We start from the raw sequence: 288,358 nt of genomic DNA on the forward strand, positions 1-288,358 counted from the left end.
TGTGGTGGTTCTCAGGAGTGGTGGCATCCACTATACTCATTGTGATACACACCGCAGTTTAAACAATGAGATTACAGTGTGCCAGACGCGGTACCTGTAACCTGGCATGAGCGGAGACAAGAATGTGCCAGAGCAGACACTGGAACTAGCCTGGATCTCTGCAGTCTTGAACAAAGGGAGTGCAACTGAATCATGAAGCAAAACAATCTTTGTTAAAATGAAGACTTTCATTGTTGCTGTGGTCTCCACTGTACACTGTGTGGGCTAGTTGAGTCAGTCATTGTTCAGTAGGTGGTCATTTAATATGGGCGATTTTGCCCTGTGAATAATCACGTCTCTCGCTCACGTGGAAGATGTCGGCCCCAGTTTTCTGTTCTGTAGACTTGTTTTGCTCTTGCTAAGGCCTGAGCTGGTAAGTCTTTGAGTGCTCTTTGTAGGTTTAGCCCCTGGGCGGGAGGTGGACAACACTGGCGGGAAATGAAGTCCACTAAATGAGGACACAAAAGCAGGAATGCCACACATGCAGCAATGTACACAGGCGCTATAGCCACTACCAAGCGGTCACTCCACAGCTTTGTACACGGCCCCACAGGTCACTCACCCAAGGCCGGCTCCAACAGAGAGGCCTCCGGCCATTGTCCAAAGCAGGGGCTTGTTTTTGATGTGAGCTGGAGTAACACTGAATTCCAGGTCAGGTCAAACATGAAAGTGAAATTTTGGATGAAGGGGGAAAAGTTCATAGTTCTGGGAAGGTGGTGGATAGGGGTGGAGGAGTGGAGTGGAGGGGGTTATAAACATTAGATAGAGACTATGTTTAAAAGTTTAATCAGTTGGACTTACCTTTTCCTAGAAAGGGGGGAGTTTAACCGGTTCATGAAAACCTTCCCCAATTCACTGTGTACTGTACACTGCTAACTTCAATGTGGTTTGACCTTTGCTTTCTAAGGAAGAGAACTCAGTGTGCGTTCAGCAACAACACTGGGTGTTTTGAACTAGGACAGAACCAGACAAAGCAAATCAGCTTCAAGCGCAGGTTTGTTTCACACGGATGAATTTGCTGTGTGTGCAACTTATAAGGGAATGTTTGTCCTTAGAAATCACATACAAACATTGTACAACTGAGGACTTTTTTTTACACCTAGCATTAACATGTTTTTAGTGACTGAATCACGTGTGGATTTGGTTTTGGTTTAGCTTTTATTTTGCATTAAAAAGCCTATAAAAACACCACAGATAGATGCCTTTAAGATTGCTCAAATCACATTCAGCTGTTGTCAGAAAAAAAAAAAACATTTGCATTTAATACAAAAGTGTAAACTGAATGAGTTTTGGTGATTCCCTTAGGCAAAGGCAAATACTATAAAACAAAAATATTAGAATTTATTGAAATGATTATTACTGTGGATCTTCTCTTTTCTGCTCTCTGGCTCTACTGGTAGATGAGAGAGCTAGATATTGTTCCCTTGCAATATACAGTAAATAGCCAGGTGCCTTTTTTGAAACAGCCATATTAAGGATGAAAGAACCGTCTAGGTCTATTGTTCAACCTTGCTATAAAACCCTCACCATTACCATAAAGTCTTAACAGTCTTAACAGTCTCCTGGAACAGAATGATGAAAAACGGTAACGGAAATAATGTACGTGCTGGTGTACTTTTTACATCTGGTCACTCTGGGGATGCATTTTAATGACAAGAAAATCTGGTCTATGCCCAGATAATATGACCATGTGGGGCCTGTAGGGGTTGCCCAACTGAGAACCAGATCATTTTGTTCATGGGTTCCATGTTGGCCTCACTTATGAATGATACTGATGGGCCCCATCTGGATCATACACTACACATGGGGTTAAGTTGGGCAGTAATGGTGGGGTCCATTAAACTGGGTTCCAGTAAAAAAAAACACAAAGCCAACCTACTCACAGCATATGCCCACCTGAAACCCACCTAGTCCGCGTTAAAATAGTCTGTCTGAAAACGACCTGATGCCCTACCCAATCTCTGGCTCAAAAAAATGGTCTGTGACGTAGGCATGGGTTTTTAATGCTATTAAAAACAGAGGTGTGGACGTGGCTGCTAAAAAGGGGCAAATATTAGAAATTACAGGCACCTACAACTCAAATCAAAGAGTTTTAAAGAGGTTTAAATCGGGCTCAAGATCATAATGATAATTTATGGGTCAGGCTGGGTTGGGATCAGACAAAACATGCACTCGCTTGGATAGAGATCGAATCTCTATTAGGCAGCCCAACTGAGAACCAGAAAGTTTTGTCCACGAATCCCACACTTGCCCCATGTATTAATAAGAGAAATGAGCCCCATTATGGTCAGTGATGGTCCCCATCTGGGTCCTACACATGGGATCTATGTGACATTAAAGTTGGCAGTAATGATGGGGCCATTTTTGTGGCACCCAGTAAAAAAAAGCACATGTACAAACCCAATACACTCACAGAATATGCCAACCTGAAACCTACCTAGTCCATGTTTAACCTATGTGAGGCCCACATGAATAAGAATGTTGGCTGGAAGAACAGATATTATAACAGACTGACTCTCAAAAGCCAAAGGAATACACAATACGTATGGTCTCTGATGCTGAGCTCGTTTTGAGCTAGATTCTGACTGTGTGGAATTTTTCTTGTTTGCTGCTGTGCCCACCTACTATCCCAAATCCGCCTTCAGTAATCCAGCTGGGGGGTTTTGTTTAATTTGGGGGGGGGGAAATAAACACATCAAGCAGCAGAGGTGGAAGCAGATGGGACTGTGGTGAAATGCTCTCTCTCTATTTATCTCTCTCTCTTTTCTCACACACAGTGTGGCAGCATCTTCTGCCTGGTTCAGTGTCTTCCTCCTCCCTCCCTCTGCCCTTCACTCTATCTTAAGCGAGGAAGGATGGTGGTGGGATTGGTGGAGAAGGATGGGGGGGGGGGGGGGGGGTGTTGTGCCAAACGTGGGCACGGCGCAGAGACGTTCAGTGCCAGATCCTGCTCCCTGTCTGAGGCAAGTTTGTGTAAGATCAAATGACTTTGAAAAACTCCTGTGACCTGCCTGACCGTCCATTTATTTAACCAGCGTGACAGGCGCGCGCGAGCGAGCGCGCAGGCGAGCGAGAGTGCGCGCGGATCCTGCCCAGTGCTCGGCCAGCAGCAGCAGCAGCAGCTCCGTGAGCGCGAGTCATGTGACGGACGCGCACGTGTTGGCTCGAGGAAGCCGCTTTTCAGCACAACACGCTGCTGCCCTACTCTACTCACACACACCCCGCCCTCCAGAATACACTGTTTCCAGCCGCTCAGATAGCAGCAGCGCCGGCCAATCACAGCCCGGCTCGCCTCGCGTGCTTTGCATATCTGTAGTACGCCTGGCTTCTCGTCCAATCAGAGCCCGGCTCGGTGCTCCCGCCTCGCTTCCCTGTTCGGAGCGTGTTGTGGAGGAGCTGGATGTTTCTGACACACTGGAATTAACTTGTCCTTTTCAGCTGAACTTCACCCCCCGGACGCAACGTAACGACGGCACGTATTTTTGTGGTTAAACGGTCCATTTCTTCCCAAACTTGCTCAGCTTGTCCTTCAGGGAGGCTGATACTGTAATTCTGACAATGACCAAGGTTAGGGTAAACAAACCGTGCCGCTACACTGAGGTCACACAATGCGAAAAATTCACTTATGCTCACTAATATGGTTAACTCCCGGTCAGACTTATTAAATGACCTGTATTTTGGAGGGAAAACAGCCTTATTTCACCTTGCTTACTTTCAGGAGTTTGTTTAGATATCATTTGCAATCAATTCATACAAAATGTCTTATAGTCTCAGTAACAGACAAACGTTTGGACACACCTTCAATTCAGTGTTTTTTTGTATTATTTTATCATTTTATGCATTGTAGATTAATACTAAAGTCATCCAAATTTAGAAGAATTTATAAGTATTCAGTAAACAATTTTTTTTTTAACAAACCAGAATCCAATGATGGTCTTATTGGTCTGGACTGCAGTTGAGGATACTTTCAAAGTTCTTGACAGTTTTCGGATTGACTGACCTAAATTTTTTTAAAGTATTTTTTTTATTTAGTTGAGTTTTACTTGCTAGGATGGCAACTTTGCAGGATTTTCTCAGTTAGCTTTATAAGGTAGAGTCACCTGGAATAGCATTCAGTTAACAGCTGTGCTGAACTTGTCAAGAGTTATGACTTGAATTTCTTGCCCTCTAAATGTGTTTGAGAGCATCATTTGTGATGTGAAAAGGAGAGAGAGTTGGTTTACAATGAATAGCCCTATCTGAGTAATGTTCTAATTCATATTATGCAAGAACTACTCATCATATTAAAGAAAAAATACTTTAAGAAATGAAGGTCAATCAATCTGAAAACTGTCAAGAACTGGACGACTTAGTATTTATTTACAATGTAGGAACACAAATAAAAACATTGAATGGGTGTGTTCAAACTTTTGACTGGTACTGTATATCATCACTGTCCAATACAAAGCATGTATCTCCAAAACAACTTTAAGAGATAATGGAAAGGTGGGACAATCCAAGTCAAGTGAAGAGGCTTTCAAGTCACATCAGCAGATCAATGCAGAAGGAACCACACATCCTGCAGGTTAGTACAGTTTTAACCTTTAGTGAGACATGACATGGCAAAAGTCACAGAATACTTGTTCCTGTCCCATGATGTTCAGCATGTGAGTGTTTCATTAAATACAGTACATTTCAAAACATACCACTGGTTCTAAAGTCCATAGTCCATATAATTGCAAACTAAACTGCAAAAACAGCCAATTTTAATGTTTTTGTATGTAGCCTAGTCCGCCCAACAACACTTCAGTAACAGTAACACTTAAGATCTATTATAATAGATATAATTAAAAGTGGCACAACACACAGCAGCTATTCAAGCAGATAACATTTGCATATTTTAGTTGTTAAGGCACAATAAAGATAAATATAGATAAACAGCAAGAGTAGAACAATCCTATAACATTAATTAAAATAGTTAAAGATAAATGAAATTAAAAATGTTATAATGTAACTAGACATCAGCTCTTTAAATGTAAAATGAATAAACAGGATAAATGTAGAGTATAGACTCTTTGATCCAGAAACTCAGAACATTTATTCTCAACTTGGAAATTAGAGCAGCAAACAGCCTGTCAGCAGCCTTTACACCAGCCCTAAATCAGGAAATCAGCAATTACACTCTCTAAAAGAACCTGTTAATTTTCCACCTGTCCGTGATTCTAACTCGCAGACACAACGGTTGATGGGGTTTCTTTATAATGGACTATTTGGATGGGTCACTGGGGGAAACTGCAGGGCAATTTACTTTATTGACATTCTGTTTTCTTGCTCATGCCTCTGCATGAGGATACTCTGTCTACTATAACACACAGTGCAGCTAATAGGTCACAGGTTTTATTTTTGATCTGCAGACCAGCAGCTTAGACTGGCTTTGAGGTCAGAGTGCAGAATGTCCACTTTAATAGGTGGACATTTACGCTTTTGTTGAGTAAACCATGGAGAAGATAGTCCCTTAATTTCAGAAAATCATAAGTAACTGGACAAATGACTGTATCTTAAATAAAACTGTAATTTTTATTATGCTCTCAAAAATAAAGGTGCTACATAGTATCACATAATAATGAATATTGTTTATTGAAATAATTTCTGGAACAATACACCACCCAAACCAAAATAGTTATCATGGCTGCCATTGTGCTACACAATGTTCTCTAAACAATGCCATACTGCCAAGAATTACTTTTGACTCCTTAAAAACATGTTTGTAAAAACATTTTTTGTAAAAACGACTGAAGTCTGTGACTCAAAGTGATACTGTATTCTTGCATTGTCCTGAAGTACAGTATATCCCTCCACTGACTGAAACAGAAAGAACCAATCAGCTTACTTGCTGTGCCAAGAGCAGCAGAGGGTTAATGCACCATGATGTAGAAATCTGTCAAAGCATGTTTTTTGTCCATTAATGAGCTCAACACTAGAAACAATTCATGAGTGTTTTTTTTTGTCAGTTTTGATCATTTATTTAAAGTATTTTGTTAAAATGGTGATTTAACTTTCAGTTTTGAGAAGAAACAGAACACAGTTTTTTGAGTAATGCCTAATAAACCAGGGTTACTGCTGGGCCCTAAAAAGTCTTAAATTAAAATCTGGGTAATTAACATCTTAAAAGGTCAGCGGAGAGCTAGCTAACATTAGCAGCAAGCTAGCTAATATTAGCGCAAGCTAGCTAACATTAGCAGCTAGCTAACTAACATTATCAGCGAATTATTTTCTACCGAAGAAATTATGATTAAATTATATTTATGGAGGTCTTAAAAGATCTTAAAAAGCATTGGTGCAAGAACACCTGTAAACACTGTTGGTTTCCTATATAACCATTTTTAAAAAAGGTTTGTAAATGTGAACAAGGTTCTAGTTTTAGGGCTAAGAGTTATTTACAGAGCAGTGTTTCTCAGTCCTGTTCCTTGCAGGCACCCTGCCCTGAATATTCTTGGGAATTCCCTGTTTTTATACACCCTATAACTCTGAAAGGGGTTGTTAGTTAACTGATTATTTAAATCAGGTGTGGGGGGAGAAGGAAAAGCAATAAATGTGCAGCGCAGGGTACCTCTAGAACCAGAGTTGCGAAACACTCTCTTAAAGTAATGAGGGAATATGCTAAATGAAAACACTGCTATGCAAATTAATAAACTGATAAGGGTGATGTGTTTATATATGCTGGGTGGCTACAAGGCAGTAGTAAAATAATGTGGTTGTGGTGATATTCAGAATTGAGCATTTATGCATATGAGACATGATCTGCCCATATTGTCTTATTTTAAAAGATCTTGTAATCAGTTCAACTAAAAATGATAAAAAATTACATTGAGCAATTAATTTATGGCCAAATACGGCCCAGATAAGGCAAGAAATACGGCTCTGAGTTACAGCACTGACAAATGTACTGTGGGCCAAAACTGGCCTAGCCATATCAGCTACCTTTAAATGGCATGGCATTTGAACTCTGGGCCACATGTGGCCCTCCAGCAGCGTACCATGTGAAATGCTTGAATAGCATTGCTATTTCGTTTCAAAACTGACCCAACTGCTGCCAGCTGTGGCTGTGATCTGGCACCTAGTTTCTAACGGAGTCATCTCAGTCATTCCATGGTAGTATGTGGGACAGATAAAAGTGTGGACCAGAACTGGGGTGTGACTCGTTTGCTATTTGGGTAGTAATAGAATAAAAAATGACATTTAAATGTATGAAACCAGACCTGCTACTGTATTTATTCTACTGTAGTTGACTTTCTTATGAAAGAGATGAGATTTGGAGTGGCTGAATAAGATTTTCTGGAGTACAATCAGATATGCCAGTGTTCTTCAATCCTGGTCCTGGTGCCCAGCACATTTTAGAGGATTGCCTGCTTTAACACACCTACTGCTACTCAAAAAAAATATGGGGGGGGGATTGAAGAACCCTAAGGTATGCTAATTGCTTACCATCCATAGATAACCATTTAAACTCTTGAAAGCTAATTAGTGAGGGATTCAAACCCAAAATTCCACCTCTGTTTTTTAAAACATTAATAAAGTTCTTCGCACCTCATCTAGAAAAATTGTCCTGCACTGTTTGATTTTTTTCCTGTTTAAACTCACCTGATCTGACTCACCTGTTCATTGCCAGGCTTAGTTGTTGCGATAGAGCAGGAAAATAAGCAACCTGTGCTGGACTCTGCCCTCATATCCCAACCCCCACCCCCTGTGCCCCTTTCTACAGCAGCACACAAAGAATGATTTTTTAGCACTGTTATTTTTATGGTACTAAAGAGAGCCCAAGTGCTCTGTTTTAAGTTAATATCCCCCTCATTTGCCTTAGAAGACTTTGTCCCTGAGTGTTTGACATGCTGAGTGTTAAGTCTTGTGTCATGTTTTGAAACATAGGTCATAGTCTATTAATGGCGGTTTGGGCCTCCAGAGTGAGTTCTTGACCTGTTCAAGTGTTTGGCATGTTCAACCAGGGGGTTCTTCAGAATCTTCAGTCATCTATCTATCATGTAGGCTACTTTCACACAGTGGTCCAAAGAAAAAGTTCATTAAGAGCCAGTCCCAGAAAAAAAATGTCTCTCCCTAAATATAACATTTAGGGTGTTTTCACACCTGTAGTTGGTTTCTTTGTTCGGGATCAGTTGATGAGTTTATTTATGTGGAGCGTTTCTCCTTCTGTTTGGTTTGGTTTCACACAGGCATAAACCTAAATGCATCAAAATGTTCTTGCATCTTTTTCATGCTGATGTACACTACTATTGCTCATTCGTACTGTGGATTAATGAGAATCGGTAACTAAAGTGACTCTACTATAGCATTATTTAAGCAACAATACAACCACTGATATGGAGGCAAAACAGACAATGAAGATATGACAGTGTCTACAGGGTCTGCCAAACCAGGCAAAACTAAACTGATTTCCACATAAAAATGACGCTGCATGGCTAAAGCCAACTCCATTAACATAGTCAGTGCTATGGGCAACTTCACCAAGCCTTCTCGATTCTGTTCGGTATACACGTATACTCGTATGAATGGTACTGGAAACAGAAAGAAAAACACACTAAATCTGATATTTTCAATTCCAATTTGGTCAACTTCAATATGTGGTATTGAAATCTGATATGTATCCAATCAGATTCAGTTTATTCTGATTTTTCCAGATGCGAACAGCACCTGTAGAGTCATTCTAAACCTTGGGTTAGTTCCGCTGTGGATGGATCAATGATATAATGTCACACATCTGTTCAAGAAACAGCTGATAGTAAACACCTGTTTGTTACTTTAAAACTCCTGTAATGAAAGCACCGTTCACTGGTGCAGTGTTATATGGTGGATTGATTTATGTGAGATCAGGAAGTTCTTATTCTTATGTTGAGATGTATTTGTAGAGGCTGCAGGATGCTTTATCATTTTGTGTGTTGTTATTGTGCTGAAGTAGAGATGTGCTAAGCGACGAGATGTGACAACTTTGGACCTAGTTGTGTGTTTACACTGAGACAAATAGATATCCCCAGAAATGGATTTAATGGTCAGCTACATCCTCACAGACAAAATCTGACAATCTACAGTACACTGTAAACGCAGCAGCCAGAGAAGCCATCTTGATTTTATCATTTCCAACTATTTGTTTTAAGGGATACACCACACAAAAAGAGCAAGAGTTAAAAAACAAAAAACTTTCCCTTTCTTCTTTTTCTTTTTCTCCATTAAACCTTCTCAAACTGACAAGTACTTCTCCACTTAAATGGGGTCTAAAATTGGCTGGAAAAAAGGTTTCGCGAAAGCAACAAAGCATGTTCATTAAGAGCCCTTTTGACCAGAAAGTAAAAACAAACCATGTGCCTCACTTAGTGTGTGAACATCAACTTCGGAAAACAAAGTGTGAACTGTATTGACTGTCGCCTTTGGACAACTAGGCCTGGACGCACAACCTTATTGACCCTCAACGAGCCAAGGCCTCCTGGGCTAATCAATAAGATAATGTGACTGATGAATGGGTATTCCACTGATTGATACGTACAGTCACTGCAGAGTCCTCGACTCTGTCAGACAGCTGTCTGAAAGGGCTGGTCACTCACTCCAGGAACCTTTCACACGCTAGTAGTAGCAGGTGGCTTGAATGCCCAGGCTATAAGTAACACACATATATAGGGTAGTTGTAGTGCAGTGGGCTGTAAAAAAAATGGTCTCAGATTCCTTCACACCACTGGCACACACCCTTTGTTCTCTTTATTTCAGCTGCAAAAGCCAAAAATGCAATTCAATCCTAACCCTAAACTTGTGTTACCGATCTGGTTTATTACTGTTTCTCTTCAGTTCTAGAACCAGCAGTTCTTAAGGAGGATGTCAAAGTTAGTTGCCTGTATTGGATGTCGTTTGCAAAACAGTCTGAGCAAAAACCCTTTTTATAGCTTCAAACAAAACTGTTAATGGGTGGGGCTAAACTGATGTTGGCCAAACATCAAGAGGCGGATATGTACATACACTGTTTTTTGTGAAAGCTTAAAAACAATGACCTAAATATGTGGGCTGAATTGCAAATGCAGCTTAGTTTCTTATTAAAATAGTAGTAGTCAATGGTTCGTTTTGAAACTACTGTAATTTTTGCACTGAGTGCACTGGATTATAAGGCGCATTTTAAGAGACACTATAAGGAGCTTCTAATTCAGCAGGTCGTGTTGCTGGGTGGTGGTGGGGGGTAGCTTAACTTAGTTAAGTAAAGCTAAGCTGAGTAAACTAAACTGTAATAAAAAAAGACTTTCTATTAAAGTCAAACGAGTACTGGATGTTAATCTACACAGATTTGTCTCCTGAAAACTGTTTATTTGGGTGAGTAAAGCTCTTCTCTTTATTTACAGTGAGCTTAGATTCCTGAACTTCTCCAGCACTAAGGCTGGAGCATTAGCACTAATGCCGCCAGACAGTGCTACACTGAGGTATACTGAGTGTTTATGGCTGTTTTTGTTTCCTATATTTCCTAGATGTCCTTCACATCATATGAAAGTTTAAAAATGAATGCATCAGTAGAAATGCTCCAAAACTACTTAGGAAAAATCTTTTTACATTGGCAATGATGTTCAAAATTTTATATTCCCATGCCATTTGTTCAGGTATATAAATGAAGTAATTATTTATTGCACAAGACATTATCCAAAAGAACACTTTTAACCCAATCTGCCAAGCAGAAGCAATTGTTTTTCGTTGCTGCACTGACAGAGCCTTAATTCAGTGCTGTTTAGCCTTTTCTACTATGCTAGGCATGTCTTTGAATTACTCCCTCTGACCTCAAACATTAAAACAGCACGAGTTTGGTCGATAGCTGGATTGTCAGAGTGCCGTTCAATAGACTATTGGCCTGAGGGCACTTCTGATTTGGCTGAGACGGTGTAATACTCCTTTAAAGGCCTGTTGATTCAGATCTATTACTGTCCCCACAAAACAGTGTGATTCCATTTATTATTGCCCAGATGTTTCCCAATGATTTGATGTCAGTTTCTGCAGTGGAGTAGGTTCTGCAGTTGTAACAGAGTAGAGACCGTTTGTTTTGGTCTAAGCTGAAGCGAGCACTGGAGTAAACAAGTGAGTCATTTTGATTACAATGAGAAGATCAACAGCAGGCCTCAAATCCTTAAAATCTGTAAATAACAGGCAATGAGAAAATGGCAGCATGCTTCAGCATCATTACTGAAATCCTTTCAGCAACTCCCACATACTGTTTTACTCACTCCCAGATGACATGGACAGAAGAATTTCTCTTATAAATACCATACAGTCCGGGGAAATGTGTATATATTACACAATCCTTTATTATGGGTTTTAGCTACTTTGCTTTATATAGGTCTAAAGTGGTGTAATTTTATGTTTTATAGTTGTATACTGGATGAACATACACCAATACCAGTATGCAAGTGTCATACTTTATATTGTGTCAATATATTTATATTATGATTAGAATAAAAGAAATACTCCAAAATCATTTTAAATAAAATCATTGTATTCCTGTAAAGTTGCAGTATGTATGTGGCATCACAGAAATAATATTATAGGGTGGCAGAGTGTCACTTCAGGTATTGTGTGTGTTGCTCACAGCCCAGTGTGTGTGTGTGTGTGTGTGTGTGTGTGTGTTGTACCTTGTGATGGAATGTTGGCCTGTCCAGGGGGTATTCCTATCTTGTGGAATAGCTCCATACTTTCTGTGGCCCTGGCCAGGATGAAGCAAATAAAAAGGTAAATGAATTAATGAATAATCAGTAACTCCATGTGATTAGAATATACTATAGATTACTTAATTACTTATAAATTACTTAATTAAGTAATAAATAACATCACTTTTAGCCATATATTTTTTTAGATTGATGCTGTTAGAACAAAGAACAAATGGACATGAAGAATAACTAAGAAAATCTTAAAGAACAACATTCTTATTCACCATGTTTTTTTAAATTTCAGGAAACTTTATACTAGGTGATTCCAAGTAAATTTGTTGTAAATTGGTACATGGTATGCTAAACACAGATGTAGTCATTTTATATATAGCAAAATAACCGAATCACTTACATTTTAGTTCTTCTTTAAAATTTTGAAAATTGTAAATTTTGGTAAACAACAAAAAAAGTGTTGGAGGTTGGCTATATGGCCCTAACATAATATCACATAATACACTACTAGAATGGAGTAAATATTAAAGTTTATTTGGCAATATTATTGCATACCATGTCAAATGGAACAGTCCTAATTTACATTTTCACCAGACTGTAACAGAAGTCAATGATCCAACATGTCATGATACTAATAATGCACTTTATATATCTAGGACTAAAGTAAAATACATGATACTGGACAGACATAATCTGTCTCCATTAGATATTTAATGCGAAATGAGAACACTAAAAACAGCAAAAACATTTGTACGCTGGTGGCCCATATGGCCCTGAAATATTATCAAACTATTTTAGGATTTCAACATATGTTTAAAACAAATTTAGTCATTTTATATAGAACAAAATAACCAAATAACTTAAAATGTAAGTTATTCTTTAAAATAGATAATAGATCGTTCATAATAGTAAATTGTGGTAAATCTGGAAAAAAACGTTAAAACATTTTAGGGACTAGAGGTGGGCAATATGGCCCATCTAATTATCTAATTATTTTAGAATATTTCTGCGATAATGATACGATACTACATGGCACATACCTATTAGAAACTACTTTGCCTACACATAACTCTAACTATAACAGACCTATGTAAAATATTGTATGTTTTATTGTATGACCAAACCTTAACCTGAAAACATATGGATATAATAATGCATATCAGCCATCAGACAGTGGCTGAATGACTTTGTTTACACCTCAGCTGCTAAACTAAGTAGATTATTTTCAAGGGATTACCGAGACTCTCCTCTAAAGCGTCAGGTATCTGTGGGTTAATATGGAAGTGGTGAATAGTGTTTATAGTAGATTTGTGGAGTGTGTGAAGTGTCTAAACATTGCAGGTGTTTGTGGGGAATTCATATATCTCCAGTCTAAACCTGGTTGGCGTTGATGTGGATATAAAGACAGGCAAGGCTTGCTGTAGAAATGAGTCATAGGCCGTGAGCTGTTTGAAGCAGCAGCACCGGCAGCAGCAGTTTGACTCCCTGCAGAGACGGGCAGAGCTCAGAGCTTCAGAGTGTTTCAGGCTGCTTCAGCTATGGATTTGGTGGGCAGCCCATCATCGTGGTCCATCCTGCAGTTTGCGCGGTTTTTCCCACGGCTTTAGCAGTGCTGCTTATCTCACGCGCTGTTTGGATTATTCACGAACAAGCAGAGAGAGAGAGAGAGAGAGAAAGAGCGCGCGCACTCAGCCACGCCGAAATAGTTGTAGCCGTGTGTTTGGTAACAGTAAGTTTTGTAACAGTGAGCTCGAGCTCCGCGTGCTGCCTCTAAGCGGCGGGACGCGGGTACTGCAGGCCAGCCAACCTGTATACCCCCTCCTCTGACTTCTCGGATCTCATTCTCTAGAAGATGGCGGACTGCGTTTCCCTGTTAGATGAGGAGCTCTCGTCCTTTGTCTTCAATTACTTGACAGAAAACTCTGGAAGCCAGGTAAGGGATGCTGATGGTTCGGCAGGCCGGGGCTGGGGCTCTGCTACCCGGGCGGTGGTTTTGCGCGTTATCCCCCGTGGCTCGGTGCACCGGCGTGCGCGTGCGGGCAGCTCGATGCTGGGACAGAGTCTCCGCTCCGTGCAGCCGGTGTCTTGAAGCCCTGACGTCTGGGCTTCACGTGGAGTTTGAGCAGTTGGCGGAACAATTTTTCATTGTTGAATTATTTACTTAATAATGCATCATCGCGCGCTGCTTTTTGGACATACGAGGATAGAAAGGGCCAGTTTAGACACTGGGACTGATGGTTGTGTTAGTGGAACTTGGGAATGAGTGGATCACTTTGCCAAAAATCACAGGAATTGCCCGGCGAGTCTGACACGTGGGTGCTGGTGGCCGCGTGAACTTGAAGTTGGTCGAATACAATAGCCTATATTCTCGCAGCGCGTGAAGGCGAAAAATGCGTGAAATGAAGATATACGTATGTTTATACGTATATAAAATAGACGTTGCAGCAGAGAAGACTCATTTGTGTTTATTTTCAGTTTTCTTTTTTGTTTGTTTGTTTTCATTTCACTACTCATCAGTAGAAGAGACTCAGGATTAGGCTCATTTCGTTTATGTATTATTTATTTATTTGTTTATTTTGAAATGATGCATCCATCCATAATATATAAGCGTGCATGCAGCAGCTAGCTTGCCTGCTTCAATATTTGTAAGCTAAATTGGGTTAGCTAGCTTGTAAACGTGTATTGTAAGGGATAAGGCTGATTTATTGTGGCTAGTTTATAGCATGCTTGTGCACGTTAACGTTGCATAGAGAGTTACTGCACTGTTTTACTACTATACCTATATAGATTCATGACCAAGTGATGATAAATATATATTTTTAATATATCATCGTTTTAATTCAGTTTGAACCCACATTTTACGATCGTTTTTACATGATTTGTGTTTTTGTGGATTTTATGTGATGCTTGATTTGTGACTGTAATATATGTGCTGCTTTATCGTAGTGTCCTTGGGTACCTTGAAAGGCGCTCAAAAAAAATCCTCATTGTATTGATGTTTGTGGTCTAAACGTGAATCGTAAACTCAGTGGGGGTGTTAGCTCTGTGTGTGTTATGTAGGCTAGTTATGCAGCTGCAATTACATGTAACTTGTTTGCGTAAGCGACGAAGAGTTACGTTTGCGTAACTGATGAAAGAGTTTGGTAACAGCGCGCGTGATATAATGTCTCGTGCTCTTTGCTCTGATCTTACTTTCACTGCACTAAACATGGTGTATTATTTTATTTTATTTATTTATTTTTTGATGGGGTAGTAATGTGTTTAATGTTTAAGCAAAGTTTAGTACTACATAAAAGAGGGAAGTTATATTAAAACAATTATATTATGGCTACTTGAAGCGTTATGGCTTATTATTATTGTTATTATACAAACACGATTCAGGGGGTGAGACGCACGTGACTTACATAGTGATAACGATAATAATGCTCATCACAGATGTGTCTTTTAATTTGATTTAATTAGACAAATAAGTACAGTAAGGGGAGCAAGGATGAGCGCGCTCTCTCTCTCGTATCGTAGCCTACGTGCGTGCATGAAATGTTGAGGAAAAGTTGAAGTAGCTAATTAGTGTGACTGAATGCAAAGGTAACACAAATATGATAATGGCAATGAAGCTGCACGAGCTCTGCACTATTCCGCGATAATAATGATAAATATAAAAGCTCAGGTGGAAGCGTTATCTGATGCTCTTCGCAGGGGTTATGAGGTTGACCGCCTCCGTCTGGTCACTGTAATAGTACTCCGTCCTCGTGACCGGAGCCCGAGCGCGCGCGCCGCCGCCGCTGCTGCAGTCATGTGCTCGCTGCCGTCGCTCCACGTCGTAGCAGGAAAGAGGCGGTGCCGGTGACGCGCGCGCTCCCGCCCTCGTTCGCGCTGCGCCGAAGTGCGCCTGCGCACACACCCCAGCTCTCCTTACATCACGACTCATAATTCAGCATTTACGCTGAAGAGAGAAGTGCTGCCTGCTACTCATTTTAACAACTTCGATTATTCCCCTCTTAATCAGCTCCCTGATGGAGTAATTAACGCTGACTAATCCTAAACCCATCTACATTTGAGGTTAGTTAGTTAAAACACCACACTCCACGCTCTCCCTGCCTCACACTCTTAATATCTGTACAGTGCTACTGAGCATGGTTTTAATAATATAAGGGGAATTTGAAATGGAACTCATTTTGTGGCACATTGTGTAGAATGGTTCTCTTTAAAGGGCTTATGTGCAACATTTTACCTCATGTTTTATTCTTCCAGTACTTCTACTTAGAGCTTTGAGTTACCATGTTTATATTTAGTTATGTTTGGGTGATAAGGTGGTTTAGTGGTTAGCAGGTTTTGCCTACCAGTGGTTAGCACGCTCCACTTCCAGAACTGGGGTCTTGTGTTTAGGTCCCTATCTGGCTGGAGTTTCCATGTTCTCCCTATGTCTGCAAGGGTTCCCCTCAGGGACTCTGGTTTCCTCCCACAGTCCAAAAAAAATGAATATTCTAAGTTGATTTACATTAATAGGTATGTGAATTGTATGGTATTGTGTCTATGGATTGTGTGTATGTAAAAAAACGCATGTATGACTGTACCCAGATATGGATTGGCAGTCCTCCAGGTGGATAGTTGTTTCTGGTTGAGAGTACGTTGTGCACTATTGGCTGCTGCTTTTCACCGGTGTGTGGATAAGTGCTGAATATTAATGATTGTGTGTAAATTGTAAAGCATCCTTGCGTTTCTAAAAAGGCACTATATAAGTGTAACTTTATTCATTCAATATATCTAGTTAATAAAACATTTTGATAATTTTATGAGCTAGCACAAACACCAAGTATTTCCATTTTGTCAATTTTCAGGTAACCCTTACACTGTATCAAAAGATTTACCAAAAATAAACTTGTTTTACATTATTTTCCATTGAAAGTTAAGAAGGCTTTATCTCTCTCCTGTTACTGTTGCTGTTTTGGAGATGCTGTGTTTTGGTCTTTTGAAGAGTTAATTTTTGTAAGCTGTTAATTTTTAATATTTTGTATTTTTTTTCTCCGTCATTCACCTCAAGATCTTTATTTCAGACAATTTAGTTTCCCATTACATGAATTGTGTTGATTACTAGTGAACAGAATTACTGTAAACTAGTTGTTCAAAATCGGTTCAACGAATCGGTTAAAAAGGATAGTTTTATCATTTTAGGTCTCATCATTCATGCATTACGTGATCCAATACACACACACGATCAATCTGCTGTTTTGATGTAGCTGAATCCACCCTGTGCACAATTTGTTGTGTAAGGTTTGATGAAATTTGAGTGCAGAGAGTCTGCAACAGACTAATTTAAGTGGATGCTGTACTGTGCTGGTCAAAATATTCTTCCACTGCTTCTACTTAGAGCTTTACTCAGTGCCTTTGTGCAGTAGAATATCTTCATTTTTCCATTATCATTTGCCAACCTCTCTTAAAATATAACAGCCTTTTTATTGCTACTGTGCCATATTTTAATAAAGTATTTGGCATGATTGCCTGCTTTGCATTGTACCTTATCCAAATATAAGACCAGCCCGTTGCTTATGCTTTACAGTAAATGGACAGTTCTGAATTCCAGGAAGCTAAAATGGTAGAGATATGCAAATTTTTTTCTTTGTATCATTCAAAACTGACTGCATTTTGCTGCTTAATTTCCACATATGCACTGCACGATCTTAAAGCAACAATTCATGTACTAAATAATGCCATGCATGTAAAGTGGCTATGCTAGTCAAACCTTTGCGTTTTTGTATATTTCCGTTATGCTGTCTGCTCTCCTGTGGTGACTAATAGTTCATGTTAGTGTGTTGTAGCATGATGCCGTGAGTGCTAGTCTAAATCAGTTTACCCATTTAAAATGCTTAATGCTTTATTAATCCAGCGACATGTAGACCACTGAGTGTGGGTGCGAGCACTCAAATATTAGTTTTAAACTTGACTAGTGGTTTTAATAAATTACCTTGCAAATGTGGAACTCTGAAGTTAGCTAAAGCTTAGTGCTCACATTTTCAGAAAAAAATTGCCAGCTTAGCCTTCGTCTTGAAGTCCTTGTGGGCGCTAAGCTGTCTCTATTCATCATATTAATTGACAACAGCATTTTCAGATGCCGATTGTGTTCTATATCTGGCAAAACGGGATGTGGAAATCGGACTGGGGAATGGGCAGTGGATGGTATCAGAGTATAGAACATAAACAGATTTGTGCTCTGTAACAGACAATTCTTAGAGCAACATACTGATTGAAGCACTGCTGTCAGAGGATGCCAGTACCTGAGCTTGGCCTGTTTCCTAAAGACACATTCTAATCATTTTATAAGCTAGTACAGAACATATGATTTATATTTTTGTTGGTTGAATGTTTTGATAGTCTCTGGTTTATGTTGTTGATAACTATGCTTTTAATGTATGCTTTTAAATGAGTGAACTATAGACTGGTCGTTTAAAAATAGGTAATTGGGTTTAAAAAAAGGATAGTTTTATCATTTAGGGCCTTTGGCATGTGTGCCCTACATGAGCCCATACATATAAACGATCAATCCCACGATTTGATTGCACCTGAATCCATCCTGCGCACAATTTGTAGGTAAGATGTTGTGTAAGCTTTGATGAAATGACTGCAGCGAGTCTGCAACAGACAGATTTAGGTGGACGTTATACTGCGCCGGCTCTGAGGCGCACTAGACAGAGAGAGTTGTCGTGATGTGCAGCACTGCAGTGCTATGTGTTCTGCTTCCGTGATACAGGCTGAGTCACCTGTCTTGACAGAGACAGGCAAATGTATTTACATGGTAAAATGTTTCTGCCCACACGGCTCGGTGTCACCCAGCAGTTCCCCCGCCATGCGGCCAGGGATAATTTTATGCTAATTTGCTGCCAGAAATATGCGGAGCTCACATGGTATTTAAAGAGGGTTCAGACAATTGTCTCTGTGTTTGCTTGTTTACTTAAGCACTTCTGTGTCTACTCTCCCTCACAGCAGCTTTTAGCTGAGGAGAATCAAAGCCACTGTAATAAAACCACGAAAGAGGTACAGATGCTTAAGATGCTGTGTTCGATATGATGTTGGGAAGCTGGATCATTACATCTAATTTCACTTTGATTTTCATTTTTGAGAAATCCACTGTCCCTGAGTGTATTTTCTCATATTGCACCCATAACGAGTGTGATAATGAGTTCTTCGTTGATCCTGACCACGTGGAATTTTATTTGGATTCGATCTCAGGCCTTTTAGTTGTAAGGCGTCTCACAGGTCTGCACTTTCATCTCATTTATTGGATCGTTTGAATTCACCTCAGCTCATCAGCACAATGTTTTCTAGTAGAAATAGAAGTTCTCATTCCTTAGTGAGTGGGCAAAATGATTATTAGAGGAAAACCATGAAAGCATGTATCTCAACAATCTATGGCTAAGTTTACATTACAAGCCACATTGCTCAAATTTTTTGCTAAGATCCGATTTTCCTATCACTGTATCTGTGTGTAATGTGAACGAAGAGATGTGTGGGTACGAGAGAGAAGCACATAACCTAGCACATGCGTAAAAGCAAAAAGATGCATGAATTCTGACTGTTCACATTCATCTTGCATGTCCATGGATCAGATATGTATCTGATTAGGACCAATGTGGAAGTGGCTCCGATATGAATAAAATAAAATTGGATTAGGCACGTTCACACAGCCATGAACAAATCTAAGATCTAAGCCACATTTAACAAAGCATCAGATCTGAGCCACATTTAGCAAAAAATCGTATTTGGGTCACTTCAGCCTGTATAAACATAGCCTAAGATTCCTTTATTATGCTCAAATACAGCAACATGCTACCTGGCTATCAGCAGAAGATTCCCCTTATTGGTCATGCTCTAACTGGGTAGGCAAGTGCTACCACTGTGATGCAGTGAGATCTGTTGGCTAATGTATTGGAGCTGGGGATCCGGGATCCTCTGATTGTGTCAACGGCCTAGTGATGTTGGGTGAATTGACGCCAGTTTAAAAAGAAATGATGGCTGAGGAGTCATGTGCTTGTTCTTACCATCCTGGTGTAAGGAACATCGCAAATGATTGGGGAGGGGTTTAAATGACTAGGCTAAATTGGAGGGGTGGATTTATACACTTGAGTATTGCAACATTGTTTTGTAATACTGTATCTATTCTCAAAAACACAGTATTGATATTTTCTTTTACTCCTAATAATTAGCACACTCCTAGTACTTATTATGTATTTGATTATTTATTTGTATTTTTTTAAACAATTTTAATAAAGTTTGTTTTAAAACCACAATACTGTATATTGCATCATAACCCCTAAAAAGCCATGTTCTTGCCAATAAACAGCTCTGACGATTATTAGCACCACAGCTTCCTCCATCTGTGCCCCAGAGGTCCATGATGCAGCTTTTGAGGAGTGCCTCTGGGGATAAGAGGAGGCATGTGCGGAGACACTGTCACGGATCTGTATCCATTTCCGCCAGCAAGGGGGAAACTGTGGACTGGGAGGGGGATCAGATATCAATAATTAATACAGTCTAATCCATCATCAGCTGATGCACAATTGGCATCAAAGGTTAACCTTTCCTTTGAATCCCCAGGCTCGCATCCCTAGTCACGAGAGGAGCGGGAAGCAACTTCTTAGCATCATATTGTCCGGTCATTAGGCATCCATAACACATTCCCAGAGGTGATCTGAATATCCTTGTGCCTTTCAGCATGCGCTCTGGCATCCCCAAGCTTATGTTGGGCGTATTAGTATTCAGGCAGGCGGCGCTCATCTCGGTGAACGATGAACAAGTCATGTGAGAGGCCATTTGACCTATAATAGATGGCTAGCTCTCCTTTGCTGGTCGGCTGACCTGGCCTTGGGTTGCGCCTTCATGAATATTTCTCATCCTTCCGTAAGTGGTCAGGTACAGAGTAGAGCCTCATGTTGTTTGTAAAGTTGGGGTGCAGTGATGTAAGGAGCTATGCTGTTCTGGAAGAGTCTTGCAGTGCTGTAATGTACCAGTGTTTGCATACTAACATAGGAGCACAGTGTTGGCTACACATTTTCCTGTAATTTAAATAGAGCTGCATCTAAATGAAAAACCTAAATGAAACCGAACAAAATTAAACATTTGGTTGAAGGACAAATACCTAATACCAGACGTTTAAAGATAAAGCAATTACAAAATAACAATGTAAAACATTTATTGAAATAACATAACATTTTTAATACCAACCAGACGAGACAAACCATCAACGTATTTAGTTCAGTACATCAGCAGTGCAATTTTAGCCATATATTTACCTCAGCAATGCTATATTAGTCAGATTTACCTGGGCATTGCTTTTTTTAGTCAATAATTTTCACTAAGCGATGTTACTCATGTCACATGTGGGTGAAAACCTCCACAGAAAAAGGGAAACAAACAACAAGTTTCCTCTGGTAGACATACAAATTAGCTAGCTAGCTAGTTGCCTACCTCAGTTAGCTAACATTATTAACTGTCCCAACCCTTTACAGATTACCAGTATATTGAGGAGCTATCCTCTTAGTGTGCAGATGGAGGTGGGCAAGAGGTAGCAGTGTAAAAGCATTGGCTTGGGGAAAACGTTTGAGTAATCTACATTTTCTTAGACTAACATTTAGCTTACATCACAGCTTGTAATTAGTTATTGGTTGCTGACCAACCAATCATTAAATCACATATGAATGGTATTTCTGTAATATCCAGTGAAATATAGAAGTACTGAAGTAGTCTAAAGGATACTGTTCTCCTATTCTAATTGTATTATTTTTGTTTTACCTTCATCAGCATGCCTGAACTAATATCGCTGACCAAACGGGTGCACAGAGTTGAACCTGCCTGAGGTTAGCCAGGCTGTTGAGGTCGTTGTTTGCAGTGGTCATCATTTGCAAAAGCAGACCGGCTTGGGACAGCACATTTGCAATTGGAACAAGGTCACAGGTGTGTCATCCCCTGACAGTAGAGCTCACCACCTGAGTGGCCTTGTAGAAAAAAATCAGCAAAATGGATTATGTATAGGGTTCAGCTTTCCTCTGGGATGTTAAGGTGCAACTGAGCATCACTATGGAAAATACTGTAATTACTTGATAGCTTAATATCCTCTGGCTCATTTTGTACATGGAAGCTATTGTCTTTTTTTATTCAGTGCTTATTTTTTAGCAATAGTTCTATATAGTACATTTCTTCCTTAATTTTTTTAAGTGTTTTTTTTTTTTCCCTGAGGCAATAAAACATGACCCGTATAAATCTCCCCAAGCTCTGGACTCTGAAGCGGTGGAACTGTGTTCTCTGGAAGAATGGTGCTCCATCTAATGCTTTTGGGGTAATTTGTAAAGTTGGTGATGAGGTAGAGTGGTGAATATCTGCTATCAAATTCTGATTCCCAAGAGAGTGTAGTTACAGAAAGTTACAGTGAATGAGCAGGTGTCCCAATACTTTTGTCCATATATTATAATTTGAAGCAAATGGTATGCAAACCTATTCATTTCACACCCAGTAGTTAGGACTCTAACCATCATATAATGCTACCAGTGATGGCAGGGTTAAAGTTAGCATGTGCTTTTTTTAAGTCACATAATGCCAGCCAATCACCTTTTATCTAACACAGCATCATTTAACAGCTGGACATGCTTGGAGGAGAATGCGGACTAGCATCATGGCTAGCACCAGGTTTAGAGATTGAGGGAAGATGGAGGCCCATCCTTCCCTCCCAGTGAGGTCAGTTGGGGCTCTTAAGGATTTCCAACCATGGATGGCTGTTGGTCACCATGAAGATACTATACTTAGACAGTTGTACCAATAGAATAACAAAATGTGAGCCAAAGTTGGGCAGTTAAGGAAAAGTGAAGGGTCTTGATGTTGAATCAAGCCAAGGGCTGCTCATAACACATAATGCATACATAAAAGTGGATCAAGTAAACTCCAAAACCTGCGATGTGAAAACCCCTGAATCATCATGATGTAGTAATGTGCTGTGCTGTTTTGTTCTGTTGTGAGGATAGTCTTTTGTTATAGCTGGAGGCTCTCAAAAGATTCAAGTCATTGCCGGTATGAGGCCGTTAAATGTAGAAAGACAGTTCCACGTGTTTGGGAATGGTAGAGCAGCTAAATGCACTGAGCCCTGCCATGGCAATATAACATCAGGGGAGGGCAAGCTCAGACTGGTACAGACCGAGAAGGAACCTGTGAAGCAGTTGTGAAACACAATTTAGGGAGAGTTGTTTACACTGTATTCTTGATGGTATGCAGTAGTGTGAGCTTGATGACCTCTGTTTTTGGTTATGATGCGCACTATTACGTCTTTTAACGATAATTGTTATTGATTTGTTTTACAATAAATTGACTTTTTGCTGACCTCAAATACTAGGACTGCAACAACAATGTTGATTAAAAAAACAGCTGTTTTATTGTTTTAGAGGAATCTAGGAACAAAAGACGTACCCACAGGAAGCAGAGATTGCAGGCGTGGCAGAAATCATTGCTTTTTAATTGATTAATCGTTAAAATAATCGACAGATTAGTTGACTACCAAAATTATTACTAGTTGCAGGTGGCGCATGATGATTTTCTAAAAGCAAGAAGAGCCAAGTTTATATCACATATTCAGTTAATATTCTAATTCTTAATGATTTAAAAAAGGATTCAATTGCATTATTATGCTTTGTTATTATATCAGTGGCATAAAATGGTCTTAAAATGATGGTAAAATTGTTTATTGATGTTATTTCTGGAACAACATAATAATTGTGACAGGTCTAGGCATCATAATCAATAAACTGCTATATTAGATTGACGGGTGGAACACAAGCATGTGTTGGAGACTTGGATGCACTGCAGCTTCATTTTGTTGCCGTTGCTCTTGCTAATGTTTTATGTATGATTTTATGTTTGTCAGTGGCAGATGTTTAAATAGAGTACAGCTGTTGCCAAGAAGCATCTTGAAACTGATCAATCATGACACGGACAAATCTCAGATCAGCAATCAGCTGGATAATATAACCACAGAAAACTAGCAAACAGTCTATCTTTAGTGCAGAGAGATGCTTTAGGCGTTTTTCAAAGCTGTGTTCAGACATAAATAGAAGTGGAGTGCATGTTCTTTATGAATTATGATTGCATGGTGGACGGCTGGAGCTTTCAGTGACGAGGCCTGATGTTGTTTTAACTGTAATGCAGTTTAGAGCAGCTGATGATGAAATGCTAATTGAGCCCTTCCAAAGAATAACCATATATCAATATATAACCATATATTTTTTTCTCTCTTTTTTTAAATATTGAATTTTTTGCACTATAAGGCGCACTTAATTTCTTAACTTTCCAAAAATAGTCTTATAAGCCAGTGTGCCTTATGTATTAATTTTACTAGTCAGGTTTTAAGCAGTAAAGCCACTTTGGTGAAGTTCAGTGTTATTAGCTGCAGTACTATCGACTGCTGGAGCAGTATTAGCTAAGCGCTAGCTCTTTTACCGTTCAGAGGTGAGTATTATCGGACTCTTAAACAAACTATATGGGACGAACCACTAGCTAATATCGCCCTTGCCTTACAGAACACTCAGTGTTCCTCAGAGTAGGGCTGTCTGGTGGCATTAGCTGGTAAGCTGCTAATGCTGCTGCACCCAGCCTTAGTGTAAATCTGGAAATCTAACCTTACTATAAATAAAAGGAAGTTCTTTACTCACCCAAATAAACAGTTTTCAGGAGAGAAATCTGTGTAGATTAACATCCAGTGCTCGTTTGACTTTAAAAGAAATTAAAAGAATTACAATTTTGTTTACTTAGTTTAGCTTTACAGGTCTAACCACCCAGCGGCGAGACCTGCTGAATTAGAAGAAAAGCATGGCAACGTCCCTGTTCCTTATAGTGCGAAAAATACGGTACTGTAACTTGCAATACTAAAGAAAATAACCGATTTCTCCCAAAAGTGATAAATGGTTAATATATGATTTAAACATTGGAAGGGCTTTCATGATTTCCATGATGTTTCATGATTTTATATTTTTATGTTCTTCCTTGTTGTCCCACAGTTCAGTCAATCCTCCACGTGTATCTCATGTATCTTATCAAACTAGGATGGGCACAAGCCTATTTCTCAAGCTTATCACAAAACAAATTGACCTTTTATCTCTGTAGTACTATGTAGTAGTACTCTCATTATATTGCACATCATTAGGGGTCAGTCGCAGTCAGTATTGCCCTTTCTGGAAATGTTTTAGGATAGAGGCTCTGACAGCACATACCCAACAACAGGTTTCACACCCAGGCAGGAACCGGGAATGAAGATCACGAGTTGGCCGATAAACATGTTGCTATGGGCTACAGGGATTTAGTAAACGCTGCTTCAGAGTTTATGGAAACAGGCAGCATTCATAAGGGTGCAGGCCTCTGCTCGCACCTTCTAGAAACTTTCCATCCACCCCAAAGGAGCGCGAGCGACTTCACAGGCGAGGGGACCGGCGCCTCTCAGAGCAACAAAGCACCACAGTGTTCTTACACAGTGTTCTGGTTGAGGATAAAACAGCTAATCCAGGGAGGTCCCTCAGTGGCTCCCACTATTTGTCTCACTAGTAGAGAGCTCCTGACTCGCTGGGCCTGTTGCCAAGCCCTGCCAAAAAAAAAAAAAAAAAAAAATTCCAGTACAATTCCGTTATCATCATTGAGGTGGCCTGGCTGGCAGTATAAAGGTTGTTCACCAGATCAACACTACTGCAGGTGATTGGAATCTCAGTCTCTTTCTCTACTTCCCTGCCTTGATGCGTGTGACCTAATTCAGCAGTGAACTGTTAGCTTGGCAGGCTTATCCAATAGTAGCGTGACTGCAGCTCTGCAGTTTGTCACTTTCTTAGCCAGGCTGCACTGCCTATGCCCATGTGCTACTCTTACTTTGAACCTTCTGTCAATTACATGATGATTTATATGCCAGGGACTGGGGCTGGGCAATAATTCAATGATGATAGTATCCATATCGCGATAAAAATGTTTCAGTAAAGGTGAATTTTTCTGATATTTAAGTATACATTATACAGCGTCCATCACTGACTGATATTCTGACCGTCTTTATATTGTTTATATTCATATATTCCCATTCAGAAATGTATCATATCTACCGTAGTTCAGAAAATATAGTGTGACATTGTCCAGCCCTGCCAGGAACAGTAGTAAAAATACAGTACAAACACCTGAGCGGAGTGCAGGCAAGCACTCTCATGAAAATAATAAGTCTGTATCAATACATTGCTCCTTTTTATTCACACAGCATAGTTGTTTATTTCCAAGATTTACTCTGAATGAACACGTTATTACAGAGGGATGTTTTATGGGAAAAAATTTTAAGTGGTTAAATAAAATAAAAAATATATATTTTATCAATATATATAGATATCTGTCCACACTGCCCGAGATAAAACCCACTTTCTAAGAAAGTACCCACTGACATCTGTGACATCACAGCCTTAATACTGTTTATTTTACCTCCACTTCCACTTATGTAGGGATTCACTAGTGTGGGAATTCTTGGCCAATGCCGATTTCCAATATTACATATCTGCTGATGCCGTTATACACATTCATAACTTATGCAAAGATTAGACACCCTTGTATAACCGTATAACTTTGAACGTAATAAAACAAATAGCTTAAATCAATTAAATTTAAAGTACAGAGGCTAGTATTGGCCAATTTATTGGAATGTTGCATAGTCCTTTCTTGGCATACAATAGATATGTCAACAGGTATTGGTTTTAGATTTTGGCTATTTTGGCCAATGCCGATTATTCTTATAAAAAAAATGCTCGATACCGATATATATCTGATATCATTGTGTATCTCTATTCATAATGTTTCCATACTTAGCTGAGGTAAAGCTTAAGCTGTACGTCCTTTCATGGTAAAATTGTCCAGCATTTTATTGTCCACCCTGTCGTACTGCTTGTCATGCTGGTGGACCAATGCATGCAGGTGAAATTACAAATGCTGGAATCAAAAAAATAAATATAGTCAAAAGAATAAAACATAAATGATTTTTTATAGTCCCAAAGGCACAGTATTCTGATAGTAATCTATCTCTCAAAGATTACAAAGTCTCAAGGGGTTCCTTTTGCAAGTCATGCAGCTTGGCAGGATCTTCTGAAGTTACCTGCATATCCAGTCCCCTACTACCATTGTAAAACCCCTGCCCTGTTCCCCCCACCCTGTTCCACCCACTCATATATTTTTTCAGCTGTAATTATATAGCATTCAGCTTTAGAATGTGCTGACTGGGATGACATTGGCAAATATCTGAGGTTTTTCGTTCCACCTTTTTGCCATACATCCTGTCCATCTGATTATATGTAAGTTCCACGGTTCACATAAGTTTAGTTTTGAAACAGTTACTACGTTCCTTTTACAGGTACGGACCTGCACATTCTGAATGAATCAGCATTTACCTGTCTGTTTTGCTTCTATTCAGAAAGCATGCATGATATGTAGGAACAGGGTGTGGTGTAACAGACCCGGAAATCCGTACCACGCACATACAGAGAAATGTGCCGTGCTTGTGTACGAAGCTCTAGGGCAATCACCTACACACCAGTGAGATCTCACTCAGTGAGACGTTCACGATTGTGATTGTGGCCGTGATTAGGATCTTCATCTCTGCTGAAGATCTGCTCAAGACCGGCATGTGCTTTCTAGGTGACTTCCCTCGCTCCAGTTCAGCATTCGAGTGATGAGAGAAGCAGATTCTGAAAGAAGGCTTCGAAAGAAGAACACTGACCATATAAAGACATACGTTACATCTCAGTTTGACCTGCTTTGCTGGAGCAGGAGTTTATAAATAGCAAGATGGTTCAGGCATGGTTCCTAGTCAATTATGGCAAATACAGATTTCTCCATCCTGATGCAGAGAAGACTGAAGTCTGATTTCTGAGGCCTAGTGCACTATCCCATGCCCTTACCAACCCTCTTCAGAAAAGGAGGGTGAGCGAAATCCGCCAAGACAGGCTTTGGTTTCAGTTGATGTTCTTTGCCACCAGGCAGATTTTTAAGAGGGAAAGTTCCGGAGTCGATTTTATTCCCTGTCAAAGGCTTGAATTCTGCACACTCTACAGAATGTATTTTCCTCTTCTCTCCATTAGTCCTTTCTTGTACTCTCTCAGCACTCCTTGTGCTTTTCAGATTCTCCCTCGTGCAGCTCGGCTGCTCGTGACCCTATTTCCAGCCCCGCTCTGAGTGTAAGAGAGCAGGCGGAATCTCATTGGGTCGTATTAGCATTTGCACTGCATAAATTTAAATATTTGTCTTTCCCACGGACGATCACACACACAAATTTTATATCCCCCTCTTCTCATAATTGATATCAAACTCTAGGCTTGTCTCGCTAGTCTTACAAGGGTCTAAAATCGACAAGCGTAGTTAATGGCGGAAACCCCATGGGAACATAGCAGCATTTTACTTTTAAGGTATTAGTCACGTATCTCCCTGTTGCACGTCAACACGTGCCGCAAATATAGTTGAAGTCTCAGGGATCAGTCTCTTCAGGCACGCTGAACTGAGACTAGTGAGGAAAACTAACATTTGGTGGATTTCAGATAGGGATCCTACCTGGCTGTGATGGCTTATTGATTTCTTTGGATGTATTTCTCTTGAGGTTATTTCACAGAAGGAAAACAATTTGCACCCCAACATACTTTTCTGACAGTTCCTTCAAGATTTGTTTTCTGCTTTGAGTGGGTTACATTACTTCCAAAGAATAGAGCTGTTTGCTACTTTTACACCTCCTGAGCTTTCTTGACAGGTGCTCCAAAAATGAACGATAATGGAATTTCCTGTCAGTTAGCCTGATGAGAGAAGTTATTCGGCTATGGTTGAACTCCTCCTCCCTTTAAATTGCATTTCGAAATCACTAGGGATGCACCAAATCTTCTGCAACCAAAATTATTAGTCCGAAAATGGCAGAAAAAAGCACTACTACTAAAGTGATTTGTACCAGTTAATCATTTATTGTAACACACTGTGCCTGGTAACTGTATGTTGCAGGTGTTTTTTTTTTTTTTTTTTTTTTTTTTTGGTAAGCTTCATACCGCAAAAATATAAAGATACAGAGATCATACACATTTCATATCAAATCAAACAGCCAGGGTTACCTTAGCTAATTAGTTCAGTGACACTGACCTGCCAACTTTCAGCGAGTAATCCAGCTCAGAAAACAATTTATATCGCAGTTAACCATTAGTCATGGTTAATTTAGCCAGACTTACCCTTACTAACCAGCTATGCGCTGTACCTGTTGACTAGTTTGGGGAGTCATCCAGCTCAGAAAAACACCTAAAATCCTATCATTTCCTATTAAATTATCTGTTTAAAGTCTACGTAAACAGACTATGTGATGACTCATGAAATATCAGCTTTAAGTCAAATTGTGGTTTAGTGGCGTACCTGCTTGTATGTTTAAACAAGACACCACACCATTTCGCTACACCACAAGAAATCCCCCTTTTAACAATTCAAGTCTCCAAAAGACCAGTCACATGGTGCTGAAGCTGTAGCCAGCGAGTGTTGTGCTTTAAACTCCCGCCTATTTAGAAGTCAGGTCATGATGTAGGTGGAAGTTGTGAGACTGGTCTTTTATGTGTAGAGCATGGCTTTGTTTTGGCGGTCCCACCACAGTACTCTCTGTTGTGGTCCATGCATTGATGAGCTGTAGTGTAGAGTGGAGTGAAAAGCATCAGGATGTCACTTGCTGAAGGATCATTACGATGGGAGAGGAATACTGGAGTGTTTGTGTCGTGGCAGTAGATCAGTGTCGGCACAAAGGCTAAATAATGATGGGATTGTTAGGACGTACTGAATGAGTTTTGTGTAAAAGTCACGTTCTACAGTAGGTGTCTCAGCAGAGGCGCCCACTCTGTCTAACTCTGGGACAATTGCTAATATATTAACCAGCAGCACTGAGGACAGTTTCCTGTCTTTATTTTCCAATACTGGAGGAAGTGAACTTTAGACACTACTCTATTGTACAGTAAAGTGAGAACAATGGCCTCATCTCCATAAGTGGGAGCCCTGGTGTATCCTTTACACATAGCTGGACATGCAGGAAACGGCTATGAGAGGAAGTACAGATGATAATGAATGAGCAAAGTCTTTTTTTTGCACTAGCAGGCTCGCGACTTGCGTAAGTGGTTCCCACATCCCCTGGCAAACACTCACTAATTCAAACTGGCAGAAGCCCTAAAGGTGTAAACGCCCACTCGCTACCAGAAATACATTATTGGCTGTGCTTGTAGAGATTCATGGTCACCGACTCACTTGCTGTCTTTACATCAAAGGAATGTACAGGGATTTGACGGGGACTGGCCGACAAATCACAATACATTTACCTCAGGAGGGCTACTCTAAGCATATGTGTACTCAAGCAGTGCAATTTTAGTCACAAATTACTTGAGCAATTCTTTTCAGGTCACATTTAAGTGACGTTTACACCACATGATCCAACAGTTAGCACAGCAAGACTTGTATAGCTTTAATTATTTTAGCTGGAAACAGTTAGTGCGTGAAGAATGGTGATGCTGAATGCTTTAGTTTGTTTAAAGTATGAGTAGAGCATTAAAATAAACTTGCTGACATACTCTCTACTCTCTAGTAATGTTTTAGTAAAAAGTCATACTCTCACATTTCTGCTATTTCTGGTTGCCACATATTCAGTGAATGCCCAGTTTTAACCCTCACTCTGTAGTGTAGTAACAGCAATTGTCTTGAATCCAAGGCTGGATCCTTGGAATGAACGCAGCACTAGCAGCTGTCAATAGAGGTTGCCTGAGGCAGCCATTAGTGGAGTGACTCGACTGTTAGGGGCAGAGGAGTTACTTTGTCGCCTGCAGGCCTCTCTCTCCCTACTCTTTACCAGGCCCTGACTGCAACAGAGGTTGTGCTCAGAGGACAGCCAGTGACACTGGGACCTCCAGCTGGGTCTGTTAATCTGCTGATGAGTGGGGTGAGAAGGGACATAGATGGATTACCTGCCAGGGCCTTCCACTCGATGGAGTTTGGCACAGTGTCCCAAAGGACTTTCACAACTCTGCGCAACAACTTTCCTCATCCTTGATATGGACATGGGAATTGAGCCATGCATGCAGTTACTCAGTGTCTGATGAGTGCATGCTGTGAAAAGCTGCTCAAGGAATGAGGATTACATGGAAATATTGGGCAAAATGGTCCAAACAGCTAGAAATGTTCTGGGTTTTTTAAGTCTTCCGGGTCACTTGCTTCAGACTCTGACACATATATACTGGTCAAACGATTGAAAGATCCCGGCAGCACGTGAGTGCAGCCCGTCTTCAGTTTGATTCTCGTAAGGGGGAAAAGAAAAATGGCACATTCAGTGGGGGTGTTCAGCAATCCTCCCATTGAAAGATCATTGGAAGTACTCAGTCCACAGCATCAGTCAGGAGATGCAAGGCCACGATGCAAGGGGTGCTTGCGTGCTTCACAGACATGTATTATTTAGTGTTGTCCAGCAAAAAGCGCAGTTTTTTTAGCCGTAGGCAGTTAGATCCAGTTTTAAACTGACTGAGATTTGCTGCAGAACCGATGGAAATAAAGGCTTTTGCTTACCTGCTTTCGTGTGTGGAAGGAGTGACAATGGATGGTTGGGGACGATTGCCCAGGGTCAGTTGGGCCTTTCATGATAACTATTGTTGATTGGAAGAAATATTGTCACAAATATAATGGAGGTAAACTATATTCTTGTAATTTTAAGACCATTTTATGCCAGTGATATAATGATAAAAGTTCTAATGCGATTAGCCTTTCAAATAATAATAAATTTTATTAAGAAATTAAGAAAATTGTGGCATTGGAATCGGAATATAAAAGTTGATTTAAAATTTCAACAATACGTGATTTATTTCCTATTTTTTTCCCCCATTTGCTCCTTAATTTGGAATGCCAATTACCCCACCCACTCATTAGGACTCCCCCTATTACTACTACTACTACTACTACTACTACTACTACTACTACTACTACTACTACTACTACTACTACTAATAATAATAATAATAATAATAATAATAATAATAATAATAATAATAATTATTATTATTCAATAGTAAGGCTAGCCTTGTATCATCCAATACTTGTGAAGTCAGCCACCACCTCTTTTGATACTACTGATACTGTTACAGCATCACTGGGTAGCCAGCGTACTTGGAGGAAAGTGCAGTGACCCAGCTAAAAGATGCCTGTGTTTGTGATCAACATTACACTTGATCCTATTGCAGGTCAAAATGACAAAGCCTCAGGCTCAGAGCAACATTAAACCATTTATAAAATATGATTAATTATTTTGTTTCATTTTCATTTACGGCCTTTTATCTGACAAGGTTATTTCTGTTACAGAGGTTGGCCAACATAGTGTAGGGAGGCTTGCCTAAGGACTCCAAGGACTTAATGGTGTACTGCAGCATAGTCAGCCAGAGTTGGAATTGAACCCCAGCCTCCCACATGGTAGTGGTGTTATTCGCTGCGCCACACCAGCCACATAATTATAATCACAATCATAATTGACAATATCGAGGGTAGCAATATTTTAATTGAGGTCAATCTATTGTACAATAACATAACAATTCCAACAGGCCCAGCTAGAATGATTATTATTTGTCCCGGGCAGAACAAAAAAACTGACACACATGTACCTCCAGCCTGAATAAAGCTGGATTCATCAGAAAGGACAGGTGTCCCATTGCTGGTATCTTTGTGCAGCCGATTACCATTTACATGTGTTTGGTTCTCCGATATAAAGACGTAACCCGGTTGCGATCACATCCGAACCCGGAGCGGATCGAGCTGACAGAACGAGGGATTGTTTGTTTGTGGAAAACTCAAAGGAACATCCCCCTTTGATCTGACAGCTGTGAAGTTCAAAGTAGCCCTGCTTGTTCTGAAGAGCACATGTGCTTTTGTAGATCCAATTTATGTCCTGTCAGACAGCTGCTGCATCGATACGATGCCATGCTTGTCGTTACCTTGCGTTAGTAAGAGTAGGAGAGGAATGACTCGTCAGATTGTTCTTGTTCTCATGCCCTGGAGCAGTTTTGTGTCGTGTTCCACCAAGAAACTAAGCGGAAAGCTTCCGCTAATGCTCTTTGTCTCCATTCGCCTCAATCCCGCTTTTATTCCAAATATGGCCGTGGTGCTGTGTGAACTGTGCGGTCACGTGCAGCGCGACCACACAGATCTGTGACATGATTCTCATACTTGCTGCTGCTTCCACAGGGTTATTCTACTGTGTAAACAAGTGCACTGCGCTAATCTCTTCCCATCGCTTCCGTAGGGAGGGGAAAAAACGAGCCTATATGGAATCACATGGGGTTGAGTTGTCTCATTGCAGAGGCATTGGCTGATTCTTCTTCTGTAGGTTCCTTTTTTCTGTCTATATTTTTTTGTAAGTGACAAAAATATCACTATCAGATTAGGATGTGCATTCTGCCATGCAATTCAACCGCTTTCTTTAGGTTCATTTATGGAGCAATTGACCAAGTACTTTGGCGCTAGTGCCAACTCCCCCCACCGTCGGAAAGGATAATGACACAGTGAAGGCCATGTCAGGTAAACAGTAGTGTAATTCCTAGCATTTCCTAACCCAGTGAGCAGCCAGGGCTTAAACCCCTAAGCGCGGGTTATCTGCTCACATTTGCTTAATCTTCCTTTACAGCTGCTATTTTGACTGACTCCCACCTGCCCTTTCAGTGACTCTTTCTCATCACAGTAAACTAGTGATGCACCGAAAAACAAAAACATGTCCAGAAACACAGTTTTGACACACCCAGACAAAAACAGACGAAATGTAATTTTAAATTTTAGTTATAAAAAGTTATAATAAGTAATATGCATTTTGCCAGGACAAAATTGAGCTGACAATAAACGACAACATAAAAAGTGCAAACTAAATGTATTATTAAACTACCATTATAGATTGTAGGCTACAAAAATATTTTTGTGAGCTAATATTTCAACACATTTCTGATATTTCAAAATATATTATTTACAGCATCTGTTCCTGACTGACATTAAATTCAATGCACACCAATTCAATAGAGAGTAAACACTTGGACTGGAAAAGGGTTGTTTATGCCCGATCTCTGTGCAACCTGACAGCTTAAGCAGTTTTGCTAAAGAAATGAAGTAAAATTCCAGTGTCCTGATGTGCAAGCATGACTTTATAAGACTTTATAAGAGGGAGAACTTTGTAGAACTCTCTTTTTACATTAGTTTATTTTTGGCAATTATTTTATAAAAATCCATATTTACATTAACAAAAGCTATATAATAGGGAAACATACAGGCGGGTAATTTACTTTTTAGATGCCCTGTGGATCTATTTAATCTTTTATTTTTTATTTTTTGTCTATCAATGACAATTGGTGAGAATCACAGGGCATCTCACAAAACGATATCACAGTACTGTGATTCTGTGATCGTCTGTATATCTGTGTTTCTTAATAGGATACAATACTCCTAAAAAATAAGTTAATACAGTTTCAATATTCCAATATACATCACCAAAGGTTTACCTTATTCATTTGATCTTGGAGTTTAGAGCATCTATGTTTGTATAAAAATATTGATAATGGATCACAGAAGAAAATTGCACAATGTATCCCAATATTATCAATATTTTGTCCCACCCCTAATGTCGACAATAACAAAAAATGAACAATGAACGATGCGGAGGACACACGTAGGGATATAATTCATCCCTGTTTTTAACAGCATCGTAAAGTGGGAGCTGTACCCCTTGCCTGAACTTATTTACTGCATTAATAATACATGTTGTGTCTACCTCGTTTTTTTGCAGCTAAAACATAACGGGAGTTGTCGGAGTTCATATCGAGTACTGCCAACGCGGCAGGAGTAAATCTATGTGCTGATGTTGCTGTATATCTTTCCCAGTGTCACAGTGGAAGTGTTTTTTTTTTTTTTTTTTTTTTTTTTTTTATGCGTGTGTGTGTGTGTTTGTGGCAGAGTCGTTTAAGGTAAACGAGCGGCCGGTGGTCCCCCCCCCACCCCTTTTCCTCCTGCTCCCCCCCCTTCGGATGTTCCTGCCTTTGAAGGCAGTGCATCTCTGTAATGAAAAGAGCCCGAATGTCAGGCTCTTGGACGAGAAGAGGAACGAGCGTAGCCGCAGTAGCTGTCGAGCTGGGCTCAGATGCCTCCCGAAGCCGTCAGGTTGTCAGCCAGCATCCTCGCTCTGTTCTTATCAGTCATCCCAGACGCTGCAGGCAGGATTCACTGTAGCCAGGGTTGGAATCTAGTGGCTGTAAGTCAGCCGCACTGGCTTGGTGTAAATCTTGGTAGATTTGTTCACACATTTACCGAGGCTCCGACCGGAAGCCCGTGGTACGCCAGTGTGGGTTTTACGCAGGTGGTGTTTGAGCAGGGATGTGTTGATGACTGAGTCTGACTGCGGCGGTGGGGGATGTGAGTGATGGGGCTGCAGAGTGGTGATGTGTCACAGGACTAGTCTGTGTCTGCCCCTCAAGGACATCCCTTCGCTGATTACATTGGCAGAAGCCCCAGACAGAGACTGACCATCGCCTTGTGGCTTCTGGCGAAGCTGTTGTTTGATGTTTGCAATTTTCAGGCAGCACACCAGCATGCCGTTGGCTGGGGAAGGTGGAGTGTACATGTTGTACCATTTCCCGCATGTCAATTTTAAATACGTGTTTGAAATGCAGTCGGCTAAGGCTCCATAGCGAGTGGGAAGCCGGCATGTGTACGGGGGCTCACGTGACTGAGGGTTCTGAGTTGCGCGGAGGCAAGGGTAACAGACATGTGATCGTTTCCCACGCAGAGTCGGGAGAAGCTGCATAATTATGAGCCGAAACCAAAAAGCCAGAAGACTTTGATGATGGAGAGTGAAATGTTGGTAATTACAGCTCTAAGGCTAATAAGTACTGATTTGATACAGACACTGGGATCCCCAAAACGGCAGTTATGGATTGGGAGGGGATTAGCTATGCAGATGCTATTGTATGAGTGACAGGGAGCCGGGGAGTGGGTGGGTGGGTGGGTGGTTAGATTGATGGCTGATGCTGCCTTTCAGAGGGAAAGACCTTGACAGACGAAAAGGAAGTGCTCGGAAAGAGGGAACGGCATTTGCCGTGACCTCGCAATGCTCTCTAAAGATGGCTCCCGTTGGATTTATAACACCCCGGGCGCTCACCGCTGTTTTGGTGTGTGCGTGTGTGTTTGTGTGTGTGTGTGTGTGTTTGTGTGTGTGTGTGTGTGTGTGTGTGTGTGTGTGTGTTCTGCTCTTCTGTTATCTACTGTATGTTTGCATGGCAGTAGAGCGGTAATGTGGACTTTAGTGTTTTTTGTGGTGATCAGAAATCATTGACTGTGCTACACTTCTGCCGCAATTTACTGCTGCAATTTCCAACTTTGAAGACTCTGATAGAGAATGGGCAAAGTCCTCCAGAGCATGTACACACTAGGTAGAGATAGAAAGTGAAAGGAAGTAATAAAAAAAATAACTTTTATCTTTGTAATTTATTTATACCCAGTTTTCTCCCCATTTTAGCTTAGCCAATTATTCCGCCCACTTATTGGGCGCTTACAATGCTTCAGACACTAAGAGCATGGGGACCAGGACATGCCTCCTTCAATACACTAATGCAGTTTGAAAGAGGAAAGCGCTGGATCCCCAGCTCTGATACAGCAGCCAGCAGATGTCTGACCAAAGTCTGTTGTTGTCTACTATGTATCTACCCCAGATAATTTAGCCTTTTAGTAGATCTTCTACCCTGCATTCTTGTTTTGTAAGGTAACCATTTGATGATTATGATTTAATTACATTACATTACGTTACATTAAAAGCTAAGGATGCTACTGTGTTGTTTTTACACAAAGTTTTCCTGTCAAGGAACTTCTAAAAAAAAATACAGCAGCACTACTTCAGGCAAGTTCATGTACTGCTTGTGTCCTTGCTAAGGACAAGTTCAGGACAGTCGTTTCCCCATAAGACATTTGATAAGAGCATGCTGAAGGCTGATACTGCGGTTAGAAAGAGGGTCTCCTTGTGGGTACAGCAAGCAAAGCCTTTACTTAAGTCAGTGAATTCCAGCTCAGGGACACGTAAAGTAATGGCATTCACCCCCGGCTTGTGGAGGAGATGTTCATGAATAGAAAGGTATGAGATGGCACTGAAGAGGGTCGAGGATATTTTCTTGCCTCGAGGGCTCCAAGAGCACTTCAGCTAATTAATTGCGTCAGTAGCAAATAGCATGACAGCTGCTTAACGGAGTTGGTGGTTATGTGTGGTCATAAATATGTTGAGAAATGAATTCAGTTGGACTTTCTGATGATTATTTTATTAAACCTTCAAGTATTTAAATAGAAGTTGCTTGATTATATAGCTACATGATGATGAAAGCGGTCATTATGCATGCTATAGCTGAAGTATTGCTGTAGTTCAATGTTTAACAATGAGCTATAAGGGATTTTTCTTGTGGTGAGATTCTGTTGAAGATCTTGAATGCCTAAGCTTTTTTTCCACATACAACTCTGGGGGGAAAAAAAGAGACCAATTAATGATTGTACCATATCTGAAAGCTCTGGAATATAAGCAAGAGAAAGACGAATGATCACAAACCATTGAACCAAGCTGAATTGCTTGAATTTTTGCACGAGAAGTGACAAAGTTATCCAAAAGCAGTGTGTAAGACTGGTGGAGGAGTTATAAAGCGTTGGTGGATTAAGTGGAAGAATCAAGTGTTTGTGAGGCTCCTTTGGTAAGCTCCTAGGCTAACACCTTACATTACATATTAAAATTTGTCTGGAAAAGACAAACAGATTCACGTTTATTTTTATGCTCTACTACATTTACATTTATGGCACTTTCCTGACTCCTTATCCAGAGCATCTTACAAGATTATTCCCATTAAAGAGATGAGCCAGTGTAGTGTTGGGAGTCTTGCCCAAGGACTCGTATTAGTGTAGCGCATCATTTAGTCACAGAGGCTGGGAATTAAAGTGTTGTTTCCCACATTATGTGGTGGTTAGCTCACTGGCAGGTAGTGGTGTTATCCACTGTGCCACACCTTACTTAGTAACATAAGCAATGATGAATACTTTATTTCATTAGTGTAGTTTTAGCTGAGGTAACTTTGCATTAGCATTTGTTTGTTTGTTCTTTTTTTCCAGTTTGGCTTAAATCTACTGTAGAATTGTCAAAATGCTGTGTATGCTCCTCTGTGAATGTCCATTTCCCTGTTTTATAAGAAGTTTGAATGTATATAGGGGAAACTAAACACTCATTTTTTTTTTTTTCTATTTTTCTTGAAAGTAATTAGTAAATTTCATGATGAATACTACAAACACACAGCTCACTGGCTGAATATTTAGAATGATTAATAACTGTGAATTGTAAGACGTACAGAAACTGTTATGGTGATGCATCTGCAGGATTCCCAAGCAGCAAATCTGGGCCATGCACGTGTATAAGAGGCCTTGAGGGATGAGGACCATTTTCAGTCACCTTCCTGAGGAGGAATGGCGGCATGGGTAGGGCTGCTTTCTACAGCAGTGCTGCAACCTTTTGAGCATCTTGCTGCTTTGCTGAGGCTCACCTTGCCCTCGCCTCTTCATGGACGTCAGCAGATTTCGGCTGGAGCAGCGGTGCGGCCCTGCAAGCCTGAACCTGAAGCCTCCGTGAGGCAGGTGTGTGTGTGTGTGTCTGAGGGTGCCATGGGAAATGGCTCCCAGTTAAACACGCTCTCCACATACACACACAGGCGTGAGTCCACGGCTGTGATACAGAGGAGGGGGGAAGATGGGAGGGTGTGTTAGTGCTGCTGAGGAGGGAGGAAAGGCCAGGCAGCAGGAGCAGTGAGCTGTGAAAGAACAAACGTGATGCACCTTCCAATGCTTCTGAGCTGCATTCAGAGCCTGCAAAAAGAACAGCGTTAGAAGTCGGACGTCTTTTCCTCTTTTGTCTCGTGTGTTTCGTATGTTTTGCTTGCAACATGTTTTACAGTTTGTCTTCCTCTTATTTTCTCTCTCTCTCTTTCTCTATCTCTCTCTATCTTTCTCTATCTTTCTCATGCTTGGTTTGTACTTCAGTCACGTGCACACAGTCAACGGGTTATCTGAGGACACGGGTTCAGTTTTATTTATTTATTTTTTTTTTTCCTCGCCTTTTCGCCTTGCTGAAATTGTATTTAAGGCGGCGTATAAAAGATGCAGCATTTGGTTGACCACTGAAGCAAGCCGTGCTTCTCCTTTCCACAGTTCAGTTGGTCTAATGGTGGTGAAACAGGAGAGAGATGGTGGGTCCCGGATCACAGACGCTGTGCCCATCTGCCTGTTTGGGAAGATGCAGAGCTGAACAGACTTGCTAAACAAGTTGAGTACCGTGCTTCTTAGATTTTGTTTTAATTTAGATATTTTCAGATTCACGTTTGATTACAATTAATACTATTTTATATTCTTAAAGCAGCAGTCTGAACGTTTAGAGGATTTAGAGACCTCTGGTGAGCGTGTAATTGCACCAAGCATGCAAAAAAAAAAAGTATTTTTAAAACATGCATTATGGTGTGGTCTCCTTTTAGACCAGATAAATCTGGTGATTTTTTTAGCAAAACCTCTTTTCTCCTTTTTTTTTAATCTGCCAGCTCTCCTCAGTTCACATTCTGTGAATTGTACACAGATATACACACTAATAAATCTACAATTTCTGGTATTTGCTGATTTAGCAGTATTTTATCCTCTTCAGCCACACAGATGCTGTAAAGTGTTGTAGAAAATTATTTTGTGATATATTTTGAGTATTGCAGAGTCACAATATTATGATCTTTTCGTTATCATGGGCAAGGTATTGTGTTAATATGGTATTGTGAGATGCCCTGTGATTCCCATCTCAAATCAAAAACACTGAATGGTACAGTAAATATCATTGATAATCTGGTTCTAATAGGACCCTTTATGGATACAGCATAGTAAACAGCAAGTGAACAGTCTGTTCTTAAAGTTGATGTGTTAAAGCAGGAAAAATGGGCAAGTGTAAGACTCTATAATAGACACTATAGACACTATAAGAGACACTATAATAAGAACCAAACTGTGATGTTCTAGATGGCTGGGTCAGAACATCTCCAAAACATCAGGAAGATCTTTTGAAGTGTTCCTGGTATGCAGGACAACCAGTGATCTGTTAACATTAGTCTTTGTGTTAAATTCCATAGAACACCGTCAGAGGTCTTGTAGTGTCTGTGTCTCGAAGGTTCAGGGCTGTTTTGGTGCAATGAGGTTGCTAAGGTTTATTGGTATGAGTAATATTATGGGATAGTCAAAGAAGCACATTGATTCAGTTTATTAGAATATTTTGTTCCCTCCCGCCTCTGTAATACAGCTGTTTTTAATTTAAAAGAAAAGTACTGCTACTTTAAAGAACACTCAATAAAAGAATTTCCCAGTAGTTGCTGTGTAATTATTTTATGCTCAGTTGACCACACTCTTAATGTTTATTGATTCACTCTGTAAATCTGTCATCAGGCTTGGCGTGGGGTTTCAGTTTCTCAGCAACAAGGAGAAGCATTTCTATAGCTGCATGCACAAAACCTCATTGAAAGATCATCAGACAATGAAAGTGGTCAAGGTGCTTTGGCAACTCGAGCCTGTAGCACATAGGAGGTCTTAGTTACACTTCACACTACTGTACAGCCAAGCTATCCAGTTTGAACGGCTGCCAAGGAAGCACAAAGCTTACAATTAAAGCCAATTACGGGTTTTTTTTTTTCCTTTCCTTGGCTCCCTATTATTGGCGTCTGTTTAATGGAGAATCACAGATGAACAGGTTGCCCCTGTATTTTAGCATTGCTCACCAATGCAGGATTAATCAACTAGTGAAGAGAGTGAGAGTGAAGCTCATTAGTAATGACTCACATTTCCAGATCACATTTCATTAAATATCGGTGATGAATTAAAGATATTAAGCTAGTGTTCCTGTTTCCATGTTGAGGCCTGACAATACATACAGTCAGGGTGGACAGTAAGAATAAATAATAGTTAAAAAAATATCTTGTCAATTATTGGACAATATATTGCCCAAGAACCAATTTAATATCATTTTAAGAATTAAGATTTAATGTTGCTAATTTAGTAGTGATATAATAGAGTAATAATGTAATTTCACCAATTTAAATGACAATTAACTTTTAATTGATAATAATTTGGGAGATGTATCCATATTTCACCCTTATCTACTGTCTGCTCTGTGTGTGAAGAACCTATTATCACTGCATTGGTTGATGTGCAACAGACTAAAATATGAGTCAAGTTTGGTTTTATGTAAACCAACATTCAGATGAAGATAAAGTGACGCATTATAATTAAAACAGGCCTACATAAAACAGTATATTGTTAAAATGTCATGTTGGACATTTAAATACTAAATATTTTTAAGGCTCACCAGTATTTCAACATATCGTCATCAATTTCAAAGAGGTGCTGGACTCTGATAATGATTTTATGGGGTCTGAAAACAGCAAGTGAGCATTGACTGTCAGTTTAAAGTGGTTTTGTTAGTGTTTTATTTGTGAACTCGTAGGGTAGTGGCCTGAGTGCGCTTAGAAATCTATTGTGCTTCATTTAGAAGTGCACCTAATCCTCCTGCTGTGAAGTGGTGCACTGAATCCTGAATGATTACCGGAAGCACCACTTAGACTGCAGTCAAATTTGTAACTTTCGACAATTGCTTAGCTTAGGCTAGGTTTAGATCTGGCCCGAGCTTTCTTCTAATTGTTTTAAATTAATTAGCAGTTCTTGTTTGTCACTAAGGGCTCAAGAAACAGTTTTAAACAAATTGAAACACCGCCATCCCCCTGCTGTTCCAGTCTTTATTATTAATGGCTCCTGCTAGAGTATGAGATGACGTTAATTCGATCCTTCCCGGAACGGACTTAAAAATGTAGTTGAGTGGCTGAGGGCCACGGAGGGCAGGTACGGCTTCTCCAGTGCTGCAACTGATCTCAGGACCATGCAGAGGGAATTGGGGAGTTCTGTTACCCAACATGTCCCATGATGAAGCTCCTGATATTTGCACCAAAAAGGCCTGACCTTTTTTGGGAAGGGAGCGGGTGCTGGGATTTACCCTACAGGCAGTCCAGGGACGTGGGAGACACATCCGATGTTCACCCGCTCACACTGAGGAGAACATGTGGGTGGCGGACCAGCAGTCTGGCGTCTAAGTGATGCTGAGTGACTTTTGATGCGTTCAGGCTGAGCCTTGGAGGCTGTTGAGACTAATTAACATGGTTGTTGTTGTTTGTTATTCAGTTAAAATCCTATAGAGACTTATTAAAGAGGTTATGTGAGAACTGGGATAGTTAATGGGACTAATAAAACTGGCCACTAATAACTAGAGATGCACCAATGCACCACAATGCGTTTTATTTATTTATTTTTTTGGCTGAAAGTCTATCTATATCTATATATGTCATTATTTAATGCATGCAGAAATTCAATATAAATTATTTGCTGCTTACTTTTCTCTTTTTTTTGTTTATCTAAAATCTTGGTTGCCAAATATTTAGTGCATTTCTACTAATAACCACTGTCAGCAACAGCAATTCCATGAAGGAAAAAGACAAACCCCCCCTGGAGTAAACTCAAAGCCTCCAGATAAACAGTGGTACACGCATGCAGACGAACAGGATTTGTCTTGGCAGGATGCCAAAAGTGGAAATCAATACAATCAAATAATTTGTCAGAAAGAAGAGTTTATTCGTTTGAAATTACTGTCACTTTGATCTGCTCTAGTTTGGGCAGGCAGAGGGTAAATGTATCTGAGCAGACTTTGCTTACTGCTGCTTGGCAAATAAACTTGGATCTGGAGGAAGGGGAGCAGACTGTTTCAATACCCAGCATCTGCTGCAGCTCTGGTAAATATAAAGGATGCAAATAAATCTTTGCACTGTCTGCGGTTACCTTCCTCAGCAGAAAATATTTGCCACATCTTTAAATTGACCCAAAGATCAAATAGGAGATTTGGGAGCTTGTACTACATTGTGGGAGAATATAGTCTAAAATGTAGAAAACTGTACAAATATGTTTTAAAAATATATATAAATAAATAAAATAATTGTACTTTCTTTATGCTCAGTCTTAAAGCAGTTTACAGTTTTCAGTAAGAAACAAAACAAAATAAAATAAAAATAAAAAAAAGCTGAAATTGTTGTCTAGAGACTTCTGAATCCTGACCTTTCACGGGTTCTTTCACAGTTTTCGGTTTGGTCCAAACCAAAATAACAGGCGTGAAAGGTGCGGCAAACCAAAGTATCAACATTTTGTCAGAGCAAAAAAGACAGCATTAGTCTAGATCAACTGAGCTGTGGTCTGGTTTGTTTGCGGTGTGCTGTAAAAACACTGTTTTAAAAGAAGAAAAAGAACCAGTGTTGTGCCGAAATCAGACTTTATGTGCACACAGGTAACACAGCATTATAGACTCAAAAGCTTGTAGTTGTGACTTCTTTATCAACTGTAACAGTAGATTTAACAGTTATTAATAAACAAAAATAAAAGAAATCGGACGATAATGTGATGCACTTATTTCGCTGGTGTTACTGTGTACTACTTGTATCTTTCTTTTTAATGAAATGAAATGGAATTTCCAAATAGATCTGAAATGGCCTTAAGAAACAGTTTAGTCTTGCGCCACTAAGGGGGTTTCAGGGGGAGAATATACCCTTTTACCTACAAAAATAAGATAAAAAAAATTAAGGAGCCAGTGATATTCCTATGGGCTAATTCCCAGCAATGCAGTTCCTCAGCCATGACCTTCAGTTCCCTTCAATTGTCTGGGCTTTGAGCTCAGCACATGGTCTAAGCTGCTGCGATGTCTCTGACATGACAGCTCCCTCCATAGTCTGGGTGGGAAACTGACGTGGAAAAGAAATCACCCCTACTTTAATTACTCCTAATGACTTTAACCGTTGGCTTATCCTGGAAGATTCATTAAGAGCCAAGTACAGGTTGTTGTGACTGCTCACCCTTTTCCAGTGTGGTGTATGGGTTGGGCATTGGCAGCTTCACTGCCATTCTGAACCGGGTAAGCTCTCCTTAAATAACATGAGATGCAGAAACGGTCAGAGGCCATGGCATTTGAGACTAATCACTACTGGAGAAGAAGAAGAGTCCTGGCACAAACAGAGAGTTGACAAATACAGGCTTCATTGACAAGGCAGCTGGAGATGGAGGGCATTTGAAGGCCAGAAAACTCTATGACTTGGTTACATTTTCGGTTGGAACACCCTACAGTTACGCTCTCCACAGCAATGACTTGAAGATGAGGCCTGGCAGATGGCTCTGCCGTCTGTCTGAGCATTAGGAATTCAGGGTTAGTCATCTCTCTGCTTCAGAGCTCTCCCAGAAAACCAAAACCGCCCTGTGGACCACTCAACGATTTGCCCCGGACCTAAAACTGTGCTGACTCGGGCGTCACTTGGGCTTGCGTCCTTGGGTATAAATGTGTATTCAGGAGAAAGGTTGTGCATAAATGAGGTTTCTTCATCAAGCTCACAAGGTGATGTAAGAGGAGAGGTGTCTGTGACATTTCTCTTGGCAGCGATTGAGAGATTTTCACAAGATCCTCTTGAGTTCTTTCGAGGGTCATGTGTTAGTGGCACTGCAACATTTGGTCAGTGAAAGAAATCGTCTGAATTGCCTGTGGTAACCTTTGTACTGCACTAAACTCATGCACGTTTAAAGATTGTCGAAGTGTCCTGTTTCATGTGAAGTTTCATTGTGACACAGTGTCTTGTTTGGAAAGTTGTGAGTTGATTCTAAATCTTGATTATATTACCACTCATAAAGCCTCATAAAGCCAAGAGTAATCGTTTACCAGATGAAACTGGCCAGTGGGTCAATGGGTTCATCATAGTCAGACCTAGGTATTTACAATGTCTGAATTCACCAGTCTTCCAGATGAAACTTGTCCCACCCATTTTAAAATCAAAATATGATTGGTTGAATATTCTGTCTGTTCATTGTTACTGTGGGGATTAATTGCGTTCAGTCCCAACCAATTGGAGAGCTGGTTTAGTTTTTACTGCTGACATATTCCTGGGAATAAAAATCCTGATTGGATTATTCATTATTATAGTCAGTGACAAACATTCAGTTTCCAGAATTCCTAGTTTTCCAGAAGAAATGAGTCCCAGGTGGTGGAAATCGGAATGTGATTTGTTCTACCAGTGAAGTCCCAACCAATTATAAAAGCTAATTAGCTTTTACTTGTAGAAGATTTCTGATTGAACAATTTTCCGTTTAAAAGGCATTCTAGCACAATTAGTTCCTTAGCAGTTAAAGAGCTGGTTGAGGCCAAACTACTATACACATATCACTGAGATAAAATATAATTCTGATTGGACAATTAATCCTGATGTGATTTCTGATTTAAGGAAACCACACCACAACAAACATTTTAAAATTACTTTTCTGCATGCTCAGTGCAGTTACACATTCTTACCAGAGAGGGCTCCAAATTCTCAAAACCTTGAAAGTTACAGACTGACACTTTAATTAGAAAATAAGACTGTATTATTGCTGAATATCAAATCACTGCATGATTTGCATTAATTAAAATGAACTAAACAGGCCTGTACAAACCTGAGAAGACCTTTCTCTTTAGCTGTAGTAATATGTACAAACTGCCACAACATTCATATGCACAGTTGTAGCTTAACACATGGTGCTGCAAGTGTTGTAGTATACGCAGTTTGAAATGTCTCATGCAGTAGACTGCTGCCACTCAACTTTGCAGGCAACTTGAACAGCTGTGTCCGTGCGTCGTCCTTTCTAACTTTTCTCGAAGCAAAGGTCAGTTCGGCACTTCAGTCGCCTCTCAGGTTTCAAAACAAACCAAGTTCTCTCACAGCACCCCTAAAATAGAAGTGAAATATTGTACGCCTCGATTTATTGGCCGCTGTTGAACGGCCAAAGAATGAGAAGTGAAGATAAACAGTGGTCTCCTTGACACTGTGCATGACTGTATTTCTTACACCAAATCTCTGACTTGTTTGAAATCTCCTCAGAGTAGCATTTAGCATGACCTTGACCTCAGGTTAGCGATGTTCATGGCTCATACTGTACAATACCAGTACCAAAATTAGCAGAAACTTTAGGTTTTAATAGGCCAGTCTAATTAAAAATGAGCCCTAGTCTCAAACTCTTTCTTTTTGATAGGCAGGCTTCTGACCATGACCCGTGGTTCCCCCTTTGACTGTGCATGCAGGTTGATGTAGTTTCTGAATACTTGGCACCTATATTTAGTAACTGCTCTTAAAACTCATCACGTCAAGGAATGCATGACCTACAGGCCTCTGTGGAGGTTAGGCTGTGTTTACTGCTGGAACGTTGTTGGGCATGTTTGAAGTCTCGACTGACCCCTTGTGGTGGTCTTTAACCACAGATCCTAACTATAAGTGGGTAATGTTGGTGTATCCCAAATCCCAGGCACCCATGACCTGGTTGACAGATGGAAACTGGGGTCTCTAATCCTATTGACCCGATCTCCCACTTCTCAGACCTCACTTCTCAAATGTTATGTCTAGTTAGCTTCTGTTATAGTGATGTCCTTGCAAGCCTTTTTAATGGTGCTGTGTTGCGCTCATGCCAAAACCCTGAAGCTTTAGCTCCAGCACCAGCAGAGCATGCTGGGAAGTCACTCGTAGAGAACAGCACAAGGGTATTTACCCTCAGGTGAATTTTGATGTCGACTAATCTGAGAATGGTCATTTTAGAAAAAAAACTCTTCTAAAAGAGGCAATGCCTCCCGCCCTACCACTCGAGGGGAGCGGGCAACAAAAGCGTTTTGATTTAATTAGGGCCATCCTCGTTGTCGAAGAGCAAGTGAGCGCACAGACGGACGCTGACTCCAGCATTTGAATTAGACTGAGCTGGGCTGGTGCCATCTTCCTTGGCTGTCGTGACTTGCGATATGTCTGCAGTCACCCCGATGTGAAACAGCTCATTTCACATTGTGGGCCATCGTCTGATTTTACTTTTTTTCTCTCTTGTAGCTTCTTCCATTAGCCAGAGTAGATAGAACACATACAACTATTCAAAGATAGAGCAGCATCCTGTTTAGCAAGATGAGTTTTCTGCTATAGTTTTGCCACATTTAAATTTCTCGCATTGATTCATGGTAACATCCCGTTCCTCCCAGGCCCTTTGAATCTCCTCAGAGACGGCAGCCTCGTTTCTGCCCAGAGACAGCACCTGCATTGTCCTGCGACTCCCTCCTCTGCTGTAGTCGTGACTGCAGCAGGTACAATTACCTCAGCACCTCCTAGGAGTTGCGGGCCCCCGATGGTGAGGAATCGGGACTCGGGCCACAGCTCGTGTGCCAGGCCGGCGGCGTTGTGCAAGAAGCATGTGACGTGCAGAGGCCAGCCAACAACCTTACATGAGGCTCGGAAACTGGAGAAGAGCTCTAGCGTGGCTCTGCTGAAACAGATCTGGCCTGGGAAGCTCAGGAGTGCTGACAACCTTTCGGATCTCGCGCTGATCATTCGTCTCCACCCTCTTTAAGTAATCTGCCGACCGAGACCGACTTTCAATGTCCTCAAGATTTATTATTTTTAATAATAAGTAGTATTATTGAGTGGGGAAGGGAGATACAGTCTATACTCTATTAAATGCATCATCTTATAAATGTATCCTAAAAAAAGTGGTCTTGTAGGTTTTTTGCATCTCTTTCTGTTCTTTTGTCACATGAAAGAGCGACCACCTAAATAGCATTGATGTGATTTTTTAGATACTGAATACTTTTGATAATGGACACATAAATTAAATTATCTAAATTATTTTTTAAAGCACTTAAACTGTTATACTGTTGCCATGATCATTTATATCCATGTCTCTTAATGCCAGCAAACAGGACTGACATTTTGCTTGTAATTGCCTTTCAGAAATTGACAAACACACTTTTTTTTTCTTTGCCTTCGTCATCTCATTAGCTAGAATGTCTGGCTTTTTGTCTTGCTGGTTCTGCTGACAAATTTGTCCCATGGAGAGCATTGATGGGCCGCTGTGCCAAATATTGAGAGAGAAGTATTATGAATTAATAAACGTGTCTGACATTTTTCACTACTGATTTTTTTTTTTTTCTGTAATTTTTTTGCCTGAGGTAACCTTTAGCATTAGCATCAGATCTCCTGAACATCTCAGCAGAAGTATTAGTCACACTGAATGAGAGGATCTGTAAGAGAGATCCTTCCTATTGGCAGTGTCCACAACAAAAGGAGTTATTTTTAGATAAGCAGGCGTAATCCTAAATTAATTAGACATTAGAGCTGATGTGCAGCGGAGGTAATGCCAGCAAGATTGCATGTTACGCATTTGAGAACGTCCTCTAGGGATTTACCCTCAGCACTTCTCTGAATGCTCCGTGCATTAGAAGCTGATAGAAGTTGTTTAAGTTGAGTGTAGCTTGTTTTTTGTCTGTATGCTGATGACTGCACTGTTTTCTCTCTCTGTCTCTAAAGGACTTTGGTAACTTTGGCGGATGTCTGTTATCTAGCGATGCCTTTCTCGTGATCTTCACACCCCAGAAAATACTGTAATGACGCCTAATTAATTAGATATTATCGGTATATGACTAATGTTGGCTGGTCTCTGAGCTGAGGGATGAGTCAGGTGGAGCTGGAGTGTTTATTAGCTAACTGCTACACAGACCCTGACTGTGGTTATGGATTTTCACTGAACGAATGGAGGTTTAAAAAATGTGTTGAAATTGATGTGTATCAAAGTAGGCATGTGCGATATCATATAGTACACAATAATATAGTGATTATAGTATCTTGAAATCAGTTTTTTCTTCGGTTTTGCAATTCACTGTGAAGCTTTAGGTTTTTTGTATACATTTTATTTTATATACATGCACTAAATAGCACGCATTTTAGTATTTGGTATTTTTTTTGTTGCATTACATTATTTTTATGTTACAATTTTTTGTACAAAAATCTTTTATTTTACTCAGATTTAGTTGGTGGTGTGTTTTATACATTTTCCTAAAATTTGTTTTAAACATTTGCAATATATCACTTTGCTGTAGGGGTGGTCAATATTGCCCTAAAATAATATCACGATTTTTCATGATTTACTACTGCAACAAAAAAAAACAAAAAAAACAATTAGATTACTTCATATATATTGCACACCATTAACTGAGAGATTAAAAAATACAAGAATTTTATCAGATATGTAACAAAAGTCAGTGATCCAGAGTGTAAATAATCCAGAATGTCTTGATTCTAATAATACACTCCAAATATCTCCATATATCCTGGACTAAAGTAAAATAAATGATAAATGATAAACTGTATAGATATAATCTGTCTCTAGTAGATATTTAATGTGAAATGAGAACCGTGTGAATTTTTCTTTTGCTAAAGTAGTACTCTAATGTGATAATTAGGGGTTGGTGATATGGCACGAAAATTAATGCATACAATACCCTAGTTTGTTGTATATTATAATCTATTGAATTATAACCCTCGGCTGATGATACATATTTTTTTGCCAAGTTCCTGCCAATGCACAGCCTATGATCCATATTGGACAAAACTGACTGAGCTTGAAACATTGTAAAGATGTAATAACTTCAGCTCAAGTCAAAATTGAGGTCGCAACACCTTCACTGGTCTTGTCTCCGCATTTCACAATGAATCATGTCAGGGGGTGTTGGTGCTAATATCTGCAGTAACTTAATAGAGAGTATTTCACAGTGGCCGTACATAACCCCTCTCTCAAAGTTTCACTACAGCACAAACCTACTTTCCTGAGAAACTGGATTTTCTCATTAACCTCTGTGATCCCTGGCCTTGTCTTCATTACTCTGTTGAATCTTGTTATGCACTTAAAACATGTCTGAAGTGCCTGTAGATTGTCAGAACGAGAACGGTTTATAGTAATTAGACTGCGGTAAGGACTATCATGCTGTAGACATGTGACAGGAAGGATGTAGTGACAGCAGAGTTGTGTAGAGTAGAGAAGAGCTTAGAAACAGAGAATGGAATAAAATAAAGCCAAATTGGTTGGGTTCCAGCTCTTGGCTCGGAATGTTTCACTGACTTTCCCTTTGGGAGCAGGATCACTGAAGAGTGTTACCGCACACCCTCGGATCAGTGTTTGAATGACTAGGTAACTATTGGTTGAAAGAACAGCTGACTGTGTGTATACTTTATTGGGAAGTGAATCAAGGTATCGTCATTAAGTACAGAGTTCTGCTGCAAGTTAGCATCTGTCAGAATGAAGAATGTGTAGTAAAGAAACTTGAGAGATTTAAAATTCATGAATGGGGAGATGGCCATTCACCCGAGTCCATTTCTTTTTATTGGACAGACTATGTCTTTTTCTTGCCCAAACATTAGGCCTTCAGTGAATTGGCAGTCTATAAATGATCCTAAGGGAAGAATCATCTTTCTAATCAGATTCTATTACTGTCCTATTATGTTTTAGAGAGCACTAGGGCTCTTTTAAAAACTCCCTCCGTATCCTTCAAGCCATTATTCACATACTTTAGTCATATACACTAGTCCTCTTGAGATGATAAAAACAGATTTAGGCCCAATACCAATACCAATTTCTTATTTGTACCCCTTTTTTTGAGTGTGTCTTCTGAAACAAAATTCTCCTTGTAAAAAATGGGACAGATCTTCAAGAACCCATATATATGTCATCTAAATATATAAAGAATTGCTCTGTTAGGAGACAACTAGCAGTCCTCAGTAGGCTAACTATTCACCAGCTTCTTGTTGAAATCTTCTTCTCAGAATGTAACTGCTGCAGCAGTTAAGGTGGAACTGGAAATGTAGCTAGCCTGCTACTTTGAAACTGCATTAAGCTAAGATAATGCAATGTTTGTCATAATTACTCAAATCAAAATACTACATTTGTGGCTTTGTTTGGGCACTTTGTGATTTCTCATAACTTTTAGTTTGAAGTGTGCCTCTAAAAACACTTTACCCTTCCCTTCTATCCTATAAAAAGAATCAGAACAGCCTTTTCCAAGGTGTGAACGCTCAAAACAGAGGGGTAGGGCTAAGTGGTAGGGGCAAGAGGTGAAATGGGATTGGGCCTCAGTTTGACTGCTAATCTGACAACAGTTAAAGAGGATTAAAATTGGACATCTTGAACCTGGTGTATCAAATTTATCGGCTGTGTTATTGGAGTGTCTTTCAGAGGCTCTGTCTCTCTCAATGAACTGCAGTGCTTGAGCAGCTTTATGATGGATGTCATACAGGCAGTTGGTGCGGGAGATTTGGTGTGGTACAGTAGAGTGATTCTTACAGCAGATTAGGTAGATTATGATGCTCTGTGTGTCTGATTTAAAGGATAAAGGATCTGTGTTATGGGGTGAAGTGAGGTCGGAGCCAACCGGCAGCCCAAACACCACTGACACTGGCTGGCTTGGCCTGATTCATTTGGAATAATTGCAATCGGTTACAAAAGACAAGCAGTAGACAAGCATTTCTGACCATGAATCTTGAATGTAATTCATCCACAGCACAGTTTAGCTGCAACAGATGGATCTCACCCCCACCACCACTGTGCCAGTGCCACAGAATTGCAGTTGCAAGTTGTTTTGTCCTGGACTTGTGGAAAATTTACTGCTTTGGAACAGTCTTGACTCGATCAATAATCTCAATAGTGGACGTACTTGAAATGCCCAGCCTGGTCTTTTTTTTTTTTAGATGAGGAAGATAAAGAAGTGCCCTTCTGGTTGTGTGCCAGGGCTTGGTTTGGCAATGAAAGGATGTAAAAGAATGGTTTGTACCTCCCTGCCTGCAGCCCTGGCCAGAGGGAGCGTTTTATCAATCTTACTCAACGTTATGACAGACAGGATCACTGCTCCGCTGTACGTGACTGGCCCAGATCTTCCTTTAACTGCCCTACTTCCAACCATCTGCAGTTAATTTAGACTTCCTTCCACAGCTGCGGTGGAGAAGTCCTTCTGAAACCAGCCGAGAAGAGCAAATTTAATCAGTTCGTTTTCACTTAAAGCAGGTAATGGGATGTGCCACCAATTTGGGAGTTTTGTCCAGAAAGAAATGGGCTGGGCTGAGCAGAGCTGAGCTGACTGGGCTTAAGACAGACTTAACATCTTTTCCTCATTTGCTGTCATGTGGTTTTGACAGAGTTCATGCGGTTGGGGTGAGTTGATGGACAGGATGAGCACCACCTTTCGGCTTTGCTGATGGAACATTGGCTGGCCCCGCGTGGCCCTTGGAGGTGTAGCTCCTGGAAATGTCTAGCTCCTGAGGAAGAGCTGTAGAAGCCTTCCTGTTCTGTCCTGTCCGGTCTGGCTGGCTGGTACAGGGCCGGCTTTTTCTGGAGCAGGCTGAGAGGGAATCCATTTAGCAGTAGCGGCAGGACATGTCTGGGAGTAAGCTGGAGGGCTTTGTGAGTGGGATAGTTTGGTGTGTGTGGTTGTGTGTGTGTGTGTGTCTGTGTGTGAGGAAGAGGCACTCAGCCTTGGCCCATCTGCATTTGGCATGGGCAGCATTTAAAGCCTGGCCCGTCACAAGCAGCTTGTGTAAGAGCCAGTCATAAGACCAAGGATAACGGCTATATATAACATACCTCAGATAGCTGTAGGCTCAAAGGGAGCAGGACACCTAGATAAGAGCTTATTAACTCACAGGAGCAGGTGATGAATGAACGGTTTATACTTTCAGTTTTCAGTCTTTTTTTTTTCTTTCTTTCTTTTTCTCACTCTCCTTTTCTTCGCTGACAGGAATCAATCCAAAAAGCAGAATTCCTCTAGGCTCTTTAGTGCATATGGAGCCGCTCATGGTGTTTGATGAGCCATTCATGTCTCAGATTACTGTTTTTTATTGGAATTTTATGATGGCGCCTTCAGAATGTGTGCAGTTCGGCCTCCTTTCCTGCTCATGTCCTCTGGCTATCCGCTGACCTTGCCACTGGTCAGCCAGCTACTGCTCTGCCTTGTATAGCTGTGTGTTGGAGAGCCATTGAAGTCAGTGACAAAGGTTGCATTGTTGAGGGATTTTTTTTTACAGAATAGAGCATTAACAGAATAATATCTACAATAAACAGTACTATACAAATGACTGATTACAGAATACTGCACATGCATATGATGGCTGTATGAGATTTTAGATTGAAAACAAGTGGAGTTTAGCTGTTTTTCAGAGCTGGATTACTTACTTGTAGTTGTTGAGGGCTTGTTAAATACAAAAAGTAAATAAAGCATAGAATAGTGGCTTAGCTGTGATGCAAATTTGCAAATATACAGAATAATAGTATTTTATTTTCATACCATGTTATACTGTGGAACTAGATATGGCTGCAATGACTTTGCTTAACCTTTCTAGACTCTTTCAAGTGGTAGTATAGCTGACGTGAGCGTGAATGTCGTTAGAGGACATACAGCCTGTTGTTTGTATGTGTCCCCTTATCTAGATATCCTTCAGTTAAGCGTTGCTTAATGTACACACTTAGCAGGAGTGAGCCCTCACTAACTGGTAGATTTTAACAGCCTCAGGCTCCAAATGTTAATGGCAAAACACAGACTGCATTCGACATATTCACTGTTCCGTTCGGGCAAGAGCTAAAGGTCATCATTGGAGCCATCAGAGGCTGAGACAGATAAATAATTAATGTCTTTTGTCTTTAAGTGTTCTAGTGCTTCCCTGCTTTACATCAATTAATTCTGATTAGCTGAAGGAAAGGGGTGAGCAAGTATTTGATATTTGCATATATAGACATATCATGATAATGCCATTGAGTCATCATAAAATGTATGTGCATAACTTGGCAAAAAAAGGACTGGGTATTTGGACGATCAAGTGAAACGACCAAAAACTTTATGGCAATCCATTTTTTTGATGATGCAATCAAATCACATTTGGTGGTATGTCTCCTAGGATGCTAAAATGTTCTGTGTTCAGTTTTAAACTCTAGTTTTGTAATTGAGTTGTCTTTTAAAAGCAAAACAAAATATATTTAGGCTATTTAAAGAGTAGAAGTCCCTAAGATTTTTGGTTTTAAATTGGAAGCAGTGGTGTTCCTCAGTTGAAAGAGGACAGAATATTGTAGTGTCCTTTCACAACCATCTGTACAGTATCTACTACTTTATGTTCATTTAGGTTTGTTGTATGTAAATACTCTCTACTCTCTCATCTAATCTCTACACAGACTTTCAAACAGCAATTTATTTACACTACCCTGCACATACAGTACTTCCTGCAATTACACATTTCCACCAGAGAGGTCTCTAAATCCCCAAATATACAAAACTTACAGACTGTCGCTTTAATTTATGCTTAATTTATGATGAAAACGCTGCTAAAATTAATGATAACTTTTGGAATCTTATGTTTTGTATCGGTCCTTAGGAAAATTTTACATTGTGTATTGATTTAGCCAAAATATTCAATTTCAGTACATCCTTTAAAAATCATGCTCTTTAAAAAAATGCAATTGTATTGGTATGCTATTATATCTGTTATTAGTCTTAAAATGTCTTTAAAATTAGTTAATACACAGTCCAAAATTCTATGTATCATGACCTAGACCTGTGTATTTTGGCAAAATCCGTTTGGGGAAACTCCTTTTGTTCTTGGGATTTTGGCTGTAATTACATTTGGCCTGAATTACGTTGCTCAACCTGAGAGGAATTATAGAGCTACAAAACCCCATCAGGAGGTCTGCACAAAGCCGCAAAGCCTTTTAGGTCTCTGTAGTGAGATAGTTATCAGCTGGTTAGCATATCAGTTAAGGGGCAGAATGGGGAGAATGGGAGGGAATCCACAGCCTCCTCAAAGAAGGTCAGGCACTGCTATTGGTATGTGAGTCACACCTCGGCGGCCTGCTCTCCCGCGACACGTGCCAGCTTGTCTGATATGCAGGAGACACCCCTTTGTATGGAGCTTCGTAGGTAATGGTGTGTGTGTGTGTGAAGGTAGGTGTGTGTAGACGTGTAGCTATATAAGCATGTGTATGCTACCATGCATATGCATGCTCAGTGCGTGACCTTAAACCTTCAGAGCCCAAGGAGCTTTTTATTGATTGATATTGAGGGTCTCTGTAACAGATGTTTGAGTGTGGGTGGGGTGGGTGTGTTTTAGAGGAAGGAGAAAACAGGTCAAAAAAGACAAAGGCATGTATGGAAATGTGAGGCTCTGGTGGCATGTTGAGATTGATTCTCCTGAGTTTCCGTGAGCTGAGGATAAGGGTGGAGGTAAGTGTGTGTATGTTCTGTGTGTGTGGACAGGGATGACTCAGGGGCACGTGAGGAGAGTGCTAAAAGCAGCAATAGCAGCAGTAGCATCATCAGCAGCAGCAGCAGCAGTAGCCAGAGCACTAGTTTCTGAGGGTGTGCAGAGCCTGGATGCTGAAAGAGAGCACCTGTAATTGTTACACACACACTCACACACACACACACACGCCTTCCACTTACAAGCTTACTTACCCGGATGGCAGGCCTTTCTCTCTCTTTCATTAACGTCATTAATTGCAGACCTTCATCCAGTCATTCTATCAGGCCATCGCTGTTTCTCAAATTATCATTAACCATATCTGCTCATTGTAGTGGTGTCAGGTTCAATCAGACTGATTTGGCAACAGTAGTGACAAATGGCAGACCAATAAAAGCAACAGCCATGATTGTAACACAGAAACGAGCCACAAATCTATGTAAAGGCGGAACCTTTTTAAAACGCTTTAATCTGTTTAAAGACAGCCTACGAAGGTATTTGTCAACATATGCATACACATAGATTTTTTTACTATGCAATACTAACACAAAAATTTTGATTGGATTGAATCAGTATAGGCTTAGACATTAAGAGACTTGAGATTGGATTAGAGGGCAACATAACCTAATCAAGTTCCATACATTAAATAAAGTCTTAGCTTGCTATGTATCCTGGTACTATACATGCCTATTGATTCCCCGTTGCTCATTGCATTTTCAAGAGGTAACCAGACCCTAACATTGACTGCCTCTGTTAGACTCCCTAACCACTTAACCAGGGCTAGTTCAGGGAATTGAACGGAATTGGATTTGCTGTCGCCGGCCTTCGTGAAAACAGAGAGGAGCTTGCGTATCGCAAGAGCTCATCAAGAATGCATCTGAGTGGCCCTGTAGAATATTCATGCCTTGACCTCTGGTAAGAAAAAGTGGTGGCAGAGTGACCCCACCGTCAGAGAGAGAGTAGCTTGTATGATGAAAGTGGGGAAAGCAAAGCAAAGCATGCTCTGCACATGTCAGGATATAGTGAGGCGAGATGGCTGTGTGGTTTTTCTCGTCCACCCCTTGGGGTTTAAAGCACTTCCCTTCTCACAGTACTCACTCCCTCACATACTGTACAAACACACACACGAACTCTTGCACATGCACACCCGCTCTTCTTTTACTGCAGTTTCCAGGCCTACAATACGTGTTGGTTTCAGACAGAAGTGCCGCTTGGCTAATTTTCGTGGCCATGTTTTAGTCTGGTACAAGCCTCGCTTCATTAACGGTAATGAAGTTGTGTGAAGAGACTGGCTGACTCATATGACTCTTCAGCGCTGCTGAAAACCCACAGCATGGTCTTTACTCAAGACAGCAGTGATGCAGTTAGCTCCAACGCCGAGCCTGCTTATTGATTCCTCTTAGCATTCAAAGGCCGGGTATATTATTAGACGTCGTCTTAAGGGAAAAAAAAGGATCTTTTGATGTCGGCCTGTGACCTTACTGATTCTCTCTCCCTCTCTCTGTCTTTTTTTTCCTCTCTTTCTCTGTATCTCTCTCTCTTTTTCTCAGTATGGGGAGGAGGAGGTCTGCTCCGACCGCCTGGACACCGACTTCCCCGACTTCGACCTCTCTCAGTTGGACGCCAGCGACTTTGACTCAGTGAACTGCCTCAGCGAGCTGCGCTGGTGCAATGACCAGTCAGACAGCTCCCCCGCCTCCATCCAGTACAGCGCAGGGGACCCCGAGCTTTTCGAGGTCAGACCCCACACTGTCAATCCTGCAGCCAATAATCAAAGAGCTCTGATCTAATTCTAGCAAGCTTCATAACTATTCCCACCGGAAGGAGACTCGATTGGTCGGACTGTGATGTTGATATGGGAAACTAATGGTTCATGATTGGGCCTAATGTGGGGTGGGGCGGTGAGCTCAAAACTTGGGTAAAGGAAGTTGTAATCTCAAAATTCTTAGAAATATGTCAAAATCCTTAGAAAATGTTAAAAATCCTGAGAAAAATGTCAGCACTTTGATAAAATGTGTCAAATATAAAGAAAATAAGCTTTTTGTTTGGCACAATAAGACAAATTATTAGGAAATACATATTAATAAAAAGTTGAGAAGCTGTTATTAATTTAGTAACATGAAAATTTGTCATTGGTTTTTCAAAATATAGAAAAAAATAATTTCGTACGTTGAAATTTTAGAAATAAAAAATGAAAAATATTTAATCATAAGGGTATAAGTCATTATAAGGTCACAATAGTTGACCAGAAACCATGTCCAAATCCTGGTTTTGATGAGCCAAAAAAAAAAAAAAACATGCTTTGTTTTATGGGCAGATGGCAAAATACTCAATATAGACAAATGCACAGCATTTTTGGGACAGCTACACATTACACACACAGAAGCCATTATGACATCCCATTATTAATCTGTAATATTTATTTAATATAATATATTTATTAATTAATATAAAGTTCCACTGTTTAAAACCCGGTCAGCAGAGCATTGGTGACTTATATGCCTACACGCCTCAGCTTCTTGCAGTTGTAGCATTTTTTTTCCCACAAATGTTTGTAAAGGTTCGCTGCATTGCTAGATGCTTGATTTTTATTCATCTATGGCAATGGAACTGAATGAAGCATCTAAATTCAATATATTGTCTAGTTTTATTAAACATATTATAGTGGAATTGAAGTCATTGGAACGAAAAGTGAGTTCATGCTCCAGAACTTGTGGCACGGTGCCCACGTGCCATCTCTAAAGTCATGCCTTGGATCTCAAATGAGTAATGATGGAGGTCGCATCCAAGTGCGCATCTGTTTCTGCAGACAGCGATTGATCTTACGTTTGTTGTATCCGGCGCTAATTCACTCATCACTTCATGTAATTCTGTGCTGAGATCGATTTTTTTTAGGCAGTGAGCAGTGAAACTCCCTATAGAGGTTTATTTTGAGATGCTAGGGAAGCCATTGATCTCTAAGCCAAGTTCAATTAACCTTCAGGTGGGGCAAAACTCTGTAAGATGAAACCTCGCCCTCACTGTTTCCTGTGGGCTGCGTCACCGCAGCACTAACCTGGGCATGTCTGTGTGGGAGTTATGAGTAGCTACATACATAAGAGGATTTTTTTTTTTTTTTCGGATTGATCCGGTCGATGGTGATACGATATCTGCCGCAGTCTCCCCTGAGTGGAATGTGCAGATGGACGAGTCTCCGTGGATCTTCAGTTTAGAGTTAGAGGTCACCACCACCACCAGCAGCAGCACGTGTTTTATATCTGCCCTGTCTCTTCTGCCCCCTACAGATAGAAGAGGAGAATGCGGCACTGCTCGCTGCACTCACAGACAGCCTGGACGGCATAGTGGAGGATGGGGTAGGGGGGCTGTCTGTGTTCCCCTCGCTGGGGGAAGACCCCGATGATGAGGAGGAAGAGGCGGAGGAGGAAGATGACCTCCCATTGGACAGTGAGCCTTTCCCAGGCTCGTTGAGCCCAGAGACTGAAGACACGTCTCTAGTAAGAACCCTTCCTTCCTGTTTAAGGTGGATTTGGATGGGCCTCTGACTACCCCTCAGCATGGGTATGATAGGCAAAAACAGGTCTGAATTTTTCTCATTTTGGGCTTTTCAATTCTCTTTAGCAACCGCTCTAATAAGAATACTCTCCACAGGCGGGGAGTCGGAGCCACAGCCACAACTTCTTACTGCTGTAGTCCTATAGTCTGTACATCTGCCTTCTCATCTTTCTTCTCACCTCTTCTATTTCTCCTTTCTCTGTTTTCTTAGATTTCTCAGTTTTCTCTGTTAGGGATGCACGATATAGAGTTTCTGGACAGATAACTGGTCATTATATCATTTTAGAAAATGATATACGAAGAGCATTAAGAGCAAGACAGCCCAGATGTGTCATTGATTGATTATATGGGCGCTATATTATATGTAATACTATAGATAAAATTACATGACAGTTGTGTTTTTTAGATTTTAAACATGTAGGTAAACAAAAAAGACAGGAAATCAAACCTTCAGTCTTCCACATGGGGGCATATCTAGTCTATATTGATTGATGAAGTTTGAATCAAATATATGTTATAGCATGTTAGCAGCTGGTAAAGCGAAGTGAGACACACTATGGCGATCCACACCTCACCACTATGACAAGACAGGTTCAAAAACCTTGTATCTCCCTTTATGCTGTTTCTTACCTTTTTGTATAATGTTAATCTTACTCTAAATTGTATTATAATTATATGTAATATATTATAATATATTATACAACTCTGGAAAAAATTGGGACCACTCCAGTTTCTGAATCAGTTTCTCTGATTTTGCTATTTATAGGTATATGTTTGAGTAAAATGAACATTGTTGTTTTATTCTATGAACTACAGACAACATTTCTCCCAAATTCCAAATAAAAATATTATCATTTAGAGCATCTATTTGCAGAAAATGAGAAATGGCTGAAATAACAAAAAAGATGCAGAGCTTTTTAATCTCAAATAATGCAAAGAAAACAAGTTAATATTCATAAAGTTCAGAAATCAATATTTGGTGGAATAACCCTAGTTTTTATTCACAGTTTTCAGGCATCTTGGCATGTTCTCTTCCACCAGTCTTACACACTGCTTTTGGATAACTTTATGCTTTTACTCCTGGTGCAAAACTTCAAGCAGTTCAGCTTGGTTTGATGGCTTGTGGTCATCCATCTTCCTCTTGATTTAACTCTTGTTTTTTCCAGTGAGGTAACAGTATGATTATACACGCTTTTATACCGCCATACCATTATGGTAAGTCTGTGTGTATATATGCCTAGCACTAGTGCCTAAATATACTGTACATAATATATGAGCTAAAAAGCATATAATATGAGCATATAATCTATGAGCTAAAAATATATACTAACAGTAATGAGGAGTTGTTTTGACTGTATTGATAACATCTAAACAAGGATACTGGGTTATTTCCCCCCTTGTCAGCAAATTGTAAATTAATATATTGTCCACTAGTATCAATATCATGCAACCCTACACTTTTTTCCATTCTTTTTTTTTTTTATTCTTCCTCACTCTTTCTCCCCTGTCCAGTCTCTCATTCATTCTGCAGTCCTCGCACCTGTTCTTGAGAGTCTCCATTGTCCTTCCTGTAAAAACACTACTAGGAAAAAAATATATATATATTTCTTCTTCTCCCTACAGTCTACCTCAGCCTGCCTGTCTGCTTTGAGTGCATTAAGAAGCTCTCTGGACCCATTTTGTTCCTGTTCCATTTCTGTGTTTGAATCAGCATGATGTTACACTCTGCCGAGCAACATTAAGACATCTTTTTCAGTCCATTAAATGAATTATGATCTCACAGTCCAATACCTGCTGCATTCTGCTTCTTTATTGCCTCTCGTTTCATTGAGGCCAGAATAAAGGCTTTAATTTCTCAAAGCAGGAGTCCAAATCAACCGCTGGATTCAGACTTTATTAAAAGGCCTAAAGAGGACTGGCTTTGTTGAAGGTTACAATAGCCTTATTGTTGCCTCAATGAAAGCAGCTAACTCAATGCCTGCTACCTTGGCCACCGCCACGATTTGGTCCTGAGCAAAATTGGACTAAATTACAGGATGGAAATCGGAGCAAAGTATCTTAAGTAAGAGAAGCTGAATGGAGAGAGATGCTGTTCTTAAACTGATCTAAAAAAATGCTTTCATCAATGTCTTAAAGAGACGCATAGATTACAAAGGTTTGTCATCATATTGGCAACACCATTGTTGTTCTGAGTGGCATAAAAAGGTCAAAACCGAAAGGTTTGAATCCAGCACAATACACAGCAGTTTAGTGTATTGTTGTTATTAAATGTTGCTTGGATTAGATTTTTTCTGCAAGCTGTATTATTACACTTATTATTATTAAATTAATGCAAAATATACAGTATGTACCTTGGTCTGTGTTCAACATTTTAATATTGGTTGTAATGATATGGATACTATCTATACTCTTCTTTTTTTTAATGATTTCTTTGCAGATTTTTATGCTGAAATTCTGAGAATTATTTCTGGGAGTGTTATAAAAATGCAAAACTTATGCTCCCCTATAACAGCTTCCAACATAACTTCAGATAGCACTTGTGTTGGTTCATATAGCTATAGCATATGTAACTCATTGGATTGTAAATTTAGTCTTTCGTTAATAATATATTATATTATTTAAAGAAACATTTCCAAAACTGAAGTGGGTGTGTCAAAGCAACTGAAAGGTTTTTAAACCACATTAAAGAAAAAAAAATGTAATTGGAATAGTATTGAAACGATGGGGGGGGACTACTGATGCACTGTCTGACTACTAATGGAGCTTTCCTCTCTGTTTCCTCTCAGTGTGATTCAGAGCACCCTCTGCTGGCCTGAGCCGTAACTGAGGCTCGACCCCTTCAATGAGGCCAGCCTCAGTTTTGGGAACAAGGGGTGCATTGAGGATCGGGGGGCAGCGTTGGGAGGGAGGGAGCCGGGCACATGTTTTCATGGCATAGATGGCTGTGGCACGCCGGTAGCGTTTTGTATGGCGAGCTGGAAGCCTCTGGTGCCTCTTTAGTTCTTTCAATGGGCCCTGAGAGCGAGAGGCATCGCAGGCAGAGCTGCCAAACTGGCACGTTATCTGCCACAACTCTGACTAGAGCAAGTATACGGGCAGTATAGGGGGGCAGGGTGGGGGGTAGTTTGCAGCATCCCCGATCCTAAGGGGTGATACCCATTCATAAAGCGTGCGGTCGTTAACCTGCGTTCCACCCCTCTCCCCTGTGTTTCCTCCTCCCTCCCGCTCGCACGCAAGGCCTGCTCGGAGGGGATTGCTGCCGGGAGCGGACTCAGATTTGTGTCAGCTGTTGATTCATATGCAGTGTTATGTTTCTGTGATGAAATACGTGAAGAAGAAAAAAAAAAAACTAACATCAAAATTCCACCAACACACAGCAGCTCAAACACGCTGGATGCCCAGTGGAGCTAGGCATTAACATTGCTGTTTGATATCATTTCCCCTCCTCCGTGCCTCCTCGCATTTCGATGCTGTGTGTGTGTATGATGCCGGGCTTGTTTGGCAGGAATCAGGCAGTGAACACTCCATGTGTTGATGTTGTGTTGCGTGGATGTACCAAGTGGCATGCCTGCTAATTAGTTTTCCCCTTCTCTCTCTATTCTGCTCTCTTCCTCTCTCTCTCTCTCTCTCTCTCTCTCTTTCTCTCCTTCACTCTCTCTCCTTCACTCCACAGCTGAAAAAGCTCCTTCTGTCCCCCCCAAATGTGCCTGTGGGTCTGGACTCACACAGAGAGAGCACTGCGCTCCGCAAGACACAGCACTACAAGCCTGCCCGGCCTGTCCAGAAGGTGAGCAGTTGGGCTGAAATAAATAATTAATACATGAATCGATAAGTCTATTACTCTATACTCAGCATATCGATTTACTACATTATTAGACTCTTCAAACTTTGCTGTAATCATAGGGCCACCATCATGTACTGTAGGCATTTCACTTTAGTCAATGGAAACCACATGAAACCCTTGCATGAAATTTCCTGCAGTAGAAGACTTTCATTACAAACAATGGTTGTAAAAAATGTTGCATCAAGAAAGAATTGATGTATTGCAATACTATTCAAAAGGAAGATGGAGGTTACCAGCAGCAATGAATAATTAAACATGGAGACTGATATGGAAAAAACTCTCGGTCATATTTATTGAGCTACACATAAAGAAGTAATGGGTAATGCATGCATATAACGCAACATTCTGTTCTGGTCTCATGCAGCTTGAATATTCTCACACAGTTCCTGCAGATTTGTGGTAGGGGGGATGATTGAGTGTTGATAGCATGTCTAGTAGCATCATACACATTTGCGATCAGGGAGGGATAGGTCTGGTTATGCAGCTGGCCATGGCATAGTATCTAAGTTTACAAGGCAAGTTTTTGAGATTGTAGCATTGCGTGGATGAGCATTAAAAAAATATTTCACACTTCTTCTCAGTGATTAAACTCTTGCATCCGGACTGCAGTTGACAAATCAGGAGGACCAGTGAGTTTTTTGGTGAGACTTTCTCAGTCACAGTAGCTCCTCCATTTCCACTCACTGTTGTATTTACGTAGATCTCCGTGGAAACGCGCACCCAAAGTCTAATTACAGTTTGTAGCAGTGCACGAATAGCTATTTTATTAAACGCCAAGTGACGAAACTCAGAGATGTGCATCCGGACAGGACTAAAATGACCTTTCGACCTCGGAGTTCAGCAAAAAACAGTAGGTAATTCAGCCTGTAATTTTCTCTGACATGAATACCCACCAAGTTTCATTCCTGACGGTTGATTCCTTCGTAGTGCAAAGTGTCTAGCACATCACGCATCTCCCACAGCTGCATAATGCCACCACCCTGCACCGTCTGAAGCTGATTGAGCTGTGGAACATGGGTTTTAGAGATAGCAGCAGAATGTCACACAGCGTCCCCGCTTCTTACCGTATTCATATTGTAGCGTGGCCAAGGCGAGCTCGGCATTAAGCGCTGACTGTGGCCATCTGTCACAGCAAAGCCACGGCCCCCAGCGGGCTAAAGGGCAACCCTGCCTCAAAGCAGGAGCTTACATAAAGCCTGATTCACCATCCAGTTCTTCATATTCTGCTCCCAACCTTAGCACATCCATCACTGTAATTTCACAGCGATGCAGACACCACTTGGGTTGCAGAATAACTCTGTGTGTGAAATTGAATTATTTTGATGGTTTGGAGACAGAGAGGAAGAGTTGGGGTTCTAAGTTGCCGACAAAGTTAGTGTAACACACACTTTGAAACTTAGTTTCTAAGCATAGGCTGCAGCCGAGGTAAGCTGGGTTTTTGTAATATAAAGCTGTTCTGAGGTGAAAGACCCTTAATATACAGACAAGAAAAGTATTCTCTGTTCACATATAACACAAAGGAGACCATGGTCAGAGCCAAGACCAAAGGTCTGTTGTGAACTACCCAAAAGGCATGGTGTTATGGTATTGGATGCAATTTTGTACAAAGCTAAATCACATTTAATACAACATTTACAGTACTTGTGATGAGCTATTCCAGCAGGACAGTGCTCATCCGCATACTGCTGCACAGATGCTATGACCAGCTTCGTTGCCCAACCATGCCTGAATAAATGTGCGGTATGCTATTAGGTGCGCCATCAACGCTCCAACCCTACTGCAAAATCTGTAGGAAGTACATGAAAATATTTAAACTGCATGGGGTGGATTATTGCAGGACACAATTAGAAACCTCTACAACTTTATTCTGTGGAGTCTGGCATGTTGTGTTACACAAGGAAATACTTCTGGATTTGTAGCTCAAAAAATATGACCAAGATTTCCTGGTAATCTTTCTATTCCTTCTGAATTGAATGGCAATCTGACATCTCATATCTACTTATTTGGTACGGAGTGTGTTCTACCAGAATTACTGTTAGATTTTTTTTTTTTTTGCAAGATATAGAAATAAATTATAGACTATTTATTTGCCAAGCCTAAAAGTACACTCAATACAAGTACAAATGCATAAATTTCACCTAGAGAATGTGCTTCTCGTGCTGCAATAATAAGCATTGTAAGAAAGGCAATTTTCTCTGGTATAGCATAGACTTTCTTCATATTTTAATTGGTTAAGTTATTTAAGTTAAAGGACAAAAGCGTGGCAGTGCATCCTGTTTTAAAAGGTTAATTGCATTAACCCCTCAAACTCCAAGGATCTGTCCTGGTTTCCGTTCCTCACTCTGAACTGCTTACCATACATAGTTTATAACAGTGTTTAGTGATTCGGGCATAATTCTAATTCTAATAAGTTAGAGATTATAAAGCATTGAGTTTCAGGTCAATACCATAGCTGGTTACTTTTATATCCTCAGATCTAATCTAGCCTATTTCCGTTCTTTTGTTTCTGCAGAGTGAGAGGATGTGTCCGGCAGAGAGAAAGCCACGAGTGGTGAGGCCTGCAGGCCGCCTCTGCACTGAACTGCACCGCCACCTCACCACCACCAAGGAGGCTGAGGCCGAAGAAGCCCCCTCAGCAGACACGGAGGAAGACGAGGATGAGGAAGAGGAAGACGAGGAAGAGGACAGTGAGTCGGAGGAGGAGGAAGAAGAGGAAGAAGTTGAATCTGGATCCGGCAGTGAGGTGGAGAGCCCCGCGTGCTCCGAGCCTCCCAAGCCCCAGTTCACCTCTGAGAAGGAGCTTCACTCCGTGGTGGAGCTGATCAAATATATGCACACGTACTGTCTGCCCACACGCAAACAGGCCAGCTGGGACCGCAGAGAGCGCGAGGCGCGCAGGGCCAAGGCCGACAATCCTCCGGCCCCTCGCAATGGACCCTTAAATACCCCCAAACCTGCTGCCCAGTGCGCCACACCTGCAGCCAGTAGCAGCGCAACCAAGCCCAGAAACCCTTTCGCCCGCAAGAGGGAAATCAAAACCCATTCGCTGCTCAAGGAGCTGCTGGAGGCCATGACCTCCTTTGACGTGAGCAAGCCTTACAGACTGCACAGCCCCCCCTACAGCCACAGCAGAGGGGCGGCCGCAGCAGCGTACCAGCGGCCCAAAGCCGAGCCCAAAGAGTCCAGCAGCGAGGGCTCACAGACTGCCGCCAAACGGCCCAAAAGCCCCGAGCCCGAAGAGGAGGGTTCTTTTTCCGTTCGCCGATCCCGCCGCCTAGCTTCCTTCCCCAGCCGCTACGCCAAAAAGCCGCGACCGAGTCGCCCAGAGTCCACTGGACACTCCAGCGAGGACGAGGGGGGCTCGACCAAAAACCCTCCCGCTCCTGTGTGTCCTGCTGAAGACAGCACCCAGAAGAAGAACCCAGAGAAGAGCACTGAAACCCCTAAATCCTGCTGCAGTGACGGTGAGAGGACACTTTAAACATGTGTCCAGGTTAAGAAGGATTTAATAGGAACCTTTAGCTTTCAAGAGCAGATATGCTCAACCGAATACTGTTGTAACTAAATTGGACTGTTTATTGTACACAAATTCATATAAAATCTGTTTCATCAAACACATAGTCATTTAACCTCTACATAAATACGTTATCAATGAGACTTGATGCTCTGGAGCAAGCCCAAGGTCACTATGTGCAATAGTAAGTGGTGTAAATCCCTCTGGCATTGAAATCTTGAGTGTCAAAATGTTCTCTGGAGTAATGGAGCACCCTTGAATATATTTGGAATGGGTTGTAGGAAAGGAATCAAATCTATGCAACAGCATTCCAACATTGAGTAGAAATAATTCCTGGAAAAGTAGAAAAATGTTGTTAGTTTGAGTGTGAATATCGTATTTTTTAAATTAATTTATGTTCAATTAAGGAGTTTAAAAGATCTGGCCAAATATATTGAGAACCAATAATTGTAATATAAAAAAAATAAGTCCTAAAGCACTGTTTATGTCCAACGAGAAATTACTTGTTTCTATTTAGCACACATTCTATTAATAATCCATTGGGGGGGGTGACAAAAACTGTAATTCTTAAAACATTCTGTGTTGAGAACTGTATTTGTGCGAGTAAAGCGCTTCTGTTTATTTACATTATGTCTAGATGTCCAGTACTTTCCAGCATAAGCCGCACTGTCAATTTTTGGGAAAATTAAAGGATTTTAAGTGTGCCTTATAGTGCAAAAAATACGTAACGAACACTTGATAGCATGCTCTTTGGATTGTTTAATAGTTCTTCATGGATGATACTATGCAAAGGTTTCAGCACCCCTAGTTAAATCACACAGCTCATGTTTTATCATTTTCTTAATAAAAACAAGTTCATATTTTCTACAGAGACTTAAACATATAAACATATTTCAACCGTTTCTCCCTTCAGATATGCTCTTTACCTTTTGTAAGTTATTTTATTTGAAGTGCTCTCAGGACTAGAATTAAGAGCAGCTGTACTCTACAGTATATAGAAGAAAAACAGTGTTTTATAAAGTGTGTGTGTATTGAACTGTTTGTTAATGTGTGATGATCTCTGACCATGTTGGTGATTTTTCTCTTTCTGTTCTTATTGCAGAGAAACGCCCCTGCCTCTGTCTGCCGCTGACTCCCAAATCCACAGGGTGTGTGTCCCCCTCTCTCCTAATTTACAGTGTTAAAACTGGAGGCAGTCCAGGCTCAGTGCCTTATAATGCACCCGGACCTTTCCCAAATGACTTCTGAGAGGCTTGTAGTGATACTACTGCTTTAATATCCAGCGTTCCACTGGCCTCTCATGGTAACACTGGTCTATAAATAACGCAGAGCCAGTTTGTTTTGCTAATTATAGTGTATTGTTGTGAGCCATAGCCAGTAATGTGGAGTTCAGATCTGGTGATAAGTAAATTTGGTGTTACTGAACACTTTCCAAACATGGAGCTCTTCAGTCACTGAGGCTGACAGCATTTATCTAATGAGTCAGCTGTTCAGACTTTATCTCTCTCTGTCTCTCTCTTTTAAAAGCCTTGATGTTGACTCTGCATCGTCTCTCTTTCTGTTTTTTTGTCATGATCAGAGACACCCAGTACGCCAGCAGGCCCTTTGAGCAGACTCTCTGCGTGGAGCTGTGTGGCACAGCAGGTAATGTCAAGCTCTCAGTCAGTGGGGCTCGAACCGTCGTGACATTAGGGAGACTTCACCACTCGTCTCGACCACTCAGAGTTCAAAAGCATGCTGGGGGGGGGGATGCCATGTACGCATGTAGGATTAGGCATGTGCTGTGGAAGATAGATAGCAAACTAAATGAATAATGAAGCAGAGCATTCTGTTACATGACTGACTCTCAATTAGCTGGCCTGTTTCAGGGCATGACATTTACATTTATTAAGTACCTGTAGGCTTTGCATGTAATTGTCAGTGTGCAGTACTGTGTAAAGGTTTTAGGCACCTGCAAACATTGTAAAATACAGCTCTGGAAAAAAATAAGAGGCCACTTCAGTTTCTGAATCAATTTCTCTGATTTTGCTATTATAGGTTTATTTTTGAGTAAAATTAATATTGTTGTTTTATTCTATAAACTATGAACAGCATTTCTCCCAAATTCCAAATACAAATATTCTCATTTAGAGCATTTATTTGCAGTAAATGAGAAATGACTGAAATAACAAAAAAAGATGCAGAGCTTTCAGAACTTAAACAATGCAAAGAAAACAAGTTCATATTCAAGAGTTCAGAAATCAATATTTGGTGGAATAACCCTGGTTGTTAATCCCAGTTTTCATGCAGCTTGGCATGTTCTCCTCCACCAGTCTCACACGCTGCTTTTGGATAACTTTGTCAGTCCTGGTGCAAAAATTCAAGCAGTTCAGTTTGGTTTGATGGCTTGTGATCATCCATCTTCCTCTTGATTATATTCAAGGTTTTCAATTTGGTAAAATCAAAAACCATATAATTTTTAAGTGGTTTCTTATTTTTTTCTAGAGCTGTACATTACAAAGCTTCTAATCTGAGCAGTAAGTGTTTATTAGCATTAGTTTATTTGATAACATCCATATAAAAGAAGTGATTTTACATCAGTGTGTTCATTAAAATGGTTTCAAAGCGCACATTATGAGAGTCTAGCATTATTTATTATAGTTTATTTCTAATAATAGTTTACCTGCTTCGGTAAAGCAGTGTTAAACAATGTTAAAGCTGCTGATTGAGCTGTTAAAGGAATTCAAGAGAGATTTGGAATAAAATTTTAGACTAGCTCACAAGCTCTACTTTCTTCAAAAATTATACTCTTGTTAGTTTTTACTATATTCATATTTATTTGCATCTGTTCAAATAATATGTTGGTGTGGAAAAATGTGCTTAGGTGCCTTAAACTCAATACTGTATGTTATACAGATATGGCCTCTGTAATTACTGAGTAATTTGTATTTTAAACGATTATAATAATAGTTTTAATTAGGGATTATGTCTCTCTCTGTTCCGATGATGATGATACGACAGTAGGCTATCATGCACAGACTGCTTAAACACTGTGCCACCCCACAGGAAGAAACTGAGAGCTAACAAGATCACATTTCACAGTATCAATGGGTGCTGTTTCTACATTGCATCCGATTCGTTATTTTTATCTGCTCAGATATCCAGGATTTTCTGCTGATAACAGCATGATACAGATATCCACTTAAACTGAAATATCATCTCTAGCTTTAATGTAATTGAGCTGAAAAGTAAGGCATTATGTTAACTTGCATTAAAGTTGAAGGTTTGTTTGTTTTATCTTCTTTCTTTTGAAGATGCAAGGGTTTGCTCTAACAAGAGACTACTTCAGTTTCTGAATCAGTTTCTTTGATTTTGCTATTTATAGGTATATATTTAAAATCAACATAATTGTTTTATTGTACGAATAACATTTCCCCCAAGCTCCAATAAAAATATGATCATTTTATTGCATTTATTTGCAGAACATGGGAAATGGCTAAAATATAAAAAGATGCAGAGCTTTCAGACCTCAAGTATTGCAAAGAAAACAAGTTTATATTCATATATTCATATTCCTAATTCATATTCGTTTAAGAGTTCAGTAATCAATGTTTGGTGGAATAACCCTGTTTTTTAATCACAGATTTCATGCATCTTTGCATGTTCTCCTCCACCAGTCTTACACACTGCTTTTAGATAACTCTATGCCACTCCTGGTGCAAACATTCAAGCAGTTCCGCTTGGTTTGATGGCTTGTGATCATCCATCTTCCTCATGATTATATTCCAGAGGTTTTCAATTTGGTAAAATCAAAGAAACTCATCATTTTAAGTGGCCTCTTATTTTGTTCCAGAGCTGTATATATTAACAACTACTTTGCTTAATGTCCATTATGTTTAAGTGTAGGTGGTTAATGTGAATGTTCTGTCTTCCAGGACTCACTCCCCCCACCACACCCCCCCACAAGCCCGTGGAAGAGGAGCTCTTCAAACCCGAGGGTAAACCCGAACTGCCCAGCAAAGGCCTGTGCCCCACGCGGGCGCATCTACGCAAACTTCCCGAGCAGACGGAGCTGTACGCGCAGCTGAGGCGCATGGGCCAGGCGGGCGAGGGCGAGTCCAAGCGCGCCTATGGGGACCACGACTACTGCCTGCTGAACCTGGGGCACGGCTGCAGGAGGCCTGCGGAGGCTCAGGACGGAGGGGAGGAGGTGAAGAACAGGCAGGAGGACAGATCAGAGAGGAAGAGCGAGGAGCTGCAGGCTGACTCACCCACAGCCTTATCCCCACCCCACCCAGAGGAGACGGGTCAACCTTCACCCGCCTGCTCCCCGACTACAGAGGCAGACGCCCAGTCACCCAGCTCCTGCCATCCACCCTCACCCTGCCACCAGCTCACCCTCAGGTACTCAGATACTCCAGCTCTCCTCATATTTGAACCTGAATCATTTAATTGTCATTTTTATTATATTTTTATTATTATTTTTTTAAATACAATAGGTTACTCTGAGTTCTTAAACCTATTTTTTTTTCTCTTTTTTCAACTTTAAATCTAATAACACATATACTTAACTATTAAAAAACATGTACCGTTCAAACTCAGGCAGATTCACTTATTTTTTACAAGGTTTCTAAGCTGACTATGGTTACAAAACTTATGCGACATTTAAAAAGCATATTTTAAAAATCTAGTCTACTAATTTCTTTGATTTTCTCTCAAGAAAGTCTTTATTGTAAAGAAATGATTGACTGCATGTTCAAAAAATGTATACTTATGACAAAAACATCACTCCTGATAATGGCACTCATTCCTGTTACTGGAATTTTTACTCCTGTTACTGGCATTCATCACTGTTACTGAAATTCAGTACGATTGCCCTTCGCTATGTCTAATTCCATTTCTCCGTTTTACCCTCTGCAGCTGTGAGAGCTCTGAGACGTGCCACCGAGACAAGCAGAGGAATAACACTAAACCTGGACAAGAGGATGTGGTAGGTAGAGATCTGAGGAGGCATATCTTAAAGTCCAGCCTACTATCTGATGTGTTTTAAAGATCAGTTCTGTTGTTCACGCTTGATCTAACAGTTGTAAATGCTTTTGGTTCTGCAGGACAAGTGCCAAGTGTTCTACATTCACAACTTGCCGAGCAGCGTCACACAGGCCATGCTGCGCAAGCGCTTCGAGGCTTTTGGCGACCCTGAGGACTGCCAAGTGCTCGTCAAGAATGAGTATGTTCAGATCCTGCCCACTTTCTTCTGTTCCAGTAACCAGAAGCTGCACAGAAACCTAGAAAGCTAATCAGTGTGTATCTGTTTGTGTGTGTGTTTGTAGAGAGCGCTGCGGAGTCATCACTTTCAGGCAGAACGAGCTGAGTCCGAAGCACAGGCGGGACTCTGTGGGTCAGCATGCAGGGAACGGAGGCCGGAGGTTCGGCAGAAAGCGCTACATAGACCTGGGTAAGAGCACAGAACAGGCAAACACTGCTGATGATGAGGCAGGAGATGAAGCTAACACATACTGTTGTCTGTAAAAATATTTAGCATTTAGACTTAGCTGTTATATTTCCATATTTTTGTAAATTATTAATTACATAAGCAAATGTAATTACTTTTACTTACAGCCTGACACCAGCAGAGGTAGGGATTAGGTCTCTTTGGTATAGTAAAAAAAAAAAAAGAGCAGTGCATCAGTAGCAGCAGATCAATCCTTACTACAATAATTTTTATACTGGACTTTAAACATTAGTTAAACATGATTAATTACATCTGTCTCTGTAGCACTACTGAGGTATATTTAGGATTAGAATAGTCATGCTGAGGTAAATGTGTTGACTGCTGGGATATCAGAAAGCTTAAGTGTTTTAATTAATGCTTTTTAAATTGTGGTTTTGTTGTTGCTTTTTTCCCTAAAAATACATTTAGACTATTGAATATATTCAATAATAAAAAAGGGTAGAAGGAATGAAAACCTACAAATCAATGTGTTGGGAAACTTGGTATTCGGCCTTTAGCCATATGTTTCATTAAAGTAAGAATATTAAAAAAATGTGCTGTTCTTGAGCGATACAATCCCAGTTCATCACATTCCTGCATAGAGCTGTTTTCTAAATGAATTTACATTTTAAAACAATTTTTTATACTACTACTGCTAATAATAATAATAATAAAGTAGCTTCATACACTACACTCTCTACACTGTGGCCGTGACTGACTGCTCTGTGTTTGTGTGTTTAGATGAGGCAGGACCGGGCCCAGTGAAGAGCAAGTACGACGCTCTGGACTTTGATACTCTTCTGAAAGAGGCTCAGAGGAGTCTGCATCGCTGACACGCCTTACAGCTAGCGCCCTGTCCCGCAGAGCCTCAACACCTCAGCAGAGACTGCACCTCATGTTTACATTTTGAACATTGGAATCAGTTTAAAGAATAAAGGACCTCGTCTCTTCTTACTGAGGACAGAAGGCCGCTGGGGTGTGAGGATGGAATTCAGAAATGAAACAACGACGAGAAAGAGCCGCGAGGAGCGGTGAACCCCCTCACCCTCACCCTCGCGCGCACGCGTGTGTGTGTTCACAAGGCGGCTGCCGCTGACTCCGAGCAGCCCGGGCTTCTGTAGCAAACCCTCGCTCTGTCTCTCTCTCTCTATCTTTCTTTCTCCGTTTGGTCGCCGTGATGTGTGTATGTGTGTGTGTGTGTTGTTTTTTTTTTTATTTATTTTTCTTTTTTGTAAAACCCTTTGTCAGTTTTTCTCGGTGGAAATGCGCAACTTTTCGCCGTTTTTTTGTCGTACAACTATATAAACAATAATTATTAGTAAATCTTTGTGGATGTTCAGCTGTATGTGTTACAATAACAAGAAAAAAACTGCTTAAAAACACAAAAAATACCGAAAAACACAGAGTTTACAAATCGAAAAGGAAAGGAGAAAGAAATCTTGTCTTTTTTTTTGTAATTTTAGTGCTTCCTTATTTCATCTATGCACTCAAACGAGGTAGTAGCTTGTGGTTTCTCGCTCTCCCCTCCCTCTTCTGACTGGGTTCTGCTGCTGGCTGCCACAGATTAACATGTCATAAAGCCCCTAGGTCCAACCAGTTTAGCTGCACTATTCATAACTATCCCTCTTCCTTCTTTAATAATAATCTCAAACGTAGATAGATAGTGTTTGGGGTTTGATCTGAATAGAATGCACTTGGATGCACGCCGTCCTGTTTAGAAGGACCTTAGAAGCAACCTTCAAGTTGACCATCGGTTTTATCTGAAAGTCTAGTGGAAGGATCTCCTCTGTTGTTTCTGAGTGGAATGTATCGCTCACAGATCTGAATGTAGTCTGCCCTGTCGATCTGTCTTGGTTTCAGAGATTTTTGCAGTGTAGTTTGCATCATCCAGCAGCAAAACCCATTGAGATAGCGTCTATGAGTGACACTTTTTGCGTCTAGGCGGATAGCGTTGCTAGCGCTAGTGCTTGAGAGAAGGGCGGTGGGAATCTGGGGGGACGATATTTCCAAAGCTCAATCTCCCGAGAGGTACCGCCGTATCTCTACCTTGTTTACATCTCCCTCTCTCACAAACTTTATCTCTCTCGCTCTCAGTTTTTCTACTCCCTCCTGTTCTAATAGGGGAGCGTCTGCGGGTTTTTCTAGCTCTTGCCTCGTAGTATCAAACTCTGATTGTTCTCTGTGTGTTTTTTGCAGTCTACAAGTATATCCTCGTGTACCTGAGTGTGCTGTCTCTGTCTTTTGTTGGGTCCGAGGTCGGGCTTGGTCCCCCGAAGCGTGCTGGGAGTTGAAGTCTTTTCGCTCTAGCCTTGGCTTGTTTTTCTTATGGGGGCGTTTGCTTTAGCCTGTGGATCCTGTACAGTGGAGATGTGTGCTTTTTTCGCAAGTGTGCGTATGTATGTATGTTTGTATGTATGTATGTGTGCGCGTATGTGTGTATGTGTTTTCTTATGCATTATCCCTGCCTATCCCCTATCTATTTTGTCCGAATCGCCTCCCCAGCAACACACCAGGAAACTGAATGTTTACATCACTGAAATCCTCCCTCCTTTTGACTTTCTTCAAGCGCACACTAAGTACAATACGCCTTATTTAACGTTAAGGCTGACCCAGTCGGGACGTGCCTTCTCGGCCTACCCTCCTAGGGCACCGGACACTGATCTGCACGCCGAAGTGAGCGTCGTGTGTCATCTGAAAAGAAAAAAGAAAAGAGAAAAGAAAAAACTAAACAAAACAACAACAAAAACCCACGCAGATCCTGAAAAAACCTGAACGAGTGTTTGTGCTTAGTATGTATACTACTAAAGTGGAAGAATGTGCTGGTTTACATAAATCTATATAGATCTATATATATATATATATAAACATATGTAGGTATATAACGTGTACATAGCACTGTGTCTAATGTAAACACGAGAGTGACGCGTTCACGTGTGTGTTGAAAAGCAGGCACGTCGGGTGGCCGTCTACTACTGGGGCAAAGGTGAAGCGATGATCCTGATGATGATAATGATGATGATGCAAGTCGTCTGGTGATAAGCAAGGTTGAGCAATACAGGGAGGTGCAGAAGGGAATTTTATATGGACGTAGCTTCGTAAATCAAAAAAGGATTAAAAAAAAAAAAAAAAACGCTGTTGTAAAAAGTATCCCTTTAGAAAATGTCAGAATATTTTTATTTCTTCTTTTTCTGTTTTAAAGTACTTGTAATCATTATTTTTTTTACAGAATCGATGCAATACATATTATCTAAGAGAGCCTTTCTCAGAGAGGGAAGGTTTTATTTAAGCCGTTGGTTGTTTTAAAAAGTTATTTGGGGAAATCCTTGAACTGAGATCATGTACTGCTAGATACAGTGAATAACAGCAGAATACAAAGCGAACGGACTGTACGACTCAAAGCAATCCACACTCTAAGCTCTAGGAAGTGAAGTGTGCTAGAGGTTGGGGGTTTTTCTGTTGACACTCTATATAGTATTGCCACTTTCTTTACTGGTACTCACTTGACTGAATCCGTCTGCACTGTCATGCAGTATTAGCATTGAATGACTATGACTTAAGCTTCTGAACTTTGGTGTGAGACAGCAGAGTGTGTGATAGAGTGTGTGTAAGTGTGTATGTGTGTTTGCGTTCACTTGTAGACCTGCTGAAGCGTGGGACTGTCGGACGGCACTGGGTCGAACGAGGAATACACTGACAGCCCAATCTCACAAGGAGAGCCTTAAAAAAGGGGGGGAAATACAGCTATCTAGCTTTTACTAATAGCTTCTACTGTCCTTTAAAACTCCAATCTGTTTTCTTAAGTACTTTTACAATACAGCCATATTATGAACGGTGTACACAGTGTGTGTATGTGTGTGAGTGTATTTATATATCATATATATATACACACACCCACACACAATGTATGTATTTGGGTTTGTGTAGATAAATATATAGATAAAAAAAAATATATATATATATATATATAGATGATATAATTTCTTATGAAGAACTTACTGACCATTTTTGTTTAGCATTTGAAAGCACTTCAATACATTTCAGCATTCAGTGGCAATTTAGAATGTACAGACTGTGTTAATCCAAATGAAAGGGGAATAAAACAATAAGAATAAAACTTCCAAAGGGAACCCTCTTCAAAATGCAATACATCTTCATTTCAGCAATCGCTATATAATGCTATATAATGTACGAGCTTGAGACAAAAATGACCAAAAAGTATATTTGATGTTTGTACCGAAAAAAAGAAAAAGTGCAGTACCGCATCAAATCCATCTCACGAATGAATGTCACGTTTCGCCTGCTTCGCCCTCCTCGCTTGTGCGGGATGTTTGTACAGGAGGTTTGTATGAGTGTACGAGTGAGTGTGTGTGTGTGTGTGTGTGTGTGTGTGTGTGTGTGTGTGTGTGTGTGTGTGTGTGTTGGTGTGTGTGTGTGTGTGTGTGGGTTTGAGTGTCGCACTTTCATTGTTATTGTAATAAACTTAAAGAAGGAAACAAAAAGAAACAAAAACATAGAACATTTAAAGTCACTTTAAGTCATATATTAAGTCACATCAATTACCCTATGAGCTCATTCATCGTTCACAAAGTATATTATTGCAATATTGAAAGAATTCGTCCACTGAATCACCCACTGATCGTCGTATTGGGGAACGTGTTTATACTGTGTGTTGCTATACCATAATCACCAATGTCGGAAAAATTCAATTTCCATTTTGTGTCATTTCGATGCCAGAGCCTGGGCTAACGGAGCGCCTCTGATGTCTTTGTGTATCCATGAAGCCAGTGATGGTCGTAGTCTTGCTGCTTCGAGACTTTGTCTTTGGTGGAAGTTAAATCAGCGTCAAAGGGCATACATCCATGATTTCTTTTTGTTGTTTCATTTCTTTCAAATTGTTTTTTTGCGTCTTTACATCTAATGACTATGAAATTCACTGATTTGTTTGTTTTTTCCCTTTTTTAACTTTAGTTTTTTTGGTATATGGTAAATACTGCTAGTAAGATTTTATATTTTTACATATATTGGTTTTATTTTGAGTTTTTGTTTTTTTATTTATATGCCACTTAGCTTGGATGTCTTTTAATGGTGGGTTTCTTTTTTGTATTGTGTGATTTCATATGTCTTGAGAATGGAGACAAAATGCATTTAAGTATTTTTGAACTGTTAAAATCTAGTTTCACAGATTATCTATACAGTGGAAAATTATCTGATGTTATAAATTATATTTTAATTCATGTAAATATTTAAAAAAAAACAAGAGAGACGATGGCTTCCTTTTAAACTGAATACATTTCTCTTCTGAGATTGTTTACATTATAAAACTGTAGAAATTATCCTCATATACTGTAAAAGGTACATATATACATTGATTTGCCTCCAGAAAATAAAAAAATCCTAATGAACAATACATGCTGACTGTGTGTATTTGTAATGTGCACTTGCCTGTCAAGGTGCCTAAAGCAGTCATGTTTTAGGTCAAAGCTTTGAGATTACTGCGGTGTGTGTGCATGGACATTTTGATATGTTTTGCTACATAGGTACGTTTTGATGCTCATTGCTATCTTACACCCTGCCAACAGTCTTTTTTTGTACACCTTCTGCTGTTTTCGCTTAAATAGCGACAGAGCTTAGAAATATATCTACGACAATGGGTGTGGTGGTCCGGGAGTTCAGGTGTTCAGGAAAACTTCTGGTGTATTGCTATCTTGATGGTGGAAAACACAGGTGCGCCACTGACTGGTTTGAACCTTGACAACAGTCAACCGTCAGATGTTCATTCTTGTCATGTTAATGCGGGCACGCTGCATGTTACACACACACACAAGGACACGAAGCAGTACACAAACCCAACTTTTACATCAACAATAAACACAATACTAAATAAACTAACATTACTGGTCCTGTGATTGACCTGCTCACTGCCTTAACATGAAGATCAGTTTCCTCTGATGAGAGGTGCAGAAGCACTGCGCCGCTAAAATACCAATCCGCCAAAGTCAGAGCTCACTTGGATTTTAAAGGGAGTGGTAAGTGATGCACAGATTGGTTTATTGCACTATATGCCCAAAACATACCCATGATTAATGGGTAAAGAGAGTGGGTACATGACTTTTGCACATTTTTTTGCTGCACAAGGCATACTTTTCCTGCTGTTATGATAGCAAACGAGACAAACGGACACTTTAAATCAAGCTACGTGGTTGATGGCTCACCTAAAGATCACTAAAACACAGCCCTGGTGTGTCTTAATTTGTTAAGTTGTAGGGATATTTTGTTGGTTTTCACAACTTTGAAGAATGTTTTATTCTTAATATAGTTTAATTAGAAAATCTACGAGTCAAATGATTTACTTTGGTCATGGTTAAAGTAGGTGTAGTATAAATGAGCTGAATTGGTTCTCATGTGAATGGGTGGTCCTCACAAAAATAGCAAAACCAACATGTGTGTATATGTAGAAAACATGTTTCAATGGTACCGTTAGTTTGTAAATCCTAAATATGAGAGCTTTAAACTGATGAATCGGCTTCTTTTTTTTTTTTTGGATGCAGCTGGGGACGTTCAGTTCCCTCTACAGAAGTGTGAGTCAGTGTGTTGAAATCCTTCATGGAATTAGAAGCATTATGGAACAGTATTGCGCAGATTTTGGGGGTGGCTGTATGATTGTCTAAACTCCAAAGCTCAGCAGCTGCTGTTCTGAAACCATCACCCTTATCCTCATTGCTCTTCTGGCTGCTCTGGCTGGGCCAATGTGGGGCAAATAGAAAACGTCTGATTGGCTGCTGTGTTGAAAAACAGTATCCAGGCAGAATATGCAGGCTCTGGATTGGAGGGTGAAAGGCCCACTGCTCTGATGTAATCACTGCAGCACTGTGAGGAGCCAATGGCAGCTCAGCTCTGCGTGTGCGCGAGTGAACGTCCTGACGTCATATGGTTCACGAGATAGCCCTGTCTCTGCAGTTCTGTAGCAGTGAGCTAGGGTACAGGCTCCAGGCACCACAGTAAGCCATGACATCACACTCTGCTGACGTGCCCTGGCTGCGTGTACGATGGTGACGTCAATGGTGTGTAGATACATCCACAACCCCCCCCCCCCTCCCCTTCCCCTCCCCTGCATTGCATCCCCACCTTCACCAATCGCTCTCTGCCAGTCAGCTCTCTCGCTCGCCTCCCCACTCAATTATGCCGCTTCCCTCCGGGCATCATCCTGGCTTTTGTCTGATGATTATGTGCGGTCCCTGTGGGACAGTTAGCACGCACATGGGCTCAGCCGAGTGTGCAGCATCCTCTAGGCTGAGCTGCTGTTGCAGAAAATCTACAAAGCGCTGCTCGCTTACGTGAACCCCAATAAGAGCCAAAGAAAGAAAGAAAGAAAGAGAAAGGTCATCAACCGGTTGGGTTTATTTTTAGCTCGCCCACGTACGTACACCAATCAAGCATAACACAATGACCACCGCCTTGTTATTACACACAATGTCCAATATCTTAGTTCCACTGACCATACAGGATCAAAATTAAATTAAAGACTGTAGTTCTATATCTCTATTCTCTGCATACTTTAATATTATCTTCCTTATCCTGCTTTCATACTGTCCTTTAATGCTCAGGTCCCCACAGGGAAAACCACCACAGAGCAGGTGCTATTATAATTAGATTGGTGGGTCATTCTCAGTACTGCAGCAACACTGATCAGCATGTTGGTGGTGTATGAGGTGTAAAAATAGAGATATATTTGCTGTTAATTACACGTTCGAGTATGCAAGATGGCTGCTTTGTGTATCCTGCGTCTGTTTGGAGCGTGAGTTGTGCACGTCCTTCAAAAATAAACGCAACGCGTACACGAGGTGCAATACACACAAAACCGCTAGGGGTCGTGTAGCAGCTAACCAGCATGTTTGCATCGTTCAAATCCAGAAGCCCTTTGCCATGTTTACACTGTGTAAATCCCGAAGCCCTTTGCCATGTTTACACTGTGTAAATCCCGAAGCCCTTTCTACGTTCTGCCCTCTAGTGGAAGCCTCCAGTTACACGCGTTGAACATAGGCTAGTATGTTCTTAGTCACATTCACAACGCAGCCGGTTGTCTACGTGAACACATGGGCAAACAGCAAGTATTTTTCTACCCTTAGTGTGTGTTGCTACAAGTGGATCAGGCACACCAGTGCTGCTGGAGTTTTTAAACAAAACAGTCCACACAATCAGTGCGGGACTTAAAATAGACCATGAATTAGAATTATTCAGCCAACAATGTCCTGTTGATATCATCCTGTGTCCACTGATGAAGTTATTTATGCATGTCGCATATGAAACTCTTCCTCAACCTCATTTGTCTGCAGTAGTTAGTAAAAAAAATATTCAGAAAAACGAGTCGATCAGGAAAATCACTGCCTGTCAGCCCATGAATTAGTATTCATGTATTCATGGCCTCGCTCACCTTTGCTCGAGACCGCCAATCGGCAGTTAGACAGGAGCTAACTAACAGCGCTAGGAACAGGATGGCAGTTAATTCCTGTGTTGTTTGTGCAAATAAAACATCAGTGTTATATGCTTTGTTTAGTAATTCAGAGCTAAGGAACAAATGGTTAGAATTTGTCTATGGAACACCATAAGCAAAGAACAATTGAGATTTTAATTTAAAAAGTTTGTTCCAACTGCCTGGCCAGCTCTCCTTTACTTTCTGGAGCTGGACTACCCACTTCTGTGTATAAGATTTACAAAGGATCTCCGGTGAATTTTGCATTTTACAGAGACTCTAAATCCTATTATTTATCCCCAACCACTCCTGCACTGTACTAAAGCAGCGTTATATCTGATCGCCTGAGCACGTTTTAAATGAAGAGTCACCACTTGTCAATTGATAATTTTTTTTAGGAACACTTTCCTTATATCCAGTGTTTACCCTCACCTGGCCATTTTATCAGAAACACTTGCCATATAGGTGCACTTAGTATGCAGGCAGTAACTGTAGGCCATCTGTTGCAGCACAAATTGTCACAGCAGTGACATTGAGGCTTAATACCCTCAGCCGTGCTGCACCTTATTACACCAGTATTATACAAGATACACTCCTATATATAGCATTACCATGCCGGCATTACTGTGCTGAGAAATGTTTACCATGCAGTGATTGTCCAGCAGGTGATGATCTTATAGAGATTTTATTATAGACCTACAAAGTGTGGAACTAAATAGTAGCAGGTTTCTGATCAAATTTGCCAGTTGTGTAGAAACAAGACACAAAATGTAATAAACTGGCAATTTATTATCTCTGTATCATCACAATGTAGGTTAAAAAACTCTGTAACCTTTTGTATCAATACAATTTGCAGTTAAAAGGAACAAAGTACTCCAATGTAAGTTAATGTAGCAAGATTTTATTTGAAGCAATAGTGCATAATTTCTACTGACTACACTCTTCTATTTTCAAACTGTGTATACAATATAGAGAGAAAAAAAATATATATATATATATACATACAAAGAACAGTGCTGTGCCAAAGTTATAAACCTTTATTTATTTAATTTCCACTCAAAATAGCCATTTCAAGCTAATAATTTTAGCAAATCTTTCTACTGTGGTTAAATAGATGATAATCAACTTGCATAAAGAAGAATAAAGACCAAAAAATACTATAATTTCTGCCCATCTTTCTCTTTGTGAGAAGACAACAACTAGACTGACTTTGGACTGACCTCTCTGAAATCCAGACCTCAACATTATTGAATATGTTTGAGGATCTGTGGATGGAAGTCTAAACTTAAAAAAAGGTAAAAGATGGACACACATACTGCCTCAGCTTGAGTTTAATGTTCTGTAAAATATCTTTCTGCTAAAAAAATAAATAAATTGTGCTTAATGAGATTTTCACACAGTACTGTATTTATACTCATTTATATAAATATCCTTTAAATTTTAAACATTAATAAACTAATGTTCAATACATCAGCGTGTTATCAGTGTCTAAAACCGAACAGTCCATTTCACGCACATTAAACACTGGTTTGATATCTTACACAACTTCTAATCTAATGAGAAGTTTTGAATGCCTAGATGTGCAATTAAATTAAATCTGACTTGAATATGAATGAGCACATTTCCATAAATATGCATATGGAATGCTTCTGCACTGGACCAGTGGAGATCTAGCTGAGCACGCAGGTCTTGGACTGGGAGGCCGGGGCACCGCCGCTTGCTGTAGGAGAGAGGGGGAGAGGGGAGGGGTTAGTTGGACACGCAGGTTAAGGTCACTGTCTCTCAGATATAAAATGTCAAATATGTGTCAGGTCTGCACCCATTAGTGAAAGGGCTTACGGAGCACTTTTCACATTTCTGTCTGTTCCTTAACCTGCATGCTGTGAAAGGATATGACAGGAAACCACCCATGTACCATTCTCTTACCTGTGCCATTCTATACAGATCTTACACATCTACAGAGAACTGTACATGTCCAAGATCATGATACTAATAATAATATGCTTTAGATACAATAAAAAAAAACATTAATAAAAAGCTAATGATGGGGAAAAAAACAGCACCATGGAAATGGTGAGAAATGACGCATCATGGGTCTTTCTAAATACCCTCCCTACTTTGGCTGAAGTTTAGACTTTGGATCACAGCTATAGTTAGAATAATTTTGAAAGTTCTCACCTGGCTGGGCAACTGAATTTGCACTAGCCGCCTCCTCCTTGGCCTTCTTGGCCTCTTCAAGCATAGCCAGTTTGGCCTCGTGCTCTTCTTTCAGAGCGTTCCACTCTTTCCTGTTGTTCAGCAGTCTCTCCAGCATGGGTGTGATCTCCACATGGAAGCGAGAGAACTCCTGCAGGAGAACATTAAGGAGAATGAGCTTGAGTAGAATGAGTTTTAAATTGACAGTCCATAAGTTGATCTATAGCAGGGGTCTCAAACTCAAACAATTGCGGCCCACAGAAAAAAATATTTTGTGGCTGGCTACTTGAAATAAAATTTTTGTGTTAATGCGGACAGCCCGCAAGAAAGACACATCCACCAGCACAACACATCCTATTCATTTCAATGAAGAGAGCTGCTACATGCCGCAGTGCATGCTAGGTTGCGCCACGTTGAGCGCAGCCCCGCCCTCCGGCAAAAAAGTTCAGCAGAGCTCAACTTTTTTCAAATGAATCCAGCCGCCGTGCTGCGTTGAGCCAATCAGCGAACAGCAAGCTGTGATTTCACACACAAACACAAGCCTCACACACACACAGAAAAGGCATTTTTCAACCATGGAGGAGAAGCTGAAAATGGCAAAATATGGATTTATAGAACTATAGATTACAGTGAGGTTGATTAAAAATTATAAATTTATGACTGACTACATCTGTTGCTTCATTTGAATTCAATAACGTCACGGATACGCCCACATGGCGAGCCAAGCCGAGCCGGTGTTCTGTTGAGTTGTGCTACCCTGTCAAACCGTGCTACCCCGTGCTACAAAAGAAGCACAATATTAGAGCATGTTTCTAGTAAAAGTTAATGTACTATTTTTGGATAGCCTAAATCACTGTATCAGGGTAAAGTTATGCTAGTAAGTGTTTATTATAAACTGTTTTTGTATTTTTATTAATTGCCATTACACTTTGACAGTGAGTCCAGGTTGTTAAATGCACAAAAAATACTAGAAAAGCAGAATTACAATAAAACACGAGAAATAACAATAAAAAATGTAGTTTAGTACATGCGCAGTGTCTTTAGGAAGTACATATGGATGGGTAGCATAGCTCGACAGAACACCTGGCATGGCAGAATGCGTTAAAGAAAACAAGTTTAGTGAGTCCTTTTCCTGATGCGGCCCAGCCTTACCCAGACTCTACCTCCAGCAGCCCACAGATAAGATGCAATTGTGAGTATAGAGAATAGCTTACGGAACAGTACTTTTAAAATGTGCATTGTTTGCAGTCTCCTTTATGAACGGTTTAATCTCGTAATTTTTATTGGTCAGTTTTAGTCTGCAGTGACTTCAATATTTCTTTATTAATATATTTTTGTTATTCTGTTCATTAGCTCAACTGTGTCAATACTACATACAGTATAGTATGTGTGTCTATAATTTTATTAATGTATTATCTGTAGTAAAATTATACAGTAGGATATACGGTAAACGGCCCCTAATCACACATTTTACTCCTGTAAGTATCTTGCTTTTTTAATATATGCAGCTTTTGATTACTGCTGTACTCTTGCAATTTCCTTCACGGTTAATGAATCTGCTATCTTTCTTTCTATCTGTCTCTCTCTTGAACGAGTGAATAATATCAGTGTAATAGAGCTGATAGGGGCTTCATAAAAGAAGAATGAAGAATAAAGGTGTTTTAAAGGGTTTTTTAAGAAATGCCATAGAAGAACCATGTTAGTAATAGAGATTTGTGAAGAAATTTTACATCAGGGATCCTCACACTGTGGGCAGAAGAATATTAATATGCTGTAAAGCACCGTCTGGTGATCAACAAGTCCATCCTTAGAGGAGGCAGTAGTTCATAGTCAGCTGATAATGGCACTTTAAATTATAAAAGTGTAAGTGAAAAAAATTATTATAAGTTACAATTGAGACATCATGTTAAAACAGTAAAAATCAATCAAGTCATGGAATAGCAGTATGTAAATTGATAAAATGTTACCTCGGGAGGTTTGGGAACGTCCACAGCTATATAAGTTGTGAGGTGTTATCTTGGAGTGAGGTTCAACACTGGCTACTAGCATTGCCAAAACATGGCAAGACATGAATCATCGAGACATGAGTTTAAATGAAGTCTGATAGTGGGAGGCAGATGAATGGGACATTTAACATTCTTCAATCCATTGGGTCACAAAAACCAGGAATACGTTATAAAAGGCATTACCACCCAGAGTGGACAGTGCAGAACTGGTTAGAACTGTCACTGTAAAGAGACGAGTAACTCTGGCAGAAACTATATCCATATTCAATGAGAGAGGTCAAATATAGAGACCTTTGTAATTTCATGTTGTTCTGCATAAATATGTCACAAAATATGACATATGAAGTCAAGGTTATTGACACATATAATGTGCCAATAACCCCCCCCTCCCCCCCCCCCCAAAAAAAAAAAAAAGAAATACCTTGCAGGTCTTTATTGAACACAATCAAAGTGGTAGTGGAAAAACTAAATGAACCCTTGGAATATCTGACTGACCCTTCTAGGCAGAGTAGCCTACTGTAGACTGATTAACTCTATCTTTAAATATCTTTATCTGTTCATGTACATCAATAATTTTTAATAATAATTGTAGATACTCTGAAAGCTCTTTTTGGCACAGCATGGCTCACAAACACATGTCCTTCTTGTTTGGAGAAAACTCAAAAAGTCTGAGTTTATTTTTTTATTAGTAAAACTAGCTTTAGTCCACACCTCCAAACTAGAAATGCTCTATGTGTGATAATACTTTACTCTAATTAGCTATTTAGGTCATTAAAACAAGGGATAACATTTTTTTTCACTAGCACTATGAGGTTTTATTGTTGTTCTCAATGAAAACTTTTATGTTCAGAATTTTTGGTTGTGTTTTAGGCAATTTTGTCAATACTACTGAGTTGGATGAAGATCAGATATCTCTTTTTTTCTCTCAGTGCTCTTTAGCTTTTATGGAACATGACAAAAGTCATGGTCAAGATTTTTTATTGTCATTATTGTTTATATATATATATATATATATATATATATATATATATATATATATATATATATATATATATATATATATATATGCATGTTATCATATTTCCTTTCCCATGATTTTGGACTTAATGGAAGCAACCCTTTATTTTTTATGGCAATGCTCAAATAACCTTTTGAAAAATATATATATATATATATATATTTTTTAAGAGTGTAGCTGGTCAACAAATTCGTCTGGATGTTGAAATTGGTGGTAAACGTATTCTAAACAGTCCTCCTTATTATCTGACACACAATTTCCAAGTATCCATGAATAGTGTTGGCAAAAACTAGAATTGTGAAAGAAGATTAAATGAGATGCAGACTTCAGTATAAAAGGAGAGGCTCAACTCAGTCTGACCCGAGCTGAAGCGGCTGCTGAGTCATTAGGGCGTCGACCTCCTTCTGAGAACCAAATTCTTTATGAATAATGCAGCTCACATTCTCTTACTCTGTTTTTACACGCCACTCTGTACAACTGCAGGAGCTGTTTACTATGCCAGCACTGCTAAATATTTAACTTCATCAGACAGCTAATGATGAAGCTGATATAGCTTCTTTTTATCCATAATGTCGTGACAAAAGTGATGAACATGGGGTCAATGTGCCAAAGTGGTCAAAATAAAGAGCCATGGTTGAATTTTTTTGATGGTTCAGCCTGTTTGAGTATGTTCATGTACATTTGTTAATCATTAAACCTTTTTAAAATCTAAGAAATTATATATTTATTTTAAAATATTTTTTACTCTTGATTCTATGAGATGTTTAGATTAAACTGTATGGAAATGTTTGGTAATTTTCATACCATTTCCATTTTCAATTCATACCAGAAATAAGTCAGAAATAGGTATTAACGTAATAGTTTACACAATTTTCACACTTTTTAAAAGAGTAGTAAAGATAAAAAAATACAGAGCTTTCTCAATAAGAGGTTCGGAACACATTTTTATACACTGTCTGGCAAAAAAAAAAAGGTCGCCACCTGAATGTAACTCAGTAAATGATGTGTGGTTGATGCTGCAGTTGGTCAGGTCTAGGTTCAGCAACAGTATGTGCTAAAAGAATGTGGTCAGCTGACTACCTGAATATACTGAATATAGACCAGGTTATTCCATCAATGGATTTTTTCTTCCCTGATGACACAGGCAAATTCCAAGATGACAATGCCAGGATTCATGGTGCTGGAACTGTGAGTCCAGACCTTAACCTCATTGAGAAACTTTGGGATGTGCTGGAGAAGACTTTGTGCAGTGGTCAGACTCTACCATCATTAATTAGCGAGATCTTGGTGAAAAAATAATCCAGCAACACTGGATTAAAATAAATATTGGTGAAGTTGCAGAAGCTTATTGAAACAATGTCACAGTGAATGCATCAAAGCAATCAAAGCTATCAAAAAGGTGTGACCTTTTTGTTTGGTAGCAGACAGCGTATTTTCTGCATTTATTCTAACATAAATCTTGTAATTCTCTCTGATTATTTTAATGAGTTTAAGTAGAAGAAGTTGTGTGAGTGTGTATGTGTGTGTGTGTGTGTGATGCATGGGTCCAGCAAGATGGGGCGTCTCACCTTGTACACAAAGGCGCAGACGAAATCGATGAAACCGCACTGCAGTTTGGGCAGGTCAGCTGCCTTGTTCCTGTCCATCATGGGCTAGAGGACAAACAGCACTCAGTTAGCTTTGTTAGCTTAGTTAGCTTTGGGTGAAAGTGACACTGAACCATATTTAATATTAAAAAAGTTAAATCTCAGTGATTTCCCAATGAAAGGAAGCTAGTAGCCATGTGACTGCAATTTGAAAGAGTTGACATTAAAGGATCTGGAGTCAGAGTTGTGTAAAATAGGGGAGTTAGGGAACAGTTCGGCTGACTGGGCCACTACGACTCATCTTTCTGATTCACTGCACCACATAATAGGCAGTACATCATTACGTGACCCATGGGAAATTTGCCTCTTTTTTTACTCCCTCTCTCTTCTCTTTTTCTTTTCTTTCTTTTTTTCTCTCACTCTTTCACACCACTGCCTCTTTCTCCCTGTCTCTCTGACCCATTATTACAGTGAATGTCTCACAATGGGCTGCTGCTCCAGCACGGTCCTCTCCAGGTCACCTTGCTCCCAGAACTCCGCAGCCACAGACAGTGCCACCTGGAGGGTAAAACACAGGCTGAGGTCACAGATGTTGCTAGCTATCACATAACTGTAATCAAACTCTATATGATCTTTTTTTTTCTCAGTGAAACATGAGGAGAAAGTCAGTTAAAATATAGTATAATAAAGTATAGTAATAAGTATATTCATAATAATGATAAAAAGAAGAAGAAGAGTAAGTTAATTATTATGACTTGAATTAAATTACATATTATTTTTTTACATCTGACATGCAAAACCCATGTATCTCTGTTATTGTCTGTTTCTTTTTTTATAGTGTGAAAATGATCTGGAATAAAATCTTTCTAGTAAATCAAAAAAATTCCACCAGTAAAGTTGCAATACATGACAGTAATAATATATATTTATGTAACTGTATTTGAATTTTATTGCCAAATGACAGTAATATCTATCTAAAGTCAATTCTTTCATTTAATCTGATTTTTAAATGCCACCAAGAAAATTATTATGCAATTTACAGTACAATTTTTTGATATGTGTAAACCAATCCTAATGTAAGGAATAAAACAGAAGCATATTCAGATAATGGATTTTATAACTTAGTAATCTTATATCATCACTTTATTGAAGTGAAACCTTTTACACATATCGTCGCTGTCCAATGAAAAACACTGGAATTAACCTGCAATAAATTTTTTTTACATTGACTTTCATTGAAAGTTTACAAGGTTTTTTTCTCTCTCCTGTAAAGTTGCTGTTTTGGAGATAAGTGCTTTTCATTGGACAGTGACGATATTCGGATCTAAACTCATGCACAAACTCACTTTAACTATTGCTGTGCAAACAACAATACGGGAAGCATCATGCATCAGAGAGAGCACAGTAATGCATAAACAACAATATTATAATCAATATTATAATGCTGAATTTAGACATCCACATGGCCACTCTTCTGCTAATAGATTATAGATTGTAAAACCAAAAAAAAATCTCTGTATATACAGTCCTAGGCAACAATGTTGCACCCCTGATCAAATAACACATTTTATTGATTTTCTGAGTAATGAGGAATGAGTCTGGAACTAGTAATTCATAGGACCCTCTGTCTAGCCTGGTGAATTATAGCAACTTGACATGTTCATGTTCTTCCAGAAGTTTATGTATATCTATGGCTCTGATCCTACAATCTGCCCTGGCTTAAAATATTTCAGAAATGCACAGAATTTCAAAAATGCGTCACAATCTAAGATGATCTGAACTGTTGAAGTTGGTGCTCAAAGTCACGCTCAGGATCTCCCAAGTATTCAATATAATCTATTAGCCTACAGACTTCCTAGACTTCAAACTAGAACTAATTAATTAGCTCAACAGGACAGGAGTAATATTGCTTGACCTCAAACAAGCTCATCTTCTGATGAGATCGCACATCTCAACTGGAGCAAAACATCATGTTCCCTCATTAGCATTTCTCATCTGATTCTCGCCAGCTCGGCCTCGTACTTTTTTAGCACGTAGAGGACAGAATGGGTGGAAAAACAGCCTGTTCCTATATTTCAGCATCCGGTTTTAGATAGCATTCTGTATGGAATCATCTACAAAACTGCTTTCCCTAAATGCACACAATAACAGAGTGTGAACAAACCATCACATTACCATTTGAATAGAGCGTGAGTCTCATTACAGTATATTGCCTGGGAGCACAGCTATTTCTTTTGTGCAGTCATGGCCTGCTTCCAACGCCGGGGCCATTGAATCTGGCCCTCTACATTATTATGCACTGGAATTATACACCATACCTTACTCTGGATCTCCCAGGGCTTGGCAATAGCAGACAAATCACAGGCGGTCATCATCATCGCCCTGCAGAAACATCATCAACACCACGATGTGACTCTACTGGAATTCAACAGGATCCATAAGATGCACATGAAGCAATTAGGTTAGTTATCCTGCTCGATTATAACTGATATCCACAATCAATCGGCAGCGATTAGTTGTCAGTTTGCATGATGATAAAGGGTGTTATAGGTACAGTAAGAAAAAGAAGCCTAAAAGACATTATATTATTATATTTTACATTTTTATTTAAAGGTTGGATTTCTGCTGGAGTCCAGACTGCTAGAACCTAGTCTGCTGAAGTCAAGACCAACATGTATAGGGGGCTATATAGTGTCAGTTTCCCAGACAGAGATCAGACAAAGCATTTTAAAATAAAGATTTTCTATTGCTATTAAAAAGAAAAAAAATATAGTCAACAGCTATGCTTAATCTCTGACCAGGAACTTGCACCATACAGTCAAGATTACGGCTTTTAGTATCCATAGAGTCCAAATCAAGACTGAGTTGTTGACCCTAAGATATGACCAGAACTGGATGAATTTATACATTTTAAATAGAGACTGAAAAAAACTTAGTTCATTTGTAAGTAATTGTACATGTATTATCATTCATTAAACATAATACATATTGATAAAGTATTATCTCATCATATTTTTGGTAAATACAATCTTAAATTTGTCGCCTCCATTTTTTAAGAAATGTTAAGTAAAAACTTAACATTTAGACTTAGACTTATTTTTCTTCATGTGTTTTAATTGAAGTTATATCAATTACTTTGCATAATAATTCTACTTTAATTAAAATTGTATTTCCTTTTTGATTTGAGTCAACAGCTCAGGAAGTGAATCTTGCTCTTACAGCCTACAACATGGAGGCCAGGCAAAATATATGATGGTAAGTGTCAGAAACTAGGTGACACATTCATTATGCAAATAGATTGTGCTATAAGCCAATCGAAAAGAAGCTGTTAATGGCAACAGATTAAACTCAGTTATTATAAGTTGATTCAACTCAAAGATCTCCGTTTGAATGTATATGTGGCCACAAATGCTGACAATGATTAAAATAGTTAAGAACGGACTTTATTATATTTAATTTATTTGAGTTCAAACTAATTATGCGTTTAAATCTTAGTATTAAGAACCAACTTTAGATCATAGCATGAGGCCTGCAGCTGTTGGCAGGCAAACTGTAGCTAATCTGTAGCTGTAGCTGTCTGATACCACCATTATTATATTTAAGAATATGATATGGTATGATGCAAACAGTACTAGCATTAGTTTTAGCATTTCACTGTATTTTCTGACGTATCTTTTGATGTGGGCTAATCAGAGTTTAATGATGTGCACAGCAGGCCAATACATACATGACAATCTCTTTCCTGGTCGTCTCCAGCATCATATATTTGGTCCAGTCGTCCCAGCTCTCATAGGTTTTTGATTGATCCACAATCTTCTGAAACATGGCCCTTTTCCTGCAGGTGCACATAATAATTAACTCAGCATCATTCACAGTGCCCATGTACTGACAGCCCAGTAATGTTCTCACCGTTTCTATGGTGATATAGCCTCCATTTGTGGGGAAAAAAAACACACACAAGCCAACATTGGCAACCATGGGCACACTATAGCGTGCAATATGCTCACTTGAAATACAAGGCCAAGTCTGTAGCTATGATAGCTATGTCCATCAAATGGATCACGAGTTCATGCTGCCGGCGATTGAGATTCTGGTAGATGTTCAAAGCCTGGAAAATGAAAATCACAGAAAAACAAACAAAAAAAAAGTGATTAATGGCCTAGAGCAGCTCTTTTCCCTCTATACCTCTGAAACACGATATTTTAAAAATTAAGTTTTTGATTCTAATATCATAAGCAGTTTCAAAGTTTGAGGAGCATCTAGAATCTCAGACTCACGTCATCTCTCAGTAGAGTTTTGCCAAACTCCAGATGGTGCCTCTCGAGGATGGAGGAGCCATGTAGCTTTGCCAATGGATTCCCAGACCTAAGAAAATAATTACAGAGATGAGACGATCCAAGGCATGCATAATTAATGAACACACCAATATGAATTGATTGATGATGGGAATTTGTTGAGATATGAGATATTAAGAAACTCTAATATTTTGACCTAACTGGGCGCTTAATTAACATCAAACTAGGCATTCATTTGATGCATTCTAAAAAAAGTAGAGGTTTTGCAAAGAGTTCTTTAAGTGATGCCAAATAAGGAACACATTTGGTTCTGTCAAGAACAATATTTGTACACACTTTTACACACATCTCATATAAACTCATCATCAAAACATGAGTTGCACCACAAAAAAGGCTGCAACTAATGATTATTTTGGTGACTATTTAGTTTTAATTGGTCGATTAGTCAATAGTTATTTCTGCCGTGTCCTCCATCTCTAAAAATGAGAGAAACAGCTGAATATTAGATTTAAATAGCATTTAAATACCTGGATGTTGTTTAAATGTGGAAAGTATTGATATTTAGTGAGCCATTTACCCATCTCCCACTGCACTTCTGTCTGTGATTAATCAACAATAATATTTGTATAATAATCAACATTATCGATTATATCAACTAATCATTGCAGCCCTATCCAGAAGGAAGTGTTGGATTGCAATGCTTTTCGGAAGAAAGCTAAAGGTTACCAGAAACAATAAGTTACTACAAGTTTAGACTAATATGGGCAACATTTATTGTTTTAAACAGAAGTAGATGTAGTATAGAAAGCCTGGGTTACTAATGTAGGGGTGGAGTGTTGATATCATATCAAAAACTGAAGAATCCACACATTGTATGTAACACAGTGCTTCCACACACTGAATTGTTGGTTGTCTCCACCAAGAAAAACACAGAATGGCAGCAAGTGCTAAGTCCTGCTTTTGTCTGGGTGGAGATGACCACAGAATTCATGTGTGGAGGAAATGTGGTTTCTTGCAACACACCATTAGGAACCTCTACAACTTTATGATGAGATGTCTGACATTTTACACATGCATTTTTATACTCCTTCTGTATACGTATCTCAATAAATATCGTCCATATCACTTGTATACATTACGTTTACAATCATTTATAGTTCCTAGTATGTGTTTCTTTTAAATATCATTGAAATTGTGAAGATAAACAATAAATCATATACTTTATTATCATATACTTTACTAATGTTAGGTAAACAAGTAACAACTGCATTAGTTTATCTTCTTGTCATTTGCTGTAGTTCCGTGTTTACTTAACATTACCTAAGCATTGTTAATGTATTACCTCATGTCTTAGTCATGGTGACTAATGCATTAATTCATGTTAGCTAGTCAACACTTAATGTAAAATTTCCTTTAACGAGTTGTTTTATGCTGTTTTAGTTTTAGTTCCGCAAAATCAGTATTAATGATACTCTTTTCATATCAGTCATGCCTTAGTCACACTGGTCTGCTGTGAGAATAGCAGGACAGTGAGGGTTTGCAGCATAAACAACAACTGTGAGCAGATTGTACTTCATCTGGTAGAGGTTGTTGGTCCCACGGTGGTCGATATCGTGGCAGAGTCCAGCTGTGAGCATGGCCATAGCCTCCAGGTCGGTGTAGTAGCGCTTCAGGTCACCTGTCTGAGAGCATGTTAGAGCCGGTGTTAATGGGCCTCTTGGACGGCCAGCGTGAGGAGACCCACCCGCACCCCACCGCTGCCTGTTGTGGAGGAGCATGCTGACTCCAGAGAGCTCATTAGGCTCAGTGACACCTGGGAGTGGTGCTGAGGACGGCTCATTAAGGCCCGCGCTCCAACCGACTCCACACCCCCACCCGGCCTAACTTATACGACTTGTTCCCTGTGATTACTGATGAGGGAGCATGGAGAAGCAGTTTCATGCTCGGCTGCCTTATTAGCTCGGCACGCTCCCTCTATTTTTTTAAGGGCTATGTATTGGAGGAGGGTCCTATATTAGTACATATCACCTGCACACCAGCAGCACACTGAAATGTTCGCAAAACAGATGGGAGAAATCCGTCAAAGTCTCCCCCACCGCAGGCGAGCGGGGTCATTTGTTTGTTTCTAGGCTAAGATTCCGGGGAAGCTATTCATAGATGCATTGCCATTGAACTGCAAGAGCCTGTGTGTGAGTCAATGCTTCAATTCTTCACTCTTGGAACAGCATCATTTACATTACAGTAACAGGATAATAATACAATCCATATAGAATAGAATACATTGGAAAAAATATGTGATTTCTCATTTTTTCATTGATATATATAATACCTAAACACTGTTTCAGCTTAAATCCCCAGTTGATACACATGCACAATGTATGTGACACTGACAAGGATACATTTTGACACAGTTTAATGGCAAATTTGTTGTGTAGAAACTAAGCTGGAAAAAAGAGCTTATTTGGAAATAAACATATGTATATAGAGTGTCCTGAAACCTGCACATTTACATAGAACATTGCTTTGTGCATAGTTACAAAGGCCATGTTTCCACTGCAGGACTTAATTGGTAAAAGTCAAATTTAATGCTTTTTAAGTCCTCCATAAATATAGTTTAAGACCCAAAAATGTAACCATAATTTCTTTGGTAGAAAATAATTTATTGTATTGGAAATCAAAACTTCCCATTTCCCATTTATTTTATATATTTTTTTCTTCCAATTTTGATTCATTGTGATGCAGAACAGAACCAACATAACATAAGTTGCATAAGGTTAAAAAACACTCTGAACCGCATGTAGGAACCATAAAGAATAATCAAAGAGCACTTAAATAAACACTCTCTGCTAACCTTAGTTCTCTCCCTGGTAACATTAGCTATCGTGGCGCTAATGTTAGCTGGCTTGCCGCTAATGTTACCACGCTCTCTGCTAACCTTAGTTCTGTCCCCGGTAATATTAGCTAGCTCGCTGCTAATGTTAGCTAGCTCTCTGCTAACCTTAGTTCTTTCCCTGGTAACATTAGCTAGTTCGCTGCTAATGTTAGCTAGCTCTCCACTAATCTTAGTTCTCTCCCTGGTAACGTTAGCTATCGTGCCGCTAATGTTAGCTAGCTTGCCGCTAATGTTAGCAAGCTCTCTGCTAGCCTTAGTTCTGTCCCCGGTAATGTTAGCTAGTTCGCTGCTAATGTTAGCTAGCTCTCCACTAACCTTAGTTCTCTCCCTGGTAACATTAGCTAGTTCGCTGCTAATATTAGCTAGCTTTGAAAATTGCACCGCATGAACATTTAATACCAACTACAAATGTACAATAAAATTTAAGACAATTTAAGACCTTAATACCCAGATTTTAATTGAAGACATTTTAAGACTTTTTAAGCCCCCGCGGGAACCCTTAATGGTACTAAACACGGATGGTAACCATTCCAGTGGCTTTACCACAGAAACACTATTTGACAAGGAACTCAGGCTACAAACCAGGCTAGACCCAGCATGGATATCTAACTGTACTTGTGGACACAAAAAAAGTTTGGTGGGAGGGCTTATTAACATTAGGATCCACTGAGTAGATAGCTGTGCCTTGCTAATGCTATAATAGGAGGGCCTTGGTAGCCAGTGTGCTAACATCACTATAGTTATGCAGGACAAGACTGCTAACAATGTGGGATATGGTCAGTAGCCAGTGTGCTAACATAGCAGCAGCAGTGGTTTGGAATGAGGCTGATAGCCAGCATGCTAATGCTAATTGCTCATTCAATATTGCATGAGGCTGCTAACACTATATTAGCCATACTGGGCAACAACTGTGACCAGCAAGATAACACTGCAATAGTGATGCTGCCCTTGTTGCAGTATGAATGCTCTATAAAGAGTTTAGGGGGATTCCCACACAAACTCTGTGTTCGAATGCTAATAATGTAACTGTGTACTGTAGTATAATTGTGTAGCCTTACCATGAGCAACGTGAACATGGTCTGCCCCACATTAAAGCCATGTCTCCAGTTGTGGTAGGTGATCCTTCGGTAGCCTTTACTGAGTGAGTATACGAACCTCACCAGTGCCTGTAAAAAAAAAAACCTCACTACAGTAAACTACTGAATTCCGTACATTAAAAAAAATGCAATCCCAAGAATTTTCCTATATTCATTATTGAGAAAAGACTCTTTAACCTCCTTTTTTTTTCCACATATTGGCTTTTATAATAATGGATTTTATTTTCCTTGGATATTTAAAAATCCCAAAAATCTAAATATTGATGAATGTTGGAATTTCTGTAAATACTGCAACATTTCTTTTTAAGAGTGAACAAGGTCTATTATCAGTAGTTATTACTTATTAGCCTTATATATTGTCCCAGTTATGGTATTGTCAAACTTAGATAAAGATGTACTCTAACTGTTAAAACACTGCACAAGTGTATTAAATGGTTGAATCCAGGGAAAAATATGCTATGCATTTGTGCTGATAGCATAATAAAGGAATTCTATGAGATACACTTGGTCTAAGGAAAGGGGACAATCTACCAAATAAAAAGGTAAGCCTGGATCAGCCTGTGGTCTTGACTGCACTATTTGGAACTCAAGTTTCCAATATGGCCGGCATTTTTAATTTATTTTTATAGAACCAAAAGGACTAGCACCATGGCATCCATAGCATATTTCTACAGTTAACACACTAGCAGGAGAATACTAAACTCCCAGTTCTGTTTTATTGACAGACAATAATCTGTAATGGGGAAAGGAAGGGTCATTCAGAAAAACCAATGCCAATTATATTATCTTGGACGCTTATACATTACCAGAGACTGAAGCAGCGATAGTGTCACATAAAATTTTAAATCTGATGGTTTGAATGAATAACAACTCTAAAACATCTTAAATTTATCTTTGTCCACATTTTAAACTAAAAAAAAAAAAACTTATGTATTAGCCAATTGAATTTCAGCTTATTCTGAGCTCACAGCTTCTCACAGAAACCAAACGAGCAGACAGCTTGTTATCTTCAACTCACCTCACGAGGAATGTGAAACTTGTCCACCACTCCCAGCTCATAGTACATCGAAATGCCACATTTCACCAGGTCCATCTCCGAGTGCTCAAAATCACAGAAATGAAACTCAAAGATTTCTGACTGCTCTGAGTCTATGAGTGTCTCGGCCTACCAGACGAACAAAACCCAGGAAAACAGCTTCAGGATATACACATTCACCACCTTACATTAAGCTCTGGAAAAATTAAGAGACAACTTCAGTTTCTGAATCAGTTTCTCTGATTTAGCTATTTATATGTATATGTTTGTGTAAAATTGACATCGTTGATTTATTCTATGAACTACGGACAACATTTCTCTCAAATTCCAAATAAAAATATTGTTGATTAATGCATTTATTTGCTGAAAATGAGAAATGGCTGAAATAACAAAAAAGATGCAGAGCTTTCAGACCTCAAATAATGCAAAGAAAACAAGTTCATATTCATAAAAAGAGGTTTCTTCCTCTTAAAGGGAGTTGCCACTGTGTCACCATAAAATTGGCATCTCTGTGGTGCTGCTCATAAGAGGCGTGGACCTGTTTTTCCTGTAAAGCGGCTTTGTGACAACCTTTGTTGTAAAAAGCGCTATATAAATAAAATTGAATTGAATTGAATTGAATAAAGTTCAGAAATCAATATTTGGTGGAATAACCCTGGTTTTTAATCACAGTTTTCATGCATCTTGGCATCATGTTCTCCTCCACCAGTCTTACACACTGCTTTTGGATAACTTTATGCCACTACTGGTGCAAAAATTTCAAGCTGTTTAGCTTGGTTTGATGGCCTGTGATCATCCATCTTCTTCCTGATTACATTCCAGAGGTTTCCATTTTTAAGTGGTCTCTTACTATTTTTCCAGAGCTGTATAAAATAATAAATTGTTTTCACTCTTTAATTGGCTTTTACCAGAATCGCTTCTAGTTCTTCTTCGTCGCATTCGTCTGGCTCCTTTCCATACACCTCACGTGTATTCTAGCACAGAACACAGTTTAGTTAGATTTTAGTTTCTCTTCTTAACTTATTTTAGTTGTCTGTTCAATTCTTTGTAACATTCTTGATGCATTATTATCCTTCTTTCACCCTGTTCTTAAACATTAAGGAGCCCATAGAAGCACCACAGAGCAGGAGCTATTATTATTTGGGTGATGGGTCAAACTGCAGACACTGTGTTGTGCTGGTACGAGTGGATCAGACACAGCAGCGCTGCTGGAGTTTTTAAACACTGTGTTCACTCACTGTCCAATCTGTTATGCACTACTACCCAGCTGCCCCACCTTGTAGATGTAAAGTCTGAGACAGAGAGAAGCTCTTCTGAGGCTGAACAGGGTGAAAGGATGATAATATTTAGAGAAGTATGCAGAGAAACATATTATTCAGGGCTACAGTCTTTAATTATTGAACTACTTCCAAAAATGCTCATATATGGTCTGCACAATAAGTGTAGAAACAATGAGGTGGTCATAATGTTATTTTATATTATCGTCAGAGTACATTACTGCAGAAGCTAAACTCTTCCACCACAGTAACCCACCAAGATGTTCTGGATCTCATCCTTCCTGCACTTGACATGATAGAGGACCATGTCCTGAAAGATGTCTTTTCGATTCTCCAGCTTGTTCATCTTTTCGTAGGTGTCTGGGTTGAGCACTGACCAGCCCAGGAACTGTGTAAGAGACTGAGAACAAACAGAACAAGAACCGTGATTACAATTAACTTCACTGACTTTCAGAAATAAATAACTTGGAGATGTGTGTGTGTGTGTGTTTGTGAGTGTGTGTGTAATAATACAACTGTGACTCATTCCTTGCATCATGTCTGCCAAATCTGATTCCACAAATACCTCCATGAGTGTTTCGTCCATTTCATCGAAAGGCTTCCCATCTTTCCTGTTATAAAACGTCGCCACACCAACAATCTCCTCTTTTTTGTTGACGATGGGCATGGAGAGAACGTTTTTTATGGTCCAGCCTGTGACGTCCAGGGGTTCTTTCTAAAAACAAGAAAAGGGTTAGCTGTAGGATTAAATTATAGCTATAGAGAATAATTTACATTCAGCTACGAGTTCAGATACATTATATTTCAGACATGCAGTTAAATGTTAATGAATGTTAGGTGAGCATCTATGAGGCTGTATAGCTCTGTAATAGTTCCTTTGTGTAAAGCTCACCATCATTAATTTTTTTTTAAAACACAAATGTATAAAAATGGCTCTTAATGTATATTGGATCCAAACCTTTCACAATACAAAAAAATACTGTATATCTTAGTATATCAAGTTATCCTTAAATTATGTTCCATTTTTCTATTTGAAATATTGTTGTAACAATATACTGAATTTATTAAGAATTTTATTTTTTTATCTACTAAATGAATCGTGTATCATCAAATAATTTAGCTTGATTTTTAGCATTACTTCTTAAAAAGCAAAATTATATATCATGTGGTCCTTCCACACTTTCAGTGAATACTAATACTCTAGTCAAATGTTTAGAAAAAAATACATTTTATAATCAATAAAAATAAAGAAAATAAAAGAGAATTATATTTGTTAAATAAAATCAGATTTTTTACTTGATAGTGATGTTATGTATATGTTATATCTGAAAACAATATTTCAGGATGAATGTACCAATATGAAATGCTAAAATTATTTTAAAATAAAAAATAATCGTTTCATATTAACTGACATTAAAATATGTTTTTTCTTGCCATCTTCAAATTCCCATTTTGGAGTTTTCATAAGGCATTAACAATACATTAATACATGACTATCACACCTTCTATTAACATTAACAACAACAATAATGGCACTAAAGAGAATATGGCTAACCTGATATTTGTTTCAGATCTGTTATGAATTATGAAATAAAATGTTAAGATGTAAGCTCACTTGAAACTCAAAGTATTCGTCTTCTGCAGCGTTCATTATGTTACAGATCTGAAACACACACACACAGAGAAGAGAGAGCAGTGGTGAGATTCAGTGGTTCAGATCAGCTCTGTTCTATTAATTACTCTGTCCTCACAAACCCCACTCTCCAACATTTCATTCACATCCCGTTTCCCACGGCTGTTCTCATGAGAGACACACGGCCTCGTGTATAATGGCTTTCTGCTTGTCTAACTCAGCTGTCAGGAAAGATGGAGGACTCTCACCAGGCCATTTTCAGCCACGTAGGTGGGCAGTCCACTGACCAAAGCCCAGTGATCAGCAGGAGGACTCCTGGAGAACATGATAAACACACAAACTGCTTAAATACAAAGAAATATATAATGATAAGATACAAATCTGACACAGTGTCAAAACTGGGAAGCTATTAACTGTGTTAAATCATAGTTGTAACCGTGTTATGATATTCCAATGATGGTTAAAAATTTAATGACCTCTTAAAATAATAACTTTAAAACTTGTTGGCAAAATTTGTATTGTATAAAAAAACAGTGAAGGTTAAAATTTCTCTATTTACAGCTCTGGAAACCTCTGGAATATAATCAAGAGGAAGATGGATGATCACAAGCCATCAAACCAAGTTGAACTGCTTGAATTTCTACACCAGGAGTGACATGATGTTATCCAAAATCAGTGTGTAAGACTGGTGGAGGAGAACATGCCAAGATGCATAAAAACAGTTATTAAAAAGCAGGGTTATTCCACCAAATATTTATTTCTGAACTCTTTCGAAACTTTATGAATATGAACTTGTTTTGTTTGCATTATTTGAGGTCTGAAAGCTCTGCATCTTTTTTGTTATTTCAGTTATATCTCGTTTTCTAAATGACTATTCTTATTTGGAATTTGGGAGAAATGTTTTTGGAGTTTATGGAATAAAATCAATCATCAATGTTCACTTTACTCAAACATATTCCTATAAATAGCTAAATCTGATAGCTAAAGAAACTGATTCAGAAAATGAAGTGGTCTCTTATTTTTTTCCAGAGCTGTATTTAAACAGTTTTATGTATATAAAGAAAACAATTAAATTATTAAAATATCTTATTTATATTTAAAAACATACTTACATGTTTTCACATATATATTTAATTTAATTATTAAAATTGTTGGCAAAAATTGTATTGTATAAAAATTTCAAAATAGACAAAGTACTTTATAGTGGAGGTTGATATTTCTCTCTATAAATGTAAAAAGTGTTCATTCAAAGTAAATTTTGAAAAATGTATTGTTACGCAGTAAAAAAAGGGACATTACATTGATATTAATCCATTAATCAGAACAATGCTCCTCCAGGACAGAGCTGACCCGCTTCACTTCACTAGGCCGAGTAATCTTATGCTGGACTTACGGTATAACTTTAATGTCTTCTTTTCCATGCAGTATGTAATCAATCACTTTGTAGAAGATAATTTCCTGTGGAGAAGAGCAATATCATACGTTTATCTTAAAGCAACACATATGTACTTTATATCTGATGGTCTGAGAAGCAGGTTAGATCGTAATCATGGACACTCACTCTGCCGTCGGGGGTCCTTGGGCCTGCGTATGGAGGCACTTCACCCATCAGGACTGGCCAAAGGTCAAAGAACTCCTAGAAGCAGGAGAGGAGATGCGTTCAGTGATCACAGCTGACACTGATTTGTAATTATACAGAGGGGAACAATGTCTCAATGCTTTATCCTAAGGCTTTAAATTTAAGTTCTATGATGCATTCATCTCAACATGATTGAATTGTCAATTTTTAATACACACTATACACATTCAAGCTAAAGTGGATTTGTAAAGATTTATGTTTTATTTTTTCATTTTTCACTTTGCAATTGTGTTTGAAAAAAAAAAAACGTTCTATTTTCTGGCGTATGAACGAACTGTACTTTTTCTTCTGAAGTTTTGACAATCCCAGTAAACATTTGAGCAGTTTTCTGGACAGGGATTAAGCGGAACCATAGACTACATTCTTTTTTTTCTATGGAAAATCACAATTTTCAAATGCTATGCAGCCTAAGACTAATCAATGTCTGTGAAACTTTCTCTTTATTGGCTTATTTGATAAACTTTTTGAGCACTAAAACCAACCTAAAAGGCACCTAGGCAAGGGAAACATATCCTGGTATCTTTAATAAATAAAAAAAAAACATAATATATTATTCATAATATAGTAAATGCCACTTAGAGGACAGTGGATACTCAAAGAAAGCAGAAAACTTCTATATAGGAGAATCAATTACCAATCAGGAATCTGTTCCTAAAATGAATGTGTTCATATTGAGCAATTCTTAATTTGTATACTGAATTTTTATACATTTTACTCATTTCCTCCATACAAAACAATATCAAATGTTTCAGCACTGCAGAAATCAATTTTAGCTTTTCAACTTTTCCAACAGTTTTTAAACTTTTAAAAAAGGTCTCTTGCTGTATTTCAAGCATTAGTTCACCAACCACTCCGCTCACAATCAAACACTACAATACTAAACAACAGCATGGACTGCAATGAAAGACAATTACTTTAGTTTTGGTCATGTCCAGAAGCCCCACGGAGTAGCGGTCACAGTTGAGGAAGGCTCGCACTGTGTAGAGGGCCTTGTGGAACTGTCTCTCAATGTCCGTCAGCTCCTCAAACACTTTGCTGGCAGACCACAGCAAGACCTGCAAGCAGATTTAATAATAATAATAAAAAAAAACATTACATTACTGAAAATAAAGGTGTTCAGGAAGGTTAATTGGTGTGATTCTATTCAAAAGTACATTCTGAACCTCTTCATTAATTTATTTTAATACATTTTTTTAAAACTTGTATTGTTGTGCTTGACACAGGTTTGCCAAAACAATCCCTGCCCGTGTGATTCTATTAGCTATTGTGAAATGACAGTTCCTTATGCAGCGCTTATTTAGGGATCGGAAATCAGGGGTGTTAAGCCCTTTATGCACTGATTCTTAATTTGTTTAATGATATTATGGACTGTAGAGGAAGAAATATGCGAATCCCTTAAAATCTTTCTTTGTTATTTATCATTTCACACATTAATATCCCTATTCTAATGTTATAAAAAGATTGTTCAGAGAAATGATATACAGCTTTGGAAAAAAATAAGGGGCCACTTAAAAATGATGAGGTTTCTTTGATTTTACCAAACCATTGAACCAAGTTGAACTGCTCGTATTTTTGCACCAGCAGTGGCATAAAGTTATCCAAAAGCAGTGTGTAAGACTGGTGGAGGAGAACATGCCAAGGTGCATGAAAACTGTGATTGAAAACCAGGGTTATTCCACCAAATATTGATTTCTGAACTCTAAAAACTTTATGAATATGAACTTGTTTTCTTTGCATTATTTGAGGTCTAAAAGCTCTGCGTCTTTTTTGTTATTTCAGTCATTTCTTATTTTCTGCAAATAAATGCTCTAAATGACAATATTCTTATTTGGAATTTGGGATAAATTTTCTCCATAGTTTATAGAATAAAACAATAATGTTCATTTTACTCAAACATATAACTACAAATAGCAAAATCAGAGAAACCGATTCAAGAAACTGAAGGGCTCTCTTAATTTTTTTCCAGAGCTGTATATGAATATCTGTCTAAGTTGAAAGAAAAAGAAAAAACAGCAAAGTAAATTTAATTGTATATTGTCTTTCTAGGCTCTTCTATAACCATAATGCAATGTGCAAATAAAACTTGTGTTTATCTCCATCTTACCTGTCCTTTTCTGGTTTCACAGTTGTGCAGGTAGCTGAGATGAAACACTCGGAGAACCAGGTTGGCAAAGTTTAGAAATTTCTGCAGCACCTGCAAAAAAAAAACCCAACATGCATTGGTGACAATTAGCGTAATTGAGATCAAAGAATCAAGATAAAAGGATGGACACAGAAATATGCACACAGTTATGCTGAAAATCCTTATCCTTTAGTATTTTATGTGTCAGCATGACAGAGAGAATAATAACATGATATATTTTATCAGACAGTCAGAGAGAGAGAGAGAGAGAGAGAGAATGGGGATGGGTACCTCCTCATCGTTCGCGTTGAAACTCGGACCATCAATCTTGTTCACTGCCATGAGAACAGCCACCACATCCTTACCGTTCATGATAGGAGTGCCCAGAACACTCTTGGTCTGATACTCAGTCAGTGTGTCCACAAAGTCACTGAAGTGTTGGCTCTGGAGAAAGAAACAAACCTTTAGAACTGTCTGAACTGAATTTAAGTACTTCCTTCAAAATAAAACAAATTCATCATTTTTCCAAGAGTTGGGTCCTCTTACCTCTTCCATATTAACTGCATAACTATAAAGGACTTCAGCAGTATTCAGACGTGATAAAAAAAATAATTCAGTAACCCTGGTAGAAAAAAATATACTTAATTGTGCCTAAAACATATTGAGAAATGTCTATGTATGCTGTGAATATAAAAACATATTTATGTACTTACTTAAAATATATTAAAAGTACATTAATATTATGCTTTAATCAAATGTTTGAAAGTAAAACTTGATCATACTTTTTGAAAAGGACAATATAGTGTATTTTAAATAAATAGACTGCTATTAGTAGTTCACTTAAAGTAGAATGTATTTTTAAAAAGTAAATAAATTACTACATTGGTAAAAATAAATAAATATATATATATATATATATATATATATATATATATATATATATATATATATATATATGTGTATTACATTACTACAACAGTTAAAATGTATTTCAATGTTCTGTAATTATAATTAGAAATATAAATATAAATATTTGTAAATTATAGGATACAGTGGTAAATAACATTTAATTGTCAAATAAAAAATGTAAAGTTAATTTGTAACACGTTTCAGTACAGTGTATTAAAATATATTTTTATACCCAAAAAAGTATACTAGTGTGCAACCTACAAAAGACAGGAACAAGAAGCATATTTGTACTCTAATGTAAATATATTTAATATCAATTCTTAGTACATTTCTAATATATTTGGTGTATAATAGTGATACAGTTGTAACACTCATTAAATGTAGTATAATTTTACTGTAAGAATATTTAAAATATGAGGTTACATTCATGAAGTAGTATGTTTAAATGTTACTTAAGTATATTTAAAATAGTTTCGTTTTAGTACAGTTCAGTAAACTTAGCACAAGTAAGTAAGACCTTTGTATTATTTTTATACAATTAAAGTATATAATAAGTAAAAAAAAAAGTGTTCAATTTTTAGCACTCTTTAAATATACTGATTATTAATGTGGCTACAAGTGCACTTTAGTGCACTATAGCATAATAATGCTTAGTATACTTTAATCTACTTTTTCATTCATTTTAGGATACTTTTCTTCTGTGTGCTCCTTTTTCTTGTAATTGTTTTAGACAGGGAGTCAAATTTTATAAATTTTATATCCTCACTTGTTTGACATGTATCTAATCTTTGCATCTACAAAAATTGAACAACCAGACAAGAAATCGCACATCCAGACATTTGGATTACATTCATATACAAGCAATTATTCTAAGGATAGATCGCTTGCCAATGGTCCGCCTAAACATGTGGAACAGATCACATAAAAACATGGGACAGAGCATTACAGTCTGTCGTCTCAGCCCAGCTTATATTTATACAGGCTTTTCACAATTCACAGCTGCTCTCTCCTGTCAGGTAATAACAACTCCTGTCAAACACATCTGATGAAGGGTCTCATTCTTGTGGAAATCCAGGGGTAAACACTGGGTCCAATGTGTTTCTCTTTACCCAACCGCCTACTGATATTCAAAGCCTTGCACATAATGGGCAATTATGGTAAATTCTACTGAAAAAATCTAAGTAAGATGTAAAGGAGATGTGGAGTGAAGGTAAGCTGCTGCATATTCTGCTGACTTGAAGAACATGGCTTTAGGCACTGACCTTTAGATTTAATCCAGGATCGCTCTAATTCAAGTGAGATTAAAGCGCTTTATTCCCTGTGCCCAGTAACACCCACAGCCAGGGGAAGGAAAGAGAAACCTGGAGTAATTGCACTGTGGCCTAATGTCTACTGGCACAAAACGTATACGGTTTACCTTAGAAAAGCTAAAGTAGAAACTTCAGTGATATTTTTTTTTGTGTGTGTAATTAGAATCTCACACCTTATTTCCTGTCTCTTATCTCTCAGACGGATCGATGCAATCAGGGCTATTGTGTGAAACTAATCACAAAGAGCAATCCATCATTAGACGACTCAAATCAGTCCCCAATTCTGAAGGTGTTTAATGAATATCTATGACCTATTTTCCACTGGTCATCTATGGCCATATATGGCAAGCTGTAATAGAAACCAATAGAAACCCAAACTCCTCTGATCTCTGTAATGTACGTAGCTCTTACTAGTAGAAACTCTCACTTCAGATTTTAGATGTGTTTACTAGTAATGTTAATAATATTAAATCTACAGATCTAAAGACATTCAGACTAGTCATGTAACCAGGACTGAATATTCTTAATGTAATTTTGACTAGTCATATGTTACTACTTTATTTATGTAGCTAGAATTTTACTCTATTTTTCACTATATAAAAAAGCTCCAGTTATAGTAGATATTATCTATAATTACTGTTTTACCTACTTATATCTGATATCTACACTACGTAAAATGTCTAGGTCTATATATCTGTAAATGAATTACTTGTAATATAAATGCTAAATCAAGCTTATTCTAATGTAGTTTTGTCTAGTTTTAAAGTGCATGGAAGAACAGTATAATTATATATAATTATATAATTATAAATATATAATTATAATATATTAAGAACTCTTAATAATAATAATAATAATAATAATAATAATAATAAAACGTTTGATATGTAAAATGTAGGCTTTGACTAGTATTTATAATATTCATATTTTTTACTAGTCAAATTTTCTTATGTCTTCATATCTGGAATTACAATTTCTACTAGTATAAAGGTGACTATATATATATATATATATATATATATATATATATATATATATATGTATGTGTGTGTGTGTGTGTGTGTGTGTGTGTAACTAGCAGAATTCTATATAATTGAAGAAATGGGAACATTCTATATTACCAAAGATATCCATTTGCCTATAAGGCCTGAATGGAGCTGCTAGGTCATGGAAACCCATTCTACAAAGCTCTTTACACTCTTCTACACTGTTCTTAAGCTAATCTGAAGGCCACATGAAGTTTGGAGGTTTGTAGCACTTGGAGCTGGGGACCTCGGCACACTTTGTGCCTCAGCATCTTTTCCCCTATTGTGTAAGTTTATGTGGCCTACCACTAACCACTTGTTGCTGACTTGCTGCCATTCCCAGTTGTTTTCATATTATTACTAGTAAACATTTCATAGCTGATATCTGAAATAAGAGTTCATTTCTATTTAATTTCTACCTACTAAAAGATTGTGAATAAGAACCTAGAGAACATATGAACAGTCAAAATTAGGGATTACATTAAGGATATGTGATTCCGGTTATAGGTCTAGTCAGAATGGCTTTGTAGATCTAATACAATTGAAATGTGTGTTTCTGCTGGTTTTCCATATTTATCTGTAATTTCCAGTTCTTAACCAGTTAAAAAACTTGTACAGTTACAACTTACTTGTGAGTTACAACTTGTATCACTGCTGTGATTTTAGACTAAAACAGCTTGCCATATGTACCGGTATGTATTATGCCTTTAAGCAAAGAGGGAGTGTCACTGCATCCTGCATTCTACAGACTTTGTATTTCAGTCACACGTTACCATCGACAAAGATAAAGGAAGCCAATTTGTTACAAGTGATTATGTGCTGTGGAGAGGCCGTGTTCTACAGAGGCTGAGGAGTTTTTGCTTTTCATGCTGACGGAGAGAGAGACAGTCTGTTCCCTTGAAAAATGATTGCTCCTCGCTAATCAAATAGAGAGCAGAATTTCACGCCATTCACCCCGGACCATTGTCATGCACGTCTGGCTATGAGCTCTTTTTCTGCAGCGCTGTGATTCAGGTTGAAATTAATCTATTGGTTTTGTGAGCAGTGTTATAACAGCCTTTAGAAATTGGGATCATGTGCTGACTTTCAGCTGTATAACACTCCGTACAGTCTGCAAGCAAGAGGATTAAGTTTGATTCAAATAATTCACAGCTATTATCAAAGAGTGTTTGACACATTAGATTCATTTTGATCTGTATAAACAAAGAGTGTTTCTTGCTTTGTGCATTATTGTGCCACAGTCAGCATGCTGTCGGACTTATGTGGGTGGAATATGCCCTAGGGTTGTACCTGGTGGGTTATAGGTTATAGGTGAGCCTGGTCTATAAGTGGGATTTTACAAGTACATTGTTAATACTGGAACCAGTTGTACTTTTCAAATGGGCTAAATTAAATTATGGCAACCCACATTGACTTTATATGGGTTCCAGCTAAACCCTGCATGCTTTGTGCAACCTTTCGGTTGCCTTGGGCCCCACCTCCTGGCCCATCATGACCCATGGTGGGCATCCATATATGCAACCCATGGGCAAACTTTCTGGTTTCCAGTTGGGCTACCCAAACAGGCCCCACATGGGAAGACTATCAGTCATTTGTGTTTTGGTAGCCAGCTTCTGAGGGCTGATTGCTAGTTTGATTAAATAGATAATACTGTTAAAATAGTAAGATGTATGAAACATTACATAAAAAAATCATTTGTCTGTCTATTAGCAGTATTACAGTGTATTTTGAAAAAAGCTCATTGTTTCTTCAGGTGTTTCTTCAGTCAGTGGCCAAAATCATAAGTTTTATAGCAATCATGCACTGCCCTCTGCTGGTTTGTTTTTATTTTAACACGAATGGTTTTGAACAGCAAGCAGGGCACGGTTCCCAGCAATACACAATACATGGAACTGGGTGTTCCTTTGGTTACAGTGTTTTAGCCTTGAAATTATGAAATTCAGTTTAATAATTGATTAAATTCAGCTTATTTGCAGGTCAGTGATGCCATAGAGCAGTTTCAAATAAATAATATTCAGCAAACCTTAAAAACGTGACATTAGTGAAGAAATCATTGAGAAAAGACCCTATAGTAGAACTGAACCCAATTCCAGTACACATATAGTTCTAAAAATGTTTCATTTTTAATCTTGGAAGTAAGTATAAGAGGAGGCCTTTATGATTTATCCAAATTATGAAATGATAAAAAAAAAGATATTCGCAATGTTTTTACGTTTTTAAGGACCTGTCTGACAGATTTTTTAAAATGCACTTTACTTTAGTTTCCAAATGCTTTATTTACTTTTCACTATGGGAAAGTTATTAAAAGTAGCTACAGTCTAATGCAGTCTTAAACAGTCGAATACAGTCCCATTTTTTAAGAAATTCTTGTCAAAAAACACATTAAACATTTTACATTCCTGTCTATTCACCCTACACATTAGTGTTTCAGTCTGGCCCTTGCCTTGAATTAGGCCTAGTACTGAACAACCTGAAATGAGATCAGTTTTACGCACAAAAACATTGCTGCAAAACTGTTAGAATCAGATATGTAAATGACTACAGCTGTGGTCTGATTAGGTCTTGCCATAAGATACCGCAAAATGCTTTCCACGCTGCCCTATAAAAAGGTAATCAGAAGCTACTTTTGGGTACCATACCTCTTAGTAAGAGCTCATTGCTAGCTAGACATGCTTATACCACACACTGAAATACATTTTTTCCAGTTGACAGACTTTTATGAGGTGACAAATCATCAGTCTCAGAAAAGTGCAAGAGTCATTTCAGTTGTCTATCGCTGCTTTACTATGCAGTGCTGTCTTAAATGAGAAAGCTGGACTACTACAGGCTGGAATCATACCATACTTTAGTAAGAAATCCAGGTTTTTGATCTGTATAGGATCTGACGACGGTCGGGTTTGAGTATGGAGCCCTTCAGTACTGGCTTCAATTCTGCCCCAACTAGTGGTATGATGACGAAGAAGCTGGTTGGTCTCTCCTAATAGTGATACAAGAGACACTACCAGCTCAGCATTTTGTGCAGGACATGTGCATCACAGCAGGGCTTCCAACTGCCACTTTTCAGCAGGATAATGCTCACCCACACAGCAAGCATGTGCAGGACCTACAGGGCCAGCTGCAACAGCTGTGGGCAAATGTGAGGCATGTGTGGTACTACCCGAAACCTGTTTGTCATCTTATCCAGCCTTGATTTAAAAGGAAAATTTATTCAAATTTACACACATAAAACTCCATTATAAACAAAAAAAAACGTATATATGAAACATTTATTCTGGTGGCTGTTCTTTAAATCTGGGCCAACAGAAATGCTCCAAATTGAAGAGGCAAAAAAACAGCCTGTTTAATTATAAGAGAATAAAAAAGCTTTAGATGGTTTGCCTACCTGGGTCACGTCAGGGACATTAACCATCTTCTTGACACTGGCCACATGGCCCACAATGCCTGTGTCCAGTGGGTAAACAATTTCACTGTCTGGAGGCACCAGGCAGTCTTCCAGAGTGGCATCCTTGCTGACATTAAAGATGCGAGTGGCCAGCTCAGCTGTGCCGTTCCTCTGCCTGTACATGAAGAGGCTCATGCGGTCTGCACGCATGACGAAGCACAGGTGGCGCATGAGGTTGAACACGGCCTTCTCCATCTGCAGGTTCTCCTGCAGGTCCCTCACCATGTCGAAAACCATCTCGCTCTCCTCCGTGGAGCTCAGGTTATGATAATTGGTGGTGTCCACGTTTGTGTTCTTAGAGGTGGACAGCATGTTTGAGATGACCTGGGCTCTGAAATGACTGTCATAGTATTCCTTAGCGAAGGCCGGATTGCTGTCCAAAAACTTCTCCACCACATCCTGGTTCACTGCAGCCATTTGGCCGTTTTTAAGAAAACGATTTTAAGGATTTTAAAGCCTTTCCTACTGGACTGTGGTATCCACACACCTGAACGACTATGTTGTCCTCTGCACCTAGGCTGAGGGGAGCAGAGACAGCCTGAGGATTACAGGGATTGTTTTAAAGAGGTGTGTGTGCTCCTAATCCTGCATCCAATTATAACCTGGATTATGAAATTCACACGGCGGTGCTCACACCTCAGATATAGATCTTATAAACATAAGTTTACTTCAGAGGAAAATTGGAAAGTAAATCCATTCACTTGTGGGATACTCTAAAGCAGTTTACTGGCAAATAAGACATCAATTGCAATCTTATATTTACAAAAATGCACCAAACACTGAAATCTACATTATTTACATTCTGTTTGTGTCATTGTATCTGTGTAAAGTAGAAATCCCTGAATTTCACATGAACATAAGACACCACGTCAGTTTTAGCAGCTTGCTGAGTCATTAAAGTACCACTATGCTTACATAAATGCATGAATGAGATGGAAATGTTTGGAAACTCTCTATGATCCATAATCAGTACTTATGCTGCATAACGTTATCTGGACGTTGGAATTATTAATTTCCTAGAAGAAAATTTCAACTGGAGCACCTGACAAGATAAATTTCCTATTTTGGAAAGTCAGAAGAGTCTCACCAACCCCAAGTCCAGAATCCAAGATGGCTGCCTGCACACCAACAGTATCAACAAATTAGTAGTAATATAAAGTCATAGTATAGTATTAACACTATTTGTCAAATGGGAAAATTATATGCATAACTGTTGTTCTTTTTTGACACATCTGTTGTCATTTAACTGATTAAAACATTAGCAAAGTTTAAACTTCCTAAATTGACATTTTCCACTGTTTTGTGCTGTAACTCTCTATTCTAACCTTTAAGATCTTGACTAGCACGGCTCAAAACAGAATTTTATGGATTTTCCACGTTATTTTGTTGGTTAACAATTAAATGTGATATTATCTCAATATCACAATGAAATTTGAGCAATAAAAACAATATTGTTGGTTTATCCCCAACATTTTATACAAAATAATGAATTTAGAAGTTTGACATATCTCACTGAGGAAGTGACATCATTGAGTGCAGGTCTCATGATTTTTATTAGCAGTCTTTGCAGATTTCATGGGGTTTTATTACAGGAAACTGATATGACAAGACTATTGGAACAGACATTAAATATATTTTAATGTTCTGCAGAAAATAGATAATATATGCAATTGACTTTATGACAGTCAATATTGTAATTAATATTAAAATTATTATTTTAATGTTAAATTCAAGCTGAATGTATAAATTAAGAGATAAAGACAGCCAATAATGTGTGGGGTGGGAGCCATTTATTTTGGGTGTAAACTGCGCCTACATCAATCAATAATAAAGTAAAAACAAAAATGATCATAAATCTAAATTGTTGTGGCATTATCATTCTACACTCATGATATATATATCTTCTCTTTTATCTGGTTGTCTTTCTTTTTATGATTTGTTTTATCATTGTAACGTTACAGTTAACATTGAACGCATTAAAGCTACAAAGGAACAGGTTTTTTTTATCAAACAAAAAGTGTTAAACAAACCAGAATATGCTTTATATTGAACCACATTTAGCTAGATGACAGGTTTGCAGACTTTTGGTATTTTCTCAGTGGCTTCATGGGGTAGTGTGATGTGTATGTGTCAAAATTGCTTTTGTTTTGTGCTTTATTTCTTAAATAAACTAAGATTTTTAACATTTGACTAACATTTTTCAGATTGTTATTTTTATTAATAAACTTTCACAATTTCCATGAACAAGTCCTTTTTATTTCTCTATTTAAAATCTACTGATAAATAATTCAATTAATAAAATAATAAGGTACTAAAAAATGTTATCGCGAGCCGTAGAGGCGGTTATTTTGTACAGTCACGTGACACAGACTGTTTTGCAGAAGTGAACCACGTGACCGTGGAGCTGTACGGTGGCTGTGATGGCTGAGACTCCGCTGATCAGCAGTTTGAGAGAGTCAGTATACAGGAGGAGCGGAGAGACATGAGGACAGCTCTGAGAGACCGGGGAGAAAGTTAGAAGGTGAGTAACTGTTCATTCCGCTGTGTCCGGATACACGCAGTCCGGGGGGAGAGAGTAAAAGAGACGGAGGGGCGGCCGGTGTTCTGTCGAATTCTCCTACCTTGTCGAACCGTGCTGCCCCAATGTATATTTAACTGTAAAAATACAAAAGAAGCACTATTTTAGGGCATGTACCCAGTGATATTGCAGTAGATGTACGTTATTAGATTTGGATTGCATAATTCATTGTACCATGGCAAAGTTATAGTAAATATAGCTCATTACAAACTGCTTTTGTATTTTATTTATGATAATAAGTGTAATTTTTAGTTTCCATTTACACTTTTGTGCAATGACAGTGCGTCCAGGTTGTTTAATGCACATAAACCCCCCCTAAACCAGATTAATTATACATAAAACAGGAGAAATAATTAAATTGTGTAGGTCGGCGCATGCGCAGTACGTTTGGGAAGCATGTATCGATGGGTAGGAAAATTCGACAGAACACCGGAGGGGCGGCCGGAGGGGGAGTTAACTCTAGTTACACGTTGCAGAAACTCTACTGCCCGTCAATGCGCCCATTCATCAACAAGTGTTCCTTACTAACCCGCCAGTTCTTACAGATTTTAACCATGTAAGTTACTAAATCTGCGTGACTAACTTAACCAGGAGTAAAGCTGCAGTAACATTACCAGTCGCTCAGTTTACTCCAGATGACTGAGGCTTCAGAACTTTGTATTTTGCAATCGATTAGTTTTCAAGTTTCAGGGTTTACTTCAAAAACAGTGTAACTTACATTCATTACTGTAAGTTAGCTAAAAGTTTGGCTGCAGTTTTAAGCAGCCAAAAACATCATTTGATTGTCTATTAAATGCAATTTAACACTATGTTGAATGAAAATGATAGGGTCTAACCCTACACTTACCCTAACCATAACTATTAATCAACCCTAACCTTAACCATTAATCAGTTCTAAAATTTAACCCTACACCTAACCCAAACCTTAATCTAAACTTTAAATCTAACCCTAAACCTAATCCTAAAATGTTAAGATTAAAGTGCAAGTTAGAGTTGGATGTAGGGTTACATACAATAGAGATTCACCTTTCAGTTCAGTTGCAATGAGGCCAGAAAATAGACCATCCACTTAAATTACCTTGTTTTTTTTTTTCTTAAAAATTATATTTTATTTTGCGGGCATATATACGTGTAATAACACAGAAATGCATCAGTCTGCTGAGAAATAAGCATATTCCTAACCTCAGCATACTGTAAATCACATAAAAAATCCTTTCTGATTATTTTTGCATGACTGTCAAACATAATAGCAAACAGCATATGTAGCTAGCTATGTTAACTTCGTAGGAGTATTGATATTACCAGTCCAGAGTAACCTGGAGAACTGCAGATAAATTCTGATGCACTCTTGGCCTAAAAATAACATGATATCAGAAGTCTGCGGAGTGACCATTGACAAAGCAGTCATGAGACAGTGTGATCATCAGTTTAAGTTATATTTAATATTTTATAGAAATATTTATGTAAGTTCACATATTTAATTATGTTAAGTACAGGTAACTGTAAATCGAAATGTAACTAAAGTAATGTTACCAACCTAGAGCTGGATGATAGGGCCAGAATTTATATCACAATATATTTCTTAATTTTGATTGATACAATACAATTCTGATATGAACAGTATAGCAACAACTGTTAAAAAAATAATAAAACAATATTTAAAGACATTTTCACAGTACACATGTATGTATCGTGTTTTGATCAATCAAATGTTCTTTTATGTTTAGTACAGTGCTTCTTTTTTTCTATGTTTACTGCACACCATCCAGTTTTACAGGATTTTGTCACTTTTACTAATGATATCCTCAATATGTTTATTTCAGCATATTGTTGATACATTATGATAAGAAAACGTATCACAAATCGATAAAATATCAACATTTTTCCTGCTCTACACCCACATACTTTTTTTGAACAGTGAATTTTTGTTTGCTTGTATATGCTGTGTAATCACACACATGCCAGTTCAAACTACTTGATGAAGTATTAGGCAGTCAGAAAGTTGCAGAAGCTGTGGAAAGTTAAGTCGGCTGTGTAGCCGTGGCACAGGCTCATTCATACAAAGTGCTGTTTGTTGAGGGAGTAGGTCTGAATTTCAGCCCTGTGGTACAGTGGTCTACAGTACTACAGGAATCCGGATTAACTGTGTGTGGCCCTACCGACAGATTTCATTTCGCCAATGACATTTTTTTTTTTACTGCTTTCTAATTCATTTTACTTTAGTCTACATATAAATACATCCTACATTATCAAGAACAGGTGAATATATATAAAAAATAAAGTTGGGATTAAAAAAGTATCAGATAGTATAATTTATTTTCAATAGGTAAACTGACAATAACACAATAAATAGCACCTATGCAAAAATCATAAACACATAGACCAGCTGTACTATTAAATATGTGTGGAGTGGACAGAAAACGTTTGAGTGAGAGAGTGAAGGCCAGAGTAGAGGCTCATCAAGGACGAGAGACCTTTGTTCATGAACTGCTCTCTCGTAAATATGTTTTCCATGTTGCAGGTGATTTGAAGAGAGAAAGAAAAAAATAGAATAGTAAAGGGAGAAGGAGGAAGTTTTTCTTATTTTTAAATAATTTACAAAAAATAAAAAAGATTATTTGGCTGAACAAATATGCTTTTTCTCTTTTTTAAAAAAAACCCAATATATTTTCATATTTTGTCAAAACTTAGGTGAACCAATGAAATTAAGAGATGTATGTAGTATTGTCCAATAAGGAGTAACAATTTTAGTACAGATAAAAAAATGCAGTTTGACTCTGTGTATAGACATATAGCCAATTTGCAGAACTGTCTCCTGTCTACTTAATTACTTCATGTAAACAGCTAAATTTGTTAGACTAGGTTCAGAGTTTTGAGTACGGTTAGAGAGGTTTATTAACTGTTTTTATTGCCCTATATAAACAGTAAATACATTTAAAAAAATGTAATTCAGTAGACACAGTATACAGACATATTTTAACTTAGTGCTTAGCAGTTTTTACCTTTACTTTAATTAGAGTTATGTTAAACAGTGATAAAATGTGTTTGATGACTTTTTGATTGCGGTGCCATGTGGCAAATATTGACTGTCTTGGGCTTGCCCTCATGAATCCTTGAACCTTGATAAAAGTATTTTATTTGCATTGAAAGGCCACATTACACCCCCCACATTAAACAGATTAACATCTTTATAACTTCCTCTGGCTTTGCCTCAGTGTCTCAATTAGTCAAACCGATATGGAAAATTTATGACTTCATCCTACGTAACACATTCCATTGAAATTACAGTTAACAGATTTACGACATGCTTATGTTTCTGTAGGGGAGAGCTCTTGGTCAGTGCACTATGGCTGCTGGTGAAGGCAACGGGGCTGCAGCGGAGGCTGGACCTGAGAGTGACCTTCACGTTCCCTTCATCCTGGAGGAACGTCAGCGAGAGGAGGAACCTCTGAAGAAAGTGCTGAGTCAGAAGCTGAAAGAGCAGTGTTCCTGCAGCCCAACTCGAGCCAAAGCCCTGCTCTTCGACTCCATACCCATTCTGAAATGGCTGCCTCGATATCAGATCAAAGACTGGATTATAGGAGACATGATGTCCGGCGTCATTGTGGGCATTCTGCTGGTGCCCCAGTCCATTGCCTACTCCCTGCTGGCAGGTCAGGATCCAATCTATGGCCTCTACACATCTTTCTTCTCCAGCATCATCTACGCTCTCCTGGGGACATCCAGGCACATCTCGGTGGGGATCTTTGGAGTGCTGTGTCTGCTGGTGGGCCAGGTTGTGGACAGGGAGTTGGCTGTGGCTGGATATCTCACCGATCTGCCGAGCAACATGACGAGCCTGGAGAACAGCACTGCTCCCTACTGTGATCGCAGCTGTTATGCCATTATTGTAGGAGCCACCGTCACCTTCACAGCAGGAGTCTACCAGGTACGTGTCTACCTGGAGGGTTTGGAGTGGGGTCCAAATTTCAGTACATTGTCAATTCTTAAGGGGCTTTTACATTGCATGCAGTAGCCGCACCGCTCTTTGCAGACCCCCATTGAGTTATATTGTTTCCACATAACACAGGAGAAAGCAGGAGATAGACATGAAGTCATTAATCATCTCATTCTGTTCTCCTTTGATTTCAGGTGTTAATGGGTCTCCTTCAGGTTGGCTTTGTCTCAGTGTTCCTCTCGGACTCTCTCCTGAGTGGATTTGCTACCGGTGCTTCTCTCACCATCCTCACCTCACAGCTGAAGTATCTATTGGGGCTGAAGCTTCCCCGTGCCCAGGGCTGGGGCTCACTGATCAAAACCTGGATCAGTCTGCTGACGAACTTAGGCCAAACCAACATCTGTGACCTCATCACCAGCCTTATCTGCCTTTTAGTGCTAATACCCACCAAAGAGCTGAATGACCGCTTTAAATCCAAGCTTAAAGCACCCATTCCGTTTGAGCTATTCGTGGTCATTATTGCCACCCTGGCCTCTCACTTTGGCCAGTTTCAGGAGAAGTACGGATCAGGGGTGGCAGGGGCCATTCCCACAGGCTTCATGCCTCCACAGCTGCCCGACTGGTCTCTCATCCCCAATGTAGCAGTTGATGCCTTCTCTATAGCCATTGTGGGCTTTGCCATCACTGTCTCTCTGTCTGAGATGTTTGCAAAGAAGCACGGTTATGTGGTGGACCCTAACCAGGAGATGTACGCCATCGGCTTCTGTAACATCTTCCCGTCCTTTTTTCGCTGCTTCACCACAAGTGCTGCCTTAACCAAGACCCTGGTGAAGGAGTCTACTGGCTGCCAGACTCAAGTGTCTGGCCTGATCACTGCACTGGTGCTGCTGTTGGTGCTGCTGGTCATCGCTCCTCTATTCTACTCGCTTCAGAAGTAAGTGCATTTTGTAATGCAGTACAAGAACATTATTATAAGAGATAAAATAGATGTAACTTTTCCAGTTTTTTCATCTAGTGAGTAACGAGTTCATAGAAACCGAAACGTTAAGTTCACATGATTTCCAAAAAGTGATCAGTTCTCATTTTTATAGCTGATGTTTAGTGAGAGTATGTTCAAAATGATGATTGTATATATCCGTTCACTGTATACTGTATTTTTGTAAACATTTGATTAATGTAACCATTCCAGTATTATTTAAATTATTATTATTTAGATCTTTAACATTACTTAAGATAATTAAAAGCATTAGATATCTTCTCTAAATGCTTTGCCCTTTTAAGCCAATCCCTTTGTACAATCAATGTAATCTGTGGTTGTGTAATGTATGCAGAACAAAAAAAGACCCACGGTAAGTACACTTAACTACAGGCTATGCAAACAAAACATCACCAGCTAATGAACAACACAAAAATACTATGAATAACATTTGAAAAGAATATAAAGTGCATTTGACCCACAAATCTCACATAGTTTATTGTCCAATTTATCAGGAAGCATGTGTATTGGCCAGAACAAACCTAAATACAGAACATTGATGAATAAAAAAATAGGGATGTCCTGATCACATGTTTTTGACTAATTCATTTTTTATTATTGTCAAAAATGATGGTATCAGAATATACATTTTTTTAGGCCTGGCAGACTTAGACTTAGATTTAGACTACACTTTTTACTGTTATAATATCCCAGGGTATTTTTGATGCTTTTGAAATTAGAATATTTGATTGTGTTTAAAGAGCTTTAATGAAGGAAATGATGCTAGTGTAGTGTAACTCCATATATATATATATATATATATATATATATATACACATACATACATACATACATTACATATATATATATATATATATATATATATATATACTACTGGAAACTGTGAAGTCTATACTGAACTCACAAAGTTACATAACATTACACTTTTTGATACATCAGTGATCTGGATCTTTCCCACCTGATTCTAAACCTTTCGAAAATTACGTGACTGGCCCCGATTTCCGATCACGTAATTGGTTGGTACAAACAAAACTATTTGAAAAATGTGTGATATGTTAAAACTATATAATGTATTACATTAACATTATTGTAAATTGATATACACTGACATGCTAAAAATCAAGAGATAGCAGAATGCCAATTGATCATTGATTGTTACATCAAGAGACGACTTGTTTAAAGCCTTCATTTACATAAGTTGTGCGATGCTATCTTCAGAGTGAGAATGAACACTGGCTCATGGCAAGACAATGGGAATTATTAAAGTTTAAGTGAGGCCATGACTTTTGCCCCCTGAAGTTTATGTTGCTGTGTATCAAAGAAAAGCTATCCCTAAATATTTAACAGGCTTTGTATATCAAGCATAAAGGAAGTGTGCTTAAAGAGCATCTTATATATATTCACCACTGTCGTGTTTAATTTTCAGATGTGTCCTGGCTGTCATCATCGTAGTGAACCTGCGTGGAGCTCTACGGAAGTTCCGGGATGTTCCCCAGATGTGGCGGACGAACCGAGTGGATGCTACTATCTGGCTGGTGACCATGGCCACGTCAGCGCTGGTGAATACTGAGCTGGGTCTTCTCGTGGGGGTGCTGGTGTCTGCCTTCTCTGTGCTGGGACGCACCCAGCGGGCTCAGGCATTCAAGCTGGGACAAGCTGGAGACTATGAGATTTTTGAAGACCTGGCTTCATACAAGGGCCTTCACACACATCCTGGGGTGGCTGTGTTCCGCTATGAAGCTCCAATCTACTATGCCAATCAGACCCTGTTCAAGAAGTCTCTGTATCGCAACGTGGGTCTGGACCCAGTGAAGGAGAAAGCCCGGCGCAAGAAGCTGGAGAAGCAGAATAAGCAGAAAACACTGGAGGACGGGGTGAAGCAAGACCACGAGGCATCAACGAATATGTTCCTTTCGCAGGGTCCTGCCTTTCATACGCTGATCATAGACTGTAGTGCAGTGCTGTTTCTGGACACTGCGGGTGTTGGTGCACTGAAGGAGGTGCATAAGGATTATAAGGAGTTGGGGGTGCGCTTGTTGTTGGCACAGTGTAATACCTCAGTAATAGATTCTCTGCGGAGGGCTGGTTACTACGACCATAAAACGGGTAGCCCAGAGAATATTTTTCATACAATCAGTGATGCCGTCCGTTACTCCCAAAGCTTACTGTCACAGAATGGAGACTGTGACACTTTTTGCTGATATGGAAAGATGCTTTAAGCTCAGGGGCGGGCGATATAATGAAATTGAATATATATGATACACATCTTCATAATACACAGTGTGTATTACATCAAATCTAATGCGACAGCAAAGCTGTGGTGCCAACAAACACCATAAAATTGTATTAAACATACAATAACTAATTATTTTAAAACCCAGCGACAGAATGAATCAGAGAGAAAGGTTAAACTGGTATCAAGTCAGCTGTTTACATGACTAAACTTATTCAGAGTTGTTTGGACAGGATTATTTTTACAGGGCATGATTGGTAAAGTACCTGTTGCTGTACTGTAGATTCTCACGTCATTAAATCCCGTCCCAGTGCGTCATATCAATCTTTTTTACATAGTGCATTCTCCTGCATCTGTAAAGATCTGTAAAATAACCTCAGAATATATTAATCCTAAGGATCTGATCAAACTGACATGTGGATAAATATTCCATCATATGAACAGGAAATCATTTTTTACGCCTTTCTGAAGTATAGAGGTGCTCAAGGTGGCCTTTTGTTTTGGTGTCTGAGGCATAGACACTTTAAGTAATTCAAGTCTGTGGCAAACCTCAGTCAAATCCAGAAGACCTCCATATGTGTGTTTTTTGCAATTATTTATCAGTATGTGGCATCAAATCTAAATATTTTTTATGGTGAATTCACAGTACTGTATATCGCAAGGCAATTCTCGACAGTACTTCACAGCATCTGATATATCATGAGTGACGTATGATTGGCATATCATCGTATCATGAGATGCCCTGTGATTCCCACCTCGAATGAACACGCAGTGATTAATTTTCTGAAAAAATTGAATTAGAATAATTAGTGGGTTACACTTTATCACTTTCGCGTAAATCGTGTAGCCACTCTTCCCATCTGAGTCATTTATGCAAAGATGTCTTCTCTTTTCTCTACCTACCTAGATGAAAATAATCCGTCCAAATAGGCCTCATCATTGTACGGTAAAAAAAAGCACAATTATATCATGTTCGCAGTTAATTTTTTTCGATTTATCTCATTCGATTTGACTAATATTTTAGATAATATTCGATGCCTTTATTGTAATCTGGAAGTATTGAATTCATGCAGGCCCACCAAAATACAGTGACAGATACAAAAGATGTAATCTAAATGTATTTATTTATTAGTTTTTATTTTATTTTGAAGAAGTGTGCAATCGGCCAACTTAAAGCCATATTCTGATTTAATGTATTATTTATCACAATACAACAAATAACTCTATAACATATCGCCCTCCCCTAACTGAACTGTTTACTATATTATGGAGTCTAATCCTTGTGCCTTACTGTGATTTCAAATTGACAATCAATTTATATGCACAGATTATTATTTTTATTTTTATTTTTAATAGCCTTTTCTTTGGCTATTTTCAGTCTTAAAGTATGTTTAACAATGGAAGGATGTAATCTGGATTTAAGTGCCTGATTATGTCTGTTCTCTGTAAAAACAGAGTTCTGGAGAATGATTGTGCTATTGATAACCAAACTGTTCACTGTTACAGATCAATTAGTTTTGTGTATTTTACAGCACTTTGAATTTGTATGTTTATTTAAAAGTACAGTTCTTTCCATTTCAAGACTACATATCTCTCAGGGCTTGCACTAATTTTTGCTGCTCAAGAAAAAAAACAATAAAAGAAGAATGTTACTGACCTTTAGAGAAGGAGATCTCTGCACACATCATCCAGATCAAATCCAAAGAATTCTGCCCAAAGAATATAGGATGATTTATTATTTATAGCCATATTTATATGATTAATGATCTGGCATTATTGTGTTATTAGTAAATGAGCAAATTAAGGTTATATTTCTGGTTATTCACAGCTATTTAGTTGCTATCTATAATAAGAATATAGGACATTTCAATCGTCCTTCAATCGCGATAAAATATGTGATCCTTTTCCCCTGTAATTGGATTTAAATCTTTATATTGTATTTAAAATGAAATGACATGTGTTTTTAATAATTGAGGAACTTATTTTTACATGTGTGTGAATCCCAGCTATTCAAGGGCTATTTATAATATGAGATAATATAGGACATTTCAGTGTGTCAAAAGTTAAAAAACGTCCCACACATTTTCCCTGAAATAAATTAAAGCATTATATCTTATTTAAAATGATGTGTGACATTTCCTATGTACCAACTTTTTTAATATATATTGTGTATGTTCTATTTACATCAGGCTCTGTATTCATTACCTGCCTTAAACACATAAACAGGTTTCAAATTGGAGTGAAAAGCTCTTTCACCTAGATGCCAAAGCAGAAGCACGTGTTCAGTGTGCCTCTCCGACAGCAGGAGATTAGGCCTCGGCACTGTAATTGTGTTACATTTAGGATAAGACGTGAATAACCATTATGCTGTGTAAACAGCAGTAAGTCAGGGGTTGTTTTTTGTGAGTTTACTGTGTCAACAATGGAAAGGAATGGAGAAAGTTTTTTTTTTTCCTGTTTGTTTCTTTTCTCCAGGATTTGTTACTAAGGTGGGGGTTAGATTACAGGCTGCGTGGCATTTACGAGGACTTGTTGGACAGGTCTTAAACTGTAGGCAGTCATGTGACCACGAACAGTGGACTCGCGTCTGTCTGTGATCACCTACCACAAAAAGAACACACAGATTTTGCAACTATTGGCAAAATGCCACTGTTCTGGCAGCTGTATAAGAAATGGGTTGTGCTCTAGGCATATATACATAACATACAGCTCTGGAAAAAAAAGAGACCACTTAAAAAATGATGAGTTTCTTTGATTTTACCAATTTAAAAAACTCTGAAATATAATCAAGAGGAAGATGGATGATCACAAGCCATCAATCCAAGCTAAACTGCTTGAATTTTTGCACCAGGAGTGGCATAAAGTTATCCAAAAGCAGTGTGTAAGACTGGTGGAGAACATGCCAAGATACATGAAAACTGTGATTAAAAACCAGGGTTATTCCAGCAAATATTGATTTCTGAAAACTTTATGAATATGAACTTGTTTTCAGCCATTTCTTATTTTCTGCAAATAAATGCTCTAAATGACAATATTTTTATTTGGAATTTGGAAGACATTTTCTCTGTCGTTTATATTTAAAAACAACAATGTTCATTTTACTCAAACATATACATATAAATAGCAAAATTAGAGAAATTGATTTAGGAACTGAAGTGGTTTCTTTTTTTTTCCAGAGCTGTGTTTAGTGTATTGCTTTTATACTAGTGATTATAGGATCTCTCTAAAAGTAAAAAAGTATAAGTGTATTTATCTGCTTTTTATAATGAACCTGATTTTATTTGTTATTCATTTCACAGGCTGGATTTTATACTCTGCATTAAAAAGGAATTATACGGTTTTTTTATTTGAAACTCAATCATTGAGAGTTTATAGTGTTCATACACAGAAATGCCAAATGTCATTGTAACAGTAACTGGTATTGTGTCACATGACTTGTCTCTAAAGGTTGAAGATTACTGTACTACCTGTGGGGGATATGAGTGTTGCCTTCAGCATTAAATGTGGATGTGATTTCTCAAAGTTCACACTAACAATTGTAGCCAGACACCAGTCACAATCATTACCACACACTGCACTGTCCACTGTGGGTGGTAATGTCTACTATGAATTCCCAGTACAAGTGACACAATGGATTGATCCCATGACTTTTGGCATGTCAGTGTGTAATATCTGAAGATGTCATTTTAAAGTAAAATAATGGCTTAATTTTTAGTGTAATAGTTTCTTTAATCACTTCAGACATCGGGTTAAGTTTTCTTCAAACCAAGTAATAGATTTGAAAAGTCAGTAGAATTCCTTTTTAATGACTCATTCAAGTGCTATGTTTTAGATGATCTAGTTATCACTCTTTTTTCATCAGGTCTGTTATCTTGTTCATCACTGAAGTTAGACAGAGGTGATTACTCTATGTTAATTCTATATTAGTTTCTATCACTGTACAAGGTGTTGGTGATTGTTCCAGGTTTTGAACACTTTGGGTCTTAAAAAGGGAACATTTTGTCTTTGTTTTATATCTGTAAGCACATTTTACATTATTCTGTCGTGTATTAAATAAACATGACGTCTATGCAACCTATAAATAATATAATATAATATAATATAAATAAGGTTTCTCTTATTTCTTGTCTTGTTTATTTCTGTGCTGTTCTTCTGCAAACATTTTTTCTTTGGACCTTTCTGAAATTTAAGATGATTTTTTTTTTTTTTTCACTTTTTTTCACATTCGTTATAACTTTTTAATTCTTTTGACTATTTGTTAGACTAGACGGAAATCATATTTTTACAGGTTAATTACTTTTAAATTCCTGACCTGCATGTATGCAGTCATGCTGTCATGACAAGCTGCATTTTAGTGAAAATTGGTGTTTGTAAAAAAGATGGTTGACCTAGAGTTGTAAATTGTTCAATTCTTCATGGTGACTTTGTCCAGTTTTAAAACCACATTTTAATTGTATAAATGTATTTTCATTACTGTGATATTTTACCATGACAGGGTGGATAGATCAATCTTTACCTCACCCAGCTAACTAATTATTTTGCTAGTTGACTAATCAGTTATCCAAAAGCAGTGTGTAAGACTGGTGGAGGAGAACATACTAAGATGTATAAAAACTGTGATTAAAAAACAGGATTATTCCACCAAATATTGATTTCTGAACTCTTAAAATTTTATGAGTATGAACTTCTTTTCTTTGCATTATTTGATGTCTGAAAGATCTGCATCTTTATTATTATTATTATTTCAGCCATTTCTCATTTTCTGCAAATAAATCCTCTAAATGACAATCTTTTTATTTTTCCATAGTTTATAGAATAAAACAACAATGTTTTTTTTTTACTCTATCATATGCCTAAAAATAGCAAACTCTGAGAAACTAATCAGAAACTGAAGTTGTCTCTTATTTTTTTCCAGAGCCGTATATTGATTATTATGTTGACCTGGTTTCAGCCCTTGGAGACATTAAGACATTAAGTGAAATAAATATTATTAATTGATAAAAATAAAAGTGTGAATGTTGTGATGTCACTGATATAAAAAAAGTTATTTTTTTTTAAAGGGTGGTTATACTAAGATGACAGGATGGACAGGTAATTCTTGGACCCATTTGTTATTCTTTTTTTATTTTATTTTATAAAAAAAACTTCTAAGTTAATAATTTCTCTTATTTTTTTTTTTTGCCTTGTCTAGTTGTGTGCTGTATATGGACAGTTGATACATCACATCCTCACCTCATGTTGAGACTAGGATTTCCTTGCTTTATATATTTATATTAATTCCTTACACAGCTTGTCTCCACTTTCTGTGTGCTGCTGCCACAGTTAAGCCTTTCCCGTCTCTCTTTAGCAGGCGAGATGTAGATAACCCATCCCCAGCCTGTGTTCTCATTCGCTAACAGCCAGTCCCCTCACTATGGAAAGCAGACTTATCTCTCTGTGTGGGGCTTTGAATGCCAAACAGCCTGGATCAAACCCTGAGCCCCGCTGACTGACCACTAATTAAACCACACTGCCTTATCTGCTCCTTAATTCATTTCTGTCTCAGCAGGAATTCTTCAGTCTTACCACTGAGAGGTGCTGTTCTCTGCTGTTATCTTTCCCGGCCTGTGATTGATTAGCCTTTTCTCTGGCTGGGTGGAAGGATTTACTTCAACTCCAACAATGGCTGTTTATGGTCCATTTCATTCTGCTTTTAGCCAGCAGATCAAGGGTTGGGAACTGAGCGATGAAGTAAAACAGTAAAACCATCTGACTGATTTATCTGCTGGAACATGCTAAGTACACCTGGCAATCACCCGACGAGTTGAATCAGACGTGTTTGAGTAGGAAAATCACCAAACTGTGTAATAATCTGGCCCTCCAGGACCAGACTGTTCCACCCCTGCTGTAGATAAATGAACACACGCTCAAATAAAAGTATTGTTATTTTAGTAAGTGAAATTATGACCTTTCCAAAACCAACTCAGTAGAAGTAGGCCAACAGAAATATGCATGGATTAGCTACAGAGTTAGTTTTTTATTTTAAACCTGTCCTCGGGAAACCCCAGTGAGATTTGCTCCAGAGCAACTCACGGCACACGGGGACAGAGAGACAAAAAGTGCTGTCTGGAGCTGTCTGGAGTGCCAGTCAAAAGTGTGAACACACCTTCTTATTCAGTGTGTTTCCTTGATTTAAGGGAGAATTAAGGAACACATATGGATCTATGTAGTAAATGGTAAAAAAGTGTTTGTTCTCCACAATTCCCCTGATAAACAGAGATGGTGATTTGAGGTAATTTGGAATGAGCTGGAGCTTCACAGCGTGAAGGAAAAGCAGCAACTATTGTTCAGCACCTAGACATTCAGAGTTTTTCTCATCACTCCTCAAGCAACAACTACTCCATTTTTAAAATTGTCCCACCATGTGATTGTTGGTCCAGGCCTGGACCAGAATCTCTGTTCGCAGTAAGGTTTGTACCTCGGGCAGGAGGATCGGAAAAAACTGCACAACGCGCATTTTAGTAACATTACCTCTGCTGTTAGGTAATGTGAGAGTAACATTAAATTAAGATGTAAACATGTTAATAATCCACAAATTGCAGAGAGAACAGAACCAACCCAGGTGCCGTCCCTGTTTCAAGCTTTACGCTCACGTAAATTATGGTCATGAGTTTATACTGATTACAACACACCTGATCCAACTAATAACTAACAACTAGCTTATCAACTATCTATCTGCCTTCGCTAAGGCGAGCTGTGCAGGAAAACTAGCATTACAGTGTAACTGAAGAACCACAGTCTAAAACACTTAACGTAAAAAAAAAAAAGCTTAATGTGTGTTTTCTTTCCACTGAAGCCTGTTATAAGGTCGAATCTTAACGTGGGTTAATGTACTAAAACAACGAGACAGAATCACCAAACATCTTTTTTTTCACTGCATAATAAACTGAATCAGGATCTATAAACAAATCACTATAACCCACATTACATACCCGCTATAAAATCCAGAGAGGTTGGGGATTAAAAGGCTGGATGAGGACCTCCAGTAGCAGTAAATTATGTATTTTGAGTTTGCTGGTGTAGCTGGTCTGTCAGTATATCCAGGGTGGTGTTGGACCAGTATAATTAGAGCTCATACCGATAGAGCAGCGTGTAGAACAGACAACACGCCACTATCAACGTATTACTGGTCTCAGCTACACTGGTCAAACGTGTTACAGTTTAAAGCTGGTTCTGGGTAAATCCGCGCTGTTGGGTCAGAGAGGGCAGTTAGTTCATTAGTTGGATCAGCTGTGTGTAATATGCGACCGGAGTTCGCTGTTGTTGCGCCGAAAAGAGATATATATGTATATAGCATTATATTGACTGCTAAACAGCTAAATAGCTAGATAGTTGCTAGGCAAGGTTTACCATTAAAAGTTTTGGACGTAACAAATCACTCAATATTTAAAACACACTGAGAGCGAAACTGAGTAACTTAACTATAAAGATTAACTATCGGTTTCTGGCGTATATTTTGGAGTACTCATCACTGCCGACGTATTAATCAGATGAGACACGGAGCAGCTGCTCCTCCATTGTGACTGATTGCAGCTCACTTTAGAATGTGTAGCATGACTGCATTTTCCAGCATAATACAGACCACTTTAGCTAACCATGCTAACCTATCTAACTCTCTCAGATAACCTGTGCCTTTTTATCCTAGCTGCATTCAGACCACTGATATGAATGTGAACACTCTATTTAAATTAATTTAAACACCAGTCCCTAGTAAGCACGTTTAGTGGTGGTGATAAATTAAAATTAGTTAGCTTAAGGTTACCTGTTCAGGAGAAAAGTAGCAGCTCTGGGGCGGTCTTGTAGTCTTTTTGAGCTCTAAGTCTCCAACTTTCAATTCACTGCCAATATTCACTCTTGTTATATTCCTTCTTTGGTCACTGAGCTTTTTTGAGACATGCTAAGGTTTTTTTAAGCTGTGTAGCAGCTGAGGTTTAACTAAACCTAGACCTGCTGACTGTTTTTGCAAAAAGGTCACTTAAAAGTGATAAAGGGAGCTACTCAGGGAGAAGTGTACAGGTGAGGGGTGGAGTACCAGTTTGGCAGCGATGCAGGAGTAGCAGCACGGGAGAGGCGAGGGGGAAAAAAGTTCCTTACGGGGTGAACTAGATCCACTAATAATCAGTATTAATTGCCCAACCGGTCATTTTAAGGACACTGAGGTCCATACTGACCGTGTGCTTGTGGATGAAGCTGGGATAATCTCTCTAAGCAAGTTCTATTTGCCCTGTTAGCTTAGCCAGCTCGGCTAGGAATGTTTAGCCTCGTGTATTAGCCTGCTCTGCGCTAGCCGTGAACTCTCCGCTGCAGCGCCGCTCCGACAAACTGTTCGCTGGACTGACTCGTGCTTTCGCCGCCTTCACCGGACACCAAGACCGCTAACAAACACTGCTACCCAGATATCCAGAAAGAGTCCCCGCGTGGCTCAGAGTTCATCTGGCTCTGAGGGAAAACGCTTCGTGCCGCAGGACAACGCGCTCTGCTCCCGTTTATATTCACTGACTGAGGCACTTTGAAACTTTTATTTTGGCTCGTTAGAGTGAAGCGGCCATTAAGTTTTAGGCCACATCGCACGCCAGCTCCGAAACAGGCCTTCACCGATTTGTTTTGTTCATTTCTTTGCTAATTCTGTTGTTTATGAGTGTATTCTTTAATGTGGGCACACATATATAATTTAAGGTGGTATTTTATTTTACAAACAAACTACAAAAGGTACATTTCCGATTAAGGGTGTAAATATATAACTGACCGCGTAGTTCTAAAAGTAAGAAAAAGGGGTAAGTTATATTAACCTAAAATCAATCCTACAGCTAAAATCTAAGATGCTAATTCTAAAATAAAATCGAATCCTAAAATATAATCCTAAACTATAGTTATAATCATTAAATTAATGGTAATAGTTTAAACAAAGATAGTAATTTAAATAATGGGGGTACTGTTTAAAATCTAGCTTTCTAATTGGTGGCCTAAATTTACATTTGGGTAGATATACACTACATATTTATAATATTTCATCTGAAAAAGGTACTATTCAGCTCTGTCTTGAAAAGATATTCCACTCTTTTGTTTATTGAAGCCTGCTATTTATTTATTTTTTGTTAAAAGTACTGAAAAGGACACTCAATTCTAAACCTTAATTGCTAATTGCCCTACAGTTTTGTTACACTCAGTAAACTACTGGCAATTTTTATATACCTGTGTGATAGTCCTTTTATTGTTTTTTATATGTTCTATTATTTTATTTAATTCCTACAAACATAGAGAAGGGAAAGAATAGATAGAACTCAGGCCCTTATTTCTTCCAGTTAACTGAGGATAGGGGTTACACACACTATACTATAATACTATAAGTATACTATGCACCAGGGCTGGGCTCAACACATCTGATTCATCACGTGTGTTCATTTTCAGGTTTAGCAGGTTTATTACAATAAAACTGATTGGCTAACTCACAGAGTCTTTGCTTGGGTCTGGGTTTGTTTGTTTGTTTGTTCGTTTGTTTGGGTGTAAAAAACACACTTATGCTTCAGTGAGAGATGTAAGTGTGACTGCACTGTCTGTCGCCCTAGTATGCCTGTTTGATCTCAGTGTGGTGATGGTAACCCATACTGCTTGCAAGCTCATCTGGAACAGTTGTATTGTTGGTGCAATTGTAGTTTAAAATGGAAACATAAATATACAAACCTTTTTTTGTTACAGCAAATCTGTTTACCTTCAACAGGAGCTTTAAACACAACAACAGTCCTTACCTACACAAAGCATATTATTTTCTATAGTTATTTTCCAATATTTTTATAGTCTTTTTTGACTCCTTTATCTAAGCAACAGCAAAGCAGAGCAGGAACTGAACAATTTCCTCAAAAATGTATCAATTACCAGCACTGAGTCCCTGAGTACGCATTCTCCTACAGTCAGCACCAGATGTCAGTGTTGGTCTAACCATAAACAGCCACTCCTGCATCACTAACAGCAGGATTCTCAGTGATGCAGCTCTTCATTCTTGTGGTAGAAGTCACACGAGGAGCGTTCAGAGCCTCTGCTGCTGCTGCTGCTTTATGATACTGCTGACAGGTCTTCAGGTTGGAACCTGCAGGATGGAAGAAGCGGCTGTCATGCTGAGGTCTGGCAGTCAGTGGAGCGGCTGCTCTGTCCGGATTCATATCTGCACTTCATGATGCTTTAAACTGTCAGAGCAGTTTGTCTCCTGTCAGGAAAAATTGTATTCTCGCCTCGTCTCCCGGTCTGCCCAGGCCACCGCTGTCTCCCAGGCATTCCGTGTCCCAATGACATTAGCAGGTGCTGAGATAGTTGAAGTGAAGACAGTTCTCTCTCTCTTTTTCTTCCTCTTTTCCCTGTCTCACTTTTTCCCCCTCTCTCTCTCTCCAGTAATTTTTTGTAACTCGTCTCTTCCCTTTCTTATCTCTATACAGTGGTGTGAAAAGTGTTTGCCACCTTCATGATTTCTTATTTTTTTCCATGTTTGTAAATACAAAATGCTGTTTTTAAAAGAAGATTTAGTTAATTAGGGTGAAAAAATCCAAACCTACATGGCCCTGTGTGAAAACATGTTTGCCCCCAGTAAAAATTATAATTGTGGTTTATACATAAAAATAAAAATTTTCTAGCCACACCCATGCCTGATTACTGCCACATCTGTTCTCAACAAAGAAATCACTTTAATAGGACCTGCCTAGCTAAACATCATGTCAGTATTAAAATAAATTCAGGAACTGTGAAATCTGTGTGGAAAAACTTATAAAACCATTTCTAAAGTTTTAGGACTACAGCAAAAAACAGTAGGAGACATTATTCACAATTTCTAAAAAAAAAAAAAAAAAACATCCAATTGTGGTGAACCTTCCCTGGAGTGGCTGACTGACCAAAATTACCGCAAGAGTGCAGCGACGACTCATCCTAAAGGTCACAAAAGATCCCACAACAACATCCAAGGAACTTCAGACCTCACTTGCCTCAGTTAAGGTCAGCGTTCATGACAAGACGAAAACCACTGCTGAGCAAAAAAAAAAATCTACCTTAATAATAAAACATTAATACAAAAATATATATTTTTGTGTTTACTTGTTTTGTGTTTGAATAATATTTAAATTAATTTGATGATCTGAAACATTTAAGACTGACACACTTGCAAAAATTTTGAAATCATGAAGGGGCAAACACTATCACACCACTGTATTTGTCTTCTATATGTATATCTTTGCACAATTTCACAATTTCTTGATCTTTCTCTGTCTCCCTCCTTTTTCACAATCTACACCAACTCTTACTTTTTCTCTCTCTTTCTCTGTCTGTCTTTCTCCAATGCCCCACTTCATTCTCTCTCTATCCATATTTTTCTCTTGTCCATTCTATGTCGATCACTCTCTCTGCTTCCCCTCTCCCCCTTCATTCAGTCTGTCTTGCCATCCCTTGCAATGGCAATGCCTTTATCTCTCTCCCCCTCTCTCTCTCTCTCTCTCTCTCTCTCCATCCATTGCTGTTTCATTCTTACCTAATATCATCATGAATTCATTCAGTTTATTATTTAACAGGACTCAAATCAGATCGCCACATTGAATTGAGTTGAATGTCTCTGAGAAACTTAATCTAAATACACTTTACCTCTCAGCTCACACTGTTTTCACTACAACACCGAGCCTGAAATCACTTCTGATTTCATGGCAGATGAGTCTGGAGAGCCAAAACCTGGGGCCCCTAGCACCTGGAGGCCTCTTATTAGCCCACCATCCACCCACACCAGTGACTATCTGTGAGTGCTGATTGGCTGGATATATTAATATTATAAGATCAGCTTTAATTATTTGTTTTTATTTAATGAATTTATCAGTCAGGGGATGCGCAAAGGGGGGTGCTGCAGATTGCTAAGGAATACCCCTGAATATTCCTGAAATAAGCCCCCTTATTGCATCCCTATTAAGAAAGGATTTGCATATCATTTACATAATCACTACTTTCAAATTAAATATATTATAGATTTGTAAGGAATTGATTAAAAGGCTCAACAACATCAGATGTTTCCGTAAATGCGTGTGCATTTAAGAGAGGCAATTGCTCGGTTGTATTAGACTTTTCTGATGTATTATACTGTGTCTGTTTAGTACATTTGTTGCGAATATCCTTAGATGTGAATGTGGTGATACAGTAATATTTATGTTCATCAAAACAGCTGATGCAAAATTAATTTTATTTTTATCTGTTACATTAAGTTACATTGTGAAAACCTGGTCACTGTTATCAATGTTGGTCTGTCATCTGGTGGAAACAGTATATCAACAGTTACGCTTACAATGCAACTGGATGTTAAAATGCATGTACATGTTCTCTTGTGGAACTAACGGCAATGTACATCAGTAAAGCTTGTTAGTACATATCATTTGTCAGAGAGCTTTTCTTACACTGTGTCCTACTGCACTGTACTGATTTTATAGATTTTAACTAGTCCCATAGGGCACACCACCATCTGTAGCTCCAGGGCCCATAAGCAGGTTAGAGCATCTCTGTGTAGAGCAGGGGAACATTGATTTAATGTGGTTAAAAGGCGATACTACATAATAGACATGTGGACTCAAGTCACATGACTTGCATCTCAACTTGGATTTGGAACTTGAAAAGACTTTTGCTTTAAGACTTGAAAATATTTGACAAACAGATTTTAACATAATTTATATCCCATATTAAATATTGATTGCAAGTTGCTGTTTTACTGTAAAAGCAGGTGTGCTGGACAGCCCTGCACATCTCATGTGTTTCTATTAGAGACGTTAAGGTGATGCAAACTGAGAAAAGGCTGTGTGCCTGTGTGTATGTGTGTGTGTGTGTGTGCGCGCATTTGCACTTCTGTCTCAGCAGCACCCGACAACAACATACTGAACCTTCTAGTAGGCACATAATGTGCCTAATGGACTATTACAATGTCCCTAACAACGATAGAAATGTCTAACAACAACTTATCGCATTTATTGCATTTATTAGAAACAAATAATTAGGCATATTTAATCTGAGAAAGTTCTTAGTCAATAACAGTTTATTTTAAGGGAAAAAAACTAATCTGATAAAAAGTAATCAATTTCTAAAGACATCTTTCTAAATCCGGCCTCTGGTTCTGGAAGGCTGTTGTGTCCTCTTAAACCCACCATCTAAAACCTGGCAATTAGCGGATGAGATGAATCAGGTGTACGTGAGATGAGAAATCACCCAACTGTGCCGGACTCCATCCCTCCCACATCAGAACAGCTGAACCCTGTGCTGTAGTTCAGCAAGTTTTAAAAAAAAAGTGCTGATAAGTCCTGACACCACAACAAACATAACATAATGGGATAATGGATTTGGCAAAATGTCACATATTAAATATAATACATATATAATTCACTAGTATTCCCTTCAAAGTAAATCTGATCAGCCTGCTGAAGAAACACTGAAGGATTCAGAGATGGATGCTGATATAAAAGCAGCTTCTCCGGGGTCCCTCTGGGTTTCTGAGACTTCTTGTCGACTCAATCCTTTTAGATTACTAGTGTAATTTCATAACAGTGTAGATAACTGTATAAGCTGGGAGCTAATTGCTGACCATCAGTTGTCATCATCCATAAAACTCCCCGCTCTGCTTTTCTGAGTGACAGCACGCATGACAGCAATCTTATTTCCAGCCTAATTCACTCTTGTGCTCTTATATAAACTCCCTCATTGCTTCCAATCGATGTGTTCTGAAAAGAAATGAAAGAGCGGTGGAAGCAGAGAAAGAAAAAAAGCAGGAAAATGTCCATTTTCCCAGCAGTTTCAGAGCCCAGCATGTGGCTGAGTCTGAAAATAACATGGCGCTGCTTCATGCACGCATTCTTGTGCTCGTAGCTTTGTCTCTGTGCTAGGTTTTCTATTCCGAGCACATTGTAGCGTTGTGGCTTTTGTATCGGGGGCTAGCGTTCTAACGCGGCTTGCAGCGATAAGGGCAGGTTGTTGGCAACTCCATTTGTCTTCTGCCTCCGAGTTATGCTGCATCTGCATAATCCAAACTGGAGGAGTGCCATTTAAAATCACTGGAGCGCTGTGTGCCATAACTTCTCCAGTGAGCGGCCTTTGATTTATATTCATGAGAAAGATGGAGGTGCATTCTTTTCGTTGCTGTATACTTTTTCGTGAAGTAGCTAGAAGGTGCTTTCTCACTACCTTTTGCTTGTCACCTCTGAAATATAAGTGTGGCTTTGTGCAGTGAACTGAGATCAAAACAAAACAACTGCCGGGGGATGAAATGGATGCAATGTTGCAGCGAATTCATCAATCATTTTTTTGCAGCTTCTGCTGCCCTGTTGGAAGAAGAGAATGTAACTTTGGAGGAAGCTCTAGATAAAGGTGAGTAAGCATTAAGGAGTGTCGAAGAATGTTGTGAAATGCAGAACAGAGCAATTCATAAAATGATCATGTGCATGCTGGTGGTGGGATGTTGGGTATGTTTATTTTATTTATTCTGTATATTCATGCCATCTAAAGCTATTTATTTATTTCTTTGGGTAGCAACTGTAGAATGTTGAGCATAACTCCAAAACCAACAAAACTACTTAATTTTATCTCTGATTTTGCTATTGCTAGATTCCACTAACTAGCAAATTCTCCATGCTACGAACAGTGCTTTTTTCAATGCATAACAGAAAGCATGTCTTATAAAGTAGGAAACAGTTCACTTTTTGAACTGTGAGTGGATGTCTTATCTGTTTAAAGCCCTGTCCTTTGACAGAAGAGCCAATCAATTTGCTGGTTATACTGCAAGTGTAGGAGGCTTCACAACATGAAGGAGCTGATGAGAAATAAAATACAGAGGAAAAAAAAAACATATAGGCTAGTCAGTTCACTCAGCAAGCATTTTTTGCAATGCAGCTGTGCAGTGATTTCTATTTACCCAGCTTTTGGTTTAATGATGAATGGGAACGGGAATTTTAAGCTCTTTCTGGCTACAACATTCTTATTGTTGAAGGGCAGAGGATTGTATATGTAAACAGACAGAATGTTGAGCATACCAGGGATTGCTATTTTCAACAATTCAACAGGTGTCTGGTTTCTTTGTTTATAACATCTCTGTGAAAGATGACTGTACGTGAAGAAACCCAGACAAAAAATTTATTAATGTTTTTAACAGATTTTACCAGTGATTCAAAATATATTTTTGACAGTAAATGGACTTTCAGTTTCATGTATTTTTGTCTCTCTCCATGTGAAAGTGTGACAAAGTGCTTAGGTTTGTAAATCAAAAAGGAAGTATCAGGATCTGATTCCATATGTAAATTGCATACATTAAAGGATTGTTTATTTTTGTGGAACACAAGTGAATGGAAAAAAAGAAAATAAAAATTGTGAAAAAATAAAATAAAAGCATTGACATTATAATTTATCCCGGACTAACATGCATTCTTTGCTATGATTACTCAGTCCCAATTGGCTTATTCCGGCATAGCATCTGCCAGCTAGTGTCTGAGGCCACAAGGCACATAGACACAACCCACATAAAAAAAAGAGACTCCTACAATGAATCCCCCCTACCTATTTAAATGCCAAGCCCCGTCCCAACCAACCATTCAGCCCAGACCAATCTTCTGGCTGCGTAAAAAAAACAAAAAACTAACAAAATAGTAACACTATATACAATAAATGCATAAAACATGCAATACACTATTATATTTACCGGTAAGTATATACAATTTGTTTTTCCACCTCTAACCCTTCTCCTTGTCTTCCCCCCAACTAACAGGCAGTCCTTTTTGGTTAGCATCTTGCTGTATAATGCGGAAGATATCCACCTGAAAAAGCCACCAAATTGACAACTGGATACAGAAGGTGAGGGTATCACTGAGGATTTAGCTCACATATTGTCCTTAATGATAAAGATATTAAAACAGTTCCACCACTAACTCCTAACACTGTGAACAATCATGAGAATCATGAGGAAAATTGCTGTCAGAGAATAACCTTTCAAATTTACTAATACAGCATATGCAACATGCAAAGCAGGTTTGAAAGGGAACTTGTTGCCCAAAGTGTGGCTGTGAGCCAAAGTTGGCACATGAGGATGTTTGATGTTTGTTGGCACGGATAACCCAACTGCCCAAATATTCTAAACATCAAAGATCACATTTTTTATCACTTTTATTATACCGTCACATGCCCAACACCGGTCTTACTGGTTAGGCTGTCTAAGAGCATGGATACAGCTGTCATTTTTCTTAATTTAAATAGAGAACAAAATATTGTGACAATATATCTGTGTTCTCTGTGTGATGGTCCTGCTGCTCTGGGGGGCTCATAGCAGCCGGTGCCGGACTCTGCCCACTGCCACATTCTGCCCTTTATCTCCTCAGTGAGGGGCCAGATGATGAACTAGTTTTGCTTGGTCAGTGAAGGGTCATCCCCTCTTTCTCCCTATAGGGCTTATCCACCGTCTGTCTCTGCTCCTCAGTGCTCAGTGTGAACACATTGGAAAGCCACATCATGCCCTTTTTCTCTCTTATGCTTTCTCTCTCTCTCTCCCTCTATCGCTCTTTCTTTCCCTGTGTGTCTCTTTCTTGTCTTTATGTCTTTATCCCACCTTTCACACCCACTCACTCTCTATATATAACTCTACCCATTACCTCTGAAACTCTCTTGTTCTCCCCTTCAATCATTGTCTTTCTCCCTTTTGTTGTTATCTTTCTGTTGGTCCCTGTCCAACTATCTTTATGAATACGGATGCGCCAAATATTCACCTGAATTCAACTGAAAATGGAAAAAGGCACTTTCAGTGTTTGGCTGAATAAGTTAAAAGACAGATTAATGTATATTAAGAATGGATTTATTTTTTCATGTTGCAGTGTTTTATATTGTTACAGCTCTCTCTTCCTCTTTCTCTCTCTTCCTGTGTCTCTGTACATTACTCTCTCCCTCCTGCCCTCTGTGTTTCTGTCATCCTCACTTTCCCTTCTCTCTCTCTGTCGATCCCTTTGTCTTCACCTCTTTATTTGATTATTTGTGCCCTTCGTCTGTACGCCTTTCACAATTACTCTCTCTTTCTGTCTTTATAACTCTCTCTCTCCCTGTTTCTCTCTCTCTTTCTGTCTCTCTATATCACTCTCTTTATTCCCTTCTGTTTCTCTTATCACAATTCTCACTCTCCCTCTTTATCTCTCTCTACCTCCATCTCTGTGTATCTGTCTTTATCTCTCTATTTGTCTCTTTCTGCCCTTCACATAATTCCCTCCTTCTAGCCTTAAAACTCACTCACTATCTCTTTAATTCTCTCTATCTTACTCCCTCTCTCATTCTCAATTTTCCTCCTCTCATTATTTCTCTCCATTGCTTTTCTTCACTTATTCATTTGTTTGTGTTCCCTCCATCTTTCTGCATTTCACACTCACTCTCTATTTCTATCTTTGTAAGTCACCCAGTATCTCTTCAACTCGCCCTCTCTGTGTCTCTCTATATCACTCTCTCTCCATCTCTCTCTCTCATTTTCCCTGTCTGACCCCTGTCTCTCACCGTCTCCCTCTCTCTCTCTCTGTCTCCATCCTTTTGTCTTCACCTCTTTATTTCACTGTGTGCCCTATATCTTCATGCCTTTTACACTTACTCTCTTTTTCTGTCTTTATAACTTTCTCTGTCTCTCTATATCACTCTTTATTCCCTTCTGTTTTTTCTTATCACAATTCTCACTCTCCCTCCTTATCTCTCTCTACCTCTATCTCTGTGTATCTGTCCATGTCTTTATCTCTCTGTCTCTTTCTGCCCTTCACATAATTCCCTCCTTCTAGGTTTAAAACCCATGCACTCGCTAACTCCCTCCCTCCCTCTCTCTTATTCTCAATGTTCCTTCAGTTCTCTCTATCATTATTTCTCTCTTCACTTCTTCATTTGTTTGTGTTCCCTCCATCTGTCTGCATTTCACACTCACTCTCTATTCTTGTGTCTCTCTATATCACTCTCTCTCTCATTTTCCCAGTCTGACCCCGGTCTCTCACCATCTCCCTCTCTTTCTCTCTCTCTCTGTCTCTATCCTTTTGTCTTAAACTCTTTATTTGTCTAAATGTGTGCTCCATTCCTCTCTATGTCTTTCTACATAACTCTCACCATGTTTCTCTCTCTCTCTCTCTCTCCTTCTCTCTCTCTCTCTCTCTCTCTCTCTCTCTCTCTCTCTCTCTCAGTCTCTCTGAAGCTGAGTGCCCTGTGCCCCGGGCTCTATAAGGGCCGGTGGGGTCTCCAGCTGTCTGTCCTGCTTTTGGCGTTGAGCAGACTGGAACAGCTGCTAGGAGAGCTGAGTGATGATCAGTAAAACGGTGGAAATGCTGAACTTGTTGGAGTTAAGCGAGACAAAGAATAGAAAAGAGGGGAAAGCGTGTTTAGAAGAGAAAGAAACTGATTTATATTGTTGTTTATTGGTATTATTAAATAAGCCTACAGATAAAACCTGTCAGACGTGGCTGAACAGCGCTGTATGGATCTGGATGGAAAAGGCTTCAAGCTGATTCTCACACTCACCTTATATTTGCAGAAAGAAATGAGAAAACAGAACAGAACTGCATATTCTAAAGAACAGGCTTAGGTGTCTCTCCTCTTTCACAATACTGACCCAGTTGTGTCAGGTCTTTTACTGAAAGCAGACCAAAATTGAGACACTTCTGGAGAGCATCTTTTCCGCTGGCGATGCCTGGGATCAAGCCATTAATGCTGACTTTTCAGTGAGTTACAATAAAAAAAGGCAGAAACCAAAAGCTGCTTTGGCTACATCGGTGTTTCTCTGTAGCAATTACGGTAGATGATGTTCCTGCATGTCCTCACTGGAACCCAATGTGCACTCTTCGTGTACTTCATATTGCTTTAGTGCGTTTAATATTCAGAAGAGAGTTAAGGGTTTTATTAGAACGGTGCTGATCCAGCTGCTCGGTACATCACATATCTTCCTGGAAAAATCATCCACTCACGCCACGCTCTGGGCAGCCGCTCAGTTAGTGACTAAGGAGGTCTCAATGTTTAAGCCATTATCAGCTGTGTGTAGATATTACTGAGCTTCAGGCTTGGCGCCACTTACTTAATAAACTTACACAGTTTATTTTCACCAGGTTGCGGAGCATTTACTGGCACTCGTGGGACGTTTTACAGGGTTTCACTGCTGAGGGACGACTTCACGATGATATTTATGTAAAACATCTGAACATGTTTTGCATGTCAGTGGCATTTATTAGCGGACTTGTTTTTGAAGTCTACAAATTTAAGCCATGTGTTGCAGCAGGTCTACTGTGCAGCGAATAGTTACAACTATTTGTTAATGGTAAAAATACATTTTGAAGTGTGCGTGTGGATATGCATGCATGTGTGTGTCTTGTGTTTGTTAGTGTAACAATGCCAAACATCTCTTCAACGAAGCCCAGTGTATTCCAGGACCCATCCAACGTCTAGTTTATACACAGACATGCCCAAAGGGATGCAATCATCACTGAATGCAGTATGAAAAATGTTCTTGAAGTGTTGGGAAATTGGGAATTTGGGAATTTGGGAATTTGTACCAGAAATAAGGTGGTGTGAAAAAGTGTTTATTTTTTGCATGTTTGTCACTCTTTTTTTTTTTTTTTCTAATTTTTTCCTATTTTCTCCCCAATTTACACAGCCAATTACCCAACCCACTCATTAGGACTCCCCCTCTCACTAGTGATGCCCCAACACACCAGGAGGGTGATGACTAACACATGCTTCCGCCGATACATGTGAAGTCCGCCGATACATGCTTCCATACCAACTAAACCATAAATCTCAACCCTGACATTATCACAAAAATGTTTTTTTTTATCACACAGCAGAACTTTTTTGAAAATGTATAATTCACAGGTAGGTACTTTCTCCTCCACCACTACTGGTGTGAGGTGCATTCTGGGATATAAGACTATAAGAATTTCTCACAAGTCACCTTCAATGCATCCTCAATAAAGTGGGAGGAGCAAGAACACATACTTGGCTGAACTTCTAACTGACTGATGATGTTTCCCGAGTTCACAAAAACACAAGTAACAGGCATAAACGCAGATTGAGAAACGGACTCTGTTCATGTGAAGGTGTTCTGTTAACTGCAATTGTGTAGTGGTCTTTTGATATACTGAGAAGTAAGATAATTTGAATAGTACAGTCTAACTTCGATAAAGAAGCATTTCTTTTCTTATTTATTTTATTTTATGTACTGAATTCATAAGAACTGTTGTCTTCACAATTTGCTAGAAAGCTGTTGTGTAACGGGATCCCAGAAAACCTAGAAAATGAAAAAAAAAATAGGTGAATTTACACTAAATATAGTATTTAATTTTCAACATAAATACACACGCTCTGTGGTGGTCCTGACTATTGAAGAACAAGGTGAAAGGAGGATAATAAAGTGTGGACTATAGATTGTAGTTGTAGAACTACACACTGCTTCTATATGGTAAACAAACCTTATGAATTTGACAGTGAGTCAAACATGTGGGTGGAATTAATGCCATTATTGATTAGTGTATATAAGTCAAGACATGGTCAAAAACATCCCACTGCAAGTTCCACCTTGACCAGATGCTTTTGTTATCAGCAATATTCTGGCTGATGTCTGCCTGATTATTTAACCGCTAGTCTTGGCAAAACTGTTAAAGTTAAATTAAATGAGATGATTTCCCAGAACAGACATGACTTTTAAGCACAGTCCACATTTTTGAGGTCAGGACTCTGGACTTTGGGAAGGAAACTCCAAGGCTTTAATGTTAGTCTGCTTTATTCATTTCCCAACCACCTTTGATGTGTGTTTGAGGTCATTGTCCTAAAAGAGGACAGAACACCTAGTTTAAAGTTCTGCTGTAGAATTCTGATGCGGCTCTCCAGAACACGTTGCTACCACCCCCATGTTAAACAGATGCTGCAGTGTTCTTGGGTTTGAATGCCTCACCTTTACCACTCTAAACATATTTGTCTTATATGACCATAATTCTTTCCTCCCTAAGGGTTTTTTCATTGCTTGAGTTGTCACCTGCAAGCTTAAGTTGAATTTAGAAGTATCGATTTTGCCTCTTAGGCCATGGTAATATAAAACTCACTTGACTGAAGACAATGACACTGGTGTTCCAGCAGTTTCCACTGCCTGCGCCTTGGCAGTTCTTGGCTTGTTCCTGACCATCTGAACCAATTTTCTCTGAGCTCAGGGTGACAGCTGTTTTTTTTTTTTTTTTTTTTAGAAGTTTGTGTATGCATTTGCTAATCTGTAGTTATTTAGAAATTGTGCCAACATAAAAAATTCCTGACTAAATATATATAAATAAACCCTTCTCAAATTCACACTGTGCACATTTCTCCCAAATAATAAAAAAATTCTGTCATTTAGAGCATTTATTTGCAGAAAATGAGAAATGGCTGAAATAACAAAAATACACAGAGCTTTTAGACCTTAAATAATGCCAAAAAAGGTTCATATTCATAAAGTTTTAAGAGTTCAGACATCAATATTTGGTGGAATAACCCTGGTTTTTAATCACAGTTTTCATGCAGCTTGGCATGTTCTCCTCCAACAGTCTTACACACTGCTTTTGGATAACTTTATGCCACTCCTGCTGCAAAAATTCAAGCAGTTCAGCTTGGTTTGATGGCTTGTGATCATCCATCTTCCAGAGGTTTTCAATTTAGTAAAATCAAATATATACATTAGTGCATCTCAAAAAATTAGAATATCATTGAAAAGTTACTTTATTTCAGTAATTCAGTTCAAAATGTGAAACTCATTTATTATATAGATGTATTACACACAGAGTGATCTGCTTTAAGCGTTTATTTCTTTTGAAATCAATAAAACCCCAAAAATTAATGTCTCAGGAAATTTGAATATTATATAAGAACAACTGGTACTTTTGGCAGTGTGGGCAGTGTGCCAATTCCTGCTGGAAAATAAAATCCACATCTTTATAAAAGTTGCCTGCAAAGGAAAGCATGAAGTGCTGTGACATTTTCTGGGGAAACACTGCACTGACTTTGGACTTGATATAACAGATGACCAACACCAGCAGATGACATGATAGAGAGAGGGACATATTAAACACTTTTTACTGTAACTGTAAACACAAGACTTTTTACTGTATAAAAATGTTTATTTTTTAAATGAGTGTTGCAGTAGCTTCAAAACACAAGAAAAAACTTTCCATTCTTATGAGTACATGCACAGTAGTCTACATATGTATGTATCTGTCTGAGATTCCCATTAGTGAGCATTATTACATTGGCATTCATTATCGGTGATAGTAGTAGCTAATAGTGGATAGTATATCTGTTAGATATACTGCAGCAATTTGGCAAAACATTAAAATGACCTGACTAATAGTGTGTAGGTTCCTTTAATGTCGCTTAAACTGAGGCATGTGAGCTACAGGGCCTTTGAAGGTGTTTTCTGGTATCTGGCACCAAGATGCTGGCAGCAGATTCTTCACGTTTCTGTAGGTTGCCCACATGACCCTGTTGTCATTTCAGTGGTTGTGCTTCTTTGTGTTATTTATTTTACATGCTTGCAGATCACTTCAAAAGAACCTGTTGAACCCAAAGCATTCATGGCCATTTAGTCTAATAGCTTTTTGTGAAGGAGGGCTGATGCTTTTGAAGATTTTACCTTTCTTGAACGTGCAAAACCAGAAGTGCATCCACATGTGAATGCAAAAGGCCCTGAAAGTGTGTGTGTGTGTGTGTGTTACCCCATCAGAAACATGCAGTGTTTAAATGGTACATAGCCAAGCCACAAAATTATAACTAGCTTCTTGTTTCTACACTTATTTTATTATTTTTAGATCTTTGTAGTTCTATAGTTACATACTGTAGTCCTTCGAATTCTCCTTTCACCACAGGACTCCACAGGATCACCATAGATCAGGCATTATTTGACTGGTGGGTTATTCTCAGCACTGCAGAGACACTGCAGAGATGGTGGTGGTGTGTTAGTATGTATTGTCCTAGTATGTGTGTTGTATTATTGTAGTATGTATTGTACCTAGTAAGTGGATCAGTGCTGCTGGAGTTTTTAAACAACAACACAGTCCACACATTCAGTGCTGGACTTAAAATAGACCATGAATTAGAATTATTCAGCCAATCATGTCCTGTTGATATCATCCTGTGTCCACTGATGAAGGACTAGAGACAAACTATGCAGTAACAGATGAGGTTCTGTCTCTGACTTTACATCTACAAGGATGCCCAGCTAGATAAGAGTGTCTAATAGACAGTAAGACAGTGATGAACACAGTGTTTAAAACTCCAGCAGCACTGCTGTGTCTGATCTACTTATACCAGCACAGCACACACAAATACACTACCACTATACCAGTGTCTGTGCTGTGCAGTACTGAGAATCACCCATGACCCAAATAATAGCTGCTCTGTGGTGGTCCTGTGTGGTCCTGACCACTGAAGAACAGGGTAAAGGGAGAATAACAAAGTATGCAGAGAAACAGAAGGACTATTACTTCTTGCCTGATTTGAACAAAACACAAGCACACACTGGACAATCTATGAGTGTCAAATTGAGGTGACTTTTATTTCTACTGGCAATCAGAGAAGATCACTTTTATTCAGCAGTCACTTTTCCCTGATTGTCAAAGCCAATAAGGGTTAATTAGCATGGAAAATATTCAGGCTCTTCCCTTTGTGTCCGATCTCTGCTTAGTTTGAGTGGTTAAGATTATGTAAAAGGCAATTTTCACAACCTAGAACAACTTTTAAGACATTATAGATAGGCTGCCTTACCTTATACACAGTACATTTCTCAAAGCCAAGGGTCCACAGGGACCTCCATATGATCCACGCTTTTACTGTTTCCCTACTTCTAACACATATACAATAAATAGAGCAAACATGTGGGCTGCCAGTAGGGGTATGAGAACTAGTTCGAAAAAAAAAAAGCCACATACAGTATTTACCATGTGTACCATGTGTATTTGTGTTGAGGACCAAAGGTGGCACAATGGCAGGCATTAAAACCTAGTTAACAAACTCACAACCCAGTCATCATCAACCCAATGAATTACTGAACCACCGCTAATACTACTAACTAACTCTTAAAGGTCAAAGAATATCAACTAAAGCATCACTTAAGTGCTGAAAACAAGACCAAATGATTGAGCAAAAAGGTTTGATTCCATTGAACAAACCTTTTAATTTTTAACTTAGAACAGTACAGAGTTTGAAAAATCACCATACAAGTTGTGGTTCTCTCCTGAATGGGCAGCCCACTGGTGGAGACCCTTATTCACTATCCACCACAACACCGGGTTTTGGTGAATGTTGAACAATACTCCACCATTACAACTGCCACAATTAAGCTAAACACAAAAACTGATTGGCATGTACTCTGATTAGACCATACGCAGCCAAGGGGCTACACTCAGCCAAGGTGCCGTACTCAGTACTGCCATACTATGTTAATACATGGTTAGTACATTGCAGTTACTTTTAAACCAATAAAACATAAAATAACAAGAAAGACATCCAACTCTCCTGTTCTTTAGAATAAATATTAGCAATAATCATAAAAAGGCTTGACATCAGAATCCCAAAAAGAAAAAGAAACCTTGAATGATAGTTTGCTGATTTCAAGGTGGAAAAGTGTCTAGAACTGCCTACAATCTCTGTTTTCTATCAACATTTCTATGAATAATTCTTGAATGGTTTTCTTTTGAATGGACTATTTCAGGCTCAGACCACTCCGAATGACGTTTTAAAATTTTTAAAAATGGACCTTCAAGCAAAAAAAAAAAAAAAAAAAAAATCTATAAAGATAGCAAGGGCACTCTTGACAGTTCACGGATCAAGACACAGCCTTATTGGGGGGAACAGAAAGTAAAAAATGTCATCCTATTATTTTCACCTCACTTTTAGAGCCAGGAGGTGGACAGCAGTTTTTTTTTTTGGTGCATATTCTTTTTTCATGGTTATTTGCGGATCAAAGCTGGAGGTTTGCGTCTCGCTGCTTTTAGGGCTCTTTTAGAAGCCCAGTCTCCCTCACCCCACTGTCCCCCACTCCGGCAGCCCCGGACCACCTGTTGACTGACTCACTCCGCGGGATGTGACATTAATGAAGCAGTGAGGTGCAGCACACGCTCACTAAAGAGGGCTGCTGTACATCACGGCATGCTCTGCCTATAGGACACCTGCATGACTCACCCAATATTTGAAATGATGTGTGGCTTTGACTTTGACCTAGCGAGGAGGACTAATACCTGTGACTCAGATGCTAAATATACAACACCCGCTGATTTTCTTGTCCGTCTGATTAGCTTCCTTAAACCGCATTCATTCATCCCTCACACAAATGTCTCCCTGACCTTTCCAGACCTAAAATTGACGCCTACGGAGCTTTCAGAGATGAAGGCGGCAGGAGTGTCCTGAAATGAAAACAGGAATTACCCAGACAAGCAGTAAACAACAGAAAATGAAGATAGTGTGGATGTGATGCACAGTATGACCCCCCGTCTTCATCACCTGAATTTCAATTCACCTCGGCCCTTTAGTGATGCGTCAACACTGTATGAAATTTACAGAGGTGCACAAGACTTAAAAGAGAACAGAACATGCAAACACAGGCAACCATAAGATTAAATAAATAAGAACAGTACAGAACAAACAAAGGCAAGAAGGCTACATTTATATTGTGAAACCTCAGATCTTACTAGATGCTTATCTTACTTTGTCTTTTCCATCAGTCAGCATTAACATTTCTGTTAAGAACTTTAGTTATTTAGCTATATTAACATATTTAATGACTAAACTGACTTTCTATATTATTTTATTAGATATTTCAAGTTATTTCACTGTTGTTTTCACTATTAATGTGTTGTAAGTGCTTATTAATGTTTTTAACGTATTTAAAACGTAACTTATAAACATTAAGAAACTCCATTAAAAGCGGTTTATTAGTGCGCCGAGTGGCACCAAAACATGGTACCAATTTTTTTAAGCTGCCTCGGGATTTCTTTTTAAATGGTTGATTTTAGTGCACATCAAAACAACAGTGAAGGAATGCACAGTTAAATTGAGATGTTATTAGAGTAAAGCTCAAAAGTTCCATTTTTCACAGAACCGTAACCTTTAGCTGGAGTCTGAAATGTCACGCCATCTGCTTCCCTGTTCAGTGCTTCAGAAGCCTGATCTCCTTAGGTGTTATAATGTACCTCCAATTTTAAAATAATGACCTTACTCAGGCCTATTAAATACACGCGACAATGTCTTTCCCTTTCATGACACGAAGTCTGGCGCTGTCATCGGATCATAATGAAGTCCCTTCTGGAGAGTTCTCCATTACCATTACAGCAGGTACCTTTCCATCACACAGAACCCTTCTACACAAGAATGAGAAAATGATTTCAAGAGCACTTACTAAAGCCAACTATTATCTGACCCCAAGCAGGAGAATCAGAAGTAGATTACTGAGGACTAAACTGCACATTCCTGCTCTTAGTACAGGTACAGTACAGATTGTGTACAGATAGGACAATACTAGCACTGTACAATAAATCATAAATTGTATTTTTATTAATGCAAAATAATTGTTTTACCAAGTTTGTCGTTACCTGTCTCCCCGTAATTCACTTATAATAATAATTAACCTATACTCTTGCATCCACAGTTAATCCTGTTGGATGTGGTTGGTCCTTCTTGGTGGTATGCACATATTATATATCATAATTCCTGTATCACGAAACAAACTGCCAATACACAGCTCTACCCAACCCTAATTTTAGAACCATTAATAGAATATTCTCTGATAGTTTTATGACCGTGTGGAGCCGTCTCCTGTCTATGAATATCCAGAATCACTTTCGGGAACATCTCCTTCCTCACTTCACTTTAAAGGCCTGCAGTAACAGTAGCTGACAGTAATGCACCACTTCGTATTTGATTTAAACTTTAACCATGTCTGAATGAGTCAGGCAGTGTGGAAGCTGTAAATGTGACCTTTGCACAGAGCTCTTAAGGAAATTACACATGTATTGCACTCTTAGCGTACCTGAAAAGTGCATGTGAAGTTAACCCAGCAGATTTCTTATTACTGTGTGCTGTGAACCAAACGTGCACCCTGCTCCCCCTTAACACTCTTCCTCATGATCCTGGATCATCATGCAGGTCAGCAGACCAGGCACCACAGAGCACTGGAAAAATGTTCACCCCAGCATTCTGACTTCTTCTGACATTCTTTTTTTGTGCCCGTTCTGTTTTCTATATGAAAAGAGGCTGTTGGGTTTTAGGCTTTGGGAGTTAACTTGTGAGTCTACAAATCTAATGCAATTATTATTACGTCTGCTTCTCTTTGGATTGAATTTTGTGCTTATTTGATTTTAGCCAATCACACGTCTCTCTCTCTCTCTCTCTGCATGAAGCAACAAAATCTATAGCTCTGGGTGGGAAAGAAATGCACTCTCTTGTCGATAGTAGTGTATGCAACAGAGTAATGTTTTCTCCTAATCAAAGCAAGCAGAAGTCATTTTCACTTTCATATATATATATATATATATATATATATATATATATATATATATATATATATATATATATATATATATATATATATATATACTGTATATATACTGTTTATTGCAGTTAAGGCTGGATGGTACAAGGACAACACTACATGCACATAACAAATGTTTCATTATATTTAAGTTTATTTGCCGTGAAATCTAACCTCTATTTTAGGCAAGCACAAGAAACCTAGCATTACAACAGTCCAATTAATTACTATGCAAAGTGAAAAATGAACTAAAGGTACCTTGCATCATGACTGCAAAAAAAATCTGTATAATATATAGAATATAATGTGCCTAAAATAATATCACAAACAATTATTATCATTCATGTCTTAATTGAGAAATAATTGATAATATGATAATGAATTTAAAAAAGCTAATTAGAGTCAAGTTTGATGATACAAACCACTCAAACATTTTGAGTTTGCTCTGCACAGGAGAGACATACGTATGTGAGCCATGTCGTGCAAAAAAAATAGCTTTTTAGAGTTGATCAAAAATAGTTGATTTTACATAAAGCTGAAAAAAGTTACAAAGTCATTTCACAGACTTTAGAAATACACCAGTGTACAGTAAGACAAACAATCTACAAATGGAGATAAATTGGGACTCTAGCTACTCTGGGTCCTAGGTCAAAATGACCACAAGAGCAAAACGAACACACAATCCTGAATGACAAAGATTGGAAGGCATCATTGGTACAGACTAACATCTGCGTTCATTAATCTACTATCTGTAAAACCTATAACCAGTAGACACCATGAAGGAAGCTGCTGCTTACTAAAAGAACACTGCTGTTTGCCTGAAGTTTGAAAAAGAGCACACTGACACTAAAACTGAACTATTGCTGCATTACAACCAGTATATTATCATGAAAACATCATCTCAATTGTAAAGTATGTTGGAGGGTAGTGCTGGGCGGTACCACTAGAGGTGCTTTGGAGCGTTGTGTAGAACAGCACCGCCAAAGAAGCAGATACAGCTTGTTAGCTAAAGCTAGCTAGTTAGCATTACAAGCTAATACACTAAAGTAAAAGTAGCTCAGCTCTGTGGAGTCAAATGCTCCGTCCTGCCTGGAGAAAAATGAGAAGAGCACTTTATCTGAGGAGCTCCTGCTGCTGTTCCTCACTGTATTAGTGTTTTTAAATAGAAAACAGCAAACAGCAGTTACGCACTCAGAAAAGAGACAAATGGAATTGCGCAATCAATCTACATCTTGGAAAAAAAAGTTTATCTTGCCCCCCAGACAAATCCAGAATCGGTCCTGGGTGCAGAATCAGCTTCAGCACAAATGATAAAACTCCCTAAGACTCTAGATACGAGGTGTATAATATTAGTATTTTAGGTCCATTTATAGTGTTAAAGTTGTTGGTGTATCTCTTTTTAAGGTCTATTGTTTACGTTCTTCAACTGTTTTTCTGCAAATAAAGTCTGATTTCTTCATACATTGTTTTATTTTGTAGGACAAATCAAACGCTAGAGTAATCAAAGCCTTAATTTAAAGCCTTAGTGTTTTATATTATATGTACTTCTAACAATAGAGTAAGTCACAAATTAATATTAAAGCCCAGTCATGAAAAAAATAAAATAAACTTAAATAATAAAAATACTGTGATATACTGTGAAACCATCAGAATCTTGAAAATTACAGTGATATACATTTTTGGTAATACCGCCCAGAACTAGTGGAGGAAACATCATTATTTGGGCCTACTTTGCTGCATCAGGCCTGGCCAGCTTATAATCATTAAGGGTTAGAGGAATTCCCAAGATTATCAATATTCTGTATTATTAAGAATAGCGTGTCTGTATATCAGCTGAAACTCTGTAGAAGTTGGATGATGCAACAGGACAGTAGCCCAAAACACCAGAGCAAGTCCAAAACAGAAGACTTTAAGAAAAACAGAATCTGCCTTTTGGAGAGGCTGAGTTATAATCCAGATCTCAGGGAGAAGAGGTTACAAAATGGTCATGTAAAAATGAATCCAGACCATTTTTAGTACATAATCCCACTCAAATGTCATTAGGGCACCTCAGGGAAAAAATAACAAATCTTTCCCTGAAGGATTTTTAGGGAAAGCCTTGTTGGAATTGCATTGCTCTGAAATAACCCTTTTGGTGCCTTTATATTTTAGAGCGTAGACTTTGTAGATAAGCTTGAGATGAATAATTTGGTGTACTATTTCTGGCCCAGAAGCACTTTGCTCTGGACCCATGCTGTCCCAGGCTAGATCACCAGAACGGGGCTGCGTCCCTGTCTGCCCCACACAATGTGATAACTGCTCTAAAAATAAGATAATAGACTTTTTTCCTACTAACAGTCGTTTGCCTCCTGAAATTGATGTACTGCTCAGTACATTTCAAAAAAAGGACAAAAAAACAAGTAGAAGCTCATTGTGACCCTGCTGTGATGTAACATTAAGGAAACTGTTTTCCATGCTGTAGCGGTTCCTCCTCTGGGAAATGATAAGCCAAAAGTGAATTAATGTTTTTCTCTTGTTTTTTTTTTTTTTGGTGTGGTGGGGATACCTTGTGCCTTTCGCTTGAACATAGACTGTTAATGTCTGGCAGTAATTAATCTCTCACGAGGAGGTACACTACTGTACACTAAAATAAACAGTTACTCTTCACTACCCAAGAGTAGCCTGTGAGAGAGCCTTTTTATAGAACAGTGCGGGAAAGCAGAAGAACCTTAACACTGTCTTTTGGGAAGACTCAGTGTATATATAGATATATATGAGAGAGAGGGAAAAAGAGAGAGAGAGCTCTGGGAAAAAAAAACAAGAGACCAAAATTATGAGTTTCTTTGATTTTACCACATTGAAAACCTCTGGAATATAATCAAGAGGAAGATGGATGATCACAAGCCATCAAACCAAGCTAAACTGCTTGAATTTATCCAAAAGCATTGTGTAAGCCTGGTGGAGGAAAACGTACCAAAATGCATGAAGACTGTGATTAAAAAACAGGGTTATTCCACCAACTATTAATTTCTGAACTCAAAACTTTATTCAAATGAACTTGTTTTCTTTGCATAATTTGAGGTCTGAAAGATCTGCATCTTTTTGTTATTTCAGCCATTTCTCATTTTCTGCAAATAAATGCTCTAAATGACAATATTTTTATTTGGAATTAGGAAATAATATTGTCTGTAGTTTATAGAATTAAACAACAATGTTCATTTTACTCAAGCATATACCTATAAATAGCAAAATCAGAGAAACTGATTCAGAAACTGAAGGGGTCTCTTTTTTTCTAGAGCTGTATATACCAATTTCTTCAGTTTCTACATATGCTCCCAAAGAAACCAGAAACTCTTGGAAGTTAGGACAGTTAGACTGAGGCTAGTAATTGGAGTTCTGACCGTCTGTTGCTGAAGTAGGAAAAAAAAGTGTGAATGCTGTTTAGCACTGATCGTCTTGTGGGTTTCACTAGCAGGCTGTGAGAGCTTTCGCCAGTCCTTTTGCAGGACTTAACCTTCAGGGCTTTGTGCGAATTGGCTGGTGTTGGTTATTATATGTCTAGTGAAAAATGAAATGAAAAGTCAGAAGAGTGCTAATTAACAACCTCCTCCAACCAAACTCATTACGGCAGCTCAGCCAAGGCTTCGGGGGTGAAGTGACTCTCCATTAGAGCTTCAGTATCTCTTCTCTGTCTTCTCTCCTCCTACTCTTCTCCTCCTCCTCCTCTCATTGGGGAGCAAGTAAACCAACTGCTCTGTGACTCCGAACATCATGACCACACCACACACCCTTACCAGACCCTTATTTGGTCAAACGAAGCACGGCCTTCACGCCTGACCGTCAGTCTAATCCCCAGAATGAATCTGAAATGACAGTGTTCCAGTGGGAATGGCATGTTTGGCAGCATCATATTCCTTGGGTGCAATTAAATTGAAGTTTATATTGGTATGAGTGGTGGAAAGAACTGCGTAAACTATGCGTGCTTAATCCTCCTAATGCAGCCAGGAATGGTGTCGGTCTTGTAGCCAATGGTGTGTTTGGCTTACGTACAGCAGGTGTATGTTCCCTCACTTTAGCATTAACTATATATTGTAGGCTCTTCCAAACAAAGGTTCTAAAATGTAGATTTATTCACATATGTGCAAATTTCTCTTGAGGCCGGACCAGCCCATCTGCCTTAAGGTTTCGTGTGTTGTGCATTCTGGGATGCTTTTCTGCGACATATCCTTATTATAGCCTTGTTGTCAGATGGAACCAGTCTGGCCATCTTTTGTTGAATTCTCGAATCCACAAGGCATTTCCATCTGCTGCTGTGCTTCTTTACAACAACACATTGTGAGTAAACCTAAGATACGGTTGTGTATGAAAACCCCAGGAGATCAACAATGCCAGGAACACTCAAGCTAGCCTGTCTGGCACTAACAACCATGCCGTACTCTGATTTGGCCATTATAAGGGACACGATTGTATTTTGTTTTTTGTGCTTTAGAGAAACTTTGTACACATTCACCAAGTCCACTTACCTTTCCTCCAATTTTCTCATCCCCAGAATCTGTGTTGAAGGACCCACACTTCCTGTACCAAAGTAAAAAAACCTGCATATATCAGCATTTAAATCTGGAGTGTGTCTGTGGCTCGGTGGGTTACTTGTTACATGGGTACAAAAAAATTTATAGCTTGAACTGAAGAAAATAAACATGGAATGTCAGATTAACAATGAAAAGAAGCAAATAAGTGCTAGTTTTATTTGTGCTAACACACACCACCCTTTAGAACATCAAGCTAAGAAACATGAAGCAGTTCAATGATTTTAAATAAACTCCAAAATTGGTGTCAGAGTCCGAATTTGTAGTGAACCAGTGAACAGTCTGTTAGGTCTGAAGTGTTTTCGAGATCAAAACCCTACATTTGCACTGTCTGTAACAGTGATTATATGAAAAGGGCCTCAACTCTCTCTCTAATCTGCCTACCCTTCAGATCTAAACAAAAGCTTAATTTATGAGCTGTACTGGTTCATGCCCAGGGGTCCAGATTTATAATTCGTCCTGTTTCGTTTTGTTATTTAGATTTATTTTTTTAAAGAACATTTAAACACTTTCAGGACAAAAATCTCTCTGGCCACTTCTGGCCCGGTTCCAGTTTGAATAGAGATTCAATTCTACTAAAATTGACCAGAGCCACACATGCCTACACTCCTGTTGCTGAGTATAAAATGCATATGCTCTAATTCTGCATGGCTGATGCCAAGTCTCAGCTGATTCAACCATTTATTAGTTGAGCTTGGGATGATTCTTCATGCTATCTGGGTTATATTGGGTGGAACCATAATAACAGTGGGCCAAATGGATCCAATCAAACTGTCACAGTTGTATGTATAACTGAAAATAACTGCACAAATGAGTTACTGTACAGTTCTTGCCCACCTTGACTACTTTCATTCAAGCCAAATACACCACATGAAATCATGCTGAAGATATGTCTGGTGATGTCTGAATCTGGAGGTCTTTGTCTGGAAAGTGTGGCCCAGGTCAAATGCCACACAATCATATAAATGTAGCTGCTAGGATAACACTAATTCTACACAATACACCTGTCACTGTCCCAACTGACCCTTAACTGTGTCTTAACTGGGCCACATTTGGCTCAGAACCATATGCTGCTACCTGGTAAGCTTCCAGCCCAAAAAGAAGGGAAAAAACACTACAAATCATCAGTCCAGTGATGTTTTATATCTGTCAAACTTCTTCATGCTCAGCGAGTCTGAGATTTTATGTGTGACGGTCTGTTTTTTATGAGTGTGTCTCTTGTTGCTGCTTTGAGCTATCAATGTGTCTTTTTGTGGCTGGAACAGAACGACTGACCTTGCTTTACGCCACTTTGGGAAATGACAGCTTGGCTTGGTTTCTGTGACAACCTGGGCTTGAAACTAAGGCAGAAGGGGGGGAAAATGTCTGTGTTAGGGAGGACAGACAGATAAGATCACTTCACGTATTCAGCAGGCATGAGCAGGCTTTCTCTCTTATGATGGCCTTTAATGGCTGTTGGGGGGAGGGAGGTCGATTGAGGGTGGTGGTGGGGGTGGTGGTGACGGGGTGGTGGGGTCTGAAAGCAACAGGGTCACCAAAAACGTCTTTGCTGTGCAGAGAGAGAGAGAGAGTAGAAGAGATAGAGAGAGTGAGCCCACCGCTCAATCACGTCCCCCACCGTGCACGGCTGAAGGTATTATCCTGATGTGAATAAGGCAGGTATGGGCTTGGGCTATGGCAATTTGCGCTGGCATTTGGTGGGGCAAATTCATTTGCGCGTGATTCATAGCTGTGCCCAGTCACTGTTGATATCTGGCTCTTCCAGAAGCCCGTCGCTGTCATGCAGCCGGTGTCCCTCATCGCAGTGTGTGGATAGCGGAGCGCTCAGGCTGCTCGGTATATCAGCCCTGGCCTTTTCTAGTGTGACCCCTCTGGATCTGCAGATTGACTTTCACCAAGCTGCCCCAGGAGTTGGCCAACGTGTGGGCCCGCTGCCACCCACGCACTAGCGGAGGTAGAGCGGCAGCAATATCGTTCAGCTATTCATCACCACTCTGTAAGGTAATCAATCCTTCCTGCTCAGAATGTCAAAAGGCTTTAGTGTTCACAGCACAAAGGAAGTTGTTAATTAAATCAGGCCTGTCATTTCCTCCCAAGTCTATGCGAGATTACATAGAATTAGAAGAGATCTAGTATATAAAACTAGTCATCTGCTCAGATTGTTCAGCCTTCTTATTTTCGTTTTGGTGTCACTACATTAAGCATAACATTATGACCATACTCTTGTTTCTACACCCATTATTATTATTATTATTATTTTATTTTATTTTTTTTGTGTCACTAAGCAGGTACTTTTAGGACATTTTGTAGTTCTACTATTACAGACTGTAGTTCTTCTATTTCACTGTGTACTTCTGTATGCTCCTTTTACCCTGTTTGGGTGGTATTATTAGGGTGGTGTTCTTTTTCTTAGCATTGCAGTAACACTGGCATGTATGGTGCTGGTAAAGAAGAGGATAACTATCACAAACTGTGTAGCAACAGATGAGCTTCTGTCTCTGGCTTTTCAATATCTATGTGGTGGAGCAGCTAGGCAAGATAGAGTCAGAAGGAGTGGACAGTGAGTGTTCCTCGTGCTTAAAAACTCCAGCAGCGCTGCTGTGTCTGAGTGCTGAGAATCAATAACCCACCACCCAAATAAAACCTGCTCTGAAGTGGTCCTGTGAGGTGAGGGAAAGATAGCTACTGTAGCTAATGTTAGCTACACTGAAAAAAGTGTAATGACCATGTCACAGATTTAAAGTGCATTTTTATGTTGGTCTAATGAAAAATTATGATTTCTAGTTAAAACCTGTTTTTCTCAGTTTGCCTAAAAGCAAATCCATTTACTATTAAAACAACTCAAAATAAATAATTTAACTCAAATTATATTTTTACTTCTTTTTAGAGGTAATGACATCACATCAGGTCACTCCTCCTGGAGTTTTTTGTCTCCCGTCAGCTATTGGTACCCGTCATCACTATAACACGTAAATGGCGTGACCTCCCTCACCATCATTTTAAAGTTGTTCCCCTCAGGGTATCTTCTCTGAGCTACTGAGGGAAGTTTTATATAATGGCTAAATGCTTGTATGCAGTGTTGTAGGCTGTAATTTTGAGTGGTGCACAGTTCACAGTTGTGTTACTGCACAGTGGTATGGGCTTTGTGTGATTAATTAAGCAATTAAAGCCTGATTAGAAACTTTAAAATGTTTATTTGACTTCAATTGTTACTTTATTTGAATATTGAGTCATTTTGAGCTATTCTAACATGATCTAATAGGTTTTATACTTGTGTCTATAGAATATATAAATTAATAATTAATTTTGGCTGAAAAGTAAAAAATAAACATTAACAGTATTAAAATGATTTCATTAGTTTATTCAAAAGTAAAACTCTGCATGGCTATAATAGAAAATAATATTTTTTCCAAAAAATGTCTACAAAAAGTGTAAAAAGGGGTATTTATTAATGTATTTATATTTGTTCTTTGTTTAAGTACCTTTTTGGTACTTTGGTTAAATAATACATTGATTGATTTTAAATCAAAATGTTAAATCGTAAACTAAATCATAAATATAAGTTGAAAAAAAGTAATATACTTAAGTGTAACAAATTCAAAGTTTTTAGGTTTGTCCAAAGCATCTTGTTTTTCAGTGTACTCTCGAACTCATCCCTTCAACATAATTGCTAGCATTCCATATTAGAATTTCCTGTATTCACACCCAGCAGTAAATTGAATCACTTACCTTTTTATTAACAGAACTAATGACTTTACCTGGTAAAACAGGTCAAATCCAGCATTTGTTGCACTTTAGTAGCTACTGAAATATTCCTCAGTACTCATTCTCATGTACTGTATGTGTGGTCCACATATCCAGCGTGCCGGAAAACAGGCAGTGACGATGCAGTGTGTGTGTAAGTGTCTGTGTGTGAGTGGATGGTAATGAGGATGGCAGCTCTATGACTCATGGTGACAAGGAGCATATGGGAGAAGGCACCTTCAATTCCTCTCCACAGCGCACCTGCAGCTGGGGGTCCCCAGAGGTCTATAGGCTGAGAGCTCTCTCTCTTTCTCTCTCTCTCTCACAGACAGCTGTAGCTATGAGCGGAGAGAGACCCGTAGGAAACATGTGGCAAACCCTTGCACAAAAGCTGCAGTGTGGAGGAGCAGATGTGAGTAATGAAGTGTTCCATTTACTCACTTACATGCGCTTAAGTATAACTGAGAAGGATTTGTGCTCCTCTCAATTCATTTATAATTCTCTATTGACGTGTAGTTGTATTTCATTCTGCACTTTTAGTGAAGGCACATAGGTTGCTTTGCAGTTGATCCAGCGTCTACACAGATAGTGGGCTCGCATAATACAACTCTGGAAAAAAAATAAGAGACCACTTAAAAATGATGAGTTTCTTTGATTTGACCGAATTGTAAACCTCTGGAATATAATCAAGTGGAAGATGGATGATCAAAAGCCATCAAACCAAGCTGAACTGCTTAAATTTTTGCACCAAGAGTGGCATAAAATTATCCAAAAGCAGTGTGTAAGACTGGTGGAGGAGAACATGCCAAGATGCATGAAAACTGTGATAAAAAGAAGTCTATTTGGAGATTAATGAATATCCTCTAATATATTGTTTGCCATGCAGATGCAGCAAGTTTGGAAGTTTAAATGATGTTGATAAGAGTGGCCATAATGATCTTCTTAGATTCTTACCAATTTGCTACAGGGCCTTGGGGCCTACAGGGCATGGCATCTAATTACAGATAAAGATCTACCCGTTTCAACAAGCTTGCAGGCTTCACTGTATAAAGAATAAATCTGGAGTAATCTGGAGAGATTTGGGGATCTGCGCAATTGCAGTAGCCAGAACAGAAGCTGAAAATTGTGTTAACGTATATTATTGAACCAAAAGCCATAAACTTTCCTTGAGTTTTTTTATTTTATTTCAGATTTTAACAAGAATTTAAGGTATGTTTTTGAAGTGTATTGGTCTTTTTTTACATTCATAAAGATCAGCAACATTACAAACATGGCATGGCTGCTGAGTTAACAGATTTTCCTGTGCAGATTTTGATGCAAGCCCCCTTAAGAACTGGGTGTAATTGTGCCTTCTTTGTCCTCCACAGGAAGTCCTAAAATTGCTGCTGAGCAACTTTCATTCTCGTCATTCTTGGCAGGCTTGGCAGCTTGTCTTTAATTAGTCCAGATAGTTTTTTTAACACTCAATCTGTTTTTGATGATGTTTTTGACTTAAAATAGTATTGATTTGTGTACTATTGTGTTTAGAGAGTGTGTTGTGGTTGGTTGGTTGTTGTTATAATAGATCCTGGCTGAGCCCTATGCATAACTCCAGTTGTTAGGTGCAGGATTTATCATCTTCCTGTATTATTGTACTTTTTGATAGACTGCTTTTATTTCAATTATTTTTTCACTGAAGTCACCAAAATTTTACTTGACTGGTGTGATATTTAGAATTTTGTAAAGCTTAGCAGAGTGTTGTTAAAATAAAACTTACAAACAATGATAATGGCATGTCTGCTCTTTTACAACCGGCTGGCACGCCGTCAGTCTTATCTGACTGGAGTAATAAATTGAAGGCATGGTGGTTGTAAGAGTCTTGTGTTTGTTGGCTCATTGTTCTTTGCTCCATGTCCCCGTGTCATGTGTTTTCTCGTTATCGAGCTTGACATGACACCAGATTTTCCATTCTTTACACTGTCACCAGTGCCACTTGTGGAGCAGCACTCTGTATTACAGCCTACTCAAGAGCGTCTCTCAGCTCAATCACTTCACTTCATCAAAGTGAAAGGAAGCCTGTGATGAATTATCAGTGCGACTACACACTCTTGCATCAGCGGCAAGATTCCATGCTTTGTTTCTGTTGTGTTTTTCTTTTTTTTACACCTTTATGAAACACCGGCTGCCTTTTGCATGACATTTTACATTTCAGTGATATTTCAGTTGAAAGAGACTTAAATGACCTGTTTCATTACCCTTTTAAAGCTTCTAAAATCCAAGGACACACACAATGAAACAGGCAGTGCACACTCAGTTTAAAGTGGAAGATTTCCCTGGGAAAGTAACAGAACTGTGTTTTATGTCCACGAAGATGCTGTCCACTGTACTAATGAGGATGATAGGAGGGAGGTGCATCATTTCTGAAGGAACTGCAATGTCAAGCCAATGTCTGCAGTGGAGGAAGCAAGCTCCTGTTAATTAATACACAGGATATACTGTATATTGACATGCTGCATCATGGTGCAATAACTGGTATTGTGTCCCATGATTTTGTCATGCCCATGGGAGCTAATAAAAGCTGTAGTGACCTGTGGATAATGTGTGTGTGTGTGGGTTGGGGGGGCTCCTGCATTGAATGTGGTTGATGACAGAGACAATTGTTTAGACAAATATTTGCAAAGGCAATTTCAGCAAGAAACCATCGCTCACAGTCATTACCACTTGCTGCTATCAGGGCTGTTTCAAGACATTTGGTGGTCCCAAGCAAAATGGATGGATAACTGCTTAATAATTGCTTAAGTTTTATATTTTGCCGGCTGCAGGAATCACGAACCTATTGAAAGCAACTAGTGGAAGGAGTGACCTCTGACCTCTACAGACTTTAAAGGAGTGCTCTCACGCTGTTTATTGTTGCATTCATTACATATCCAGTCATTGTCTGGAGGCCCCAGGCAGGGTTAGGGTTCTAGGATTCTAGTTGATTGGTTTGCTTGCCTTGTTACAACGGGCCCGACTGCTATTCAGAAATGCAAAGTCCCATTCAACTGGCAGCCACAATCAGGCCTTACATCTATCATCTATCATCCTCATGCAAGTATCATCATCATCATCATCACCATCAATGATCACTCATGGTCAAGTATGAGTGTCCTCCTACTTGGTCCTTGTTGGTCTTCAGATTCTGGACCTGATTATTTTTATGCAGTATGGAAGAGGGAATGTAGTAGTGGTGGATTTGGGTTTGACCTGTTTGGATGTTGTTCTTTTGCTTTTATTTGAATGACTAAATGTTTGCAAAGGCAACTTTAGCCAGACACCACCGCTCACAATCATTACCACCCACTGCTATCAGGGCTGTTTCAAGGCTTTTGGTGGTCCCAAGCAAAATGGATGGATAACTGCTTAATGATTGCTGAAGTTATTTTGATATTTTGCCAGCTGCTGGAATCACTAACCTATTGACAGCAACTAGTGGAAGAAGGAGGGTTAGGGACACAGGCTTAGGGCCCTAGGCAATTGATTGGTTTGCTTGCCTTGTTACAACGGGCCTGACTGCTATTCAGATATGCAAAGGCCCATTCAACTGGCAGCCACAATCAGGCCTATCATTTATCATCCTCATGCAAATATCATCATCATCATCATCATCATCATCATCAATGATCACTCATGGTTGAGTGTGAGTGTCCTCCTTTTTGGTCCTTGTTGGTCTTCAGATTCTGGACGTGATTGTTCTTGTGCAGTATGGAAGAGGGAAGTGGTGCAGTGGTGGATTGGGGTTTGACCTGTTTGGATGTTGCTCTTTTTTCTTTCCGAGTTTTCTCTTGTCATGCTCAGCCTGGCAGAGATCATCGTTACACAATGAAACACCCCTCCAGACAAGGTTTCTCCAGTGCAGTGGCATGTCAGTGTATGTAGGCCACATCAGATATTAAACTGCTGGGAAGAATACTTAAAAATTTAGTGATGGCTGAATACTAAATCGTGTTCAGTACTGGATTCTGTTTACGTAAAAAGCCACCAATTAAAAACACATTTAAAAGACACCAAGAAACACATAGGAAAATCTATGTTTTAAATATTCTTGCATATTTAATCCTAATGAGTTTTTTTTTCTGGTAATGATATGTGTAGCATGTTATAGCCAGTACATCATTAGTCCTGAGCTTCTGAATGGGTATGAGATAAGTATGTCCACTATATAGGAGACGGTTGGTTGCATATTATGGTTTTCAGATCAGTATTTCTTTTTGCAGTCTCACTGAGATTAATTCTTGATGAGAGCTAGCTTTCCCGAAAGCATCTTAGCCCAAATAAGATTCTTAATTGGTTAAGTGATCCCCTCATTGAACACTCTCTCTATCAGTTCAGATGATCTTAAAAATAAGATGCTTTTTGAGAAACTTGGCTCAGCGTAATAATTTATCAGTCTATTCGACTCAATCCAAATGCATTTATGTAGAGATTTTCACAATGGATGACTTCACAAATCAGCTTTACAAAGATCCAAGTCTGAGCCCCTTTTAAACGAGCCAGTGGCAACAGTGCTGGGAAAGTCTCCCACAGATCCAGAAAAAGAAAGCTTGAGAGAAACCAAGACTCAAAAGAGGAAACCATCCTCCTCTGCTTTACACCGGATATCACAGCAGATAACAGGAAAGTAGTAAAAGAAATTATCTGATAAAGTGAAATAATTCTGAAACTGTGGACTGTGACTAATGTGAGAGCAAGATAAGAGCTCTAAAAATGGGAGTTTACTCATGCTTTAGCGAGAAGCAGGATTGTAAAAAAGCTGTATAGATAATGAGTGTGTTTGCTTTATGCCATGCATTGATATAAATAGTTAATAAACAATCATTGATGCTTTTTTAATTATAAAAGTATTTTGCTGTTGTTGATGTTGTTACTTTATTTAAAGCCATTCCCCTAAAACAGTAAGCAGTCACATGGTTCTAAATAATGCATTTTTTAAAAATGTTGGACTGCTGATACTTGTGTCAGTAAAGCATTTATCACTTTTTAATGTTTCCATTCAATCTCAAACATTATATAAGGTGTGCCACAGTGTTTTAGTCAAGACCGCTAGATGCAAGTCAAGGCCAAGACTGGGACATGTCGAGTTGAATAATATATTTTTAAATATTGCAATTTATTGTGGATTAGTTTTCTTTTAATTGAATAAAATTCTAATTCATTATTATTATATTGTAATTTTAGTCTAGGGCAATGCAACTTATGAATACAAATGATATTGATGATTTCCCCAGTGATTCTGTTCTTTTATATTTGTCAACAACAATGCATCTGGCTTTCAATGACATTTATTAAAATTTTCTAATATCCAAATTATTATAAGGCTTCTATGCTGCTGTAGCACTGCATGTTGTTGATATTGTTACGATAGTGAAATTACATAGCTATTTAGCTAGACAGTGCTTAGGTTAATGTTATAGAGTGCAGTTCATCACGTGTTCTGTATACGTATTCCAGGGGAAGATTGTTTTTTTTTTAGTTAGTTGTGTGCTCGTTACCCCTTGGTGTGGATGGTTCAGCCTCTACAACTGCACTGAGAGAGAGCACTGACCTTTTATGCTTGTAATCTCCGTTAATAAAAAGTATTTAGTAAATTCCAGCCATCCAGAATATTCCAAGTTGTTGTGTGAGTCATTTCACGCCTCCAACACACGACGAACACGACAATATCACCAGAGAGTAGACTTTTTTTTATTGAAAAATGCACACAAATACCATGAGACTGTTGCTGACTAGAACACAGTCTAGAACACAGAGAAGTCGGCTGCACTACTGTTGGATCTTAACATAATGATTCTGGTTTTGTGGCATTAGTAAATGCAGCTCTTTAATTTAGTGCTTGACAAAGATTTGCTAAAATAAGCCCTTTGCCATGTGGTCTTTTCAGCTATTGTAGAATGATGGTTCTTGGTGCTGTGCTGTATGAGGGGCTGGAGATCAAGAGTGTTCAGCCCAGACTTGCACCCTTACTTCTGTTCATGCTGTCTGCAATTCAATACTAGTGTAAGCAAATATTGAGTCTAGTCTACTAGTCTACCTTTTTTTACTGATTTAGGGTTGTACAAACAACTGATGAGCAATATAAAGTTAATATAAAGTTTACAAGGTTTTGTTGACAATACACAGTTGAACATATGCCCTTTACTTACAGCATGTGCAATATTTTGTCCGTAGTGGAAAAGGTGAAACTTAATTAAATGGTGTCTCCCACAAGACGGCACAAGTGACATGAAGTTGGATTACGGGTCAATATTCAATCTCCTATGCAGCATTTGGGAGCAGTTGTCTTACTGTTATAGAGTAACCTCATTCACTTTTGATCTTGTGACCTACATGGTGAGGACAGCTGTGTATTGACATTAAACACTGCCCACAAACTATAGATTTAACCTGACACGTGGTGTTTGATCTCATTTGCTAACACTGGGCATCAAGGACAAGACACCAGAGGCAGTGAAAGGAGAAATATGATCCCTCTGTTTTCTAAACTCTTCAACCATAGTGCAGCGACAACCGTATCATTCCATTTAAACGCTCGGTTTAAAGGCCTCCTGCCCCCATGCTCTCGTAATTGGTTTCTTTTCTTTTCAGTACGACCTGGAACTGAATGTAAACAGGAATATCATTTAAATGCTAATGTTCCTCTTAAATCCAGTGGAGATTCTTTTTATTTCCATATATCAATTTACTTTAATTAACTTCCAATTGTGTGCCATAACACATTCACCTGAGGCTATATAACCTCAGACTAACCCTGCTAATGCCCAATATTACTAATAGGCCAAGGTATTGATTTCTAAGCAGGCACTTTTTGGGCTAGCATCTTTGGTACAATGCCCCGGAGTCAAGTGAGCCAGAAATAGAATGATATCGCATCGATCTGCTAGCCCTGGCCCTCAAGTGGAATGCATCCATCTGAGTTAAGGGGAGGACTGTCTGTGCCACTGCAAACAGCTGTTTGAAAAGCTGGCGAGAGCACAGACCCACGATGATTTTTTCATACCCGAACTGTTTTTAAAAATAAATTAATTCCCTCAACACTAGGAAAGTATGCATAGAAAATACCTCCTCCGATACACGTAAAGTCAGCCACCTCCACTGTTCTAGCTGTCATACGTAGATGTCACCAGTGTGATGTTGAGAGAGAGCGTCATCTACCCACCCTGAGAGAGAGCAAAGTCAACTGTGCTCTCGCTCTGACTCTGGCTGCTGATGGCAAGCAGTGTGATCCTGGATTTAAACCTGCCATCCAGTGGCAGCAGCTTAAGCCACCGCCTGAACATTTTAGTAACCAATAGTTCCCAATTGTTCTGACTGTCCTGTTCAAATCAGTACTGTTCAAATACATTATATTCATATTCAGTTTATATATTGTACTAGCAAGTTCAGGTATGCTCTTTAACTATCAAATGCCAAACAAAAGTAAAACATACAAATGAAGCATATATTGAATGAGAGTTTTTTTGCAAAACAACACTAACACCAGTAAAAGTTCTGCTTAAGAACATACATATGCCTTTTATCAATTAAAAGAAAATGTTGTACTTTTACAGTGAAAAATGCATTTAAACTGCAAAGAAGTACAGTATAGTACCAATACAGTTATCTATAAAATAAATTACAGTATAGAACTTTTAGTGCATATACATAGGCATATAGACAGATTGTGTAATTTACAGACGTTGGATCAGATGTGGTAATAAAAAGTTCAATATATTGTTAATATATTGTTGTTTTTCTTGGTAAAATTAACTTTTTTTTAAATTTGTAGGCAATTTTTTAAATTGCCTATACCGTCAGCTGATTTTACCCCTTTAGGATATTGGCCTATATCAAGAGTGTGACTTTAGCTCATTTATTATGCCTAAGTTGAAATAAAATATAATTTTAATATCTTTTTAAAATAAACTGAACTGATTCTCACCCTTCAGGCCTCAGTTTGTAAGTGTTGAGATTTTTACTGTAATTTAAACTGTGCAGATATACGCGCTGGAACACAGAATCTTCTCACTATATTTACTTACTTGCTGCCATGCCAGACAGCTCAATTAGACCAATCAGAGGACAAACGCTTCACGTAAACTAACTCATCAACTAATCCGGATCATAGACACCAAGTACAGGTGTGAAAACTCCTTTAGTCTGCGATTTAGTTCATAAAGTTCAAGTTCATAAAGCTAGCTAGGAATGCTCCGCAGTTTGTGGCCCCTGTTTGAAGATATATGATGCCCTAAAGTTAACTGGTTAAGCAGCAGCTAGGTTGCTGAACTTCAGCACTTCACTGCTATATATCTGTATCGGGTTCTTAAAAGGTTACCCCATTCCTTGGGGAAAGATTTCAGGCTTAGACTCAAAAACAAGTGGTAGGGGTACAAAAGAGAAATGGGATAGGGCCTAAGTGCACAAAAAAAAAAATGAGTAAAAGTTACTTTAAAAAGTTTTGCAACTTTCTGCATTTGCTTTTTTAAAGTAAATTTAATTTCAGATCAATTTAAGTAATTTCAACTTATTTTTAAGACTTAAATGTTGAATGTCCTTTCTTTTAGAAACCTTTAATTAATTTCTGCATACAATATTACCTAATTACAATTACTTAATTTATACAATATTACTCAAATAATTTCTGATACATAATATATTATAATTCCTGAAATGTAAATATTTTAGTTAAAACACACATATTACTCTGTGTCAACACATGGATGGCATGCAATTTATTCTTTTTAGTATCCTAGTATCCATCCTAGTATCCATGTGTTGAGACAGTGAGACTTGGTCTGTTTACAACATAAATATTTGAGATTATGTAAATATTTGAATGCGTGTTTTAATTAAAAATGTTTAAATATTTGATATTTGAATTATAATGTATTATGTATAATGAATTATTTGAGTAATATTGTATAAATTGAGATTATATTATATGCAGAAAATAAGTAAAGGTCACTAAAAGAAAAGATTGATTCAGCAAAAATAAATTGAGTAAAGTTTAATAAAAGAAAGGATTGACTGAAGTTCAGTTCACTTATTTACTCTATGTAACATTTAAGTCTTGAAAGTCTTGAGTTGAAGTTACTTAATGTTTTTATTAGTTTTATTAAAAAAAGCAAATGCAGAAAGTTGCGAAACTTTTCTTAAGTGAATTTTGCTGTTTTTAGTCATTTTTTCAGTGTGAGAGCAAACTGCAGTCTTTTAGGGTCAATGTTTTCCAACAATACCCTATTGTAGGTAGATCACTTCTGGTACGTATTGTACGTAATGTTCTGAGGATATTTCTGGGAATTTGTGAGATAGCACTTCCCCTCGTAAAAAAAAACAATAAAAAACATCTCAGAAGGGATGTACACACGGCTGGATTGACCTGATGAATGTAAATTTGTGCTGAGGGCCTGTTGTTGAGTGTTGACATCTGTCAACGCTTGATGTGAGAAGCCATGCAGTTCTTTTCCAGGTTCTTTAACTGAGGAACAATTGGATGCTTTTCTCCAGACAAAATATCCAGCGGTGAGGAATGCTGAAAATATATGCTTGGTGTAGTTCGGTCATACAGCTATGAGATTGATGACGCCCACTTGAGGAGGCCCAAAATAGCAGGAGCGGGATTGTAATAAACCATCCCTGAGAAATACTGTAAGCATCTCCACAAGCGCGGCCTTGATTGTTTATCTCCGGCACCGTCAGCTCCTCGCCACTGAACGCCTGACGCTAAGAGAACATCCTTTTAAAGAAGGGTCAGAAAATCACCACTTTCTCTTTTCACTGCACTCGTGCGCTGCGCAGCTGTGCTGGAGAGTGGAGAGTGGAGTGTGAAAGATGAATCACGCTGGACGATGCGCCGTGCAGTTTGGCCTGAGCATTCATGCTGAAGAATTCCCCGGCGGGGGCTGCGGAGGGATCAGGACCTCTGGTGCTGCTGAGATCAGAACAACTGGGCGCATGTAATCGGCGGGGGGGTCTTACGCTCTGAGCTTCACGTTCCCGGGCGCAACCGGGAGTGTAATCAGTGTCGTGATGTGATGCTATAGGTGGGGGCGTATCAGTCGACTCAGTCGGCTGGAGAGAATGACCCCTCTGGCCACTGTGGAGCTCGGATACCTTCTTGGGAAACTCCAGACTGTCATGGCAACAGCACAGGTCCGGCTCACAGAGGCGTCTCGACTCATTCCAGACTTAACGAGCAGCATTAGCTCCGAGGTCTGTAAGGTCTGGCCTGTCCACAGGGGTCGGCAGTATGCCTCTAACATAATAGAAATCATGATATTCAGAGGACTTTTGCAATAAGGACAAATGACAAAACACTAAAATATTTGATTTACTTTTTGTACTCTTTATATTATTGTATAATTTATATTTTATCAGCTTCATATTAAGTTTTTAAATCCTAAATTGATCAATTTATATTAGTGATGCTTAAATATAATTAATATAATTAATTATACAAAATACATATAATATATACAATATACATATAATATATACAATAAAAAAATACCACAGTTGTCACGAAGTAACCCAGGCAGGGAGACGAGGAGGTGGACGCAAGTGCAGGTAGGGTGAAATCAATAAACAATAATTTAATAAATAAATAACAAGTAAACAAATAGACGGATAAACACAGAACAAATGAATGAAACAAGACTATGAACTAAACAAAGCAGAGACAATAACCAGGAATAAACAAGATAAACAAGGAACTAAAACAAGACGGGATAAACACAGAGCAGGAAACCAAGGAGCGCAGGAATGAACACAAGAAACAGAGGTACGACAAACAACAGGGGTTAGTGCAAAGACCAACGGGGGACATGGTGGCAGAGGAGGGCTATTTATAGTAACACAAACACACTAGAATTGGAAACACCTGGGGAAGGGGCGGAGCTACAAATGAGACACACATGGAAAAGTACTGAGACAGGAGACACAGGGGAGCACAGGTCACGTGGGGAAGACACACAGAGACACGAGACGAGGCCAAGATGTGACAACAGTACAAAACTGTAGAATATAGTGCATGTACAGCTCTGGCGAAAAAAATTATAAGAGGCCACTTAAAAATGATGAGTTTGTTTGATTTTACCAAATTAAAAACATCTGGAATATAATCAAGAGGAAGATGGATGATCACAAGCCATCAAACCAAGCTGAACTGCTTGAATGTTTGCACCAGGAGGTGGCATAAAGTTATCCAAAAGCAGTGTGTAAGACTGGAAAACTGTGATTAAAAAACAGGCTTATTCCACCAAATATTGATTTCTGAACTCTTAAAACTTTATGAATATGAACTTGTTTTCTTTGCATTATTTGAGGTCTGAAAGCTCTGCATCACTTTTGTTTTCAGCTATTTCTCATTTTCTGCAAATAAATGCTGTTGTGCTGTTGGATGTGTTAACAGACTCAGTATAAAGCTATTTTCATTGTTTTCAGTAAGTCTGCTTTTAGCTTAAAATCTTAAATTTGATATAATTAGTAAGTAGTCAGCCAGCTAATGTTTATGTTCTGGTTTGGGCCGAGTCTCTGACTTTGATAAATGTATTAATGATGCTTAAAAATATCTGTACACTTTTTTATAGAATAATAATGATGGAACAAAATAAATAATCTAAAAGAAAAAATAATTTAATAAAAATCTACCACAATACTAAACTTTAGAATATTTATTGCATGCATATAAACTTCAAGCATAAACAAGACCTCTGGTCTTTTCTTTGGCATTTTTGGCCTTATTTCTATAGAATGGAAAGGGGATGAAACTACAGCGTCCATGCCTGTATACAGTCTTTGGTTGAGATGAAATGATTTTGAGGATGTTACTCCTACAAAAATTAGAGAGACTCTGAAACTGTGAATTCGAAACTTTTATTAAACACCACTAAAAAAAAAAAAAGACGTGAGATCAATTTACTCACATGAAAAAGTGTGTGCTCACAAAAAAATGCATGATCATGTGGATCACACACAAAACATATATACATTGTGCTTATTATGAAAAATTAATCCATGAAATGATGTGATTACATGTTTTTTCACATGATCAAAGAAAAAAAACTTGATCTGTGATATGTGAAAAATGGTATCACATGTGCTCCTGTGTGAAAAACATATACTTGCGTGAGATAATGTGACTATATGATCACATGATTAAAAAGTTGTTTTTGTTCATCATATTGTTTTTAGTGTGATTCCATATTTTGGCATACCTATGTGATATACATATATAGTATGTAATGTATGTATATATGTATTTTTTCTGTACGTGTTTTTTAAACCATCTGAGCATCCCCAGCACCTGTGACAGATGTTGTATTTTCCAGCGGATGTGAGTAAGAGTTTGTTTAGAGTGAAGAGGTTTAATGATGATTATATGCATAACTATTTATAAAGATGTTTACTTTCTTTATTGTCCTCCCCCTCTTCTTTCCATGACAGCGACAGTACTGTATCTTGTTTTAGCACACCCCCACCACCTTGATCACACTGAGTGTCTTTCATCATACCAAGCAAGTTCTCTCTCTCTCTCTCTCTCTCTCTCTTTCTTTCTCCCTGAGCTAAACTTCTGCTATTTGCATCTCATTACCATGTCCTGTCTTTGTCTTTCCATTACTAATGTCTCCTCTCTCTTCTCCCGGCGACTGCCCCGAGGACCGATACACAGCCCTGACAAACGACCTGCTGTATCCAGCCTTCACTCTTCACTGACCTTAAGACCTCTGTGTTTAGCTTGTCTAACATGCTGACCCCTGACCTCATGCCATCATTTATCCAAACATGCTCTGCACTGATTTGAAAAAATGTTAGTAGTGGTTTCAAGTCTGTTTAAATTCAGATATTTTCAAATTGGTTTCCTCTATAAAATAAAAGGAGCAGAGTAATCTAGTGTTCAGTTTTACTTAAAAAAAAGATGAAGTTAGAAATTTTGTTATGTTTGATTTAACATTGTCTGTTAAAGGTGTCCTAGCATAGCATTATGTGTTTTATATTTGTTATTGCAGCAAAAGGATACAGATTGTCAGGTAGGAAGCAGAAGGAAAACGAGTAGAGCGGGCGCTCTTGCGAGTGTGATTGATTTAACAACAAATAAACAAACAACCAAAAAGAACCAAAAAACGAAAAGAAAAAAAAAACAAAGAAACACGAGAACATAGTAAAACAGTAAAACATGAAAAACCACATAACCTGACTGACGGTAGGACGTACAACCATGGACAAGGGACACTAAAACAAGGGGGACTATATATACACACACAGCTGAGGCAGAAAACAAGAAACGCCTGGTACCGGGTAACAAGGGGGAGGAGCTACAAATGAACAGGTGAGCACACTAAAGACAGGGGCACGTGCAGAGGAGGGTAGGTAAACAAACACGAGGGCAGATAAGACACAGAGACAGACCAGGAGGCACAAAACAGGATGAGACCATGACACAAATATAAGAGGTCAAAGTTTTTTTTTTTCAGTAAATTTTTGCCACTTTGCCAGTCCAATGGTACAAAATTCAGTGAATTTAACTTTCCTGTTATGTTTAATTGTAAGAAACAGCAATAGTGTTCCCAGTTTGTTTAATTATCCATCCTGTTTAATTATCCAAAAGATGTCTGAAACCAAAAAAATCTTAATAATAAATGTGAATATTTCATTACTAATTATTATATCAATATTTTGTGCAGTGGTGTTCCTTACCTTGAACAGGTGGTGGTTCAATTAGGATAATTCACTTGTTTTTTTATAAAAAAAATACACGATCAAACCTTTTTTAATGTTTTACTACTTTATTACTTTTGAAAGACCAACATATAAAACAATAGTTTTATGTAACTCTAAAACATAACTTTTTGTTATCATGCTTTTTACTAAAGAGTTGCCTTTGCCAGTTTTAAAAACAGCAATGAAAACATTGATTTGCATAAACAGACATTGGGCCCTATTTTAGCAATCTTTGGACAAGCCATAAACCGTGCACCATACAGCTTGATTTAGGGTGAGTAGTAAACTAATTATCATAATTAATCATGTGTGTGTTTTGGGCGTACATGCAGTAAACCAATTAGAGACTCTTGCCATTCCCTTTAAGAGCCAGTTGCGCTCTAATTTTGGCAGATTGCTATTTCAACTTCCTTCTGTAAGTCTATGGGCCCTATTTAAACGATCTAAAGGTGAGCCTTCGACCGCACATTGTGCAGGTGGATTTAGGGTGTGTCAGTGTATCTTTGGTATCAGGAGGATGCAAAAAGCATGTCTTTCGCAGATTGAAACATGCAAACGGCATGTACTAGTTCTAAATATTCATAGGTGTGTTTTGGGCGTAACTTTGGCACCTTGGTATCTTAAAAGCACAGTGCTTTAAGCTTCTCAGAGAGGAAACTAACCTGCTCGTTGAAGGTTTTTGTTTTAGTTCGTATTCTGTTTTTTGTTGATGTAAAAACTGGATTTGCATGCAGCCGTGCCCGTGTGTGTGTAAGGAATGGGGGTGGACATGTGCTGAAAGCAAATACCTCATGCATGGTGCACCTGTGTAGCTAAGATAGGAGTAAACGGGTGACTACTGACTGTTGTAAGGGTTTTAATTGGTCAGTGGCACACCTGTGTTTTCTGTTGCCACAATAGCAATACAAAATTTACCTGAGCATGTCTTATTTCTAGACCACTATGCCCATCTGCTAGATATATTCAGGAGCACTGTTGCTATTTAAACAATGCAGCCTAAAGGCAGGCAAATAGACTATTTTCAGGGACTAAGATAGCAATAAGAATCACAATTAGAACAATTAGTTTTTTTTTGTTTATAGTGTTTTATCATATGATGTTTCAGCATTCCTTGAAATGTTCTGCCATTAACTCACTAGGGGTTAAAATGGTTTGTGCCATTATTTCCTGTAATAAAAGAGAAAAAAAAAAACAGACCTGAGACCTGTGACCAATATCAAATTGGATTTCACAGGCTTTGAATTTGAAAACTTACTCAAAGCCAGATGCCAGAATGTCTGCAAAAATACACTCATCAAAAAATGTTGCACCCAGAGGAAAGTGTCAGATTGCAATGTTATTCGGAAGGAAGATAAAGATCACCAAGAACAATACATAATTATGACTGATATGGGCAATATTTCTGGAGCTACACATACAGAATTAGTGTGTATCACAACATGCCAGATGGTGTCCTGCAGTAATTCATCCCATGCAGCTTGGATATTCTCACTCAGCTCCTGCAGGTTTTGCGGTATGGAGTGGAGTGTTGATAAGTGCATCCAGTAACATCCCACACATTTTGTATTTGGGTGTAGCTCTGAAAAATGTGGCTGGCCATGGCATAGTATCTTTGTCCTCAAGACAAGCTTTGAGACGGCGGTGGTATGGGGACGAGAATTGTCATGTTGGAAAAGTGCATAGTGGTGTGCATTCAGACAAAAGGGATGCAGGTCCTCATTATTGTAACATTGGGCTATTAAAGTGCCTGTAATGAAGACCAAAGGCGATCTGGGATCATATGCAATTGCAGCGCACATCATGACACCAGGACCTCTAGAAATGGGTTATGCTGTTATACTGTTGATATTGGCACTGAACATGGTGCCTTCACACACAGATTTATTGATTTTCTCCACCAAAACAAAAGCAGGACTCATCTCTGGGAATCTGAATGACACAACTGCAGTCTTGGGTGACGTTAGTTTAGTGTTAATGGTGTAGTGTCATCATAAGGGTAGTCATCATAATGGTCTGCATGCATGTAGTCCTGCATTTTGCAGCCGTCTGCCAATGGTGCTGGCACTAACAAGATGACTCATGAAGGGCATCAGTGCTTGCGGAATTTTCACAGTCATAACTGCTAGACTAGGAGCCCCTAGGTTGGTAAGATTCTACCAACCCAAATGCCTACAAAGTTTCATTACTGCCATTTAATCCCTTGAAATTGAGTGCAACATTTTTTTAATGATGCATGTATATAGTTTACATATGAAACTTTATATAGTTTTAAATCCCAAAAGCATGTAAATACTATAAATTGACCGCATGGGGCATTAACTACCCTTAATCTTAAGCTTTTATGGATTCTTTATGAATGCACAGTTGCACAAGGGTACACAAAAGTCTCTGGAAAATATTCATTACCATAAAAAAAAATCTAAGTTTATCAAATTCCCATCATTGCTTAATGGTTGAGGGAGTATTGGCCTGAACCGAAAATAAACACATGTCTACATGTCTATTTCAATAGCTTAATAGCTATGTAACACACATTTATCAACACTGCATGCCTAGGCCTTCTCACACACAGTTAATAATGACCAGACAATTGAGACATGTGAGATATAGAGGTACATGCATGGGGGATCTGCTTCCTTTTTTGCTATTTTAGGTGGTATAAAAAAAAACATTTCAGCTTATTTATAGGCTAGGCACGCACATATTTCTGTTTCTTGAGCTTCACAAAGTTTCTTTCAGTGCTTTTAAATTCATGCATTAATCAGGGGTAGGACTGACACCTGCTGTCATAACAGCCTGTCAGCTAAAACGGCTTCATTATGAGGAGAATAGGGCTTTAATTTCAGTCATTCACTTTATCATTGCGTATTGTCTGTTGGCTAGAGCAGAATTAATTAACCACGGTAAAGAGGATCAACCTTTTTTGGCCTATTATTTGGCCTGATACAATTTTCGAAAGTAGTCTGACGTACTTCACTGTCAAAGAAACATTGTACATTGTTGCTTAAGGTACAGTGTACTGTTTACATACACTGGTACCACAGTGTAACCTAAAAAATATAGTCAAGTCACGATAGAGCAATATATGGAACAACTTATATAACGACAAAAATGTAACAGCAATGTAGCACTAAAGGAGAACTAAAGAGTACTGAATCCCAAACCTCAGTGAGGAAGAGTGTGAGGTAACCAAGACCAAAGCGAGGCTCGTCACTGAAGATGACCTGCTGCCCCTTGTGGAAATGTAATATATGTACATATCGTCGCTGTCCAAACAAAAAAAACAAGTATCTCCTTTTTGACGATTCTTAGATAACTACATAATTTCAACAAATCAACTGTCTAGTCAATGAATGGACCAACAGAGTTTCTCCAAAATTACCTGAAATAAAACTTTTTACATTGATGTCCATTGAAAGTCAATAAGTTTTTTCTCTCTTCTGTAAAGTTGCTGTTTTGGAGATACTTGTTTTTCATTGGATAGCGACGATATACTGTATGAGATTGACATGAAATAGAGTACATATAAAATAAAAACATATACAGTACCATTCAAATGTTTTTACACACCTCTTCTCATTCAATGTGTTTTCTGTCTTTTTATGATTTTTCACACTGTAAATATCATGCACACATGCATAATTGTTTTGTGAACAAAGCATGTTAAACCAGAATATGTTTTATACTTTAGATTCCTCCTACTACCACATTTGTTCCACACTTTGAGGACAGATCTGCACACTCTTTGTATTTTAATCTCAGTGTCTTCATGAGGGAGAGTCACCTAGAATAGTTTTTTTTCTAGCATCTTGAAGGAGTTCCTGGAGGTGCTGAACAATAGTTGCTGCTTTTCCTTTCCTTTCTTTTCTCACCATCTCCCTTTTGTCAGGGGTCAGGGGATTGTGGAGGACAAACCCTTTTTTTATTTACTACCTAATTCCATGTGTGTTCCTTAATTGTTTTTTATATATTTAATATTAACCTACAATATCGAAAATAAATTAAAACATAGAATTGGGTTGGTTTTGACTTTGGTCCGGACTTTCAGATGTAAAAAAAAGCCCTGAATGACTTTGGTGAAACCTTTTTAATTATGCAGAAGTTTGGAAACACCCCTAGAGTTCATCTTTAAATCCCTTTGAGCTTGTATCCATTATTTGAACATGCGCAGCATAGCCTGTGTGGATTCCCTGAGCCCTGTTGGATTTGCTCAGTTGACAGCTGGAGTTGTGTGAGGTGTATTCGCTTTCTTACCCTATCTTGAACCCTAAATCACCACAAGGATGTTGTGACACTTGCAAGAGCCCAGGTTACGTAATGTGGAAGCTCTGCAAACTGCATGAGAAGAGCATGTGGGAATGGCTGGATAAATATAACTAATTCTAGCTGAAAAGAATCTCTATTGAGTCTGCAGATTTCTGTTAGATTTTAGTACAAGCCATGTGGTTCTTTTCTGTAGCAGGTAAAGGTAATTTCCGGAAGGAGCGTGCACATAATCTTTTAATAGAGCTACTCTGCTTGGATCTGCTTCGGGACTTTTCAGTTCATCTTGAGGCTTGTTCCCAGTGGACCACCGAAGAGCGAAGTGGGAGGTGGGGTTCCTAACAGACGACATCAGACTTCATTCAGACAGATCGGAGCCGTCTGGGGCTTTGCGGAGCATCGCAGAGCTTCTGGGACTCAACCCTCTTCCCACTTCCTCCTTCCTGCCTGTTCCTCCTTCCTCCCTCCTCTTCCTCCCCAGCAAGGACAGCTGTCACTGCAGCCCGACCTGTCTCACAAGAGGCGGTGATTGAAGAGGACGGCAAAGGGGCAGGCTGGGGGCTGATGCTAACCAGGCCTGATGGTGCTGGTGGAACAGAGACCTCACAACACGTCAGTGCCGCCTGATGAAGATCTTTCTTTCTCTTTCCTTCTCTCTCTTTCTCTCTATATCTCTCTCCCCCTCTCATTCAGCACAGCAACTGTAGGACACTCTCAGCACACCCACTCAGCCCATTAACCACGAGTGACTCATGCCATTAGTGGTCCAGCAATAATAATGCAATCAAAGCCTCACACTGGCCGTCCAAGCGCTCTGCGCAGCAGGAAGGAGTCAAGAGGCGGCCGGCGTGAATTTGCATAGCGACAAGTGAGTGCGCAACTTGATTATCTGTTACCGTGAGCCGCTGCTATTGTCTGGATGTGCGGTTCGATGAAAAGCATAATAATACCTAGCCGCTCTCCGAGCTGAAAACACATTCTTGTGTGTTCTCCCCACCCTGTGTCGGATTTAGCGCCGCCAGAAAGCGCCTTCCTCCTCTGTGCTCGAAAGATAACAGGAAGGAACGAGCTCGGATGAGCAGCATGAGGCCGAGGTCTGCGAGGTTGATTGTGCTAATCCTCCCAGTGCATTCTGAGAAGGCTGCGGTGCAGTAGTGCACGCTCGGACCGGCTCCTCGCAGACCCGGTGGATGCTTCCGTCGTTATGAAGAGACAGAAAACTTGTAAACAGCGATCATGTTTATGGAAGCACGCAAGATTCTGCACGTTGCCAAGTAGTTAGGAAAGGGTGTAAAGGGTTGTTAAGTGCTGCTAGAAATCCACCAGTTTATACGCTTATGACAGACTCGTGTAAATTCCCATGGAATGCAAACTGCAGGGCCTATGAAACTGAGTAGGAAAGTATGACCGTAATGGTCCAGCTTTATTTAGATGAGGAGTCTCTAATAGCTTTGTAGTTACACGTTAACACTACATACAACAACTCTCTAACCGCTGGTGATGCACTGGATGGTATAGATGAATAGCAGGATTACTGAGAACAGATTATATGTTACTTTTTGGGTATATACTCATATATGTGCTCAAGTGTATAACTAAACATGAAACTGCAGGTAATAACATATATATAGCAGAGTAAGGTTTATTACATTTGTATTAACTGTTATAATGGTCTCAACACTTTTATTCCTAATGCTAGCCAGGGCCACTCAAAGGCATTTGATATGGTTGCAGTTTTCATTAAATACATGAACAATAAACAGCGAATCTGGAACATATATATGCGTTTTCCTTATCCTGTTAATATAACATTAGTACAGCGTGTAACCATATTATCAGCCCCTTTGAAAATATACAACATTTGTTCAAGACACATAGGCCTAATTTCTCCAGTGTAAATTATCTTACAGGCTCATGCCATTATTATTTACAGGGTCAGACGTACAAAGTCTTTCCTAAAGCAGGAAGTACAGATTTGTACCATTTTAACAATCCAAAAGGTATATTTAGTATTCTGTATCACTGTACTAATAAACTGTATATATATATATATATATATATATATATATATATATATATATATATATATATATATATATATATATATATTTTTTTTTTTTTTTTTTTTCATTTAAAAGCCAGACTATTTTGGATCTTCAAGTTCTTGATACATATTCAGTTGCTGATAAGCCCCAGTAACAAGTTTGTGCTCTTTTAATTACTGTACTTATTTTTCTTAGTGTGAATGATATGATCTATATAGAGTAAAAATTATAAATATGTTAAAGAAATAATAAATTGGCCACGTTTGCCACAGCCTCTTTTCACTAATGGCCTATTGTGTAAGTTGTAACATCTGCACTCACTCTGCTTTTGGCTGAGTTGTATACAGATGGTAGGAGCAGGAAACAAAGTTTACATTTTCATTAAGTAGCAGGGATAATAGTTTGTGTAAAAAATATGAATCTCACTCAGATCCACATTCTCTTTTGATCTCCTGCAGACGTGCACCCAGTCGACATTCAGAGATCAGCCCCGGAGCAGAACTGCATCACGCGTTACGGAAGATCACCCAAAGAAGTACATGGAAAACATATTCAGACTTAACGACGTGAGAAGCATGACCACAACATGTCCCTACGCACCATCTTACACTGTCCATCAGTGTTTCTCACAAGCATTTACGCAGTCCCATGTGATGCCTGTGTACAACCTTCCCCACTCAGGCGGAGTACTTTAATCCTGATGGCTTTTACTCGGCTCTTCGCCTGCCCTTGCTCTGCTACCCTGAAAATGACTGGGACTGAAAAAAAAGCACTGCAAGGTTAGTTAAATATCGAGTGCAACTGTGCGAAAGAGCTTTGTGATCTACGGTTCAGTGCGATGCCTGAACAAATAGCTGCATTTGCAACAAATAAATAAAAGGTCAGGTCTGGGGGGGGGGGTGGGCTGGGTGGTGGAGGCTTACGTATAGTGGTCTTACTGGAAGAACACGACCCAATGCAGGAATTGTTTGCTTCCTGACCTCACCAGATTTGACTCATTAACTTCCAAATGCGCATTGGACCATCACCAGGGACTCCGAGTAGTCTCGTAAAGCCTATTTGCTGCTAGGGCAGGTCTTTCAGAAGTGGCCATGTTTCCAGACCAGATGTCATTGCATGACATTGGGCTGCATATTTTCAGAATATTGAATGAAATCTTTATTTTTATGTCTGTATGTTCTGCATGACTCATTTATTCATGTCATTAAGTCATTAATATTGCAAATTCCATGTCAACATTACTAATGTAAACTAATGTAATTTAAAATACTAATGTGATGTATTGATGTAATTGACACACCAATATATCAATAATGAGACCAATGCTTTCCGCAGTCCACAATTATGGACCAAAGCATGGGTGGGCAATTCCAGTCCTTGAGGGCAAGATTCCTGCACAGTTGGGTGCTCAACAAACCTCTTTCAATCTTTTTTTTTTTTAGATTTTTTATTTCTAATTTTTCCCATTTTCTCCCCAATTTAGCACAGTCAATTACCCAAACCACTCACTAGGACTACCCCTATCACTAGTAATGCCCCAACACACCAGGAGGGTGAAGACTAACATATGCTTCCTTCAATAGATGTGAAGCCAGCCACCGCTTCTTTTCGAGCTGCTGCTGATGCAGCATTGCCTAGTAGCATCACAGCGCGCTCGGAGGGAAGCGCAGCAACTCGGTTCCGATACATCAGCTCACAGACGCCGTGTGCTGTGGACATCACCATAGGAGTGATGTGGGGAGAGAGCGCCATCTACCCACTCGGAGGGAGCAGGGCCAATTGTGGTCCCTCTGAGTGCTGGCAGCTTGATGGCAAAGCTGCATGAGTGGGGATTCGAACCGGCTGGACCACTCGGCACCTAACAAACCTCTTTCAACTTACCTGTAAATTGTCTGTTAGAGAAATCAGTAAACTCTGTTGCCATCCTCTGATCTAAAGCAATATAATATGAAATATTCTAGATGTCGTTGAACACTGCATTGGCCTTTGCCACCCTCACGGTGTAATCCAGAAATCAGTGTAAAAAGCAGTCCGCTCTTCCAGTTACCAAAGCGCCCTGTTCTCCTGAGCCTGGCGCAATCTTGTTAGTAGTGGAGTTTGGCGACGATGATGTGGGGGCCCTCTGTTGTATTTCTTCAGCGTGAGACCTCGATGTGAGCGATCAATAAGAATGTCTTTCTCCAGATGCATCATTACCTCTCCTGACCAGCCTGACAGGTCCTCTTCCACACTGATAACAGTGTTCTGTATAGCCTCCATCTCAGTATGAATAGCTGTTATGCTATTAGCAATTTCAGCTTTCACCGCTCTTTGCTTGTTTTTTAAGGACCTGAATTATTGGGTGAGTATATATTTCAGCTCAGATTTAATCGCCACAGAGATGTCGGACCTCAGTGAGGAGAGGATATCAACGTTTAGGGTTTTTTCGTTGTCCATAGTGGATTGTAGTTGTGGGCTAACCAGAGAGTTGTGATGGTCTGTATTTACAAAGGCTGGTTGCCATAGATACAGGCTTCATAATGTCATTTCATGTACTAAAGCTCAAATAGTAAGGTACATGTAAAAAAAAAATCTTAATGAGACGCAAAATAAATGGAATCTAGACCATTTTTGGCACGTCCCATTGTCTGCTCACCATCACCCCCAGAATTATGGGGTGTAATCCATTTTACACCACTGTTGTACACACAAATCCCAGCATTGAGAAAGGTAAAAGAATATTGTAGAATAATTTATGTAAAATATTATTACAAATATGAGAGTTACAGGCACTGAGTGGTCCATTGGTTTAAAGTGCTGCCACTATGATTGGGAGATCGCTGGTTCAAATCCCGTTCATGTAGCTTGGCATCAGCTGCTGGAGCCCTTAGAGAACACAATTGGCCTTGCTCTCTCTGGGTGGGTAGATGACGCTCTCTCTCCCCACAACACTCCAAAGGGTGATGTCGCTCAGCACAAGGCGTCTGTGAGCTGATGTATCAGAACAGAGTCACTGCGCTTTCCTCTGAGCGCACTGTAAGGCTTCTCTGCAATGCTGCATCATCAGCAGCAGTTCAAAAAGAGGCGGTGGCCTCTTAACATGTCTTAACATGTATCGGAGGAGGCATGTGCTAGTCTTCAGTCTCCTGGTGTTGGGGCATCACTAATGATAGGGGGAAAACTAAAGAGCGGGTTGTGTAAATTGGGGAGAAAATGGGAAAAAATCTGAAAAATTATAGACTGGTAATTACAGAAACAACATTTTCCCTATTAACCTCAGCATGTGCACCATCAACATGAATTTAAAAGCTGTTATTTTAGGGTCAAATGACTACATAATATGGCTTTATGGGTTTGAAATGAGGTCTATTAGAACTGGAAAATCTGTGCTGCACTCTGGCCCCAGTTGCCTGAGAATTGACATTTGTTTACTCATGGGCTCCCTCTACAGTTATGGAGTGTACTTTCCTTTTACACAACTAACGCAAATATAACTGACATCATAAGTGCCTCAACATTCACAGAGGAAAGAAGCTTGTAGGTTTATGTATTGTGGGTAGAACAGTATTACAAGATTAAGAAGCCTCGTGAAGCTCCACCAAAGTTACATAGTGCAGTAGAAGAATTTCAGTTCAGAATGACAATAACACTGATGCTGTTCTCACTATAACACTTATTGTGCAAATTGATGCATAATGTTGCATTAAGGGTTTGAAATTCATTGTTTGTGTGATGAGAATATGTTCTATTCTTGCCCCAGGCTGCAGAGTACTGGTTCATCCTTCAAAGAATTCAATCTATAAAGCAGGGGTCTGGGTAAGTAAGCCAAATGGCCTGCTTTCGAGGATGAGTGAGCCGGCACACACACAAACACACACACACACACACACACACACACACACACACACACACACACACACACACAGCCGGCACACACACAAACACACACACACACACACACACACACACACACACACACACACACACACACACACGCACACACAGCATATAACAACACAAAATGCATGCTACAGTGGATATGTTATTTACTTGTGATTTGTTCAATGTCATGAGTATCTATATCACATTATGGAAATTCAGGAGCGCAGCAGCTTATTTACATAAACGTCTTAGCTGCAGATTTCACTTTCTACTTCATTACACCTGCCATGCTGCAGCTATAAGCTCAAATGATGTCCAGCATTTTCAGCCTCACTCTGCAAGTTGGCTTTTGGGGCCAAGCATATGATGCGATTACATATTTCAATGTCCAACCTTGTTTTGCCAGCTGACTGATGACCAAAATGCAGTTTAATGTTCTGTATTGCAGAGCTGCTGAACCTTTAGTGCAGGAAATCTATCTCTCCACAAGGTTCACTTCCCTCTTAACACAATTCCCTCTGACCTTCTCTGATTGGGTCAATCAGGTGTACTAGATTAGAGCTAGGCCTAAATTCCTTAGGGAACACTGGAGTGAAAATACTGCTTTGAAGTTACTGACTGATTCAAACATGCACACTGGTTCCTACTGAATTTAATACTAACAATAAAAATGTGGTGATTTAACTTAAAGGATCAATTTGTATTATATTGTCGATACTCACTCAGAAAAAACGAAAATTGTCTGTTACAGAGCAGAAATCTGTTTGTGTTTTAGCCTCTGATCCCAATGCAAGTGAATATTGGGAATATTGGCAATCCCAGAAGGACTTTAAAATATGTACCAAGTATTTATAGCAAGTTCAAGACAGAATGTAATGCAAAAAGCTGTAAACACACAAAATCTAGCACACTGCATGTACATTTATCTGACTATGCAGGGTACGGAGGTTTGGGGTTATGGGCTAACTGATAACTAATAACTGATAAAAGCACATTACATAGCATTCTATCAAAACAGAGCTGATTGAGTTTGAAAGGATCAGTAACAACAACTGCTTAAGTTATGTTTAAGAACAAATAGAGGTTCATTGGTACATAAAACTCAATAATGTCCCATAAAAATGAGCTCCTTAACTCATTTTAAGGAGAAAAGCAAAATAATATGAAAATAAAGTCTAGTTTTTTACCTATTTAAAGTGACCTTGGAAGGAAAATTTCATTCACAAGTGCGTCACAATGCTCTTTGCTACCTTACACCATGTCAGCAGTCTATTTTCACGTCTTGCACCCACATTGTTCAAACAGTGTCAGAGTTTAGGAATAAGTCTACACTAATGGGCGTGGTGGTCTGGAGGTGAGGTGTGTTCAGGTAAAATTCTGGCGTGTTGCTGTTTTGGCACCAGAAAACACAGGTGCTCCACTGACTGAAATGATCCTATATAACAGTCAATCATCAGAGTTCATTCTTATAGGTGTGCACTAGGGGTGGGCGATATGGCTCTAAAATAATATCACAATATTTCAGGGTATTTTTGCGATAACGATATACTTGGCGATATAGGAAATCTAAAATAAATAATTAATTTCAGGAATATAGTATAAGAGCATAATCATAATGTGGCAAAATAAATAATATAGCATAAAATAATAAAATGCAGCAAAAATTATACAATAAATACACTCAAAGCTGGTTGATCAGGGTGGTCTAATAGCTAAGCAGATGACTAAGCTAAGTCATAATGTATTTATAAGCTTTAAAAGACCTCTGGAGCTACTGGATAGCACATTTTTCTGAGCTTAGGTGTAATTAGTGAACTAACATGATGGACTCATAATGCGGTTCGACTGAAGATGATGCAATAAACTGTAAGTCTAGAAATCACAGAGAGGAGCACAGCCCTGAGCTGTACGTAAGCTTCTTAAATGCTGGTGCTATTAAGATGGCTATGTGCATATGTTGCAGGGTATGGACTATTCTCCTGAGCTGGGTTAATTTAGGATAGTCAGACTCAGGCCAATCCTAATATAATGGTAATTGTTATTTTTCTGCATAGGTAATGTGCTTCGTGTCAGTATTGATTATTTCTGACAGACAGTCCGGGTATTTTTTAATTAGTTTGAGAATGAGCCCAGTGAGCCCTTGTCCAATGTTTGCCCAGGTCCTCCTGCCCTTCTTGTCAATATCTGGCCCACCCTCCTCATCAAAATCTTTACAGAAATCTGGGTCCAGGTCCCTAATGAGCAATCCAACAGCGAATCCTTGAGACTCTCAAGGAGAAATGTTCTTTTTAGCTTTAACTAAGCTTCTTTGGTCAGATATGGAATTAAGTTCATCAGTCTGGTTTTGTATGAGTGGTGGCATGGATGCTTTTTGCCTTTGATGGAGGTTTGCTAGTATTGTTCTATAATGTAAGGTCTGAAATACAGAGGGTATTAATTATTCTGGCATTACACCACAAGGTTATAACTACCCTAGTTAAACAATATGTAATGACAAAGCTGAGATCAGAAGATAATTAGGCAGGTGTGACCAACAGGAAAAAAATGAATCAGCCATTCTCTGTAGACCTCGCTCATCAACAAAGGTCTTTCGTCTGCAGATCCTCCTCTCACTGGATGTTCTTTCTGTATTGCACCATTCTCTACAAACTCTAGAGACTGTTCTCTGGAGAATTCAAGGAGATCAGCAATTCTAGAAATACTCAAACCATTGCATAGTTTCCACAAACTTCTGCATTGTCACAATATATATTTCAGTCCAATGTTGTATTAATTTCTCCCAAGATCTTGTTCGAGTGATGGGAGATTTGGACCACTACACAAAGTCTTCTCAATCACATTCCAAAGATTCTCAATAGGGTTAAGGTCTGGACTCTGTGGTGGCCAATCCATGTGTGAAAATGATGATCTCATGTTCCCTGAACCACTCTTTTCCAGCCTCATGAATCAATCCTGGCATTGTCATCACTCTGTAACACTCTTCCATTGCTCTAGAGTCCAATCTTTATGTTCCCTAGTAAATTAAAGTTGTTTTCGCCAGTTAGTCTTATTTGTAAGTGGTTTTCTTAAGGCTACACAGCTGTTGAGTCCCAATCCCCAGAGTTCTTTTCACATTGTGTTTGTGGAAATGCTCTTACTTTCCATTTTAAACATATCCTTGAGTTCTAATGATGCTTTTGTACCATTTGATTGTACCAAAAAGTGACAGCTGATAATGATCATTCAAGTTTTTTTTCCCACCACTCTTTCCTTTCTTTCTAGATGTTTTGTCTTCTTGATGCATGCCAATAATTTGACCTTTCTGAGACAAATTAGCATATTTTCCATGATTGCAGGAGCTACTCACTGCATCAGTTATGGTTAAATAACCTGTTACCAGCTGAAACATGATCACCCATGCAGTTATTATCCAATAAGAGGCTTTTACATTTTTGCTTAGTTAATCCAGGTGGTGACCTTCTTAGTTTTTCACTTTTTTTTCATTCCGTGAATCTGCCAGTATAAAATGTGTGTTGTGATGTTGTGAAGGACCAACCAATAGAAATACAATTAAATATTTTTACATTAACTTTACTTAAATGTTATTTTTTCTGAAAATGTATTGCTTCTTTTGAAATCAATGATATTAAAAATGTATCTTGCTCTTTTTGGATTGGTTAGTAGAGTCTCTACTAACTCAACTTTCTACTAGAGTTTGGAGCATTGCTGTCAGTGTTTGATTGCATTCAGTTACAAGACTGGAGTTATGGTATTTAATCATTGAGGTCAGAATGTTGCATGATCACCTCTCCAACTCACCCCCAACACCTCAACTCATCCCATACAAACTAAATAAAACACTATTATTCCAGAGAATACAGTTCCAATGCTTTGGAGCTCAGTCCTGGAAGATTTATACCCTTCTAGCCCACACCTTGCATTAAAATGGTGCCAATAGATTCATGTACATCTGCTCCACAGTCCAGAGTATACACTGTAGAAGAGTGAAAACCAATAGCTTTAAATCAGTGATTGCTGTGAAGACAGGTAAGCATGGACTGATATCTATAAACAAGCAGTTGTAGTTAAAGTCTTATTAGGGGTCAGCTAAAAGCAGTAGTAACACCAGTCCAAAGAGTCATTAGAAATGCAAGTGATAATGGATTATTCACTGGAGTCCCCCTGACATCCAGTCAAGGTCCTGTTAGTTGTGCCATTATTTTAAGAAAATATGCAGACAGTATTGATTACTTGGCCCTAAGTGGTCAAGTTGCGATCAATAGTGTCAGTATCAAGTGAGGTGTGATTATTAGTCTTATGATAATAACAGTAATGATTAATTTAATTGCTGTGTTTTTATATACTTCTATGTCTCTAGAGCACAGCTGCACAAAGCACCAGAAAGACAGGAATTAGGCTTTAGGAATTAAATAAAACATTTATGGAATGATGAATCCCCCCATCAGCAGTCCTAAGTCACCCGTGGTCTCATTTCTGAAAGCTTGGACCTGCATCAGTGCACATTAATGCGATCACCGCAAAGCATTTTTTTCTGTCTAGTTCTTTCTCAACAGGAATGTTCAAAGAGCCTCTTTGCACTTTCAAACAGGCGCAGTGATCCCTAAGCCCCTCACTAGCCTTGTTATCTGTTTTGAAGTCGGGTCAGATTTCATTCACTCATGTCATGCATGCGATAGCACAGCCGAAAAATCACACTCAAGCACCTTCTCACGTGCGAATGCACCCCCACATCCTGGCCACAGGGTCACTGAAAAGTACCTCATCTCATGTAATCATAAAGCTGGCTCTGTTACCGTTTCACTGCTCAGCAGAGTCTCATGAAGTGGTTAGCTTATAGACAGTGCTACTGTAGCTTCACAGGACAGCAAAGCTAGGGACTGCCGACACTGGGAAAGCATGAAGCCCCAAGGGCCTCTAAACGCTGTCTACTGATTTCATTTGGCTGCTCAGCCATCGGCTTTTAAGTTTTACCGAGTTTGCAGGCTCCCTGAGGAAGCCTTTAGCAACAGAGGGAAGAGGCTATATTTTAGGAGAGAAAACGCGAGCTGAATGTGTTGGTGAGAGAAGCCAGAAACTCTAGCTCTAATTCAATATGAAAAAGATACAAAAATAAGTGGGATTAAATTCTATGAAAGGTTATTTTAATCACAGATCAAATGCATCATATTGCATACTGTGTTGTGAAGTATTTAAGTCACTCTGCATCCCTAAAACATCTCCAGAAACATCTCCAGATATTGTGGGGTGTTCCCAGTAGTGCTCAAAAAGTGCTTCACAGAAGGGCAACCAATGAACTGACCAAATGGGTGCCCAGGACTTTTTAGTTGCAAAGTGCAAAGTTCTAGGCTGCAGTCGAGGATTCTTAGTAGCCTGTTAGTCACACATTTGGAACAGTCTAATGAGGCTTTGTGGTGATGTCATGGGCAAACACCATGTGATCACACTAAGGCTTTTCATTTCTTCACATAAATCATTTCTAAATAATTTAAAAACATTTTTAAACAAACTCTGCACCAAATTGTAAATTACGGTCTAGTTTTGCACAAATTGTATGTTGTTGTTTTTCTTTTTTCCTTTCGCATTATACATTAACTGTGAACTGGGAAGAACTGGGAAGAACTGCGAAGGATACATCAGTTGCGTCCTGAAAACACAGCGAGATGAAAACAGAGAGATGCCAGAAACTCTACCTCTAATTCAATATGAAAAAGATACAAAAAAAGGTGGGATCAAATTCTATGAAAGGTTATTTTAATCACAGATCAAATGCATCATATTGCATACTGTGTTGTGAAGTATTTAAATCACTCTGCATCCCTAAAACATCTCCAGATTTTGTGGGGTGTTTCCAGTAGTGCTCAAAACGTGCTTCACGGAAGGGCAACCAATGAACTGACTAAATGGGTGCCCAAGACTTTTTAGTTGCAAAGTGCAAAGTTCTAGGCTGCAGTCGAGGCTTCTCAGTAGCCTGTTAATCACACATTTGGAACAGTCTAAAGAGGCTTTGTGGTGATGTCATGTGCGAACACCATGTGATCACACTACTTATTTCCTCACATAAATCATTTCTAAATAATTTAAAAACATTTTTAAACAAACTCTGCACCAAATTGTTAATTCCGGTCTAGTTTTGCACAAAATTGTATGTTGTTGTTTTTCTTTTTTCATTTTGCATTATACATTAACTGTGAACTGGGAAGAACTGCGAAGGATACATCAGTTGCGTCCTCCAAATTGTTCTCAACCCTGGACTGTACTGAACTGTAGTGCCCTACACATTTTAGTGTGTTATCTACTTTTGAAATGCATGTATCAACACAATAAAGGGTTGTTAGTGACCATATTACTTTTAACAATACCTTTAGTAATATTAAATGGTCACAGCTAGCAGTTATCAGCCATTAGCATAGCATAGCTATTAGCATAGCATGCACTCCACTCTCGTACCACCTTTGACCTCACCTATTTTGGCCTTCAGACTGAAGACGAAGGAATACACACTAATTGGACCGGTTGTGATGGAAGAAGAGGAAACCCTATGTCTATGTTCAGACTGCAGTAAAATCAGATTTGTATGTCTGATCGCACTGTACTCAGACCAGTTTTTAGACATCACAAATGCAGATAGCATGGTTTGCTGTTGTAACAAGGTTGGTGTCACCTTTGATGCTCTTTTCGGAGCCTTGCACTTACATAACTCCAAATGCTGAAATCTGATTATGGCAACCAGAGCGTCCAGACTGAAATAAATCCATAAAAATTTGACTGTAATCACTTTGGTTTGGATATAATTTGGAAATCTTTTTATGTTTTTTTTTTTCCAGGCTGTTTCTATCAGAAATTAATCTGGATTCAATTTAGATATGTCAAAAATCTACTTTGGGCTAGCAGTAATAAAATGCAGTGATGTGCATTGTGCCAGTGCCAGTTTTGGGAATCACTTCTATAGGTAAATGTTCATAAGAAAGCATTGTATGCACAGAGCACAGAGGGTGGACTCATAATTGTTAGGCCAGGCCCCGGTCCAGACTGATGTTACATCATATGCATTAAACCTAATCTGAGATTGCTGACAAGCAGACATTATTTCTTAGTCAGTCATACCCTATTGAAATAACACACAACCAGATACCACTCTGAGTTTTGCTACATTTCAATAATGTAATTTCACTGGTGTTGCCCTTTAAATGATCTGCGTTTAATGTCATGGTGTGACAGATATCACAGCACACCATCCGGGGTCTCGTGGAGTTCATGCCTCAGAGGGTCAGAGCTGTTTTGGAAGCACGAGAGGGACCTAGACAGTATTAAGCAGGTTTTAATGCTATGGCTAGCAGTGTAAACAGAACAAAGACAAAGCAATTCACAAACTGCATGTTCAAAATAATAGATAATAAATATGATGATAGTATAGCTATACAGGCAATTTTAGTCAATTAAAAAAGATTATAATTAATCAGCAAGTCAGTTTAAATGCATACAGTGTGGAACGTTTTTGCTAATAATGATTCAAAGTTGAAATATCTGTTATAAATGCTGTTATAAATAAATTTTTAAGCTTACAAAGGATTCAAATGAAAACATCTGACATCAAACAATAAGTGTGCTTGTTTGGAACACAATCAAGTTCATTTAAACTCAGTCCAGACTTTTCTATTTTCTGTTCTTTATATAATTTTTATATAAGTAATATATTCTGGAAAGCATGCTTTCTTAGATGATGAAGACTGTTTAAGGGTGTTTAATGATGTTCATTGTTGATAAAAGGGCAGTCGTGTTTAATTGTTCTGTGAGTAAGTTATGTTATTTATGTAATGGCACAGATCAAAGCTTCTCTAAGCTGATAAATGCGAGCCATTAGCTATATATTACCTGTGTAGTTATGAGTGCGTCATTACTAAGGCTAGCAATGCGAATGTGTGAGGAGATGCGATTGCGATTTAAAGCAACACTCTATACATTTAGAGGATTTGAGGATTTAAAGATCTCTGTGATAAAATGTGTTTTTGCTCTCAGCATACAGAAATTTTCTTTTAAAACATGTATCATGGTACAGCCCTTAGGAGAAAAATCTGTGTAGATTAACATCCAGCGCTTGCTTTACTTTATTTTTTTTAAGAATTACAGTTTTGTTTAATTGGCTTAGCTTTACCTAACTTAGTTAACTACCCCCACCCCTTATTAGTTTTGCCTAATCCCGGGAACTTTATAGTGCAAAAACTATGATAGATAAATCTAGTATTTTCTACTAAAATTCACTTGTTCACAAATCTTATATCATTAGTTTTTGTGGTAGGTTACAAAAATGTATAATTAATGTCTTTTGTTTTGTTAATTCTACCTTATTGTTGTATGATGTTGTGGTTTAAAGCAGCACTAGGTAGGATTTCCTTTATTTTTGATCTTTTTAAAGAAGTAAAATTGCAGCTTGAAACTCACTGCAGTGCTGCATTGAGGTGTAATAGGAGGAATAGTGGTGCTCTCGTGTCTGTGACGGAGCTCCTCAGAGCTCAAACAGACTCTGTAAGTTTTCAGAGGAGGCCGCGACCAACGCTCGCGAGAACTGCGACCTGCTTTCCGATTTTTAGTTCTAACAGTTCTACAAGGACTACTGATTCATTCTTTACAAACTAACATACAGACACTCTGGCAGAAGCTGGAAAGAGACCAAATATGTCTGTGAAAGCCAGAAAACGAGAAAAAGAAACTAATCAGCCTGAAACATTTATTACACTACAACTGTAGGGGGAGCCCACAAGCACAAAATCTCAATCCTACCTAGTGGGGCTTTAAGTTGTACTTTTGTTTGTGTTTTTTTTTTTGCAATGTAAAGTGACCATCCCTAGTTTTAGAGGATTTGGGGATTTAGAGACCTCTCTGGTACAAAATGTAATTGCAGTGAGCTTTACTGGAGAGAACTTTTAAAATGTGCATTGTGGTGCAGCCCTTTTTTAGAGTGAATAAATCTAATCATTTCTGATCATCAGGTTTATATTCAGTCAGTGGAGTATTCAGAGAGAGCTCAGTCAAAACTTTATAGTAGTTATACAATTTTAGAGCTCCTGTTTTTTTATGTTCTTATCAACATAATTATGGCATTTTGGTTCTGAACCATTTAAAATTCAGATACTGTACATATCACTGTCTACAGACAAACATGAAACTTTAATATCTATCTTTTTTGGTTATTTACAAAAACATAATAATGTAAATCATAATATTACCCTAAATTTCCAATTGAATTGGAAAATGCAACATGCTAAAGTTACTGAATAACTTCTTTTATGAAAACTCCTGAGAAACACTACCAGGCCACTGATTTTAGAATAAAGGCATTAGACATTGCATGGATGGTCACATTAGCACGCTGCTAGCATTTATTTGAAAATGTTGTTCTTTCTTCATTCAGGAATACTACTACTACTTTTAATTAAAAAGACACAATCTTAAGGACTGCAGCTTTAAGACCATAACAAAACTTTGGCTTACAGCACTCTGTAACTGTTTTTCCCACTTTGGGAAGGAATGCTTGCGTGCTTAAACTTTGTAATAACGTAATCACAACACACAAGTTAACAAAAAATAAATTGGATTTTTCCCAATTTCCAAACTTTATTAAAAAATTACACAGTCTAATCTGTTGACTGCGCCACCTGTTATCCAGGCGCATAATTAAACTTCGCCCCTAATTGCCTTAGCCATGTCAACATGCTGCATGAAGCTGTGCCAGGCAAATGATTAATGTGGTGAACCGTCCCTGACACAGTGTGCAGCAGATTCAGATTTAGCAACCGCATTAGCCGTTCTCTTCCAGTTACCATCCACCAGCATCTCTTTGACAGGCAGCCAAACATCCGGTTATGACACAACAGTCTAATGATCATACGCGCTTGTGTGTAAAACACTTAGTATAATTCTGTGAACCTTCACCGCACCCTGACCCCTTCACTGTCAAACCAAGGCTCCGTCGTACTGGAGACAGAGGCTGTGCTTCAGCCAGCATGAGAAGAAGGTTAAGAGGAGGCCAATTAGACGGCATTTTTGACACAGGAAGAGCTTTAAGAGCAATCATGTGGTCAACCAGAGATGTGTTGTTTATTTGAGAGAGCCTGGCTTGCTGAGCCATGTGTGTATTTAGTGGTCGAGAACGTTAAACACAACATTTAAAAGCCAATGAAACATGTTTGCTTAGCTCCTGGCACATTAACAGCCCTCTCCGATCTATTTAGCACTGTTGCTATTTCAGGCGGGGGAAAAGGTCTGAGACATAAGCGTACCGCCCATGCCAAGTCCTTCCCCTCCCAGTAGCTGTGGCTATATTGTTCTTCTGGCAATCGAATTATGTTCCCTTCTCTGTAGCGCTGCAGGACACCATGTAAATTCATGAACGCTCTTTTCAGACCCACCGCTTGTCACAGCCCCCATTGTTTTCTCTGTATTCCTTCTTTTTATTGCCAAAGACAAACAAAAGGGGTTGCATCTCGGATATGAGCGTTCTAGCCTGGCCTGTCACACTGGATGCAAACAGGCTTCTGCGCCAAGATCATTCTCCGGTGCCGTAATGCAAATTGGGCCTAAGTGGGGCCAGTTGTATTGGGCTTCTGGAGGGTCTTTGAAGTGAGACCCTTGACATTTAGGTTTCACACCTCGTCGGGAAGGTTGAGCATAGAATGTGTGATGAACACTGTAGGGCTTTACCCAAAGCCCCTCTTGGAAATGTCAAGGTGCTGTGACACATCCGTGGGCGGCTATCGGCTATAACATGGCATCCCTTGGAGCTCTTGAAAGAGGCTGAGTTCTCTTCAGAGCGCACTTAGCCAAGCACATCCAGGAGCATAACTACCAGCTGCACAGGCAAAGCAATCACACAGGTATCACGCAAGCATTCATGCATGCCCATTCCATAGGGACTGGGTATATATATTGCTTCTCATGCCACTGTGTACTATACATCTCTGTGGCAATGATAAATCAACCATTAGCCTACAATGGAGTGCCAATGTGTTTTAAAACATAGAGACTGACCAAGCAAGTTACAATAATTTAAATTATTAAAAATTGTTTGTACAAGCTTACAGATTTACTGCTGGCTAAGTCATTCAGTTTAATGAATTTAGAATATGTGCTGTGATTTGATAATGTGTCTAAAATTTCCTTTCCAGTCTGCTTTACTTCTTTACTTAATCCTGCATGATCTGTATCCCATGTCTTCAGAAAACATGCAGACAGAGCTGAAAAGGATATGGATTCACATGGTTAACAGATCATGCAAAATCTATGAACTGATTTCTTAATAAAGCAGTGGTTCTCAAATGTTTTAGTTTGAGCCCCCCTTTGTGGATGGTACGTGATTCTATGGCCCCTTCAACCCCCCAATCTACCTATGTAGATATAACTGCAATATTTTTTATATTTTTATTTTTATCAGGCATCACTTTTCCATATATGGCCAAATCATATAGTGATAAATGGACATTTATGACAACTGACGATTATGTATAAAAGAGATACAAGCACTAATATTTTTGTGGCCCCGCTTGTACCCCATTGTGGCCCCAGTTTGAGATTTTCTGCAGTAAATTATTCAGATGCAAATAGTTTTCATTGGTAGCTCCAGTAGCCTGACCTATACAATGCTTTATTAAGATCTATAGTAGAACCATATTTCTATACTGCCCTAAATTTATTAATATATAAAGTTTCAAAAATTAAATGTCATCAGAACCAAAAGTTGCCATTTTACAACATGATTCCTGTTATGCTGGCAAACATGAGACACTCCTCTTTTGTTCACGCACATACAGTAAGTATAGGCAAACAAATGAATGTTTGATATAGGTCAAATCAAATCAAATTTAATGGTTTTATTATAACAACACAGTCACACAGGTGTACTGGGGAGTGTACACACAGGGGAGTTAAAAACATAAGTGCCAGGTCCCTTACAGTAGTAGAACACAATAAATAAATAAAGAAATCCACAACTTACATTATACGTTCAGGATTACACTGTACTAAGGTATTAATATTGATCTTTTTTTGTATTAATGTAAAAAGGAAGTATACTTAAAAGCATTAGTATGTTCAATTTAGGTAAAGAATACTAAAAGTGCATTTTCAATTTAATATACTTAATGAAAATACACATTAGATATACTTTCTCTATATTTCCATAAAATGTATTTTAAATTATACGTTGTGTTGATAGAAAATATATATAGTGGTATTATATACTGCTTAAAGTGCACTTTAGTGTAGCTTTAAGGTGTGCACAATATGTGCATCAATACGCAAAGTAGTACATAAGTTTGCAGAAGTTGTTCAAAAAAGCACTCAAAAGCACACTTTAATGCTTTTATGTTGTGTTTAAATATAGTTTAATTACAACTGAAATATACTATAAGTTGCCATAAGTTGTTCCAATACAGTACATTCAGTGTGTATTAAATTACATCATTTAATTTTTAAAAAGTAGGTACTTTTCCATGTTATGTATACTTTTAAAACATATACTCACTACACATTTCTTTTACAAGTGTATATAAACTATGCATATATATGTATACCCCTGTAAATATCAGGTTTAGTCTGCATGCCTCTATTAGTTCAAATCCACATGCACATACAGATATTTTGAGCACAAACCAGATAAACAAGTAGAACAGAAAGTACAGATAATTGCATTGCACTGAAGGAAAGTAAACATCATATGAAATTGATTTCAGTTTCTCATTAGGATTATACTTCCTCATTAGGTTAAGCTGGATCTTTGCCAGTGTTCTGTAAAGCCCACCCAACTTCGCTACAAATGCAACAATAGGCCATGTTTGTGGGCAAAGCCTGGATCAAATATTCACATGGGGCCCTCTTACAGTGATGCATAAGATCCTTATTACGCCACTGTACAGGCCTTTGGATTGACAATTCTTGTGGCCTTGGTGGAGTTTCTCATCCTTATACTTGCATTCCAAAGTGTGATCTAGGCTGCAGCTGAGGTAGGAATGGCCTAAAAGTCTTTTTGGTCAGATATATGGCACAGTCTAATGAGAGACTGCATGTGCCAGCACCCCGGTTGCTAAGTATAATATGGAAATTGGCCTGTTTCAATTGTGCTAACTCTCCCGTTGCACTCTCTAGAGCAGGGGTATTTAATTAGAATTCAGTTTGGTCCAGTTAGAGAAAATTTCATCAGGCTAAGGTCCGGACCATCGCCAACGTTTACTTGTGTTATAATTTAATGTTTTATTCTGTGTACAAAGGAGCCTATAGTAGTTCTGTCAGTGTTTTATCAACAACCAAAAGACAAAACAAATTACACATACTAGTACATTTCAACAATATGTATTGTTTTAAATAGGCCTGTCACAATAATTACATTATCAACCTATCATAAAAAAAATGGAAACACCCTCAATAATTTAACATATCGAGTCTAATAATGTGAACCTGTATGTTCATTTTGTTTCAAAATGCTATATTTATTCTATTTTATTTTATTTATATTAGATTTAGGCCTGTCTGTCATAATAATAATACATTAATGATAAATCGTACAATATATGGACAAATGTTTGCTGAACTTGGCCAAAATATCAGCTTTTTTAAAAAACAGTAGTTTTATTTTATTTAATATTATTACTGTATTAGACTTTATTATGTTGTGGGTAAACCTGTTGTGAGAAGTTGCCAATGCTTTTTGTCCCCTGGGGGCTACCTTAGTTTTGAGGTAGGGTTGTTTTGGGAGCAAAGAGAGCGCTCCTGCGAGCGAGGGAGTTTTTTTTCTTGCTGAGGAGTTCTGATCAGATGGAGTAAAGTGGAATATTTTGCACTCTTGTCTCGGTTGTTTCTCTTTAATTTAATCCTCTAAGTAACACTGTGAGGTTACATTACTGTTAATATGTTTTATAAAGGTAGTATTTTAATGTTTTTTCTGGTGCGCACCATCTGTATTAGCTTTTCTCGCTTAATTCACCGACTTCTCACCACCTGCTGATTGGCAGAGGAGAGAGTTTGGTGATCTTAAAGCACACGTGACTGGTCTGTAAGTTCACGTAAAGCATAAAGACAATAAACATTCCGCCGCTTTAAATAAACACTGCCAGAATTAAATCCTTCTCAGTAGTTTATTGGTTTGGGTCCGGATTGGACAACATCTGGGTCCAGACCTGGACCGCAGTCCGCCTATTAGTGACCCCTGCTCTAGAGTATAAACCATGTTTGGGCCAGATCTACATGGCTAATGCAGCGTCTTAGTCGATGCTGGCATATATTGGTTAACCTCGGAATGATTCTGCACTGGATGCTTAGTTTTCAGAGGGAGGCAAAGGATACATCGGTTGCGTCCTTTTAAAACAGCTCCAAATGTTGCTTGCATTTTTCAGCTGTAAATGACGGATTCTCCCATTTAAAAACAGCCTTGTACAGGCCACAAAAGAAAAAAACCCTGCATGGGGTCCACCTCAGCTTTAGCCTAAGCTTTGAGATGCAGCTTATGTGAGTGTCCCAGGAGTTTTGCGTAAAGCACACTCTGAATCTTCCAAAGCCTCCTGTAAGGGCCTGCCTTCTCCACTCTGCTCTTTTCCACGTGTCTACAATAAGAGAGCCCAACGTTTTTTTTTTTTTTTTCAGATGACTGGCATATACATAACCCTGCATCAGTGACATTTGGCTGAAGAAACTATGAATAGCACTGCCTCCAGGGCTTGTAATACATTAGCACTACCCTTTGTTTCTTCGCCTGACAGCAGTAGGCCCGCTGCTTGTGGCGGGAATATGGACGTAGTCAGAGAAGGCCTACATTTTACACCCTCAACCACTCTCCCCTGCACCTCCCACCCCACACACACCTACTACTTTCTCCTGTGAATGCCTCCCAGCAAGGACTTTTTTGCATTTGTCCTCTTCCCCCATTTAAAAAAAGGCTTGTGGAAGTTTGATGGATGGGATGGTTTGTGAGAATTCCAAAGGTTAATGGGAGACATTATGTAGGGAATGTAAAGTAGTGTGTGTAGAAGCTCTAGCTACTTTCTTTAGGAGTATTTAATGGCAAAAGGCCGGCATATAGTAATTCTGCATTTGGCTAAGGCTCTTGTCCACAGCAGCTTTCACGTGGATTGTGTTACTCAGGTAGACCAATGTAGCATTACCCTCTGTTCACAATGGCAGGTGACAAGCCGTTTGCATTGCCCCAAGTTTGTCTTTTGTGGGTGTGTTTGAGTTTGCTTGCATTTTTGCCTTGACTGGTTAACCTGCTGGCTAATCTACCAAGCTACCTATATTTCCTAATTATCTGTTACCATTTTCCTGGCATACTTTTTCTCCAAAATGTCCCCGTATTTACTGTATGTGCAAAGACACATCATATAAAACAAAAAAAAGAAGAAAAAGCAGTTACAAGCTATGTTCAGAGCCACACTGCTGAGAATAGGGACATAATGCTGGTAAGAACCAAAACACATGTCTGTGTTTGGTCTAAAGAGCCAGTTTGGCCAATTGGTAATGATGTCACTTCACCAGGTCATAATTCATTTCGCATAAAGTTCTCGCTTGTCACTGAATCACGGCTACAAATCGTCTCACACTCTCATAGGAAATGACTGATCATTTGTCACTCTGTCGCCTGCTAATGTGAACAAAGGGTTAAGAGTTCTGGGTTAAGTACTCTTGTTAGAGTTGCATGGAGTATTTGCCTGGCCAGAGTTTTGAACCTACATCTCCCCCAGGGAAGGCAGTGTTGTCGGCAAACATGGCAGCAGGTTGCCGATCACTTAAAAGCAAGCAAATGGCCAGTGGGAGAGACCTGATGAAGAGATAGAGGTGTGAAAACTGAATGTGTCCACTCCTGTGGAGTTGGAGAATGTGACTAGCGTATGCGTCATGCTACTCCATGCTACTTTCCTTTGTTTTGCAGCAAGATTTGTCCAGGAGAAGACTACGGCGAGTTATGACATTTCATTTGCCCGCCTCCACCTACACCACACAGATGGTATTTTAATGAGAATCCAGTGAGTGCACTCTAAGACTGTCTAAAACCGTGCTGTAAGCAGGCTGCAGGGAATCCGTTTCAGGCAAATCACAGCTCTCCGAGCACCGACAACAGCCTAGTTAATCACATACAAAATGAGGATCAGGTGTTTTGTTAACTTCTGCTCCTTGTCAAGCTGCAGTGCGGATATCCTGCAATTCCACGAAAATGATTGCCTCTAAGTATAAAAAAATATTTGTCTAACTGGAAGACGAGGGAGACAAAGTAGGAGACGTAATAGAAGAAGCTTTGTAATGCAGGACCGAGTAGTTATAAAATTGCAAAGAGAACCATCCACAAAAACGATCCATGGGGAATGAGAAAGGAGGCATTGTACCGTTGCACTGATGTAAAGTTTGCTTGACCCATTGCTGAGTATCATCCACATTCCTGTCAGGGTTAACTGGTGGCTGCTTCTTCCATCATGGCTTGGAGCCCCGTGGACAAGTGTGGGCGAGGAGAATGGATTATATGAATATCAGGGATAATACGCCCTTGGGGTTTACACTGGCAATCCAGTCCATCATGTAGAACGAATGCCAGTATCTGTTACCAGCTGAGACACTCTGCAGTTTGCAGACCCCTGACTGCTGTACGCAGACTCAGATCAATTATTCGATAGTGTTTACATTCCACCCGGCCGTGATTTAATTCCTTTCCCGCCATCTGCACTTGGCCAGTTCAAACAAACAGGCCTCCTCCGCGTGTCCTTAGCCATCGCCGCGGTGCGCTCCCATTTTCCACATGGTTGCAGTTGGTCGACGCGCAGGCAGTCGGAGTTTGGGTTGCCCTCTGTTTCCCCCCCGCAGTTTGAGGCCAGGAGGTCTGATCCATCCCGTCAGCCAGTTTACTCTGAGACAGACAAGCTCCATTTGTCACGACTGCACAGGAGCAACAGGGCCGGCAGCCTCCACAAGAGAGCTCCTCATTCACAGCCACTTTCACTAAAGCTCCCCTGCCAAACCTTGTATACAGTGACGGGCTTCAAAGCTGGACAGGTCCTCTCAGCTACAGGTTACTGAACATTAGCTCATGAAGTAATTTAGCTCTGTTTGTGAGAGTTAAGTGCATGTGGCATGTTCTGAAATGAAACACTGGCTCTTGTTTTGCTTTGTTCCCTGGTTGCTGTTCATTTTTAAAGAACAGGCATTTAGGTCTGACCACCTACATAACTTGTATCCTGAGAGCACAGGTTCTGTAACCTTGTCCAGGAGTTTCCCCTGCCCTGTTCATTTAAGGGTTTCCTGCTCTAAAATGGCCATTCATACTCAATACATGAAGAGCTCAGTAACCCTTTTAAACACTTTAAAACACTTTACAATGTTTTAAAGTGACCAAAATAATAAAACACTGAACTAAAACATATTCGGTTTGTATTTTTTAGATTTCTATTCTCTGAAAGTGGCCTTTATGTGATAAAGATAAAATATTTTTGTTATCTAGCTCTTGTTTTGCTCTTGTTCCCTGGTTGCTGTTCTATCTTAAAGAACAAGCATTTATGTCTGATCACCTACTTAAATTGTATCATGTGAGCACAGGTTCAATAACCAGGTCCAGGAGTTTCCCCTGCTCTAAAATGCCTATTCATACTCAATTCGTGAAGAGCTGGGTAACCATTGTAAACACTTTAAAACAATATTTTAAAACAGTATTTTAAAGTGGCCAAAATATAAAACACTAAGTGGCCTTTTATGTGATAAAGATAAAATCAATCAATGCACAGCTAACGATAGATTGTACAAATCTCTTATTCGGTTGGCTGGAAAGTTTTCCCAGCTTAGGTGCCACGCAGGTTAACTCAGTACTCAAAGGACCCTAATCAAATCTGCCATCCACTGGAATATTCAATTTGGGAGTGTTAGCAGAGTCAGACACAGTGTTATCCTGTAGGTGGAGTGTCTGTCAAAATTTCTTCATGTTATTATTATAAGTTCATGCTACCAATTTTTATCTCTACTTAACATACGCTATTATCACAGCTTTAATTAGCTCAGCTATTATTACCTTTGTAAATGGTCGTTCTACTGTATAGCATGGTTATATAACATCTATAGCACCTATATCGTATTATAATTACAAACTACTTTAATACATGCGAAACAATTCTGGATCACCTGGTAAGCTGTTTTGGACCATCTGCACCATCAAAAAAGCTACACCTAACTTTGCTGAAAATCTACAGTTTTTACATTAGCTCCTGTACGCTATTTTTATCTGTCCAAATAAAATATTAAATATTTTCAGAAAATGTAGATATTTTGTCTTTAAACCCAAAGGCACTGTGCCACCGTGCCTCAGACTGCTTATTTGAGATTAACTGATTAACTGCATCCAGATATATATACTGTAAGAACCGGGCAGGGGGTGCACCCTGCAGTGTGCTGGAAACCAGAGAGATAGATCTAAGGTCATATTAAAGACATATTATACCTCTTTTCACACAGTAAGAATGGGTCTATGGGCTATACACAATATGTTCATGAAGTTCTTTGCACAAAATCACTCTCACATAAACAGATCTTACCAAATCTATTCTAGGCAGTTTCAGTAACTGTAACTTTCAGTAACTTCTGAATGAGTTGTTTAAGGGCTCTGTCACCTTAATGCAAATAAACTGTTGCTGGCCACACCATTTATTCGTTGAGCATTTACCGCTTGTTAGTGTTAGCACAAACAAACTAGTTCATTTTTGAAAATACATCTCCTTATTCTGCTGACTTGCCACAGACAATAGGTACAGATCCCACCATCAGACAAAGTCTGTTGGCTGATCTTGCTGTGTACTGTCTGAGGTTCTCAACCAGCGGACCAAATTGTGTTTCTTCAACTGATCTAGTGACTAGGGCTCTGGTGGGGTTTGATGGGTAAGGAGTGGTGCCAGGGTGGTTCTATGCAAGTTTCCTTATTGTGACATCACAATAAGGGAGCCATCCATATGACTTATGCATATAATTCCTGGCACCAAACTCTTTTAAATGATTCACAGAAAATGGATAGATGTTTTTTTTCACACTTTTATAGGGTTTATAGGGGCAAAAAAGTGAGTTTTACACAATATGTCGCCATTATTTAAATATAATGCCAGGGCAGATGCTAAAAAAGGAAATAAAAGTTTGCAAGTTATGGAGTGAAGCAACATTATTGCAACAGCTCAAACAGAATGCCTATTCATCACTTTTTGAACAGCCTTAAAAGATTTTTTAGAATGTTCTACAAAGCAAAAACTCTATTTAACGAGTTGTTTGATCAGTGTGTATTTAGGAATAGACTGACATGTCACTTGTCGTGAAACAGGAAGTAGAATAATAGGCACTGACCTGTACGACCTACTGCATTGAACATGGATTGAATGTGATTTCTGTCTATTAGTCACTTATTTATACTGTTTGCATGGACAGTTCTAGACAGTTGTAACGACCCATTGCACTGACCACTGTGGGTGATAATTCCTTTATATAATATACAGGGGTTGGACAATGAAACTGAAACACCTGGCTTTAGACCACAATAATTTATTGTCCCGACGGACAGTTCTGGTGGAAACAGGAGAGTTGAGGTGCACATTGAATTCTGTTGTGATTTGGGCAGCCGTGGTTTTATGTTTTTTGGATACAATCCAGGTTAGCTCCCGAACATCCCTTTCAGACAGCTTCCTCTTGCGTCCACAGTTAATCCTATTGGATGTGGTTGGTCCTTCTTGGTGGTATGCTGACATTACCCTGGATACCGTGGCTCTTGATACATCACAAACACTTGCTGTCTTGGTCACAGATGCGCCAGCAAGACGTGCACCAACAATTTGTCCTCTTTTGAACTCTGGTATGTCACTCATAATGTTGTGTGCATTGCAATATTTTGAGCAAAACTGTGCTCTTACCCTGCTAATTGAACCTTCACACTCTTACTGCTCTTACTGGTGCAATGTGCAATTAATGAAGATTGGCCACCAGGCTGTTCCAATTTAGCCATAAAACCTACCACACTAAAATGACAGGTGTTTCAGTTCCATTGTCCAACCCCTGTACATAATCCAGGTGCATTTGTGACACTGTTGAAATTTTAACTTCAGAAATGGACCGTCCCATCCATCTGGAGACCACTACTGGACCTCACTGGAACTATAGTTACAGTATTCATCTCACTTTGCCATGAGCATGCTGGCACGTGTTCAGCCTTAATCACAAGGTAGCACCTCACAACTTACATACAAGTGTCAGTGGTCCCAAGTCAAAGTCATCTCCTGAGTAAATACCACTTTATAACTTTATGGAGTTTAATATTTTACACAATTCTGTCCCAAGTTTCTTGGCATAACACTAATATCCTGTATACAGTATATTAGTGTTCTTCAGTGAGATCAGGAGCTCCCACTGTCCCTCAAGATATATAAGGAATAGTAAACCGATTTTTTTCCTGTTTGATGTATGTTTTGTCATTCCACACAGGTTCCACACTATTTGACCACACTCCAAGGTCGTCACATACAGTATTAGGCGAACCACCAGTGCTGAACAGTCTGGTGGCTGTTTCTGCTTTAATGATGTCAAGTGGGGCATAATTTAGGGGGCATATATTGTCCTCTGGCTCCATTTCAGGTCACATGGTGTCATTAGTTTGGGACCTCGGCCAAGTGGCTGTCATTTTGTTTTAGCTCATGGGTGTGTGTATCAAAGCATTAAAGATCCCTTTAAAAGTACTCAGTCAGGCCAACAGCAGGTCTTTTGTCACGGAGCAGGCTCGCCATTATTTCCTGTGCTGAGCGCTGGCTGAGTTATAGTATCCAGAGTCTTCCTGTAATTCTAGTCCCTATACATAACCACAATCGACATGCTGTTCTTGTAGGAGCCATGATTTCTTGGACAGCTCCCACAGCTGTAGCACAGTCATTCTTTCCCAATCTCACCAAGCCCACTTTCCGCAGCGCTTAAGAACATTCGTGCGCTGATAAACCAGCACATTTTATGGTCCACGGCTGTACTTTAAACTTGTGTGGTTTGATATCGAACCACATGCCACCTCTAATACAAGAAGAAGGGATAATGAAAAGGTTATGATGCCAAGGCGTGTTCTCCTCAGCGCTGAGAGACTTCGGATAGTGCTTATAAACACAACAAGATATACTTGAAACTGTTTATCCGTCATAATTTATTTTACAAAAAATTATCAGGGGGTCATCTTCTTCTGAAGCGTTGTGATCTTTTATCGTTTGGCCGTAGCACTCGAATGTGAATGTAATGCAGCTTCCTGTAAACCTCCTGGCACAGCCTGGCTCTTGTTATATCAGCATTGTTGTTTATCACTCCCCGCCGCTGATGAATGACACCCAATTAACTCGGCAGGGCCAAAACATTTTGTCTCCAAGATCGGTTTACAGATAGCCGTTTGTGTGGCTTTGCTAACCAAATCTGCTCCATTGTCACAACCACTTTCTGTTTTTTTTGTTATTTTGAAGCATGAGGCTGTCCTCGAATGCTATTAGCTCTCTTGGGCTGAAATCCATTCTGTTAGCTGGAGGCTTGAGTTGGAAATATTATGCTGACTTCAGCTTGAGCTCCACCCTACAGAAAAAAAGCTACAAATTGGCTATATGTGCTGTTGAGCCGTGGCTTAAAGTGACAGTCTGTAGGTTTTGGGGATTCGGGGATATATTAGAGACCTCTCTGGTGGGAATGGTGAGAGTGTAATTATGCTGTGTGAAATTCTGTGTTTTTGAGTTTATTGGTTTGTTCAACTTGTCATTTATGAAATACTGTCAAAATGTAGAAAGTAATTACATGCAACAAACCTACCAGACCTCACTGTTTTAGGAATTAATATATTAGAGGTTGCAGGGATGCTCATGCAAAGACGCTAAAACCATTCATTAGACTATTGTGTTCCCCTTCTTTTAATTTAAAATAAATAATTGCAGGTACTGCTGCTTTAATGGGGGCAATGGCTGCACATGTGAATGTGCTATGTGTGTTACTGGATCCTTCTACCACTGGATGCTTAGACCAGAAAAAAACATTTCTACCAAGTTTCAACTTTGACTGCTAAAATACAAGTAATCTCTCACCAGCTGTTACCCACTGAATTTTAATTCATTTAATTTAAGTAATTTAATTGTTCACACAGCCTGGACTGCCCTTACCCATTTTGTGTATATTGCACCTTGTGTATATGTAGCATTAATTCCTTGAACAACTAACACATCAAACACATATGCATATGCAGAGTTAACAGCAAATATTCTGTATCTCTAGCCTAAGTCATGTGGGTAGAGATGTTAAGGCATGCATGCTTGTTGTGAGCAGTAAAGTAAATGGTCAATGATACATCTCTCATCTTGCACAAAAGTTTTTTTTTTTGGATATTGGTTGTTTCTCCAACTGCAAAATGAATCACTGTACAGACCACAATGTCCATGTAGAGCCATTTTCTCATATGAACCCATATGAGAATACTGAAGGATCAACCGCCTTTCCAAACACGTAAAGTACAGCCAGAGATTTTCCAGACATTTTCTCACAACAGGAAATGTTCCATATGGTTTTGGCAAGGCCTTGTGTAGCACATGCAGGAGGTATGGCATGATGCTCTGAGGATTCTCTAGAAAATGACCTGCTCTATTCTCACATGTGCTCACGTGGACATTACCTAGATTTGTAACATGAGGTAGTCCAGGTAGTTTCCAGTGCAGTTATTACAGACATTTGCTTTCACATAAACAGCTCCCCCGGGTAAGTGCTGGGTTACTGTACATGTAAGAAGATATAGAGCTTAGTATTAGTATTTGAATCTGTATTTTTTATGTTTGAATAAATGTACTTGACTTTTGGTCAAGTAGAAATAAATAATGGTGTAATTCATATTTTTTTGGTGAATTTGTTAAACATTTTTTTGTGTTTTGAACTTGAGATGGAGTGAGGTGGAGCGATTTGCGTATTTTCAGATACATTTAGAATGTATGGATATATATTAATTTGAATATATGTATTTGAAAATGTGTGCATCTGTATGTTTTTCAACAGCAAATCTCACCACCTCACAAGATGAAACCACAGAAAGCATTGACATAATTTGACTTTATAAATTAAGCCATTGAATATTTCAAGTCAAATATTAAAATATTCAAATATTTCAAATTTAGAAAAAATATACCAAATGTTAATTAAGATAGCCTTCTTAACTCCAAAAGGAAAGGAGCTTTAGTGTCAGAAGCCAACTCCCAACTAGGGTTGCAGTGATATGCCACAATTAGGTATACCATGGTATGAAAATGTATGCTTATTATACCATGTACGTTTGCTTTAGTACAGATTTTTCAAAATGCAGAGGGACAAAGAAGAGCACCAATGTACTGATCTTGGCGTTTAAAAAACAAACAATAAGCTGTTTTGCTAAGAAATCAGCCAGATATCATACCATAAAAATCTTATACTATTGCAGCCTTACACACAAATCGACACAATTATACCAAAAAAACTCTTACACATAAATCAAAAGGAAACTTCATCTAAAGTAGTTGTCTGCATAACCAAAATGTCTTGGCTAATAATATAAACATAATGAGGAGCTCACAGTCCTGCGGAGATATTTTTACAGTTCTTAGCTGTTCTTGCAGGGCAAGATTACTGAGCTAATTGAGCTTCTGCATTGTTGCCCACATAGAGTGTCTGCCAGTGAAATTACTGTGGGAACACTCCGCTCTTTGTTTTTTTTGGGGGGGTTGTACATTGTCTAGCCATCAAAAACATAAGAGGTATTATGACAGGCATGTATAATTACTGTAAAATGCTCATTGCTCATTGTTGTTGGATTGTCTATATTTCCATCAAGAACAATGACCTATCAACATGAATTACATGTAATGTCAGCGGCAATAATGCTTGTGCTTTCATATTTCAGTATTTGTGAGACAGCGCAGTGGAATGAGAGATAAAGAGCAGAAAATAACTTTTAGAACATATTTAGTTTGTACAAACAGGCCTACATGGATTTTAGATGAGCAATTTCAGTGCTGACTGATGCAGTCTGTCTGTTGGATGTCAATGAAGTACTGGAAAAGAGCGAGCAGCGCTGCATGAGTCCGCTGAAACGACATCTCTAATAGCCTTGGATCAGTACAGCACTTCTGTGTTGATTAGGGGTGAAATGTCTTGCACACTGCACAGTAGCTTGTTTTTGTGCGTGAGGCTTCCGCTGTGGAGAGTGTGTGGTGCAGGGTGTAATACTTTTGCTTCTTTTTTGGTCACGTCTGTGTCTCAGTCACCTGTTCTAAATGAATAGGTAATATTACCCTTTGTCAGGCACACCCCAGGCTTGCTGTCAATCATTCTCCAAGCCAGACAAAAATCAAATGCTGTGAGGAGTCTGAATGAATTGTTACAGGAGCAGACTTTTTTTATTATTTGTTTAGCAATGGATTGTATTCTGATTGCAGTAGTACATGAAGATGACCTGGGGATAGGACATATGAAGTGTATACGGGTGTGACATTATAACAATATGAATAATGATAAAAACAACATTACTAATAATAGTATTCATGAGTCAGGAAAAGTTGTAACAGCATGGAAATGTATGGTAATTTAAAAAACTCATAATCAAAAATACATTTTATATGTTGTCTTCAAGTTTTAAATAATTGCAGACTGTATGAACTCAATATATTGCATGTTTTATGTGTTCAACTTCATTTCTTTTGTTAATATACATTCATTCTTGATTCCATTTCAGGCCTGCAACCCACTTCAGCCCATTTTCTATCTTCATTTATAAGGGCACTTCATCGTGTTTATTCACCTGGAAGGTCAGCTAAGAGGGCACCTCATATATTTTTCATCAGAAAGCACCTGTTGGGAATGTCAAGTTTAGCCCATGATAAAGGCACACCTGTAGTGCTTCACGTTATACATCACATCCACATCCTTTTTTCCACTAAAGGGGCGTCTATTAGGAACTTTCCCTCACTGCCACACATGTATAAGGACACTCTTTATCGCAGTGCACCACATTCTACCCAGTGCACAGCAAATTTCTGGAGTTAAACAAAAATTTGTGAAAGTGTTAAATTGTGTGAGTTTATTCTCCAACTTAAACTACAAGTTGAGTTGAGGGGAACTCTTGTAGAGTTTATTTCAGAGTTTATTCCAAGGTGTTGAGGAGCGTGAATGAACTCTATAATGAACGTGTCCCCTAATCCAATCTTACCATAGATGTGAATTCTTGTCCACCAGGGCTACCCTCCATGGGGTGTTTCATGATATTTTATATAATGGTTGTTTGCCTAGACGACTTGTTGTTGGCTATAAGAGCAAGTTACTATCTTCTGCACTGTTAAGTGTAAAAAAGTGCTGGCAATGCACTGAGAACTGCACTGCAGGATTAAAGTTCCCATACAATTCAGTAATGATGCTTTTTGTTGTCATTTTTACTCCTAAATGTTCCTGGGTTTTAAAATATTACATTGTTTTTTTAATAATATTAGATTATTAGCACAAATTTTTGCATTAATTGTTAACACTGTAAAGGAGTTAAAAATAACTGAGAGCTGTATTTTACTGTAGATGGGATAAATATTTTAACTCCCACAACAGTTCAGATTTAACTCCTGAACAGAGTTAAAACGCCCAGAAACTCCCAGAAAAGAATTACTTTAACTCTGTCATAGAGTGTATTTGATTGTCACGCATATAAACTTAAAATGAGTTGATCTTAACTCTTAGGGAGTTTATTCCAGAAAACAGAATTTGCTTTGTGGTAGAACATGTCTACAAAAGAGGAGCACCTACAGTCCTACAGTCCTTTTTTCCACTTTTTCCTACCTGTAGGATCCTTACCCTTTACATCACTGCTTATATTATATTCACTACTGGAAAGGCATCATTTGGAACACTGTACTGTCATTGTGTCAATGGCAAAATCCAGTCCAGTGCAAGAAATTATTATATTTGGTAACCCCCCCACCAAACAACATGGTTACACACATTGTTGCCAACAGTACATTTTAGCCTACTCTACATCAAAAAAAAATACTAGTGACAATACTAGCACCTTTTTATACAACAGTACAGTTACATTACACAGAGAAGAATACCCCAAACTCTCTCTCTCTCTCTCTCTGTCTGTTTTTTACTTTTTCTCTCTTAAAACTTATCCAACATATTAATGAACTTGCAAAAAAAAAAAATCCAGATGTCTAATTCAAGAAAAATGAAAAATGTTAAAGGTTTACCTCTTGAGGACATGAAAAATGTACCTGTAGCCTATATAACCTTTTAGTATACACATAAATATATGAAAAGTATTATGAATAATTTAACTATTGTAATATGTGTGTCTGTTGCAATTCAGCATATTTTAAATAGAAAAAAGTTATAGGTTTTCTTTTCATTTTAAATTAAAACAAGAAAAACACATACGTTCTCTTGGCCCTGGCTTTGTTGAGATTTTTTAATCTGACACTTTATGTACCGGTAATTGAGTTTGATTCCTGTAGGAGTGTCATAGGGAGCACTTCATAACCTTTTTTTTTGCAGAGATGGGTATTCATTATCACACATTATCAAATTTCAAGTACATCATCATAATTTATTGCAGGAAGGAAGATCCCAGTGGACACCCATGTGAAGGGCAACCAATAGGGCACTTCGTCTTATTTTTGCCACTCTAGAGGGCACTTTAACAACACTGGTGGTCAATGCCATCTGCACCCCAGTGAGGTCCATCATTTATGCATCTAACTTACCAAAAGATTTCTTAAAGGAGTATTTACTGAATCGTTGTTCTAAATAATGGGCTTTTTATAAATGTTCTTAAGTAAAGTTAGTAAAGTCGTAGTTACAGATATAGTATACATCTCTATCAGCTACATTCTAGCCCAGGGGTGTCAAACTCATTTTGGCCGAGGGCCACATTGGCATATTGGCTGTCCTCCGAGGGCCAGATGTAACTTATAAATGTAATAAAATGTAACCAAATGTAATATATGTAAATGAATGTAATTACTCCTTAATGTTAAATAACTCTCAATATATTATTTATTCAATCAAATATTACAGTTGCATGGAAAAAATGTTTGCTTGTTGCTCTATTAACATAAATCCTTTTAATTTGTCATGTCATGAAATCCAAAAACTCCATCAATCAAGAGCCAAACTATTCAAGTGAATAGAAATGACATCAAGTTATATTAACTTTGAAATTATTAACTGAAATAAGGCTTAATAAATATAAAATCAAAAATTGTGAGCTGTTAAGAACATAGCATTTCCTCAGATTTAGCAGTTCCTCATCCAACCACTAGTGGGAGCTGCAGCAGCAGCACCACAAGTCCGCAGTCTTTACTGAGTCAGAGCTACAGCCCAGCCACGGGCTACAGGGCTCAGCTCAGCCAGTCTGGAGCGTTTTTAAAAATTTTAAGTTCTTCTGTGTATGAAATAAAGATTTTTGTAACCGAATAATACAGCTCTCTACAGTTCATCTTTCAGCCCAATCAGCTAACAGCAGCCGTTTAGAGCATGAGTCACTGCTGGGATTACATTATAAACAGGTCAGTTATCGCGCTGCTAACCTCAGGATGTTTATAACTACGGAGTTTAGTGGACACACCACGGCTGCAAGGTTAGACTGTTGAAGGCTACTGAAGACTATTAAAGGCTATTGGAGGTTATTGAAAGGGTTATTGAGGGCAGAAATTAGTAAAGGCTGGTTAGATAAGTGATTCACGTCCTCGTACTTTGCTGCGGTGAAACTGCGACTAGCGCTGTCCCAGTGATGTTTATTAACGTCATTAAAACAGATTTTGTCAGCTATTGTCTTATAAATATTTACACAGAACTTATATCTCTCCTAAAAAGCGTTTATTTTGGTCAGTAACACTCTTCGTAACACAAAAGGCATACCGGTCTTTCGCCTTGAAGCACAGCCGTCCGTCTGCATCAACTTCTCTTTTTCTGGACATTATGGGATAAACATTTATATGTCTCAATTCCACCCGCGAAGTTACACCTTCCCTCCGGCAGGGTTTCCACATCAATGACTACACTGCCGTGTAGTGGCAGTAAGCCGTAACTTTGCGGGTAATACAATCGACAAGCATTGTGGGAAATGTATTTTTTGGTCAAAGAACGCTTCTGACTTATTTATTATAGACACTAAGATCTTACAAGCTCTCGCGGGCCACATAAAAAGACGTGGCGGGCCACATTTGGCCCGCGGGCCTTGTGTTTGACACATGTGTTCTAGCCCATAACAACCTATCATGTTCTATCCCATGTTTCTTTGTTACTGTACTGCCCTGTTTAAGGGGGGTTTTCTGCCTCGTGTTTAATGATTTCAAGCAGAAAGAAGATGGATGAATGTATGTATAGACAGAAAGATGGATGGAGGGTTGGATGATGTTACAGTGCTTGAAAAATGGACTGCTAAGCAAAGTGAATGATGATGAGACAGAGAAAATGATGATCATTATTTGACTCTTAATACACTCTTATTTTTACTGTAATTGTATTCATAATCTACAACACAATCAATTATATGTATCCTGTATATTTATAGCATCTCATAGTCCATAAAAGTTCTTTTCCTTTTCCGTTAAATGTTCTGACTGACTTCCTGTATATGTGTACGTGCTTGTTTAAGAATAAACCTATATGATGTTGAACCTGATATTAGTGACTTATACCGCATGCCTTCCTCCCTTCTACAGTAGGTCTTTCCTGTTTCCATGGAGGCTTGTTTTTCATGGTGGCTAAATGAAGAGTGCCTGGCGTCAACCTGTTGCACTTTTGCTATTTCTGTTGCGTTTATGTAAATCATTATGTCTTTAACTGTAATTACTGCTCAACACCCTCCTTGTATATCAACATAGCGACAGCTCTGGAATATCCCTTTAATCAGGCATTTCACCTGTATGTGACTATGTTAAAACATAGCCTAACAAACCAGAACCACAGCCTGCAATGCTGATAAAAAATAATGCTGCTTCATTATTAGTGAGTCCAGCTGAAACGTCTGCAGAGAGCCTGACCTCATATCAGCCACACGCTGTACATGCCGAAAAATCAATCAAGATCAAACGGCTGAACAAAACTACTGCGCGTGGGTGGGCTCGGAAGAAGCTTGCACATTTGTTTTGTGGACAGACATCATTTTTTTTCTCGGACCATCCTTTTGATGTCGACCAGCTTGCTCTACAGGCAGGATTCAGCTGGGCCTGGCATCAGTAGAGTGCAGCTTAAAGGCCAAAATGCTAGGCTATAAGGCACTGCTGTGAACTTCAGAAAAAGAAATAATGATTAAAGTCCAGCATTCGCAGACACAGCAAATGTTCGTACAATTTTGTGCTGTATCACAGGCTGACATTTGTGTATAATGCTGGAAATGGACATGTTGCACTTTCTATTTTTTCTCCCAAGAGGCAATGTGTGTACAGTATATGTGTCCAAATAAACAGTACACAAATAAAACTGAGGCAACATTCTTATGTATTTTATGAATTTTCAGACTGTGAGGATGCTCAGCTCTCGCCCTGCTCTCTTCTGTACTTGCTGTAACTTTTAGGAAGGAGAGTAACATAATTTCAATTCTATATTTATGTCCTGTATATATGCGTTATTGACAATAAAATTACTTGACTACTTGACTTTTACTACATGCATTTCTTCTTAATCATTTTTTGGAGAAATATAGCGTTTTCCACTACATAAAAGAATTATTGCAATTGCAGCTTTATAATTTGGTAAAATGTCATAAAATTACAATTTAATAACTTAACAGAAGGCTGCAGGAGGCTTTAAAATAAGGCATATAGGAGGTGCGGCAACAGAGAAAAAGTACAGAACACATAGAGAGAGGAGAGAAAAGAAAAACATACATTAAACTCTAAATCTAATGTTAATGGTATTCACAATATAATGTAAAGCCCATTCCGTATTTGTGCCAGCACTGTGCATAAAAGCATGCAGCACTTCATGACTGATGATGATGAGCACTGTTCCATTTCCAGCGTGCTACCACGCAGCATTTTAATAGCACAACATTGAATTAAAGCCTTATTAAGATCACAGAGAGGCACACTATTTCACATGTGAGCTGGAATTTACACAGAAACACTAGATTATCTCAGCAAACATTCCTATCCTAGTCCTGTACAGCTTGTATATTTCAGCTTGAAAACAGCCAGTTTGTGGTGAAGAGATGAGTAAACTAAGTAAACGGCTAAAGTGTGATACGTGATACTGAATGGTTTATTTCAATTAACATGCAATTTCAATTAATATGCAATTAGAGAGTGAATATTAACTTGAACCTCCCTGTCTCTCCCTGCTGGCATTCTATATATCAGTGGTCTAACATGCAATACTACTCTATTAATCTTAATATGCTGAGGGTCGGAGACTGTATTGAAAAAAAAAATCTAGATGAAACACTGACATAGATTTCCTTTATTTTTAAACTACTTCATAGCCTCGTAGCATCAGAGCAAAGCCTAAAAAGGGCACTTCAAATAGCAAGCAAATCTTGGCCCATCAAGTGCATTTGGAAAATGAAAAAAAGAGAAATTCTTTAAGTGTGCTATGTCTGGCTCCTCAGATTTTAAATTGCTTAAATTAATTTGTTATGAAATTATGTGTAAAATGAATTACTAATACAAAAACATATGTTATAGCAAATGTTTATTATTCATACAGCTTTATATATATATATATATATATATATATATATATATATATATATATATATACTTAACATGGAACAGTGCTACAAACATAAGTTATGAAGTGGGGATCTAGACTGCTGCTATTTGTCTGCCCATGCCTGGACAATTTGATCCATTTGAGTGAAACACATACTTGATTAAAAGGACCGTAAGTACGCTCTAGAGTTGTACATTTGTACAGTGACTTCACACAAAAAAAAAACACTCAACAAAATGTGAATTAAAATGCACAAATCAAAAACTAAAGTTAACTAAACTAACACATCTTGACCAATCATGTGTGGCTTTAACAAACAAAAAATGTCTCACAATCAGTTGTCATTGTTCACTTCAAACAGTCGGATTGTTTGCGACCGACCCATCACTACACAGATCCGCCCACAGTTCAGCGTGTCTCAGGTAAAGGGGTCTTGTGTAAAGCGAATTTGAAACAGGTAACACTACAGAGTAACCTTTAGAAACCGACCTAATTCCTCTGGGCCCAGTAAACATCCAAGGTTCAGTTCTCCAAGTGCTGGCAGCCGTGTACTCTGAGATGTTTGCCAGGTGTGGATAATAAAGAGCTGCTGGGCAGAGGGGCCAGCAAGGAGTGAAGCAGCATCCCAGAGCAGCAACCTTATCCCCCCCACGCCATCACCCACTATCCCTGAAGGATCACTAACTCTGCTCAGGCCTGATAAATCACAGGCGTCTCCGATTGTATTCAGCTGGCGAATTGAGCTCCCTGACCTCCCGGCTTCAAGACCAATCCTGCCTGGCATTACCCAACGTGAACTTAAGCTGGGACGGTACAGGATCCAGTTGGTATTGATGGCTTTAACTTGAAGCCTCAAACAGAAGATGCGGGTCAGGTAATGAATGGTATATGGGGGCTCCAGGCCTTCACAATATGGCAGTCATTACAAAGCCAATTAGGACGTGTCTGCTGGAGGAAGGTTTCTGTCCGTGATGCACATTAACAGCAAGGCCACAGACACAGGTTCTAAACCTAAACTAATTAAGGCTACCTCTCGAAGCAATATGATACACCCAGACAGAAAAGAATTGAACAGGCAAATGCATTAAGTCTGCTCGGCTGAATGTCCAGCTGGCTGCACTTTCACTCTGTTTCTCCATAAGGCCGTCTCAACGTGGTGGAGCATTGTACGAACAGTATGGCGCTTTTCACTCGCATTTCAAAAGGGATCTAAAGGGCTCATTAAAGGTATTAATTAAACATACTCTTTGTGGCGCCCCCTCAAAAATAGGTGCACGCCTAATCATGAAAGATGCATGGCTAACATTTGCTGATGTTCGACGCTCTCACACTAAGCTCTACCTGCATTTGTGAAGGACGTGACGGCCCATTTTCCTACAAAGAGGCAAAAAAGCTGGGCTGTGCCTGTTTCTTCTGCTGCTGCCAGGGTGCAGAATGTCAAGGAGAGTGTCTTGAGGGTGATCGTTTTCAGCGGACCTGTCATGTCAGTGGGTGGAGTGGGACTGAGATTTCTCAGGGACGCTGAAGGTGGCTGTGTGCTCTGGCTCTGGTGGCTGAAGCAGCAGACGGGGACGTGCTGTTCTGAACGTTCTGCAGGGTGAACAGGTTTAATGTGCGAATGACAGGTAGAGGGAGGCTGAGACAATGTAACAATAAAAAAACAGGTAAAAGGTTCTTTCAGAGGTGACACCTAATGAAAAGCTCCCTCACCCTCAGCCACAGGGCAACCTCCGGGCAGCTGGAGAAACCCTGCTCCCGTGGCTGATCTCGACCTCCACCTTTGTAGGTTTTCTTTTTTCCAATTTCCACACAGACAGATACTGGCTGGTAGAAAGCCACTGCCAGATTCGTGTCATGTTTTTTTCCGTGAAAACTGACTGCTGATGACGTGACTGGACAGGTCTTCCCTGACAGGAGCAATGCAGTTCACCTTGGTGTCTCAGAGCAGAGCAGAGCAGTCAGCAGGGATGAGAGAAAGAGAAGCACATGGAATCATTATATACAGGAAATAGAGAACATTATACCGCTGGGTGCAATCCTAAGAATAGTAGTGTACTTTTGATCCTTGGGAAGAAAAAAAAATGTTTAGGGGAAAGCACTAGTCGTTCAGGAGCCTAAAAGGCCATTTGACTGTAATTGCCACTGCTACATCAACTCTAGAGCGTACTTACGGTCCTTTTAATCAAGTATGTGTTTCACTCAAATGGATCTAAATAGTCCAGGCATGGGCAGACACATAGCAGCAGCCTAGATCCCCATTCAGCTCTGATGTTGTTTGTTGTTCACCTCTACAAAATTGTGACCATAAAGTTATTAGATTTAGATTCAGAAGTAACAGCAATATAATTCACACTAGAAAGCGGCATGTACGGGATACCCATGCAAGGAGCTTATAGATACTGTTTCATTTCTCGTAAGTTGTGTATCTCCTCAATAAAAACAGAACTTTGTGGCATGCTCTATGATTGTGATTGATTCTCAGTCTATTCACTCTTGAATGTAGACCAAGGCCCTGCAGAGACAGGAAATGAAACTCCATGTGTACTCAGACAGTCTTGACCACCTCACTTGTTCCTTCTTTCAGCCTTGACCAGTCCAACCCTAAATGCCTCAAGAACTCAGTGGACATAATCCAGTATTTATTTCTGAATTGAAAGTGTTTAATGGATAAAGATAATTGTTAGGATTCCCTCTGTGGAACACTTATTGCTATGTTTGGAAAGGAAAGGAAATTAGAGAAAAGCAGATCAGGGATCATTTAACAAGCTAGTGCAGGCTCTGTTCAGAAATCCAAGGTGCCCTAGAATGATAAATGTTGAATTGTGAGAAGAACAGACATTATAACCTCAAGCATTGGTGTGTCCTCTTTTTAAAGAAAATCCAGCAAAACCAATAAAGAGCTGAAAAACAAGCCAATTCCGGAATCCCAAAACTGTTGTGTAGCATTCTTGGCGTGATTAAATTAACCCTGTACAGTTGACCTAAACCCAGTACAATAAATGTAAGCCGTTCAACAATTAAAACTGTCAAATGTTGAAATGCAGTGATATATAGGTGTTGTGGATACTGGAGAGCAGCACATCACATTCAGACTCTGCTGGCTAGTTTGCTAGCTACAGAAACAGGCTCCACAGGAGGCTATAGCTTTTTCTGTGCCAGTTCCTTAAAAGGGTGGCTCAAACTTTGCATGTGAAAAGAGAAAGCCAGGGAAGCAATTCCTTTCCTCTAGGCTTCACTTCCTCAGAAACAATTTGGGCTAACTTATCTGACTAACAAACTGGAACCAAACACACATCAGAAGGGGAAGCCCCAGTTTATAAGTATATAGAAGTAAGTGCTAGGCTAAAGTCACTAACTCTGCTACAGTCTCTTCAGCTAGCTGCATACTGCTTACAGAGTTAAAAGTAACACTAGCCAGTACGACTCTGGAAATACATTTTTAAAACAGAAGATTAAAAATATGCTTTAATACACAGGTGCCACCAGCTGTTGCCAGTGCAATAAACCAGACAATAAAAGCAGAATCATCTTTTTCTTTTTTTTTCAGGAGCTTACCATAAAAAGAACATCCAAGTGTTTTGGTGACATATGTATGGTTTATCAAAGAACAGCTTACTATATAAAAAAATACTGATGTGCATTTTATATGACAGCTTAAATCTTTCACAGATGACTAATATAATAACAGAGCAATAATATGAAGCAGGGCAGGAAGAAAAGCAGTGAGATCTGTGGAAAAAAGTGAAATACTAAGTGATGAAACATGGAGGAGGGAAAGGAAAACACACATTGCTTCAGCAAGTTAGCTATATTATATGCTACATTAAATGAAATAAATAAACACATATCTTCATAAATGTTACATAAGTCTGTGGTCTGCTTTAGTGGATAACTTCCAAAGTGTTCTTCCAAAGTCTCAGAGTGTTGGTTGTAGCTGAGTGATTATCAGTATATGGTGCCTTTTCACAATTTGCATATGTATATTTTTGTGTTTTGTTTCCCATCATGAACACGTCCACCTGTCATGGCAAGCTGCACAACAGTTTTATTTGTAATAATGTGTTCAATCATAGTTCATCTTGAAAAATGTATGTCTAAACAGTATTTGTGGGAAATTTTTACAACTATGCTACGGACACTAAAGGTTTGTAATATTGACCCAGCTGTCTAAGCAAACCTTAGAACTGTATGTTTGTTTGCCTCACCAAGTGTGTAGAAGATGGTGGGAAGGAGCTAACAGTGTCACCATATACTAATCTTGATCAAATGAATCATGTGACTTGTGGTTTTCACACAAAAAGTATGGTCACACTTTACAGTAAGGGTGACAAATAACAGTGCTTACAACAGTAATAAACATTCTTAAATGGTTAGTAATGTATCAACTATTTTTTAGTTAACATTAGTTAATGCCCCTGAAAATATATCCATCTTAAGGCCAGCTGATCTTAAAAAAAAAAAAAACATACCCTATGATCAAGAGCTAGTTAACACTATATGGCATATATATGGCAAAGCCTTCTCCATCACATCCCAAAGATTCTCAATGAGGTTAAGGTTAAGGACTCTGTGAATCACTCTTTCACAATTCCAGGCCCATGAATCCTGGCATTGTCATCTTGGAATATGTGCCATCAGGAAAGAAAAAATTCATTGATGGAATAACCTAGTCTATATTCAGTATATTCAGGTAGTCAGCTGACCTCATTCTTTCAGCACATACTGTTGCTGAACCTAGACCTGACCAACTGCAGCAACCCCAGATCATTTACTTCCAGGAGTAATCCAGGAGGCGACTTTCTATTTTTTTTTTTGGCCAGGCAGTGTATCATGCTACAAATCAAATCAAATCAAATCAAATTTATTTGTATAGTGTTTTTTTTTTTTTTTTTTTTTTACAACTGATGTTGTCATAAAGCAGCTACACAGAAATGTGATCACAGGACAGAAAATCAGAAGGAGGAAAAACCATGGGAGGACCAAGGCTTATATATAAGGGGGACCATCATTTCACTGGTCAGACAGCTTTTCAATAATGTAAAAAAGTCATTATACATACATACATACATACATACAGGTCTAATACAGTATAGTCAGGTGTAGAGCAGCACCAGCATTTGGATATTATTGGTAGTGGAGAGTGAGCAGCTAGTCTGAGGCATGTCTCAGAGGGTCATGAGCTGAATTATTATTTTTAGAAAGGACATTATTTAACTTATTAAACACAATTATAATGCTTAGGATTCCTGTAAAAAAATAATAAACTGAGATAATAGTTCAAAAGAGTTAATGTTTAATAGCTAATGTCTTAACTAGTTAAGTTGGGACATTCTGTAGAAAAAGTACTGCTAATTAATCTACCATTACTGCAGAGTGTTTCCAAATTAAATAATAAACACATGTTAAAAATGAAAAAGAGAGTAAATAAGTAAATAAATGATTATTTACGTCTTCAGTGTGGAGGAATGCGTTGTTTGGCGAAAGCCAACGGTCAGTCGGCGGTGGGCAGCGCGCGCCGGGGGGGCGGGGCTTGATCTACAGTTTGGCGTTTGGCTGTGGAAACGCCGCTCCGCGCGCTCCGCTCTGCTCAGCTGTGGTTGGTCCGGAGAGCCGCGCGCTGCTGCTCTGCGTTTCGGTTTCGCGCTCCTAAACCGGCTGGGTCGCCTGGAGGTTGGAGGGAACCGGTCGCGGGGGAACTACTGCGCGTGTGGCCGCCCTCAGCTGTCGGGGAGGCGGTTTGAAAAGTTGCTGGTCTCCGCGCGCACCGGCTTCTCTCTCACATGCGAGGATGTGATTCTCCTCGCGAGGGTTTAGAGCCGCGCCATGGTGCTGACCCAGGGACTCCTCGTGGAAATGGTGAGTGATTTGTTTCCTCATTACTTTATTTCTCATTTCTTCCTTTTTTTAAATAAATATTTTCCCTTTCTACTATTTTCATTTCTACTTTCAGTTTAAACAGACATCAATTTAACGCCATTTAACTTCTTAATTCAACCTACAAACACACAAACACATATATACCCCCTTTTCTACGGCTTTCCCCTTAAAAACCCCTCAACAAGATATCCTATTATTAGTCATAAGAGCTATTTTCGTAACCACGAGAAAAGTGTTGTTTTTTGTTCGTTAGTGACGTAGAAACAGGCACACTGGGTACCTGTGCCTCAGACTCTGGCGTTATAACGTGCGTTTGTGAATTGCTGTGAAATAAATAGGCTAAGCTACGTCACTGTGAGAAACAAGCTCAATAGCTACAACTTACTAATGAGACTGTGTGGATCAGAAAAGAGGCTGTTGGAGATGTCACAGGACTGTTGGTTGTTTTTTCTGGATCTGGCTTTGCTTTTTTGATAATAATTCCCAGACGTTTTGCTTTATTCTGGGTCGTTTTAAAGAAGAATTATCACCTCAAGGAGAGAGCAGGAAAACCCTCCCTACACACTTCACATACATGCAAAAGGTCAGTGTTTATGATTTTAGTCTTTGTAAACTCCTCAAATAATAATACTAAAAAAAATAATAATAATAATAGTAATAATAAGCACAAAGTTAGCTAAATATATTTTTTTTTATTAGTTTTTTTTTTTACATCAGAATACTGTAGCTTATAATGTGTGGCATACAGCTCTGTTAAAATGCTACAGACTCACTGTATTTTCCCACAGGTGTTTTAGCTAGCTAAGATTCTTGTAGATGTTGTACACTGTGTGTCCAGTGTAAATTGTACAATGTATATTTTACATATCATACATTTTCATATATATACAACTCTGGAAAAAATAAGAGACCACTTAAAAGTGGAAGATGGATGATCACAAGTTATCCAAAATCAGTGTGTAAGACTGGTGGAGGGGAACATGCCAAGATGCATGAAAACAGTGATTAAAAAGCAGGGTTATTTCACCAAATATTATGAAATGTTCTGAACTCTTAAAACTTTATGAATATGAACTTGTTTTCTTTGCATTATTTGAGGTCTGAAAGCTCTGCATCATTTTGTTATTTCAGCCATTTCTCATTTTCTGCAAATAAATGCTCTAAATGACAATATGTTTATTTGAAATTTGGGAGAAATGTTGTCCGTAGTTTATAAAATAAACAACAATGTTCATTTTAATCAAACATAAACCTATAAATAGCAAAATCAGAGAAACTGTTTCAGAAAATGAGGTGGTCTCAGTTAATGTTTTTCCAGAGCACTATATATGACACAGTGACATTAGTATTATGTAATCTACAACAGTTTACAGTTTACGGTAAGTACAATCTCCTAGGGCAACTTAAGGTAATGGACCTTGCTCAAAGGTCCAACATGCAGCTGTCTCAGATAAAATTGCTCCCAAGCGCCTGAGACTCATAGTGATATAGCGATATGTTCATAGTGGTTTCTTCTGCTGAAGAGCTAAATTGTGATGGAACGAATATGTCTGTGCTAAGAAGCGTGCTGCTTATTTTTCACTTTGCCCACATTTTTGTGATGTGTAATGGAACCTAAAGAGATTTCTGACATCAGTTTGTTTCTAGCCTGCTGCTTTGAAATATTACCATGCCGGGTTGCATAGCTGAACAATTTTCCAATCACATTTTTCAAAGCATCTCCTACGTTCATCTCAGTGATTTGCAATTATTACAGTGTTCCCTTGTGGCACATCCACACAGCACTTTGCCTCGATAGGAAAATGCTGGTGTGTTTCTGATTTGTGTGTGTCTTGCCACTGTTTAGGTCTGAATTACAGAGCGAGAAAAGGTTTGTTGTTGTGAGTCTTAATGCAGCAGCTCACCTCTCGCAGTCAGCACTTGAACAGAAGGGCATGGGCCACTTGCCTGTGCTGATATAGCAGAGCTAACAATGAGAGAAGTTCATCACAGCCACTGAGGGCTGCCAGGTCAATTTGTGCTTATGCAACGGTGAGTGCAGTGGTCAATACTATCATGCCAGGCATGGAAAGGATGTGTTTTGATGGATGGCACAGGCCAGCAGATCGATACACTTCCTCTCACTTAACATAATGTCTGTGCGTCTGGCTGACCCAAAAGGCAAAGGTGAAACCTTGAAAACATGGTGTAGGTATGCAGTTCTGCTACAGGTATCAGTATCATAACTGCTGATACTTTGTTTTCATCCACTTCACACACGCTGTTTGCCAGTGGCTGCTGCTTCCAGGCAAGTGTTGATTAAAGGTGCGATAAGCATCCTGTCTGCATTGGTTGTCATTCACGCATGATTGGCCACATGTCCGGCCACATGACCTGTTACATGCCTGGTTTGACCACAGTTGGAAAGCAAACACAGAGTTAGCACGTGGGTAATGATTGGCAATGGTTTTGGGCCAATATGAGCAGAAAATTCTGGACCAGCTGTCAGAAATGATGAATCTGCTAAAAATGCTAAAAATGATGAATCTGCTTGAATAAATTAACACCAGTTTCCACAGGTGCAGTGGACACTCTAAGACACCACAATAGATACAATATAAGTTTTGCTTCTTATGTTAAAATTTAAACAAATGTTGGCTAACATACATTCAGCAAACACTGTCTGTCACCTATTTCTGTAAATCTCAGTAAAATACATGCTCAAAAAATATATCTAGCAGCTCAAAAAGCATCCAGATCTGTTTGTATTTAGTCTATAAAAATTATAAAGACAGAAGACAAAAGACAAAAAAAAACAAGTTAACAGCAAAGATAAACTGCTGCACATCGCTAGATGTTGAAGCACAAAATGAACAAAGACCTTATTTTCATAACAGTGTAAAAAAAAATGTAATAACACATTTTTTGGCTTAAATATTTAAATAAAGCATATCTATTCCATTTTATGAAACAACTTTTTAAACTTATCATGGCTTCACATCATATCGTTCCATCCTTATCATCGCAGTGTGCACATGTGCATTAATCACGTTATTAAAACAAATTAAATTTAGCATATCATGTTACAGCTTACAGTAATTTATACAAAGAGAAAACTTGCACAATTCTCATTTCCCAGAAGTTACCTTCCACAGGCATATTATCTGATATCTGCACAATATCATTCATTGTTCTCCAGTCTTCAACACACAGTGGACATTATTAATATCCTTACATGCTGGACAACTTCTGACTTCTGGAGAAGTCTAGTCACAATATGCTGTATACCTCATTACAGCCGTACATCACAATGTTTTTTCCTGTCATGATAAATACATTATCCACTTATTGTACAATAAATGGAGATGACTTGAGAAGTAGTAATATTTGAGGAGTAATATTTGAGAAACTGATTATTAATATTATCTATTGTGTTTATTTGTATATAAATATATATATATATATTCACGTATATAACAGTATATATATATATATATTTAGCCAGTCATGCACTGACCAATGCTTCAATATCTCTGTACACACATTGTGGACTGCATTTGGTGAAGAAAAAAGTATAAATTTAACAAACTATTGAATGTTGTTGTCTTCAAAAGGGTATAATTGCTTTGTAATGCTATTTTATTATTATTATTATGTCAGTGGCAATTAATGATGTTAAAATTACAATAATATTGTTTATCACAATCGTTCCTGGGACAAAATGATTACAGTGACAGGCCTTTTTCTGTGTCTTTTCTTTGTGCTTGTTGTGAATTAGATGAATCATTTTGTTAAGAAAAGCTCATCCTTCAGTTCGTTTGCTTCTTCCCAGCTGGGTTGAGGTCAACCGCAGCATTAATGTCTTTTACACTATCCAACTTTTAGTCATCTCAATTTGTTTATTCCGAGCTTGTTTACTTGGCTTTGTTGTTTTTTATGACTGACTCTAGCTGACTCTAGCTTTGGTGTGTGTGTTTTACTCAGAGTTTTAAAGCAAGCTGCCTCGAATGCAGCAGCTCCCTCCCAGCGTACTGAGTGGGGGAAACTAGGCTCTTGTTCTGCCTTGCTTGTCTAAAAATGGGCACTGAACCCAGACACAAACAGCATGATGAATGCCGTTAGTACCATCCCCTCCTCCTTCTCCCCTTGTTTCCACCTCATTTGACCCAAGAAATTACATGTTTTGGGTGCAAATCTTGTTTTCTCTTGTTTGTGCTGATTAGATTAACTGATATCATGCAGTGGACTGGGCTGGTAAATGTTTTTGTAATTACTGCAAGGTAGGGACTAAGGTCTTATTAACTAACGCTATGCTTTTTTACTGCCGTATAGGTTATATACAGGTTCATAATTATACAAATTTAGGAGACTTTATGGAGATGGTTGTTTTGAATCTAAATCTTATGTATGTAATTGGGTCAGCACAGCACGTTGATGTTGACTCGGACGTGCTTAAACATACACGCATGCAAAGCCATAAGTTTTTCCTTCTATCTTCAGAAGAAACCCTTTTTACACCTTTTTACTGCGCACTTACAGCCCTTATGTGACAGCAGACAAGAATTTTATTGTTTAAAAAAAAAGGAACATGTGAAAACCCAGAATATTCTATTTTTATCATTTTTGATTAGATAAGTCAAGAATAATTTACAGCAGACACACTTCTCTCAGTTAACCTCCTGATAATACGTAAAGCTGACCCTGCCCTTTGTGCTTTCATTGTTCTGTATAAAATAAAAATGCACACCAGAGATTCCTAAACACCCTTGACCTGTCTCTGAGGCTTAAACAGAAATATTAATGTGTGAGAGCTGGAGAATAACAGCGTCACAGTGGTATGTGGCAGAGGTGTGAACCTAGAGCATCACACCCAATTCTCCCTCATTAGCTTTGTCGTGCCCCAGCTGAATTGCAGTGCATCTGGGAGAAGATCACAGTCATCAGCGGACAGCAGCGCTGCTTGGGGAGTGAAGAAATTGCTGCTATTAGTGCAATGCTACTGTACTCTGCATTTAGGCTCAGCAAAATTGCTTTAGGTAGTATTTTTGAGAAAAGACAAGCATATTTACAAAACACATTTTGCATTGTCTAAATGTAATTAAGAGGAGTGTCCGCAGATCCCACCTAAGGGTTTTAAATATGTTTAGCTTAAAAAAAGTCTTAAAATGTCCAAAATTCCACAGACAAATAAGTAAATACAATTTTAGTTTTATTTCCATGCATTACATGCCACAATTTCTAAATTTGATATGCAAGTTAGTTAGTGCTAATTACCAAGAGACAGAACTAAGGAAAAACCCTGTCCAGACATGTTTAGTTTCTCAGGGGGACGTCTGTAAAAAATAATTCACACTTCTACTTCCGGACTGCAATAAAAAAACAGGAGGACCAGTGAGTTTTTTGGCTTTCCCGCTCACATGACACAGCATTCAGTAGCTCCTCCAATTCCAATCACCGTTGTGTTTACGTGGATCTCCGTGGAAATGCACACCCAAAGTGTAGTTAAGTGCATGGCAGTGGACAAATAGCTATTTTATTATACGGAAGGTGATGAAACTCAGAGATGTCCGTCCGAACGGGACTAAAATTACTGGACGACCATGGAGTTAAAACTGTTTTTGGCTTTAGCAAAGACGTGAGAGCTGGCCAAAATAGTCAAAAAATTTCGATCATGTTATTTAATGACAATTTAATGATACACAATATTTATTGCAGTGTTTTGACATGCAGACAAAATGCATCAACAGTGGAAGATTCTTCCAGCTACTATTCAAATACTCTTTTATACAGTGATTTTTACTGCAGGAATCACAAGCTTGCAATATGTAAGCCTGTAAACATTTAGCTATTTTGTTATTTTGAAAGTGTAATTTTTTTGCTTTGAGTGTTATTAAAAAGTCTTAAAAAAACTTAAATTTAAATTCCTCACACCTGCAGATATCCTGCATCTAGAGCTTTTCTTGTGTTTAAGAAAAATAGGCACGGTGGAATTATGGAAAGAGCCAGATTGTGTGTTTTGTGGAAGCTCAGTTTTTCTGTTCAAGAAATTGAAATCAATGAAACAAACACGTGAAAGCGCCTCGTTGAGATTGCAATATCGATTTCCCTCAAGTTCAGTTCAAGTCAGGTTTAGAATCTTGCAGTGTGGTAGGGAGCACATTTGTGACTCTGCTTAGTGATGAAACACTTCAGGAATTTCCTTGTAGAACTAAGTGCTTGAATTTTGTTTATTGCAGAAAAAAATTTAAGAAACATAAACTCAGGTCCGCTGGCTCGTCTGGTCCAGTGGTGGGACAGCAGGAGCATGCTGTACAGCCTTGTGCCGTTTCTGACATTAGACTAGCTAAGAGATTAAAAAAAAACAAGCAAGGCGCTGTCAGCCCCCCGGCTCCCTGTAGATAGAAAACAAACCCAGGAACAGAGTCTTATGCTTCCGCATGCTCTCTAGGGCCTGCGTAAATGCAGGGGACCTAGCTGCTGATTTATTACCCTGCTGCCTTCATAGACTAGATTGAGAAAATCAGTTCCTGAATACAGTTTGGAAGTGTGTCCAGGAATTTTTAAACGTTCCATAATCACATGACAGCGCAGTTTGACTGTCTCTGATGTTGGGTGGCTGGAAGTTTCATTGTTGCATACCAGAGACTTGGTTTATAACAGGTATTGGTAAAAAGGGATAATCTTACCTACACATCTCATTTTAAACCTCAGGCCACCCCTTAGTCTCAGCAACTGGTGCCACACTCAAACACACAAAGAAAAAAAGAGAAAATGGGGCAGAAATTTGAAAATGTTTTACCAGTCTCAAAACTAAACTAAAATCTGAGCGGGGGATTATTTTGGATATCCCCTAAATGAAATTGGGGTACATGAACACTAGGGGTGAGCGATATGGCCCTAAAATAATATCACAATATTTCATGGTATTTTTTGCGATAACGATACTCTTGGCAATATTACGAAATACTGAATTATTTCAAGAATACACTACTGCAACAAAATGAGTGTTATTTTTTCTTATTGCATACAGTATGATGTGGCACACCTTTATCCTAGATTTTGAAAAATACAAGAAATTAATCAGTAACATTAATTTGTAACAGAAGTCAATGATCCAGAATGCCATGATACTAATAATGCACTCCAAATATCTCCATATATCCAGGATTAAAGTAAAATAAATGATACTGGACAAATATAATCTGTCTCTAGTAGATATATAATGGGAAATAAGAACAGTGTGAATTATTCTTTTGCTAAAAACAGCAAAAAAGTAGTACCCTGATGTGATAGTTAGGGATGGGTGATATGATATTTCAGGGTATAATATATATATATATATTTTTGGACATATTATCGCGTATGATATGATATGGCACACCCCTAATGAACACTGTCAACAACTATTAGTTAACAATGCAACTCAGAAAATATAGAGAGTATGACAGCTAACACGTTTCAAGCCTGCCAAGGCCAGCTAACCTGCTCCAACATTGCAGAGGCCATCGGCTGTGTCTGTTATTTTCACAGCTTTAACCCAAAGCATATGTTTAAAATAATCTACAGATATATTTCATTGCAAAAAGGAAGACTTGCTCTATATAACCAGCACAATGTCAACAATTAGAGCAGGGCATCCAGCATAGAAAAATCGTTAGAAAAAGTAAAATCCTGTTGAAATGGGGTAATCATTCTGACAGCGAAGGAATTGTTCAGGTTACACCCATCATTCCCCCATCAGCTCTTTTTATTTTTATTGTTTTTGCTTTGATTGGTACAATGACGTAAATCCCCGGCAACATAGTGCCTGCGCTCTCAGAAAAAAGACTTTTCTGTTTGTGCCAGATTCTAATTCCTGGAGACTAAGTAGATTTTACTTTGACTTTATATGCTTGGAGAAAAGGGAATATTAGTTTAATATGTATGCAAAGTCATAGGTTGAAAGGAAAGTGTTCACAGTCACACATTTGCTATTGCTATAGATATTTCCATGGCTTTCCTCCTGTGTGACAGAGAGCAATGGAATGGAAATGATATATAATTTTATTTTCTTACTCATCATTCTGTTCAGACGTTAAATATTCCCGCACATTGTAAAGCTGTGCATTGACAGATTATCTCCTCCTCCTCTGCAGATTTCTGGAAAGGCAGTGTAATTTGGGTGTGATATGTTAATCCGCACGACTGGGTGTTTGAGAAGCAGCCTGCCACCTGGCTGATAGATACACTACATTGGCTTCCTCTCTCTCTCTCTCTCTCTCTCTCTCTCTCTCTCTCTCTCTCTCTCTTTCTTTTTCATTATCTCTCTCTATCCTGCATCTATTTACCATGCCACTGATGGACCACAGCTACAATATACAATGCTGAGCCTCTGCACCCCCCTTCCACCACCCTTGTCTGAAAGGAAGAGACTCGTTTTAACACAAACAAAGACTAAACGCTGCTCCTATATCCTTCCAACCAATGTCTCCCCTGCCTGTGTGCGCTCTATAAAACTTTGCTTCCAGGCTGAAATTCCTCTGGTGGGCGAAATCCAAATGCTCTCCATCTGACACTCAGTCTAGGAGTGCATGAAACCCAGACAGCAAACTGTGAACTATTTACTTTGAGACAAGGCAAGTGAGAATCACCGTAGTTTATCCTGGCAGGGTTGCGGCAGCACTTTATTACCACAGTATGAGGTGCCACCTCGTCCTCCTCAGCGGCTCCACAGCAGGTCAAAAATAAACATTCAGCCCTCGCTGCACAAACATCCGAACATGGATTCTCCCAAACTTTCATTTCCCTGCTGAGCTGCATCCTTTTAGGCCATCTTTGAGGACTTCCAGACTTATTTTGAGAGAGAGACACTATTGTCAGCTGTGCTGTGATTGTAGTTTAAAAAACATTTCGAGGTAACATCTTATCTTCCTTATTCATATAACATACAGTAATGGATGGTCAATATTGTAAAATGTAAATATAAATATATTCAGAACTACTTTGTAAAGGATAATAAACATAACCATGCAGGGGCTCGTTTAATGAAGCTTGAGACGTGCATGCAGAGATCTGTGAGATAAGTAGTTTTTCTGCCCCCTTTTTTCAAGCATTTTATGAAGAAATCTCAAACTTAGATAGTAAGCACAAATCCCAGTGTGCAGTAATGCAGAATTTTGCTCGCAATCATCCACTCAGTCATCATTCAACTGTATCTATGCACCAGACAATGCAAGCACATTAGATACTGTAAAAAAAGAGTTTCTGAAAAAGAGTTTCTGAAAAAGAGTTTCTAAAACAGTTTCTTTCAAATTCCAAATTAAAATTTTGTCATTATTAGCATTTATGTGCAGAAAATGAAAAATGTCTGAAATAACAAAATTATACAAAATAAACAAGTTTTTTTAATCACAGTTTTCATGCAGCTTTCCATGTTCTCCTCCACCAGTCTTTTACACTGTTTTTGGATAACTTTAGGCCACCCTGGTGTGAAAATCAAAGCAGTTCAGCTTGGTTTGATGGCTTGTGATCATCCATCTTCCTCTTAATTATATTCCAGAGGATTTCAATTTGGTAAAATCAAAGAAACTCATCATTTTTATAAGTTCTCTTATTTGTTTTCCAGCTGTATATTGCGATATTATAATCTAGTTAATCATGCGCTCTCTGTATTGAAGATTGGAGTAAAATGAACAATGTTTGGATAGATATAATCTCCATAGTCTCCATTTGTATTAAGCTTGCTTTAGTGTGACAGGTATGATTTATTTGCCTTACAAGACATTACACATCCTACGATATGAACAATGCGCCTGCATCAAATTATTATGCAACGGTGATGCTGAATCTATATATTGTTGAACCCTAGTAGCAGCATATTTTACAAACAACACAATTTAGTCCAGTTTGCAGAGTCAGTGAAATACTATGAAGAGTGGACTTTCACATATAGTAAAAAAATAATTTAAAAACTACCTTGGTTTTCTGTTGTAAATTATGTTTTTGGTGCTATCTAAAACCATTTGTGGTTTTGGCATTGATCCAAACTATCGCTTTCTCTAAGGAGTCCTTTTAAAGAATAATGTAACAAAATACACTCGTCAAGCAGTTTATTAGGAAGACAGTGCCAATGCTAGATAGGACCTCCTTTAGCTGTTAAACAACATCAGTGCTTTTTGACAAGGATTCCACAGGATGTTGGAAACATATTTCTTTTAAAAAGTTGTTTTTATGGATTCAGATCTGGTGGACAACATTGAACATGGGATTTGCCCTGTAACACAGGGGTTTTGTTAGCTAGAAATATCCATTATAAGATACCATGGCTAGGTATATCATCAAAATTATTTTACAATATACTGTCCAAGAAGTAATTGTGATAAATAATATTATTATTATTTCAATTGTAATATAGCAGAATAATGCTACTACAAGCAATTCTAGGAATAAGAATATTCAATAACACTGTACAATAAGGCTCACGGCATTGATAAACATTGTTAAATTGTTAAGAAATGTCTCAACTAATTATTAGATAACACTTATGAAGACATTTTTAAACATTACTAAATGTTAATGCTTAAGAATGTTGAAAAATAATAATAAATTGAGACATTCGTTCAAAATTACTAGTGTCAGTTCATATTTAGTTAAAACATTCTGTTGCAAATAATGTTAATTAATGTATATTTATTGTATAGTGTGACCGAATATTTACACTTTGGAATTGGAATATATCTTTTTAAATATCCTTAAAAAATATATAATGTTTTTAAACAAAATCAACCGTCTCTTTTACATTAATACACTCTCCTTGGTAAGAAAATACAATATGCAGTATAGAGGTCAGTGACAATAATTGAGGTCATTTCTACAGCTGTGGCCTTGAAGGGATTGGTAATAGTGAACTCAAAATATGACAAGAAAAATGTATATGCAATAACATCACCTACACCAATCTGGATTGTTGACACAAGCCAAATTGTATTTATGCTTGCGTGTGCATCAGAAGAAATTAAAAAAAGATTTATTAGTTGCGTGGTGTTGGTGCTGCCAGTGCCCACTGCAGCTTCAGCTTTCTGTACTTGGCTGACAGAACATGATCTGACTCAGCCCACTGTCTTTCTACCTTTCCTTCAGCTGAAACCAGTCTGGTCATTTTCTGTTGAGCCTTTCTCACAAAATTATGTTTCCATCAGCAGACCTGTCGCTTAATGGATTTTTACACCATTCTAAAATAAAACTTTAGAAACTGTCCCAGAAGATCAGTAGGAATACTTGTACCAGCGTTTCTGGCAAAAATAATCATCCTCAAAATGACTGAAATTACTAAGATTTTCTCATTCTTCTCATTTGTTATGAAAGTTACCTAAAGCTGTTATGATTTGCTGTTATGAGGCCATATGATTGGCTGATAAATACAGACTCCCCTTTAGCCCATTTGTTTGTTCGTTTTCTCTGAGCTTATGACCTTTCTAGTCCACCAGTTTGAGTCTTCTGCTTGTTGTTAGCCAGCCCACTCTAATGCTTTATTTTGATGTCCCACAGTTGCACTACACTAACAGCATCTGTCTGACCTCAGATCAGGGAGAAATGAAAATTGTCCACCCTGATGCTGAGACAAGGTTTTGGAAATTGAAACGAAAACAGTCTGGCATGATTAAATAAACTAAGGTTAACTCATCTGGGACCTTGTGAACCAAGCTCTGGGCATTTAATATGGGTTATTTTTGAAGACATTAAGTAGAAATGACAGACGTATGCAAATGATTTTTAGAGTCAGTGTGAGTCAGTGATTTTTCTGGGAAAATATTTAGTTGCAAGTTTGAGAATAAAGAGGTAATATTTGATGGATAATACAAGAAATGCTGAATATTATTTGATTAAGTTTTAATCTCAGAGGAATATTGAGTGCTTTTGGAGAATGTGGAAATGGCACTTATTGCCTCAGGTGGAATAGTTAGCTCATTAAGGAAATTAATCATGTTCATTAATCTGTAGTACACTTAGCAGAGGTATCCTAACCTTTCTACTTTCTACAGTAAGTGATTGCATTACGTTCGTATTAGTCTTTTGCTCTTGTACAATTCCTCCGAAACACAGCAGACTTCAGTTGGATTTTTATTTAATATGCTTGCCTTAAGCAGTTATACAGATCTGTCAATGGAACGTTTTAATTTTAATTTTTTTGCAGTGCTGATTTCATTAATGAGCCTCTTACTTCGGGGCTTACTTTTCCCTTCCGTAAGGAAAATCATGTGCGCTCAGTAGACTGTGCGCTATTAGTTCAACAGGGTGATTTAAATATCGGCAGACTAAATGGAAAATAAAGTTTAGAAGTTTGGGTTTTGGCACAACCAGGTGTCTCCAGGAGCGCAAGGGCACTTTGTGTTGACTGCTTGCAGATGAGTGGGCTAATAGACTGTTGAGTGTAATGGGAAGAAACAAGGTAATATCATTTTCTATTTCAGGATGCCTTTGGGTGGCCTTCTGAGGGCCGGGACACAGTCCCTTTCATTTCAAACGCGGTTAAGAGCCTCTCTTTCAAGATGACTCTCCGCCGTCAGAGATTAATAATTCATCAGCCCTGGCGGACCCAAGAGAACTCCCCTGTTGTGTTGTTGATTTCTCTCCACGTTGTTATTATGTGCATATGATTGAGGCCCTGCGTGGTCAGGGAGTCAGTGTTTGATTAGCCCATTGGCTAAAGTGGAGCGAGCGAGTGGTGCCCTGCGGACCGGTGTGAGGGAGTAAACTCTGCCGAGGCGCTGTGAGGCCTTGAACTCTACTCTTATACAGAGAGGAACCCAGACCGGCAGCGATAGGCTGTAAAACCACAGGGGGTGTTAAGGTCATAAAAATATGCCATCCTCTATTGCGGTAGATATGGAGACAGGAGGCAGCATTGTTCTCAGGGAAGCAGTAGTAAAGTAGTAAACTTTGGCACTGGGAAAGGACTGTTTACAAGTTTACCTCACCAGAATCACAATGCATGTGTGAAGTCACCAATGTGTTAGTCGTTAGTTTATGGAGACCACCTCAGGTTGCACGTATGGTGGTATAGCCTGCTTTTTTTACCCTATTAAAGTTTACTATGAGGGCAATATAGCTTAACATGTAGAATCATTGACAAATGGGAGAAATTATCCGGGACAGTGAAAACACAGTGCCAGTGCGGCTCCATATGAGCTGCATGTGTAAGAAGTTCTAAAAGGAAATTTGTTTGGCTGCAAGTTGGTGCTTATAACAAGTATTATTTTATCTACAAATATTTTAATGTACATACTTCTAGGAAATTTTGCAAAAACAAGTCATTTTTCCAAGAGAAAACATTTTATGTGCTTAAATTGTAAAGGGTGCTGCTTTAACATTGGCTAGTATGCTCCAAGTGGTAAAAAAAGTAAGTTCTCCTGCATATAGCACTATTAAAGATTGGTGGGAATTTTCCCCTCTGATTGGCTCCATTTTAATCCACAAATGTGCTGAGAGTGTGGAAGACCCCACTTGTATTGAGACATGCCGTACTGTTTAAATCCAACCCAAGCAGAGTATTTATACTTCTCCTTTTACGCACAAACATTTGGCAGTGAGCTATTTAAATTCCACTAGACATTTCTGCTGCCTTTTATGTTTTTATCTGATTGCTGCAGTTTATTTAGATTGCAAAAAGGACTGGGTCTGAAGCCTCTGATTTCTGGTTGCAGTAGGATGTGCAGCACTGTTGATCCCGATATGTTTCAATTACAAAACAACCCATTTTAATTTATCATTTAAACTGTCTTTCTATCTTCAGTGTCCAATTTAGTGTACAAGTTTTCTTGTGATATTATGTATTTTTTTTGCAGAAATGCATTTTTAAAAATAAAACAGGGTTATATTTAAGATTTAAGAAGTGATTGACAGACTTGGCTGGAGGAGACCTATAGAGCGCTATAGAGTGGCTGAGTTGTATTTTAGCTGCAAGGATAAACTAATTAACTTCAGCTAATTTAGCTGCCAGGCTAAACTAGCTAGTTAATATATACTCTCAGGTCATTATTGATCATATGGTGTTGTGCTGTTGGTTGCGTTGAATCATCTCAGCAGCAAACAAATCAAACAGAACTGAGCTCCAGTACTGTAATTTGATTTAAATGTTAATTGATTGCTCATAAAATATACTTTTTCTTTTGAATCATCACTTGGACAAACTGGGTATGCAATGCAAATATCCACTTTGCATGGGTCCTTAAGGCCGCTCTGTTAACTCAATGAAAGCGGTCTGAGACACTTGTCTTGGCTTGGTCTGGCAGGCCAACCAAATGAGTAGTCAAGCCTAGCTCTGCCTCTGTTCTCTACTGTGCAGACTCAAATATGCAAATATGATAACTTGGCAGAAAATTTTGTTTCATTTCTATAGAAAAGAAGGGAATTGAATCTCAGCCATGTTTTATGCAGTCATTGGATTGTTCAGTTGTTTTTATTTATTTTTTTATTTCAGGAATCTAGAGCTAGTAGGTAAATCACCACTACAAAGGTCATTTGTAATTATACCAACATTTTATGACATCACATAGGTTTCCATCATTCCAATTCCTTCTCTCATTTATACTCCAGAGACTATCAACTTTATTACTTACTGTTCAAACAAACTGAACGAGAGCACAGAGAATACATTTATTCCATTCTGAGCGCTTGGCTTTAAAATCAGGACTTTTTATTGGTCTTTTCAGGTACTCTATAAACAGAGGAATCATCTGAGTCCAGCAGTAAAAGCTCAGGCATGACCGCAGCAGCGTCTGCTTATTATGTATCTGCAATATGAGAATTTCTGCTCTATACAACGGGCTGGTGTTCTTCTGCTGAGAGAGTGGCAGCTGCTGAGGTTTAATTCGAGAGCTCGAGTGCATTAGGTTTTTTCTCGATGCTCCTCTAAGAAACGCACTCTGGCTTGTTTAGCTGCTCCATTAATTACAGCTGCTGATAAATTTCCATGATATATTATATAACCACTCTTGAGGTAACAGATGCCAGTGTGTGATAGCGAAGTGTTGGGACAGAGATGAATCTGAACAATAAATTCAGCTTTAGTGTAGTAAATAAGCTGTATTTTATATCTAAATTTGTTTTGGGAACCACCATTAATTTCAGATTGTTTCTTTTGTACATTACCAGGTATATGAAGCATTGAACTGCAAGCAAAATGTAAATTACGTATGTTTATCATTTGTTATGGAGCGTGCTTTATGAAGCTGAGGAACTGGCCCTTGGCTATGTAATACTGGAGCAAAATATGGTTGCTTGGCTGAAAAGTGTTTCATGATGTGCATTATTAATGGAGTGGCAAATTAGTGTGGAGTACTCAGCTGCCCCAGCTTCAGAGGGGAGTGGAGTGGAGCTAGGCAGAGAGCACCACCGACAAACGCTGGCCCTCTCTAAATAGCACGCACTGAGCCAGCAGACGCACACGTTCAAGCATTAGGTTCCCTGAGATCATCATTAAAGCCAACATTTGCATTTAAATGAAATATGTAGTCCACAGGGGTGCGCTGGGAACTTTTGCGTACTACGCAGAGTAATGAAGAGGCCTGCTTCAGCCGAACAAACTCATGAGCTCGTTCATTACTTTCTCCATTACTCTTCAAATGCAGCAGGACTGTACCTGGCGAGGTTTGGCAGAGGCCTTCTTGCCTGCAGAGCCTCAGGTGTGCGCATTTCGACAGGAACCGACTGCAGATTGAGAAGCAGCCTCCACTGTTAATTCAATCTGGCTGCTAGAAAGGACTGACTCAGCAAGCTGTTTTATTGAGATGGAGGAACGTTTTTAGAGGCACGCTCAGGTTTCAGTGGGTGGCTGAGCTGGCGCCTGAACTCATGGATCTCCCACCTTTCGAGTCAGTAAGTTTGAGGAGAGTAATGTGTAGTAATGGAGGTGTTCGTGACTTTCTCTTTTTAGAATAACGTCAGAGCGAGTCAGAGTTACTCCCATCATCTGATTCACTTAGCCATTCCCTTTCCTTCTCTGACTTATTTAGAAATCAGAATGGTCTTTTATCTAGCTGTGATGAATAAAACATCAAAACTTAAGCACCTGTTCCTGATGCTTTAGACAGGGAATATAAAGCCTCAAAGTCTTGGACAATTGCAGGAGATTGGGATCATCATCATGCTGATCGTCATCCACAATGAAGAGAATTGATTATAAAATTTTAAAAATGAAAGTCATGTGCAATGATAGAATGTATATTCCTCTATCAGCTCACAGAGGACAGGATCCTTTCCAGAATGATTCATAAAATTATGTCAGTACTTAGAATTAGAGGTAGAGGTAGAATGATAATTTTACATATTCAGTATGGTGGTCCATGCGTACACTTAATATTATGCATGTTAATGAATGTTAACAGATCTAATTATATACTACAGTGTATGAGTTGGAGTCAGGGCAGTGAAATAATATCAGTATAATTTAAATTATAATAAATACTAGTAAATTATTTTACCATTCACATCATGCCCCTCCATCACAAAATGCTTATCAGATCATATTTATACAGTATCTTAAACATTTTAAATATTATACTGGATTAAATCAATTTAAAAAAATTGCGTTCTTTGTCATAAAACTAAAATTAGTTTGTTAATGTTTTACTCAAAATGCCCATGAATGTAAACCATATTATGATTTATTATGACCATAACATAAATAATAATTATATATATAAAAAAAGAAAATCTCAGAAAATCTCAAAGTCACAAACCTATAATATTTCATTGATTTGTAATCAGTTATAAAGCCCTTTCATTTGACTGTGGGGGTGTGCACAATATGAGTAAAAAAAAACAAAAACAAAAACGTAGGGCCATAAATCGTAATGTGCCATGGTGCCCTAAAACTATTACACCATTACTTAGTTTATGTCATTTAAAAGTGCTTGATCATCTCTCTGTACACGTGTTCAGAAGTCAAATAAATTAATTTGGATTGTGTAGGATGTGCTATTATTGAGAACTGTACTGCCTACAGTCTTTCGAATCTTTGTGCGCATTGTAAGTGATTTATTTATTGCTTGCTGTGATGCAGGGTCAGTCTCTGATGGGCCAAACACATTAAGCAAGACCTCAGATCTCGTAAACATCAAGTCTGTTCGGTTCATTTTAAATCGTATGGAGACTTTTGCAGTTACTTAGAAACAAGCCTATCCAGAATAAAGGGAGGATGGAGCCAAACTGTAAAGTACAGTACACCACTGTACTACAGCAGTATTGTTGAAAATGATGAAAATGGCTACTTTAGATGTACTGTTTTTTTTTATGGGAGTATGCTCAGACTTGTTAGGTTGTTGCAGACCTTGGGGGTGCTGTGCTGTGCTGTGCTGCACTGTGCTGTGCTGTGCTGACGGTGACTGCTCTGATGCTGAGCAGGGATTGTCTAAGTGACATAACAAAGCTGTTGCATGGGTGTATGTCTGTTGATGTGTGTGTGTGTGTGTACGTCACGTTTAAGAGTGTCTGGAGGCCATCTGGAAGAAGTAAGCCCTGTCTGGAGACTCAGGGCTCCCTGCTGGTGGGCTGCTGCAGGAATTCTCTCCCCTGAGTGGTTTGGGAATGATGAGAATCCTGCTGGTGCAGACAAGCAGGAAACTTCATCTCCTCTCTTTCTTTTTCTTTTTTTTTCTCTCTCTCTCTCTCTCTCTCTCTCTCTCTTTCTATTTCTCTATCGTGTGGGCAGCTGGCAGGCCTCTGAAATGAAACTTTGCTATTTGCTATTGTGTGGATTTATGTGTTTCTATGCTGACCTACACATTTATTGCAGTTGCAAATCTCTTTGGACTCAAATCTAAATGAAAACCATGGAGGCATTTCATGGGAGGAGGAGCTGAGTAGCTCTTTCTGGTGGAATGAATCAGGCAGCTGCTCTGCTACGCCTCTGCCCTTGAATTTTCACTTGAATATTTTTTTTATTTTCAACGAAGCAGTTGGTTACCCTCAGTTCATTGATTTGAATTCAGAAAAAACGTGGCCGTAGTAGGCCTGTCACAATAATTGCAATATTGATTTATCGTACAATACATTAACATGACCTCAATAATTTTTGATAATCGTGATATTGTTTATTGTGTTTATTTGTATGTTTGTTCGCACATATAACAATGAACAGTATTTTAGCCAGTCATGCTTCAATAACTGTGACTCCTTACACACAGTCTGGACTAAGGTAGGTAAGGAAATAAGTATATAATTCCCTATAAACTAATAAACTAATTATAATAAATCATTATTAAATGTTTTGCTGTCTTTAAAAAGTGTATAATTACTTTTTTAGGCTATTCTGTTATCATTATGTCAGTGGCATTTAATAGTCATAAAAATCACAAAAATATCGTGTATTGCAATAATTTCCTGGACAGTATATCGTACACATTTTTTTTTTATCATGACAGGCCAAGGCTGTAGATATAAAAGAGAATACATAAGTTCTGGAACCTGAAGAAAGCTAAAGTGAATTCATTTTTTTAATTTTTGGGAACTGTCATCCGATTAGCACTGCCAGCTACAGTACCACATGGGGCCACATCTAAGCGGCCACGTAGGCCCCATAAAAATAGCAGGACATGCTGACATAATAGTCCTTGGCCATTCAGACTCATTGTTCACAATGCATACCTGTATTTTATCTGGGCTCCCACATCTAGTGTCGCAGTGCAGTGTGATTTTGCGCTCTGCTATTAAGCTGTTGCATAAGCTTCAGACTCGCTGTTGGAGTTCTTAACTTTCAGAGGCCGGAGTGTAAACAACCCACTCTGAACTGTAAAGAGCGGCGAAACCATGCTGCTCTTCTCCTTGAACGGGCATTGTTGTGTTGTTTTTTGATGTTTAAGGGCATGACCTGTGCAATTTTCTTTTGTGTGATTTTGCTAATACAGGTAGGAGGACATTGTGAGCAGTTTTTGTAATGATGGTCTTTAGTCTGTTGCAGTCATTAGTCATTCTTTACATCGGTGCATTCTTTAAAGCTATTATAGGTCATTTTGTAGAAACCAGTTGCATAAGCCAAAAAAATATCCCACTTTTTACCTACAGCCAGGCCTGCCTCAACAACTCTATATGTTTGGAAAATATATATATATATACTTTTTTTTTGGAAAAAAGTGCATTAAACAGTATTACTGTCATTTTTTAACCTTGATCTGTCACTGAAATATTACAAATGTAATAATTATTATTTTATTGATATAATAATATACCAGTAATAACAAATCTCGCCACACCACTCATACTCCCTTGACTAAAGCCCAGACTATTTAATTTTCTGCAGGAAACTCTGTGTATGTGTTTGGCTGGTCAAATGTTTATAGCATATTATTCTTGATGCTCATTCTTATGTGAACAAACATATAAAGTGAACACAAAGGCCAACGTTTAGGTCGGCAAATAATATTGTCCACGTATGTCCACATATTGTATTCAATCAATAATGGATTTTTCATGACAAGCCTACCTCCAGTCTTCCTTCCAAAGTCACTTCTCAAATCAGAGGAATGCAAAAAACTACATTGCAAACATATTTTATACATATGCATACACACTGATACAGGCAAGATAAACACAGCTAACTGGCTTACAACCACACTATACGATTTAGTCCCTGTCTATAATTAGCTGTTTTTTATATAATGTAGGTTAATTTTGCATTTACAGTCCTACTGCATACACAAACATGACCAAAACAGCCAATCCAACTCTTAAACACTAATTTAAGCCTAGCCTAATGGGGCAGTTAATGTTTAAAAGTGTTTGATATCATACGTATAATAGAAAAAAGCCAAAAGCAAAACACGATAAAATCTGCAATTATCTGCAGATGGGCGATATGGCTCTAAAATTATATCACAATATTTCATGGTATTTTCACGATAACGTTACTTTTGGCGATATGACAAGACACTGAATTAGAAAAATTATTTCGAATTTTATTATTGCATGCAATATGATATGGCAAACTGAGATTAAAAAAATCTTTTTATCAGATTTGTAACAGAAGTCAATGATCCCGAATGTCATGATACTAATAATAATGCACTCCGTATTAGGGGTGGGCGATATGGCTCTAAAATAATATCACGATATTTCAGGGTATTTTTGCGATAATGATATACTTGGCGATACAGGAAAACTAAAATAATTCATTAATTTCAGGAATATAGTATAATAGTATAACAAAATAATCATAATGTGGCAAAATAAATAATATAGCATAAAATAATATAATGCAGCAAAAAATATTGCAGAATATTTAGTGCATGCATATAAACTGCAAACTAAAACAATTATACAATAAATACACCTAAAGCTTCACAGTAAATAATAGACTACTTTTAAGACAGAACAGCCCTATTATCACGATATGGATTCTTAATATCATGATATTTCTGTGTCACGATATATTGTATATGATATAATATTGCCCACACCTACTCCGTATATCTCCATATATCCAGGATTAAAGTAAAATAAATGATACTGGAAAGATATAATCTGTCTCCAGTAGATATATAATTTTTCTTTTGCTAAAAATAGTAAAAAAGTAGTACCCTGATGTGATAATTATGGTGGGTGATATGGAACTATATTTTAGGGTATAATATCGTTCACGATATTCAAAATTTTTGGCGATATTATCACGTTTGATGTGATATGGCACACCCCTACTACAGGGTTCTCCATAGTTAAAAACGTCACCACTATTCACGCCAGTATGACTCGTGTGTTGTGTACTGTATACACAGGAAATTTGGCAGTGTTAAATCAACACTGTTAGTGTTAAATTAACACTGAGAGTGTAACGTTTAACACGATTTAACACTAACAGTGTTGATTTAACACTGCCAAATTTCCTGTGTATGTTTCAGTCTGCAGTACACATCCAGAGCATGTTGGGTGCACATGAGGGGGAGACGAGTGTCCTTCGAACACTTTTCTTTATATAAACAGAGCTTTAGCAGTTTTTTAACAGCATTTTAAGAATTATAACAAAAAACTATAACATTATTTCAGATTAATCAATTACTAATGATTTAATATGACAAGCTCATACATCAGTAGTAGGCAATCATTTTATTCTCCCTATACACCCACTGTTAGGTGTCAAGCTTAATTTAATATATCACAAAAATGATTTAGTGGTGGAATCTTCTTTTTTCCCCTGTTCTCTTTAGATGGTAACCCACCTTCTACACACATCCTTTCTGTGATTGGTTACTGGGAGATCTTCAAAACAGCACATTATCTGTTGTAAAGTATCTGCTGTTGTGTGTTTGAAGGCCAGTAACGTGTTAAAATAGATGTTCAGTGCTAACCACTCTGTCACGCTAACCTCAGGCTGTCCTTGCCTTACATTAACCCCCATCTGTCCTTGCTTTTCAGAGACGCTGTGCTTCTATGGGTACATGAATCTGAGTTCCACTGGCCAGATGCCTGTGATGGAGGAAGTCGATACCAATGAGAGGTTAGAACACCAGGATTTTTCTGTTTCTGTGTGTGTGGGTGTGTGTGTGTGAATCTGTGGCGGATGAATCTGACTCCAAGACCTTACAGAAACTAGAAAACATGCTTATGCATAATTTATTTGACCAGTTCCAGTACATGCTCCATTCTAGGCTTTAACACATGTTCATTATCAATTACATACAACAACATGAATGGATGTAAAGGAACGTGAGATGGCATAGAGTGATTTGGGCACTGGATCTTATGGCACCAACAGAAGGACTCTGGGGAGAGGTGACCCGACTGGTCAGCAGAGCAGAGGAAACATGGCCTTCCTGTCCTGGCATCAGTTTTCCCTCCTCACGTATCCAGTTACCTTTTGTCCAAATTGTCTTTAAGTATCCTGTGACAGTCTGAGCGCTCCACTGCACTGAGCACATAATAAAAGATGTTAAAAATAGCAGCATACAGCCACAAAAGTGACCTTTAACGCTTATTACACCTGGATTGTCTTTAAACCTTTCCCTTGTTGTTGTCTAGTCTAGCGCTGTCAACACGATCATCTGTGCCCTCAGAACACCGCTGCTGTTATTGTTGTGCGGGCAACAGTTAGTGCTTGGGAAATTATATGCATAAATTATTTAATTCTCTGCTGAAGAAGAGAATGTTTATTCAGGCATTGTGTCGTTTTAGTCCCTGCATGGTCTCGAGTGAAAGCCCAATGGATGGTAACGGTAGAAAAGCCCAGGCAGCTGTCCAGTTTCTTATGAATTGGTGTTCTAGCTTGGCTAACAAAGCTGTCAAAATCCCCATTGATAAAATGCAGGAACCATGGGCTCAGCTCCTGATTGTCATCTCAGACAGCTCCCCCAAAATGCACTCAGTCTTCGAATGTTTTTTTTCTTTCCTCCTGACGTTTCCATTCATACCTCTGATGCATGACTTAGCGGCCTAGCGTCGATGTACGATATCACTTCAAACCACATGTTCTCCTGCTTCTGTCAGTCTCCTCTCCGCTCTGTGCTTTATGAAGAGAGACTCACAGCTCCCTCTCAGGAATACAGTACCCTCTCTACCTGTGCTGCTGCATTACAGACTACCATAAATTGGCTCTTCTTCTTAGGAATTTAGAGTGGCTTTGCACTGGTTGTGCTGAAGGGGAAAATGAACAGGGGTGATGCCTTGCCTTGTCTAAAGATTTTTTAAATAGTTTTTTGATCCAAGTTGACATTCATATCAACACTTGATTGATCATAGGAGGAGTTTAAGAAAGTATTGATATTTCGTTTTGATATTTTGTTTTGCAATACTGTATTGATTTTTTAAAAACAGTAACAGTATCTAATTAGTACCATAGTTTGCATGTAAAGATTGGTGGCAGACAGTGGTTTATTTAGAGTTGTTTTTAAACCCTGACAACTAGATAGCAGTCTTGTACTCATTAAATCCCTCTGATTTAATTGGAAGAAAAGCTAACTTTTCTTTTACTCAGATTCTAAAGTGTGATGTGGTGTTTTTATGCCATGATACAAATAGTATTGATGTTTTTGCCAATACAAATCTAGTACACTATTAGCAGCATGGCAGTAGCTTTCCTCTGCCAGCACCATTTCTGCAGCATTAGCAGTAGACCACCAGCCTTGCCCAGCATCACTACCCCTCTGTTACAATTAAACATCATACAGCATGTTCACAGAGAGAATTGAGTGCTTTGATATGCCTCATGAGACTATATCAGGATGACAAGGAAAACTGCTCGTTTTCTGACATTTACTGATCTGAGACATACAGTTCAGCAATCTCTGGCTTAACCCAGGTGGTAAATCCCAGTGTGGTGGATGAGGTTTGAGCTGCTGCCGAGGGAAAATCTGCTCATTGAAATGGGGATAAGGCAGAAAGAGGGGTCTACTGATCTTTCTCTCTGCCTCTGCTGGAATGTGTTCAGACGTGCTATTTTTTTCAATTTCAAGCCCCGCAAATTCTGCCACAACAACTTGCAAAATGCCTCCCTATACTGACTGCTCTATTTTATCCTTAACCAGACAGTACTGCTGTCTCCACCATCAATTATATTGGGAATCAGTTAATCCGCCTACGATTTTGATGATTGACAAAGCTGTCAGAGCTCTGAAGAAAGGTCAATAACACAATAAAAATGGGCTTAGCTGAACTGTAAAGAACTGTGCAAACCTTTTTTTTTTAAGATTTCACAACACCTTTCTGGAAACGATCAGCTGAAAGTCTTTTAAACCTGTAAAAACAGTAATAAATAAAATATTATAGGCTAGATTCATAAAATGCTGGTGAAAGCTTGTGAAAATTAATGACCATTGCTCTGCCGCTTGGGTGTCAAAAGGGACTGGAAATGAACTAAAATAAGCAGAAGTGCTATTTGCTTGTATTTAGAAATAAATAAAATACAGAAAAAAAATTATAAAAATGTTGGGTGGAAAAACAATATCAGCGTAGTAGGAAATATAACAATAGCTTTGTCAAAAATGACAGTAATTATCAGAGTAACAGAATTATCTGTTCTTGGTTTATTCATTTTTATCTGACAAATCCTTGTTCATTGTGTATTAATGTGCTCTAAAATCCCTCTAAAGAAAAGTCAAGCTTGTCTCAATGCCAGCTGAGATTATTTTTCTTCTAAATAAATTTGTATTCATCAAGCATAAATAATTACAATACAGTTACATTAAATTGCATTTATTTTTTCGGTATTTTATGTAGACTTACATTTCCCACACCCAAACAATTCAACCCTTCAAGTTAAAAATATTAAGAAAATATATAAGAATTAAATTAATCTGATATGTACATTGTGGACTTCTACCTTGCTCTGCCTCACTCTGCCTCCAGCCTTTTCTTGTCATGTGATCACAGTCTGCAGCATGAAGAGCTCACTTTGAGGCAGCATGTGAGAAACGGAAATTGTCATTGAGCCATTGTCACAGATGCCTTTGATGAATTAGGTGATTTTCGTTCAAGGACTACTCTTCTACAGGCCAACAAATATGCAAAAGCATAGGCATCTTTTTGCTTTTGGTGACTCTAATGATATATTTACAGACCTCAAATATGTCAAATTCAGCACTAACTCTGTACGTCTAATAGCAGATGCATTATTTAAACAATGATTTTAGAGGACCACAATGCCCTCAACCTAAAACAAGGCCAGAACATGTGAGTCAAATCAAATTCTGCAACATGATATCAGTCACGTTTTTCATCTAAGTTGGGATAGGCCAGTGTTGTCTAATCTTTTCCGCATAGCGTCAGTTTGGCTGTAGGTTTTCATTCCAAACATCCAGCAGCACACCTGATTCCGCTTCTTTAATCAATTGGTCGTTCTTCCAACAGCTGATCACATGGGCTTCTGCTTGGCTGGAATGAAATCCTGCAGTCTGGTTCTTTGCGGATAGGATTGGACACCCCTGGGAGAGGCAGTTGAGATATATGCTGTAATTTTTGAGTTGAGTGCTAGCTTTTTTAAATGCAATTCATACCTCAGAATTACAGAGGCAAAGCAAAGCTGAGGGTGGCACATGGTGTAAGTATTTTAACTGTATGGATTTCCTCCCACGTGCGTATAATGCCCCACTGGAGCTCCTTCACAATCAGCACAGTACCCATAAAACTGCCCCTCGTGCAGCCTCAGCGTCTGCCCCTCATGCAGCCTCAGCGTCTGCCCCCATGCAGCCTCAGCGCCTGCACTGCATGCAAACTATGCAGCTTCCACTCATGCAGCTTCTGTGCCAGTGGTCCCAACTTCTTCTGTCCGCATGCCAGCAATTGTTTCCGCTCCAGCTTCAGTTCCAGTGGCAGTGCCAGTGCTAGCACCAGCTCCTGTGGTGACCTGTTCACACTTCTGTATCTTCTTTGTCTTTTGTAACCAATTCTGCCAACTAAACTAACAAAACTGAGATGTAGATTTATTTGTAAAACATACATTATCTGCTTGTACTGTAGTAAAATATTTTTTCTACCTAAAACATCTCAAATTACAATTTTATTCTCACATTATGTTGTTAGCATATATGAGGCCCTGTCAGCTAAAATAACAAAACTTAGTCCGCAAGTACACGTGTACATTAGGTTTAGTGAAATGGTAAATCAATAAAGTTGCTAATTTTTGTAAGATTTGATTTTAATAACAAACATTAAAGGCTTTTATCCATACCTGAACAAGAATTAGTCACAAAATCAGATCTAATTCTTAACCTGGTCAACATTTTTAAAAGTTCCCATCTGAACTTTTGTCTGTGAGTCATCTTGATTTGAAACTGTGACATGTTAAACTCTTTTGCCACCACTAGTTTACAGTATAATGTCCTCATAAGAGGACACCAGGCCCTGGTAGATCACAATTAATTATGTGGTCTAGACAACCCAAAATGTGATGTCCACACAGTGGACGCTAGGTCCTAGGAGGTTGAGGTTGGTCATGGTCACAGCGGTTGTACCTGGCTCGGTTTCTGTTATTATACCTGTTAAGGTTTATGTTTTCCATGTTTTGATGGATGTCCTAGTCCCGTCTCTGGCCCTGTCTCATCTTCATTACCGTTTTCTCCACTGTCTCAAATGCAGTTCCCAGTCCTGTCTCCTGTCCAGTATTGGCCTCCCTCCTGAGCAAACATGGTAGAGCCACACTGTTTCTTTTTTATCGTTTTGTGCTGTATGAATCTGTGCATCATGTGTGTCCTTCAGACTGTGCTTTGTACTGTAAGAAAGGCCAGAATTAATTTAAAATATAAAATGTTCTCTCTTGTCTCATATGCAGTTCCCAGTCCTGTCTCCTGTCTAGCCTGTTTCTGGTTTCTTGTTCTGTTTTCCTGGCTTGTTTCTTGAGTCTCCCCCTGGGGCAGCAACCATGTTAGTAATCCTTAATTATAAATAAGGTGTAATGTATTACAGCTACTACTAAGTTTTCTACTTATGTTTTTATTTAACACATTTTATTAAGCTGGTTATGTGTATGAGTGTCCTTCATATTGTGCTTTGTATTGTAAAAGAGGCCAGCATTTATTTAAAAAATATACAATTTTCTGTTCAGTTTCATATCCAGCCCCCAGTCCTGTCTCCTGTCCAGTTTCTCCCTGGTTTCTTGCTCCTTTTCCACTGCCTTTTCTTGAGCCTGCCCCTGGGCAGCAAACATGTTGGTGATCCGTATTCATGAAAAAAAATAGCAAACATGTTAATCTGGCTCGGTGTATCAATGTCCTTCAGACTGGGCTTTGTAGTTGGAGAGGGGCTAGCATTCATTTAAAATGTATACAATCATTATGCATATTACCCTTTATATTGATTAACTGATTAACTGGGAAGGTTAATGCTTGTCAGTGTTTTTTTTAAGCAAGTTAAGTGCTTAAACTCTGAACAGTTTAATATCTATAAATTTGTTGATCAGGGTCTTTGAACTTTTCACAATACATATTTTAAAACTTACTGTAAAAAAAGGCTGTTTCAGCCACATGTGTCTGTGTGTGCTGAGACAACAGGAAAAGTAGCTTCAGGTACACCTGAGTGTGAACTGGATGTTCTCCAGCTCTTGCTTTCTCCTGACTCAGGGTGGCCGTCTGGGGATTAAGAAGCCTTACGCTGACCAAACATGGCCTATGATTAAAAAGTTCATTCTTTGGACATCCTCCTATATAGAAGCAGATTCTGCTCTATATATCCTTTAATAATATATATATATATATATATATATATATATATATATATATATATATATATATATATATATATATATATATATAGTTGTGCTTGAAAGTTTGTGAATTCTTTACAGTTTTTTATATTTTTGCATAAATTTGACAAAAAAAGGACCAAATCAAACAAAATGGCATTTCTTTATTAAGAAACATGATCTAATATTATGTATTTATAAGTGAAAAAAGTGTTTAAACCTTTGCTTTCATTATCTTGCATAAACCGCTGTTGCAGCAATGTCTGTAACTAAACATTTCTGCTTCTAAGCTGTTGCTTAGTCCTGCATATAACATTGAAGGAAATGTAGCACATTCCTCCGTACAAAAAAGCTCCAGATTTGTTATGTTGAAGGGTTTCCTTCTATAAACTGCTTGTTTCAGGTTCTTCAACAACATTTCAATTAAATTCAGTTTAGGTTTTTTGGAATTAGTCATTGCAAAACATTAACAATATTATTCTTCAACCATTGTTTGGTAGAATGACTTATACTTGTACTTAGGGCCATTGTCTTGATGCATTACCCCATTCTCTTGAAGTCCAGGTAACAGACAGATCTCCTGATCTGACAGTTGCTGGTATAAGTCAGTTTTCATTGCTCCATTAATGACAGAAAGCTTTCTTACCAATGTGTAGCAAAACAGACCCAAACCATGATACTACCACCACCATATTTAACAGATAGTATAAGGTTCTCATGCTGGAATGCAGTCTTTTCCTTGGTTTTTTTTGTAAACACAACATTTCTTATTTATATACAAATTTTTATTTTCTTTTTTGAAGTTTTGCTTTGCATCCACCTACAAAATATTATTGTCATTCCGTGTTCTCATGGTCGTGAACTCATGAACCTTAATATTTTCTAATGTGAGAAAGTTACGTTTAGTCACTCAGAAGTTTAATGATTTGATTAATTTGTGGCTGCTACACGTCTTGCTGTGTTATTGTGTTGTTCGTTGACAACTCCTGTTAAGGTTAGTGATGGTCTAGAATTCCCTCTATTTGTTCACAGTGTATCTGACTGTAGATTGGTGGAGTACTTTGCAACCTTTTTGGGCCTAATGAGCATCAACAACTCTTCTCTGGAGGTTATTCTTTATTTGTACCTTGATACTTCTTTACAAACATGTTGTAAAGACACTAATAGATCCCTATTTTAATTTATTTGATCGAACACCTGACTAATTTCACCTACTAAATATTTGCTAATTGTAAATATTGGATCATTTTCCTCTAAAAATAAATTATGTAATTAACTAAGTTTAATATTTGTATTTATGTGAAAGTCTGATGAAGTTTTATGTCCAATTTATGCAGAAAAAATGATGAAGGGTTCACAAACTTGCAAGTACCTCTATGCTCTATATTTTATCTGTCACTGACAAAAAAGGAAGCCCATTATTTGAAAGTGGCCAGTTGATTTGTATACAGTCAAATGTCTAGGATTTGCTTCTCTATGCTGTATTGTGAATATACAAATAGAGGTCATTGACAGCTGTAGGAGGTACAGATAGAGAGAGTTCACTAGTGGCAAACACCTGTTGTAAGGTCCTCATTGCTTGAATGCAAGAGTCTTGTCTTTTATCTCTAACTGATTAGCAGAAGGACGTTATTGGTTGGAGGATCAGTAGCTGAAGACAGCTCGCCCCAACGCCTTGATGTTTCCAGGCAACAGAGGCCTATCTCATAGAAGCAGCCCATGCAACAGTGTTATCAGCCCTGAAAGATAACACAGCAAATCTTAGGAAGTTTGATGTTCTTTAAAACTGCAGATATTCATAGTACCATAGTTAAACCTCCTTCCATAGCAAATACCAATTCAGACTACTGAATGCTGCTAACACTAACTGTACCCTGATACAAAAAAACACAACATTATGAGTGTTACAGGCCTACAAAAACACATGTTGGTTAAGCAGCGCTTTACCAATCATATCTTTTGTTGGAATTTTACTGGTTAAATCTAAATTTTGCCTATTTGGACAAAAGCAAAACCTGATATTGTAACTGAAATATGCATAAATCGAACTGAATTGAATTGAATTTAATCAGATTGAGGCCTTGTTCATCAAAATTGAATTGATCCAGGAAAACAGTGGAGATACGCAGCCCTTACAATATGACACAGATATAATTTAATAGCAAAATATTGCATTTACACTTAGATCACTGGACTTTTTATTATTAACATTGGAATTAGTATATTTCAAAGTATACTTCCAAGGATAAATAAAGTCATAGTAAAATCGTTAATAAATGTAAATAAACTGGCTTATGTTTGGTATATTATACCTTATGTCATGTGATGTCATGAGGCACACCCACACATTTATTTAGTTTCCCTATTGACTTAACATATTTAACATGTCTGCCCAAAACTAATAAAACTAAATGCTTTAACTTCTAGACCCACTTAGAACTTAGGTGTCATGTTATTGACATCTGCAAATGCTCTTAAACCAGAAGTTTTTGTGGCTCACTAGTGCCAAATGATTCACATTTAGATCCCTGCCAATCATCCACGAAAGCTGCAAAGAGCTTTAGATTCATCCTGAAAGAGCCCTTTGTCATCTAGGATATAAGAATCGCATGAACCTTCGGAGTATCCAGGCAACCCGATCCATCCCCAGGTGCACGTTATTATCAGATTTCCTATTAATTACCATCAATCTGGGGAGCAGGATGAGGCAAATACGTGATTGATAATTGTCAGGAAATGGATTTATCAATTCAGACCCATTGGATGAGACAAGAAGTTCAACTCAATTGACCTGCCATATTTAATTTCAGGGAGGCTGCAGACTGTTCATATGCAAATGAGAGCGGGAGAATTATGGGACGCCTCAGATGGGAACCAGTCAGAACCAGTATTTCTTTGCTTTGCAGAACGAACCCCAGTTCCTGTCTTTCTTTATTCCTCTTCTGTCAGACAAAACATCCCTGATTTGTTTTTAAAATAAAGCAAGAAATTCAATTCTGGATGGAATTCAGGAACTCGAGCAAACAGCTACAGTGCTGTGTGGAAGCCACCAGTGCAATTCGCTCATGTCTAGACTTCAGCTTTATGGTTATTGATCAGGTGCTACGATCGATTTGTGCTTAGGGTAAATCAATGTGTCATTCGATTTGATTACACTTCTTCAGTAAACAAGCCCATGTTTACATTTAACAATAGGCAGAATATTAAAACAATAAAAAAATAATTGAATATGATTGCATTCACAGTCATTTTATGAGTGCACTGACATATGAAGACATTAATTGCATGCCATGTACACATCTGCCAGTGCCGATATAGATACACATAAACATACACATACACTCTATAAATTGGGATGCTTTTCTTTTTTTTTTGTTTTATTCAGGATTATTAATAAAACAGTCATACTGAAAACTTTTCTGTTTTATTTGTTTTTAAAGTTTCCATTTCCTGTCCAATCATCCAATCGCTGTTAATATGAACTCCCGTTATCAATGGTAATGCTCCAAACACAGCTCTTATATTTATAATTTATAAAATGTAGAAACTGGAATTACATCAACAGAGTAGTTAAACATTTTTGCAAATGCAGTACAATTAATAAAAAGCTGATATTTCACCAAAATAGCACAGCATCATTAAAAGATAATATAAAATATAAATGTTCAATATAAAAAAGTCATCAAGTATCTGTTGGAAATGTGGGTAAATATCAGGCAAAACACAATAGGTCTGCACATAATAATGCATCTTTATTGTAAAATAATGCATTTTTACACTTGTAGATAATTGCCTGTGAGATCTTTACAGGAGGATATGGTATTACAATATATGGTGTTTTACAGTTCTTGCTTTAGTTGTTGTTGTTTTCTGTTTGTTTACATTTTTTCCAATACTGGTATCAAACAGTTATTACAATATTTTACAATATTTCTAACAGTGGTAAATTGCTGCAACCCTATAATCACTATAGCAAAATGTATCAGTGTTGTCATATTGCCCTGCATCTATTAAGAAGTGATTCTCACTATAACATGAACTCTCCTTGCACTTTTAGGCCTCGAAGGGATACCAGGCACAAAGCTCTCTGGCATAAATAGACTTCTAATGCACCATTTAAGGCATGTCTGCTGAGAGATGAACACTACACAGGTTAACAGAGTGGAACGCTATGGATAATTGGATTGCTATTGAGACTTCTTCTGTTCTGCTATAAGTCTGGCTTCTTGTTAGGTTGGGATGGCCTGTGCCTAATTTGCTAAAAGTAAATTTATGCAAAAGACAGAAACTTAGTGAAACCTTGGACTTGCACAACGTTCTGTCTGAAAAGTAAGAGAAATAGAGTTGAATTCTTGGACATAGCTTGTGCTTGGTGGTATACAAGATAAATCCTACACAGTCCCTTGAAGTCTGCTTTTAACTGCTCAACATTTTTATAGCCACATTCTTTACAAGAGCGTCAGAGTTCATAACTGAGCACATTGAAATGCATTATGCATTTTAGAAGTTGAAGAATGGAGAGAATGAAACCTTGGTGTGCATAATTTCCTGAAATCTCCATATGACTCCTCTGATTCAGTAATGCGGTTGATTAAAATTGCTAACACGTTCACACGCTTCTGCTTTCACTCCTTAAAGGAAAGTTTCTGGGTTATTATGAGTTCTAAAATGTGTTCCACAGGGTTTTTTACCAACAAGAATCGCTAATGGACACCTGTGTAATGGTACATTGTTCATGTATTCTAAAGCAATCGCTGCCCTTTGCTCCCTAATCAGCACAATTGTTCTTTTTGAGTAGGCAGTTAAATCAGAAAGTTGAGATTCACGATTTAATAGAGAAGAACTAATAATAATGAAGGACCTTAGTTCGGGCCAAGATTGTCCACATCTAGACACTGTCATGATTATGGAGTAATTGAGGTCAAGTTTCCCCTCACCTTAAGTGGCTCACTATTGAATTATGGCAAAGGGGGAGAGCAGCACGATGCCAGAGCTGTCTAGGGCAGCTTGCCAGGTTAAACAAACCACATCACCCTGTAATTCAGTGTAGTTCAAGTATCCAATCATCAGTCTGCTCTCTAGTATCTTTATCAACAACTTCAATCTGAAATTATATCTCAAACCACCACACCCGTGGATAGGGGAACTTTTCTTTATATTTTTAACACTGCAGTGCAGCTGACTTTAAGCCTATATTAATTTATTTATTGTTCCACTTTTCACTTTTGTATATTTGGACAGCTCAGGTTAATACTTCACTTTTTCTTCAGTAATAAAGAAAAATGTTTCTATTTGCAACTTTTCATATTTAATCACTGTCTGAAACATTGGTAGTTAGTGATCTGAGTCAACTTGTAATAAACATGTCACTCACAGAAACCTAAACAGCGTGTGCTGCGTTCACCTTTCAGCCAAATCCAAGCAGTAAAACCTTTCAGTCACTTCTTTTCCTGAAAAAGGAAAATAAGCACGGTTAGAATAGTGTGTGCTGTCTTTGAGCCGTTTACTCTCAGTTTCACACAACTTTCACCCCGGCCGTAATTACATGACATCATGTTACAGGTAGACCACATTACTCTAAATAAAGGATCAAGTCGAAAGCCTTCACCTGACTGCCTGCAGATGTGAGTTTCCTTTTTGCCATAAACTCCAAGTACTCATGTACACATAACCTTTTTATGAACCTTTTAATATCACAGAGGGAATTTACGATCTCATCAGTACATAGGCCGCTGTTAACTTTAGTAATTGATCTGAAAACACATGTTGTATTCTTGGAGAGCAAAGTTTGAAGTTGTAGGCTGTTAAATCAGTGTCATAAAATATCATTGGCACATTTATATTGTGCAAGAAGCATTAATCATTTACCCATTAAAAATATATTCTTACCCTTTTGAGAATGTATGAATTATTTATTATTTAGTTTGTTTGTTTTGTTATTTATTTTTTATTTCATTTTAACAGACAGTTGTGCAAGTTGCAGTTGGCTCTATATAGTACTCAAAAGTCGCTTTAAAGTATCATGTTAATTAAGCAGTTAAATGTAAAGGTTAGCATGCTGAATGTGATACACACGCTCACGCAACAAGCATTGATCGCATACAATCTGCCATTTTTTGAGATGTTAGAAGGTCAGAATGTCACTGAAATGCTTGTTTATTTTATACGGGTTTTGAGACCTTTAATTCATTAAAAGATCATTAATGTGGTCTAGATGGTCTTGGATGATAACAACATCACCTTATCATCAGGTTGGATCACTGGAGCACTGTTATTTCAGAGAACACAGTTCCACTGCTCCACAGCTCAGTTCTGGGGGATTTGTACCCCTCTAGCCCATGTCTGGCATTAAGCATAGTGTAAAAATAGGTTCATGTCTGTCTGCTCCAGAGTTCTTTTCTATTGGCAATACATTTCAACAGGGATTATACAAACTGTGTGTGTGTGAGAGTGTGTGTGTGTGTGTGTGTCAGCAATGGATGCAGCCTAAAGCAGCTGAATTCATTCATAATGAGGGGTGTCCACAAACATTTGGACATAATAATAGTGTAATTATTAGACTTTCCATCAAGCACTTTAACAGAGCAGGGATAAACTGACTATAGATGTAAGAGCTGTGCTGTGGGCCTGAGCTCAGGTAGAGTCAAACAGTAAAATATAGTGTTGCTGTGTCAGGTGCGGGTGCAGGGAGGACGCGGAGGCGGACGCAAATGCAAACAAAAAGGGATTTATTAACGAAAACAGATACAAAATACACAGGGATTTACTGAAAACTGGACTGAGGAAACTGGGGAAAACATGGAGCACTGACAGACGATAAACGTACAAGGATCGACACCGGGGAAATGGAACACGGACCTTAAATAGAGGTACACACACACAGGGAACAGGAAACACCTGGGACGAAGGGGCGGAGCTACGAATGAACACAGGTGAGTGGAAAAACACTGGGAATGAAACACAGACCTGAGAATAACACAGACATAAGAAGCAGACAGACTAAAGACCTGACAGAACCCCCCCTTTAACGCGCAACTCCCGGGGCGCGTAAAAACAGATCCCCAGGAGCCGGGCAAGAGGGGGTGGAAAACACAACAGGATACCAAACAAGACTAAGACTGAGCACAGACGAGAGGAGACTGGCCAAAGGACGGGACAGGAAACTGAAACACAGACTGGACCCTAGACAACAAAGGGGACTGGACTGGAGATCGAACAGGGGACTGGACTAAGGATGTGAACGGACATTGGACGTTAGACCGGACACTAGACACAAATGGAGACTGGATATTGGGCTGGACAGGGGATGGGAAACGAGACTGAACCGGGGACTGGACAGTGGGCATAAACGGAGACTGGACAGAGGGCTGTACATCGGGCAGGGATGCAGACAGGGCAGGGGACCTGAACAAAGACTGGACAGGGGACGGAGACTGGACGAAAGACTGGACAGGGGGTTGGATGTTAGACTGGGAGAGAGACTGGACTGTGGACGAGAGAACCGGGACAAATACACTTACAGGGACAGAAACTAGCACAGTGACGGGGACAGGAACAGAAAAACCTAAGGGGACAGGAACATGAACGAACACAGATACGGGGACCAGGACAGGGAGAGAAAGGGGGACCAAAAACATAGGAGGGTGCCCAGGACCAGCAAAAGTCTGTGGGGACAGCCTGGGCACAGTACTGGGGGCAAAGTCAGGAGGCCTTGCTGGCTTGGGGACACGGGGCCTAGGGCCAAACATTGTTCTTGGAGCAGGTACAGGAACAGGAATGGCCGGAGCCGCGGGCACAGGGTCAGAGGCGGCTGGAGCCGCGGGCACTGGAGCTGAAGCAGTGGGTACCACGTGGGTGGCAGGCACTGCAGACACAGGAGCGGCGGGCACCGCTGGCACTGGAGCTGAAGCAGTGGGTACCACGTGGGTGGCAGGCAATGCAGACACAGGAGCGGCGGGCACCGCTGGAACTGGAGCTGAAGCAGTGGGTACCACGTGGGTGGCAGGCACTGCAGACACAGGAGCGGCGGGTGCAGCTTGGGCAGGCGCGGCGGGTGCAGCTTGGGCAAGCGCGGCGGAGTCAGAGGCGGCCGGAGCCGCGGGAGTCACAGAGCGTGGCGTCCCATCCGCTGGCTTCACGGAGCGTGGCGTCTCGGTCGCGGGATTCTCGGAGCGCGGCATCTCGGCCGCGAGATACTCGGAGCGCGGCGTCTCGGCCGCAGGATTCTCGGAGCGAGGCGTCTCGGCCGCGGGATTCTCGGAGCGCGGATGAGCCACGGGAGTCACAGAGCGTGGCGTCCCATCCGCTGGCTTCACGGAGCGTGGCGTCTCGGTCGCGGGATTCTCGGAGCGCGGCATCTCGGCCGCGAAAGTCACTGAGCGCGGGTAGAGTACAGCCCCTGGGGGAAACGGCAATGGAGTACGGGCTGGTGCGGGGTAGAGCTCCTCCTCCTCCTCGGAGCTACTGGGCGCACATCCCAGGTAGTCCCACGGGCTGCGCGCCACTTGCCTCAGGTACTCATGGCTACTGCCAAACACTGGATGAGACCCGAGGCTCAACGCACCAACCCTTAGCCCCCCCCTGTGGCGTCCTTTAGGCCTCGGGGATTCCAACGCCGGGGTCCCGCATGGTGCATGGCGGATCGCCAACCTGGAGCCGGTCCACTTGTTTGCTGCGTCCATTTTTAGGTCGATCCTTCTGTCAGGTGCGGGTGCAGGGAGGACGCGGAGGCGGACGCAAATAGGGCCAGACCTGAGAATAACACAGACATAAGAAGCAGACAGACTAAAGACCTGACATGCTGCTTCAGAGATTTGGCAGATTCAATTTTGCAGCATTTACAACCTCTTTGATTTGCTTTTTTTAATCATAAGATTGAAATCAATGATTATTTGCTCTCTGATCTTGCCATAAACTTTTCTCCAAAGGCTTCTGTAGACTTTGCTGTGAAGTTATCTATCTATTTATCTCTTAGAGAAAACATACAGGCTGTTTTATGTTTTATGTACATTTTAAGCCATTGTGTAACATGAACCATGGGCAGTGTAAGCCCATTGGCTGCCTGCCTGCTGTTTAGACATTGTGTGCACATAAATTACAGTATTGTCTTCATGCATTTACTACTCAGACTTACAGACTGATTTAATGTACCAGTTTCTTCTTCTGTACAGTTTAACATTTTAATCACACAGCTCTTTGCTTTTTGCATTGAACCTGACACGACTACAACAAAAGCTGATAATTGATTAAATGAGAAACGAGTGTTCTTTCCAGCCCGCTGTCCAATCCGAGCTGTTCCAGGACACATCCAACAATAGAGCTGGTGTGCTAGCTGACCCGAGGGCAGCTCACGTAGAGGTTTGATTGAGCTGCTGTGTACTGATTGCACCCTCAGTTCAATTACACACTCAGGGTCAAAGGTTTTTACCAGTCATCACACACAGGCATGACTGTGCCTGACGTGGCATCGGTCCCGGCTCTCTGGGAGTTCTCGGCCTCAGAGTGAAACACGCAGCCACTGTCAGGCTCTGGAGAGAGGAATGTGAAAGGTCCAGTTTACTCTAACTTTTAATTGGACTTTTTTCTTCAGCCACAGAGTAATGAGAAAAAAGCAGGTGAAGTCAATAGGGCTGAATTACGATGAATTGTATATTTTTACAAGTCTGAACCTTTTTTTCAAGGGAGTTTTGAGCGCACTGCCGTGTTGAAGGAAGGAAAGCAGCTTCAAGTTCTTCAGCTGCTTCACTCTTGGTTAGTTTTGTAGTTTTGTGGTTTTGTGGTAAAGGATGTGACTAGAGATACAAATCCAAATTTATATGTGTATGTTTGGCAACAAAAATACTTAGCAACCAAAAATATTTGGCTGAAAATGGTCATTTATACCAACGTCTAATCTTAGGATTGGAATAAGTGCTGCAAAGTCAGCTGCATTTTTAAGATTCAAAATGGAGCCCAAAATATGTCAGTGTTAGCAAAGTCCTTTAAATGCAAGACCAACATTCCATTTGTTTAAATGGGGAGAAACCAAAATACTGGAAAACAAACATTGGATTACCATTTCAGAAACATTTTTAAGAAAATCTGAGAAAAATCTCATTAACAGGTTGTATTGTTGGACTCATTTTTTTGACCTGCTATGGCTAAAGCTCCTGCGCATATCTCCACAGTGAGGGGAGGATTCCCCACACGAATGATAACCCTCCTCTGCTCTCCACACAAGCAAGCTGATTTTACAGCTCTTTTTACAGAAAGTCATGAATGAATGGTATTATTTGCATTACAAGAAATCCCATTTATACAGTGGTCAGTGACCTGTCTCCTCACTAATAATGGCTCTGATGATAGTTAAACACTGTCAGTAGGGCTCCCTATAACCACAGGCAGTGAGCTAACAGTTAGCTAGCATTGCAGCTAAAAAACCCAAGCCCAGCAAAAACCTGCAGCATTACATATTTTAATCCAGCTGTTAATTTTGCTTATCATTACATACTTTAATGCAGCTGTTGTGTATATATATTGGATGTAATTTCTTTTTTTACTGTTTCATTTATGCAATGTGGACAAAAATGTGAAAAAGCGGATTTCATTTTGTTCGATTTCGGCCAAAAGAAATCATTTTGATTCATTACTAGCTGTGACTTGTTCTGTTTGCTGGTCAAGGTCAGATTTGTCTCAATTTGTCAGTTGTCTGCCAACTGAATTGAGTTGAGTTGTGTCCTCATTATCTCTGATCTTGGCCATAGTCTCTCTTCACTACTCATCACACTGATTTATGCAGCACAGGTTCATACTTTACACCTACATTCATTAATTTATGATATTCTAATGATCAAAGAAAAGCCAGTGTGTTCACTTGCTCGAGGGATCTTTGAAATTTAGATATTGTGAAACAAGTGATTTGGACAGGTATTCATTCAGTCAGTCAGTTTGATGTGTAATAATAGCTCTGTAGTGGCTCTATTAAATATGCCCTTCTCGTAACGCAGCGTGCTGAGACTCCTTGAGGTGCCTAGTGATATGAGCGTTGTGAAGAACAGCTCAGAATGCACTACTGAGACACTCCACTGCACCAGAATCCAAACCACAACCCACTGGAGGTGTTTTATCTTAATGGAATATGAGAAGTGTAAACCTTACAGGGATTAAAGTAAATCACAACTACAGTTGTCTAACAGAGAAATGTGGAAAAGACATGTTCTAGTTGAATCAGTTAAAATTTTATACTGAATTTGGATGCCTAGTCATTCATTGTTTATTTTAGAAATCTAGGGTATTAAAAGAGATTTAAGGCTGCTCTTTGATCATTACTGTCCTTATTATATAGGTATGTAGTATTTTTACTTGATTTTTACATATTATTTAAAGGATGTAATGGAGCTTCCTCATTCCAGAGATGTTTAGATGTTCCAGAGCGTGCTTTTCTACTTGCAGTGCTTCTTTACATGAACTAAACAAGTTGTGGATATGTATCTTTTTTTCTGCATATTGCAGATCTGTGTCTGGGGATAAACTGACTTAATAGTTTTGACTTTATAGTGGAGCTTATTACACTGTACCAGAATCCAAAACAGAAACCACTGGAGATTTTTCTTATAAATATCTTAATTTTTTTTAAGGAATTAAAATAAATTATGCAGTTGTTGAACATTAAAAAAAAAAACTTGCTGGGCGAGATGTGTGGGAGATACCTGCTCAAGGATATTTTGCTTTTTTTGGAGTAACTGTCTCTACTGTCCAAGAAAGACTTTCTAGTTCTTTTGAAGCATTGCTGTGAAAATTTGATTGCAATTAGACATGTTTAGACCTGAGGATCATTGACATCTGGATGTTAGATTAGAAATTGACTGTCTAGACTTAAAGCAGAAATCTGATGTGAAATGAACTTGGGGTTTAGTGAAACATGATAATGAGTACAAACTTTTGTTGAAGATCCCTCCTCCGTTCACCCCCAGCATTCCAAAATACAGCGCTTTTACCCAATGCTTCCAACAATGCTAGCGATATGGGCATCGTGTTGCCCATGCAAAGAAAACATGAACACAAGAACAAACTTTGTTCTCATGCACCACCAGGGGCATACCGCTGCCCTGCAAAAAATATTTATTTTTACACCATTAACAAGCTCCACACTTTATTGGTAGAATTCTGAGGGCCCTGACATTTAAAATGAAGCACTGAGATCTTTGAAAGTACACAAGTAGTTTATTATAAAATAATATTTATACACACAGTACCACAAGGTCACGAAAAGTCAACTGACGCGGTGTTCTCAGTTCCTCAATGATGTTCTCTGTGGCTCGTTTTAAGTGCAAGGGCCCTCTGAAGTGGAGCTACTTTGAGCTTGTTAATGGTGTAAAAATAGTGATTATAACTTGTACTCGTTATCATGTTTCACTACCATGTGTCACCAATTCCATTTCACACAGGATTTCTCTTTTAAACATCACTGACACACTTCACTGTACCAGAACCCCAACCAAAAACTACAGGGTGTTTCTTATCTCAACATCTTGGATTATAAGAAGTTTAAACCTTACAGGGATTAAAGGAAATCATTACAGTTGTCAAACAGTCAAAAAAATAGACGTGTTGTTTGTGTAGGAGGGAAGTGTCTCACCTACGTTGAGGTAAAATCCATGAAAGAAATTAGCCTGGCTTTGTGGTTGCGCAGTGCCGTTCTTTGTGTTTCTATTCTTGGCCGGTGCCCACACAGAGATGTTACCATGGGAATCCAAGTCATGGAATTCTTTCACAATCGTAACTTTTAACATTTACCCAAATCAAAAAGGCACACACTGTCCACGCTTATACTGTTCACGCTTACACGGAATGTTACACACAACTCTAATTTGAAGACAAGCTGAGCTATTGTTCTCTCATTTGTTTTGCAATAATAGGACATTCTTATTTGCTGTTTCATCTCCTTTCCTATTTTTGCTGAAGCATGAAATGTCAGCCAGCTCATGACAACTGCCTTTCTAATCAGTCATTAGTCTGTACCATGCTTTAGAATAAGTTCTTATCATCTCTCTGTTACCACAGCAACGGCATGGCGAAGAGGGTTGCTCTCATCAGCTTCCTGTCGCTGGTCATGCTCATGAGCGTCCTGGGAAACCTGCTGGTCATGGTGGCCGTCTGCAAGGACCGGCAGCTCAGGTCAGACTCACCTCTCTCACTGTCATATTTGTTTTTGAGGTTTTTTTTTCTCATACTGTATTTTTAACACCTAAAACACCAGATGGAAAAGTTACATGATGTCGCAATAAAATCTCACAGCATTAGCGTTCAACCCCATTCCAAAAAAAGTTGAGAATGGGTCATTTTAGAGCTAGAGAAACACTACATAATGATTGGATTTCAAACAGGTGATTTCAACAGTTGTTTTAATGCAAAAGCAGTCTTTGGTGAGCAAAATCAGAAGATCCCCAAAGAAAGATGGGAAGGGATTTGCATATTTCTCCTTCTACAAGTAATAATATAATAATAATAATAATATAAAAAAATTATTCAAGGAAGTGGGATGAATTTCAGTGCATCAGGCCTAAGCTGAACACATGTGATCTACAATGCCTGGGACAACATTATTCAACAATAGCTGATAGAACATGGGCAATGGATTACTTTGCTGAACCGTTATCAAGCACTACAGTATTGGGAGACATTCATAAATGTCATACAAAACTTATTATGCAAAACAGAAACCTTTTGTCAACCATTTCTAGAAGGGGTGTCTACTCTGGGCTCTTTGGGAATCTTTTTAGTATTCCACATGTTTTTTCAGAAGAAAATGACAGCGTACTAACAATAAAGATGAAAAAGACCATCCAGACTGTTATCAGCAACAAGTTCAAAAGTCAGGGTCTGTCATCATATGGACATCTCCAGGCGTTTCCATCTAGAAATGGCAGTTCAATACCACCTGCTGCACACATCACAAAGCCAATAGAGAATGTGTGAAGAATTTTGAAATGAACAATGTGACAACAAAAAACATAACACCTAAACACTTTATCAGTTGTTTTCATCAGATTCAGAGTTATATAAAATATGAATGGCATTTCCTTCTGTTATAAATTTATCTACACTCTAGTTATAATGTTTAATCAAAATAATATACAGGTACATTCATCTCCCTGTAAAGCCTTCAGTTTGAGCTAGTCTTTATTTGCTCAGTCCAAAAAGAACATTAATGAAAGCTTGCACTGGCCTTCACCTAATCTGATTAATGGCGTTGTGAGTAAAGAGATGATCATGACTGGCCATGACTAACTTGGGGAGAGAGAGAAAAGAATATAAAATGTCTCAATAACCATTATTTCCATTTACACAATGCTGCTACTACTACAGACTGCAGATGAGTTAACCTTCAGGGTTACTGCATTTTTTCTGGGAAAAAGCATACAAGCACAACATCTTTAAAAGTGCCTCATCATTGTGCAGCTGAAGTTGCTTGGAGCACGCTTGCTGCCATTTCTGTTACATCAGCTCACAGAGCCCACGTTGGCCAATTTGTGCTGAGTGATGTGGAGGCGTGCAGGGCCATCCTAACCTCCCAAGAGAGATAAGGTAATTATACTCTCTTCCGGTTATGGATTGCTGGGAATTAAACTTGTGATCTCCCAAAAGTAGGGCAAACACTAAAAACATTTAGATGGTTGCACCAATCTGTAGCAAATTAAGTGGTGTTAGGAAGTAACAAAATTTTGGGATGAGGACTTTCTATCTAAATAACTGAGTGCTTTCCCCTCTCTTAAGTGTCCTCCTGAATAATCACACACTGATGGCATGTTCCATGTCAGCACAGCATTCATCCTTGTCACTGCTGAAAAACAGTGTTATGAAAATAACTTCATTTTGGGAGGGGAAACATGCCTAAATCCCCACCTCTTACTTCATAATCTAACATCCTGAATGAATTAATGAAGTTCAACTTATATAGCGCCTTGCTAGAAACCGCTTTACAATTTACAAGTTTTACACACAAGCATTCATACTCAACACTTATCCACTCACCGAAAAGCGGCAGCATATAGCCCACAGCGTACTCTTAACCGGAAACCACCGTCCACCTAAAGGACTACATCGGGCACTACAGCATTTACCCAGGACCCAATCCATATCTGGGCGCAATTATGCATGCTCTTACACACACACAAACTTACATACATACCACACACTTACACATACAAACCAGATCAATTTTAGAGAGCAGAGGCTCCCCAAACTCCAACCCAAAATGTTTCCTAAATGTCTTTCCCTCTCTTCAGTGAAAAAGGTCAGATCACAAGAACTCACAGGAGATGCATTTAAAATGCTGGTGTGAACAGCTATGCATTTTAGCTATCATTTGTGATCTGATGTTAGTGCCAGGTGTGAACATGGCCTCTGATACAGTATACTGTACGACAGGGGCCATCCCTGCTCCTGGAGAGGTATCTTCCAGCAGACTTAAGCTTTCTAAGTCTAATCAGTCCCACATGATCCATCCAATGACTGCCCCCAGGAGTGCCTGATCAGTTGAATGTGTTGGATTTGGGATGAAATTGTAACCTGCAGGAAGGAGCAGGGTTGATGACCACTGGTATAACCACTGATTTTAGTGTAAGAAACTGCTTATATGTTATGACCAAGCACTAGACATCATACATTTTTCCTACAGAGTTTTCTGGGCTACGATAGAGTCTGGGGCAGTAGATGTGGCTGTGTGTTTTAGGCAGCAGTAAATGATTTTTTGATTGCCTCTGCAGTTGCTCAAGTCCTGAGTGCATACTTAATATACAGCCTCCTTTTATTCCGTATCAGTGTTTGATTAGCAGCTGGTTAATTACTCCTCCAGAGGGCTACTGTGAAGTGAGTTCTTAGAGAAATATGCAACGGGCTTTTTTTTTTTTTGCTTCACTGAAAGCAGCTGCCTGAATTGAGTCTCTTGGGATTAGATGCTTTGAGAATATTATCAACAAAAATACAGTAGTGTGTGTGCGGTCGCATTGTTTCTAGAGGGAAAATGTGAGCTTCATATCATTATTAGATAACTTTCCACAACTATGGACCCATTAACAGTTCTTTAGGGATGAAAAAACCTAAAATAGAGCTGTCTCTTATCATACAACACCATCGCTTATGCTTAATGGCACATTGAACAAATCGTGCACATCCTTAAAGCTCTACGTGGGGAATATCAGCATGTGGATGAGGCTCAAGGTCACCTCTCTGCGTACTCTGTGGGTTCAGAAAATGGCTCGACATCTGCACATGCGAGGCTGTGTGTCTCCCTCCTCCCTAATATGAAGAAAGCTTCTCGCTTTCTCACACAGCCATAAGAATCTAAAACAGAGTGACAGACAGCAACACTTGGTGAATTTGGTGTTTTCTCTGCTTTCTGCTCTTTGCGGTAAATGGCAGTCCCAGAAGTGGCTTTCAGAGTGCCGTTAACCTCGCTGTCCCTCATCACTCAGACTCCTCCAGTCAGAAAGTGGAATTGCATGTCGTATCTGTTGGAAATGTATGTCAGAATGAGGAAAAGCTCGCATCATCCTCAAACACGTTCCTCCCTCCTTTTCATGTTCTTTCACATGATTTATGATGATATGCCCTGCTTTTCTCTGCTGCCTTAAAGGGGCTTTCAATCACTTTTCAACATCCTGCTCACCGTGTCCAGCACCACGTTAAAGTCAACACGTGCAAATGTGTTATCATATCATGTCTGCCATGCATAAAATAATTGCATTGCTTTTAAACTGCAGAAAGAGGTGTTATCTTCAATGTGTCTTCAAAAAAAGCTAGAATTCTCTGCATAATTAGGTGCCACATCTTATTGCTTTAGTATAGCATATGAAGGTACTCTTTATAGGGCTATCTTCAAAGTATGTAGAAGCCTCATTATTCAATTCCAATGCTGCAATGTTTAGCTTAGATAGGATTTGGAATATGTTAATACATTGTTTTTTGTTTTCATGTTATGCCCAAAACCCATATTTAATAAGGAGTATTTGTGCATGCCTTTTGCATGGCTTTGAGCAGTGTCCTCACGAGACCGAACACACACTGACATACCTTTAATCAATCTGTGTGGTGCACGGTTGACGGCTCACCTATAGATCGCTAAAATATGGCCAAAAAAATCTGATTTCCCTCTTCAAATTCATGTTGCATACCTATGCATTAGATATACAGCTCTGGAAAAAAAGAGACAAATTAAAAATGATGACTTTCGTTGATTTTACCAAATGGAAAACCTCTGGAATATAATCAAGAGGAAGATGGATGATCATAAGCCATCAAACCAAGCTGAACTGCTTGAATTTTTGCACCAGGAGTGGCATAATATTATCCAAAATTAGTGTGTAAGACTGGTGGAGGTGAACATGCCAAGATGCATGAAAACTGTGATCAAAAACCAGGTTTATTCCACTAAATATTGATTTCTGAACTCTTAAAACTTAATGAATATGAAGTTGTTTTTTTTGGTGCTTTATTTATATTTATAACATTTATAAGATGATTTTATTTTGTATAACTAAACATTTAACTAAGCAAACAGCCATTTAAGAGTTCAAAACATTTACATCTGTAGAACCACTGCCTTTACTGAAGCTCCTTTATAGAACCCCTTTTTTATGAGTGTATTGAGTTTCTGACTGGTGGTGGTTCTTTGCTAAATATATGTGCATTTAATATAGCAATAAGTACAGTGACATGCCAAATGTCATGGGACAACAACTAGTATCATGTCTCATGACTTTTAATATAGTATTAGAATAATAATCTTTATAACATTCTCCTTCCCACAGTCATTACCACCCATTGCGCTCTCTACGGCTGGTGGCAGTGACACTTTGAATCGAGATTTGTCCCATCCATCTTCCATCCACTCTCAGGCTCTATGTTGCCTCGCCTTGAGCATGCTGACCAGTGTTTAATCTCATTCACTAGATAACAGCTCACAATTTACACAGTTCCGAAGTGTCAGCATTCCCAGGTCCTCTGAGGCAACGTGTCAAAACCTATTCTCCACAAAAACATTGTTGCATCTGCATGAATCTGATGATGTGGGAATACCTAGCTGCATTTTGCACATCCCTAAAACCTCTTAGTCAGTCAGTGTGCATTTTCTACTCTGTTCCAGCGCACCTGAGCAGCTAATCAGAATTTTGCAGGCTGAGACCCCTTGATCCCCTCAGCTCAGGTTGTTGTAAACTGGAACCAAACCAGAATATTGACTGGCTTAATGTTTATTAAAACAACTTTGTTTACTTCAAATCATGTTAAAATCCTATTTAAAATAACCCATAACATGATATATCAGAGATTGTAGCTTTACTAAGGAGGATGGTTCAATATGTGACCTGTCAAGCTTTGCCTCACTGAGACGTTAATAATACTGTGAAAATTGTCTGATCAGAATGCATCAGTCTCAGGGTTGCAGGGGCCATCTGGTACCATTATACTTTAACGACGTGTCTAAAGGATTTGGTAAACACTGCCATATAATCTGATGGCATAATTATCTGATGTCAAATTGACGTCAAATGTGCCGGGCTGAAAAAGCCATTGCTGTCCAAGTCTATATTCTTCTACAGATGAGTATTGTTAGCAGGCAGCTGGAGCGCATTTTTGATGCCATGTTTTGGCGAAGATGATAGAGTGATTTGAGTCCGTTTAAAGGTTCTCAGTGGGCTATATATAGCACTGTGTGTTCACTGCCTCTCGTGGCCTGTTGCCTCAACCAGAGTTTTATTAGTCATTAATGGAGTGCCAGAGGGCCTGGTCTTTCTCAAGCACAGTATGACATCCTATCAAGAGATTACCACACACACACATAGACACACACACACATAGACACACACACACGTAGACACACACACTTGGTCTCTTCTCATACCTTCATTCTGCAGCCTACGTTTAATTTATTCACTCAAATATGAAGTGGTCTGAAGGAGAATATGAGTTTCCCCATATAAAAAAAGGTCACCAAGTTAATTCACCTATAATTTTAATGCCATCGCTGTAGCTACATGGCTTTTTTAATTTAATATAACAACTGATTTTAACAGTTGTCACAAATGAATAGTATTTTTCTAATTTACTTTAATAAATAAAGTAATATTTACTTATTTTACCTTCATTTGAATTTTAATTAAATTAATAATTTTTATATATGCTGATTGCTATGTCTTATGTTTTTATATGTATATGTTTTATATTCTTTGATTAAACTCTATGAACATGCCTATAATTATATTATATGGCCTTTTGTTGATCTCCAGCTCTTAAGCTACAACAACAAAGAAGGATTAATACAACAGCTACTATAACCATTATATATTGTCATACATTTTGACAGAATGTGAATCTGTCAATTGTTTTTTATTTACATTCTGTCCAAATATCATAGTGAGTGATCCAATACAATTGCTACAAAATGGATTAGAATAAACCTTTTATTAATCAGAAAGTGTTTAAGTTCGAGTTATGTTGGTAAATAACGTTTTTTAATTTTTTTGAAATGTGAGATATGAGGTTTTTGTGTGACTGTTATGATATATAAAATTATAATCTTTACCCTTTTGTTTCTTCAGGAAAATTAAGACCAATTACTTCATAGTGTCGCTGGCCTTCGCTGACCTACTGGTGTCAGTTCTGGTTATGCCGTTTGGAGCCATTGAGCTGATCCATCACAACTGGATCTATGGCGAGACCTTCTGCCTGGTCCGCACCTCGCTGGACGTGCTGCTGACCACTGCCTCCATCCTGCACCTGTGCTGCATATCTCTGGACAGGTCAGACACACACACACACGGTTAACAACAATAACACAACACACAGCTTCTAAAGCTACATTTACACAGCAGGTAAAAGAAAAACAAATGTTATATTTTTAGTCATATGTAATTTTTGGAGATTTTCACTTTCATAGCAATGCATGTGATTTTTACATAAAATAGAAATAAAATAGAAAATAGATTTGACCAGAAGTGAAAATGGACAAAAGAAGTGAGGAAGGTTTTCAGTGGCAGGATAGTGAGATGGCAGATGGGGTGATGTCTCTTTAGAAGGTTTGTGTCATAACTGCACCATGTTTATAGAAAATACGACCACAGGAGGGTGTGGCTTCAGTGCCAGATAAAAAAAAAGCTAAAAAAAGTATACCCAAGTATACCAAAATCAAGGGCACACATTAAAAGCCCATCACTAAGCCACTAAATCTCTTTGATAGCTCCTGTGATGTTGAAAAAAACTGTAACTTATTATACCAATTTTAATATAAAACAAAACTGTTCAGATGAATGTTCGACGCAGGTTACCCATAAAAAGCTAGTGTGATAATCAGGGTGTGCCATATTGTATCATACGCAATAATATCACCAACATTTTTTAATAACGTGAACGATATTATACTCTGAAATATCACCCATGCCTAATTATCACATCATGGTACTACTTTTTTGCTGTTTTAATAAAACAAAAATTCACACTGTTCTCATTTCCCACTATAAATCAACTAGAGACAGATTTTATCAGTTAAGTATCATTTATTTTGCTTTAATCCTTGATATATAGAAATATTTGGAGTGCATTATTAGTATCATGACATTCTAAATCATTGACTTCTGTTACAAATCTGATAAAATGATTGTATATTTTAATATCTCAGTTAGGGGAGTGTAATAATAAAATATTATTTTCATTTTGTAGTAGTGTATTCATGAAATAATTGTTTTAACTCAGTGTTTTGTCATATCGACAAGAGTATCGTTTTCACGAAAATACCATGAAATATTGTGATTATTATTTTAGGGTCATGTGAAAACATAAAAAATAAACCCTGTATTTTATGAAGAAACGTTGGAGTTTTCCCTGCTGTGTGAACATAACCTATGCATCCTTTATTTAGTCGGGTAAACACTGAAAGATGGATGAACGTAAGGTCTCTCAGCTGCACATAATTTGAGTGCACTGCATGCAGTTTCTTCTTCATTTTCTTCCAACTTGCGCTCACAACACATGACGAGAATGCAGTAATAAGCCGCTGTCATGTCAGTCACACCGCGTTTAGCCATAAAAGCGCCAGCAAATCAGAGTTTAATTTTGCAGGCGAATTGAATTCGTACTGTGTGATGTTGCTGTTTCCATGGTAACTTTAGTGGCGCCTCGCGACATGTTCAGCTGCTAAATCATACCCAACACTGTGATTACCAAGCTAATTAGGTTCCACATGATACTTTTAGTACAATCAACAGGCGAGCAGTCAGAGCAGCACCAAACACATTCATAAGTAATTGGGCAGTCACATGGGTTTTGTTACTTGGGCTTGACACTCCAGCTCTTAAAGCATGTGCAGAATGTCAGCTGTAATACAGAGGTGTATAATTTGTACAGTGAATTGTGAAGGACTCAAATGCCATTGTATACATAAGAGCTAAGGCAAAGTCTAATGGGGAGAAAGAGGGAAAGATAAAGCTGTAGCAATGTGGAGGAAAAAAAGGAACTGTTCATGGTTCAGAGCGCACCACTGCATCTGTGAAATATAGTGCAGGGGCGTGAAAGACTGTCAGTAGAACTTCCCCCACCATCTTTATTTGTCTTTTTCAGTCACTTGACCTTTTTCATGCAGTGACCATATTAATGGTCTGTGCTCTGCGGCGTCTCACTGGAAGAGAAAAAAATTAAGAATGAAATAATGAATCCCTGGTCAAGGAACTAAAGCTCTTAGTTAAAAATAATATATTTGATTCATACAGAATTCAGAGTAGTTTTTTTTTAATAATGTGTGCCTGCCAGTATAGTATATAGTATATAACACCATTGCTCCACACAAAGTAGACTACATGCATATTTAAAATTGGCGTCACTGTCTGTATCTCATAAAATTATCAGAATGTGACATCAGAAATTAAGGAAACATGTGTTACAACCTGGTCTAGGGTCAGGCCGTAACAGAAAACGAGAGTGGGCTTTCTCCCCAGACCCTCTGCCAGACCAAACACCAGACACCAAAAATGAATTAAATCAGAACGATTTTACTGAGAACATTAAGGGAATATGGCTTCAGAAGTGAGCATATGCCAAAATAACAAATAAAACCAACTAACAAACAAAGAAAACTAACTGAACCTGCAAAATAAAGAAAACAAAACACACAAACTACCCTGATTCCCTGTCACCAAAACAGGAGAAAAGGTAGCAAAACAAAATGGCACTCACCCCCTACTTTACCCAAAGAATAATGTATATTGAAGCAAAAACGAAAGCAACACACAGAATATCAAAATGGAGATGCTGGGTTGGTCTGAGCAGGAAGTTGTTCCAGGTCAGGAAAGGGGAGGAGCCCTGAACGTCTCTCCCAGGTCAAGTTTCCTCCTGTCCTTTTATAGAGTGTGCCCCTGGTGGCCAATCATGGTCCTGCAACTAAAAAAAACTAAACACAAACAGCACAGAGGACACACAAAGAAAAACCAATACGACCAGGGGTCGTAACACATGCTTAAACAGTTTATATACTGGCATCTCCTGACAGCAGTCCTTCAGAATGTTGCCAGTTTGTTACTCTTTAATTGTTCATTATGAAGCAGTAATCTGTTCATGTTTTAGCCTTTGATCCCACCTTCTGCCCATTCCCTAGTCCTATTTCAACATCCGAGTTGCCAGGTATTGACCACAACAGCAAAAAAAACACAGTTTATGCAGCCATAGAAGCAAGCAACAGAGAGAGAATTAAAATGAGCTAAATACTATTTAACATAAAAAACATTAACATCCTTCTAAAGAGCCCAAAGACCAGAGTAAAACATAAGTGAATATTGGCAAGGCATTACACAGGAGCCAAGCTTGCTATTTGTGTTCTTAACAGGTAAACCCTAAACTTCAGCTAAGGTTAGCCAACCATGGCTAGATAATTTATTTCAACCGCTGGTTGGGATGGAAATTTTAAGCCATTTTAACTTGCTTGCTGGTTAAAGTGCTTATAAATGATAATACATGATAATGATAACAGACTTAGCCTTGGGTAATGCTGGTTTATAATATACAAATAATAAAACCACTGCAAAGCTATACATTAGCTCATCCACTTAAAGTATGACTCGCTTGCCATTGCAAAAGTTCTTAAATTCTGTGTCCTCAACCTGGCAACCTGTGTAGCAGACTGCACTCTCCAGTCTTTTGAAATTGGGCTGCAGCAGTCATTTTACACCCTTTCTGTAATTTGCCATGTATTTTTTCTTTAAATATGACCAGTTTCTTTATATACTTAATACTTAAGCAAGATAAGTCTGATCACCCTCCATGGAGTAATAAACTCCCCTTATGGGACACATCACAGTATCATAGTTTTGGTATCACAGCTTGTAAATGCTGTTAGTAGCCAGCTAGGAGTCTTTTAATTCTTGTTGTGGGGATTTTTTTTGTCCATTCTTCCTTGCACAGCATCTGTTAGATTCTAAGGCCGTCTTGCTTTACTGTTCTTCTGAGGTCTACCCGCAGACATTTTTAATGATGTTTAGGTCAGGGGACTGTGAGGGTGATGAAAAGGCTTCATATTGTGCTTTTTGAAGTAGTCCAATGTGGATTTTGAGGTGTGTTTAGGATCATTATCCTGCTGTAGAGGTCAGATTTTTTTTAAAGCAACACAGTGTAAAATTGTCATTTTGTGCTCCTGGGCTCTCTACAGTCAGGATGTGTAATTTGTGTGTTATTCTTCACATAGATGGCCAGCACAAAGTGCATGTGTGAAAAGGGTACAAAGCATCTTGAGGATGCATTGTAATACAGTCACTTAAATCACATTCAGAGGTGGTTTGAGATGCATGTCACCATTTTTTATTATTATAGTGTCAACACCAACATGCTTAATGCATCTTTGACAGCTAAGAACCATCTGCATTTACTGGATCATGGCTGAAACATATATAATAACTGTGATACCAAACCATCTGCCTTCCATACGGGTTAGCTGAGCATTATACAATAACAAGCAAATGGATAAAGGTGATACTTATGCTTGGTGTGCAAGTGAAACTAAGTGCCTCATCTAGATTTACAAAGAAAACTGCAATGCTCTTAACATACAGAATGTCAAAGGAGACACGTTTAAAATGCCAGTAAAATGTCAGTTGTCCAGAACACATGTTAATACCAGGTGTAAATGGGACCAAAATTTTGAAACTGTTTTTTAAGGTAAAAATGGTACCTAGTATTGCATTAACAGGTTTGATGTCTTATTTCAGAATTTGTTGTATTTGCTGCATTTAGTGGAATATACCAGTACCTCTACCAGTAAAAGATTTTTCATTCCACTGGCTGCCCAGTACAAAACATGTCCACTCTACCCCCATTTAAGAAACTCTACACCCTTTTGTCTCCAAGAATATCTTTATTCGTGCTATCAAAAAATCCTCCAAGACTTGCTAAAATGTTATTTTAAGCATTTCTCTTTTTTTGTTTTTATTTCAAATTTTTCCAATTTTCTCCCCAATTTACATGGCCAATTACCCAACCCACTAATTAGGATCCCCCTTTCACTAGTGATGCCCCAACACACCAGGAGGGTGAAGACTAGCACATGCTTCCTCTGATACATGTACAACGTCAACGAATTAGAATAATTTGAAATAGTGCAATCATGAAATTCTTTGAATGCATTTTTTGTGCAGAAAGCAAATCAGGTGTTCACCGCACCTGTCCTACTCGTTAGACTAATCACAGAACTCGTTACCTGGAAAAAAATTTGCTCAGCTGAGCTTTCCAAAAGGCCCATTTAGGCCATTTAACTGTGACACTGTTGTTTTATTGAATTAGAATAATGGAGAAACCGTTTCATTGAATTAGAATAAATGCTCGAATTTTTGTTTTCTGTGAAGAGTTCACTGTGCAATATAAAGTCAGGGTTGAGTAGAATTTCTAAGTTGTAAAATCAATCATGGGTAAGCAGCGCGACCTCTCAACCGGAATAGTGGCTCAAATTCAAGCCCTTCGCCAACAAGGCTTGACCCAAACTAAAATTGCTGAGCAGCTCGGCATCAGCCAGCCTTCCGTCTGCAAAGCTCTCAAGAAAAACTGCAGCAAGCGCACCAACTGTTCCGGCGTCCGAAAAACTTCTGCTCGCGACAACAAGCAGCTGAGAAAGATCGCAGTCAGCAACCGGTTCAAGTCCACTTCCGAGCTCACGACTTGTGGAACAAGCAGACCGGCGCTGACGTCTCCAGATCAACCACTTACCGTCGTCTGCGCGAACTCGGCTTCAAATCTCACGTTCCAGCAGTAAAACCGATGCTGAACAAGAAACAAATGGAGAAACGGCTGAAGTGGGCCAAAGAACACGGCGAGTGGACTGCTGAAGACTGGCAGAAAATGGTCTTCAGTGACGAATCACGCTTCTGCATCTCCTTCGGTGACCAAGGTCCTCGTGTCTGGCGTTGTGGTGGCGAAACCTACAACCACGAGTGCGTGAAAAGATCCGTCAAGTTTCCCCAGAGCGTTATGGTCTGGGGATGCATGTCCGCTCGAGGTGTAGGGAAACTCTGCTTCCTCAAGAAGACTGTCAATGCTGCCGTATATCAAGATGTTCTGGAAACGTTCCTGATTCCGACTGTTGAGGAACAGTTCGGCGAAGAAGACTTCATATTTCAACAGGATCTTGCACCGGCTCATGCGGCAAAGTCGACCAAAGATTGGTTCACTAAAAAACAGCTTGAAGTTTTGGCATGGCCGGCCAACTCGCCTGACCTCAATGTCATTGAAAACCTTTGGGCCATCGTGAAGCGGAAAATTCGCGACAGAAAGCCTACTACGCTGGACCAACTGAAGCAGAACATCGCCACTGCCTGGGAAGCTGTGAGTGCGGAAACTTGCGACAAGCTGGTCAAATCGATGCCGCGGAGACTTCAGGCAGTCATACAAGCCAAGGGGGCAGCCACAAAATACTGAGAAAGTGATGATTGTAATTATAATAAAAATTATTCTAATTCAATTAAACGGTTTCTCCATTATTCTAATTAAATAAAACAACAGTGTCACAGTTAAATGGCCTAAATGGGCCTTTTGGAAAGCTCAGCTGAGCAAATTTTTTTTCCAGGTAACGAGTTCTGTGATTAGTCTAACGAGTAGGACAGGTGCGGTGAACACCTGATTTGCTTTCTGCACAAAAAATGCATTCAAAGAATTTCATGATTGCACTATTTCAAATTATTCTAATTCGTTGACCAGCACCTAAAGTCAATCACCGCTTCTTTTCGAGCTGCTGCTGATGCAGCATTGCCGAGCAGCCAGCGCGCTGAGAGGAAAGCGCAGTGGTTTGGCTCCGGTACATCAGCTCACAGACGCCCTGTGCTGCAGACATTACCGTAGGAGTGATGTGGGGAGAGAGCGCCATCTACCCACCCGGAGGAAGCAGGGCCAATTGTGCTCCCTCTGAGCGCCGGCACTTTACCTTTTCACTCAATTTTCTTTTAAACTGTGTACATTTTAGAGATTAGTTCTACTTCTTTAACTCATGTAATTATTCAAAGTAGCAAACATTTTCACCAGGCGTGCTAAAACTTTCACATGCTTTTGTTTCAAGAAAAATGCTCAGGCAAGCCATCACTCTGCACTCACATACCAGTATAAAACACTATGTAGTTTTAGTGCATAATCTATCTCCGTGCTCTGGTGAAGGCTGGAAATGGTTAAAAGTGGTTAGTGATGCCTACAACTCCAGCGCTGGATCAACAAACAGTACAGATTTAAAAAACTGAAAAGCTCTGGGAAAAAAAAAGGAAAGGAATTGGAGAAAAGAAGTGAAGGTAGCACACAGGAAATACTCAGTTTCTGAATCAGCTGAACTATCAACTACCTCAACCAATACAGAAGAAAAAAGAGCCTTTTTGTTCTAATATCTGACACACGAATCAGAGTGCAGTTTGCAAGCAATGCTTATATAATTTGTGATTTCTGTATCCGCTGTAACTGTAGATAAACCCTTATTCAGAAACAAAAATAAAAGTAATCTGAGGATAATCTGTTCAGTCTCAGTCTGGCAGGGAGGCAGAATTCAGCACAACACCTGGAAAAGCAATTCAACCACATTTAACAAAACCAATCAGTGTGAAGTATAGGGCGTCACAGTCCACGCAGGTGATGATAACAGGGTGTAGGAAAGTTCTTTAGTGTACTCATGAAAACTAAAATCTAATCAACATTGGTGCGCACTCTGGTCCAGATTTTCAGGTGGGAAAACGCCCTCAGAAGTAAATTCCAAAGTTTTGGTGCTACAAAATGGCCTACCTCGCACAAAGAAAAGAGTCTAGCATGAGGTATAAAAATCTGTTTACTACTAGAGGATCTGAGAGTGCGAGAGGGGATGTAAAGACGAAGAAGTTCTAAAAGATAAGATCAATTGTGGAAGACCATTTTTTTTCTTTGATCAAATGAAGAAATAGATAACCAGAGTAGCTGATAACAAGAGTAATATGTGCAGATGTTTTTATGTGTGCATGTGTGTGTGTGTTAAAATTCTGCCAGTGGAGTATAGAACTTTGAATGTACTGAAGTCAATTGAGTTGTTTAGCAGGAAGACAGGGATTTAAAAGCAGGTAAACAGGGAATTACAGCAATCAATACGAGAGCTGATGAAGGCTTGACCTACAGTTTTAGCATCATTGATTTGCAGAAAATGGTGAAAATGAGCAATATGTGGAGGTGAAAGGAAACAGATTTAGAATGAGATTCTGGAAAAACTAGATTCTCACAGACTGCACTGTTAAAATTACAAACTCCTTAAGGAACGTTTGGAGGTTCTTTAAGGTGCTTTAAGAACCATTTAGGAAACAGTTTTCTTAAAAAAATGTTCCTCTAGAAGGTTCCTCAAAGTACTGTAAGGGGTTTCAAATTAAAGAACCCCTAAAAGATCCCATAGACAAATTTCCAATATCAAAATAAAATGATGTTTTTTTTTTTTCTTACAATTGCAGTGTTCCATATTGATCATACGGTAAAAGTTAGCTTTCTTAGCTTTCTGATAAATTTAATCTTTAATGTCTTCTAAAAGCATTTTCAGAGTCTTTTCAGAGTCTTCTAGTGTATGTTTGGCATTTATGACAACAGAAAAGCTGGACACTCTGGAGGATTGGGATTTTGGAGCCTATAAGCAAAGCTTATCTAGTGTGACAACTTTAGATCTCCAAATAGGCGGGACTTACTAAGGCCTTATTAAGTTTGTGATTGTTGCACAAAGCTGAATACCTTTTCACAGGCTTACAAGCTTGAATACTTCTTGTGGTTTCATTTGCCTGTTAGGTACACAGGCATTGTTTTGTAGTGTCTTCATCTGTGGAGTTCTACCAGCTTTCATGTGTGCTACATGCTGAGTGAAGCCCCTGTGCGATGCCTGTAGTTATTTGTTTTTTCTGCAGTTATGTTTCACTGGTTGCTAAAGCCAAGCGAGCAAAGTATGCTGAGGCCTTTAGTCTCCAGCCCTCCTCCAACAGAGCTAACTGGCACCTGTTGTTTTCAACTTCAGCCCAAATCTAACACACCCCACCAGCCAATTAAGGACTTCTGAAAGCAGTAATTAATGGGATCAGGTGGGCTGGATAAGTGTTGGATCTGTGGGAAGGGAGCTCAAAGGGAGCTCTACTGGAGCAAGATTGGAGACTAGCGGTTTAGATGGCTTCCACACAGTAAACATTAATTTTAGTGATATTTTTTGCCAAACACTAAAGGAAAGAAACTTTGTCAGAATGTTGCAGAATAGATAAGGTACAAAATACAATTAATCTTTTTGGATCAATGCAATGCAGTCATGTATTAATGTGCTGCAAGTAGGCAGAAATAGATGCTATAAAAGGACAAATCCTAAAACTATATAGGGACATCTTAATGGCTGACATCCAGACTCTCACTCTGCCCTGCAGCAGAAGAATGACCTGAAGCATATATTGGTATTATTAGCAGTTTGGAGATTTCAGGACTTAAATGTGGAATGTTCTTGACTGGCAGCGAAGTCGATCACCTGACCTGAATCCCACTGAGAATGCATTTCATTTATTGAAGACCAGGCTGAAGGCAAACATCTCCTGATATGAGCATGAACTGAACATGATTGCATTACAAGCCTGGCTGAGCATCGCCAGGGAAAAAAAAAATACCCCAGCATATGAGGCTATTTAGGTCCATGGCTTATGGACCTCGGTTATTGCAAATGATAATGATTGATTAACTTATAAATGTAATGTTATGTTAGGTTTAGGTTCCATATATTTATCCAATTACTTTGGATTACGGTACCAGAAAAATAGTGTCTATGTACAAAAGAGCTCATATTCTTATATGGTTCCCTAGTTCAAATTGAACTCCTCAAATTGAAGCTTACATTCCACATTTTAAATAAATAGTGATGTGGTAGTTTCATTTCAAATGAAACCCAATATGCTGGATTCCAGTTTCAAGCCAAATTATTTGAAATCTGCGCTGGGTGCCGAGTTCCTGGTGCGTCTTGATGTTAAGCCCACACACATCACACACACATCCGCATACACCCTCCCACATACAAACACATGCAGCCCACACAGTGCTCTTGATCATGTTCTGCAGCAGAAACATTGTGCCACTCATTTTAGTCGCTAAGGAGTCAAAATAAATGGACTACAAGAAATAAACTCCTTACGTCGAGTCCTTAATGGCTTCGCTTTTACAGCAGTGTTCAACCTATAAATGATCAGGGTTGCATTTCCACACTATTTGCGAGGTGGGGGGAGTTTTTCTCATTTGTGTTAAGCAGGTAGCCTTTATTGTGGGCTCGTAAGTAATTAAATAGATTACTTACCTGCACGTTGTGAATTCCATCAGCATGGACAACAAAGAGAGATGCTTTTAAAGAATTACGGTAATGAATGGAAGGACTTTTAAAAAATCAACATAATCCCTGATAGTAGCCATCCTTGTACAAATGTGTGCATCTCGTTATTATTTCCTTTGATGGAAGAGTGTCTTTTGTGCACGCAGGTCCATTGGAAGAAGAGCTTGTAAGCAAGTTTGAACTTACTAAGTGTGCATTAAGCTGTCATCCATTACAGTCTTTGAAATTTAATCTAGCAGCCTTTTTTCATTTGAAATAAACATAGAAGTCACTTATGCCGTGACTGATAAAGGCGGTGGGTTGGGGAGTGTTCAGAAAAATTCAAGCTCTTCGTATATGACTCAGACACACTGTAAATCCTCTCTGCAGTCAAACAAAGCCATAAACCTTGATTTGTCCTTTATTATAGCGTTACCAATTGAGCAGTGGACCTTCTGACTGGTTTGTGAGACAGGGAGCAGGGAACCTCTGAAGCGGATATGCGAGATGAGTTCTGAGTGCAAGGCTGCTCTTCTGGCTTGCATCATTCAGAGCCTGCAGTAAAGGAGGCAGCCTTTCAAGAGCTGGCTTGTAACTGGGGTCATAAGGGCAGAAAAGAGAAGGGGGAGTGGCGTTAATGTTGGCCTGTCACTGAGTCCCTGATCCTCATTCTAAAGGATTTGCTCTCTTTGCTTCTCTCTCTCTCTTTTTCTTTCTTATAGAGAGGGAACGCTTTTTAAGATTAGCCTACTGTTGGCTCATGAATGAAAGTGACACTGCAACAGATGGCCTTTTTATAAAACATCTTCTCTGAGTGGTTTGTGCCCCTCCCACTATGCATGCCCTGGATGGCAGCAGTTTTATAGCGAGGAAAGTGTCTGAAAGCGTCTGATGGCAAAACAACTTTGCAGTCTTTACTCTGGATCTGTGACAGTTCCTCTCCTTTTTCTTTGTGCTCATCACTTTACCCCACTTTGTTCATTTACGGCAATCCAGCCTAAAACGTTCTGATTCATTGCACAATTTTTGTACCAGGAGTTATGTTTGCCTGCGTCAGGAGGAACGGGAGAAGTTCCTGGAAGCTCGGCTGCTGGCAGCCGGTTATTACCATCATGAATCTTGAAGGAGGGAAGCAGATTCTGTTTTGGCTATTTTACAAGTCATTTGCCAAAGCGAGTCTGGACAATGTGGGGGGAGAGCGCGCCACAATATGTCTTCTGGCCGAGTGTCCTTCAGGCAGTCATTTAGCATGCACTGCCGCATTAACCACGTCGTCCTGTGTTAGCGCACGCTGCACCTCCTCAGAAAGCAGCTTACTGTCTGCTTCGCCCTCAGGCCAGAATCTGCCTCTTTTCATGTCTCAGACTGAGTCTCACAAACACGGCGGCAAGTGCGTCAGGCTCTAATGCTCAGTCACACCTTTCCTCTTAGGATGATCACTACTGTTAACATGCCTTTGAATTTGTTCTAATAGGTTCCATGGGACCTCTGATGTATCTTCTTGCCTAAATTTTAACAAAGGGTAGAGTAGAAAACTTTTGTTACCTGTATGTTGTTTATTACAAATTGAACCATTCACATCAGATCACATTATGATCACATCATAACATCCCTGTCACATAAATAAATAAATAAAAAATCTCAAAAACAGCAACTTTATAGGAAAGAGATGAATCCTTCTGGACTTTCAATGGAAGTCAAAGTAAAAATAGTTTGTTTCACGTAATTTTGGAGAACTTCTATTGATCCATTCATTACAAAATTTCAACTCTAGGGTTTAAATTAGTAGTAAACTAAAAAAATGAACAAAAAGCGAAAAGCAACAATATGCATAAAGTAGAAGTTATAGGAAAGTTTACTTTTAATACAATGCTGTCCAGAGACAACACTTCTATCTATCTAGGGTCAACACATTCAACACAACAGAAAATTAATCTCTGTCGTCTGATACCAGTTTTGGCATGTTAATGATTATTCATAAAAAAAACAATACTGTGTTTTTAAGAACAAAACAGTATTGCGAAACATAAAATTGTGTTACTTTAATATCTCTATATTTTCCAACACTCCTAGTTTTCTCCCGTCTGTAGGTTGGGACTTGTAGCACCTGTAGCATATCAACAGTCCAGGAGACTTTTTGCAATGGAACACTGCGCCCTGTTTGGGATTTGAACATATGATCTCCTTATACTTGATGTGCAGGCAGTTAGACTGTTGTGCCACTCCAAAATTGTGAATTTACGCTACATAAAATGTATTTAAAAGTATATTTACCTTTCTGTTCTTTTTTAAGCATAGGAGGGAACACGCATTCACAGATCTGGAGTGGCACAACCATCCAACTTCCTGTGTGTTGAGAGACAGGAGGTCATGGGTCACTTTAAGCCTTGTCATAGATTATATTTTTTTCTTTCAGCTGGAAATCTCTATTCAAAATACTGTGCAGTCCAAGACTTGACTTAATGCCTGTCTGGGATACTGTCCCAAAATTTTATCTCCTGTTAACACCACATCCCTTTATAAGGTCAGAAGTCAGCAGAACTTTCTCCATTAATTTATCATAGTTTTTAAATTACAGAGTGAATTATTTGACCAACAGACTAATAGACACCTCTATCACACATTTTTGTCATTTTTGCAAATAGCTTTGATGTGCCGTAATAAGAGAGATCTCACTTTCTCTGAAGGCTGAGAATCCTGTTATTGCAAAAATTGACTTTGACTAATGCTGCATGAAGTCCATTAGGTTAATGGTGAGCTTGATTAGGCCTATCAGGCTGTATAAGCCACTTATGGCTCTGATATTGATTTTCAGTGGCATTATTTGTACACTGCAATAGGTCCTGGATAAGCTTGTTTCTAATGGAATCGCACTCTATGTAGGAGTGCTTCATTTTGTTCAGTAGTGAATATAGAGTTTTTGGCCCAGTGAGGTTGAGGAGGTGCCAGTAATTACGAGAGGATGGGGTTTCAGATAAGGTTAAATGTGTTAAGTTTTAAGCATTGCTTGTAAGAGACCAATATTTTACAGTAGATCTGTTGGGCTGTGGGGACATTTTTTGTTTATATTGATATCAAAATTAAATTGTATCAATAAATTAAATGTATTGATTTACATTTTTGCTTCAGCAATGAACAAGATCAGTTGTTCTGCCTCTGCCTTGAAATTCATTTGTTTTGTCTGCAATCACAAGGCATCCAACAGCCTAAAAAAAACATCACACAGCTTTACAGTCCTTTAGTTTCAGTGAAATCAGTGAAAGACACCAGTAATATACATGTGTTCATAGACATGTCACAATAATTATGTAAGCAACTTATTGTATAATATATGGACATGAGCTTAATCATGTTTGCTGATCTTAATCTTGGCCATTATGATTTTGTTAGCAAGTTGAGATTATTAATGTCAATTAATGCGAATTAGGCGATATGTCAACCTTGTTTAAAAACATTTTTACTTTTTTATTTTATCCATGTGGAGTATTTAAAAATGTTTGTATTCCTCTTCCAGTTTATAAATAACATAAGTAGTTTAATAAATAAGTTTATTGTGCTTTAAAAGTGTGTAATTGCATTGTATTGCATTGTTATTATAGTATTATTAAATCAGTGGTATAAAACAATTGTGAAATGACAATATATTGCAGTCATTTTGTTTTTTTGGTCTTAAAAATGGCACTCGCTGTGAAAGGGCCTCAGCAATGGAAATCCACACACTCTGTGGAGCACTTCAGCATAGGGAGTACATTCTCCAATATCATGCATTTATATGACCTTCATAAGGAACTATTATATTCCCCCAGGCGTGTATCTTACAGACCATAAATGACTGCTTGAGACGTATGCCGTTTCCCCCAAGGACTCCCCACATAGATCCCATAGGGAAAGGAACGTAAAATTTATGTCCATGCCGCCATCACCACTTTGGCTCGACGCACGAACAAGTCAAAGAGAATTAGCACTTTTGAAAGCTGAGGCATGTTGCTCCACGCTTAATGAATGAAATGTCGCTCAAAATAGCTGCACTTACGAGTGAAAAAGCCTGCAATCAGTGTCCAACGCTGCTAGCTCGTAACAGTGAAATCTGCTGCTTTACAGAACCCTGAAGGCAAGTGGACAGACAGGTGAAAAGAAACATGTTCTTAAGAGCTTTATTTTTAGAAGTGCCTGAAAGGAGTGTGACATACATTATGCCTTGCTGCGCCTAGATGCCCTCCTCGGCTGTATAGCTCACAAACCCGGTCATTATAGCTCAGTGTTTGCCCCACAGTCCAGATGTTTGCTGCTTTTCTGTTTTTTTGGAGAACCGTTTTTCCACTGTGAAAGCTTGTTCGGTTCCGAGCTTGTATTGCGTTTCCTTTTTTTACGCTACATTTTCTCATGATGTCATTTCCTTCTCACTCATTCTCACAGAAGGTTCCAGAGGGGGAAAAAAATTGGAGGGTTGTGTGTGTATTAAGTGAAACGTTTAGTTTATTATAACATTACAGTCACTTCCTTGTTTCTACATCCGTTAGCTCCACTGACCATATCTGAACACCTTTTAGTTCTGTTGTGTAGTTGCATACTCTAATCATTTTGTTTATCTGCATACTTTATTATCCTCCTTTCATCCTGTTCTATAATTGTCAGGACCAACAGGTATTATTTGGGTGGTGTATCATTGTTGGTGGACTATTTTCAGTCAAGCAGTGACACTGAAGTGTTTAAAAACTCCAGCAGAACTGTTGTTTCTGATCCACTCATAACAGCACAACTTAACACCTCCCCACCACCATGTCAGTGTCTCTGCAGTGCTGAAAATGAACACACTCAAATAATACCTGCTCTTTGGGGCTTAAATAAGGAAAATAAATATGCAGTGAAACTATATGCTGTCCTATATGCTTAGTGGAGCTAAAAAATTGGTAATATATATATATAGAAACACGGAGGTGGTCATAATGTTATGCTTGATTGGTGTACATTCATTATAAATTGCTAATTTAATGCGGCTGTTAACTGTCAGTGGCAGTGGTGCTGGCTCAGGTAATGAGTCATATGTTCTGAAATCCATCTCTCTTTGTTGAGCCGGCCCTGAAAACTAACAGCATTACCCGACCCCATCCATCACTGGCACTGTAATTAGCATTTAAGCACCGCTGCCCTGTCTGTTTCCTATGGGGCTTGCGTTTAGCCCTGCCTGAGAGCGGTCTGCACGTGCCACAGTGACAGTAATATAAGCCAGGTGGACAGGTGTAGAGAGCTCGGCCCTCCGATAGCTCAGCTCAGCTCAGACGCCTACCCCAGCTAGGAGGGCTTTGTCAGGCTCCAAATAACACAACACAGCCCAGACTACTTTAGCACACATAGAGTGACTAATGCATGGGTCATGTTTCTGCTGGCCTGCTGTCAAACACTTGCCCCCGCTGCTCCCCCTCAGGCTGCCAACCTCCCCTCATTTGTTATAACAGAATGATGTGTGAGGCTCGCTCAAAGTTTTGTCATCGGAGAATCAATAGTGTTTCTGGGTGTAGCTTAGAGCCTCTGAACACAAACATAGCTGCAGGGTTTCTTTTTCTGTCAGCCCTCAGCAATGTGCATCAATTAGCCGAGCGGATGGACTTGGAACATCCATCATGATGTTTAATGGAAGTCGCTGCTCCATTTCACTGGAATAAAAAAAGAATTGAATGAAATGGCCGTCGCTTCTTTTGAGAGGAAGCTAAGGGCTCAGTTCATGCATGTTTATTAAGAAGAACTGTACAATTAAAAGGAGTACCTTGTTGGGTAACCTCTAGCCTGGATAGCTAAGATAAGATTTGTGATATGATATTCATTCAGTATGGAGGCATACAGGTTTTGTTTGGCTTCCTGTGGCTCACTTGCCCGTAAATGTTGCAGCTAGTCCCGTGAATGCTCATTTGGTGAGCAATCTGGCAATTTTGCAGACCAAGTTAGTTTTGCAATCTGATGGAGACATTCGTAGGACATTGCTGTGTGGGAGAGCATTATGCTTATGAAAAAATGGCCACCTTGAAGTGTGTTTGAAATTAGTGTCACAAATTGTGTTACAAATTTTTTGGCTAACAATAAACCTGCTGTTAACTACCGTTTTTTTTTTCACACTAAGGCGCACCGGATTATAAGGTGCGCTATCAATAAACATCTATTTTCTGTTCTATTTTCATTTATAAGGGGTATTTTAAGCAGCACTTGATAGGAACAGGGGTGTAGCCATGTTTTCCTTCTTATTCAGCAATAAAGCTAAACTAAGCAAAGTAAATAAAACTGGAATTCTTAAAAAAACACTTTAGACAAGTCAAACCAGTGCTGGATATTAATCTACACAGATTTCTCTCCTGAAAACTGTTCATTTGGGTGAGTAAAGCACTTCCGTTTATTTACAGTAAGCTTAGATGGCTAAAGTGGCTAGTGTATAATGCTAATGCTGCTCCAGGGGTTAAAAGCAGACTACAGGCCGATAATACTCACCTCTGAGCGGCTGAATGGCTAGCGCTTAGCGGGTAATGCTAGTACTGCTCCAGTAGTGCTAGTCGAGGTTAAAAGCAGACTAGAGGCCGATAATACTTACCTCTGAACGGCCAAATGGTTAGAGAACTAAAGTGAAACACCTGTATAACGCTGCACTTCAGCAGAGTGGCTTTAAAAGGCACACTGACGATTTTTGGGAAAATCGTCTGTTTTGCTTTTCCTGCTTTCATCTGGGGTGTTTGTTATCTACATCCATACAACTTAATGCAAAGCATAGAAAAGTTGCAGTACACACAAAACCACTAGCTCTAAAATGACAGGTTTTAAAGAAAGGCTGCGTGCCTGTAGCCTCAGCAGTGCGCATCAATTAGCTGAGTGGATGGCCTTGGAACATCCATCATGTTTGTTTAATGGAAGTCGCTGCTCCGTGTCACCGGAATTTTCTTCTTAAAATTGAATCAAATGGCCCTTGTTTCTCAGAGAGGACGTTAAGGGCCCGATTCACCTGAAGGTTCAGCAGCTCCAGTGATGAGGTGTGAATGGTCGTGGTTTACAGTAGAGCACAGGCCACTCTGCCAGTACTAAATGTGCTATAATGAATACATGCCAGGAATGTCACACCGAGTGGTGAGCAGATAAACAGGAACCCGGCGCTCACAGGCCATTCTGCTGACAGAACTGGGTCAGCACGGGAGAGTTAGAGATGGAGAGATCCTCCATGTTTTGGACTGAAAGAATGCTAAAGGAGAGCTCAGTCTCGTATAACTTCAGCTATGGTCAATACTGCCAAAAACTTTATTAACAAGGAGACAAGCCACTGAGCTCTGTATGAATAAGTTTTTTCATACCGCTAATCATGTTGCTCGTTTACGGACAAAGTCCCGCCTTTCAGCAAAACGAGCCAATCTGCTTGCTGCTTTCGCGAAAAGCAGAGGAGGGTGGAGTTGCGTCCCTCGCTGTGGAGATCTGCGCAAGTACAGAAGCCATAACGAGCCAAAAAATCAAGTGTTAAAAAATGTTGCCAAATGTTATAAACTGTTTATGAGTTTTTTATCAGATTGCATCAAGTGATATAAAATATGTTATTCAAATGGTTAAAATTCAATTAGACCTTTAGTCTCTCCCCATTATAACAGATAGGGGGCTGTTCTTGCATAAGGATATATAAGGGCCTGGAAACATTACCAAGATACCCAGCAAGTAAACTGACTTGCATAAAAAGATTTTTGATACTGCTGACTATGGTGTCCTTGTCTTCTTACAGTTTTGACCAGCCACACTGTGAATAGCTGCAGGGTACTGTGGGTTCACCACCCTCAGCGCAGGCTTAGTGCAGCAGCCACAGCAGTAGGCACCTGAAGGCTTTTTGGAAGCCTGCCAGTTTGAAAAGTGGTTTTATTTCCTGTGTTTTTTAAAAGTATTATATTCTCACTAGACAGTGCTAAGTGAGTGTTCATAACACTTACTGCAAATTTAGCACACAGTAATGATATGAACAGGATTATATTAATAGCAGTGATTCTGCTTTTAAGCACACATTAAAACTCATGAGAGGGCCAAATGTGAAGTATGTACATCTCTTTTTTTTTTGCTATTTATAGGTAAATGTTTGAGTAAAATGAACATTGTTGTTTTATTCTATAAACTATAGACAACATTTTTCCCAAATTCCAAATAAAATATTGTCATTTAGAGCATTTATTTGCAGAAAATGAGAAATGGCTGAAATAACAACGATGCAAAGCTTTCAGAACTCAAATAATGCAAAGAAAACAAGTTCATATTCATAAAGTTTTAAGATTAAGAAACCAGTATTTGGTGGAATAAACCTGGTTTTTATTACAGTTTTCATGCATCTTGGCATGTTCTCCTCCACCAGTCTTACACACTGCTTTTAGATAACTTTATGCCACTCTTGGTGCAGAAATTCAAGCAGTCCAGCTTGGTTTGATGGCTTGTGATCATCCATCTCCCTCTCATATACCAAATTATAGTCCAGAGGTTTTCAATTTGGTAAAATTTAAGGAAACTCATCATTTTAAGTGGTCTCTTATTTTTTTTCAGAGCTGTAGTTTTCTGTATCCAGAAGGGGTGGGATAATATATTGATATATTGTTTCACTTTGATTGCATCATATCAATATGTGCTTTTGAATATCTCAATTTTAACTGAAACATAGGTGTCCCCAGAGTTGCCCCCGTTTATTTTTCATTACTCCACATGGCACAGCAGTGCTTATTTACATGTGTTTTCAAAACATTTTCAGAGAGATAAAGTTTTTTATAAATGGCAAACTAAAACATGTAGGAAAGGGCATTTTCAAAGCAAGCCTGTATTAGCTGCAATCAAATAGCTGTAATTTTAGAGCATATTTTATCCCTTCAGCTAGTGCTTCTTCATTTATACTTTCTAAACAAACTCTAATTAGCTGAAAGCCAGAATGTTTTTGACTCTTGATGATATCACTCCCACCAAAGTGTGAAAGACAGCACATGAAGTGCACAAAAAAAAAAAAACCTAATGATGTCTTCCTTCCATATTCCATTCTGAAGCACATGGAGAACACCTGTGTATAGTGCTTTTTAACACTTTTACATGTTTATATCCACATATGTTAGTGTTAGATGTGCTCCACAGATGCACCTTCACAGTGTATTTTAACTAAGCCCATTAGCAGTGACACTAATGTAACTCTAATAAGTAAAACAGCCTCGCAGTTGTGCTTTGCCACGTCTGGTGCGGATCCAGAGATATTTTTACTGCCAGTCTGCATGGTACAGCCCCATCGCACCAAGACATCTGTGCTATTATATCAGCGGCGTTCCACCACTCTTACACTGTCACATCCCTTTGTTCCGCAAAATGAGAGCGTCATTCATTCATCAACAACTTCCTACACATCATCATGAAGACTTGTTTTTTTTTTTTTTTTTTCAATTTAATGTGGATTTATTTTCTGTTTCCGTTTTATAAAAGATGACATTAGAACATGCGCACAGCATGTCATCATTCTTTTTGCATCAGAACATAAGTCACTCCTAATGACTGTATTCTAAACATCTTCATTATGTCAGGATGTATGTCCCTTGCAGTAGTTCAGCTGCATTCAACCCTACTGATGTTACCATGGTCTGGTTTTCCAATCCTTTGGGGATGATCTCTAGGGGTCATTCAAAGATGGCTATTGGGAATTTATCCTGACAGATCAAAAGGTTGCAGTACTGTAGCAGGTCACAGGGCGCTGTGCTGAATTTCATTGGAATGGCTTCCTTTTATTTTATATTAACTTTATGTTATGTTCATTTAGATTAAATCACACAATATATTAATAATAATAATTGCATACATATATGCTTAATATTAAAAGTGTATTCTCACACTGAGTATCAGACATAATCTTGTTTGTATTATTCACATGCATATAGACACACTTAACAAGAACGTATTTATAAACAGGAGTGTTGGCAATACTTCGCTAAGAAAACATTGCTAACAAAGAGGTTTAAATACAGCAAGCTTAATTTAATGTAACACAGGTAAAACAAATCAGCACAATGAATGTAGGGACAGTTCCTGATTGGCTGACTGGTGACATGTGACAGAGTTCTTCAGAAAAGAGGGATTAGGAGATTGTAGTTAAGTGAGTTAACTGAGTTGGAGAAAGAACAGGGACAAACTACAGCTATCAAAACAGCCTCAGTATTTTGTGGCATGAATTTCACAAAATGTTAGAAACATTACTTCATGAGTCTGTTTCATATTTGTTGACATAATTGCGTCACTTAATTTCTGCAGATTTATTAGGAGCATTTTTAATGCACATCTTCTGTTCTACCACTTTATAAATGTGTTCTACTGGATTTAAATCCATAGACTGAAAGGCTATTGAAGATCATTGAACTTATTATAATGTTAATAAAAACATTTTGAGGTGGCTTTTGATTGACAGAGAACATTTTCCACACTGTCACACCACCTCAACCAAAAAACTCAGTCTACATTTTTCCAGTCTTCCGCTGTCCAGTTTTGGTGAGCGTATGGCCACTGCTGGTGTGGCTCTTTTTGTTCTTGGCTAACAGAAGTGGAAACAGACATGGCCTTTTGCTGTTGTAGCTCATCCGTCTCACGGTTGGATGTACTGTGCATTCTGAGTTGCTTTTCTGCCCACCACAGCGTTACAGTGTGGTTACCTGAGTTACTGAAGCCTTTTTGTGAGCTAGGCCCTCTTTTGTCAGCTTGATGTATTCATAGGACTGTCAGGATTACTTTTTTTTTTTTTTTTTTTTGATAAACAATATTATTGTCGTTTTAAGAGCATCTTATGGCACTGGTATAATGAATATTTAATTTTTTTCATGAGCAATTAATTTGAAATTGGAATTAGAATATGAATGAAGGATATTTTAATATCCTAAATACGTAAATCATACATTTTTAAACAGTCAAATTGTCAGCTTGTTCACGTTAATGGGCTTTCCTTGTTAAGGAACACACAGTGAGTTCTGTTGTGTGGGACATCAGAAACGATGGAGGCTACGTGCATATATTGTATGATTAGTCAATATCATAATTATCAAGACACAGGTCTACGCTTTTATCAGTTTTTCTTTTTTATTAAACATCAGATACTGTTTCTAGACTGTTCTATAAATACTTTAACTGGGAGTCATGCATTAACAATTATGCTTTGCTCAAAAACATTAAGATCTCATTTTCCCTCATTCTGACAGTTGATGGGCTGATTAGCTAATTGCGTGAATAAGTAGGTGTACAGTTATTTCCAATTAAGTAAATGTTTATCAACTAATTATAATTAATTACTGCTTTAATACGATTTTTTTAAAACTTTGTTTTCTTGCAGGTACTATGCCATCTGTTGTCAGCCTCTGGTCTACCAGAATAAGATGACACCAATGAGAGTGGCTCTTATGATAGGAGGCTGCTGGATTATCCCAACTGTTATATCCTTCTTACCAATAATGCAAGGTTGGAACAGTATTGGAATAAATCATTTGGTGAGTCAAATTGTCAGATGTCACCGAGCCCTCCGTGATGTAAATGATGTTTGAAAATGCACTAGGCTGCTAATTTTTTATGATCATCTTTCTTTCTCTCTCATCTTCACTGGAATCAGGACAAGTATGTAAACAAGCTTGGATTATTCAGATGGTCTATTAAAAGACTGCGAAAGTGATTAGGCATTCATGGAAATAATTATCTCTGTAAACATGTAAATCAGGTGATGTTTTGTTTCATTAGAGCATTTTCACATTTTTCTTCCCCTCGTGTGATCCTTCATATGCTTAACTTTGATTTTGTGCCCCACTTTGTATTCAGGTTAAACAATATACACTCAAACACAATGCTTCTCTTCCTGCAGCTGCACGGCAGAAAACAGTAGCTGTGAGAGTGAGAGCGTTATGAATAGCTCCCAGTCAGTGCTGTGATGATCGAATAGAAAAGAAACATCCAACAGGTAGCCAGGTAGAGCCCCTAATCCATCGCCCTTCAATAAATAAACACAAATAGCCTCGGGTGAAGATTTATGCACTGCAGTGAAAGTCATCCAGAGAGAGGAAATGGTATTTGAATGGCACTCTGAGCAGGTTTCTTCTCAGGATCAGTGTGTTCCTATCGATTCAGCCGAGAGGTGTTTCATAACACCGTGCATTCATTAACAGTTTGTGACATTGTTTTATTTGGTGTAAATTAGTGATGTATTATAATCTTTTTGTACATAATCATTTATATTTCACAGCTGACACACAAAGGGGAGTAATAATTCCCTGGCGCAGGAATAAAGAGAGTGTGTTTGTGCTGTCGGAACTGGTTTGGCTCCACAGTATCCACAGTGCACCAGCATTATGCTAATGGTTGTCTATTTTGGACAGCTATTTAACAGAGTGTTTCAAAGTTGGGGCATCAGGAACACTGCTACATCTATTGGCTGCACTTCTCAACGGAGCTAATTAGTGGTTTATATCAAGTATCTGTGAAGGCTTGGGTCACATCCCTGCCTAGTAAAAGAAAAGCTTCACTGTTTCATTAAAAATGGATCCAGTTTAAAGTTCATAAGAGAAAAATGTGTTGCGCGTATCTATTGATCAGGTCTTTTGGTGGTTCACAGATATGATGTGAGAGCACTGAGTGGCTTAGACAGAGTCACTGCTGGACAGTGATTAATGCTCTTCTCACTGCCACTTCCCCCAGCGGATCCACTGCACATTCTCAACACGTCCCAATCGATGTTTATACACAGTGCCAGGCCTATACTGTATAGGTGGACCTTGGCTTTTATGGCACTTTACAAACAGGAATAATAATTTTAATGGGTATCAGGGGCTGTACCTAATGATTATTTTTAGCAATTAATCTAAGATATTTTTTTTAATTGGTCAGTAAATCTAACTGCTAATTTGTCAGTTATTCAGAAAGAGTTTTTTTTTCTTTATTAGTTGTTTGTTTTCCTTAAAATATATTGTCACATAAGCCAATAACTTAATTAATGTGACAGGCCTCGTCCTTACTTACTACTTTAATGAACACACTTCTATTGGTGGTGCACAATTTTAACACACTATTTAGTGTAGTAATGTGCAATTTGGGACACAGCCCAAGCCTATTTTTTTATGCGGCCATTTTTGCATTTTTGATTACATTGATGAGTAGCCCCATCCCTAGTTGTGTCCAATAAAAGGTCACCTCATGAAAAAGCATGTAGCAAAATTTGGCTTTCTTTGATTATTTGCAGAGTTTCCCCCAAGCATTCCATCATCAAACTTTATGATTTCATCTTATGAAACTTTAAAAAAAACTACTTGAAAGTTTTGAGGTGACATTCCCAATGCTTTATCATAATCAAAATGCTGAACCAAAGGGGTTTTCAAATCCCTTTTAAAAGGTCAGGGCTGTTGTTAAAGGACTGTATTTTTGAGAGAAGCTATTAAATATAATGTTTTTCAGGTAACAAATCATCACTTTTCAGCTTGACAGGATTTAAAGTTGGTCAGTAACCACCTCTGGTCTTATAACATTTCTTCCATGGAGCATTGACAAATTGACAGTTCCCCCTGGCAGGCCAGCCAGGAATACAAATGAAGTGGTAGGAAAGCCAGAGCTCAGCGAAAGAGAGCATAAGAATGTGTGACATTTTCTTTAGTCTGTAGAAGTCGAATGTTTAACTTGTGTGTAAATATCCCTTCCTTCCTCGACAGATAGAGGCGCGGAAATTCAGCGGCAACTCCACGGTGTGTGTGTTCATGGTGAACAAACCCTACGCGCTCACCTGCTCCGTGGTGGCCTTCTACATCCCGCTGGGCCTGATGGTCCTGGCCTACCAGCGCATTTACGTGACGGCGCGAGAACACGCCCGGCAGATCAGCATGCTGCAGCGAGCGGGCGGAGCCGGAAACGCCACCTCGGACAGCGCGGACCACCAGCGCAACCACCGCATGCGCACTGAAACCAAGGCAGCCAAGACTCTGTGCATCATCATGGGCTGCTTCTGCCTGTGCTGGGCTCCTTTCTTTATCACCAATGTGGTGGACCCCTTCATAGACTACACAGTGCCAGAGCAGCTGTGGGCCGCCTGCTTGTGGCTGGGCTACATCAACTCCATGCTCAACCCCATCCTCTATGCCTTCCTCAACAAGTCCTTCCGCCGTGCCTTCCTCATCATTCTCTGCTGCGGACACAAGCGTTACCGACGACCCTCCATCCTGGCACCCGGAGCCCCCTGCACAGCCACACAGATCAACGGCTCAACGCATGTACTCAAGTAGGTGAACTCATGCTGACCTTATCCTTTCCCTCTGCTTGCAGTATTTGTTAAGTGCCTTCTAGCCGCCCAAGAGTTCGGACAGGAATTGTCCTAGTCCAGTGCTAGAAGGCGTCGTACACTTCCTGCTCTGAGAAAGGAGGGGGCATATCCTGTCTCTGGTTATAATTAACCCAGGCCTTGAACTCTCCCCTCATGTAGTATTACCCTAATACAGACAGAATGATGAGACAAATCTAATTGACCAGTCAGTGCTCCATCCACAAATCTTGGTTGTCCTTTCATAGCAACATCTGCAGAGAACAGAAAAGCTTTGCAGAATGCCGGCAAAACAATGAATGAACATCACACAAAGACTGCATGGACAAACATATTGGGACAGTTAATTCAGTTCATTCTATTCAGTTAATCCTAGGAGATCTAAAGCTATCGTACTCCAATAATTTATGCCATAAACATGTGGGTCAGCTTCACTTACAAGATCTATTCACCTTACAAAATGTATAGGTGCTAAAATTCTCAAGCCGCATGCTGAGGTGACACTTCATGATCAATATACAGGCTGCCCCATGAATTTTAGCATGTCAGTAAATTTACATATATATATATATATATATATATATATATATATATATATATATATATATATATATATATATATATATATATATATATATATATATATATATATATATACAGGGGTTGGACAATAAAACTGAAACACCTGGTTTTAGACCACAATACTTTATTGCCCCGATGGACAGTTCTGGTGGAAACAGGAGTGTTGAGGTGTACGTTGAATTGAATTGCGTCCACAGTTAATCCTGTTGGATGTGGTTCGTCTTTCTTGGTGGTATGCTGACATTACCCTGGACACCGTGGCTCTTGATACATCACAAAGACTTGCTGTCTTGGTCACAGATGCGCCAGCAAGACGTGCACCAACAATTTGTCCTCTTTTGAACTCTGATACGTCCCCATAATGTTGTGTGCATTGCAATATTTTGAGCAAAACTGTGCTCTTACCCTGCTAATTCACACTCTGCTCTTACTGGTGCAATGTGCAATTAATGAAGATTGGCCACCAGGCTGCTCCAATTTAGCCATGAAACCTCCCGCACTAAAATGACAGGTGTTTCAGTTTCATTGTCCAACCCCCTGTATATAAGTGCTAAGACACTTGGATTGAAAAAAATGGATTTGGACATCCTTGCTATTGTTCTCTTTATCATCACACTTTTATTATTGATGGCAAGAAAAAAAGTCCATTTAGTTTGTGGTGTATTCATATGTTATTTTCACTTCCAAATGTAATGTATTAATTAATTATTTGCGTATTTTTCTCTTTGCTGACTGAACAGTTGTGATGCTTTAACCTAGGCGTATAGAATCAGATCTTTAGATACAGATGTTCTCTCAGTCTCATCGGTTTGACAGAATTCACAATTTACAGTATATGCCTTTTTATGTTTTGGTCTCACATGGAGTGTTTGCTTACTACAGTACCGAGCATGCATCACACAAAACTGTCATATAGCCATTGGGTAAGAAATTCCTTCTAGCAGTAATGTTAAATATCTATTTTCTTCTGCATTCTCCTTCAAAAAAAACTTCAAACAGCCTGCCCCCACCAATCCACCCCTAAGCAGCTATAGTTTTTAAATAATCTGCCCACTTTCAAGATTCACAATCAGAAGGAGGTTTACCTCCCCCTTAAACTGTTAATGTCTCACTCTCACATTTATTGTGGGACCTCTGTAGGTGGAGATCAGGCATGTTTACTATGGTGC

At 38.9% G+C, this 288,358-nt stretch overlaps 4 protein-coding genes across 8 annotated transcripts in view; 3 read left to right on the forward strand and 1 right to left on the reverse strand.

Annotated features, from left to right (window-relative positions):
- The first annotated feature begins 4,434 nt into the window (after positions 1-4,434).
- On the forward strand, positions 4,435-76,757 carry ppargc1b (peroxisome proliferator-activated receptor gamma, coactivator 1 beta). Of its 2 annotated transcripts, none has more exons than XM_022684065.2 (12): positions 4,435-4,603; positions 56,521-56,706; positions 58,255-58,464; positions 62,196-62,309; positions 64,879-65,830; positions 66,983-67,028; positions 67,460-67,524; positions 69,795-70,263; positions 70,780-70,849; positions 70,968-71,086; positions 71,190-71,314; positions 72,092-76,757. In XM_022684065.2, exons 1-12 carry the CDS (start codon positions 4,517-4,519, stop codon positions 72,181-72,183), a joined length of 2,535 nt encoding a protein of 844 aa, XP_022539786.2. In that variant the 5' UTR covers positions 4,435-4,516; the 3' UTR covers positions 72,184-76,757. The 2 variants fall into 2 exon arrangements, with proteins under 2 accessions (XP_022539786.2, XP_007246474.3); XM_007246412.4 differs by lacking the exon at positions 4,435-4,603 and adding an exon at positions 13,202-13,641.
- A 3,944-nt stretch (positions 76,758-80,701) lies between these two features.
- Positions 80,702-109,842, reverse strand: pde6a (phosphodiesterase 6A, cGMP-specific, rod, alpha). The gene is made up of 22 exons (XM_022684063.2): positions 109,245-109,842; positions 102,910-103,062; positions 102,601-102,690; positions 101,411-101,551; positions 100,419-100,493; positions 100,251-100,315; positions 99,106-99,172; positions 98,840-98,887; positions 97,790-97,939; positions 97,481-97,624; positions 96,856-96,921; positions 95,930-96,076; positions 94,873-94,980; positions 92,494-92,603; positions 90,904-90,991; positions 90,634-90,734; positions 90,354-90,461; positions 88,945-89,008; positions 87,110-87,184; positions 86,609-86,692; positions 81,999-82,167; positions 80,702-81,540 (listed from the first exon to the last, which is right to left on the reverse strand). Exons 1-22 carry the CDS (start codon positions 109,719-109,721, stop codon positions 81,491-81,493), a joined length of 2,580 nt encoding a protein of 859 aa, XP_022539784.2. The 5' UTR covers positions 109,722-109,842; the 3' UTR covers positions 80,702-81,490.
- A 1,846-nt stretch (positions 109,843-111,688) lies between these two features.
- Positions 111,689-121,744, forward strand: slc26a2 (solute carrier family 26 member 2). The gene is made up of 4 exons (XM_007246413.4): positions 111,689-111,825; positions 115,205-115,810; positions 116,014-116,753; positions 118,243-121,744. Exons 2-4 carry the CDS (start codon positions 115,229-115,231, stop codon positions 119,015-119,017), a joined length of 2,097 nt encoding a protein of 698 aa, XP_007246475.2. The 5' UTR covers positions 111,689-111,825; positions 115,205-115,228; the 3' UTR covers positions 119,018-121,744.
- Positions 121,745-215,057: 93,313 nt separating this feature from the next.
- Positions 215,058-288,358, forward strand: part of htr4 (5-hydroxytryptamine receptor 4) — a 107,538-nt gene continuing 34,237 nt past the window's right edge. The window contains exons 1-7 of one of the 4 annotated variants that reach the window (XM_022684061.2): positions 215,276-215,363; positions 215,903-215,967; positions 236,748-236,829; positions 255,544-255,657; positions 262,080-262,280; positions 283,653-283,806; positions 286,006-286,568. In XM_022684061.2, the coding sequence (XP_022539782.1) occupies positions 236,771-236,829; positions 255,544-255,657; positions 262,080-262,280; positions 283,653-283,806; positions 286,006-286,568 (1,091 nt within the window). In that variant the 5' untranslated portion in view covers positions 215,276-215,363; positions 215,903-215,967; positions 236,748-236,770. Of the gene's footprint in view, positions 215,364-215,902; positions 215,968-236,747; positions 236,830-255,543; positions 255,658-262,079; positions 262,281-283,652; positions 283,807-286,005; positions 286,569-288,358 lie in introns of all 4 variants that reach the window. The other 3 variants (XM_022684060.2, XM_022684059.2, XM_022684062.2) reach the window with 3 other exon arrangements.

The sequence above is a fragment of the Astyanax mexicanus genome, chromosome 10 (genome assembly GCF_023375975.1).
Source record: "Astyanax mexicanus isolate ESR-SI-001 chromosome 10, AstMex3_surface, whole genome shotgun sequence".
NCBI classification, from domain to species: domain Eukaryota; kingdom Metazoa; phylum Chordata; class Actinopteri; order Characiformes; family Acestrorhamphidae; genus Astyanax; species Astyanax mexicanus.

Excerpts from the sequence above, each read along its gene's own strand:
- slc26a2 (XM_007246413.4), top strand. The coding sequence starts at position 115,229 with ATGGCTGCTGGTGAAGGCAACGGGGCTGCAGCGGAGGCTGGACCTGAG. Across the intron at positions 115,811-116,013 it reads TCACAGCAGGAGTCTACCAG|GTGTTAATGGGTCTCCTTCA; the intron begins GTACGTGTCTAC and ends CTTTGATTTCAG. Across the intron at positions 116,754-118,242 it reads CTATTCTACTCGCTTCAGAA|ATGTGTCCTGGCTGTCATCA; the intron begins GTAAGTGCATTT and ends TTTAATTTTCAG.
- pde6a (XM_022684063.2), bottom strand. The coding sequence starts at position 109,721 with ATGGCTGCAGTGAACCAGGATGTGGTGGAGAAGTTTTTGGACAGCAAT. Across the intron at positions 99,173-100,250 it reads GAAGACATTAAAGTTATACC|GAGTCCTCCTGCTGATCACT; the intron begins GTAAGTCCAGCA and ends CATGTTCTCCAG. Across the intron at positions 92,604-94,872 it reads CCATGTTCACGTTGCTCATG|ACAGGTGACCTGAAGCGCTA; the intron begins GTAAGGCTACAC and ends ACATGCTCTCAG.
- ppargc1b (XM_022684065.2), top strand. The coding sequence starts at position 4,517 with ATGGAAAGGTGGGACAATCCAAGTCAAGTGAAGAGGCTTTCAAGTCAC. Across the intron at positions 67,029-67,459 it reads CTGACTCCCAAATCCACAGG|AGACACCCAGTACGCCAGCA; the intron begins GTGTGTGTCCCC and ends TGTCATGATCAG. Across the intron at positions 70,850-70,967 it reads AACCTGGACAAGAGGATGTG|GACAAGTGCCAAGTGTTCTA; the intron begins GTAGGTAGAGAT and ends TTGGTTCTGCAG.